The 226,602-nt window shown below is 41.1% G+C and overlaps 6 protein-coding genes and 1 pseudogene across 6 annotated transcripts; 4 read left to right on the top strand and 3 right to left on the bottom strand.

The window, feature by feature from the left end:
- Positions 1–51,008: 51,008 nt before the first annotated feature.
- txndc16 (thioredoxin domain containing 16) lies at positions 51,009–65,618 on the bottom strand. Its single transcript, XM_069675426.1, has 20 exons — positions 65,486–65,618; positions 64,964–65,144; positions 64,802–64,884; positions 64,611–64,684; positions 64,423–64,497; positions 62,686–62,807; positions 62,442–62,532; positions 62,199–62,358; positions 61,789–61,958; positions 61,616–61,676; positions 61,413–61,536; positions 61,178–61,324; positions 61,033–61,092; positions 60,746–60,944; positions 58,877–59,013; positions 57,057–57,141; positions 56,730–56,871; positions 54,925–55,112; positions 54,595–54,785; positions 51,009–51,288 (listed from the first exon to the last, which is right to left on the bottom strand). The coding sequence occupies exons 2-20, from the start codon at positions 65,118–65,120 to the stop codon at positions 51,080–51,082; spliced, it is 2,475 nt and encodes an 824-aa protein (XP_069531527.1). The 5' UTR covers positions 65,121–65,144; positions 65,486–65,618; the 3' UTR covers positions 51,009–51,079.
- A 1,086-nt stretch (positions 65,619–66,704) lies between these two features.
- On the top strand, positions 66,705–79,958 carry gpr137c (G protein-coupled receptor 137c). Its single transcript, XM_069675425.1, has 8 exons — positions 66,705–67,326; positions 73,121–73,170; positions 73,349–73,456; positions 73,551–73,689; positions 75,149–75,298; positions 77,007–77,132; positions 77,219–77,343; positions 77,438–79,958. The coding sequence occupies exons 1-8, from the start codon at positions 66,952–66,954 to the stop codon at positions 77,721–77,723; spliced, it is 1,359 nt and encodes a 452-aa protein (XP_069531526.1). The 5' UTR covers positions 66,705–66,951; the 3' UTR covers positions 77,724–79,958.
- A 1,475-nt stretch (positions 79,959–81,433) lies between these two features.
- acp2 (acid phosphatase 2, lysosomal) lies at positions 81,434–92,517 on the bottom strand. The gene is made up of 13 exons (XM_069675164.1): positions 92,371–92,517; positions 88,379–88,474; positions 87,125–87,211; positions 86,786–86,846; positions 86,600–86,691; positions 86,418–86,516; positions 86,232–86,321; positions 84,876–84,959; positions 84,729–84,777; positions 84,294–84,382; positions 83,932–84,038; positions 83,564–83,739; positions 81,434–83,474 (listed from the first exon to the last, which is right to left on the bottom strand). The coding sequence occupies exons 1-13, from the start codon at positions 92,458–92,460 to the stop codon at positions 83,329–83,331; spliced, it is 1,266 nt and encodes a 421-aa protein (XP_069531265.1). The 5' UTR covers positions 92,461–92,517; the 3' UTR covers positions 81,434–83,328.
- A 5,017-nt stretch (positions 92,518–97,534) lies between these two features.
- LOC138603406 (insulin receptor substrate 2-like) lies at positions 97,535–111,062 on the top strand. Its single transcript, XM_069675163.1, has 3 exons — positions 97,535–100,250; positions 100,469–100,968; positions 108,256–111,062. Exons 1-3 carry the CDS (start codon positions 97,573–97,575, stop codon positions 108,258–108,260), a joined length of 3,183 nt encoding a protein of 1,060 aa, XP_069531264.1. The 5' UTR covers positions 97,535–97,572; the 3' UTR covers positions 108,261–111,062.
- A 3,667-nt stretch (positions 111,063–114,729) lies between these two features.
- LOC138603811 (U1 spliceosomal RNA) lies at positions 114,730–114,875 on the bottom strand (annotated as a pseudogene).
- A 19,659-nt stretch (positions 114,876–134,534) lies between these two features.
- On the top strand, positions 134,535–140,425 carry lig4 (ligase IV, DNA, ATP-dependent). Its single transcript, XM_069675466.1, has 3 exons — positions 134,535–134,611; positions 136,398–138,468; positions 139,321–140,425. Exons 2-3 carry the CDS (start codon positions 136,406–136,408, stop codon positions 139,988–139,990), a joined length of 2,733 nt encoding a protein of 910 aa, XP_069531567.1. The 5' UTR covers positions 134,535–134,611; positions 136,398–136,405; the 3' UTR covers positions 139,991–140,425.
- A 2,935-nt stretch (positions 140,426–143,360) lies between these two features.
- Positions 143,361–177,446, top strand: LOC138603616 (NALCN channel auxiliary factor 1-like). The gene is made up of 3 exons (XM_069675486.1): positions 143,361–144,283; positions 173,107–173,278; positions 177,129–177,446. The coding sequence occupies exons 1-3, from the start codon at positions 143,603–143,605 to the stop codon at positions 177,425–177,427; spliced, it is 1,152 nt and encodes a 383-aa protein (XP_069531587.1). The 5' UTR covers positions 143,361–143,602; the 3' UTR covers positions 177,428–177,446.
- Positions 177,447–226,602: the final 49,156 nt, after the last annotated feature.

The following is a 226,602-nucleotide window of genomic DNA, read 5'->3' as shown; positions in this document are numbered from 1 at the left end:
TAGCCCTGAAAACGACTCTTTTAGAGCGGTGTGAGCTAGCTAAAACAGCTGAATTGTGGGCCTGTAAACCAAAACAATGAGCCAAATGACACCACAAACCAATAGTTTGACAAAATACACTTGTGCTCTTTCTTTAGTTAGATGAAAAGATTTACACCATGAGCATGCTAGTATGCTAAATCTGAAGCTACAGCTAAGAGACCATTAGCTTAGCTTAGTTTGTGGTCTTTTAACTTTTCATATGGTTTATTGTGTGAGCCAATAAACTCTAGCAGATTATATACTACTTCCTGTTAGGTCCCCGCCCATTTTGTTATAAATCCAATACATATATTTTTGCGCTATTGAGAGAGACGGATACAGATAGTACCTTTAACGTTAGCTTTAATGTCACCATCCCTAGCTTTGTGTGGATGGGCTGATCAAACTATTCGAGAATATTTTGAGTGATTTTTTTCCCGCCATTTGCAGATTTACCCGTCCAATGATCCAAAGTGTTTTCTCCTCATCCCTTTCTCCACCCTTCTTATGATATTTCCTCCCCTCATCCCTTTCCTCCCATTAGCCAGCCAATGTGCGATAATCAAATTGATCAAGAGTTATGAGTCAGGATAGGAGACATAAAACGCCACAACTCATTTAAACGGCGCTCCCTCTCTTTCAATCTATTCTGTAAATCAATCTGTCGCGCCATCCTTCTTTCTTTTCCATCCGTCTCTCCAAAAACAGTAAACTAAGGCACTGGTGAGAACAGTCCATCAGTGAGTATGTGTGTTAGCGACTATAGTGTGAATATTTACCAGTATTTGATTGTTAGTTCCTGCTGCCTGCTCATTGCACTATAGCATGAGCTAGAAAGTGTAAAATCACGCAATTAAACTCTCTAGAGAAGCATCTGTCTTCTATTCCGACTGTTATGTCCAAGTTATGTAATAGACTTCCTGTGTCTTCGGATGCTTTTTAGATGAGTCACAGGTCTTTCCTCTGGTAAAAACATAAACAATTACAGCTGCAATGCAGATTAGTATTTATTTCAGCCCCCACAAACTTTCCCCGTGGAAGGCGTGTGGGTTTCCTCTTGCTGATTGATAAGGGCAAGCTGTGATGGTTGCTGGTATTTCTCAGGCGAAAATATCGTTACCCTGAGACAGACTATTTTTTAAAAATCTTTCATCGATAATATGGTGATTTTTACTTCTTTAAGTCCAGTTAAGTTTAAGATATCAGTTTCATTCTCTTCTGTTTTTTGACCTCATTCTAACCCTACATTCACAGAGTCGTCATAATAGAAAACAATTGTTTCCGACTTGGAAAGATCGACCTGAGGGCCCCCTCAGGAAGAAACAGCTTACTTAGAAAGTCCAACTTGGCGTGTATGATGCAGAAACATGGTGGACCAAAGTGAATGTTGGCGTGGTGGTTTCTGAGAAATAAAATATAACTTTCAAGCTTTCAAATTGTTTCCACATTACGACTTAAAGCTTATGAGGACACCAAAGTCGGAAGAACAACTTCCCAACTTGGGAACTGGGACCATCCAAGGGGAACTGGGTCCATCCACCCTCACTGTTGGTATTGACCGTTTGTCTCCATCTGAACGTTGAAATGATTTCTTCTTCTTCTTTGGGTTGCCTTTGGGATTGTTTTCATTGTCTGTACTCATCGGTCTTTGTTTGTTCAGCCATGGTAGCTGTTTATTCATAACTCAACAGAAACCCAAGAAAACAATACAGACTTTCTGGCGGACCAACCCGCTGAGTGATGGGCGCCACTAAGGATCTTTCTCAGGAACATCAGCTCAACACCAATTTTGCAATACTAAAGAATACTGCAAATGAAGGGCTTTTGTGAGTGGGCCATAAGCCCAATTACCATTGTGTTGACAAATTTGGCAAAAGACAGCGATTTATTGCGTGAAAATCTTTGATATTCTAGCTTTGCGTGTGGCCATGCCAGAGAAGTTGTATCAAACAACAAAAGAACAGTAAATGTTATGGTCTTCTGGGGTGAAATACAAGTGGTACGTTTGGTTTTCCAATGGATAATTTTTCATTTAAATTTTATGGCAGACAATGTTTATTAGCACAAGGGTATTTAGACTTAAAACTGAAGGTCATTTGGAAAGTTTGGGGAGGTTCGCACTACTTGCCCTAATACATGTTTTTCTACCAGCTTCCCGGATCTCTGTGACAGTTATTATGATCTACTGACATTTACGAGAATAAGACCCAGGTTGAATTTCACTTTTAAACTGCTACAATAAATATTTGCAGAGACAAATGACCGCTACCAGACCAGACATTTTGAATTGTTACATAAGGAAAATTACAGCTAAAACAAAGTCTCTGGACATGTCTCTCCAGTAAGCAAGTATGGACGGTAGCCAGGATCCTGGAACTTGCTTAACAAAATGGAATGCAGTTGTTTTTAATGTTATCAACTATGGTCTACAATATACACTGATCAGCCATAACATTATGACCATTGACAGGCGAAGTGTGCAACATTGATCATCTCCTTACAATGGCACCTGGCAGTGGGTGGGACGTGTTAGGCATCAAGTGAACATTTTGTGCTCAAAGTTGATAGAAGCAGGAAAATGGGCAAGCAACTGGGTCGGAGCCGCAGACCTGTCAGGGTGCCCATGCTGACCCCTGTCCACCGCTGAATGCTCCTACAACGGGCACATGAGCATCAGAACTGGACCACGCAGCAATGGAAGAAGGTGGCCTGGTCTGATGAATCACATGTTCTTTCAAACCATGTGGATGGCCGGGTGCGTGTGCATTGCCTACCTGGGGAAGACATGGCACCAGGATGCACTATGGGTGGAGGGCAAGCCGGCAGAGGCAGTGTGATGCTTTGGGCAATGTTCTGCTGGGAAACCTTGGGTTCTGCCATTCTTGTGGATGTTACTTTGACACATACCAACTACCTAAACATTATTGCAGACCAAGTCCACCCCTTCATGGAAACAGTATACCCTAATGGCAGCGGCCTCTTTCAGCAGGATAGTGCGCCCGGCCACACTGCAAACATGGTTCAGGAATAGTTTGAGGAACACAAACTAAGTTCAAGGTGTTGACTTGGCCTCCAAATTCCCCAGATCTCAATCAAATTGAGCATCTGTGAGATGTGCTGGACAAACAAGTCCGATCCATGGAGGCTCCACCTTGCAACTTACAGGACTTTAAGGATCTGTTACTAACGTCTTGGTGCCTGATACCCCAGCACATCTTTAGAGGTCTAGAGGAGTCCATGCCTTGATGGGTCAGGGCAGTCTTGGTGGAGAAAGGAGGACCTCCACAATATTAGGCAGGTGGTCATAATGTTATAGCTGATTGGTGTAACTTGCACAGGTTAAGAGCAACCAACATTATATTAAAGGCACAATTACTTCAAAGACATAATTTGAGTGTTAGGCTCACACTAAGCAGCTGCTCTTGAACTGTGGCCATAATGTGACAACAAAAGTATTGAACATGCACCATTGAAAGTACACGTCATGATTACATTTTGACAAGAATGTAATTATCCCTAACAATTACCCATGAGCCACTACATATCCTGCTTGCGTTCTGTCAATTAATGCCCCACCAATAAACAATTACATACAGCTGACCAACCAGACATCAGGAACACATCAGCGCTAACTGAATTCATTCCACATTATTGAATAGTTGATTCATTAACCCTGTCGGTTTAATTGGATAATCTTGTGTCTTCTTGTGTTTTCATTAGGACAGAGGAAGGAAGCTGCTGCTGTGTGTGTTGAGTTTGGATTTGAGAGCAAGCAGATACTTTGCTGATTCCAGATAGTGGCACCATCATATTGGAGGCTTATCCTGGAAGCTGTATTTTTATACCCTTGCCCTTGTATTTGTTGGTCAAAACTGTCACTCCATGGGTTGGGGAAGTTAAAACACTAAGGACAACTGACGTTTGGAAGGTGCTTAAAAAATTTATAAAATCTCAATTTTGTAGCTTCCTGTTCACTTGGAACCATCGAGGGAAAGAACGCTAGTTAAACACGACTTGATGTCTAACTTTTGTCCACTCTGAGAATATAAGGAATAGCTTAGCTTTGGCTGTAGCATTTAGCAAAAGAGAACTGGCTTTTCTCAAATATGCTCAAGCCAGTTTAGCCAAATTATTTCAGCCTTTTTTCCTTCAATTCTGCAAAAACGAACCGTTTTAAAAGAAGCAATGCCATCGTGTTCAAAGGAGATAGAGTTGGGTGTCATCAGCATACCAAGGAATGCAAATGCATATTGTATAATAATTATCTTGCTTAAGTTGTTTTTTTGTAAATATTTTCAACAGTCACATTTTAGTTGCCCTTTTTCAGATGTACCAATTTTGACCAAAGACATTGGCTCATTGTGGCTATTTTGATGTTTAGACAACTGAAGCAGTCTAGGTAGCTAAGGTGGTAGTTGAAATATTAATACTGAATTAAGTGGAGAAGGCAGTTTACATTTCAGTCCTTCAATTCCTTGAAGTACAATAAAAAGAAAGCAGTTGAAAAGTCAGATGTGAAGTAACAGTGTGGTAAACTGAAAGTAGTTGATTAGAAACCGTAATTAGTCATGTGCACTTCCCACAGACAAAGATGCTGTTGATAGCATTAGCATTTAGCAAAAGAGATTTGGCTTTTGTCAAATCTATTCAAGACAGCTCTTTTAGTCTAATTATGTCGGTCCTTTTGATTTCAATTCTTTAAAAACAAGTTTTAAAAGAAGCAATGTCTCTGTGTTGGGTGTCATCAGCATAGCAAGAAATGCATATATTGCATAATATAAAAGTCAATTGTGCTTCTTAGGTTGGACTTTTTTTGTGAATATTTATCATGTGTCCAATTTTAGTTGCCCTTTTTCAGATGGATCAACTATGACCATTGACATGTGCTCACTGCTGCCATTTAGACAATTAGACATTTGAAGCAATCGAGGCAGCTTGAAATACTAATACTGAAAGAAGTTGAAATGGCAGTTGACATTTCAGTCTGCCTACCTCAAGAAAAAAGGTGCCAGTTCAAGTGTATAAAACTGAACTACAATGGAAAGAAAGTTGACAAGTTGGAAGTTGATGTGTAATAACTAGTCAAACTGAAAGCAACCCATTCGTAATTGTATGGACAGCAGTTCCATAAAGAGACAAAGAAGTTGTTGATGAATATGTTCCAATTGATGAACTGGAGGTAACGGTGTGGTCAAAGGTAAGAAAAGCAACCGCTGAGCTAAAGTTCATCAGGCCAACATGACATGCACACAGGAAAGGGTAGCTTTGGGGGAAGTGAGTCAGTCAGAAGAAGATAAAAATCAGCACAGTTGATGACTTTAAGGGGGGGGTGGGGGGTGGGGGGGGGAGTAATACTCTTTGTTGGTGTGTTATTCTAGTTTGTCTTTAGATTTCCATTTGAAAATTAGCACTCATCTTTTTCATCCCGACTGCAGTGAAGGAACATTCTTCAAGTAATAGCCTTAAAACTGCTTCAGTTTACCTCAAGGCATTTCTCGTGGAAATCCCATTTAGTTATATTGTTAAGATATTTGAAACCACACTGGAGAGCCGAAGATTGCTCTGTCCCATTTGCTGAGGATGCAGGGGGGTTTCTGAATTGAGAGTCTCTTAATAGCAGATAAATACCATAAATGGCTTGTTTGGCAAAAGGCAGGTTTACAAGGGTGGGTTTTATATAAGCAATTTATGCTGGCTTATTTATCCTCCATCAAGAAGAGATCTTTAACAGGCTCTCTTAGCATCATATTGTCGCAGCTAAGCTTAGCCACAATGCTCTGGAAAAGATTAGCTAGTTTAAAAGAGCAAGATACCCTTTGATACAAGCTACTAACGTTATATATACGACTGTTTAATTCATGATTGGATAGTATTTAAAACACACATAGCTTATTGAACCTTCATAGAGGCAAGGAAAGCTAACTAGCTTACCTAACAACGACTGTGTGGAAGCTAAGATGCTACTATCTTAGAGTGTATGCTACATTTACAGCTCTCTTCTGGTCTCTTGATTGGGTGAAGTTTAGACTCCACCAAACATCCAACGCTACCTGAGGTAACGCTACTTTTCCTCAACACATTTGCTAGCCCTCAACAACAGTTAGCAAGTAACATGAAAATGCCTTTAAATCTAACCTCTGTGCTTTGTCCAACAATGTTTATGTAAAGTACTTGAATACTACGGTAAATTCCACACCCCAATACAAGAGCAATTATCCCATTTAAGAAGATAACTTACTTAGCTAGCTTGTTATAGCTGATCAAATCTGCTAGCAACAGTGGTAATTTTTGGCTAACAGGAGAATTGGTCGTTAGCTATAAATGATTAGCTTGTCTTTATGTACTTCTGTGTCCCAATGTTTTAAATATTACTAAGAAATTTAAGTAGTGAATCTATCACCATTATTTTTGTCAACCATGTGTCATCAGGCACTTGCACAGATAGGTCCCAAGGGGGGCTTGAGCCTCAAACATCAAGCTAAAACGTGATGTTTAAAAGTGTATTATTGTTTGGGCATGTCACAGTTGCACGGCAGTGTGTTTTCCTGTTAAAATAGAAATTTTAATCAGCCAATAAATACATTTTTGGTTGGGAAATAAGAAGCAGCATAAACACTGCTTATCCAATGAAAGGCAAAATACACCTTTCTCACCTCCCTGACCTTTCATGATTACGTTCATGAAAACATGTCAAATCTCTGGTTTCTTTGTGGACTAATGTAGTTCAGTAGAATACAAACAGTTGCCATGTTATCAACATAATATGTGATTATGGATGGCAGCGGTGTGACAAAATCAGGGTGGGAATTAGTGCATGTTGGGGGGAGGGATGCACGATATTGGATTTTTTGCCGATATCTGATATGCCGATATTTTACAACTCATTTAGCCGATTACCGATATTTTTTTCCCGCACACCTAATTGCAGAGATCATCAACTCTCTTCTGTATTGGAATCAGCGTACAGTATAATGGTGATACTCTTATCACATTTGTTACAACGGTCGGGGTGACGGGTCTTGAGATGGTTAATCAGGTTTGTAGTGTTGAAAGACTTTGCCTTGGCTCCTCCTCGCATCACCGAAGCTGAGCAGTCATTGCAAACAGCAGTTTTGCTTTCTATTTCGGACACTTTGAAAAAATTCCACACCACGGACATTTTGGCTTCTAACTCTCTCATGCAGCAGGTAGACACACGTGACGTCATCACGCTGCGCCGCGCAGGTCTTCTTCGCGCCGGGGACATTGCGCCGAGGTCGGGCATTTAATCAAGTATGCAGCAGCCCGTTATTTTATCGGTTAATTATATCGGCGGATATCGGCGTGTTGGCCGATGTCCGATAGTTCATTTTTAAGCCAATATCGGCCGATACCGATAACGTGCCGATAATATCGAGCATCCCTAGTTGGGGGGCAAGAGCCCTTTTTTTTGCTTGAGCCCCTGCCCCCAAAAATGTCTGTGCACAGCCCTGTGTGTCATGTTAGAATGGCAAGGCAAAGCAACAGTCGCTAATGAGATGGGAAACGGCCAAAGCATTAAAGTTCATCCAACTGTGAAGATTAATAAACAGGCTTGAGGACACGATGTATCTCAAGTGTACAAATTATCTGGACGAAATATTTTGTGTCAACATCTGTTTTATGTCTCCCTTACTAAGCTTTTTAACGGCTCTGGGATACAGTACTAAGGGAGTATGAAAAGCTCCATATTTCCATTGTTTCATTGACCAGCATCCTCAGTGTGAACGCTCAATGTCAAGCTAAAGAGAGAAGCTATGGCGAAATCTACGCTTCAAACACAGAGCCTGGGGAGGCGATATCGGAGATGTGACCGATGCTCCGGGGCAAACTGTGCTCCCTCTGCTTCAATGTGAGATACAGAAGTAAAAGCCTGGCAGCAATCAGCGACCTGCTCAAGGACACTTGAGTCATTACCATTGGGCCTCTGTGCAGCTCTGATATCAGCATCACATGGGAGGAGATTGGGGCAGATGGTGGGATGAGAGGATGTTTGGAACAACCATGATCTGACTTGTAGAGCCGTCCTCCCTTCAGGGAATCTCTCAGCTCAGTTTTCGGCCTCTGGTGGCCTATCAGAGGAAACAGAGATTATCTGCTTTGCTTAAAGTTACATCAGTCAGGGCAGAGGGGAAACTGAAGGATGCTTTTTGTAGCGTTAAATGTTATCCTTACATATTTACGTCGTCTTTGAGAGAAGCAACACATTAAATAAGGCGGTTGCAGTTGCGGTAGAATCAACCAATTTAAAATACACTGCAGCTGCAGTTGCCAGCACAATTTATATTTCTGTACAGGAGCCAGAGAAAGCCTGAAAGTACCATCAAACAAGGCAGATTAGACAAGGCGGTTTAGTGTAATGCTATATCAGTATGTATATTATATAAATAGTATAAATACTGACATACTACTATCAGCATCGCTGCATGGGTGGCAATGTCTGTTAGTCCATCACTAATGGAATGGACCAATCTTAGCTTTACTGTCAGTGTGCAGAATCTTAAACTCCTCACTGGGTAACTCTGCAACTCTGCAATAATTGATATATTGCAATTATACATCACAATATCTGATCAACTGAAGAATGTAGGATTAATGTATTTATTCACCGCAGCGGGCGCATCTCTTAAAGGCGCGATTCGCCCCTGGAAAAAGCCACTCTCAGTCAAAGCTGGTGTTCTCTGTAATCGATAGAAGCAATGATATTATAAATTGGCGCCACAGCTGTGTAGAAAGTTGTACAAACAGCTCGTGGTTTCGCCCATTCTACATTCCTACAACACCCAGCGTACATTGCGCCCTTCCCTCTGAAAGGAACGGCCCAGCGAGTGGAGTGAAATACTAAATACGCTGCAGGCAATGGCTCAGAGCGGTACCGAAATACGACAAGAATATACCGGTGGATCGTCCAAAAAAATCTTCTGCAGTCTGCTGTCAGACGATATTGAACAAGACATGACTGGAGTTATAAATGTGGAATGTCTGGGAAGGAAAACAGGAGAGCAGGCAGCGTTTAAAGGCACCTTGGTGGGCGGGCGTCCTAGATTGAGGAAGTGTAGTTTAGCGAGCTCCCTGGCCTCCGCCAGATCACGCGTTTTATGTAGTCTGGAGGAGGTTTTCCAGGGCCCGTTGGAGAAGCGGATAGCGTCCTCCAAAGGCACAGAGTGAAACTGCTATTATTCCTACCATAATGGCGTTAGCTCCCCATAATAGCATGATAGGACTGAGGCTGATGACGATATATTGCCGCATCGATACTTTGTCCCACCCCTAGTTTTAAAAGTATGAACAACTTTATATCTTTGGTTTACACACTAAAGCCACAGCTGCAATTCAGGGTAGAAAATGAGTTGCACACACTATTTCACCCATGAACTATTTGGTGCAGCCTTTTTAAAAATAGGTTGTCCGCTGGTAAAGTTTTCCAAAGCAATAATGTCCCGTCCCCGTGGAGGGATTTAAATCATTCTTCTCTACTTATCATGTTCTGGCCTTCCCTTGCTCGGATGCTTCAGGGATTCCTATCCTCAAAATCTAAAATCACATGGTTTACATGTGTTATATGAATAACACTCAAAATTGCATAATGCAGTTGCATAATCTGACGTGCCAATTACATTTGAATTTCATGACATCCTCTGTGTCCACCTACTGGAGGACAGTTAAGCTTAATTCCTGTCTGACTGTCTGTTGAGAAACCCATGAATCAGACAGCAGAGGTGTGTCGATCTGCCTGTGGACAGAAGCCTCACTCCTCCTCCTTTTTCTCATCTCCCCTTCAAAACCCACTTCCTTTGCCAACCAAAACTGCTCTCCTCCACTTTCACTTTAACGTCAACACGACTCTCGCCTCATTGACAGGAACAAACACTGACAGAGACGGAAAGACCGAGCTGGAAAGTGAAGAGACGTTGAGTAAGGGGGCTACAGAGAGATTTCCCTTTAACTCATGTGGTAATGAGAAAAACAGAGGACGGATTGCCCAACTCTTAAATGTCCACTATTACACACTGCAATGACACACACTCTCTGGACACTCAAAACGTGTGAAAACATACTTATTTCCATTTTCTGCTACTTAATGTTTCATATCCTTCCTGTTCAGAGAAAGCCATGTTTCACCAAATTCGGTTATTGGGGTAAGATTTTTTTCTCTTGAAGGATTTAGTGTTCCTTTAACAGTTGAGAAAACTCTGTTGCTTCTTAAGCTTAATAAACCATTTAAATCCGCTTCGGATTTGCTGTCACGAAGATGAAAACAGGGCTGCGTTACCGAGCTTTAAAAAAGTTGGTTTGAGAAGTAGGTGGTTCTCAGAGGATGGTAACGCTACAAACAAAGCTATATGGTGATCTTATAGATGCATTATAGCTGTATAATACGTCTTACATCAGTGTTAATGGAATTTGGAAGCATTTTTTTTCTACGATACACAAGAGAAGAAGGTAGATCACGGGATATGTGATCTCCTAAGCCTAATTCAAATTCCATCTACGGGCATGCTCAGACAGAAGAATTAAAGTGGAGCAATAATTAGGAGTCAATGTGAGAAAAAAAGTAAAGAAACTTAAGTAAGTAAGTGAAAGACCTGGAGAGGTTTAGGTGATTCCGCAACAGCGCCATAACGAGGCTCCACCGTTAACGCCGCCTTTGCCTTTTGAACATGGAACCAAGCGGCGCCAGCGCAAAGCCGACCCAGTCCGTGTTTTTACATCGCGGTCTAACGTAGCGGAACGACTTCGCCCAACCATTCCGCCTTTGTAACTTTAACATGAAAGTCAAGGCGCAACAGTCCCGCCTCGAACTGGCATTGTAAACGAGGCTATTGTCGGTTCATCCATTGCTAGCTAGCAAACTGCTAACGTGTGTACGGTTGGTACTAGAGATAGACCGATGTTTTTTTCAGGGCCGATACCGATTATTAGTAGTCAAGGAGGCAGATAACCGATATTTGGAGCCGATATTCATTTGCAGTAAAAGTGAAAATATTGGCGTCAAAATTTTGAATAATACAAACTCCAACACTTAACTTTGTTTAAATGCCTTTAAGCATATGTTTATTAAAGAAACAAACAAAAAGCGCAGGGAGTTCCCAGGGTCAGCAGCATCTCTTATAAAGTTCACTGAAAATCTAAATAAAAAAGTAAATAACTTCCTGAAGTTTTATAAAGTAAATAAAACAAAGTTCAATAAAATTTGCAAAGAAATGAACTCTTATCGGCCGTCAAATTTAAAAAAATAAATAAATTAAAAAACAAACAAACAAACAAAAAAGGCCGATGCCGATATGCGTCAAAATGCCAAATATCGGCGTCGATGTAGCCCGGCCGATAATCGGTCTATCCCTAGTTGGTACATTGGCTTTGTATCTGCCAAAAAACGTTCTCAAAAACATCTTTGATCATTTCAATACAAGTGTGTGAGAATGATTGCTGGCGTACGCACACAATCACTTCTACTGCTGTTGCTTCTGGGAAATTTTTCCCACTGTAACAATTTAGGCGGAAACTAAGAAAACTGAGTTTGGGGCACGAAAAAGCCCCACTGTAAACGTACAAACGATTGGCTGATACTATCTAATAACAAATACACATATCAATACTGTCAAACTCAACAGACTGAAACCAGGGACATGGCTGTATCACGTGTTTATATTCATACTAGAATAACACTGATAAGTTTGACATGTTCTTGGGAGGTATTTATGCTAGTAATGCGGAACCATAAACATGTCACATTTCCTGTACACCATGTCGACTACATGACTAATCCAGGCTTGTGTGGATAAGAGTTTGACTGACAGCAGTGCGGTTTGCTGCTGCGGTCGCTATCTGTTCTTTGAGGACGCACAGAGACGGGTCTGTGTGTCCCTACAGGATACATCTGCTCTGGGAGGAAAGAGCAGTTTTTGTGAGCCTGAATGTGGCAAAGACTCAAGTTTTTAAAGTTGACTTGGTGAAACGTTGATGGGTAAGAAGTCTAGAGGACTCAACATGAAATAAATGAGTCAGAGAGCATTTTCCTGTAACTACTACTCGGCTTAATCCCCTCCTTGTTATAAACCGGTTTGACTAGAAGAGAAGCGAAAGCATCTTAAAATCAAATAAAAACTATGAGACATCTGACGAGCTTTGTACAAAGTTATAACCCCATGCTACACAGATCTGTATAGTGTCTTGTGATGTGCTTGTTTAGTGTCTAGTGGTTTTTCCTGTGTCTCAGAGAGATATGGTTAGTGACCTTGCCTGGAGCGGAGAGTCCCGTGGCAGGGAGCAAACTCAGGAGATAGTCAGGCGCCTCAGCCCAGGAGATAGAGAGGCACCTTAGCTGTAGTCGTAACACTAACTCTTATGTTAATCTCTGTGCAAAGGCGGTATAACATACACTCTGATCCTTTGTCAGCCTTGATCAAACGTTGTGTGAGATACATTGCAGACCCCTTTGCAAAGGCTTTGTAATAAGACATCTTTATTTCAGATTTCCACCACAAACCCTTTAGAATTTCAGTCAGTCCCTGTTTTCAATACTATTTATTATTATAACAATTTAGTGTACTAACATTTGGCAATTAGTGCCACATAAAGTAGTTTTGATTGTAAGTGTTGCTGTCCATCATTCCCATTCTGCATTCAAAATAACCCTCACATGCACATGGATTCACAGAGGCAAGACATCAGTGTAATCTCGGGTTCTGACATTTATATCTGACGGTAGTTAAAGCTCCTGTCGCCGGTTATGAAACAGACTGAAATTAATTTTCATTACTCTATATGAGCTACAAAAGCGAACCAGACAATCAGAGACGAGATTGATTATTTCTATATAGTTACTTTTAATGCCTGAAACTGCTGGTGGGGGGTAGGTGTCAGACGAAGCTATTAACTGCACGCTGCCTTTGTTTACATTGTCCAGAACAAACATTTAAAGTGAGTGATACATAAAGCAGGATAAGATTTTTTGTTAAAAACCACCACTTAGGGTCGCTGTTTAGCTCAGTTGGTAGAGCAGGCGCCCCATGTACAGAGGCTACAGTCCTCGTCGCACTGATCGCAGGTTCAACTCCCGGTCTGCTGATCATTTGGTGCATGTCATCCCCCGCTCTCTACTCCCAACATTTCCTGTCTGTCTTCAGCTGTCCTATAAGTAAAGCCAAAGGCCAAAAAAATAATCTTTAAAAAAAAACAAAAAAAAAAACCACCACTTAAGCATGTTCAGGACAAAATCAGCAAAAAGATAAGAGGTACGTCTTCGTCCACAGGGGGCGCCAAAATCAACACAAACCAAAGGTTCGTCACAGGAGCTTTAAGGTTGTGACATTAAATTTAAATGTTCAATATTTTCTCATTCCAACACCAGGGGTCTATCATAAGTAATGATACACGATACGGAAACACTGGATTAACTAGATATTAAGCATTTAGTTGATTGATCTTGAACGTTAATACACCTAAAACTCAAATGTAACTACAGTTTGTTTTCTAGCTGCGATACTACACTTCCCATAAACCAGCTGTCAATGAGCAAAATGCACAAGATGTAAAATAAAAACTGAGGAACTAAACTATTGCCACATAATTCCTGAAAGTCATAACGCCATGATCATCGAGGTTTTAGAGTTGTGTGGATGCTCCTCCTCTGCCACTTCCTGTTCTGTTTCAGGTCTGAACACGTCCAGTTTCACCCGTACGCTGTCGTAATTGTTCCCCCTCCCCCGCTCTGACGGTTTGTCTGAGAGCTGCACTTGTTCTCTCAGCAGGTCTGAGAGTTTATTAACGCCAACTGAAAATGTCAACTGCTCCTTATATTTCGTTCAACCAATGTGGAACAAATGCTCAAAGAACTTTCAGCAATCACTTCAGCTTATTACACACATATATGGCTGCTGTAATGGTTGCATAAACACCATGCAAAAGGGTTTACCTTGAACGTCTAATTAGCATGTTCTTTTGTGTTGCTGTTATATACGGTATAATGAATTGCCCCCTTGCAGAAGAAACTGATAACCATTTCTATTCTGTTTAAATGTCAGTTTTAACTTGACATTTTAGCTTCTAAGGTTTTTATTATCTTCCACCAGCAACCAGTTCAACCTTTGTCACTTCACTCTGACCATGTTGAGCTCTCACATCAGTACATACTATTTCTATGGCGTATCAAAACTGACAAAGTGTTCACATTTCAAATTCTACCCTCCTCAAATCTGGTGTGCACGCATGTACTATTATATATAATCAAGAGGCCTGAATGGCTAGCTAGCTTAGCTAAAAACAGCAGAAGCTTAACGTACTTGGCATTAGCCTTTATAGCTAGCTACCAAGTTTCAGAAACTTTTGTCATAAAACACCAACAGCCAATGCGGGTAATGTAAATAATCCTTATACTACACTGCATTCTGTTATAGCATTACTGTATAAACTCTTAAGTATTTAAGACAGCAAGCTAATGCTAACAAGGTTTGGTAGCTAATACTAGCTAAAGGTTTTTAGCTTAGTTTGTTTGACATTATGAGAAGGTCGGAAATGCTCCGAGTTGAAATATAAAATGAGCTAGAGATAGATGAATAAAGAGATACATAAATAAAGATTTGTTTGATTTTATCAACCAATAATACGTAAGGTTTGCCGAATATTGCTAAGTGCTACTCATGGTGATTCATGTTGGGACTCTCTTTAAATAACATAACAAAGAGTCGGTCTAGACCTGCTCTTTCTGTGAAGTGTCTTGAGATAACTCTGGTTATGATTTGGCGCTATACAAATAAAATCTGATTTGATTTGAAGTGAAAAATATTTTTCAGCGCTTTTAGTTTTACATACATTTTAATTATTTAAAGTACTGATTCTAAGGATCATAATTGATCCATGATCCATTCAGATAACCCACCACAGCTCTGCAATCGTGATCCGCTGACCGACGCAAAGTTAAACATTGTGACGTCAAATAAAAATTTACTGATACTAAATCCCAAATGCGATGCTAATGCTAACCGCTATATATGAATTTTTTTTTAAATGAGGTGTGTGCGACCTTTAACTAAGTAATAGGTCATACTGTGTTGATATTTTCTAGTGTAATGTGTAGGTATAAACTCACCCAAACTGAAGGTATAAACTCAAAGCGGAAGCCGACAGTTTGTTGTTTTGCCTGGCACTCAAACAACAAGTGAATTGCAGGTGTAGCCAGTAAAAAAAAAGATTTTTCTTTTGCAGATCTGAAAAATGATCCAATCCCTGACTCCCTTGATACTGTCGGAACCGTGAGTTTAGAAGGCAGTTGCACCCTTATTTTAAAACTATGAGCAACTTTGAGTTTGTGTCGATTTTGGCGGCCCCTGTGGACGAAATTATTCGTGTCATCTCTTTATTGAGCCCGTTCAGTACATGCTTGTGTAGTACACTCTAACGGAAAGTCTCGTCCTGCTTCCTTTGAACTAGCTACCGTACTACTCAATGGAAAATGCCTGTATGCTGTAAATCCCCTTTAATGTTCTAGCTGATAGTTGGCCTGCTTCCACATTCAATCAATCAGAGTCAATTAGAGGCATCAGTATTAAACTGAGTCTGTTTGATTTACTAGTTTTAAACTCCTCACAATAAGTTTAACTAACAATACAACTAAGCTCTCAAAACATTTCACAATACACATATTGCTTTAATACATCTGTTAAATCTGCTGCTGGATTATTAGTTTTCTTGTTTGTGTCACTAACACTTTATTTGAACACAGACACCTTGTGAATTTCCGTCGACATTCTCACTAGCTCTTAGAAGTGCATGTTTTCCTGTGAGAACAAGGTTAGTTTAACATGAAATAATGGCCCAATTTCTCAGGGTGTGTTATAACCTGAATTATTACAACATCATAGCATCTGCTGTAGGTGAGTCTGAGTCAAGGATTATTGCAAAATAGCCACATAGCTCAGGTAGTTGTCTCCCTACCTACTCTTAGTGACTAATGCGTTTATTCTTGTAGCAATGCGAGTTTTTTCCTTTCAGGAATCCAACTCTTCCTTTGGCTTCCTCGTCTTTTATTTCTCTCTCACCTGTTCATCCGCAAAGCAATAAGAAGGTAACTAAAACAATCAACACAACATTGCAAGGTGTGTTCCTCACTGGGTGCACGGTTTTGTGTACATGGGTGTGTGTTTGTGGAAGTGTGTTAGCTCTGTATGTGAGCCAACAGGTAGCCGTGTCAGGACCTGCAAAAGAAACCGGTGTCTGAACAATCCTGGCAAACAGGCAGAGCTAGGAACATAGTTGTATCCTCTCATGAGCGTCCTCCAGGATCTACAGTCTGCTGACGGAAAGTGTTTGTATACTTCAGAGGCTGACGGCAGACGGATGCTGCTGTGGTCTTCCGGTTGATGATTTTGTAACCACACTAGAGCTGAATGGATGGTATTGATTTCAAGTTGTGTCTCCTTTGCAAACCAAACCACCAAAACAATAATTATGAGTGAAGCCACAGAGCTCTGGACAAGATGTCGTTGTCACATGCTTTAGCTCCCTTATCCATGATCTTTTGGTTTTGTAGTATGCAGTTCAGTTTTCTGTCCTTTCACTTTTTGAGTACATCCAAAACCTGTACCAAGCAGATTGGTGTATAATAGAACCAGGAGTAGTGTAACAATGCAGACTGAACCTCGGTTATTCGCTGGGTTGATGAATTTGATACCGCATTGACCTAGAAATAAAATGCTTTGGATATTTCATAGTTTGTTTTTCATTTATCTATGGACTGACTTACGAATGAGTCTTAAATCTTTTTGCTAATCAAGAACAATTTGTTGATCTACATTAAAAGGCATTTGATTTGGCCTGAGTGGCTTTTGGTGTTCCACAGGGATCCATTCTTAGACCCCTTTTGTTCCTCATCTACATAAAAGATGTTCCTGCAACTTTGTCTGTTTTTCTGTTCATTTTTGCAAATGCTACTTGCATTTTTTGACAGCTAAATCCTCTTAATATAGATTTTTATAATCTTTCCATATTTATTATTTAGTTAATTTATTTAACCTTTATTTAACCAGGTAGTCCCATTGAGATTAAGAATCTCATTTTCAAGGGAGACCTGGCCAAGACAGCAGCAAAAAACACAAAGTTGCAGACAGACGCACAAACAGGGACAAATTAAAAAAAGAAAAGAAAGTTGTACAAGCAGGCAATTTAAAGACATCGACATCTTATGGAATCTTCAGTTCCTTCAGTTTCAAGTCATTCTGCAACAAATCCCACGCTGAGGGTGCAGAATATCCAAAAGCCCTTTTCCCAATTCCTGTCCGGGCATTTGGGACAGAGAGTAAGATGAAGTCCCGAGAACGCAGTAAATATTGTCCAGCACTTTTCTGCGTGATAAAAACACATAAGTAGTGTGGAAGCAATTTATGCCTCCTCATCCATCAACCTTACTATTCTCTTTACATAATTGATTCGGCAGACTTAATACATTTAGTAGTCAGATCATCCACTGTATAACAAATTAAAAGAAATATAAAATCTCTCAGTTCAAAGATGGTTTAATACATCCTTAAAAGACTTCTTTTAAAGATGGTTGATTTGGGGGTGCTGGTTTAGCTCAGTTGGTAAAGCAGGCGTCATCCCCCACTCTCTACTCCCAACATTTCCTGTCTTTCTTCAGCTATTCTATCAATAAAAGCAAAAGCCAAAAAAATAAATAAATAAAAGATGGCACTGTTTTAATAAATACGTCAACAATATGTGTTAAATAAAAGATCGGAATGTTCTGTTCTGGAGGGTTTTCAGTTGAAATGCACGCACTGACGGATGTTTCTTTTCTCAAGAAAATTTTGTCATTTCAAAAATTTGAAAAGAACCACAGAGGGCTGGGAAATCTTTCATAGATAATCTTCCTGATAGCAGAGCATCATCACATGGCTGAATTGTGACCAGCTCAGTATTCCCACGCTCCGTTCATCCTCCCAGGAAACACGACCACGTCGTTTGACCTAACAGTCAACCCTGAACAGCAGTCTGTTTTCAAGGTGATGGCTTACAACGCACTAAAATGTTCAGAATGAGAGACCACAGCCTTTTAGCAATCAGTTTTCTGAGCTTTATTACTTTTTGCAGGGCAGCGTGTGTGTGTGTGTGTTTGTGGGTATGGCTGTTTGACATCTGGCATTATCTGTTACCCAATGACGGAGTGGCGGAATAACAGTGTCTGGTTTCAATATCACACACATTAACTTTGGCTTTATTTTGACTGCCTTTTTAATATTGTTTTGGTGTTTTGTACTGCATTTCCCAGAAACAACCAGTGAAACCACACTCTCAGTAAAGTCATACATTTTATGGAATGTCATTTGAGGTAAAGAAAACATGAATACATGAAAAAAGTACAAAACTAAACACTCATCGTAGCCAATATTTTGAACTACAAAGTCGAAACTTTTGACTCATTACAGATTTTCTTGAGCATCTGGTAGTTTGAACTTTAAAGTCGAGCTGAAACGGCATTTCTAAGAGTATCTAGCTTCCGTATCGCGACGTATTTCCGAGGGAAAGAGGACGTGCAGGCGGGACATATCATTAGAGGGATTTGATTTGATCGTTGAGAAGTGGGCGTAGACAGACGTTCTCCACAGCGCAGTAGCTAGCTAACTGACCGACCTTTCTGGGCGTCTGCGGCTAAATGTTGCAGATTGATTGACAGGTGGATATCATGATATTATTGGTTGAAATTGGTTTGTACTAGCTTACGTAGAATAAATACTATACAACAGTACTATCTCAGTACTTTCATTTACATTATGTATCTATTTTGCCCTTTGTATTCTGGCAGGAAGAACTTTCCATAGAATTTCTTCTTGCTTCATTTTTATCATCTCATTGAGTTTGATTCTTTGTTATTGTAACCATCAGTGGTGAAGTGGTTACTTCAATTATATATTCCCCAGTGAGCTGCATTTTTCTTTCTAAGCAAAAATTCACTTTATAGGAGCAGGAATATTTTGATATCCTTTTATGGTGGGAACATCGTTAAACATTCAGTTTGTTTATATTGTGGTTGGTCACTTGAGTAAGTGCAATCTGTCATATTGTTGCTACAATGCTAGCATATATAACAGAAAGCATTCTGGCTGTAGCTACGTAGATTCAATAAACTCTGTGGGTCCTGTGAAGCTGAGGTCTGAAGGGAAACTCTCCCATACAACTCGTGACCTCAGCAAGTTCTATTAGAACATCGTTAAATTTCTCTGTAAAAGCTGAGACACGGGACTGTTCTGAAAAATAACACTTAAGAGGTTAAACAATGGGCAAACAAATTAGATGTTGTTACTGAATTATGCTGAGGTCCTTCTCCTTAAAAAGGTACTGATATATCAGTCAAAAGATTATGTGTCAGTAACTAGAACAGCTAATTAGCTTTAGCAACTGAGGCAGTTCATTTAGGTCTTGTTTGTCAGTACAATGCGTCACATTTCAACCTCACGTAATCTTTGAATTTCAGTTTCAGTCAGAGTTTTTAGACTATAGGTAGAAGTCAATTGATTGTCAATGTGATTTTGTATCGCTGATGTAATTGTGGCTCAGGGGGTAGAGTGGGTCGCCCTCCAATCTGAGTCGGCGGTTCGATTCCCAGCTCCATCAGTTTCCTTGGGCAGGATATACTGAACTCAAATTCCTCCCGGAGGCTTAGCCTGTGTGTGCACGCGTGTGACTGGATAGTTAAACAGTCGCCTTGTATGATGCGTCATTGTACAGTGTATAAATGTGTGTGTGAAAGAGTAACAGAGGACTAAAAAGGTGCTATTTAAGTGCAGTTCTTGCAATAGTACAGAAAAGTTAAGCAGCTGGATGGTGTAAGAAGTTTATTTTTATATTTACATGTGAGTAAAAGGGCGACAGGAGAGAGGCTGTTATCATTTTATCTGATTCAAGTCTTCTTCTTATTTGTCTGTGGCTGTGAGCGAAAGCAAAGAGTGTTTTGTGCGTGTGTGTGTGAAGGGGATTGTTTAAATAAAACTCCAGTCGGTGGTCCTGCAGTGACATTTACATAAAACTGCTGTTAGAGATCGAAGATTGAAGCCGGAAGAGCTCAAACTGAAACGGCACGTACCCCGGGATAAAAACATTGTTTATAACCCCCTAAACTATTTTGACATATCACCATTTTCTCTGTTTATCCACTCCCTTCCCTCTATTTCCTCGGCTCTCCCCCTCATACATAATTCACCTTCCTCTTATCACCGATTCCATGTCCTACTTCCCGTCTCTCTGACCCTTCGTCATCCATAAATATTGACCTCTTCTTATCGCCACGCTTCTACTCCCTCGTGACTCTCTGCAAGTCTAGCCTGCAGCTTAACAGCTCACTGGTTTTCCTCCAGAAATTAGTCAAAGCATGCAGCCACACCTAAACTGTGAAGAAATTAACAAAGAAATTCCCAGGAAGGTTTGGCTTTTATTCTTAGAAATCTCGCTTCAGTGGTATAAATAGTTTCAGTCGTAAATTATTCTTGGAATTCAGAAACCGTGTTTTGAGAGTAATGAGTCATTTTCAAAGTTTCTTTGAGTTCAGTCACATTTTCATCACAGAGCTTTAGTCATATTTTAACAGCTTTTACACAACTACCTTAACTGTTCATCCCTCCTTTAAGCTGACTGTTCTAACCATTTACACCTTCATGCTTTTAATGTTATTCATCCATCTGGCCTGCTTAGAGAATTCATGTCATAATTCTTGTTTAGTCATCAGTTTACACTTCCTGTTTTATCTCATCATTCACCCTTCCCTCCTGTATATGTTGCTGTACTTCCTGCCTTGTGTGTTTATTAGCCCCGCCCCTTATTGTTTCCACCTGTTCCTTGATTGTCTCACCTGCGCCTGATTACCTTCATCTTCCCCGTGTATTTAGTCCTTTCCTGCAGTCCTTTTTGGTTAGGAATGGGGTGGGAATCGCAGGGTAAGTCACGATACGTGGCCCACGATAACGATACTACATGTCACATTCACCTATTCACACACCCATTCACACACCCATTCACACACTGATGGCAGAGGCTGCTACGTAAAGTGCTCAACTGTCAATCAGTTACCACATTCATACCCGTTGGCTATGCCACCGGGAGCAATTTGGGGTTCAGTGTCTTGCCCAAGGACACTTCAAACACTTTGGTCATGAGCTTGGGGTAGTGACTGAAAGAATGAGGTCGCGGATACAAGCGGCCAAAATGAGTTTCCTCCAAAGGATGGCTGGGCTCAGTTTTAAAGATAGGGTAAGAGCTCAGACATCCGGAGGGACCTTGGAGTAAAGCCCCGACTCTTTTGCATTGAAAGAAGCCAGTTGAGGTGGTTCGGGAATCTCCCTGTGGAGGTTTTCCGGGCACGTCCAGCTGGGAGGAGACCCAAGGGCAGACCCAGGCCATGTCTACACGTACACCGGTATTATTGAAAACTGAGTTTTTGCCTCCTTCGTTTCCAAAAAACCCCGTCCACACAAGCACGGTTATAAAATATCCCTGTCCAAACGAAAAACACAAAAACACAACAGAAACGCCATCGTGAGAATGCCACACCAACAGGCGCCGATATAACCTTGTCATGCAAAGAAGAAGAAGAAGAAACGTGGCCAGTCAAAAGTCTGAAAAAAATCTATCCCTACGCTTCAATATAGTAGACGAGTAACTGTACACATATGTGTAAACATGTAAAAAGTCCTGTTAAACACGTCCGTCATTTTGCAAGGAATGTTGCCTGATGTCACAAGCCAAAAACGCTGTTACCCCCGTCTACCTGTCTCCGCGGAAACATGGTTTCTAAAAGTCTTCACCCTGGCCTTTACAAAAGATCTGTTTTCAGTGACCTAAAACGGCGTTTGTGCATGGACGAAAGGCCAAAACAAAGAAAAAAAGCTACACATTTAAAAATACCCGTGTACATGTGGACATCGCTCCAGAGCTCGCTGGAGGGATTAAATAACCCACCTGGCCTGGGAACGCCACGGGATACCCCAGGAGGAGTTGGAAAGCGTTGCTGGGGGGACGTTTGGGTCGTCTTGATTAGCTCGCCGCCTTCGGGACCCGGCCCGGCCAAACCCAATATAAAGAGAGAGTTCTGTTTAAGCACTGCAGCTGATACAATATGGTGATACTCAAATATATAGATACTTTCTTATACCCCTAAACATGTAGGAAACCATTTGCCTTTTATCTGTAAAGTTTAATAGACTGTGGCAGTTTGAGTGATGGCACACATACAGCATCACTCCTACTTTTAAGTGGCTGAAAAACCAGACTCACTTCACTGAGTCGGATACAAATGATGCTGTTAGAGTTCTTTCTGTTAGGATCTTGTTCATTCCACGCCTGCGGCAGCATTCCCATTTAGTGCAATATAAACCATAAGTGCCCGTGTATTGTAAAGGTGATACACACCATACATACATCAAACAAGGTAAGAGAAAGAGTAATTATTCATGTAGTGCTTCAAACCAAACTCTGAGAGTGTGTGTGTGTGTGTGTGTTAGCAGCTGCCACATTCAATTGATTTATGTGCAACAGTCTACTACAACCACTCCATCAACTATACTGTGTGTATGTATGTGTGTGTGTGTGTGTGCAACCTTTCCCAAGGACGGTGAAGCAAATGGGATGCAGGATCTGCTTGCATCCTCGATCACACACACACCCACAAACATAATCCATCGAGCCTGCAGAACCTTATTCCAGCATCCTTCTTGAAACAACCTGATCTCTTCGCTTCTCCCCTCACACCTCCATTCATCACGCCATTCATAAATACACCACATGTTTAATGCATGCAGGTGATCGGAGCAGTCGCCACAGCAGGAGCTATTTATAGCCCTGCTGTCATATGGGCGTGGACATTAAATAGAAGAACCTAACCCTTAGCTTGAATTCTCTTTTAAATTCTTCTTCGTTGGTGTTAAAACATGTTGTGTCATAAAGCCTGGATGCACAGCGTCGACATCACACAGCTCATACTGGTGACACCATGCACAGCTATGAGGTGATGTATTGATTGTATTGATCCACAACCTTCAGCATGCGTCTCAATGACTCTCATGCATGACACAAACAACCTACATAGTGCTTCGTAGGTGCAGCACACAGCTTGACCTCTCACCCTAACTAATGACCCTTTCTGACGCATTTATATACATGTCAATGAAAAGTCCTCTCCAGTGGATGGGTCAGTAATTGGTCACTCTGGAACATTAAATGTAATTTGTTTCTATCAGATGTCCTCACAGAAGTTTTGTGCTCTAAAGACGAAACTTAGAGTCAGAGCGGGTCGTCCACTTATCGGAAGGTCAGTGGTACAATTCCAGCTACTGCAGTCCAGTCAAGATACTGAACCCACAATTGCTCCCAAATGCGCAGTGAATGTATTTAGATGAGATCTTGATGGCTCAGAGTGAATCAGCAGAGGACCTTAGGGAGGGAAAATAAATCCTGTGTTCCACAAAGGAGCTGATTACTGACCTCATGCTGACATTAGACGTAATAGTAAAACGCCTTTTACGAGCCCCAGATGATAATTCTAGTTTTAATAGTGTCCTTTAAAATTACGGTAACCTGAGGATGTATCCTCTTTATTAAGTTCATTAAGCTGAGCTGCTGCTAAGGCTGGGTACACAACACAAGATACTTAAGCAGATTTTAGGCTCGTTTGCCCCGTTCATACAAAGGTCAGCAAAGTCACGATATTATCTTACAGCACAACATGTTCAATATTTACGATCTAATATCCTGTTGTGTCGGGGGGGAACCCCGAGGACAGCCGAGCACGCACTCTGCGGATTGTCACGTGGAACGAAACGACAGTTTGGGAAGCACAACTGCCGCAGCCTCGGCGGCAAAAGCAAACGCAAGCCCATGTTCACGCCGTCTCCACGACTTCATCCATAGTAGGGATAGACGGCGCCGATATTTGGCATTTTGACGCATATCGGCATAATCCGACGGCCGATAAGAGATCAATTTATATTTATATGGGTTATTTTGGCTCTGATGCATATGCTTAAAGGCATTTAAACAAAGTTAAGTGTTGGAGTTTGTTTTATTCAAAATTTTGACGCCAATATTTTCACTTTTACTGCAAATGAATATCGGCTTCAAATATCGGTTATCGGCCTCCTGACTACTAATAATCGGTATCGGTATCGGCCCTGAAAAAAACATATCGGTCTATCTCTAATCCATAGTTTTTTCTTCGTACATTTTCAATAAAATCATCGGCAAGTCTTCCTGCCCATCCTCCGCCATGTTTGTTTCCTCTAAATTTGCCTTGGGCTGCGAGGGATTTTGCGAGATTTCCAGCTGTGAGAGTCGGGTTGTTGGTGAATGACTCGGTTAGTGTGTGGTGTGCTGTTTTGGTCGTATTGTTGCGGTCCGCACACGATAGGAACAAAACTGTTCAATCTGTCAGTATTTCTCGTCATGTGTGGGGTCTCATCTGTTAAGAGTTTAAAAATCCCTCAGTGTTGGCCGGACTTTAGACACAGACGATGTCTAAATCCTACAACCCTAAATTCGGTTGAAATACACGGTTAGCTGGAAATGCAGCGTTTCCCATTAATGACGTAGACTGAGGTGGCTCATCATAATCACATAAAATCCTGTGGGAAACACTGAAGTGTGTTGATGTCGCAACATCTCGCAAACAGCCGGTCATACGGGAAACTCTGAAAGAACATATTGAATTGCTGTGACTGAACGCTTTGAAGGGATTGGAGAAGATTTGTTGTGTTTAGGGATGCACGATATTATCGGCACGTTATCGGTATTGGCCGATATTGGCTTAAAAATGAACTATCGGATATCGGCCAACACGCCGATATCCGCCGATATAATTAACCGATAAAATAACGGGCTGTTGCATACTTGATTAAATGCCCGACCTCGGCGCAATGTCCCCGGCGCAAAGAAGACCTGTGCGGCGCAGCGTGATGACGTCACGTGTGTCTACCTGCTGCATGAGAGAGTTAGAAGCCAAAATGTCCGTGGTGTGGAAGTTTTTCAAAGTGTCCGAAATAGAAAGCAAAACTGCTATTTGCAATGACTGCTCAGCTTCGGTGATGCGAGGAGGAGCCAAGGCAAAGTCTGTCAACACTACGAACTTGATTAACCATCAAGACCCGTCACCCCGACCGTTGTAACAAATGTGATAAGAGTATCACCATTATACTGTACGCTAATTCCAATACAGAAGAGACTTGATGATCTCTGCAATTAGGTGTGCGGGAAAAAAGTATCGGTAATCGGCTACATGAGTCGTTAAATATCGGCATATCGGATATCGGCAAAAAATCCAATATCGTGCATCCCTAGTTGTGTTTCCGATTTTGTTGAGACCGACCAACGGCGTATTTTGCAGACAGTCCAGAAAATAAGAGCTTCCAAGTCCACAGATTTGACTGCATCATTACTAAAACACCGACAACACGATCATCACTTTGGCTTGTTGGACATCACCACCTTAATTTGCCACTCCAGTAAGCACAACCCAGCCTACTCAAGATAAAATGCTGATTCATATTGACTGTTTGACTGATGGGGGGCATTAATTCTGAAGAGTAATCCAAATAAAGGATTCTATCACCCACACTGTATATCACTGTTCACACATGACATGCTGAAACACAACACTATCAATAGACCGCTGGAGTGTGTGGTTGCGCGAGGTACAACAGGAATGTAGACTCAAAGGAGAGATGAGAGCTCTGACGTCATTAAGCACATCGGTTAGAAACACACACAGGAGAGAGCTGTTCGGGCTTATCATGGGTGGCACACACACCAACACACACACACACATTCTCGCTCTCATCTAGAAGATAAACGCTAGTAGGACATTCTGGAGGAACAGAGGCAGAGGAGGATGTTTACCAGGTCGCACATGAGGAGACGGAGAATGAGGCACAAAGAGGAGGATGTTTTCTCTGCTTCACACACAAAAGAGGCCTCTCAGCAGAAGATGAAAATGCTGTTTTGGACAGAATGTACAGACCTTTACTCTGTATTGATCCGGCAAAACCTTTTAATGGCAGTGAAAGTTATTAAATGCTGACTATAGAGGTGTATGTGCATTAGATACATTAGAAACAAGCCCTCATTAATAAATGAAGTTCAACCACTTAGACGATTCCCATGCAGGGTTTCACGTTGCTGTCCGGGTTTGAGGGGAACACGATAACTTCTAAACCCTAAAGTGAAGAGCAGCCTTTTTTTGTGTTGGCCCCTGACATGCTAGCATTACATCACAACCAAACAAAAGCATCTAAGCTGGAAAACCAACAGAGGTCAGTTTTCGTTTGGCATTGTAAGAAAGAGAAATAGTGTTGATGTTGGAGGTTTTCTTGTGTTTACTCCACACGAGGATTTTATGTTACGTAAAAAGAGGAATTTACTTTTCGTTAACAAAACAATAAACAGCAGATGAGTGAAACCTACTGTGTAGCTCTCGATGCTAGATGTTGCCAAAGACGCTGCTTTTGACCCTTTTTCAAAATAAAAGGAATCTGAAATTCACGTATGCCTGAAAGAACACAAACGACATGGAATAAAAGAATGGAGAGCACTGATTGGGGGGGGGAAATCAACAATTAATACAAATAAATAAATCAAAAATAAGTAGAAAACAATATAATTTTTTTGTATTCTGAAATGTTGACCTTACCAAGAAGTAATTTGTTTTTGATTTCAAGGGTTTCTCAGTTCTTGATAAGTGGTTTTGTCTAAAATTGTCTAAAACAAAAACATTAGATCTGTTTTTAAATTTTTTACATGCATCTCCACATACTTCTACTTCAACCACAAAAAATATGGGATTAAAAGAAAGCTTAATCATTCATATACAGAATAAACAATAACGGGCCTAACACAGAGCCTTGAGGAACCCCAAAGTAACCTTGAATCCTTATAATTGACTTTTTTTGGTTTTGGAATTTATTTTTTTGCTTTTTGCCGTCATTATATAGGATAGCTGACAAGAGACAGGAGGTGTGGGGAGGTTAGAGTGGGGGGATGACATACACTAAGAATTCTGCAGACCGGGAGCAATCCTGCAATTAGTGTGTCAAGGATTGTGGCCTCTATGCATGGGGCGCCTGCTCTAGCAACTGAGCTAAACCAGCGCCCCATTATAATTTACCTTAAATTATTGATACCCTATGGAGCAGCAGAACAATACATTGCCAAATTGACTGGATATATTGTGTACAGTTCAGATAATTAAAGAAATTATGGTTTTAAACATAATTTTTGGTAAGACTTAGACTTAGACTCAACTTTATTGATCCCTTTGGGATGACTCCCTCTGGGAAATTCAGTCTCCAGCAGCTTATACAGTACAATACAATAGGAAAGAGTCAGCACACAGAGGGTAAAAAATAAAGATCAAAATATATATATATATATATATATATATATATATAAAAAAGTACAAAATTAGATAACAAAATATATAAAATATACACTCTTAGAAAATGTACAAGTAAACAGTGGGTAATAGTTCAATTAAACTAAATTAGGTTATTGCACTGTGGTGAGAGATTATTGCACTGTGGTGAGAGATTATTGCACTGTGGTGAGAGATTATTGCACATTGACAGATTTTCATTGCACATATGACCCTTTGAGAAATAAATAAATATTACTATTGAATAAAAGAAGTTAACTACTATTAACTTTGTGAGGTGAGTTAGTGGCTACCGCTTGTGAGAGAGTCTGTCCCTGTTACCTCCTCCCCCTAAGTGAGGAGTTGTACAGCCTGATGGCATGAGGGACAAAGGAGTTCTTCAGTCGGTTAGTCCTGCACTTTGGAAGGAGCAGTCTCTCACTGAACAGGCTCCTCTGGTTGCTGATGACGGTGTGCAGAGGGTGGCTGGCATTGTCCATAATGTCCAACAGTTTGTTTAGTGTCCTTGTCTCTGCCACCGTCACCAGAGGGTCCAGCTTCATGCCGATCACAGAGCCGGCTCGCCTGATCAGTTTATCCAGTCTGGATGTGTCCTTCTTGGATGTGCTGCCTCCCCAGCACACTACAGTGTAAAAGAGGACACTGGCAACCACAGACTGGTAAAACATCCGCAGCAGTTTGCTGCAGATGTTAAAAGACCGCAGTCTCCTTAGGAAGTACATCCTGCCTTGTGTCTTCCCGTACAGGTGGCTGGTGTGTGTTGACCAGTCCAGTTTGTTGTCCAGACACAGCCCGAGGTATTTGTAGGAGTCCACACTCTCCACCTCAGCTCCCTCTAGTAGGACTGGTCTCGGCTTCGGTCTGGACCTCCCAAAGTCTATGACCAGCTCCTTTGTCTGGTAACTATTCTTCTATGGAAATACTCTGTTTGCTTGAGGTGAGGGATTCAGGACGCAGGGCATGATAAAAAAAACAGTCCTTAGCAGTTGTAACTCAGCGCTTTAAACTTTCCATCAGAAATAAAACGACTTATTTTATGAGAAATCACAGGAAGTCCCCTCTCCCATTAGCGCTGGCTTAATGTTCAGCTTCAGTGAAAACAATGCAGCATCAGCCGCATGTGTAAAATATAGCAGCTGTGGCTGAGAGGTGAGTTGATGGCTGGAAGTCAAAGACGTGTTATTTTAGTTTACGTTCCACCTGTTCAACAGTTTGATAAATTACACAAACACATTCAGAGATGATTTGATGTTTTGGTTTTGGCGCTGGTGATTTTCCTTTGGCGCTGAGTTAGACTTCTTTGGTGGGTGCCAAACATTTCTCGATGCAGGAAAAACCCTGCATACTAGCACAAAGTTAACCGTGATGCTGTCAGTGTTAGCTCGGCGGGGTGGGCAAGTTCTCACACGAGAGAGAGAGTGAGCTTCTGGTAATAAAAAGCCCAGGGGGATGGGTCCTACTTATTATACCTTTAAAAGGAAGTACAGTAAAAGGCCTAACAAAGAGGATCTTGGGATTTGATTCAAGTAAAACTGCAACCCTGTGACATCACCTCTGACATTGTCAAACTCAGTTTCCTTAGAAGAGGACACAGTATTTCTTAAACTCTCATATCTGCCAACACGCAAATGATCTGACTCTACAAACAGCATTGTGACACAATTGGAGTAAATTTCCACCAAGCAGCGCTCTGCTTTAATAGTTCCAACTGTTTCTATTCAAACAACTACATCTGTCAGTGTCAAGCCCTGACCATGAAAACATACCCTATTTTTATAATCCTCTTGGAACAAAAGGGACATAACAAGAAACCTCCTATGTGAATAAAATTAAAGATAACATTTATCAAATGTTTTGAGTTTGTAAATGTGCAGTTAATGGACATTTCAGAGGAAATAAATCCTTTTCAGTAAACAACCTACAGTTAAAAAGTTTTCATATCAAATTTAGACAGCAATTTAATTTTTTCCGTTCCACTTGCACTAGACAACACATCAAGAGCTTCTTCTATATACCACTTTATGTATGGGAAATGGCCTATGCGTGTTATGCATACTAATAACAAAAATACTAATACTAACAAAAACAGCTCCTGCCTACCTGAACGCCCTCATCCAGGTCTACACTCCGTCCCGCCCACTGCGCTCTGCCAATGTAAGGCGCCTGGTACTCCCATCACAACAGGGCCCTAAGTCTCTAACTAGACTCTTCTCCTCAGTCGTCCCCAGGTGGTGGAACGAGCTATCGAACTCCATTTGGTCCGCAGAGTCCCTTTAAGCAGAAGCTAAAGACTCAGCTCTTTATGAACACCTCTGACCTTAGTGATATTGACGCTATTGATGATGACATCCAGGGTGTAGTTTATGCTGACTAGGATTTTCATGATGATGATGACTATACTGATCTTGTTGATGTTGCTGATGATTTTTTTTTTTTTTTTTTTTAAACAGTGTCCGATCGCACTTGAAGCTGTTTGTTGGCTCTTACTGACTTCGTTCCCTCCTGTCTTGATCGTTGCTTGTGTTGTATTAACTCTCAGATGCACGTTGCTTTGGAAAAAAGTGTCTGCTAAATGTAATTGTAACATTGTAACAGTTTGCATACAAATCTGGCATCAGGTCAATTTGGAAGTCTGTTTCTTCATAGCTACAGACTTACAGGGGCTGCAGGTAGAAATGAACAGGCGCCATTGCTGTTGAGGCATCTTATTTGGAGACTTCAAATAATGTGCAGCATGTACAGCATGTTACATGAAAATATACATTTGAAGTAAGGTCATAATCTTAAAAACTGGTTGAACAGTCAGGTGTCTTTTTGCCTTCTCTTTGCTAGAGAGTTGGGTTGGGACAAAATGTCGATACTGCATACCGTCGTCCTGAGCAGTATCATATCGTGAGTTACTCTGCGATTCCAACTAGGGATGCACGATATTGGATTTTTTGCCGATATCCGATATGCCGATATTTTACAACTCATTTAGCCGATTACCGATACCGATACCGATATTTGTAGAGATCATCAACTCTCTTCTGTATTTTAATTAGCGTACAGTATAATGGTGATACTCTTATCACATTTGTTACAACGGTCGGGGTGACGGGTCTTGAGATGGTTAATCAAGTTCGTAGTGTTGAAAGACTTTGCCTTGGCTCCTCCTCGCATCACCGAAGCTGAGCAGTCATTGCAAATAGCAGTTTTGCTATCTATTTCGGACACTTTGAAAAACTTCCACACCACGGACATTTTGGCTTCTAACTCTCTCATGCTGCAGGTAGACACACGTGACGTCATCACGCTGCGCCGCGCAGGTCTTCTTCGCGCCGGAGACATTGCGCCGAGGTCGGGCATTTAATCAAGTATGCAGCAGCCCATTATTTTATCGGTTAATTATATCGCCGGATATCGGCGTGTTGGCCGATGTCCGATAGTTCATTTTTAAGCAGAAATCGGCCGATACCGATAACGTGCCGATAATATCGTGCATCCCTAATTCCAACCGCTACCACAGAGCACAAAATCAGTTGTGTTGTCACTAAAAAACTTCTACAAGTGCTCTGTAGAACTGATCTGTTTGTGGATTCTGAGCACTAAACTGACCTCTGGCAGACTTAACGGCTGCTTGTTGGAGCAGGACACCCTGTGCTTTCTCCTGCGCCATGATGCCTGAGTTCTGTCTTCAGTGTGTTTCAGAGTCTCAGAGGACCAGCAGGAATGCTGACCTCTGCTCTTCTTCTTTTTGAGTTTCTCTCTCCCAACTTTGTCATCAGCTTCCAATGAAAGCATGCGCCTTATAACCCTTACAAGAGAACTTCATCGTTTACCGCTCGTTTACTGTAATGAGAGCCGAGGGAGCAGCATCAATCATGTAGACATAAACTTCAAAACCACCGGGAGTACAAATATACCAAAATTCACATCACATCAGGATGACCCTGAACTGTTGATCATCAGTTCTACTTTAACGTTATTTTTCTTTCTTACCGAAGGTCAAGCACACCTCAACAGGATGGACATTTGGACTCATCAAAGAGGATCAAAGCCAGAAGAGAGGCCGCAGGTTGGACGCTGTACACACTGGACAACCAGCTCAGCAGCGTCTGGCAGCCATGTGAAATCAGACGACTCTGTTCCTTCAGAGCCATGTTTGGAGAAAAGGTTTACTTCCCTACTTTTGAGACTTTATCACAGAGATTTACAGCAGCTGAGCTCAGCTTACCTTACCTATTTTGTCAAACTTGATGTACAGGCAGCAAGGAAAACATTCCAAAACCAAACCACTTCAATAAAGGAGTCATTTACAAAAGAACAATAAAAAAGGAGGCAGGAGATTGCAGGAGATTAAAGGAGGAACCCAAAGGAACTCCAATAAAAGTCAATCATCCATCATGAAGGTATTGGCCTGAGAGCGTCTTATACTGTAGTTTCAACAAAGACTAGAGAGACTGTAAAGGATGCGAGTTAATACAATTCTGCGCCTGTTTTACTACTATAGTCCAACTGCAAATACCGTACAATAACAATATCCACTCTAGCAATAAAATCTTGACCTGTAGCAAATAAAGCAAGAGAGTACTCAAACATTTGGTTGTTTATACGCCGGGATGGTGGTCTTACTTAAACTGAAAAAGGCAACAAAGACCTGATGCACCATTTCATTCATTTATTTTATTTATAAAGCACATTTAAAAAACGCTGCAGCTGACCAAGGTGCTGTACAAAGTAGAGATAGACCGATGTTTTTTTCAGGGCCGATACCGATTATTAGTAGTCAAGGAGGCCGATAACCGATATTTGAAGCCGATATTCATTTGCAGTAAAAATGAAAATATTGGCGTAAAAATTTTGAATAATACAAACTCCAAAACTTAACTTTGTTTAAATGCTTTTAAGCATATGCATCAGAGCCAAAATAACCCAGTTTTAAATTTATCTCTTATCGGCCGTTGGATAAAAAAAAAAAAAAAAAGGCCGATATGCGTCAAAATGCCGAATATCGGCCTGGCCGATAATCGGTCTATCCCTAGTACAAAGCCAAAAAACCTTATACGATCAATCTCAGAAGAGTCAAAACATCAACACAAGGAATAAACAAAGAAGCGTACTTGAAGCTAGTCAAGAGAGGTCAGAATAGGACTAATATGGACCCTCTTCCCGGAACCAGTCAGAAGCCTGGCGGCAGCATTTTGTATCAGCTGCAGGCGGGACAAGGACGAGTGGATATGAAAGCATGGCTAACTTTTCCTAGATCACAGAATGAGAGGAAAGGTTTTATTTTGGAAATGGTCCAAAGCTGACAGAAACTGGATTTTACTACTGCTTTTACCCGATTTTTAAATGTAAAGGCAGAGTCAAAGATCGCGCTTTCAGCTTTTTATCTCTTCAAGACGTTCTCTGAGGTAATTTAGATTCATGTTATTGTTTTGTGTCAGGGGGAGATAGAGCTGGGTGTCTTCAGCGTAACAGTGGTAGGAGATGTTGTGCCTCTGAATGATTTTACCTAACGGCAGTGTATAAATGGAAAAGAGAATGGGGCCTAGGATGGAGCCTTGTGGGACTCCGCAGGATAAATTGGCTGTAGAGGATAAAGAGCTGCCTGAATTTACAGAGAAAGTTCTATTACTGAGGAAGGAGGTGAACCAGCTCAAGGCACCAGATACAGTATATATTCCCATGGCCTTATTCAAAGTGAAACTATCCGCCACCTTTTCAACTTCCTCAAATTAAGTCATGAGAATTTAACACTTCCCTAACTGGGAAACCGGAACGATGAACTGAAAGACACATAATCATTTGATCCGTTGTTGATATAGAGATACAAACTGAAGTAGATTAAAACTAAAATACAGAAGTGAGAGCTACTGTCTGATGTTCAGTATGTAGCTCAAAAAAATATGTACTAGTATGTGTACAATATGAAGCCACTTGCATAGTTGAAGGGGAACATTAGCTTATGTGTATGTGGTGAAAAGAACTTAAAGTGAGGGTAATTTGATTAATTCAAATGTATGGTTTAGAACGATGTTTGACAACAAAAATTGATTTTCACTTTAATAGGAGAAATTACAGTTCAACATGGATACATGTGCTTATAAAAACACAACTTTGTCCCATAAAAGCACTTTCACCTCAGTTGACTGGGGTTTGTTTTGCAGCGTCAGACTTGAGTCTGTGGCATCTAAAAGCGGCAGCACGACTAATTTATTCCAGAAAACAGAGGCATGTAGCCGAGTGGGAGAAGTGTCTGGCAATGGGAGTTGCGCAAGATACCAGCAGCAGCTAAAAAGCAGGTACAACACCATTTTCCCATAACATCCCACATGGGAAGAGGAGGCCCGGCTAGTGGAAAGCATTACAGATGTTTGGCTTTTCCCATCGCCAAATATATGTAGCCTGTATAAACAGTAGAAAAGCCTTGGTTCATCCACATACTGACTCAATCTACTGCAGGAAACTAGCTAAAATTAGAACCAAATATTTTGCTTAAGGTTGCTCTGCCCCTTTTACACAATTGTGCCAAAAATATCACTGCAAATCTATTAATCGTTGAATAGGAACTTTTCACCTTTGTTATTGAACATGATTTTTTTTGGGGCTTATATATAACAAAAAACATTTTTTTGAGGGGGAAAAAATCGATAAAATCTTAAATGAGGTTTGGTGAGGAAAAATCTGAGACACAGTTTAACACACATCGTTAAAGCCTGTACTTACTAGTGACTCAGTGGAACACACACACAACACTAGACACACACACATACACCAATAAACATGTGTGTGTCTGTGTGTCCCGCGCTGACCTCTCTCCTTTATAGAGTTGTCATGGCCACATGATGACAACTTCCTGTCTCTCCTTGTTTTTACTTCAGTGTATCATGCTGGAAATCTGTGGTTTAATGGGGAATGAAGTACACAAAAATAGCCGAAGACAGACAGTCCCAGGTGAAATGCAACACTCACACACACACACACACACACACAGCATCTGTTAGCCAGTCCAACTGGGTTTAAAGGGATTGTGGATTAGGAGCCAAAAAATAAATGTGGGAAAGAGATCACATCTTATTCCTCTGTGCAAAGAGATAAATGTGGATGTTTAAAACTCATTAAAAATATTTAACAAATACCTACTTTGACAGGCCTGTTTGTGCAGCCATATATGAGTCTATTAAATCTACATCAGGCAACAGCTTCATCTGTTTTACATTCTGATATCATAATCTCATAATCATCTAAAAACCAGATCAGCCGGGATCACCTAATCAAATTAAACAGCTCCCACATTCCTTTGACGTTATATTTCTTGGCCTCTTCTATATTTAAACGCAGGTTTAAATATAACAACATCTCAAACAACCAGAAGAAGAAAAACTGTCCGGCTGCAGAAAACCTCTGTGATTTCATAAAGAAAAGCTGTCGGCCAGACTTTATCTTCCTCTGTGTCACCCACACACACTGCCTTTGTTCGCCCGTCCAAAGTCAGCACCAACACACACATACAGAGCTTTTGTGTGCCGTTCCAATAGGTGTTAAAAGGTATTGTGTCGTAAGGCTCCTGGGATCTTGGAGGTAGGAGAGAATTTCTTTGTATTGAGGCCAACAAGAGGAAACATGAGGGCGCTTTTACTCTTTTCACCAGTTCATGTAAACCTGCAATTGTAGGCACAGTCAGTATTCAGCACATACTTTCACTGTACATAGATCTGTCACTAACTGTCTACGGCTGGTTGTAGACTGACTTGATCTGAGCGTCGGATTTGTTTCTTTTCTTTTTTCACTTATTCTTGAAGTTGTATCTGTAGTCATCGATCTTTTCTTTGTTTGTTCAGCCATAGTAGATTAGTGTTTCCTCTAGGGATGCACGATATTAGATTTTTTGCCGATATCAGATATGCCGATATTTTACAACTCATTTAGCCGATTACCGATACCGATATTTTTTTCCCGCACACCTAATTGCAGAGATCATCAACTCTCTTCTGTATTGGAATTAGCGTACAGTATAATGGTGATACTCTTATCACATTTGTTACAACGGTCGGGGTGACGGGTCTTGAGATGGTTAATCAAGTTTGTAGTGTTGAAAGACTTTGCCTTGGCTCCTCCTCGCATCACCAAAGCTGAGCAGTCATTGCAAATAGCAGTTTTGCACTTTGAAAAACTTCCACACCACGGACATTTTGGCTTCTAACTCTCTCATGCTTCAGGTAGACACACGTGACGTCATCACGCTGCGCCGCGCAAGTCTTCTTCACGGGGGACATTGCGCCGAGGTCGGGCATTTAATCAAGTATGCAGCAGCCCATTATTTTATCGGTTAATTATATCGGCAGATATCAGCGTGTCGGCCGATGTCCGATAGTTCATTTTTAAGCCAATATTGGCCGATACCGATAACGTGCCGATAATATTGTGCATCCCTTATTTAAATGAGAAAGTTCGAGATTGTTACGTTTAACAGCACTGATGATTTAATTTAGCAGTGGGATCTGTGTCGCTATTAAAACATATGCTCACTGTCTGCAAATGACATTTACTTACACTACTGAAAAGTGGCCATCACATTCTCCAAGAGTCGTTGGTGGCAACATCAAACAAAGCGATCGAGATGACTCAACTAGGGATGCCCAGGCTAAATGTTAATCAATAATAGTAACCAGTATGACATCATTAGTTTAACCTAATATCACTCACACAACACAACATGTATAAAGTATGCTAGATGCTTATCACACATTTTAAGGCAGATATAATAACAGCTGCTGAAATCACTTAATAAAGCAGTTTAACGTAGAAAATCTGCATTATTCTTAGCGTTACCCTAGCTCAACTTGTATTTGATAGTTAAGACATTTGGATCTTAAGTTAAATCGTTTATCTGGTTATGATGAAGATAAAGTTTGGTTTGTGTTGCTTTTCGCGCCCCCTGTGGACAAAGCTGTACCTCTTATCTCTCTGCTGATTTTGTCCTGTACATGCTTAAGTTTTGGTTTTTAACAAAAAATCTCATCCTGCTTTCTTTAACAGTTATATGTTTCACTCACTTAAAATTTTTGTTCTGGAAAATGTAAACAAAGGCAGAGTGCAGTTATTTGCTTCGCCTGACGCCAGCAGTTTCAGGCATTAAAAATTACTACATATAATCTTGTTGCTGATGGTCTGGTTTGCTTTTGTAGCTCATATAGAGTAGGGATAGACCGATTATCGGCCTTTTTTTTTTTTTTTAAATCCGACGGCCGATAAGAGATCAATTTAAAACTGGGTTATTTTGGCTCTGATGCAGCCGCGCCTCTCTGTCTGCAGTCACTACTCTGTCTCCAGCATTGTCCCACCCACAGCACTGATTGGTTACACGCAGAGCCATGGCACGTGTAACAGCCAATCAGCAGTGAAAGCTGTGCATGCAGAGTGCTCACACACACGGCGGAGAGGAGAAAAAGTTCATTTCTTTGGAAATGTTATTTAACTTTGTTTTATTTACTTTATAAAACTTCAGGAAGTTCTTTATTTATTTAAATTTTCTGTTCTGTTCTGAACTCCCTGCGCCAGATTGATGCCAGACAGATTGGTTTAGGTAAATGAGAAACTTCTGTATACAGAGAATGATCTCAAAAACATCCAGGCGTCCAAAATGTCATGCTGATGGCAGAGATCAGAGGAGAATTGTTACAACAACAAGCGATTACTTAAGTATGCAAAAGAACAGAACTTATTGCCATCAGTGCCAGGAAGACTCAAGGCACACGCTCCTAAACTGGCAGCACTGCAGTATCAGCAGCCATGTATTATTATGTAATATAACAAGAAGAAGAATGTATGAAATCCTGTTAAAGTGATTGAGCTGTGTTCGCATCTACTCTCTGTCTGTCTCACCGCACACTCACAAACACCAAATTTCCTGACATCTACTCCTCCATGGCGGGCTATTGTGTTTCTCTTCCCAGAATTGTGTAACAAAGCCAATAAAAAGCCTCTTAGATGTCACTCCCCCCCCCCCCCCCCCTCGCTCTCTCTCGCGCGCACAAACAGAATATCAATCTTTGCAAACACGCTGCAGAGATGAGCATAAAGGCATGACATCATAAGATCATCTGCATCCTCTGCAGTTTTCGTATTTCACAATGAGTAAGTGCAGGAGAAGCATAAATAAAACTGTGCATACTGTTAGCTTCTATCATGGTTTATATTGTGTGCTGTTTTTTCACACAGATACAGAAGTACCCACATTTGAAGCTGTGCTCATAACCGTGTACACTACTGTGCACAGAGGGAGGAATTAATAATGTTGCTGGCTCCCCCTATTGGCCGACTGTATATATACTTAAAACAGGTTAATGCAGATTCACACAGGTGCTTTCACTTTATCTTCATTAATTAGACTTCAATTGGTAATTACATGAGGTCATCAAACTTCACCATAAACAGAAAGAGGAATGGCAACAGAATAAAGAAAGTGATTTGCTTCTATTTAATATTAATCTCACATTTTGGATCGTTTAAAGCGACATCTTCATTCTTTCTTGACTTCTTTCATGTTTCAGGGTTTCCTGATTATGTACTTAACCTCAGCCTGGTGTCATTAGAGGGATTTGATGTGATCGTTGAGAAGTGGGCGTAGACAGACGTTCTCCACAGCGCAGTAGCTAGCTAACAGACCGAGCGTTCTTGGTGCTCTGCGGCTAAATGTTGCAGATTGATTGGTTGAAATTGTTTGGTGCTAACTTACGTAAGCACGCCTGAAATTTTATGTGATGTGATCTAAAAGGATTAAAATGACATTTTTCATTTCAGCTCGACTTTAAGACCAAAAAAGTTTTGGAGTTTTGCAACGCACTGCTTGATTAATCACTGCAAAAAAATCAACAATACTGTTGAGAAATCAGTCCCATGTTGAGCTGAATCTGGCTCAGCTGACTCTGAAGTATCTCATCTTTTTATCAACAGAATATTAAAGCTCCTGTGAGCATTTTTTCACTGGTTATGAAACAGACTGAAATTAATTCTAATGACTCTATATGAGCTAAAAAGGCAAACCAGGCCATCAGCGACAAGATTGATTCTTTCTATATGGTTATTTTTAATACCTGAAACTGCTGGCGGGGGGTAGGTGTCAGGCGATTAACTGCACGCTGCCTTTGTTTACATTCTTGTTAGTGACACATATGAGAGGTATGGTTTTGTCCACAGGGGGCGACACAAACCGAAAGTTCCTCCCAGCAGCTTTAATTACTTAAAAAGAAAATCATTAAGTCTGATGTGTTTAAAAGAAGTGAAAAAGCTTGGTGCACAGTATTATCATCAGAGTTTAGAGATAGACAGTAACAGGAGAGACATTTAATGAAGTCTTTACCACAATGTTGTATTTCAATGTTACACAATAACCAGCTGAGGTGTTCTTTATCTTATAGTGGAGCGGCTAAGAGCTGATTGGTGCATTTAGTGATACAAGCATGAAAATTGGCATGAGCAGTCTCCATGAGTCACTTGACAAGAAAATTGTCCCAGCCACTTGGAATTTCAAGTTGGCGGCCATTTTTCAAGATGGCCGCCACCTTGGTCGAACAATTAAGTGATGTTATTGTTTGGTTGGTGATATAGGCATGAAAATTGGCATGGGCAGTCTCCATGAGTCACTTGACAAGAAAATTGTCCCAGCTACTTGAAATTTCAAGATGGCGGCCATTTTTCAAGATGGCTGCCACCTTAGTAGAGCAGTTAAGTGATGTAATCATTCAGTTAGTGATACACACATGAAAATTGGCATGAGCAGTGTACTTGGGTCGCTTGACCAGAAACTGCTCACAGCCAATTGAGATTTCAAGACATTTTTCAAGATGGCTGCCACCTTATTGGAGGATTTAGGCTAATACAAGCATGGTACCACCACAAGGTAACAGTCACAAGGGAGGTTTGTTTTTTGTTTTTTTTAAGGCCTGAACAAACAGACAGTTACGTTGTCGAATAAATACTAAGGGATGGGAAAACAAAAAGGAAGATTAGTAAAATAGCACAGCTGTGGTGCTGAATGGACAGCGCTCAAAAAAATGAATGGCAATATAGGCAACAGCAGCTCTGACTGACACAGCCGTGGAACAATGACAACCTGAAAATATCTCTCACAAATAAAAGGTAGAGGTGCTGACATTACAAAGTAACTCCTCAACTAAAAATATCTCTCACTGGTAATTAGCCTGTGGAAAACAATACTAAAGAACTAAACTAAAAATGTGATTCACTGTTAGAACTGAAGACACACTGATGTGGCGATGGGAAGCCGAGCCATAGGTCTGCACCAGAAAACACAGGTGGCCAAGGGGGAGTAACCCTGGCAAAAAGAATACACACATAGGGTCTAGCAGGGGCAACTTCACAGACAAGTGAGTCCATATCTGAAGCACTTACACCTTCCAGTACATGCCTTGTTGCACCCACATTTGGTCAACTCCCAACAACTCTCTGCAATAGTTGGAAGGGGAGTCCAAAAGATTTTCCACTCCTCATCTTGCTTCATCCATCCCCAGTCGGATGGGCTTGGCATTTCCGGTTGTTGCTTTAATGCCTGTCCCCACACGTATCCAGCCTCATAAGATGCACGTTTGGCATGCTCCTTGAGTGCTGCTTGAGTTGGGATGAGGTGGGATCAGGTCATATGGTCTTTGTTTTCTGACAAAGAGATCAAGCCTCGCCTCGTTCACAGTTGTGACATCGCTGGATCTGTCATACATTAGCACAACAAATCTCTCCAAAGCTTGCAGGTCGCTGTCATCCACTGCAGAGGGGCATTCACTGAGTTTTGCAAATGTGTTTGAGACCTCATCACACACGTCCCATGTTTTCTGAACGAGTTTTTCCTTTGTGTCCTGCTGACAAATACGACATCTGTCCCAGTTGGTTTTCTGAACTGTTATGATAACCTCTGCCATGTCTGCAGCAAATGTATAGGCAAAGGCCGAGGGTTCATCCTTTTACCACCTTTTACCAAGCACATTCTTGTATGGGATACAACTAGGTTCATGCTTTCGCCCTACACCTAGTCCGATCGTTCATCCAATGCCATTCAAATCCTGTGCGATCTGTATACCATCCGGTTACCTAAAACCCCGTTAACCTTCGCTCGGCTCTCCCGCGCTGGCACAACCTGTCAATTCAGGTGCGGCTATCTAACTGATTTGGGGTAAATTAGATAACATTTGGGATACTAACTTTCAATTAGCTGAACCCCACTCTGAGTTTAACAGCAGTGATATATCACCAGTGTACCCTGGTAGTGCAGATATTCACTCTAGTCTAAATTACCTGTAATCACCAAATCAACACAAGTGTATTTTTAAGCATCAGTGTTAGAGGTCATAAAATGACTCTAAATCCTCTTTACTGAAAAAAACAATATTTATATGAGAAAATGGACCTTTTGAAGCTCCATTAGGCGGCTCACGCCAGTTTCCATGCTTGTATTAGCCTAAATGCTCCAATAAGGTGGCAGCCATCTTGAAAAATGTCTTGAAATCTCAATTGGCTGTGAGCAGTTTCTGGTCAAGTGACCCATGTACACTGCGCATGCAAATTTGCATGTGTGTATCACCAACTGAATGATTACATCACTTAACTGCTCTACTAAGGTGGCAGCCGTCTTGAAAATGGCCGCCATCTTGAAATTTCAAGTAGCTGGGACAATTTTCTTGACAAGTGACTCATGGAGACTGCCCATGCCAATTGGCATGCCTATATCACCAACCAAACAATTACATCACTTAATTGTTCGACCAAGGTGGCGGCCATCTTGAAAAATGGCCGCCAACTTGAAATTCCAAGTGGCTGGGACAATTTTCTTGTCAAGTGACCCATGGAGATTGCTCATGCCAATTTTTATGCTTGTATCACCAAATGCACGATTATGTGACTTATCTGCTCCACTATTAGGTGAGACACCTGCACTATAAAACACAAACGTTATCTTTGCCAATTAATTAATAAGTTTGCACACCAGAAAAGTGCTAAAATTAGTCGAGTACGGAACAATATGCAGATTAAAACCACTACTAGACTAGTAGTTTAAATCTGTATCAAAAACTACTACTACTCCCATAATGCCATGCTCAAAGGAAATTAAGGACATATATTATCTTTAAAGGAAATTAGATTAAAGCATCTGTCTTAAGCACTTCTTATGTATTATATAGTGCACTAGTGACAGCAATGATTGTGAAAGTAGTGTCTTTAATGATTAATAAGTGTATGAACTCATTAGAAAGTAAACTTCTGATTGTCTGTTGCACATGCAGCAAGGGGGGGATGCTTTTTTAGTGGGCTGTGCACGCAAAGCCCACTATGGACACCTCTATAGCAAAGCTATAGGTATCCATTGTGTTTGTCCAGGTGTCGTCCGTTTTCTTGCCCCGCAGCTTTGAGCGCACACAAACAAAAAATATATCAAAACGTGCGGCTCGGTCGGACTCGGTGTGCTATTATTTTTATCTCCAGAATATTAATTTTTCGCGTCATAAGACCCATCTGGAATGAATGGGACGAGGTACAAAAAACTCGCAAATCTTCTACGTTTTTCAAACATCTCCTGCTCTGGCCTACGTTCACCTAGAAACACCATTCAAACTTTAAAATGTAGGCACGGGTCTTGTCTATTTAAGTTGTATTTGAACTTTTTTCCTACGATGTTTCGTTTTTGAACGGTGACCCTTTAAAGATGGAGAGTTATTTTGGAAAAATTCAGGATTTATAATGGGTGTGTATTGCGGAATGTTCGTGCAGAGCTAACTGACAGAGTGGAGAGACTCAAAAAAACCTCTCAGAAAGTCTCTCTTTCTCTGACGACCCCAGCCACAAATTACACAGTAGAACTGTGATTTTTTCACAGAGTTGTAGCCACACTTGTCTTCTTTCTCCCAATCTGTCTACTTTATCAGTAAGACTTTTGGTTTTTGATTTATCTGCCTGTAACCGACAAGAGTAGCACTCAACTGCTCCATTCACTCCAATGTAAATCACACAGACAGACAGACAGACAGACAGACGACAGACACACACAGACACACACATGCACAGACACACACACAAGACAGACAGACGACAGACACACACAGACACACACAGACAGAGAGAATATTTCTAAACATTTAAACTATATTTAATGATTATCTTTTCATTCATTCAAGCCAGGAACTCCATTGAAATATTTAAATGTTTCCAATCATCAATATATCGAGATTAATTGAATTTCTCAGTCTGATTCAGAGTATTTGACTCATTCTCACTGTAATATCTCTTCATACTCCATCAGCTGATATAATATAAATAATATATTAATATAAGAAAAAATAAATAAAACATATATTGTTTTATGTTATGTATTTAATAATATATAATATAATAATTCAATATTAATCCATTAATATTACTATTAATTAAGTGTTCTAATTAACATTGATTTTTTTTTAATGTATTTGTATATGTATATATATATATATATATATATGTATATGTATTTTTTAATGTATTGTACATTCATAAAAATAAATATAAATGATGAAATGCAGCAGAGTATGATCGTCCGGCGTCTGTGTCAAGTACCGGTCATGTTCGACATTAGCATACTGAAATCGTTAATAAAAGTGGATTTTACACGTGGGGTTCACACACGCGCACACAGACATGCAGCGCAGCACAGCCCACTCTCGCGATTTCCCAACGGGGAATTGTCTAGTTTTACTTCCTGTTCATATTACTCAAAATGATGCAGACTTTACTCAGAGTTACAGTAAAGTACAGATGTTCTATTCTTGAATCTTCAGCAGTCATAACTACGCCGCAGGATCATAACTGACTCAATCCTCCAAAGACAAAATAACCCAGACAGTGAAGACAACTCATATTTGACTCATTAGTGTCCCTAAGAGATGTATGGCTTTTTCCGATTTCCCTTTTTCCCTTATGGCGGAAACAGGACGTTGCAGAGAGGCGTTCCCATGGCAACACAGCTGATGAATTGAACATATTCATAGAAAGTTGCAGCCTAACTGTTCTCAGACTCACTCATACGTTCACCACTATTACTCACTGACTTCCTGATGACCACAATGACAATACGGATTTTCCCACAAGGCAGCTGCAAACTGCAATACTATTATTATAGTTCACTGTACCAGTGTAATGGTGAGTGTGCAGCAGAATTGATAGATAAAAGAGAGCGACTGATAGAGACTGTTAATTTCAGACGATCGAGACCAAGATCAAGACTTTAATTCCTTCATAAATAAGTCCTGATTGGCTGGAAAGTGGTCTAGATTCACAACAAAGGACCAACCCAAAAAAAAACTCAATTACAGAAAATGTAAGAAATAAATAGAGTCATGCAAGGAAACCAGCTCTTCATATCATCTGTGAAGCTAATTTACTGGCGTGCTCCATTGCCCAGAGGGCCCTGAATCTAGCATCCAGGTATTCATTGGGTCTTTAAAAGGTTGGTATTATGTTCATTTCAAGCTTCATAATTCACTCTGTGATACCTGTGGAGTAGCTTAGCATAATTTACAGTTTAAAAAACTCATCATTTTCTCACACTGGTGCTCTGTGAAGGCCCTCATACAGCCTCTGCCTGAAACGACTCAGTCAGCTCTGTCCCTTTAAGAAACCCCGCCCCTACAAGCCCGCTTTCTTCTTCTATTACTCCGACATACTTTTACCTACAGATATGAAACTTCCCCCATGTTTAATATGGACATCCAACATTGTAACAATATACATATGTCTTAAAATTTGAAACAGCATAATACCCCCTCTTTAAAAATTCACACTAACATCATAACACTACTTTCTTTTCAGTGTTACCATAGCAATACTCACGAGTGCTACCCCTACTCGATACCTACACAACCTGTTGGCCCACCCTGCATTCCTGTGGCATTAGAGGTACACAATGCATAGCATTCGAAAATCTCGAAACTTGAACCTATATATTAAAAAGGTCTAAACTAGAGATAGACTGATATGGTTTTTACAGGGCCGATACCGATTATTAGTAGTCAAGGAGGCTGATAACCGATATTTGGAGCCGATATTCATTTGCAGTAAAAGTGAAAATATTGGCATCAAAATTTTGAATAATACAAACTCCAACACTTAACTTTGTTTAAATGCCTTTAAGCATATGTTTATTAAACAAACAAACAAAAAGCGCAGGGAGTTCCCAGGGTCAGCAGCATCTCTTATAAAGTTAACTGAAAATTTAAATAAATAAATAAATAACTTCCTGAAGTTTTATTAAGTAATTAAAACAAAGTTAAATAACATTTGCAAAGAAATTTACTTTTTCTCCTCTCCGCCGTGTGTGTGAGCACTCTGCAGTCTTATCGGCCATCGGATTAAAAAAAAAGAAGAAAAAAAAAGGCCGATGCCGATATGCGTCAAAATGCCGAATATAGGCCCTGCCGATAATCGGTCGATCCCTAGTCTAAACCCACCCGGGTATAAATATGCAACATAACGCTCAAATGACGTCACCTCTTTAAACCCTCATGGCCGAGGCTTCTCCTAGCTGTTCAGAAGAGTTTCCTGCCTTAAAATATGAATGAATATATTCCTGATGTTTGCTAGCAAGTAGCAATGTTAAAAGAGGATTAATCAACTCTAATCTAAGTGAAAATGACGAGCTAACTGGCCTCTGTAGAGTGTGGTGCTTTCAATAACTGCATGGTTCATCATTCTTTATCGCTAATGTAGATTTACGAGGGAACATTTTGCAAGATGAAACCTCTCCTCGCTCTAAGTATTTTACTTCGTGCCATGTGTAGAAAAGCATCTTGGCTTTAGCAGCGAGATCCCCGCGTGTGTGTCTATGCGTGCGACTGTGAGAGCAGAGATTTCGAGATGTCCCGCAGGAGTTTCAGTGCAATTATGGTTGATTTGAATTTGATTATCACAATCTTAGAGTATATATATTCCCACACACAACTCTTTTCTCTCTAACCCTGCTCCCGGACGCTTGGGATCATTACACAGACAAACTCATTATAACATAATCAGTAACGGAGACTTCATTTTTAGACCCAATAAAGCCACACAAAAATATCCAAACATATCTGATCCTCTCCCGGCTCCCATCGTCACATCTTTGCATTCTTACGCTCGCAGCATCTGTGTGTTATTATGCCATCAGTTCTCTGAGTGGGAACACTTGCCTTGTAATCTAGCTAGATTCCTTCTACACATGCCTGCATGTGTGCTGACGTGCTGTTGCCTTGGATTCTTGTGTAGATGCTGCACAGATATTAGAAACCAGTCGCTGTGGTCGGGGTTATGCAACAGCGTAATTATCTTAAAGGAATATTAGGAAATTCTTCTTAACTCCCATCGTCTGCTTTCACTCGTGTATATGGTAATGTAAGTAGAGCCAAGCTGACTAACAACAGAGAGCTAAAAGAGATGAAGCTTTCCAGTTACTCTTATCAGTGAAGCTTCACTGACGTCTCTCAGTTCCTCAGAAAAAACAACTAATTATGCCTTGAAAACGTCCGCAACGGTTATCAGGAAAACACCACACTTGAGTCAACAGGCCTGCTGTGTGTGTGTGTGCGTGTGTATTCGTTCCCCTAGAAATTAAATAATATGGACTGCTTACACTAATGTTATAACTCATATATAACTCAGGGGCGGATGGCTGGTCTGCAATCTTGTTAGATACGTGATGTACGCAGGATCATTTCCCTACTGATTGATAACGCTGAGTCAGGCTTTTCCGGCCAGCAGCAAATGCAATTACTTAGTATGTTGATCTGCATGTACGTGAGTGTGTGTGTGTGTATGAGACCCATGCGTCAACGGATATACACAGATTCAAATACATTCTGTAGATTAATCTCCCACAGCATGTTATGAGAGAGAGGTTTCGGCATTACATATCTGCTTAGAAATTGTACAGCAGGCTGAAGGTCTTATGACACAGAATTCATCTTAAAGGTAAAAATCATAACCTGCAGGCGCACAGAGTTAAATCGCTCCTTTGCATATTTACAGAGAATCCACACACTGATTAAACTGCAGGGGTACAAGTCAACTCTCCAAGTCCCGCTGGAGCCGAAAGGGGGAAGCAATTCATGGCTCTTGATTGACCCTACACATGAGTCTGTATGCGACTGAGTGACTGACTGACGGTACTTTCAGAGCCTTAGAGAGAGAGAGTTGCGACATCGCAATGGCGGATCATGGAGCATATTGGACCTCCACTGACGCGACTCTCTGTCTATACGGCTCTGGATACTTTGTTCAGGGAGTAGGCGGGGCTGCTCATCCGCTGTCCTCAGCTACATCCGTAGCGCGCACCTGCTTTCAAACACGTTGTCATCAGCCTCATAAGGACAGTCCTTGTAACACATTGCCCACAAAAGAACAGCGGCTCATGGAGCATATTGGACCTCCACTGACGCGACTCTCTGTCTATACGGCTCTGGATACTTTGTTCAGAACATATTTTGGTTAACAGAGTATGAAGCACTACACTCCATCTCTACTGCTGACAACTGGGTACGTGTCATCACGTGATGCAGAAAGTCAGCATTAACTCCCCACTTTGAACACTTTCAAAGCCCTTACTGAAATTGTTTAGTCCTAAAGTTGACAGCCAATTCAAGGGTTATTTTCCACGGAATAGTGCATCAAAAGGATCAGGAGGCGGGGTTTAAGAAAACGCTTGTGCGCCAGATCAGGCCCAACATGTGCAATGTGCGTAATACATTAACGCGACATTAGGTGAGAAATAAGTTCCAATACTAATACTGCCTAAAATGCCAGGTATCAGCAAGTAAGCCAGTAAATACACCAATCTGATACCATTATGTATTCGCTCTATTCATAGGTAGGTTTGCCCTACCTACGCCCTTGGTCATCATCCATACAACTTGTAACGATAGTGAAAAAGGAGAGTATTTATCAGTAAAATAAAAGAAAGATATTGCGTCTAATATCTTTAAAGAAATATAACTTCTTCACAGAAAGAACACTGAACTCCCCAACAAAGTTAGAAAGCTCGTGCTGCCATTTGGTGCCACGAGCAGATCGTAGAGTTGGCCTGTGCAGGTTTCATTTGTCATCATTAATCAATCCGTCTGAAGCTACACGGATTACTGCCGCAGCTCTCTGCCAACCGGGCAGCCATTATCTCATGTTTTTAATTCTCTCCTCAGCTCAGATGGCAGAAGTCAGCGCAGTGGGAACATCTGACAACAGCAGGAGAGCTGACAGTTAAAAGTCAGTTATTCACTGGCATTGCCATATAGCTGACACACCTAAGCCGTTTAAGCTTAGACCTCTTACATAAAAGGTAATTTTATGTTAAAATGTCTTTTCCAGACAGGCTAACTGAGACAGAACCACTGTATTTAAATCACTGTTCTAATCACTGGCTCCAGAGACACCCAAACAGATCCTGCAAGACGAAATCCAGCTGTCAGCTTTGTGTAAACACACCGATTTTGCTTTGCATTGCCTGTTAAACGTGTTTTTCTGCTCTGCTCACAACAGCTCTGACGCTGATTGACTTAGAAGTGTGCCGTACACGTAAGACTGACTTCATGACGGGAAAATCCACACCAAGACGGAGATCATTTTCTATTTGAGGACTGCTTTCTGGCTGTTATTTTGATCTTTTGCAATGCATTTGTGATCAAATGATTTAAAGGGGCCATGTCTTTTAAATGGATTCACATTTTGGAGTGTTTATTGTTCACAGTGAAAAAGTTCCGGAATTACATGTTTAAAAGGGTCACCTCTGAAATGGGCCGTTCAGAACAGCTGCAGGTTTCGACGTAGAACCTTGCTTATGCTGAAATCAACCAACCAACCAACCAGGCTGCCTTCTTTAACTAGCTTGCACTTACTTGTTGTCAAGTCGTTGTCAAGATTTCAACTTACTATTCTGATACATCCTGGCGATTCTGCCTCGTACATATAAGGCTGAATAACAGATCCTAGAGCAGCCATGTTTTCTACAACTTTGGAGTGACAGTGCAGTGCGGTCGCTCCCCCCACGTGGGATCGGACACGTGGGGGAGCGGTCACTCCAAATACTGCCAGCCAATCGTGGCTAAGCTCTAACCTTTGAATGGCAAAATGGCTTGTTCGTTTCAGGAGGAAGGAGAGGCTCCGAAAAATAGTTCATCAACACATTAGAATAATAGAAAATTGATTGCATAGCTAAAATATGTCCTCTTTAAGACATTCCTTAAAATAACCAATAAGTAAAAAGAGGATATTGCAGTTGCACTGATAATGAAGGCAGCGAGGGCCATTATAAGTCATTATAAGTAATACGTTACCAAATGGGGCCAGCAATCATTAATACATGGTTAACACATATATAAAACATGAACTACAAAGCTTTTATTTGATCTATACTCTATAAATTATAGAAGCAAGTAAAAATGTATGTATGAAATTCATGACTAGCACACTCCCATGTGTATGCTTACCTTAGAAGAATTAGCAAAGCTAATTTTGCTGTACTTTATGCTAACATTACTTAGCATACAGCACAACAACAAAACAAGTATGAAGAAACCGTTTCAAGCCACTCACAGACCATATTCACAGGTTACTTACAAATAAGCACAAAGACAACATTAAGTGCAAACCCTGCCTGAAGGCCATGTCTATGATGTCCGCCATACGACATGTAAAGTTAGGGCCCGCAGCAGAAAGTTGTATAATGTTGCCAACTGTTTTCCAATTAAAGTAGCTAGCGCTCGACAGATCACGCCATACGCTACTTTGCATATTGGTGGTGTCATCACGTACACATTTGCATAACGCCAAAAAAAAAAGTCTCCAATAGGGTCTGAAAAGTCTAAATCTAGAGAAAGTCGCTAAATTGGCAAAACTATACACACAGCTACTCGGAAAAACCTAGCTAGCATAAAACAGCTAATGGACAGACAAAGTGTGTTTCTGACTCACCATTATTGAAGTCCAGGTCGATTCCCTTGCTTCCAGGTGTCCATGTCGTCAGTCATTATTTTTTCTGGCTGCTCCTGACTGGACTCCTCATTCGGCTACTGACTGCTAGCATTAGCTAACTAGCTTAATGGGACACTAAAAACGCGGCAACAACGGCATATATCACAAGCAACGCTTAAACTGGCTACCTCTAACACTTGTTGTATTTGAATAATACTAACATATTTTTGTATGTTGTGAGGTAAGACCAAAACAGGGTTCAAATTCCACTTGAGAGTTTCTTGAGAGGTTTCCGTGCAGTGGACGTTAATGACTCTGTTTTATAACAACTTGACCCGGCGTATGCTTGGTAACGTCACACGTCGGTTAGGGTGCAATACCGTGTTTGACCACACAAACTGGCTAACATTTACCAGCCGTTTTAACCAAGGGGGGCGCTGTTTCAACTTCAGAGAACATGATAGCTATTATGGCTGTCTTGGGCTTCTGAGAAGACGCTCTTTATTTCGAGGGGGCAACACTCTGGCAGTTATTTAAAGTAATAAAAAACAAATATTAAATTGCCTCACACAATGTTAATTACACATATTTTTTATCCTTAAAATTTGACGTTTGATTTAAAAGGGATGATGCCTAAGTGTGACCCCTTGCCCTAACATACCTCAAATATGGGCTGTTAAGGTAATTTTTTTAATTAATTGTAGGTACTTGAACGTTTTATGTTCTTTGTATTATGGCCAGTATCTTAAATATAATCTAATTCCCTTCCTAATTCATATTAGGACAATAATAAAGGCTAAAGATCCACATATGGGTTTAAAGAAATTCCTGTTTAAAACCAGAATCCAAGATCCCTTCACACTTGTCAGTACATGGTTTCAAGTGTTGTTCCCCTTTCACTGAGACATATATTGATTGGAACAACTCAAGGTCCCAGGAACCACATCGGAAACCACCATACTGATTTAATCAGACCAATCCAACTAACCTCTTTCTCCTGCTTTGTTCTGCATCCAGCCTGCTGGGAAAAATTACACAGCCATCCCATAATGCCGCTGTTATTATGGGACAGGAGGTGGAATGATTGGAAGCGTCACGTCAGAATAATTCCCAGGACGTAGATATCCTTCACCTAATGTCAATGCGATTTTCATGCATTGGGATGATTGTAGAAGCAGGAAGGCAGAACAGTAAAAACACTACTTTTCTATTAAGTTCTTACTGTGGCAAATATGTAGGGAAAGTGCTGAATGTTTGTGAGTACCTTTTTCAGCCACATTATTTTGAAAAACCACAACCAGCTTGCTCAGGTTAAGAAACTTCTATGATAGCTGTACAAACAAGAACAAGAACTGTTACTAATACTTGACGCTGCAAGTTATGCTTGTTAAAATGAGTTGTCAGCAAATCAGGTAAAACCACAGGGTTCACCAGAAATCTGGCACAACACCGCGGCAGTAAGGAACCAGGAAATGAAAGCAAAACTCCTGAGAAACACTGAGAGAACATGTTTAAGTGTGTAAATATACACAATAATGTTTGTATTCTTATGTATAGATTTATGTTAAACTTACGTGTTAATGACCTTTTTATTCTGATAGATAAATGGGAATCCTATGATACAGTATAAAAAAAAAAGTACAAAAAAACATCAACATATATACAAACATATGTGTTCAGCTATAGTTCAGAGTGAATGTTGGGTTTAGTGTCAGGAGCAGGAGAGTTTGCGAAGTAATCGGTTTCTTCTTCTTCCACATCCGCCTCGTCCACATCCTCTTCACCTGCAGGCGTTTGCTGCTGGGCGGAGTCGGGTTCCTGCATGTCCATGATTTTCAGATAGTCAAGAAAGTAGTAAGCAGGAGGCCAGCTGTCGTCACCCAACATCCCTACAGGGACAGATCAAGACAGAGATAAATTATTGCAATGTGCAATTTAATTAAGATTATACTAGCCTTTGATCTAATGAAAAATATGTTTTTGGATGCATCACCAGTGTAGGGATAAATCTTTTTTCATGCTGACATTATGATGATACGTTGATGCATTGATTTTTTTTTTGTGGATCAAGATTGGTTAATTTAAAAGAAAGTTTATCAAAGACTCTATGTGAAATATAAGGAAGTTTTCTGACCCTGAATGGTTCATAAGGCTAAATATGAAATACAATATTTGATTAAATTGTGAAAAAACATTAAACATTAAAACATTTAACTACATTTTTAAAATGTTACTTCACTTTCTTATTTTCAAAGGGCTTCATGTCTCAGTAGGCTTCTCATTCTACCCACCTAGCCAGCTGATTAGCTAGGGAGAGCATGACTCAGCATCAAAGAGCCAGTGTTAGCAGCTAGCTTGATAAGTCAAAGTTAGCTCTGCAGCATTGTGATACAAAACAATTCTGTGAGGAACAAAATTTCTAGGTGGCTCTAGCTAAGTGTAGCTAGCTAACACTGCTATATTTAATTTTAATGCTGATTGGTTATCCTTCTCACAACCTTGCTTAGTTAGTTAGCTAGCTAGTAACATAGCGTTGTTACTGTTACAGGTAAGTTTGTGTGCCTGTGTTTGCTGGTAAGAACCTGCTAGTTGGTTGATTCAGAATGACTTTTTGACATAGTTGTTACCCAAGCTAACATGAGCTAACTTGCTAGCACCGCTACATTTCCTAATAAAGAGGTTTAGTTCTTACGATTTCTGAAAATGTTCCACAACTTATTGTTTACTTAAAATATTTTTTTTTATATGTATATTAATTATTACTTATTAAGTATTAAACTCTTAAGCCTACAAGGTTTTCCATTAAAAAAATACTAAATTATGAATATTAACATTTAAAAAAGTTATGAAGATAATAATTTTAGCCATAATTGTGCAGCAGTAAGTTTTGCAAGTTTGATCAACTTCCAAGATACGGCATAAAACCCCATGTTAGGCCACTAAAAGTAAGTAACTTCAAACCATAGATACAACAGTCCATTGTTTACTTGAAACTTTAAGAGCATAATAATAAAAGAGGAATTTTAGACACCTCCGAACAAGGAAACAGGAAGTAAAACTTTAGGCTTAAAGCCGGTGTGTATCTTCAGGTCTCCTGTTTCTCCACAGAGAATGGAAAGAATGTGCTGGATGACAATCCCTCAGATAGACAGGGACGAGTCACAGCAAGACCATTGTCTTATCTTAGCTCACACCTATACAAACTACAGGGTTCAAAGGTCAAGGGTTAATGGCTCCAGACAGTCATGGTTTAGAGCTTTGAGGTACCCCAACAATCATCACCTTCATTTAAAGACTTTTATGTTCATGTAGCTGCTTAACTTAAAGTGACTTACTTTACATTCCTCAGACAGGGGCGCCACAAGGCCGATACATCACTGTACCTCTTCTCCATTACTTCACATGTTTGACTGTCATACATTTTTTTTACTTTCCACGGGAAGTTTTCTTTCTATGCTTGGACATTTTTAACACACACACATTGGACTAAGCAGACATCGTGTTGACAATTTACCCTCTGGAAGTCATCACGTAAGAAAGCAATCCCTGTAGGTGGTCACCTAATCACCGCATGTAAGCAGGCAATCAGAGAGGACATTTCTGCAGTAAAAAGCATCATTGTTGCGACTCCTGCTGCTTGAGAGAAATCCAGGCTGCTTTAACCGCCTGCTGTTTCTGTTTTTGTCAGTGTGTGCTCTTTAGTTTGCTGGCTTTGGAAATTGTGCGGGGGAAAAAGGTGAGATGTGATGAGCTGAAAAACGCAGATTGCAGTTTAAGCAGCAGGTGTTCAGAGGACATTACTGTAGAGAAAAAATGCTAATTTTAAAGGGCTTTTTGAGTGGAAATGACACAAATAGGATTTTTGTTCAGAATGTTTTTATAATAGTACCAAAAAGGCATCTTTTAAGGCCTTACTGGGATCTCTAGAACCACTTATTTTCGCTTTAATTATCCTTATTAAGGACTAAGCAAGCTCATTGTCTGGCAGGCTTTTGGTTTCAGGTTTTGGCACTTCCTGTGGTCTTTCCTCTCTGATCCTGTCCTGTCCAAGCATGCATAACACCTCCTCCAGCTTTCTTTTAACTGGCTAATGTACTACCCTTTTTGTTTACATTTATTCCCAGTCATGTAGACTGTTCAAAGAGTCTACATGACGTAAAACGCTTTGTTGGAATCCAGCCCGGTGACAGCTTTGACACTTTGAAATAATTTACATAGAAGGAGTCAGTATTCCTGCTGGTGGTCTGGTTTTGCTCTAGTAGGTCACAAGGAGGCAGCAGTGTTAAAATGACTGTTTCATAACCAGTTAAAAAGAACAGTAGGTATAAAAAACAAAGTACATATTTATTTGCACAAATTATTGGAGATATTTATAACCTATTGTTTCACACAAAAAGGGAGCTATACCAATCAGAGTAAAGAATGAATGACTACTTATTTAAGTTAGAAATGTTTTTAAAAGGTGCTTGGCTAGCTGTTTGGTTGTCCTTAAAGTTGACCCCTATACTGCAGTAAACAAAGCTCACCTAGAGTCTAAGTTCCTACATTAAGTTTTGTGAGGCTAAGAGACAAGTGTCTGTAAAACTGAAGTTTATTTGGAAGGCCTGAGGGCCTGTGTCCACTAACAGCGTTTTTTGCACTGGCAGCGGCCACAAGCTCAATTTCAGAGCGCTTCTCACCAGTGCTTACTGTTGCTAGGATACGAAAGTTGTATTGCTGCACTTCTGCTTCCCTTGGTCGTGACCGTTAAGTCTGTTTTACATTGCCCTGTATGCTTAATATTTGCTTGTATTCACGGAAATTTTACAAAGAAAACATCAACAACTGACATTAGCAGCAGCTCTAGACCAGGAAATTGTACCCTCGAAAAAGTATATATCGGAAGAGTGAGAAGCGACATTGACGAGCGCGGCGCTGCTCCAAAAGTTGAATTATTTTCACCTGAGAGTGCTGTGAGCATAGCGACTAAAAACAGCTGACACCAAGGGGGTTTTTGCGCTGAAAACACTGAACTGCGCTGTTTTAGTACAGAAAATAGGCGCTGCCAGCTTCAAAAAACACTGTTAGTGGACACAGGCCTTTAAGAGGTTCACACTGCTAGTTCCGATATATGTTGGTTTGGTTGACTTGCAGTATCTGCTATGGGTCTAGAAAATATAACTAACTCTTTGCATCTAGCACTTCCTCCTCCTTACCTGCTGCTGATTCGTCCCCGTCCTCGACCCTCTGCAGCCACTGCAGGACAGAGAGGGCAGCTATGGGGGTGTTGGGGGGATACTGATAGATTTCATCTCCAGAGGGCAAATGGGTGAGGACCAGAGCAGGAAGGGGGGGCATGCTGCCCAGGTAGGACCCCAGGACGGACATGCCAGCAGGAGTACGGCCACTGGAACACAGTACAAATGAATATAACATACAAATAAAAGAAGATAATGGAGATTGATGGAGCAACAAAATCCAGTAAGGCGAGTCTGTTTTGATGAATGGCTGACGGAGTGATCAATAGTAGTGATTGATGTACGTACAGGTGGATCCAGCAGGGCAGGTATCGCTCCATCCTCCCCCCTCCCAGCTTCACCACTCCTCTCATCTCCTCCACAAGCGCCTGGTTCTGCCTCCGCCCGATCTCGTCCTCCTCCTCTCCCACGAAGAGGAGCAGCAGGGCTTTACCGAGGGAGAGGAAGGACGGCAGGTTTTCCACCGTCAGCTCAGGCTGGAGATAAAAGTAGCATTGACATAAAAGCTTAATACTGAAGGTTCAACAACTTTCAAAATAAAAGCAAGCACGGTTTGTGCTACATATCCCAGATTTACACATGAGGGATTTGTGCTGATTACTGCAGATGCTACACCTGCTTATAAGTGTCAGCACTAACCACGTTAGAGGCAGCAATTCATTTACTAAAGGCTTAATAATGAGAGCAGAATGTTCAAACTGGAGTTGGAATCATTTAAGGGACTGTGTGCAAATTATTGGCACTGGTAGTGTGACCCCAAAGCTGTGTCCCAATCCACGGGCTGCAGCCTTTGTAGGAGGCGGTCCACGGAGGATGCTCCATTCATAGCCTGCGTAGACCGTTCAAACTGAAATGAGACGGTCTGGTCTACCCTTGCGTCACCAAACGCCGCTCCTGTCGCCTAGCAACAGGTAGCTAGCTGGCTCACTAGCTAGCATAACTAAGGTCACGTAACTTAACCTCTTATTTTAAAGATCATTTGTTTCAAGGGCCCTTTTGTTTTCTTAAACACTCGCTATTCGATCGAGTTGAAACCAAAAACTTTTACATTTTAAAGTGTCTTCCTCCGTTTAAAAGTCCGCCATTTTATTTGAATTAGTGCGCAATGCATCCCGGGATCTGATGGGCCGCGAAGGATGCACCTGATGCGCTTCTGTGACGCAATCGGCCTTCAAAGGCTGCAGCTCCTGGATTGGAACACAGCTATTTCTTGGCTGCTTGACAGTTGTTTAAAGACTCTGCTGCATTGATAACGATGATTTTAAAATTGACATAACTCCGTCGTCATCTTCATGTCACTCCTTCCTTCATCCTCCTGGCACTGTAGTTGTGAGTGGCAGCTGGTGTCAGCCATGAGGTGGTACCCTCGCTCTACAAGTGGCGCCATCTACTGTTGGCGTTTAAAAGTGCACAGCCCGAATATAAGACGATACCACTTTTTCAGATGTATTTCAAGGTGGAAAACACGTCTTATATTCAGACTAATACGGTATTTTTGATGTTACTATTGACATTTTATTCCAATATAAATATTACAAAGGAAGGATAGATCCCCCCCCAAAAAATGCATAACAGTCCGTAAGTCAACGCCTCTTTAAATTCTGCTTTAAACTGTGCTGAACAGACTCCTTGCTGCTACCTTCTTTATAAAAATAACAACAACAACAGCGCCCCCTAGAGGCAGACTATGTTACTGAACTATAAAATAACCTTCCCCTGATCCCTGACATCTGCGTTTACACTATCTGGAGCCAAATTCATCAGTGCGAAACAGCATAGAGAGCTGTCTCGTTGAGCAACATCAGCATTAAAGATGGCCGTTTCAACAGCAGTTCATTGTATCTGTTTAAAGTGGGGAATGTAAACTCAGACGTGGCGCAGCGCTCTGACCTTGGATATTGTGGAAACCGCGTCCAAACTCTGTGAAAGTCCACATATGGTGCTTGTCATCTGCGACATACTGTGAACGATTCCATCTTGGCTTTTACAAACTTCCAGGAACTTCATCACATCACTTATTTGTATTTCTTCAAGGCCATTTAAATGAGGTATTTCTCAATGCATGCATGACTCAACGACAGCAGAACCCTTACCAGAGGATGCAGCAGAGCAGAGTTGATGTGCGACAGCAGCTCTTCTGCAGACGTGGACACAGACAGCGTGGAGGGACGAGCGTGCGTCCTCCAGGAGGGAAACACAAACACTGCAGGAAGGTCCACGGCGTGCTCCGCCGCCCTGCAGCGCAAACATGACACTTAAATAAATATTTAAGAGGTCATAAAAGTGGCTGCTTTTAAGGACTATTTAATGACTCTTCTTTGAATGTAGGCACACACAGGCTTTGTTTATATTGTCTTTAATCAAGTTCAGACAGGAGAACTTGAAGGAGCGAATGAACGACATAATGACCGAGGCGTTACCATCGCTCTGCCAGCTCATGTGTCAGCAGTCCGGTCAGCACCTCTCCTCTCAGGGACTTTGCTGCTTCTGTAAACAGCGACACACCTGACAAGACAAAAAAACATTGTTACATCATCATGTGATGTTAGTGGCTGTGGACAGGTGAGTGGTTGCTACGGAGAGAGTTCTTGAAGAGACCTGGCTCTTTATATTAACTGGGATAAAGTTGGTAATCCATATTATTTATTAGCATTCTGTTAGCAGACGTTGTGCACCTAAATTATTCCTCCTTTTATATATAAAACCCTCAGACACTTTAACACTGTGTGAAAGCAGCTCCACAAGTCATGAACTGTCTACTGACACAGTGGGTGGTGCCAACAAACCTGAACGCAGCTAATCGTTTCCTAGACCGCACGCACGTCCTCATCCAGCGTGGCACCACAGGCGCCAATCAAGTACATGCAAGCGCATTCTTTGTAGATGACTTCCTGACATGAACGCCAAATTTCCAGAGTTTACCTCGTGTTAGTAAACAGCCACAGTGGGAAGTGTTACAAACAGTCTGGGGTATTTTTTAGCCTGAGCTTGGCCTGTGTATGAATTGGCAGCAAATGCAGGGTTAACTCTGTTTGCGTTACGTTTAGGTACTCCAGTTACATTAAGTAACGTTTCTTAACAGCTAAATTACCCAGATGTTTAGCGATATTATGGTAAACAATAAAGGGATATTCAAATTTCAAAACGAAACCCAATACCAATTTGAGATGAGAAAAATGTGATGATAAGTGAAAATGTTTGAGCTGGTCGACTTTGTTTCTTTTTCTTTTGATTTTCACTTATTGTTGAAGTTGTATCTGTAGTCATCCATTTTTCTTTGTTTGTTCAGCCATAGTAGATTACTGTTTACTCGCAACAGTTGCAGAGAGCGGAAAAGCAGCCGCTTAGCTCCGCCTACCTTCTCTGGCAGACCAACCACTGCTGGGTGATGGAAAACGCGTCACTAACTGGGCGCCACTTGTGATTTTGTCTGCGAAAGTCGCCACAGACACCCAGTCTGTAATACTGTGTTACCTCATTCAGCGATAGATAGTGACTTAACAGACATTTATTTACATGAAAATCTTCAAGATTATTACTTTAAAGTAGGACCTAACACAGGAAGCAAACCAAGGGTGCGGGTGCTGACACTTGCAGAGACAGCCACGCAGCCAGGCAGCAAGACGAGTAGAGGACGGACGTGGGGGAGCGACGAGGAATAGAAATATGGGCTGACCAAACGATTTCAGAAATGCTTGCGTAAACGCACGAGAACACGGAGGTGATTTTTTTTTAAAGACTTTTTACTTTGTAAATTGTCAACTGTTTCTAGTGTGGACCGCTGTCTCAGCTGTGATGCTACATTTAAATGTAAATGGACTGTACTTGTATAGCACTCTCACATGTCTCATTCACCCATTCACACACAGCTGGTTATGTCACCAGGAGAAATTTGGGGTTCAGTGTCTCGCCCAAGGACACTTTGACACTGAGGAAGCTGGGGATCGAACCACCAACCTCCCGATTGAAAGATGACTGGCACTACCACTGCGCCACAGCAGACAGTGCCGAAACAATGGATCAAGATTGCTCTTTGCTGGACAAAATACATGATGACAACATTTCTGAGTTAGGGCGACTTTGCCGAGGGTTCATTTAGACTGCTGGCACAGTATTGTAAACTATGGAGTAAAAGCGCCCTCTGCTGGATAAATTATGTGATTCAAAAACTTTGATTTCAGCTTCTCAGGCATCACCATTACTTACATCAATAAAGAAAAGGTGCACTACAGCCTCCTACCTGCGTCTGTCTGTGTCTGAAACAGTCCCAGCACTCTGTCAGGCTTATAGCCTGCTAGCTCAGGGTGAGGCACTTCCTGAAGGAATGATGTCACTTCCTTTTGCGTTGACAGTAGCACAGGAGAAGCTTGGTGGCTTCTGTGTAAAGAACAAAGACATGGTCGTTGTTAGGGGTTCAAACATTTCGCTCTGATTGGTCTCATTCTGGTCCGAGGAGACCCTCCTCAGTTTAGCTCTAATGAATAAACACACACACCGAAGTCACCAGGCGACTACAGGACAACAAATGTCTGCCTGTGGACAAGCTTAACAAACATGACTGTGCATGAATATAAGCAATGACTCAAAGGCTCCTACGTGGATTTATATGGTTCTGCTGTTATTGTTTACATGTGGCCGAGCTCGTCTCTGAGCTCGTTTCCTGCGTGTGTTTATTTGTAGTCGTGAATATAAAGTGGCTTACTTCAGGCCAATGGAAGTGAAAAGACTGCCTGCACTGGTAATGCAAACACTGTCATCTGTTCTATTATGTTGTTATGTTGTTGTTATGTCTGCAGCTGCTTTCTGTTCTTAGGAACTATTTAACGCCCTTAGTGTAGCTGTAATGTCTGTGTCTTCACTTGAATTTGTTTGTATTACATCTTATACTGCATGCAGTTCTGTTCATACATGCTGCCGCCTTTGTAACTGACATAATGAGCCGTTACTGAGAGCTTAATCCCTACACTGTGATATATAGCGTTTAAGAGGGACTGAATTTTGTGCAGCATTTACATAAAGTTATCGGACTTAAGAGACTAGTTCAAGAAAAGGAACAGCTGCCTATGCTGATTTTAACTCTGGATACTACATTCCCCATGATGCAGTTTGAAAGCTTCAGTCCCTCCAGGATTTCGCAGATTTTTATGGCCTAAAACGCCTAATTTTCCTGCAGAATTTTGAAATAGTTGCAAAGCATGACTTTTTTTTGTGTGTAACACAACTGTGAGCTACAAATGCTCCAATAAAGCCATCACTTCACAAGTTAAGATGCCAAATAAAATGTGTAAAAATGGAATAAAACCAAAGAAAATGTCCATGGAAGACTAATTTCGCTATTTAAATGCTATCCATACGCCCAAAGAAGAATTAATACACATTATTGATGCAGTTTTACTCAATATTTCAGGTGCTACGCTTGTATCAAGCCACTAATAAGAGACGGTGATTCATATCTCACTGTACAAACCGTCTTTGACTCACATTTGTAACACAGCCTCTGGTTGGTGGACAGTTAAAGGCACCAGGAAGTGGCTAAGTGAACGGCTAACAGTTTTTAACATGGATAAATAATCACAAGAAGACATTGAATACTGGATTTGTTATTATGGATTCACTGTATAGAGCCTCAGTAAAGATCAGGTAATTCGTGAAAGAGACACGATCGCACCGGAGGGTCGTTAAGCAGATCAGCTGTCTAAAAAATAAGTTTCTAGAATGCAGTGTGCTGGAGATATTAAAGCCACAGAAAACAATACTCTACGATGTTTATACAACATTGCAGACCTTTGAAGATCAATATTTGATGATGTACACGTGGGCGAAATAGGTTGATTGGTCAAATTTGCTGAAAAGATGTGCTGATTGGTTGAATTCTGTCTTCCTGGAGGGACTATTTTACTGGACCCTCCCTCTGTGGTGGATGTAGACATCTTTCAAACTCCACACCCTGGTTTGTGTCTTATTTTTTGAGGGGGTTTAGTTGTCAAGCGGAATTAAACCTAATGACATCATCAGGGTTTTTTTTCTGTCACTCTAAAATCACAGAAAACATGATGTAATCAACCTCCTGATTCCTAATTAATTCTGTGGATTGTAGAAAATGGCTCACAGCACGATGAAGCGATGCAGCGCCTCAGCGCCCAGCATGCCTCTGTAGCGCTGCGCCGACTCCTGGGGGCGGAGCATCAGGACGCTCGGGAAGGCTGTGATTGGCTGGAACGGGATGGGGCGGGAGCTGCCCGCCTGAGCGGCGCAGAGGTCCGTCCACTCGCCGCAGTCGACTGCGCTCATCTGAACTGCTGCTGACTCTGAAGCACGGACATGATGCACATACTTAGACGTATAATAAAAAGGTAACGAGTTAAAATTGCTTTGACACCCTGCCTTCATGTTTACCTGCCAGCCGTTCTGCAACTTCAAGGAAGGAGCTGAGGAAGGACATGGAAACAGCATCCCCTGGTGGTGGAAAAAAGAAACTACAATGAATTCCAGCTACATCTATTTCCACTTTCGAGCTTGAGAAACATAAAATGTTTCTTACATTTGAGGTAGAAGAGCGCCACTGTGAGGCTGCTTTGAGCTACTGCAGCGTGGAAGTTGTCAGAGGTCAGTTGGGTGATTGAGTCCATGTCCAGGAGGTCGCCTCGGTTTTCAAAGACAGACGCGGCGACTTCATCGTCTAGCTTTTCTGGAGGCAGACACACAAACACATTCAAATAGCTCCCTCCTTCTTCTCCCTCCTTCGCTGCTGTTGGCTTCTTCCATCAGACACTGACCGTAATTTGAATCGTCCTCATCGTCCTCCTCCTCTACCTCCTCCTCCTCCTCTTTCTCTTGGTTTGTAAAGAGCTCCAGCACCTCGTCAAGGTCGTGTAAGGTCAAATACTTCACATCTGAGCTCTGAAAACACACACACAGGTGAAACACACATGGGTAAAATAACAGTCATCATTTGTTAGTATGAATGTGACCTTTATACCTTCCCAGGCAGCCTGTAAGCAGCGTTGTATTCATCTGGGGTTTTCACCGCAGGACTCTGCCTAACAACACGCACACACGCGCGCACACACATCCATAAGTCATGTTATTTATACATTATATTAATAAATTAGAAATACAAATAATGCCTAACACCCTACTACCAATGTGTACCTGTGAACGAGCAGCAGCAGAGCGAGGCCACGGAGCCTCCAGGCCAGCGTGGTGGCCGTCTCCCGGTCCAGATGCTCCGTCGCAGGTCGAGCGAACAGGAAGACCTGGGGGATCTGCTGGTAGGGAAACAGGGGGGGCTGGATCGAGGAGGGGTCGTCGTAAACTTCAGACTGAAAGTGGAGAGAAGCAGTTATGTCTGAATTAATACCTTTCTGTGTCTTTTAGATGTAATCTAATCCAAACCTTTACTATAAAACGTAAAAATAACAGCTTGTATCGTATTAGAATCTCTTTATCTATTTATCTATGGCACAGCACAAAAGGCAGATATTAATGTACTTCTCATACACTCATCTTTTAAGCTCCAAAAATGACTTAAAATTATTGTGACTATTTCTTCTCCTACTGACCACTAGTGGAGCCTCCATGAGCTGCAGGAAGGAGTGGAGGCTGAGGGTGGAGAGCGGCTTCCTCATGCGGGTCAAAGGGCAGCGCTCGGAGGTCGTGAACCCTCTGTGAAGTCTGCAGTGGAGGAACCAGACCTGAGACGAGTGAGACGGCTCATCAGCGCTGAAAGACAGACGGAAAGGAAGAGACACAGTTATCACAACTCAACTATAACAAATTGGGGAATATGATAGAAGAGAGCCTACCCTAAGTGCTTCAGAACTGGGCCTCCAGTGATGAGGATGAACTGGTATTTGGATCCGTACACATACGCCGTCTCCATCATGGATCTGTGTTCTGCAGTAACACAATCAGCAGAAACAATAAATTTAATATGATCAGTCACAATCAACCAGACTATCTGTTTCTTTCAGCACAGTATCAGTCAACTAATCAGCCCTTAAATACGTCACCCACATCCAACCACTACATCAACCCTCCTCTTCTTACCTTGTGTTCCCAGACTGCGAACGTAACCCAGCACCAGATCCTTCTTCCCTCTTGCTGCCTTCTCCATGGCCAGCAGGTCTGCGTCTGTGTGGACGTACTTGACCTCGTCACGCAGAATGGCGCTGGAAGAGACACAGAGACAGATTAACAGTTTTCAGTATCAGGTCTTGAAGGGTAAAACTGCCTATAGTAACTGTTATAGTAAATAGCATATAGTATGTAGTATATAGTATCCAATTTCGCATACTATAGACTACATACTGAATACTATAGACTATATATTACATACTGCATACTATAGACTATATTCTACATACTGCATACGATATTCTACATACTGCATGCTATATACTACATACTGCATACGATATACTACATACTGCATGCTATAGACTACATACTGCATACTATAGACTATATATTACATACTGCATACTATATACTACATACTGCATGCTATAGACTACATACTGCATACTATACACTACATACTGCATACTATAGACTATATATTACATACTGCATACGATATTCTACATACTGCATACTATAGACTACATACTGCATGCTATACACTACATACTGCATACTATACACTACATACTGCATACGATATTCTACATACTGCATACTATATACTACATACTGCATGCTATAGACTACATACTGCATACTATAGACTATATATTACATACTGCATACGATATTCTACATACTGCATACTATAGACTACATACTGCATGCTATACACTACATACTGCATACTATACACTACATACTGCATACGATATTCTACATACTGCATACTATAGACTACATACTGCATACTATAGACTATATATTACATACTGCATACGATATACTACATACTGCATGCTATAGACTACATACTGCATACTATACACTACATACTGCATACGATATTCTACATACTGCATACTATAGACTACATACTGCATACTATAGACTATATATTACATACTGCATACTATAGACTATATACTACATACTGCATACGGTATTCTACATACTATATACTACATATGATATTCTATATACTGCATACTATAGACTACATACTGCATACTATAGACTATATACTACATACTGCATACGGTATTCTACATACTGCATACTATAAACTACATACTGCATACGATATTCTACATACTGCATACTATAGACTATATACTGCATACTATACACTACATACTGCATAAGATAGACTACATACTGCATACTATAGACTACATACTGCATACTATATACTACATAGGCAGCAGTATTGAGCTGTTCAAATTTATATTCCAGTATGGTACGCCAGGCGCCAGTTTCCGGTTTTCAAAAGTTGAAGTAAACAATAGCCAAATGCAAACGGCATTTCAACGGCCATTGTGACGATCCAGCGCTTTGCATTGTGGGATACAGTAGGTGAGGTAGACTGGCCAATGCATATTGACGATTTTTTCCAAATTAGTATGACATATTTTTGGCATACTGTAAATTTTGCTTTTGTTTGCATACTACATTTTGGACAACTCAGTACGTACTGCTAGTATAGTATGCGATTTCAAACTCATCCATTGTGAGAGTAAGGAAGTTAGGAGGTTCAACTAACAGTGTGTTAAAGACATCATTTGGAAACGTTTGTGTAATGTTTGTTTTAGATACAAGCAAGAGCAGAAATGTGAAGCCTCACAGCTGTTGCTTCATAACTGAGAGCGAGTGCTTACTTACAACAAGACTTCAGAGACTATGGAGTTGACGTCAAACACGGTGTCCAGATCAAAACCCAGGAACTCCTTCCCAGCCCTGATGGAGAGAGACACAGGTGGCGTTACTACAAAAGGGTTGTACGTTTAAACAGTCCTTAATGCCCTTCTTAGAATAATGTTCTCTGAGCTTTTAATGTATACACAACCTACCTGAAGAGAAACGCGGTGTGCAGCCCCCTCTCTTCTGTGCAGTAGGTGTGAACCAGCTCTTTATTGCATTTGACCTAAACAGAGCAAACAAACACAGTGCTGAGCTGCCACCTCTCACTTCCTAGTATCCTCATCTGAAAGATGGAAATCAGATCAGATGGCACATATAGCACTGTAGGGAGTATAGTTACCTTCCCAACAAGTACCCCATAATCCTGCAGGGCCTCAGCAGACTTCTCCAACTTCTCCAGGAAGAGAGAGATGGTCGGAGAGACTGGAGACAGCGAGAAACACTGTTATATACTAGATTTGTGGTTATAAGGCTGTAAATACTGCTTGAATTTAGCTGCTACCTTGATGCTCAAAATAGATAAACATCGTCTTCCCAGAATGCAATTTCTCATAGAAGTCTGCTGCTGTGTATTCGATCAGATCTGAGGTGTTGGCCTTCTCCGTGCATCCTCCTGACCTCATCCACAGCAGGAAAACAGCAATGCACATCCACATCATGGACAACAGGCTCTGCTGGGCTCTCTGTGGAGGACAAATCATTAGTTGTGCAACTAAGAGATGCAGAATAAAGTCAGTGCACTAATATCATCCAGGATAATGGACGAATTTTAATACTTGGATCCCAAAAAAGCCAAGAATGTGTAGGAGCATGTGCACGCACAGATGTCACATATATTGGTGCGTTTAATGGAACTAAATAGGACACTAGCTTTGAAGACAGGAGCACACGGTTTAAAAGACCGCTGTTACAAACGTGGTAAACGTAACGTCATAATTATGGCGTTAACTACGAGCAGCTGTTTGTCCTTTCAGTATAAAATCCCGAAGAAAGTCCCAAAAATGGCGCTTTCTGCCTTTCTTACCGCCTGTAAATTAGATGATTTTTCTGCATATGTCTGTAGGAAGGTAACGTTAGGCCACAGACAAAGTACGTGTTGCTTTTCTCCAAGCTGCAGGAAATATTAAAGATGTGTTAAGAAAAAATGATGTTCCATCTCTCGCAACACAGTGTCAAGTTGCTACAGTTAGGACAGTACTTCCTGTTATTGGTACCAGTGTATATAATTGATATTTTTATTTCCAAGTTTTTAAAGAAGCACATGTTACTTGTATGACAAACACGACGTTTATATTTTAAAAAATGTAACTGAAGACAATAAATATGATCTACTTCATATTTCGCACTAATATTTCACGCTTTTATTTTGAAGGCAACATCATTTCCCGTTAATATTAGCTTTCGCTCAATAACTTGACGTAAATGTCTGCAACTTGTTTTGATGCCTCTTTTTCTGGGAGTGACGCCCACGTGCTGCTTCGAGCCAATCAAATAAGGGAGCAGCTTTGACTTGAAAATTTGGCCAATAACGAGGGCGCAGAGGGCGGGCTCTATCGCAGCTGACATCATCATGAACCAATGGAGTGAGAAGACTGTGGAGGTTGGGCGGCAGGGTGAGCCAATGATGCGGTGCATTTAAAAAGTGGGCGTGCGGAAGTCTTTCACTTGGGATATATAGCACGAAAATCAATATAACTTAATTTAATCGCCTGTCCGCTCCATATTTTATCTCTTATTATTTTAATTGGTCAATTCCCTCTCTTGTATACCAAGTGATTTTTACATGCAGTTTATGATGCCGTATAATTTTCTCTTTTGGACAGGTTTTCTTTGCTAACACTGTGACACTTGCCAAACTGTAGAGAGAATTATTTCACGACCTAACTGGTTCTTTTATTTTGTTGTTTGTTTGTATTTATTGTTTGTTTACTAAATAATTGCTTAATGTCGTGTTGCATATATTGTGATACAAATAAAGTTGTCAAAAAAAAAGATTTAGCTCGGAAACTGTCTAGAATCTGTGGCTCTAGAGTCAGCTGATACACAAGAAGATGAACCGTGTGTTGAGCCAAGATGGCGGCCTATGAAGCGCTAGTTTCCGCTTTCATTGAGAACAAGGGGGCGGGTCTTAAACTGCATCACAGCTGATCTGGAGGTTTTCCCCCCCTTAAGTTGTTTTTTTGCAGAGAGCAGCTTTGCAGAGATTCACAGGGGGACCTCTCTCTTGTATTCTTTCTCTGTCTTGTTGTTTTTAACCTGGCGCTTTTTTAAAACAAGATCCCAGCTTTTCGTCAACCCAATATCGGATTTTAGCCCCAGCGCAGTTTCATTATGCCACTTCTTTTCAGAATAAACTGCTTTTATGGCACATTTTCACCCGAATACCCTCGTCTTTTTGTCAGCAACGGTGAATTTACCCCAGGTCTGACCCAGTTTTAGTGTTTTTGCCCTTTACAGCCTCCAATGTGCTAGTGCGAGCCGTCAGTGGAGATGTTTTCGGCAGGGGAGGAGGTTAATTCCCATTTGTTTACCTCACTGAAGGAGTCCCATGGAGCTGCAATCTCCCCAACACTGGAGCTCAGTCTAACTACCATCTACACCGTCCTCTACTCTTTCCTGTTTGTTTTCGTCTACCTGCAGCTCTGGCTCATTTTGCACTACGGACATAAACGATTCAGCTACCAGAGTGTGTTTCTGTTTCTGTGTTTGCTGTGGGCAGCGCTGAGGACGACTCTCTTCTCTTTCTACTTTAAAAATGTGATGCAGGCCAACCAGCTGCAGCCTCTGGCCTACTGGCTGCTCTACTGCTGCCCTGTTTGCCTGCAGTTCTTCACATTATGCCTGCTAAACCTCTACTTCACCCAGGTAAGACTGCACTGTCTTTGTGTATGAGAGAGAGAGATGGAGTGCAGGGTTTGTGTGTGACCTGATTTCACAAAACTGCTGACACTGCAATTTTGCTTTTTATTGGCTTCACTTGGTTTCACATTAAAGACACAGTTGAACTCCCATACAAGCCAAATTAGCCTTTATTCTATTCTACTGTACTCCATTGACTCCCATGGGTGCTTGCTGTCCATTCAATGTCTGTCATCCAACGCCCTGTGGCCAAAAGCTCTGCCAGGATGATGACCCAACTCTGGTTAAAAGTGCACTCATTTGAGCAAAAAGAATGAAGCATGATCACAACAATTATTTATGTATTGAAATTGCAGTAAAAAAAACATTAAACAGAAGACCTGCTACTCAAAAACTACAGCTCCCATGAGCCTTTGACAGGGCTTCTTTAGCATAGATTGATCAGATGTGTCTGATAAAATCAAAGCTAAAGCAATTTATTGGTTAATATGTATTTTAAAAAATCGTTGTTGGTTAAACTAGCTTATATTAGCATATCAGAGCATAGCAGCATCATCAGCATAGCAGCATAATCTTAAGTATTAATCAACAGGATGAGGCAGCTGTGTCAAGCAGTGTTTTTTTAAGAAATAACACCTAACTGTAAAGGTATACTCTGACATGGTGCAAACTCATAGTCACGGTGAGGTTGCCCGCTAACCATGATGATACCAGGAAGTTACACCTAGCTAAGAAATAACCTCAACTTCCCCTCCTGTAACACCTCAAATTTGTGTTTTTACAGTCCAGTGTTTGTACAAAATGTTAGCTAGTGAGCTTTAGAGGGGTTAGTAAGTAAGTGGATTTTATTCAACTAAGATTAAGCTAGGCTAGCTGTTTCCCCCTGTTTTTAGTCTGTATGCTTTGCTAAGCTAAGCTTACATTCTCCTGGCTCCAGCTTAATATTTTAGAGACAGAGAAGTAAGTTTAACTAGTTGTAACAGTGTTGTGCAGCAAAGTAACTTTAAACACTAATTTTAGCTTGTTGGGCTTCTGTAATAGCCAATGTTTTTGCTTTGCAACAGGGTCAATGTGCTCACTGTGATAACCATCAGCCTATATGTTATATAGCAGAGCGAGAGGACTGACTTGAAGCAGTTTTTTTGAGTTGCTGTTTGTTTGAAAGCTCTGCAAATTGACTCATGTCCCGGGGATTGGAGTTGTTAGGATCTCCTGGTAAAAGCCTGTCCTGCATTAAGTCCAAGCATACATCGTCGTGTTTTATTCACATGTGGACTAAATTCGAGCAAATGCCCCCGTCAGCGGCCTGTTCTCATCAACTGTGTGTCCATGGCGCGTATGGCACAGAGAGAGAGAGAGGGACACAGTTGGTCAGTCACAGTTGTTTAACACCTGCCCACTCCAAATGTCAGTCTCAGAAAACACCTACACACTTTAGACAACACCACAGTTCAGTCCCTGCTTCAAAGCAAAACACAGTGTGCATCTCGATCACATGTCGGGGTGTGAGGAGAAAGGAAGCTCGTTCAACAGGCCGAGTGGAGATGAGGTAATGAAACCAGCAGTGTCATATGACTGCTGAATAAACATTTACCCCCATTAGCTGATCTGTGACCAGTTTAAGTGTTCAAACTTCACTCCCTTTAAATAAATGTTATTAAGTTGTGATAGTTTGCATTAGGTAGCAGAAATGACGTCAGATGTATAATGGCAACAGTGTTTTTCCATTTCCAATATTCCTATTGGTAGTAAAGGGTTAAAGATATATCTTATTCTATGTGGGGAAACCATGTGACCGGTCAGCTCAGTGAACACATTTTTTCCTGCTTGTGGTTTAACGTCTAGCCAGGTCAGACCTGAGTAATACATCCTACACATGATTTTGTACCACACTTTGACCAGCCTGTTGCAATTTATCATAGGAAGTGAAACACATATTAAAGTTACCTGCTGAAAGTCAGATTGACATTAAAGCTGCTATAATGATTCATTGTTGTGGTTCACTCTCACAGCACTCAGTCAGTTTAATTTCCTTCAGATAATTCAAAGGCTTCTATAAACCCACTTTACACTATGTTTCAACACAAAACACAAGACATGCAAAATTAGCAAAAATGCCACATATTTACTTGAGGCGTTGGAGGAGACCCAAAACTATGTTTAAAGTTCCAAATTTGACAACAAAAAAAACGTATTTCTTACAGCAGTATTTGGCCAAACAATGACAAAAACATTTTGTAGGTGTTTATAATGGTATAAAATTGATGACTCATCCTGCACTTGGAGGCGTATGCTAATTTTGCGGAGCTACGAACTAGCTAGCAGCTATGTGTCCAAAAAACGTATTTCTTCTGGCACTATTTGGCCAAACAATGACAAAAAGTCATTTTGTTGGTGTTTTTAATGGTATATTAGAGTTAGCCATTTCCTAAATAGCATAACGAAGAACTGATGACTCATCCTGCACTTGGAGGCGTATGCTAATTTTGCCGACCTACGAGCTAGCTAGCAGTTATGCATTGTTTTTTTCTGGTAAAGTCTCATATTAAACGCAATTTGCTACTGAAAACACAAACCAATATCACCATTAGGTCAATTCCTGCTTTTAAACGAGACGCATCACTGTTCAGAACGAAATAGCGCTATGCTAGCTGTTTAACAGAACCACTGCATTTAACTACATTTTAATCAATTGGGGGTTAGCTGAATGTACCCTTGCTGTGCTGACTCATCAAAGTTGACATTGGGACTAATGATTATTTTTATCATTGTTTCAACATGACTCATTAATAATGACTTATTTTAGCCAACCAGCAGCCAAACCACAAAGATATTCTGTTTCCAACCATATTTGACAAAGTAAGGCATCAAATTTTTAAATTCTAAGGCTGAAAGCAGAGAACATGTGGCATTACTGAAGTTATCTTTCCAGATATAAATAGCAGCTTAATATTCATGCGCTCAAAGTGCATAATGTATCATAGCTCACATTCAGTCTCAAGAAACTACCGAAGAGCTTGCTAGCTGCTTGAACCCAGGTGATTTGTCTTCTAACATATTCATATCTCAGTATGATTAATAATTTGTTCAGCCCATGTAGTAACACCGTTCCTGCATTAGCGCCTCACCGCCGAACACCCTGTTTAAAAGTCAGTGAGCAGAGAAGTGATATAACATCATGCCACCGTGACACGGTCAGCTGCCTGACATGCATGTGTGGAAATTCTTGTGTGTAGTGTTTTTTTCTGATGAGTCAGGCATGTGTCATGACCCGTGATTTACTTCCTCTTTATGACATTTTAACTCCTTCTTCTTAGAGACAATGACAATGCAAATAACCCAAATATTTTAATGCTCTTTTCCTCACTTGTAAAGCTCAATCTGTTGTGGAAGACAAAATATTGATTTTGCGACATTTGACATATAATGATGATAAAGTATGTAATCTGTCAGCGTTTTTGTTGGCTAGTTGGTTACAAATTACCTCCTCATGGCCTACATTCCTACACAAAAGGCTGTATACGTGCGTGTGTGTGTGTAGCTGTGTGTATTTAAACTCAATGTTGACAATGTTGAGCAATTCTCAAGACCTTTGTCGCCATGAAAGCTCTGAATATTTACAAAGAATACTTATCATTATTATGAATCAGACTTTGACAGATCACAGACTTTGATAGTGTTGTTTGTGTCCTCATGTTTGTTCGTCTACATTTTTCAAAAACAAAAAGTCATTCCAGGAAGCGAGTGAACCACATCGATTGAGGCCAACGTCCCAGCTTTTGCACACTCAAATATGACTTGTGTGCAGTCTGATCGTGTTCAAGGACGCTGCTCGCTGCTGAGAACGTTTTGGCACCAAGCTGTCAGCGGTTTTCTGTTTGGCTTTTTACACATAGTCAAACATTTCAATTTAAACTGTATAATTACATAAAGGCTCATTGGCATAATGCAACATTAGCTTCCTGCTAGTGTCCCTCTCTTATCTACATTGGGTAAAAAATATGAAACGATAAACATTTGATTAGCAGTTAATATTTTGCTATACTTATCCATCAATGCTGTTCCTTCAAATGCTCTTATTGTACTGGAGTCAAGCTACGGACACACACACACTTTTTACTAAAGCCATAATTGTTATTGTCACATGCACAGCTAACTTTTTATTTTAAGAGCTTATGGAGTAAAACACCTTGTGAACTTGAGAGGTCAAACCAGGAAGTCCACTAAGGTGATACTGCCGTGTAGCAACTCAATTAGCAGGATTGCTTTATCACAAAGGCTTCTTTGTAACACTTTGATGGAGTGCATACACCTGTCAGATATTTGGTTTCTTTTCTATCAATTTAAGCAATTGAATTGCCCCAAAATGTCATGCTTGGTGTGATTACTAATGACAACAGTTTATTACAGGTCTAACCTAATTGCACCATTGGGGTAACTTAGCAGTGCTCCAGTACAATCAGAGCCATTGAAGGTATGGCTACAATAAAGAATCAATATAAGAATGTAAAAAAAGTTATGAAGTTATAAAAAGGTATGTTGTTACGATTATTACACCCAATCCAAATTGTAGACATGACACTAGAATGAAACTAATGTTGTATTACACATAACGTGGCAGTGACAGTTACTCCTTCAAGCAAACAAATGCAGTTTCAATTAAATTGTAAAAACAACAAGGTTACCAAAAGTGCTGCACAACAGATAAAAACAGTAAATAAGTAAATTTCAAATGTTAAAATAAATATATTAGAAAGTTAAAAAAAACAAACACACAAATAAAAGCATATAAAAGCACTAAGAAATACATAAAACACAAAACAACAACCAATGATTTAGAAACAATAAAAAACAAACACAACCACAAACAAACAAACAAAAACAAATAGCCTGCTGACAGCTTTGTGCCAAAATGTTCTCAGTAGCGACAAGTGACCTTTAATAACATCAAACTGTCCACAAGTCCAATGTAAGTGTACAAACGTTGGGACACTGGCCTCGACTGATGTGCTTCACTCTCTTCATGTAATGACTTTTTGAAAAGAAATTAAAGAGAAACATACAATACTATAAGTGTTTTGTATACTAGCCTCAGTCTATTATAACCTTATTTTATTGCACTTTTCTGCTTACCTGTAATAACATATAAACATATAATGAATAATATTATGTATAATGTTAAATATAATTTATACTTTGAGTTTTACAAACGTTTGTATTTTAAGCTCAGCCAAAAAAAATTATTGCTCACTAATTAACTGTGATAAACTCATAAGCTCATTATCGCATGTGCAGTTAATAATTATAAGCATGAAAGCTTTGCCCTTTTGTTTGTCTTGTATTGTATTAGTGGAGGCAGATGGCAACATGAGTCTGGTTCTGCACTTCTAAGTGCTACTCATGGTGATTCATGTTGGGCCTCTCTTTAAATAACAAAGATTCGGTCTAGACCTGCTCTTTTTGTGTCTCGAGATAACTCTGGTTATGATTTGGCACTATACAAAGATTGATTGATATTGTTTGAATGGATGCAGCATAAATGTAAATAACACTAGAATCTCCGCACGCTGTGTGAAGTTCACACTCCTCTCCTAAAAGATACCACCTTGCCTCACCTTTGCCCTCCTTTCCTTCTATCTTATCTATCATATTTGTTCTTTTTTTGGTGGACCTAATTTTCTCCCGCCTTGTTAGAATATCATTAAAAGACAAAATGTTAAATATATTTTAATAGGATTATAAGTAAAGCATTATAATATGTTTTATATTAATTGCTGTACCTGTAACCTGTTTTTTTCAGGTGATGTTTAAGGCTAAAGCCAAGTATTCCCCAGAGCTCACCAAATATAAGTAAGTTTGTGTCTCTTTGTATGTTTATTTTCAGAATGTGGTTGTAAGATTTCTTTCTTTTACTTCCTTCTCCCTCACACAGTTGGTTTGCAGCATCAACACCATTAATTTTAATTAGTTGTTTACTGAATAAAATCACACTTTTTCACCCGTATATCCCTCTCTTTCCGCTCTCCAGGGTTCCTCTGCGTTTGTTCTTCCTGTGCGTCAGCATATTTTTCCTGGTGGTAAATTTAACATGCGCATTGTTAGTGCAAGGAGCTCTGGAGCGCTCTGAATCCCCAAGGTAAACACGATGAATAGAACATTTTCTTTTTTACATGTTAATGTCACATTTAGCCTGTGTACTTGTCTTGAGTTCATCACCTTTACGTCTGCAGTGATGGGGGTATCAGACATGCAGTCCTGGCCCGGGTCTTGATCAACGACAGTCTGTTTGTCCTGTGTGCCATCTCTCTGGCTGTCTGCATCTTTAAGATCGCCAAGATGTCCTCTGCCAATGTTTATCTTGAATCTAAGGTAGGAATAACATCATGCATGTCATGCTAATTTGTATTGTACTCAGGCAAATGCACTGCTGCTTTGTTGTAAATTGAAGCAAAGCAAAATAAATTTTTGTAGAAAAATGTCTCAGTATTTCAAAAGTCAAGGTCTCCAAAAAATCGCTACCAACACCTTGGTATTCACGAAACTTAGCTAGCCTATTGTATAAAGGGGGGTTCTATAGCACGAAGAAAACACAATGCTACAGCATCACAATAGCTAATAAAAGGACATATAAATATATAGAAGTATTTCGAAGTGTATAAAAACTTACTGCAACCATGTAAAATTACTGTTGGGAGTTAAAATTGTGAAAAGCTCTCCTTTATTTTCTAAAACTTCTTTACTACAGTTCTTACAAGCTAGCTAATGGAACACAGAGATTCCAGTGAGAAATGGAAGCTAGCATCATCTCTGCTGCTAGCTTCAACTACACAAAGTTAGCCCTCGCAGGAAAATTGTGAGAAGCTCTCCTTTATTTTCTAAAACTTCTTTACTACACTTCTTACAAGCTAGCTAACACAACACAGAGATTCCAGTGAGCAATGGCAGCTAGTAGCAGTGATGAAGCTAGCTTAAACGACACTAAGTTAGCTCTTGAAGGTAGTTAGAAATAAACTGTGAATGGCTACCAGACCATTACCACAAAACACAAGTATAAAGTACAGAAAAGCCTCTTACACAAGTATCATTAGCATAAAAAAAGACTGTTAGCGTGTATAAAATTCCTGCTGCCAAAGACCACAACACAGTCATTCTGGATATTATTAGCCTTAGCATGAAATGACACTAAAACATTAAAATGCACTGTATCAATACAGGATTTGTAGCACATTTTGTAGCACGCTGAAACTCAAACAGTATATCAATCTGACTAACAAAGCATTAATCTAGCCATAATTTACAACATTTTTTGTGCCAAACTATCCACCACTTAAATAAAATTCAGAGCTTTAACCAGATAGCTAGATGCTACAAGCTAACGTTGCATTCTGAGGCGAAATGGAGCTTTCTGTCTTGGGATGTCCCGCACTTTTCACATGTTACCTTTGTGAGTCATGCAGGTAGTAGCGCAAAAACTCATCTTAATTATCCCATAATCTCTCAGTCATTGTGGTTCATATATGTGCACATATACAATCACAATAACAGGGCTTGGTAGCCCTCTGATTAGCCCTTGTGTCGATAATTTTCAAACCACATCCAGCACTACCGGCAGTTTTGCTGACTCATGATTGTTACCACCGTGCAGACATGAGCAGATGCTAAAATTTACTTGATTGCTGACTTTAAGTCTGTCATTTCGGTCAAGGAGAGGGCCTCAGTCGTATTAGTGGATCAAATCTGTGGCCCACATCCGACAGTCAATTACAGGCCAGTAGCCGACTGATACATGAGCGTGAGCTTGTAATAAGCACAGTAACTCTTCCCCCAGGGTACATCAGTGTGCCAAGCGACAGCTATTGGAGCCGTGGTGATTCTGCTGTACACATCCAGAGCCTGTTACAACCTGGTGGTGGTGGCCATGTCACCGCAGGACAGACCCAGTCCCTTCAACTACGGCTGGTACAGCGTTTCAGATCAGGTACTGCGCCGAGTGTCTTCAATTATTGACGGAAATAAAGCTTTGATTTAGTGTGCGTGTGTGCGTGTGTGTGTGTGTGTGCGGACAATCCATCTTAGGAGATTTGGGGAAGCAATGCTTAGTGGGGTAAAGGGCTTTGTTTGGCTATAAATAACCCTGTGTGTGTGTGGGTGAGTGTCTGTGTGTCCTGACCTACATCAGGGCTCAGGCCTTGGGATGAACAGCCTGATTTAAAGGGTTCCATCCTGTGTGTTTGTGTGCATGTGTTGGACATGATACACACCCACAAACATCTACATAATCTGACATTACAAATTATTCCTTTAATCTGTCTGAATACCAGCTGTCAGTCGGAAATCCCAGCATTATTCTGTCCCCTCCCTGACCCAGTGTGTTCCAAGATTTGTACCCACATTAATGCAGTATACAACATTGCATGCACTTTTCACCTTGTGCATCATTAGACAGTTGTTTTGAAATGATAATGATGTTTTGCACTTGAATTTACCATAATCTTATGTAACGCTACATCACAGGCCAAAGTCTTCAATAAAACAACAGCCTCAGCTTGTGCACTGCCAAACCACAATTAGTTTAATCAACAATGTCTGATACTGACTAAAAGGGAAAAAAGGTTGACATTTGCAAAATACACTTATTCACTTTCTTACCAAGAGTTAGTTGAGAAGATTGAATCGACTCTTCGACAATGAGAGTGGTATGACATTCTGATTACAAAGGTACGCTGGGTTATGTACGCTCACAAGTTGAAAAGGCACAACAGCAAGAATATGATGTAAAATAGTTCCCTTTACACTCGGTACAACACATAAGTATGGGCACTGCGTCCTCGTGAGACCAACTTGAAGAAGCTTCATCAAAACACCTGTAACGAATACAAATTTTGAGGGCTAAAAAATATCAATGAAAATTGAGTAATACCACTTTAAATGTAGTCAAAAGTAAGGCAGCTCATCCTGACAGTAAGGGAAGTCTAGCTTTCCCCTGGGACTACAAAAGACCCTGCTTGGTCTCTGCTCCTCAATCTTTTTGCACTTTACCTCGCAACACCTGATTTCTGTAGGACCCTTGATAGTGATTTACCTGCCTGTCTGTAGGTGAGCTAGCTTCCTGTCTAAGGCGCAGCTACCAAGGTTCTTGCTTGTTTAGCTCGCTAACTAGCTGCTTGCCACGTTTAGCCCAGCTAACATACACCTGTTAAGCAAGCTAATGAGTTGTTTAGCAAGCTAACGTGTGGTTTAGCAAGCTAACTGGTAAAGCTGAATGGCACCTGAAAGAAAAGCTGTTTCGGCAAAGCTAGCAAAGGTGTGAAGGCGAAATATGGTCTGTGCCCCATCGCCTGCGGGTTTTCCCTTTCCGAGACAGATACCGACAACCCTTAATTTTAAATGTTAATGTAAAAAAATATCAGCTGTCGACTTGCGGCTGTAGCAACAAACGCAACCATGCTCTGGTTTATCCTTGTTTGCTATATAAGCGATTAAAACATGGCAGCAATACAGCTGAAAAGTTAGTGATGTAAAAGTGCAACAAAATACCACCAGAATCAGGAAAATGTGTTCTAATGCTTATTTTAAATGTTCCTCTGTCTTTTTGCTGAATTGAACTTCTTTCCATTTGTAGCACAAATCACACTACCACTGTTTGGAAATGAATATATGATACAGGGTGTTTGTGTGCGCTACAGGCTGACGTGCAGGAGATCAGCGGTGAAGCCTACATCGTGTTCGGGATCATTCTGTTCTTCTGGGAGCTGCTGCCAACCAGCCTAGTGGTGGTTTTCTTCAGGGTACAGAAACCCAACCAAAACCTGGTAAGTTTACCCGTTAAAACTACAAATGCCAGCTATTATCTGTAAACTTTCAGAGCTGTAAATATGAACATCTCTGTATCTATCAGGCTCCAGGAGGGATGATCAACAGCCACAGTTTCAGCTCTAGAGCTTATTTCTTTGACAATCCTCGGCGGTACGATAGTGATGACGACCTGTCCAGAGGGATTAATAGTCGGGCTGACCGGGCCAGGTGAGCACACACGAGTGAATTTCTTTATATTGGAAAATCAATACCCTGACTGATAAAATGACCTGTGATTGATCCCATCCGTCTGTTCTTTTAGTCTCCTCTCCACTACTCCCCAGTTGGGTACGTCTAGTTGGTACGGTTCCATCCAACGCAACGGGACTCTGACCGCGGGCGTTGCGTCCGCCCATCAGCCGGCATCCTCCACAGCCCCGCTCCTCTTCGCCTACGGAAACATCCAGACTCACCCTCACCACCATCACAACTACTACTCCACCCCGCAGAACAACAACTACCACCACCATCACCACAGTAACTTCTATTCCACGCCACAGAATTATTACTGCGGGTCACAAACGTATTTCTGCACCCCACAAAATTAAAATGGGGCCTTTGTAGAGAAAGACTGACTAATAGCTAACAATTTCCCGTCACCATTTTGCTTCCCCAGATACATCAAAGCTGGTATTTTTGAGTGATATTCTGAAGCGTTGCTCGGGACCAAGTTGGGCTAAGAAATTTGTCCAGCAACTTTTTCTTAATAAAAGTGGCAACAACAACTAGGTAGTTGTTGATATAGGACTAACTGCTTTTGTTGGACAATCTTGTCTTTAAATTGCGTGTATGGACCAGAATGAAAGCTAGCGCAGGCTATGGACAATAGTGTTAGCACTCATGGCTAATACAGCTAAAAGTTCAGAGACCAAACATTTTCTGGTAAAGATGTGGTCAGGTGAACAGGTATCATTTCTAAGACTGAAATAACGACTAGGTAATCATTGCTTTTAACACCCTCGCCCCCATTCCTTGTAAATTTCATCCAGTCGTGCTTCTACGGAACATATAATAGCCTACCGCTCAGACAGAAGCCATGTAGCGGGCCTGTTAAGCTAACCTGGCTAATGCCGTACCTGTAAGGTTCTGAAGAATCACTCAGTGAACTATTATTTGGGTTATGGAATCGGTTGGCTGTTTTTAAAGGGCACACATAGAATACAATCAATTTAATTAGCATAAAGAAAGGTAATTCAGGCTGGAGAAGAACAGTGAAGGATGCTAGGCTACTAGCTTGATTCTCAACTTTCAAAAATGCTTTTCTGATGTTGAAAACCAAATGCATCTACAAGGGATTATTCATGGTGTGTCTGGTGTTTTAGGTCTGCTTATGTGTGACAGGAATTAGCTGTTGCTAATTTGCCATTGGCTGTGTTGTAGCAATGAGAGCTAGCTTAGAGTCAATGCTTAACAGCTAGCTTAACTCAAGTCAGTAACTTAGAACATTCATGAAGAAAAAAAACGAACTTCCATCCGTTAAAGACTTGATATTATCTAGTTTGTGGCATTTCTTTCAAACAGTGATTGTTCATTTTAGTTCCACAGAAATAGAACGTTGTAGAAACACTGTTAGCAAGCTAGCTTCAGACATTAGCCCTGCCAGCTCAGTCCCACTTTACTGGAGTCTTGTTTACGCGTTAGATAAGCTTTTTACAGCATTCATAACTAACTGTAATGAAACTGAACTGGTCAATTAATGTCTCAAATATCATCCATATAAACTGCTTACAACCGCAAAATATATGTGAAGTTAATATGTAGCTGCCATATGGGTGTTATTGTTAATCTCAGTAGTAATTTACAATCACCGTTGAAGTAGAAATCAGCTTAGGATTGTGTGTTAATAAGGGGAAACTGTCTCTATTTTTGACCAAAAAACTTTGATGTAATCGGATCCTTCGTGACCTGTGAGGCAACAATTTGCACTTAAAGACCTTCAGAGAAAAAAAAGGCGTCAGGCCTGAATGTAGGATTTAATCTCCTACTTGTTTTATGTATTTTCTTCAATCATCGTCTGTATTCTATTTATCCTTTGAGAAAGGAAATATCAATGTGCCATCACATGTTGTCATATCTAATTGTTTCATTCCTTAAGGAGAATATTTTTGCACAAGAAATGTTGAAATGATGCGTGTTTTTAATTGTCTCAGTCAATTCCTAATCCATGTGTGTGAAGTGAGTCTGTGTGTGTGTGACTTTAGATTTTTGTTTGGAAGTTTAATATGCTTTTATACATGTTTTTACATTGATTTTTATTGTTTAACAGATTTTATATTTTATTTTTATCTATTTTCATCTCTCACATGGTTACTCATAAGCTTAGCTGAATCTCATGACAGACCGCAGACTGCACCTATGTGTTCTTGTATAACATGGTACTTTAACACATTTCCACTGTCATGAAATCCAGTCTGTAAATGATGATGTAAAGAAAAAAAAATGCAGTGCTTGTATCAACAAGTTTCACAGGATACGTTGAAAACAATGTTGGGAATTACGATGTCATTGTTGGGTTCATATATTCACCTATTCCAGAAACATTTGCAGTGCATGCTGCTGCATCACAGTGCAAGACCTGCGTGTCATATCTTCTTTCCAAGGTGATATTATTTGTGTAAAAATGTTCAATCTGCGATCAAACAGCAGATATATTTGTTTCATGTTATGGATTGTTTTATCCGTGGCCATACTGAATGTAACCTATCGTGCGACAGATCACTAACGATGTATGCAAGAAAAGCACTACCATGTTTAAATAAAGGCCTACTGCACTGTTTTTAAAACCAAGGTGAAGCAGAGTTTGTCAGTCGAAACAGATCATATGTTGAACCCAAAATGTTTAACTTTAAAGTCTTGCATTAAACATTAAAGCTCCTCTGAGGAACTTTCGGTTTGTGTTGATTTTGGCGCCCCCTGTGGACAAAGCCGTACCTCTTATCTCTTTGCTGATTTTGTCCTGAACATGCTTAAGTGGTGGTTTTTAACAAAAAAAATCATCCTGCTTTCTTTAACAGTCATGTATCACTCACTTTAAATTCTTGCCCTGGAAAATGTAAACAAAGGCAGCGTGCAGTTAGTCACAAAAAACTCCTCACAGCAGCTTTAAACAGAGGATAGTTTCAACCCACTTCAACTTTGGCAATTTTGCTCCATAGGCAGGTACATTAATTTTAGGTATGGCAAGTCTTTCCGTTTGCAGTACGCTTGTAGTCTGAGTAACATTGGCCAATCATGTATCAGCAGGCTGCCGCGTTTCCTGGGAAAAGCTGTGCAAAAAGCAGGCGGAACGTAATCCACCGTAATGACATCAACTATTTACCATATTCGAAATTCGCTTCAGTTTTGATCTGAACACACGGTCGCTTCTCAAGTTGCTAACTGGACTGCTGAGCAGGGAACAGGAAGTCTTGACAGTCTGGCTGAACCGGACACACCCGGCATGTTCACCGTTGTCCCCAGAGGCGACTCAGACAATTGATTGCAGTATGTAATAAGTACCATCACCATTATTGAGTTATTGGTAGCTGTTATGCAACCATACTATGTACCAAGAGAATTCAGCCATATCATAACAACACTGGTGTACATCCGACCCAAGGCAGCAGCTAAAGTTCCATGCGAAGTTCTCCATGAAGTAGTTGCCAGGATACAGACTGAACATCCTGAGGCACTTTTAATAATATCAGGAGACTTCAATCATGTGAAGAAGGTTGAGGCCATTCTAAACAACGCGGATCATCCGCTTCATAACACCTAGATGGACCAAAGAAACAACGGCGGTGACAGCTCCTCTCTCTTCGCTGCAGGACGGAGAGATATAGAAGACTTTTTAATTCTTCAGTAATGGTAGACAAGTGCATTTCAGTTATTGTTATTGTTATTACATAAGCAAATTAAATCACTTTGTCCGTCATGTGGCTGAATTTACCAGTTAACAAGTTTAGGAGGAACATGCAAATTAAGTGGAGACAGCAGCTGGCCGGCTCACTGCAAAACATGGCCTCATTTTGTAGCTTCTCTCCCAGACAGAAACATTTAGGAAGCAGATTTATGAGACAACTGTCGCTGCTTTTTTAATATTTAATGGGTTCTATTCTGCAAAGGGTAACGATGCCATTAAGCTGGGCCTTCAAGGGGGTATAAATGGGGTCAGAATTCCCAACTCGGTATTCCTGACTCCAGTTTTCCACACCAGGATGACAAATTAAAACAAAAGGAAAGCAAAGAGATGCTTTGTTCATGATGATTGATCATTTATTTTAAAAACACTTAACAAGCAACACATTCTTAAAGTCTGATCAATCATTTCACACAGCATTAAAGGAATTTTAAATGACAATATAGAAGAGTTTGGAAGTTTCCGGCTTATATCGTGTTATCCACGATAATCTTATTTTTCTTTTACATTTTTCACATAAATTAAAAGTCCAGAATCTGGACACCTGTCAGGCCTGCATTGGGATTTAAACTGCATGAGCTGTAATATTAAGTATTAAAAGATGATTAGTTCAAAGACACACACACGTAAAGGTTTCTGCTTTTCCAACATCTTCACCATAAACTGATTTGATTCTTGTTGACACCAAAAAGAAAGTCATATTGTGCCTGTTTGCCTGCTGTTATAGTGTCTTGTTAGAGGATACTTGGGGGGTGGATGCTTGCTGTTCAACACCACCCTGCTGCTCATCGGAGTAAATGAAAGACTATATAAAAAGATGGACGACATGACAGCTCCCGAAAAGTGAAGCCAGAACATTTCGAGCGCCCCCTGCTGATTGGCTGCAGTATAGGTCATAAAGCCCGCCTCCTCCATGTTAACAGACGGCAGTATTTTGGCTTTAATTGTGTACAACGGGAGTACATGGAGACGCGTCGTCCATCTTTACAAAGAGTCATTGGTGCAAATTAAAATGCGTCTTTTGTTCAAATCTTGAAAGTAAAAATGTTACTTTAGAACAAAAAACATGGTTACAAATATTTAAGGCATCTCGGTCGTTAGGCTGTAGAGTCAACACAAACACACTGTACAAAGATCATTACTCACGCTTCATGAATACAAATGTGCAAGTGAACTGACACACGGACGTATGCACGGATGTGCAATTACAAAATGAATGTATTCTTGCCTGTTAAAAAGCTACATTAGGAACTTCCTGACTGAGATTCAGTAGTGAGACAGATTAGTCAGCATCTTAGGCTTTCTGTTAAAGTAGGTAACGTCTTTTTTATGCTACACATTTATTAATAAAATGCTAAAAACATTAGAATTTGTTTGTTTAAAAGATCTTTACGATGTTGCAAATCAACTTTCTTAAAGGGGGGGTATTATGCTAATTTCAAGCTCTGTGATACCTGTTGTGTAGCTTAGCATCATTCTCACACTGGTGCTCTGTGCAGGCCCTCATACAGCCTCTGCGTGAAACGACTAAATCAGCTCTCTCTCCCTTCAAGAAACCCCGCCCCTACAAGCCCACTTTCTTCTGATTGGCCAGCTCTGTGACGTCACAAAGTGCAGCGTGTAGAAAAAAACAGTCTGAAACCTGCTGTCACAGCAGCCTGCAGACTGAGCTGAGAAGCCTTGGGGATTACTCCGACATACTTTTACTTACAGATTTGAAACTTCGCCCACGTTTAGTCCGGACATCCAACATTGTAACATTATATATACAACTTAAAATGTGAAACCGCATAATACCCCCTCTTTAACTTTTCTGCAGCCATTTAAGTCCAAAATTGCACAGTTTAAAAACCCAGACTTAGCGACAAACACACATTTGTTAAAACTGACGTTGTTAAACTGATTGGAGATCAAACCACGCGGGAACACAGCAGATACTTAAGCTTTCGCTGCTGTATCCTTAAAGTAGGAATCAGTCCTGGTCCCTTCAACAATGTCCCACTTCTCAAATATTATCAATAAGAGTGACGTTGACAGAGGTGTCAAAAGCTTCAAAAATCTCATATCTCTTAAATCCTTCCCTCTGACCCAGCAGAAACAGGGTCACTTTGGATGGAAACTCACTCTTTAAAAAGAAAAAAAGTGTCGATAAAAACCATCAAAAAGGTTTCTCGGGTGTTTTAGAGTTCTCCGTCATCGCTGCTGTCCCAAGACACGAGGCTCGTCGATCTCCGAGGGAGGAGCTTGTACTCCTGTCAGGATTCCTCGCCCACTTCCTGGTTGATCACATGGTGGTATCCACGACTGCCGCTTGGCTCTTTCTGCCAACAAATAACGCCGAGGAGGAGGGCGATGAGGAGGACGAGCAGGCAGCCGGACAGCGCCAGGCTGATGATCACTTCTAAATGAAGGACAGACAAACGAGCTGATTTTGGCGATGGAGAGGAAATGTTTTATTTTGAAAGTCCTGATTGTGTGTGAAAAGTTCACCTGTATCTCTCCCGTCTGAAGGCAACTCGCACTCCTTGTCCCTGTCGTCTGAAATATAAGGCTTTGTAAGTCTCACAAAGTCCTCTAGGGGGCAGTCAAGGGTGCAGCCTGGTAAGTGCAGAGGGTACGGCTCCACTGTGCTGTCGTTCCGGTATAACAATGACACCGAGGCAGAGCTGGAGGAGAGGAAGAGGATTTTAGTTTGACAGTCTTTGATGTCACATTAAAAGATCTTTAATGTCAACTATTAGCAGTTTGGAGCAAGAAATAGGACAGGATCAAGGATGACAGGACTGATACGTATGCATGTCAGTGTTTACAGATTACTGTGCTTGTAAAGAGGGGGTGTGTGTGTGCGTGTGTTTTACCCGTTGTCATCCCTGTACAGCTCAAATATTTGGCAGGAGGCATATGGTGGCTGTCTTCCATTGAACAAATTCAGGCTGGCCTGGAGGGCAGCTACAGTGGTGTCATGCTGTGAAACACACACACACATTTAAAGAAGTAGTTTGACATTTATTGAAATTCTTGCCAAGAGTTCGATGAAAACACAAATACCACTTTCGTGTCTGTATGCTGAATATGACACTAAAGTCAGGAGATAGTTAGCTTAGCTTAGCACATATAGTGGAAACAGCTAGCCAGGTCTGTAAAAAGGTACTAAAATCTACCTAAAGGTGATTCAGGTGTAGTGTTTGTATTTATTTAAAATGTTTTTTTATTAGCTCACCGCTGACAGCATCATAAATTTCAGTTTCTGTTTGGGGTCTGGGGCGGCCATCTTGGAAAGATTCTTCACAATTTCACCCAATAGGACACCTTAAAGACAAACGTTAGTTTTAATTTCCCCATTTGATCCTTCAAACAAACTTTGTCAATAAATCCCCTGAAAAGACTTCAACCAATCAGAAACAACCAATGTATTCTTAAGTTGACATAATTCTCTGCTGAAAATAGTCCCCAACAAAAGCTGTATTTCTTGCTGTTTGAGTGACCTTTGCTAAAAACTACAATGTCCAGCTGTTGCAGGAAGTTATCCAGTAATCAAACTGACCTGTTTTTTTAACATTCTCTGGAACCAATGGGCATTGATGGTTGTTTGTAAGATTTGTTGACAATAAGAAACATATATTTTCTTTAGTTAAAATATAATATAATGTCTCACCTCCCTGCAGCCGGCTCTTCTCTTGTTGTTTGTAGACCCCGAACATGACCTGGGGAAACAGTACCATTACATCACAATACCTTAAACTCCAGAATAACATCTGGACCATTATGAGACAAAAACAACAGATATTGCTCCTAATTGTACCTGAAATCCAAAGTCTTTGAGCACCTGTAGCTTCTCCATAACCTCAGGAGTCACCCAGTCTGGAGCCGACATGTTGTGACGGGACTGAATTCACACACATAAAAGGAACAATTAAAAACGTAGTTGCCGTAGCTAAGTTGTATCTTGTCCTTGATTGCACTTTTGAGTTCCTCCTCTCTGCAGCCATCTCACACATTGCTGGGGCTGTCCTCTGTGACCCAGCTTTCTATGCATCATACTGACAGTTATACGGTATTGATCATTGGTGTGTGTGCTCGTACTGTCCACTAACTGCCATTCTAATTGCAGGCAAACGCAGATGTGAAACTGACCCAGCTGAGTCACAAGACTAAAACCAACAAGCGTGCAGCGTGGTCAGATGACATCTAAATAACCAGAAGTTTACACGTAACTTCCTTGTTTTCAATCGCGTGAAATGGTCTGGAACACAGACGACAGACCCATTTGTTTTTGCACTACCTTCGAGTTTGCCATTTCAGATGTGTTGGTTTTTGCAGAGTCAGACTTGAGAAGTTTAACATGTATTGCTAGCCCTCTGTGCTGTCCTATTTGACTCTGTAATTTACAAGATGAGCATCATTGCTGCATTAAAGGAAACTTGTTGGCAAAATGTTTACCGAGGTGTTAAATCAAGTGAGAAGTGGGGTTATCTTCTTTTATACAACAGCTAGTTCCAACCAAGCATTCTGATTGGATAAGAGGCATTCCATGAGTGCTGATATAGAGTATAACATCACTCCGCCTCAGCCAGGTGTTCTGAATACGGTTATGAACATTACAGCAGACTGTGTATGTCTTAATTAATCAAGGTGGTACCTCTGAATCACTCAGCAGACTCTAAAACAAACAGCTGATCTGTGGTAACCTGGATACACAGAGCAGGAGAATTTTTGGGTTGCTTAGCAACAAAAGTCTAAAACTAGTTGAGTTGGTGAAGCAAAAAATAATAATATGTTGTTTATTACTGTTTACTACTATTTGCTTCTTGTGGAACAGCTGTATTAAAGCAATATCACACTCCAGGTCGTGCCGTTGTGCTGAATATCAGCACGGCTGTGATTATCTGCGGCACGGTGCCGTGATGATATTCAGTACAACAGCACGACCACACGTGATATTGCTTAAATCCGTTGTCATACAATCCGACCTTTATTTGTAGGGAGTTGAGCCCCCTGCTGGCCATTAGAGAGAATGCAGTTTAAAAAACACTTGAAACTAGGAGGCTCTTATTTTGAAGTAAATGCAACATGGAGCCTCATTTAACACTTCCTGCTATCTCACAAAACAATACAAGGTTCTTTTTTTTGCCAGTTGCAGCTGTGTGCGTGTCCTCACCTCGCAGAAGAGCGTGTCGTACACGCTCCAGACTGTCTCCACGTTGGTCTTATTCAGCCCTGTTTTATTCCTCACCAGCTCTATTATGTCCTGAGGAGAGACACACATAAGCTCCACTACATTTGTATCATTAAAAAAAGTTGATATAATTTCAAGCTATTGAGACTTACAGTCATGAAATATTACCTCGTATGTAGTGGTGACATTAAGAAACTCCTCTGTGTGCTCTGTTTCATTCATCAGCTGTAGGTAGCGAGGACAGTCCGACCTCGGAAAAGAGAGAAGCTACAAGAAGACACAGGAAGTTCAGACAAAGTTTGTCGAGTCACCTGCAGCGAAGCATTTATACACTTTCATTATATAAGTACCCTCTCTTCACTTTGTGGCACGGTGTGCACAGGTATCGGCTGCCAAATCAACGTAGGCGTAAAGACCTGCTGACCGCTGGGAGGGTAGAGACCTACATGACAGAGGGAGAACAAAACAAACTGTAAGTGTGAGGAGGAACGGGGATGAGAGAAATAACTACTTGAAAGGGGAAGAGGAGTTCAGACCTGCAAGGTTGGCCTCAGCGCTCATGAGGGTGCGGTCGTAGTCAGTACTGCGAACTGATATCTGAGGACAGAGGAGATGCCAGTGAGGGATCTGTAAGGTCAGTCTGTTCATTTACACGTTTGAGAATAAACAGCGAAAGGCTCAGTGAGGCCGTCCTCCTGGAAAACACCTCTCAATCTTCCATCATGTTCCAGGAATTCCAGCAACGGTGGGAGCCCTGTATAACACGCACATGGCAAGGGGCCCCTTCCTCCTAAACATTAATAGGAATCATCACCTGCCTGTGAGGGTTCAGGTAGGGGCTATGTGCCGTAAGAGAGACAGGGGAGTGGGTATACCTCGTGTCGGTCATAGGACTCTTTGAGGAATCCTTTGTAGCGATTCCTCAGAAACGTGCCCAGGTTCAAGTGCTGCCTCATCCCCTCCTGAAAACACACATGCACACGGTTTGTGTTAAAGTGGGACAAGTAGAAACTTCCAGAAGAAGAATGTCATACATTTTAATGACTTTATAATCATATGTAGATGAAGTAGCTGTACACTTTATACTGTATACATATGCCATGCAATGGGACTGAATGCGCCTTCTTCTGTGATAATACAACAGTCAGTTCCGACCAAGTAATCTGATTGGACAACAGGCATTCCATGAGTGCTGATATACAGAATAACAGCACTGAGACTTTTCACTCCGTATCACTACTCCTCATCCAGGTGTTCTGAGTGCTGTTAATTAACATTACAGCAGACGGAGTTTGTCTTGAATCACTCAGCAGACTCTTATTTCACTGTTTGCTTTATAATTCAAAACAAACCGATAAATGCACATCATGCAAAGTAGCTACTTTTAGACACAAACAAAGTAGGAGGAGTGTTGCTTGGCAACAGAAGTCCAGTATTTGAGTTGAGTTGGTGAAGCAAAAATTATTATCTGTTGTTGGTTGTTCCTTTTACCACTATTAAGCGCTTAATTTATAGTATTTTAGTATAGTATAGTATAGTATTTTATAGTATAAGTATATAAAAACAATATCACACTCAGGGTCGTGATGTTATACTGAATATCAGCACTGCTGTGATGCGATATTTGGCGCCAGCCTATCAATAATTGTATTGCAAGTCAAGACGACGATATATTGCTGTATTGATATTTCTTCCCATTCCTGTTGGCCACAATTACATTGGTATATATTTTCGTTCATGTAAAACGTGTTTACAAAACATATACCGCTTAAATAAAGTTATTGATTTGCTTTTTAAACAGCTGGACAATATGCATAGAGATGTTGTATTTTCATTCAGGTTCAGAAAAAATCTACGGCCATATAAGGAATCAGTAAATATAAGCCTCAAAAGTCGGTATTGCATCGGTTTAAAAACTCCCATATCGGTCTGGCTCTATTATACAATGGCAAAGATATAACTACAATTGATGTCTAAAGCTACCATATACAAAAATAAACATGTATAGCTTATCAAATATGGAAATGCATCCAAATCTTATTTTAAAAATGCTGAATACTTCATAAAATAACTACAGTGCAAATCATATGCGTCACGCACTGCTGTAACAAACAATAATTATACCCAACCTGTGACAGCTGTCCAAAGCCTTGTGGCCAGTCAGCCTCTTGGTGCGGGTCGGTAGGATAGGCTTTGACTGGTGACCTGTCGCCATGTCGAAACAGCTGGAGAAAAAAAGAGAAGACATTTTACCCGGCAACAACACATGATTTCCCTTTCAAATGTCTCCCAGCGACAACAAACACACTTCCTCTATGTGTGGTGTTGGTTATCAGCGGGACATTTGTGATTAACATGAGGGTTTAGTCGTAGCAGCCACTTGATCTGGCTGATGTATCTTATGATCTGATGATCTTCACAAGCGCACAAACAGGCCCTATTTCGAAGAATAAAACAGTCATTGATGTCACTTTTAAAAAGGCTGTGCTGATTATTCTGTGTTTATTACAGTGTAAACACTATAAATCTCCTCTAACTGAATCCAGCCGGAACCTTTGTCCTACTTTTATCTGTCACTGGCTGTTTCAAAACCCAGTCAGCTGATAGTCATGATCTCGTCTCAGTGTTTGTCAGGCAGTGTATACATTCAAAGGCAGCTATGTCAACTGTACATGCCAAATAAGTTTTACAAATAGGCTTAAGAAAAACAGATCAGAGGAGGAACTTTTATTTTCTCTTTCAGTATAAAATCCAAACGTAGAGAATGAGGTTGAACTTTCAGTTTTAGTGGCAAAATGAGAAAAAGAAAAAGACTTTGCATGCATTTTTTATTAATAAAGTCCAAATGTTATGAGTAAAGTTAAAATGTGAAAAGTGTTTCTACATGCATTTAATAACTTTTGTATTATTTTCCTTTTATCTTGTACCTCTTATGAAACATGACTTTACTCGTAACACTCGACACTTTACTCGAAAACTTAGACTTGACTCGCGACTTCACTCGAGTCTCGACGCTTTCACTTTACTCTCGACACTCAGACTTTACTCTCGACACTCAGACTTCACTCGAGTCTCAGTGCTTTGACTTCACTCTCCATACTCCGACATCACTCTCGACACGTCAACACTCCAATTTCACTTTCAACTTCACTCTCGACACTCAGACTTCGCTCTCGACACTCAGACTTCGCTCTCTACACTCAGACTTCAGACTTCACTCAGACTTCGCTCTCGACACTCAGACTTCGCTCTCGACACTCAGATTTCAGACTTCACTCAGACTTCGCTCTCTACACTCAGACTTCAGACTTCACTCAGACTTCACTCTCGACACTCAGACTTCAGACTTCACTCAGACTTCACTCTCGACACTCAGACTTCAGACTTCACTCAGACTTCACTCTCGACACTCAGACTTCAGACTTCACTCAGACTTCACTCTCGACACTCAGACTTCAGACTTCACTCAGACTTCACTCTCGACACTCAGACTTCAGACTTCACTCAGACTTCACTCTCGACACTCAGACTTCAGACTTCACTCAGACTTCACTCTCGACACTCAGACTTCAGACTTCACTCAGACTTCGCTCTCGACACTCAGACTTCAGACTTCACTCAGACTTCGCTCTCGACACTCAGACTTCGCTCTCAACACGTCAACACTCCAATTTCACTTTCAACTTCACTCTCGACACGACATCTTCACTTACGACACTTCAACTTCACTCTCAAACGCTTCCACTTTACTCTCGACACTCCGACTTCACTCTCGACATGCCATCTTCTCTTCCATGTTACTGTAAACATTTAGACTTTACGCCTCGGACTTGTTGGAAGTAATTCACGACAATTCAGCTTTATTCTTGAAATGCTAAATAGATGTTTTTTAATTCTTACTATGGCACACAAATTTCATATGTGCACAGGTAATGTTAAATTAGCTTTTTAGAGCCTACTGTACTCCACTCTTTTCAGCCCGCTTAAAGAGTGGTGGAATAACAGTATAGCTAAAATGAAAATGCTTCATGTGGCATACAATGATGCATTTGAATCCTACTCAAGTTACCAAGGTGGATGAATGCAAGCAACATGTTTGTCTCTAATAATGTTCCAACCTTACATGCTATACTTTTATCCCCGTCCCATCCTTATGCTGTTGTTTTTGTGTTGTTATGCTGATCTGGACTTTGTTTCTGATATAAAGAAATGAAGCACAGTAAGTAAAGTTATGCCTGGAACTTTTACTCTTGCGCAACAGAAGCAAAAAAAGGAAGTCGATTAGGTCCTTTTTATATAGAGACAGAACTAATGTTGTGAACCCTAAAAGTAGCACCTGTAGCCAGTCAATAAAGCCTTGTAACTACATGCCATCTATTCAAGCAGAACCGGTTGAGGTTTCACTTCCCCGAGCAGCTAAAGAGAAGTGTTCATTTGTGTTTGCCTGGTGTGAAAGCATGCACGACTGATCCGCCGGAAACAGCAGAAAAAAGTGTGCAAACTCTATTTGCAGGGTGGATTATCCCTTTGAAACTCCTAATCTTGTCAGCTTCATGATCCATTAACGGCTGTCAAGCGGGCAACTAGATAACCCTTTCTAAGAATGGGTGCAAGAATAAGATTAAGCTCCCTTTAACAGCAACAGCTGCAACAGAATTCAGCTAAAATTCATATGCTGAGTTTATGACTTGACCTCTCAGTGTCGTACTTGAACGCAGCGACATGCCAGATACGCAATTTCATGGCTTTAACGAGGCAAAACATGAGTGCAACCAAGGCAATTTCAATTCTCATATCCATGACAGATTCCATGTCTGTGACGCCGGGAAAAAGGGACCAAAGGGTGGGAAACAGAACCTACTGATCCTAAAGCCAAGGTAGATTTGTTCGTGTTCCCAGCTTGCTACACTGTGTTCTTTAAGACTTTGTTTTATTACTTTATCACCATCTTACATGCATCTCTACTATTTGCATAGGGAAATTTTAGACTAATAAAGTTCCCTGACTCACAAAACAGCGCCTTGTGTAAGTAAGACAGTATGCAAAACATGCTAATGTGTGCTCTAAAGGTGAAAGAGACACTTCAGTTTTAACAGTATATGGCTATAACTCTGTAATGTTTCAAATTACACCAAACAATCATGTTAAAACATGTAGTGACATAAAGAAAGCCTGATAGGAACATGCATTAAACACTATGATGATAGATCCATCCCTATGTACTCAGTGTAAACAAAGCCTCAGGAAAGCTGTGACACAAGTTCATATAGACTGAGTTCGCATTCTTATTTACTTGCTTGTGTCCGTTCACAACTGTGCCATCTTGCAATGGTGTGTATGTATGACTAAATGTTTCCTTGTAAAGACAAGGAAGCTGCAAGCTGGTGTTCCTGGTGAGCTGTGAACAGGTTCAGGGCAGGGCAGCTGCATCTGTAACTACTTTGGCTAAGTGCCTCTGTGCTTGTAATCAGAGAAAAATGCAGACAGAGAAAATAGGTTTCTATCATCCAAATAAATATGACCAGAAGTGCCTGCTACAACCCCGAAAAATATCAGCATTCACGTTGCAAACGTGCTATTCCCAAAGTGTTGTTGGTACAGCTGACTATAGTTACCTGACAGGATGAGTTTAACAGAGTCACAATTACTCATTTACAACATTTTTTCATCTGTTCAAGAGAGTTCGGACTTTTAGACAGGTTTTACAGGTTAAGGCTTGTTAAATCATGAATGTTTCCTCGTTTGCCAGGAGAAACCTTAACAGTACACAGGACCTCATGTGATTTATTTAAAGTGTCAGCTAACAGAGTTCCTATTTTCTAACACGGTGCATTTTTAGCAAGAGCTGAGGAGCAAAAAAAAATGTGCTTCTTTAAAAAATAAGAGCTGCGAGCTGGGTTATTTTAACGCCGAATTCATTGAAATACCCAACGGAGTACTGAAAGACTAATTAATGTGAAGACAAATATAAATGTAAACGGATAACAAAGGGAAACGCAAAACGACCTAAATTTTGAATATAGTTCAGCGAGCGTCTATACACTCCAAATAGATACGAAGTCGCTGCACGGTTGTTCGACACAGCTTCCGTGGCGTTATACCGAATATTTATATTACTCACCACAGTCACGTAGACTAGTGTTTTTTCTGCTGCAGCTTCTCCACAGACAGAGCCAACCGTTAAAAGAAACAGCAGCGAAGCGGCCACCATGTTTCCAACTGTCTCACCGGAGGGCTAACCTATAATTGCTAACCACAAACAGTTGAAAGTGGCTTTCTTAGCTTGGTCTTTCTCCTGAGCTTCGTCAAGTCAGCCATTGTTAACTCCCTCTCACACAGACCGGAAATTGAAGCATAAAAGCGGCATATTTTTTTTTTTTACAAAGAAAATTAGAGACTGAAGGTTTATAAACCTTTCACAATGATCCACGTGTTTCTATTATTTTAAATCAAGAGTATGCTTATTTTTTTTATCCACGTTTTCCCCGTTGTATTCATTTTATTCAAATGTTGTTTAGAAAGTATTTTATTCTGAAATACGTAGTCTGCTATCGTTTGGTGACTTGATTAGAGAAAGGGAAAACGGAAGTGACGGATATCCGAGCCGTGTGCGTGCTTGTCAACAGTCCTGAAAATGTCTCTGCTGTTGCAGTGTTGCAGTGAAGAATATTTCAGTCACATAACCACTTGGCGACATTCTTAGTTGATTTATTAATTATTTGGGTGGAAAACTGTAAAATGCTAACTTTAATCTTTAATATGGTTGGCATTACGCTACTATGTGAGGTCTTTCCTTCGACTTTAAAACAACTAAAGAAAGAGATAAAACAGATATGAAAGAAAAACTCAAAATACTCACAGTAATTTAAAATTAGATACATAGTGTTGTAGTTGTGACGATAGATCTGTTTACCTATTAGCTTAAGTCTACCCTCTGAAATGGTAAGTAAAAACAAATGACCTATTTAATTCGGACAAGTAAAAGTAAAAAAAATGAATAGCTTTTCCTTTGTTTTGTTTTTTAATTCAATTTCTTTGAAGAAATGGGGTGTCGAACATTTCCCAGAACACAGATCAGAAGTGTCAGGTCATTCACTTGTAGTTTTTCTCCTCGACCACTAGATGTCAGTGTTGTGCTGGCTGCAATCAAGTATGCAATGAGATTGCTGTTCAAGCATTCAGTATCTACTGAATTATAACAATTAGCCTTTACATGTGAGTCAAAGATGTTGGTGGAACTTTTTTAAAGTCTTGGGTTGAGACCATGTGTGTTTATTTTCATGCATGTAGGTATTTACTACTGATCCCAGATACCCATAAAGCACTCGTTATAATCCCACTTGTTTTAAGTGAGCAACAATCATAGAGTGTTAAAAGTTAAAGCAGCATGTGTGAAACGTTTGATGTAAGAAAAGGCTCTCTGTGCTTCAGAGCAGTTAACATTGTTAGTTCCGAGCTGACCCTTCTCACATGACCCTCTGGTACGCTGATCTGTATGTGTTTACACGGTGAAAAGCAGCTTTGTTGTGTGAGAGTATGGCAACAGGAAGCACTAAGCTTGGATCTAACTTGGAATCTGATCTTGATCTACCTTTTGTCATTATCATTTGCCTGTTTGTTTGGTTTGGTTAAAACAAAAAGGCAGAAAGTAAACAGAGGGATACAGAATATTTGTTCATGCTTATGGCTACAGTCTGCAAATCACAGAGTACTTATGTATTGTTTATGGGGTGTCAATGAAATTCCTAATAATAAAATTATTTTCATGGCATTCATTATAGCTGCTGTGGACCAAAACTAGAGGCTAAGCCTTGGGGGGGAAAGGGTGTTCCCTGTCCATAGCTATAGCTATAAAAGAGTAATGTGTATGTATTTACTATCCTTCATTTGGCTAGCCTTTGTACTCTCAAAATAAATTCCACTTTCACTTTGACTGTCTCACTGCTGAAACTAACAGTTGCAAGCTAAAATTAACTCCACTTACAGCTCTAAAATACTGAACATTGCAGGGCTAATAACTTACTACAGCTACATCTAGTACTACTTACTAGCTGTGCTACTACAGCTACAAGTTTTAAATGATTATTACCAGGGATTCTTCTATCATCCACTAATGCTAATACCTTCTTCGAGTAGGCTACCATTTTGTTTATAGGTGACAAATGTGCCAAAATGCACTTACTCCTCATATTTGACTGAAATTTAGTTTGACAAGAATCTTGTTTTAATCCTATAAAACGTATTAAATGATTTTGTGAAAACTGCTTGTTAAGTTTCAGGTTAAACAAAGTTAAAACCACCGCTTTAGCCTGCCAGCTAGCCAAAGAGTTAGGCCTATGTCATGAAAACAAGCTAGGTGGTGAGATAGCCACAGCTAGCCTTACCTACCTACCTGGTTTAAGTATCCTTAAAAGAAATGTAACAAAATATATTTCAGACAGTTTAGATTATTCCACTTATGACTTTTCACAAAAAAGAAGAAGTGCCGACTAAACTAGTCGTGCTAAACGGTAACTAGCATGCTCACCTAGCACACCAAATCAATAGCAACCATGATTTAGCCTTTGACTCTTGATGAATTCACATGATTTGATTTGGTTAAAGTATTGCTTATTAAACTTTTGGATGTATGAAATGATGTACTAGTTTATGGGTTTGATTGAACAAAATGCAGAAGGTACACATTTTGTAGAACTGCGCAAAAGCTGGGACTAGCTAATTGCTACAACAGCTAAGTACTATTTTGGTATTGCTCACTTCTATGACTACACAACTACTTACTATAACCCCTATTACTACAACTTCAAATTTCACTACTAACAAACAGGCTACTACAATTAGCTACTTGCGCTAACAGCTATTTCAACAGTCTTTTACTCGTTTTGAGCTCTAAATACATCCTGTTCTTCCTTATAAAGGTAATGTTGTTTAAAAAGAAAGTTCCCTCTTGACCTAAGAAACACTAACAAAAAATAGCAAACATTATCCACTGAGGAGGACAGTTAAAACAGCTAGGAACAGCTAGTTTGGGCCTTCACTTGAACCAGGCCAGTCAGTGGTATTTTCTCCAGATGGGGAACTGATACTCAAACTGGAGCTGCTCCAGATGATCGTCTTGAAAGATTGCAGAGTGAGGGATTTTCTGGGAAACACAGTACAAGTGTCTGTCCCCCGGCCTTTTTTCGCACTGGGGTTGTATAACATGTCGGCCTCAAGGAGTTGAAAATTAACCAGTGGTGGAAAGATTCCCAAAATATCCCGCTTGAGGTAGAAGAGCTCGGAATCTGCTTGGAGGAAAGCTTATTTTTACACGGAGCAAAAGTTAGAGAATATGTTTAAGGCATATAAATCAACCCTAGCTACAAAATAAAATCATAACAGAGCCATGTTATTTGGTACAGGTAGTCGCACACGTGGACGTGATCACAAACCATGATCTCGGACTAAAAACATTCAGATTAGCGTTGAAATAAACCCTGTGGGAACCTGTCAGTGTATCACATCCCACGAACTGCCTTCAAAACAACAATATTCATCACTCAGCAATATTCCCTCAACAAGTTATTGTGCGTCTTTGCCGGTTAAATGTCAACAATAATCTCCTTGTTCCTTTGTTTTTTGCCTCGGGGCTGTTTGTATTCGCCGTCGTCAAATGATATGTGTTACTAAATCCTGGTGGAGGTGTTTATGTTTTTGCTGGTATCTCAGATTATAGGTGGCGGCTAATGCTGAAAACACATGCTGCGCCTGAGCTTAACCCCCGGTGAATTAACACTTGTGCAAAAACAAGAACATAGGCAACGGCCAAATGTCACAGGGATCACACCGGCGTCCACAATAACAGTGAGAACAATAGTGATTAGAGGAGTCCGGGATTACCCTTAATCTGCAGTATCTATGTGTTTGTTTAAGGGGGGAGATATGCTCATTAAGCAGGATACCCTCACTGCACAATGACACCTCACACACAGAGGTGTAATCTGCTTGTTGGGAGATTATAAAAGGCAATCCAAGTGTGTGTTTGAAGAAGGGGGGGGTCTTCCCTTGCACGGACATGACTAATGATTACAAAGATCACAGAATTAGTAACGTAATTACCGAGATGATCTGATGAACACATGTTTGTGAGCTTCCTCGTCATTCGAGAGGCCCCTCACAGCCTAATATAGTCACTCAGAGTGCTTGTTTTTCCAGACCAGGCCTTTGATTGTCATTTACACTGAAAAATATGGTTATTTTTTTGCTGAATTTCAGTGTGGGAACACTGTGTGCCGCAGGCCGCAGGGGTGCGGAGTGAGACAGAGCAGCCAGATGATGGCAGCATTTGTGCAGCTTGTTTTTGCACTGAGGCCTCTGACGCATTTGCTTTAGTCATTCTCCCTCTGTGAGATGGCTGTTTTTCATTCAACAGGAACATTTTGTAAATGTGCGTGCACAAGTTTACAGGACTATCAAACACAAATAAGCGTAGCTGCCTCTTATAGGCTGTTTTTTGACACAGAAAAAGCTACATTTCCAAGAAATATGACTATAATTATAACCGAACGTAGACAATGCTTAAGTGTTGGGTGTAAGATTAAAAGGTGAGGTGTTGTAATAAGAAACACAAGGTCTAAAAATGGAGAGGGATACCCACAGGTTTAAAAATAGGCCACAACACTCCTTATATAACAATTGGTACGTTGGGGTTGTTTACAGTGTAACTGCGTGCCTGAGAATTGAGTGCAGAGTTATGCTGCACATTTCAAATCCTCATTAATCCAAATGACTGAATTGAACTGTCAATCAAAAGGTAAAATACGATATAAACATATAATTAGAATTTATTTTAATTGAAAGATACAGATTGAAAATAAGGCTTGGCTTGTTTTTGCGCTACACTTTCGGTTTACAGCACACTATAAAAGGTTTTGTTGTTTTTCAATGGGCTCCGGATGATTTCAGTTTCTACATGAGAGAGCTGTTTGGAAAGAAGGGGGCGGGGTCTGCCTGCCTTGAATAATGCAACCAGCCAATAAGCAGCGTCAAAGGCGGGTGATGGACAGGCACGGCCCCTCCAGTACGCGCCGCCCCTCTATGACTCTGTGTTTTATTCTGTGTTAGAGCAGCAGCGTCACATGTTGTTTTTCTCCAGGATCAGATCAGTGCCTGGTCTGGTCCCTCTGCACTGTTGCATCCACCGCGGCTGACAGCGGACGCAGCTATCCCTGTCTGCTATGGACTCGATTTAAAAACGGGTTTGCTTTAAGTTATTTTTGCTGCGAGTGTTTTTTTTTCTCGAACGGACTTTTAATCTGGAACTTAAAAACAGAAGTGGAGAGAAATGGCAAGTCCTCCGACGACGGGAGGACACCTGTTATCTAACGGGACGAACGGAGTGAAGAAGTGCGGATACCTGAGGAAACAGAAACACGGGCACCGGCGCTTCTTCGTGCTCCGCGAGCCCACCGAGCGTTACCCCGCCAGGCTGGAGTATTATGAAAGCGAGAAGAAATGGAGAAACAAGTCCGCTGCGAAACGGGTCATAACTTTGGACTCCTGTCTTTGCGTAAACAAACGGGCTGACGCCAAGCACAAGCACCTCATCGCCCTTTACACCAAGGACGAGTACTTCGCCGTGGCTGCTGACAACGAGCAGGAGCAGGAGAGCTGGTACTGTGTGTTGACTGATCTAATAGCCGAGGGGAAAGTGTACGACAGCCCTGCTTCCACCTCCTCTTTAGTGGGCTTTGAGGAATCCAGCTATGGACTTATTACTCCTGCAACAGCTGCCTACAAGGAGGTATGGCAGGTCAACTTGAAATCCAAAGGCTTGGGTCAGATCAAGAACCTCACTGGAGTGTACAGGCTGTGTTTGTCGAGCCGGACTATCAGCTTCGTCAAACTGAACTCAGAAACAGCTGCTGTCAGTTTACAGCTCATGAACATTCGGAGATGCGGCCACTCAGACAGCTTCTTCTTCATAGAGGTGGGTCGGTCAGCTGTCACCGGGCCTGGGGAGTTCTGGATGCAGGCGGAGGACTCGGTGGTGGCACAGAACATCCATGAGACCATCCTCGAAGCCATGAAGGCCATGAAGGAGCTGTCTGAGTTCAGGCCGCGCAGCAAAAGCCAGTCGGCCAGCACTAACCCCATCTCTGTGCCCACGAGACGCAACCTCAACAACCTCCCCCCTAGTCAGACGGGCCTGGTGAGGAGATCCAGAACAGATAGCATGGCAGCAACATCCCCGGGGAGAAAGTTCACTTCCTGTCGGATAAGAACGGCCAGTGAGGGAGACGGAAGCGTAACCCGGCCTGTGTCCATGTCCATATCTGTGAACGGGAGTCCAACCAGTCCGAACTCTGGGAATCTCAGCAGGTTCCACACCCTCAGCAGTGGGCGCACCTGCAGGATGCTAGAGTCCTCCTCCAACCTCCATCATAGCAGGTCCATGCCGGTGTCAAACTCCCCTCCTGCCGCCTCCAGCCCCATCAGCATGTCTCCCAGAGGGGGGGCTAGCATCTGCACTCCAGACAAAGCAAGGCGACCCTTCAGCTGCAGCGCCTCTATCTCCGGCTCCCTCAGCGACACCGGCTTCATGCTGTGTGACGACTTCAGCTCCAGCCCAGGTGATCCCAGATTCCTCCCCCTGACCCGAAGTGATACCCCCGACTCTCTGTCCAGCACCCCTCCATCCCGTGACATCAGCGACCCTTGTGGCTACATGATAATGGAGGGGGCGAACAGCTGCAGGTCTGGGCTTGGCGGTGAGGGTCTTGCATTTGACAAAGCTTACAGGAAGCGGACCCACTCCCTCACCACACCACGTCAACAGAGGGTGGTGGCGCCGCTGTCCTCTGCCTCCCTGGACGAGTACACCCTCATGAGGATGGCCCATGGGCAGAGCTCTCATTCTGCGTCACCCAAAGTGTGCTATCCGGAGGATTACGGTGACATCGAAATTGGCTCATCAAGAAGCTCCAGTAGTAACCTTGGAGATGAAGGCTACATGCCAATGACCCCAGGTGTCGCTGCCCAGTCAGTTAAGGTCGACAACTATGTCCCCATGAGCCCTATGTGTGTCTCAGCACCCAAGCAGATTGTGAACCCAAGGGTGCATCCGCAGGCAGCTGCGAGCGGCGGATACAAGACAAACTCCCCCTGCAGCAGCTCTCTGGAGGACAACGGCTACATGAGAATGTGGTGCGGCTCCAAATCCTCCATGGAGAGCCCGGACAGGCATGGTGAATACATGAACATGTCACCTGGAAACCCACCTCCACTCCAGACCCCCCCTGATTACTACATGGGCCTCCTGGCTGGTGAACATGCGTCGGTTCGGCCGTCTTACCAGGCCGGCTCTCTCACGCTACCTGCTAAACTTCAGGCCTCCAAGAATGACGAAAGCAACCAGTACGTATTGATGAGTCCTCAAAGTTTAAGGCAGAGGGCGGGGGAGTCCGACTATTATTCAGTGATGCAGCCCAGTCAGACCTCACCACTGAGCCCCTCAGTCCCCTCCCCGGTCAGGCATGGCCGGGCAGACAGCCTTCCCTACAGAGGAAGGCTCGGCAGGCCTAATAGACTTTCTCTGGACACCTTGAGGACCCTGCCCAGCATGAATGAGCACCCCCTTCCAGGGGAACCTCGCAGCCCCGGGGAATACATCAACATTGACTTCAGTAGCACCAGATACTCCCCACCCTCTACTGCATCCATAGAGAGCCGGTCTTCATCGCTTGGATCCAGCAGCGGGGGACCAGGGAGGTCGTCTCTGACGGACTACATGAACCTGGAGCTGGGCTCACACTCGCCTAAAGAGGCTAACACTCCCGCTGAGCGCTTGGACACACTTCATGAGTTATCCATGTGCCCCTGCTCGGAGGAGGATGGAGTGTACCATCTGGATCACCAGAAAGGGTCTCAAGGCCTCGATGGTGATGTGAAGAATGACTACACCGAGATGACATTTGGGATGACCAGCTCACCTCCACAGCTTGTTCCTCAGAACGCAGCAAGGTATGTGCAACAGAGCAATTTATTTTACTCTTTCTTTCTCTATTTCTTTAACCATTATCCATGGTTGACGTCCTTTTAAAGGTTTATACTGATACACAGAATGCTTAAGAGGATATGACCCAACATCTAGTAAATGTCCTGAATATTTTAGCAAATCTTTGGTGTCTTTTTTTCCACCAGTAGGAAAATTAAAGCATATTTTGAACATTTTTCTTCAGCAGCCAAATCAGCAGGGAGAGGAGGCTCTCTCTGGAGGACCAGGGTGTCCCAGAAAGCATTGGGGTTTTCCTCCTTGGTGCCCCATCTTCCTCCACACTGGACCCCGACTGCTCCGCCAAGGTGATCCGGGCCAACCCGCAGGGACGTCGGCGCCACAGCTCCGAGACCTTCTCCGCCACCGCCACAGTGACGCCGGTCTTCCCCTCCTTCGCCCGCGGGGACGCAGTGAAGAGGCACAGCTCCGTGGAGAACATCTCGTCCAGGAGCAGCGAGGGCTCTGACGAGGAGTACGGCAGCCCCGTGAACCAGCGGAGCTCGGCCGGCTACCCCAGCGGCCTGAACTACATCGCCTTGAACCTGCTTGACAACAGGGACATGGAGAAATGCGAAGACCTGGCTGGCTTCAAATCCACCAGCAGCTGCAAAGGTGGCATCAATGGATTACACAGCTCACCATATGTCTGTTTGGGATTCAAGGAGGCTGCAACTACTGCCAAAGGTGAGTGAGATTGAAGTCAGATGTTTTACTGCTGAAATATTTATTCAGCTCCTGCAGGTGTTGTTTTTTAAAGAGATTCAAATTCTAACTGGCTCTGTGGAGTTCAAACAACATGAGTCGGTGGTGCCGATTTGGCCTTCGGGTGTTCCTCTCAAGCAGCTATTTCTCACAAACTAGTTCCTGCAACATATGCAGCAATTTTGTTGCATCTTTTGTTTGTAAACAAAAAGTGTTCCAATGTTAAAAAGCAAAGATATGGCGTCTTATTTTTGCTTGAATCAAATCTGCTTCTGTTTTTTAAAAGAAATCATTCATATTTGGTGAAAGCAACGTTTCCCGCAGCATGTGAACGCAGCACGAGGCTGCTATGAAACGTGACCAGGCTGAGAGCTCTGAAGTAAACAAGCAGCATGACAGAGCAGGACGCTGCCTCGCTGCTGCTGCTGTCGTGGGCTGCGGACGATAAAAATACACTAGCAGATTTTAGGATTCCACCAACGCTTGTTATGAATGAAAGCTGTTAGAGACTGGATAGATAAAACACCATCAGGCACATGTATCCCCTTAATATGAAGGCAACATTTAATTAAACCCCTTTTACTACAGCTTGTTATCTGCTGTTTTGCTGATAATGCTAAAGGAATGCCTTACAGCTAAGAGGTAAGCCTTCCTGTCAGTTGTAATGTCACACAGAGCCGCGGGCATTTCCGGCTGTTGTTTTTCAGTTGGGTAGGCTTTAGGATGTGTTGCACATCGATGTGACCTCTATAGACCCCTTATTCCCACCATCCCATGGTCAATACCGTGTCCCAAAATAACCAAACGAACAAAACAAAGCCGCGACGTGGGATCGCAGACGGTATCAACAAATAGAGCACGGGGACAGCAGAATCTTGACATTAAAGTTTGACTATCTGTCCCCTCGCCGTGAGCTCACATGTGTTTGCGAGCACAGAGATGGGTGGGAGAGGAGGGGAAGGGGGGGTTTGTACGCTGACATGTGAGGCCCCAGCACAAGTGGATCTGTGTTTGTGTGTGTGTCCTTGTAGGCAGCGAGAGGGGAAAACAACAAAGTGGGCGAGTTGCTATGCGGCCATCAGGTAACTGGATGTCACGGTCCGCATTCCTGGCAGAGAGGGGTTTGAAAAGTTGCTGCGAGAGGGGGGCCTGTTTTTGTCCCCGGCTGTGGGCCGTTTGAATAGAAAGTGGCTTTTATTTCACCACAAGGCCCCCGTGTGCGGAAAGAGAAATATATTACGTTTCATTTTTTAACACACGGAGCAGAGAAACGCTCAGAAAGCTAACAGGAATGTTCCAATGTGGGCGTGTGGAAATTCAACATTTGCATTCTTTGAATTAATAAGTTCAGAGAATCAGTTAAACAGGAAGTAAAGCGAGTTAATTATGGTCTGCTGCATCCTTTCAGGCATTTCATTAACATCAAAATGGCCAATAACAGCATGTGCGCACATTGTGTTTGTTTTTATCCAGGCAGTGTGGGCTGGCACGTGTCCTGCACTCATGTTTTGTTGGAGTACAAACATTTTATTGGCGCTAATAAAGCTTGTTGAATTTAAATGAGAAGGGAGGAAAAGACACAAGCACATACATGTGGACTCTAGCACGTACGCATGCAGAGCGGTGAGAGGTGTTTTTCTCTCTCAGGGATCTTTTTTTTTTTTTTTTTTCCAGTGGCGTTGCCTGCATCCGTGAACACTTGGCAGAGATGTGCAGAGCGAGAGATGCTTGTTTTGTTTTCCAGTGCTGCTTGCCTGAGTGTTTGTGGGAGAGAGCGAATGAATGCGTGCATAATGGGGCAGCATGGCACGTGCACTCCGCTGCCCTTCTGCCTCATTAGGCTGTTCACTTAGCAGAAGTAAGACAAGCAGAGAGGGGGAGATGGAGCACAGCCTTGCATGCTCGGTAGAAAAAGGAGGAGGTGAGGGCTCGGGCTTTTTAAAGCAACAAACAAACTCATTGGTGAGGCCCCCTTTTGAGCAAGGTGCATTCTGGGAGCCCAGAAGCCCAGGATGGCAGACCTGGTGCCTTGTTTACTGAACACTCAGTCCCTCTGCTGTGTGGCGAAGCGGGGTGAAGGAGGTCGAAGTGCTCGTTGAGGGTTTTTGGCGCCGGGCCACGCAAGCGGACAGCTTTGATTTCGTGTTTGTCAGGGCGTCACGCAGGGATCTTGGACCGCGGGGCATCCTGACCCCAAATCAGGTTTTATCCCAGCCAAACCCCTCCACATTTGGGTTGTGTTTGTCAGGACCAAAGCACTGTACCGCTCAACCCCAACTGCCCCTTGGAATTTGGCATTAGCCCCCCAGACCCTTTCGACAGCCCCCTTCGTGAGAAACGTGACTGCACTGCTTCTAGTCAACAAAACCCTCAAGTCATACACTTTTGACAGCTGGATCAGTTTTATTTTTTTTGGGTGCTCCACCTACAGTCAGCTTAGACGTCTTAATGCCGGCATCAGGTGTTTGTTTACCTTGTTCTGTCAGCAGAACAGGATCCCATGTGACTTGGAGTTGGTGTTTACCTCCTCCCTGACCCGAGCCGCTCGCCTCCTCTCGTTGCCCTGGCTAGCCACAGCTCAGCCAGGTGGATGTTCTGTACCAGACTCAGATTAGCCAAGTCAGCCGTCTCTGTTTGTTTTCCCCAGCTGGATTAATACCTTTATCTGAAGGCGTCAAACAGCTCCGACTGAAGAAGCTTGATTAGCAGTGAGATTATTCTCAGTACAGCTGCGTTTATACGCTATATCCATAATCATTTTATCATCAGGCATCACTGCAGACACCATTATTGTCACTCATTCATTGTCAGTCATTCACCTATCTATTTAAAAACCTGCCAAAAATAGACATGTTTTACTCCTCCAAAATAGTAGCTAATGGCTGCCACTAGCAACTGCAAATAAGAGTTGCTAGCAAAGATGAACACTGCACTGCTAGCTTAGAGTGTAGCGTTTGTTAAAGCTAGCAAATGTCAGCGAACCATGATGTTAGCACACATATGGCTGTATTTTATATAATTTAAAAAATACATAATTTCAAAATAAAATTTAGCTGTTTCATGTTAAAAAGTAGCGTCTGTCCAGCACTCATTGTGGCTAACGCTAGCTACGCTTGCCGAGTGGGATGTTCGTCACAGCTAGCAAAGTTTTAGCAATTAATGTCACATATTTTTCTATATTTCTTCAAATGTAAAGCTAAGATGATTAAAACAACTAAAAACACAGAATAAGGCAGTTAAAAATGAGGGTTTCTCTGAGACTCTTTTGGTCGCCGGAGCTGCTGTCGCTGTTAGCTTAACTTGCGGAGCCGAGGTGCCACTAAAGCTAGCTCAGCCTGCCGAGTGGAATGTAACATTCATCAAAGCTAGCAAAGTGTCAGCAATTAGTGTTTTCTAATCACATATTTCTCTGTATTTCTTTAAAGCTAAGAGGGTTAAAACAACTAAAAACACAAAATAAGGCAGTTAAAAATGAGGGTTTTACTGACACTCTTTCGGTTGCAGGAGCTGCCGTCGCTGTTAGCTAAACTTGCGGAGCCGAGGTGCAGCTAACGTTAGCTCACCTTGCCGAGTGGAGATGCCGCTAGTGTAACGTTCGTCAAAGCTAGCAAAGAGTCGGCAATTAGTGTTGTCCAATGACATATTTTTCTGTATTTCTTAAAATGTAAAGCTAAATTTAATAAAACAACTTCAAACAAAATAAGCTAGTTACATGAGGGTTTCTCCGACACTCTTTAGCTCGCTGGAGCTGCCGTCGCTGTTAGCTAAACTTGCGCAGCCGAGCTGCGGCTAACGTTTGCTGAACTTGTTTTAAAGTTAGGATTCTTGTACTTTTAGTCTTCTATCCTTGTGTACTTAACCAGGCCATACAACAATTACAGCAATCTTCATAGGGTTAGTAGATTTTCTAGTAATAAAGAAAAGGGGGCTTCAAGGTCTGAGGAGCCCTGCTGTGAGTCCCTCCTGAGTGCTAGTGGCAGATGGCCACTCTCTGGAGGGCAAGTGTGTGACAGCGTGTGTGTGTGTGTGTGTGTGTGTGTGTAGTTGAGGGGGAAAGGGAGTGGAACAGGGGGGTTAAACACCTGCCACGCTGCAGTATCCTGACACACATGCAAACCCTCTCATTACACTGATTTCCCTGCCCATGCTCACTCTAGCACGTAAACGTATACATACAGCTATATGGCTCTCTCAAGCAAACACACACATCCCCACCTACTCACTATCCCTCTGCTAATGACGGCCCACCATCTGCCGCACCCACAGGCCGCAGAGAGCATGACCATCAGCATTGTGTGTGTACGTGTAAATTATCGGCCAGATTAGAAGCATTCGTGTCCATCCGCTCAAATCCCGCTTCCTCTTAACGTCATTCTGTCAGTAGTATTGTGAATGATGTCATCGCAAAGGGAAAGCAGTGGGTAGATCTAAAATGTACCCATGAGCGTGTTACGTATAACTGTGTTATTTACATTTCCTGTGCAGCGAGCGAAAGAGGTCTAGCTGCACAGCCATGCATCTCTAACTCGCTCTGAGCATGCTCAGTAGACACACGGAGGGGAGAGGGAATTGGAGAAGAGATTCGTTTCCAGCCACACACTTTTCCTTTTAAATTAGAGCTGATTCGATTGGGAAAAAAACATTTTTCCACTGTTGGAATTTTTTTTATCATTCATCTGTGGAGCCAATGTGTCGCTATTTCCCCCCCTCCCCCCGACGTGCCACGTTTTGTTCTGGCATTTGTGGAATTACCCGTAAAGTTGACACCTGATTTTACCCATCAGCCTGATTGTCCAATCCGTTGTTGCTGCATCCCTGCACACCGGGGTCAGACACACACAAACACACAAGCCGTTAAATAGTTTATTTACATCCTCCCAGACGTGCATTGAAGCCGAGATCTGGCAAACATAACAAAGCAGTGGCAGGAAATCCAGAAATGCCATGTTACTTGATATATAGAGAACAAACATGCACACGTAACACCGCGGGCTCTTGTGTCAGAGTTTCCAGGCTGTGTGTGTGTGTGTGTATATGTGTGTGTGTCATGGCACCAGGAGGAGGGGGGCTAAAGTAGGGCGGGATGTTCCAGACAGAAGCGCTAGCTGCTAGATAACTGCGTGGCCAGCGTTCCCCACATTTAGCCAGCCACGGCTCCAGATGAGATTACAGCCTCTACAGGCGAGATTAGACGGCCAGGGGTAGATCAGTGATGGCCCGTGGCTACTCCGCGGACAGCAGCTGGGTGATACGTAATGCAAGGTGTGAGCATTTGTTCCCTTTGACCTGTCTAAATTGAGCATGGCTGTGCTCAAATGAAGCTAAAATCAACAGGAATCAATAAGGAAATTGGCTTTAGGAATAAATCTGGGTAACATCCGCTCATTTATTGATCCACTTTGTCCCCAAAATAGAGTCACTACAGAAGGGGATTCTAAATATTTGGATATTACATAATATAGGATACTTAATCCTTAGACTTATCTAAGGGTTTAGTGACTCAACATACCTAGTTTATTAAACCCTCTGTCCTTCTGTTTATTGTGTTAAAATAGTGTTTTTTAAATGATCAAAAACTGCCAATCTTTTTGCTGGACTCTTTCCGGAAGCTTCCAGTTGACCCACTGTCCCTCCCTTCCCCTCACCACCACTCCTACCTTAATTAAATGCTTCCTTTTGTCTGTTTTCTCTACATACAAATCCTACATAATTACACAAATGTATCACAGTAAGTACGCGACCACAGCTCTCCGTATGTATATCAAGGATGCGTCAGCTACCGTACTGCTAGCTGGTCCTCCTCCGCTCAGCGTGTGTCTATAGCAACCGACAGGAGACCCCCAACCCTCCATCCCCCTGCATCCCAGATTATGTAATTACGACCGTTGCCAACCAGGCCTCCCCCCCCCCACGCCGTCCTTCAAACCCGTCCCTGGCAAAACAGCTGGTTTGTTAAGAAATTACACATCTAACTAAACAGGATAGGAAAGGGTCAGGGTGGAGGGGTGACCAGTCCAGGTGCAGCGGTTAGCCAGGAGTTAGCCGTACAACCACACAATATTTACATTCATAAATCCTCCCCAAATTCACATAAAAACATCACAGCAATAATGAACCAAAAATCGTACGTTCATAACTGTTATGTTCCCCTTCTATTGAATGTGTGTGCAGCACTCACTGTTCTTGTTATTAAAGCTGTTTTGCCCAGTGTCTCCTTGTTATTCTGGGACAAGAACACGGCCTAATCTGACTCTGTAAATGAGTTCACGCTGTACAGTACACCGCGCTGTTCTCTAAAACTTCTCATGTCTGCCGTCTGAAAGCTCTGCATTGTTGGCGTTGGTGTTATTTAAGGGAATGTAATCAGACTTTAAAGTCTCCCATTTTTTTCATTCAAACAGAAGAAAATAACCATGTGCTTTGAAAAGAGCTCGAAGTTATCCCAACTCAACCATGTGTCTCAAGTTCAAGATTTATTTCTAGATTTTTTAGGAAATTTTATAGTAGGAGTATGTGTGCATTACAATTTTTTTAATAGCCAAACGGTTGATTGGCAATATATGGTCTAAAAAAATTAAAGGGTACCCCTTACTTAAACTTAAAGGGTAGCCTTTTAAGTTTTGATTATGTACGCATTACAATTTTTAAATTACAATTTTTGATGACAATTTTTTTTATTAGTTGAATGGTTGATTGGCAATATATGGTCTAAAAAATTAAAGGGTACACCTTTAAGTTTTGACCTTTAGTAACGCTATTGAGCAATTATTGTTCTTCCCTGTTTTGTTGTGTGCCGTTTTGCTGACCGTTGTAGCAAACATAACAGCTAGCCAAAAAGGCATGGAAGAAGATTTCAAGTTAACTTATAAACAAGTAAACAATTAAAAATGGGAAATATGTACAATAATATGGCTTTGCAAATGTTTTATAAAGGAAGAAAAATCATTGGACACATTTGTTTGACCTTAAAAATAAAAAATGTGTTTTATTGCAAAATGTAAACAAAAACTTTGTTTGCAAAAACATGACAGTGCAGCTTTAAGTCTCCATGTATATTTCATTATATTTGACCTTGAGATGGGTCGTTCATTCCTACTGAGCTGATGTGTACCTCAAATTTAATTTTTTACATGTCAACATTTGTAAAACTATAGCTATAATAGCTTATATGCTAAATGCTTAACAGTATATAATTGTTAGACAATGTAAAATGAAGGGTTCGTGTACATTTTCACTAACATCCTGTCTCTCTCTTGTCATCTCTTTCAGACTGAAGGACCCCTCCATCCTCTGACTTGGCGTCTTCACTGAACTGCTGCTCTAAAAGAAAAACAAAACAAACTCTGCCCTGCCATTGGGCTCTGTCGCCCTAAAAGACTGTCCGGACCCTCGGCGGCACTCAATCACACAAATGCGTATACAACAAGCAGGTCACGATCTATGCATGTCATGATTCGCTGAAGGCAGGACAGGTGTGTTTGTGTATGACTGTGTTGGTGGATGTGTGTGTATTGGTGCGTCTCATGTTCCCTGCGCTTTCGGAGGCCATTTTCTCCTCTGACCCAAATTATGGCGCAAGCACAGAAGCAAAGATAGTCAAGACAATAACGAAACTCTCATGGCACCCAGATACTATTTATTTACTTGAGGGTAGTTTTATGACTGCCTGTATGAGTGTGAGTGTGTGTTACAGAGACAAAGTACGACCAACCGGTATGTGAGTGAACAATGAAACCTACTTTAGAAGCGACCCAGGGAGTGATGATACCAAGGTACACTGAGTAAATAACTATATTAAGATTAGATATTTTATTTATTTTTAGAAGATGAATGTCTGAGAAGACTTACCCGATGCCTTAATGTCTATACTGTCCTTATGTTTTCTATGAAATAAGAGATAAATATTCTATTTCGGTATGTCTGTTTGGACCTGCATCTCTATATTGTTATTCTGTTGTTGAAAGTAAGAAGCCTAGCTTAAAAACTATTATTTCAGAATTGTACAGTACAGTGGGGCTGCTTGAGATCTGATTTATCGTATTAATATTAAAGTATTTTCTTAATAATTTCTTATTTATTCTAACCTAGTTTATTTTTGTCCAATCAAAGCGCAGGACTTAAAGAAATATATTTCTAAATGTCTTTAAGAGTGATGCATGTCTTTATAACCCAGCTCAGACCCCACAACACCAGGCATCTGAATGCACTGTACCTCCCACAGTTCCTCAGTCACTTGAGCCTGAAAACCTCACACACTCCTACCTTCAAACCTACGCCCTGCTGTAAAACGTAACGCAGGCCGCCCTGCTGTGATATCATGTGATGGTACAACTGTCTAGGTTAGGTGATGATGGTGGGGTGGAGCCGATTCAAAACGTCGAGGTTGGGGCACAGTCGAGATGGTTTCTGATCAAGCAGTGAGGACTGATGTGAAGGGAAAAGAGCTGCCAGGAAAGCCCGGCGAGAAAAAGTAGAGGAATAGAGGCCAACAGCCACATCTGGCACCATCATGGAGGTTCACTGGAGAAGCAGCTGCCTTTAAATAAAACTAAACTGCAGACAGCATAAAAATTTGATCCGGCTGAGTTCAAGTTAAAGCAAGAAAATTTAACTATATAACTGTGACAACTATATAGCTAATATGCTAAAACATAGTAGGGCTAAATCAGTAATGTTAGCTAACATTAGCCATCATTGGATACGGGCTGATATTAGCTTACTTAAGCTAACATTAGCCACCATTTGCTAGTGGTCATACCAGACCAAATATGGTAGCATCCTAAGAGGATGAATGTGGTTACTATTCTTTTAAGAGGTACATAGTTGTTCTGTAAAAAGGAGCCTATGTGCCTAGCGCGAACAGCATGTTAGCATTGTATTAAATGCTAACATGTATTGATACACTAGGATAAGATGAGATTTTTGCCAACCAACTCCGTAACGTCAGTTAAACAACATCCGTCAAAAGTTTGCTAACGTTAGCTAACATTAGCTAGCGTAAGTTACCGGCCATACCGAAGCTGCAGCATCATTGAATTTATTTTGAATGAACTCCACTTTTAGTTTATCACAAGATGAAAAGTTTCATGTTTCATCAGACGAAAGTAAACACTTTCAGTTAGAAGAGAATTATCTCAACTCAAACATAACGAGAGGTTTGAACCTCCAAAATGGCCGCCAGATGTTTTGCTAGCATTATCTGACTTCCTGACTGCATTATCCACTGTGCCGACTCCAACTGGCTCGCACCCCCTTTAGTGTACAGTAGATTGTAAAACTTTTAACCATGTCTGAATGTATCGCTGAGCTGCTGGGAACCAACAAAAACATGACGTGGGAAACGGTTTTCACCGAGGCGTATAATATTTGAGCTGTACCGCGCAAGGTTGTGGTATCTATTTATCTTCAGAGGCTTGAATGTGTATATTGTGTATATACAGAGAGTTTAACTAAAAGAAATCTATTGAAAATACATAGAGTACTTAGATTTTACTTCTGTTGCAATGATATTCCTGTGTAAAGACTTTGGCTACCGATTTTTAAAAAGGGGACGGGTTTTTGCTTTGGGCTTGTACAGTGTATTGTAAGCTTTTCTCCCTCACAGTCTCTGACAATATGAAAAAATACTCTGTCTATTTTATTATAGAGATCTCTTTGCCTTGTTGACACACTTTACCTAATGGCATATGCAATAGTGACAAGAATACAATCTAGTTTACAACCGTGGAACCAAATGTAACATTGCATTGATGATTTTTATTTTCTTTTTGTGTCGAGCGGAAGCTTTCTTTTTGCTCCTTGTACATTTCTATTTCTGCCAAGTGTTTTGGTTTTGTCACTGGGAACTTTGTTCTTAACACGTCTAAAAGCGCTTTCCCCCATTTCTCTGTCCATGAGCAGACTCTTCTTTTTCAGATTGACTCAGTCTGAATGTGTCGTTGTCTTCCATTGTACATACTTCAATATACTGTTTATTGTGATGCTCACAAGAGATGATTATAATGATTTATAAATTCTGGTAGTCGAGTATTGCTTTTGTCTGTATTGATTATGGATAGCAACCTACAGAAATAAAAGAATTTATTTAAAGAGATACAACTTTGTCTTCATTTTTTAATTCCACAAGCAAACCCGAGTGAAACTATGCAACATTAATAATACATTGTAAAATACAATATTTTCCTAATTATAAACATAACACTCCAATCTCCCATATCCTGCCTTTATTCTTCTCCCTAAACCTCTGGAAGATCGTGTTCAGCACAATGTCTAATAGCTTCCCGACTGTGTCACAAAGACGAGGATATCCGACCTCCGTCCTGTGGAGATTGAGGAGCTGAACTTTCCGGCCAACACTTTCTCCCTCTGCAAGTGTTTTTATTTCAGTCGGAGGCCAAGTCAGGAAACTCATACTGAGCCAATGACTTCCTGCCAAGCCACGCGTCTCCAGAAAGGAGACTTAACAAGAGGGCAGAGAGGACAGCATTTACTTCATGAAAATATTCTCATAATTTTGAATTTTGGGGAGAAAGGGACAAGAACAACATCACGGTGAAATGTACGTTGTTCCTGGAGGATAAGTGCTCGTCAGCTGCGAAAAGCTCTACTTCAAAGTTGAAGAAGCAAGCTAAGCTTGCTAAAGTCAGCTCCACAACACTGGTGGGGACTAAGAGCCTGTGTTGTATTGTACTGTATTGTTTTCACTGAAACGGCTGCCTTATACTGTACGGCTCCACCCTGTTAGCTGTCACATTGTTAGCATAATAAAGAGCTGTAAAGGTTGTGTCTGTCATTTTTGGTATTAGGCTGCAGAGTTACAGATTATGGGCCGTAAATGAGGCTATGCAATGATGTGCAGTAGGTCACAGGCCGTCCTAACAAGTCGCAAAGGGGGTTTCAATTTTTGGTAATGCAAAAGTACTCTAACATGTTACTCTTCCCAGCAAATAATGCAGTAATGTTACATAAATACTTTTTGATGGCAGTCATCTCGTAACGTAGCAAATAACGTTAACAAGTAACATGAACGCAACTGATCCCTGGTACTTCTAACTTTCTCTGGTTCACTGAAGCTAGTGCGCTAACATCATGTCCTAAAATCAAGTGAGCGTCCAAATATCACGTTGCATTGCGACAGCAGCCCTTGTGTGTGCAGTGGCTTGTAGCCTCAGAGTCCATGTTAGCGGTTTGCTGCTTTCTTTTTGGTGCTGGAAAAACCCCTTTATTGGTTGCTGCCAAAATTCATGTCACTGAACTTTAATATTTCCCAAGACTGGGTCAGCAAGATCGTGTGATGGGGTATGATGGGAACACGAGGGTTACTTTAGGGCTGAAACTACAAGGAATTACGACACGGCAAGGAATAAAACAGAGACAAGGAATAAACATATTGACTGTCTTGTTTGCAGATGAAGCAAAAAGCGACCAGCATTCATCCTACTACCAGTTTAATTACTCACCCCAGACACCTGTATTATAATACAGCTGTGACCCTTTAATATTCTTTATGGGCATCACTTCCACTCTCCAGTACTGACACAAAATGAACACACACACGCGGGCAGTCACTGAGGGCACACCTCTAGCTGGCGTGTATTAATTAGCAGTGTGACAGTGTCAGTGGGGCTTTGCTGCGCTGCCAGGCAGAAATCGGCCTTACATAAGAACCCACCACCAAGCCACCAGGAGGGACACAATGTTCCTCACCCCTCTCTGCACTGACTGTCTGTCTGCGAGAGAGAGAGAAAAAAAACATTTCTTCCCTTTTTACAAAATCTGTGCAGGCACATTTCTGCTCTGAAGGCAGACGCACGAAAACAGAAGCCTTTGTCGCACGATGCTTTTGTTGTCTTCCTCGACGTGAAGGACAGCTCACTAAACAAAGTGTGTCAGGGAAGTGAATCTCTCAAGCTTGTGCAACAGCAGTTAAGTCTTCCTAAAATACAGTTTACAGGATGCTCCTTTGAATGTGTGTTTGTCTATTTAGTCTATTCCTGGATGTCCTCAATTATTCCCAAATTTAGATTCACACTGAAAAATCACATGCTTGGAAACACACGCAGGCAAGCAGGAAAGAATTCATCGCGGCTGAGACACTGTGGCCAAGAAATCTGCGTCATCAGCACACAATTCGGGGGCTTGATTTCCTTGAAGCGAGATCCCTCGTACGTAGCGTTCTTTGAAAATGAGGAAATGTCCATTTATGGGCGACATCAAGCGGCATGCATTACTTTCCAAAGGGGATCATGTGAAGACAGTTAGAAACGCTTACAAGCAGCCTTAAGTGGATTTGTTAATTTGATTACACACAGACACACGCAAGGAATTCCCACTATTTGTAACATCCATTATTATATTACATATTTCATTGGAAGTGATTTGTTCCACTTAACAGAAAATCTGTTTTTCTTCAGAACAACCAAATTGATATTAAAGGATAACAATAATTTCCGCTAAATTGGTTGGATAAACAGGTCATTTGCACTCATGGAGCTGGCAGAGTCGCTACACTGGGAATTAAACCCGTGACCCAGTGCTGATTTGTTCTTGCCTTGACTTGCGAAGCGCGAAACTGTAATAATCATGTGAAATTGAACTTTAAACGGCCCTCATGTACAGTATGGACCCGATGCACCGGCTCTGCTGTACATATGAGTAGAATGTGCGGTATGCACCGTAGATTAGGGTCTTAAAGAGCGATTCGCTGCTCCTTCTGCGACCTCGTCCACCCTGAGCTCCAGTGGGCCTCCCTGCCAGCTTGCTGCCGTGCTGCGCTGCGGCTCTTGAGGGGATTGGGAGTCGCTGGCCCCATTATTTCTCCCTGAATCAGCCTAAGGAGGGTTTCAGGCGGGCTCATTGAACTTCCCTGCACAGCGGCGGGGCGGAGCTGTGACCCACTTACAGAAGCCAGCTCTGGCTCTCCACAGAGAGACACACACAGCACTCGTGATCCCACATGGAAACATAACATACTGACATATTTTTTAGATTTAACGCACTATATCAAAAAGTAATGAGGATATGTTGCTTTTATCAAGCAAACAAAGACGTTTTAACCTACATCAAAGGACCATTCTAGTAGCATGCTTTGAGTTAAATGCAAATGTAAGAATAGTGAATAGTGATTTTATGCTAATGTTTAATGACTACCTAAAAACATGAGATTTGGCCCACTTATGTCCTGCGTCACGAATAGTTTTTGCCAGTACTCGTTAGGCATATATTTGCCTGTAGCATCACTTTTTGATTAAGCTAGCAAAACCGTGGCCTTAAAACTTGTTGATTTATCCAATATTTTTCTTAACCCAAAAATTTTATCTGCAGGAGACGTTTTAAGGAATTTTAACTCCAAACAAAGATGATTTAGCATTTCTTTGTGATCACTGATTTATGAAAATATAGTTTTGCACAGTTGTAACCGCAACATAAAATAAAAAACGACAACAAATAAAAAGAAGAAGACATACTTTATTAATCCCAGAGGGGGAATTCAATTTTTGGGAGATTTTGGGGGATTTGGTGTCTTGCTCAAGGACACCTCGTCACTGCCCAGGAAAGGTACTGGCCACTCCAGCTACCAGGCCCAATTCCATGCTTGGTCCTTATTTAAACCAACCACCCCCTGGTTCCCAAGCCAAGTCCCTACTGACTGAGCTACTGTCTCCCCAACCCAAAAAAAATAAAATAAAAAACAAATAAATAAAAATAATAATACAAAAATAAAATAAAATCTGGGGAGAGCGTGACCACAGAAACAGTCGAGATTCCCACATTTGGGGAATTCGCAGGGGTCAGCTCATCCCCTTGCAAATTCCCCAGGTGCAATGGCTGAGCCTGGCCCTGGGTGAACCACCTTCTTCCTCATGGTATCTCCCCTACCGGGTAAGTATAAGGGTCAGGTAAATGCCAGGTAAATATATCGGCATGTAGACGGACTTAATTTTAACCAACAACTAAAATCTACTTAGAGGGTGGGGTCTGTATTGATACCAATGAAGCATGCCAATAGGTTATTATTTTTAAACTAAACCTTCTTAAACCGAAAGCAAGTTGTTATGGTGCCTAAATTAACCAAACCATGTGCGTTTCACAAAAAAAACAACTTATGTTTTGGAAAATTTCATGGTTTGGGCTACAAATTGGGTTTGGGCAACTGAAGCTGTTATTAAAAGTATTTTGACATAAAATCAATATTGGACGATGTAGCATTACGATAAGTAACCCTACATAAAAAGGGATTTAGGTGTGGCTTTTCGGCACTGGCGGTAAGCAAAAATTATGTTGGCTTGAAGAACCAGGAGGCAGAAATCTTTGCCAAAAGAACTTGAGGTTTTATTCATCAAAAATTGGCAACAAAGGAGCCAAAAAAAGTCCCAGGTAAACTCATATAAATCAAAGAAACTTGAAACAAGTGCAACTAGCCTTACAGCATGCTGCTACAAACATTTCCCCCCCAGTCTATATCTCACTCTCTTTTTATACCTCCTCTGGCCCCGCCCTAATTGGACTGAACCATTGTTTGGGTAAGGAAAACCAGAGGGTATTATTCCCACTAAAACGACAGCAAAACTAACCACTACAACATGGAAAGCCTGGATATTAGAGTGGGACACCGAAAACACGTGAAACAAATCAGTATATAAAACGATTTTGAAACGTATTGTATTCACTCAGTTTTGTTGAAACACTCCACTAATTGAGGGCTCCACATTGTGTGTAACTCGGCACAGGTGGCCTCACTAAGCCTAATGACTCTGCTGGCTGAGAGAAAATGAAGGGAATGTGGGGGTTGGTTCAAAGGCATGGTGGAGACCTTTTCACAGGCCAATCCATATTTTGGCTTGATTACGCCACTATAGGAAAGTTAAAGGGACCACAAAAGTTGTTACAATTCATCCTGTATCACCAAATTTGGTGGGATTAATCCTCTGGTGCCCATGAATATCTGTACCAAATTTCATAACAATCAGTTAAATAGTTGTTGAGATATTTCAATGTTGATCCATGTGGTGGACCAAGAGGCCGACACTGCCGTCCCTAGAGTAAATATGACATCGCCGTTAGAGCTGTAACTTTAGTATGGCAAATACAATGGCAATAGAAAGACCTACAAAGTCTTAAGAAGTCCTTTAAAGTTAAGTTTTTGCTTGTGTTTTTTGGAAGGTCATGTGATAAGTGGCCATCTTTATCCTGCACTCTTTTTGCTCTTTTTCCTGGAGCAACCGCAGCACTCTAAATTAGACGAGTTCAACTGGTCAATCAGCCACGATGCATTTTCTCTCCGAACCTTCTTGGCTTTTATCAGCCGTCACTTCCACATGCTTTGCAAAGACAAAAAGCTGCCTCGGGGCAAAAATCTGGACGCTTGGCTAAGTATCTGAGGAGCGGCCATTTTTCATTTTGATTTGTCATTCTTGCTGCTCTGCCAGTGAAAGTTTCTGTGTTGATTTTTCTGGTATTTCAAAATGTCTTGAGAGGCTTAAGAACCATGTGTGGTAACATTGGTATTGAGTTGGGCTTATGCCTGCTCAGCTTGACTTAAGCCAAGGTACTGTAAGTTGGTACAGATGCATTTTAAGATTACTGATGACCTTTTAGTGCTAAGGTGCTTATTATTCTGCTACTTTTGAAGAATAAGTTTCACAGAGTATTCTAAAGAGCCAAAACACTGCACGTTTTTTTCAGGGAGCCTGTACGTGCATGTGTGTTTGTGTCAATGGAAAGCTCAAGTCTCTGCAGCTCTGTATCTCCTGCTCCATGACATTCACACTCCACGTGTTTGAACAGCATGTGGAGGCCAGGTCCCGCCCACTGCTCACAGACACTCCTGCTGCTGTTTACCACGCTGGCAGTGGATCGGAAGACTCCGGCCTGCCGGTCCGCATGCCGTCTTATCAGCCGTCACTCTTTCACAGCTCGTAAACATGTTTTGCAAAGGAAATTCTCTGGGAAAACAGTTGTAAAAGAGGCAAACATAAGTCGGCTCATATTTTTGTTTCTCTGATGACCTGGTGTATTATCTAACAATCTGAAAGCAGTTGATGAAGTTAGTACTTCAGCTAGTATGGTTTTATCCCACGCTCCGCTGCTTCTGCCACCTGCAAAACATGATCTATACCTCAATAACTCATGCCAGAAACCTTTTCAACATTTTTCCTCAGAAGGAGAGCCAAAGGTTTTAGTAGTAAAAGAGAAGGAAGAAATAAAGGAAGAGTCAAAATATCTATAGGAAGCCTAAAGCTAGCATGGCTACCATGATGTAGCCTCGGTTGGCTAGGCTAACATGCTAGCTTGTAACTGGCCATACAATTTCTTTCATTGATTTCAGATTTGTATTACATGAAGAAAAATGTAAAATCCATTATCTGTATGTGATAGGAGAAGTTCGGCATTTTAAGAAAATCGGAATCTTTGTTTTGAGTATGAAGCTTCAGCAAAAAGACTGTACATTGTTCCACCCCATTAAAACCATTGTTTTTACATTTCTCAAATGTAACAAAATGCTACATAAAATTTAAAGAAAAATGAGCCACGCTAACTGTTTCCTCCAGCTTCCAGTCTTAATGCTAAGCTAAGCTAACCGCCTTTTTACTTCTACATTATTACAAAATTCAGATTTATAAGAATTATAGTTATAGTGAAATTGACCACAACGTTAAATTTAAAGGTTTCGGTAGGCTCATTTTTTAACTTTGGAAAGAGCCAGGCTAACTGTTTCCTTCAGCTTCCAGTCTTTATGCTAAGCTAAGCTAACCATCTCCTGGCGCTAGATAATAATTCAACATTCACATATGAGAATTTGTCTTTGCTTGTGTTTCTTTTTTATTTCTAAATCATTACAAAATTCAGATTAATAAGAATCATAGGTATAGTAGCACCAACCACAACGTAAAAATTAAAGGTTTAAACATTTTTAACTTTGGACAATGCCAGGCTATTTCCTCCAGCTACCAGTCTTAATGCTAAGCTAAGCTAACCGCCTCCTTAGTGCAGATGATAATTTAACATGCACATATGAGGATGTGTTTTGGGCTCTGTTTTATAATTTCGAAATGATTATACCATTAAGATCGATACAAATTACTGTTATAGTAACATTGACCACAGCGTCAAATTTAAAGGTTTCGGTCGGCTAATTTCTAACTTTGGACAGAGCCAGGCTAACTGTTTCAACCAGTTTCCATTCTTTATGCTACGCTAAGCTAATAGCCTTCGGGCTTTAGATGAGAGTTCAACATTCACATATGAGAACTGTTCTTTGTCTGTGTTTTTTAAAAAGTTATTTTAACATTCAGATTAATAAGAATTAAAGTTATAGTGACATTGGCCACACTGTAAAAAAATGTTTTTTTTAAAGGTTTTTCCTCTGCAAATGTTTTCTTTGAAAAGAAAATGTTTCCAACAGCTTCCAGTCTTTATGCTAAGCTACACTAATTGCCCCCCAGCACTAGATGAGAATTCAACACTCACGCATGGGAATGGGTGTTTAAATTTAAAGGTTTCGGTAGGCTAACTTTTAACTATGGACAGAGCCAGGCTAACTGTTTCCTCTTTTCTTCATGCTAAGCTAACTACTCAATGGCACTAGATGATCATTCAAAATTCATGAAAAATGTGTCTTTTTACTGCTACTTTATTATATTCAGATTTATAATTATAGTTATACATTGAACACACTGCTAAAAACATTCCTTAATAATGCTACAAAACAACCAAATGATATTTGCTAAAGCAATTCATGCACTTTGTTTCTGTTGTACTGCTACCCAAACTTATATGATCTTATTCATAGGTAAACAATTACTGAGTTTAGAACATTTCTAAAGTGTCAGCCAGAGGTATCAGTTCATTTGAAATTTGATCTCAGTCTATTTTATGCTGTTGTGTGTGTAAGTTCTCTAGATGAGAAAAACAGGCCTGAACCTCTGGCTGAAGCATGCTGGCCTATGTGACTCACCACAGGCCTCAGGCCGAACATCGCAGACCAATGAAATCCACGCTTATAGCTAATATGCAAATCCACCGTATGACAACAGTGGTGTCACCTTTACCCTGCTTTGCATGCATAGAGTTTGCACAACCTTTAGATGTTGATGACGTGTTCCAAGCAATTTACTTAACACCCTCAGGTTGTTGAAAAGGAATCCTGATGGCTATTTGACAGCTTGCACAGGCTTCTGAAAGATAAATACTTTAATATAATCATTTGAATCTGAGATCATTAGAACATTTTGATGTTGATGTTTTAAAGCATGCAGGCATTTGCTAGTGGTCTTATTTTTCATTATGTGATGATGTTTTTGTTTGTTGAGTTTGTTCCTGCACTTGTTATATAAAATATGTCTTGTGTGTCCTATTATTTATAGGGTCAGGTTGTTTTAGCAATATTAACAAAGATAAAAACTGCTATATATAAAATATTTTTAAAATATATTTCTGTGTTTGTCCAAACATGAGTTAACCACCATGTAAGTGTCACTGTAATATATTGCTAGCGCTCACAATATTATGCTAACATGCTCACAATGTCTGTGTCTCAATTCGTGTTCTTTAGTACTTCCACTTGCTTTTTTAAGAGAGAATAATAGCATCCCTGTTCAAAGTTAGGTCCTAATTCAGCACACTATAAGTGGACTATGGTTGGTGTACTTCTAACTAATGACTAACTTAAAAAATGTAGTTAGGAATGCTAAAAACTTCTCTGCATCAACGGTTAGCCAACTCAGCTACGTAGCGGAAAAAAGGCTAACATGTCATCTCCGTGAATGGCGGCGTAATTTTGTGTGAAACGAACGAACACACAAGTGAGTACAAGTTACAGCGAGTTCATTTTCATTTAACTTAATAAAAACCTAATTGAGCAAACCAGCTGACAGATATATCAACAGATGACAACTTCTGTCAAATGCTAGCTAAAAATTGGAGAAAAGACGCAGTCGTCAATTCGGGTAAGTGCACTGTGGTTGTGTTAAATTTGACAGTCAAAGTCACACACTACACAAGAAAGACCTTAGTGTACACAGTACACAACATAAAAACACAGTATCTGAATTGAGCTAGAGCAGATGCTAGCCTGTTAGACGTTAGCAGATAACGTTAAACAAGTTCAACTTGTTAGTTTAGAATGTTAGCATGCCTTTGCTAATTAGCTCCGACATGTAAATAACGTTTGTGTTCGAATGAATAATTAGTCATTAGACGAACTAAAAAAATAATAATTTTGACCTGATGATGACTCATTATAACGACCAGTAATTTTATCTTCTGGAGACCATGAATGCCGGACCAAAATGTCACATCAATGCATTCGTTTTTGAGAAATTTCAGTTTGGACTGTAAAACCATCTGAGGATGCCTAAAGGAAGATCCATGTGCTTATGAGTAATTTAAGCCATTATTCTTCATAAAGAGCAGACTTCCTGCTTCATTTCCTGTAATTATGCAAATCTCTTTCAATTCGTGGAAAAGCAGCATAAAAATTCAAAAATCCATTAAACACTCTGACACTTAATCCACACGTGTCAGGAAACACAGCCCCCTGCATGACATCAGAGTTTTAAGCACGGCATTCTCAGTCACAATCAAAAGGCAATACACGCAAGGCGAGATTAAGAGTCATGGTGACTTTGATGCGCAAATGCAGTCATGCACATAAACCCTGTAAGCTTATCCATGTTTCCATCTGTGTGTCTGACCTTTACTGCCTGATAGTAAACAAAATTAAAGGCACACAGCGCTGTAAACAGATACTTTAGGAGCATTTTTTCAGCATCGTGCCTTGTACGCGTGATCATAGTTTGTGTGAAATACCACAACGGACAGGTGTGAAGCAATTTTGTGCCACCTGTGTTGAGGCACTTTTCTCACACGGAGAAAGCACTCAGGAATTTAAACAGACCACACCAATCATGCTTGATGTGCACACACCCTTAAGCGGCACTAGGAATCTAAAAAGTGCAAGAAGCGGAAATAGTCGAGATATTTGTTAACGCCACATCTTAAGTGCTGTAATGCTACAGCACTTAATGTTACTGCAGTGTTAACTTAGAATACAGATGTGTTTTTTCCTGTTTAGCCTACATGTTATACCATTGATACATGGAGCATTTCTGAATCTGGTTGACGTGACATGCCTTTTCCTTGTGCATAAAGTGCTTCAGTTCCCTCTGGCTCAGCGCGGTTGGCAGTGATGCTAACAGGTCCTCTGTGGTGGAGGAGGAGGAGGCTGTTTTAGAGCGGAGTCAGTGAGACACTGATGCTAATGAGGCATTAGCTTAAGCCTATAATGCGGAGCATGGCAGTTTAACATTGAGGGCGGGCGGCCCTCAGCACACAACCAATCTGACTCACTGGATTTGATGATACTGTTGCTGACCTAAAAGCCATAAAACACACATTCAAACACAGAGGCACACTGTTACATTAATTACATGCATCATTTTGATGACTGATTCATGCATAAATCTAATCCCATTTGCATTATGATATTTTCTTGTTAGCTGTAATAGCACTACTACTTCCTCTCTGGATTGCTTTTACTGTATAATGAATTGAGACATGACAATTGTAAACAAAAAAACTGCAGCCTGAAGCTTTAACCCAGATATTTTGCAATATATAAGGCCTTATGTATCACACATTTCAAAAGAATTGTTTTGTCATGCTATAAGAAGTGATTGCAGTGTATCTTTTGTGTTCTGCGCAAGCTAGCGAGCTAACAACAACACTGCTTCTTTGGTGCCCAACCTTTTTTTTTACTTACAAGGGCTGTCACAAATATACATAGCTAGTGAAAAAGTAGAAGAAAATTGCACTTTTTCGTACCTGGTTTCAGCAGCTGCTAGTGGCTATGGCTAACCCCAGCTGTTTAATGCAGTTGTATGATGTAAAGCTTGTCGATTCAAAGTGTTGCACAGTTGACCAAAAATTGCTTTATTAGGTGGTCCTTGGGTAGTTAATGCCAAAAATCTGTATTTAAGAGCAGCCTCAAACACAGTTTAGATTGCTACACACCAGCTAGCTAATGTGATTAGAATTGCTACACGTACTGGACCGGGCTCTTCAGATGGTTTAAGTTGGTAATTAAGTGATATAAGGAACCATTTGTACCGCAAGCTGACACAGATATTACTTAATTGAATTTGAATATGTCAAACACATCAACACAATTTTTGGTGAGATTTCTATACGCTAGCTAGCTAACGTGACAATAACTGCGACACGGAGTGGTTGGGCTCTTCTGATTAGTTTCAGTTGGAACTGAAATGTCATCGGGAGCTTTTTGTCCTGCCTGCTGACAAGGCTAAAGACAATTGCATAAAAATATATCAAACACAATCGCTTAGCACCAGCTAGCTAAACTTGATCGTAATTGCTACCGAAACTGGACTGGGCTCTTTAGGCCAAATAGATGTGTGTATGCACATGTTGTTTCTATCCCGATATTACATATGAACATCCATATCTTATCATGAATTATTTTCCTTATGACTGTGTCATTTGTCATTGCAATGATTCCTTAGTCCTGGGAATATTGCATTTTGCTTTAACAAATGAAATAGATTGTAAGGAATGATTAGCCTGAGAGACATCCTGTACCACGTACCCTCCAGTGTCCACTGCCAAATCTTGTTTCCTCATCTCTAATCTCATCTCTGTAAATCTATTAGTGAAGGTCCTGCATCTGTAACAACCAGCTTTGACGCCCCATAGCTGTCTCTGAGCCTATTCTCAGCTCTTAGGTTCAATAGAGTAAAGTGATTTGTGTCAGTAAGTGTTAAAGCCTTGACACTCAGGTTAATGCCTAAATGTGGATGTCTGCTTTAATACCATCTGTGTATTTACCATGCATGTAATTAGCATGTAGTCCTGTAATGTAACCTGTCTGCCTTGGTCTGTTTAAGCCTTGTTGCCTTTCACAGCTGCAGCTCTGAGGTCTGAGTCGGAGCCAACTTTTTATCGCCTCAGGCTACAATAAAGTCATCTTACCTTATCTTTCCATTAGCGTGACTGTGTTGTCTGTGAATGAATGAAGAGAAGAATTATTTCGTGCTCGCTCCTGTTAGACTGCAGGCTTTATGTGCATCTTTCAAATTCCTTTTTTAAACCCTGACTTTTATGAACTTTGCTCTAAACATTCGGTATGCGCCGCATTACCAAATGAGGAAAACTATCTAAAGCCACTTCCTTAACACTTTTAGTCTCCACGGTTCAAGGCCCAGAACACAAGAAGAGTTTTCACAGACAGCTAGTACTGTGAATAAATTCATAAATATCCTTTAAAATTAATATATTAACAAATAAAAAGTCAGAATAATGAGATAATGCAAAACAGAACGTATTTGCTTTCTTACTGAGCCTTAGATGACAAGATTGACACCACTCATATCTGTGCAGTGGGAAGGCAGGCGGCGGTTATCTTAGCTTAGCTTAGCTTAGCATAAAGACTTGAAACAGATAGCCTAGTTCCGTCCAAGTTCAAAGACACTCATGTTGTTTGTCAGTGTTAAACTAGTTTTAACACCTTAACTGTTAGCTAGCTTAATTTGTAGTGTATCTTTTAGCAGATCTTATGTTTTGTAGCTACATAAAATCTGAATTAGCAACCTGACCAATAACTTAATACTTGAAAGAACATGCAAATTGCACTTAAAAGTACAAACAGTCAAACAATGTAGGCTATTAAGAAAGGTTGTTCGAAAAGGGCAGACCAAGCCCAAAATGGTTTAACATGCTAAAGATGCTAATGACCAGTTAATAAGCTAGCAAAATAATGACAGAAACACATTTTCACTCTTGAACTTTCTTTGTATGCCATTAACTGTCACAGGTATGTACGTATGAACTAATATTTTCAACGTACAGATTTTTCGTTCAGTGTGTCATATTAAAAAAAAAAAAGATGCTAACCCTAGTACTTGTTAGAAATACATATACTGACATATTAAACTTTATCTTTTAGTCACAGTGGCCATTGCAAAAAAATCCTATTGTTAAAAAAAAATAATATCATGTCTCTGCAGCGTGAAGGAGGAAAGTGGTTAGCTTAACCAAGCATAAAGACCAAAAGCAGGGGGAAATTGCTAGCCTAGTTCAATGAATACAGTAAACATGTTAATGTTGCTGGTCAATGTTAAGCTAGTTTTAACAACTTAACTGTTAGCTGGCTTAATTTATAGCTTAAATCCTTAAGCAGATATTTTGTAGCTACATAAAATCTAAATCCGCAAAGTAACCTAATAATTGAAAGAACACACAAAAAGCGCTGAAAACTACTGACAGTCAAACAATGTAGGGGGAAACAGCTAGCCTAGCTCCGTCGAAGTGCAACGATACACAAATACAGTAAACATTTTAATGTTGTTGGTCAATGTTAAGCTAGTTTTAACACCTTAACTGTTAGCTAGCTTAATTCATAGCTTAAATCTTTACTACATAGCTTAAATATAGCTTAAACACATCTTACTCTTGAACATTGTTTTCATGCTATTAACCGTCACATGTACGAACTAACATACAGAATTTTCTTTCACTGTATCATATCAAAGAAATAAGATGCTAACGCTACGACAACTTTACGTTCAACATGAGATTTCTCTAACACACATCTTAATTTGCAAGTCATGGTGTCTGCGCAACACAAGAGTTGATACATGATTAGAAACACTTCTATTTCTCTAACAAATGTTTCAGTAAGTGCAGAAATTCTCCGATACTTATGACTAAACATATTTGAACTACAGCGAAACCTTTTAAGGCTTTTTGGCGCGTTAGCCGCATATTTCAGTCTTCCAAACATTCTTCCAGCATTCCTCGACCTGAAATGGACACTGCCACTGTCCTCCACCGGCAATTACCCGACTTTGCAAATGGATGCTTACAGTTCTGAATCATTACTTAGCTTTCTGAGCCATGCAGATTTTGATGACAGCTTGACTCTTGTATGCATGTGGGTGTCTGGTTCCCTACTCGAGCCGGTGCCTCCTTGTTTTTGACCTTAGTCCTTGTGCTTGTTTACCTGCTGAGTGGAATGTGGAGTTATGTAAGGCTTAATCTATCAGAAAGTACATGTTCCTCTGTTACCTGGGCCACAGGGCGACACACACACACACACACACACGGATGTCCACGCTGAGTCACACACAGACAAACAGCTTAATGGCCGTTTTGGTGTTGCACCCAACTGTACGGAAACATAACCCTGTGCACACACTGCTAACCTTTACGACAGAGAAACACACACAGCGTACATGAGCGTTAAGGTGACTTTTATGACCAATAACTGGGCTTTTACGATCCCATGAAAAGATAAAGGCCCAGTCCGCTTACACATGCGAAAAACATACACACACAACCCGAGTAAGTCAGCTCCATCCATCTAAATGTCCCCCTCATGTTGGATGAATGCAACCCGCCGTGTTTCCGTCATATGTTTGTGTGTTATTGACGTGCAAACGGGGTCGATATTTCTTTCCGAAGGTTTCTATTCGTGGAACCCATCGAATTGAGGATACGGATGTGGGACTGGGTCAGACTGCTCATAAACACCCTCAGAAAGTCGGTTAGTCACCACGTCGGGTACCAATGAGCCGTGGCCTGTAAGTTTTCCACATAAACATATCAGCTTATTGAAGGTAAAAATAGACGCCTGTCTGCACACGGGGAGCACATGTGTGCTTAACCGCTGTTGCAATCTTTTTGCTTTGTATGCAGTGTTCCAGTTCAACATACAGCTGAAAAGTACATTACACAACCTTATATTTAAGTAAGATAACTTCCTGAAATTCAGAGTCCCCTACTTCCTGGTATCATTCTAACATCTCTGTCCACACAGGAGAGCTTTTCCACGGTGCTTCCTATACGTACCATATGAACTTTTCACCGGCAGCTGTCTGCAGGAGTTTGAAAGCTTGCCCAATCCTATTAGTGGGACTGGGTTAGTGCCTATAGGAATCTTAGTCAGCAGCACAACACCCACCAACAAACCGAGGTCACACCGGGAGCATATTTGCGTGCGCAGCAGCCAAGTAAATCATCCGTCAAACATGCCAGCCACGAGGCTAAAGCTTACAGAACAGGACAGAGTTGGAGACACACATTCAGAGGGGCTTAATGTAGAGCAGTTGCACGCAAAGATGTTGCACCCAAAACCTTATGACCAAATCCAGCAAAATAGCTCCATGGAAGAGGTTTGCTTTTGTGCTGTTTGCAAACACGCAACATAGAGCCTGAAATCAACAGCAGGTGCAGCATTATTAACAGCTCCTTTAAAAGGTGTCCAACACACAAAAATAGCCAGGAGATTATCTTTGTATTAATGGCAAGTGTGTTGTAAACACAGCATGACCTTTCATTTCACGCCTCATGCTTACACAACTGAGTAAGACACGCCTGCATGTGTTACGAGAACTTTCAGCGTCCGCTTGTTTTTGTCCTACAAAGGAGAAAGTGAGAGCTGGGAGGTGAACGGGGTTCAGACGGCTTATTGTTACAGAAACGTCTAACTAAGGACTTGTTCCTAGAAAAAAATGATCCCTGAAGAAAAAATGTAAAGCTAAAGTACTTCTTAAACATCAAAGCAACACTGAAGGAATGTTTTTCCTTTCAGGTTTGTATTGCAGTGTTTGTGAAGCACGTCAATGTCCTTGAAAAGGTTCCCCAAGTAAATCTGCAGTCACCTTAAAAGTCATCTAATTTTAAGTTTAATGATCATTTTTGTTGTTTTGGCTTCTGGAAAAGTGCAGCAAAGATTCCGGGCCAAAAGCATTTTTTTCCCCCAATGATTCAACCTTTTCAATGACACATAAACATACACAAAAAAGATAGAATAAAATGATGGAACAAGAACACAAACAAGCAAAAAACAGCAGTTTGTAATCATGTTTTTCTACGTGCAGTAAAATTATTTTTCTTTTCTAAAGCTGCTCTGAGGAACTTTTGGTTTGTGTTGATTTTGGCGCCCCCTGTGGACAAAGCCGTAACTCTCATCTCTTTGCTGATTTTGTCCTGTGCATGCTTAAGTGATGCTTTTAAACAAAAAATCTCATCCTGCTTTCTTTAACAGTCATATGCATCACTCGCTTTAAATTTTTGCCCTGGAAAATGTAAACAAAGGCAGCGTGCAGTTAATCGCTTCGTCTGACACCTACCCCCCTGCCAGCAGTTTCAGGTATTTAAAATAACTATATAGAAATAATCAATCTTGTCGCTGATGGTCTGGTTTGCTTTTGTAGCTCATATAGAGTAATCAGAATTAATTTCCGTCTGTTTCATGACCAGCAAAAAACTCCTCACAGGAGCTTTAAAGTTGCGCAGCACAAAACTCAAAGAAGTTTCTCCAGATTTAGTGTTTGCATGCAGGACTTCGAGCAATTACTTGCTCCAATTACTTAAATAAAATGATTATTAATAACATGATGGGTTGTTGTGATGATATATAATTAATGACGTGCTGGCCTGATTAAAAGTGAGACTCAAATAACCCTTTATTTACATTTTCATTGACATTTGTAACTGCAGAATTAACAATTTTCTAAGCCCCGCCTCCTTTAATTTCTGTTGATTTGCCAGTCAAGCTTTTAATTATGCACTCTACCTCAGCTTTTCTGACTGGCAGAGAACTGTCCCTGGCTGATTTTATAAGCTAGTAAGCTAGCTAATTAGGTAGCGTTTTAAACTGGGAACCATGTAAACGGTTCTTAAACGTGTACTTGACGGCTACATACGTGAGATTGTGGCAAAAGACTGACGCCAAAGGTGCATATCTCTGATCACGATCCATGCTGTGGTCTTGTACTCCCGCAAATAAGATAAGTGCAAACTTTCAGACAGAGCTGCTCCAGGCCACACAGACAGATTGACCAGAAAGAAGCTGTAAATGTTTGTTTACAAATGACCAGATTGTAGTGGATCCGGTTGCTTATTGGATTATGGAGCATGCCAAGTGTCTCATGTTGGCACTGTGCACCGAGGCCGAAGTCCCGGCTTGAGGAAAAACGAAAAACATGGCACAAACACTGAGAAGTAAACAACATAAATGGGGTCGTATGTGTGATTTATTAACGGTCCCTGTCAAGAAATCAATCCTTCCCTGTCGATAGAATTTAAGTGGCGCTTTAAGATCTAAATTGATGCCTTTGTGGTGAATTAGCAAAAAGGCCCGGTAAGATTCCTCTGTGAAAAATAAAGACAATAAATATATTAATAAGATATGGGCTGTACCTACGCGAGATAAAATAGCTGAAAGCTCATATCCCATTTAATGTCATTAAAGATCAAACTCCTCGACTTACTGTCTTGGCACCATTCCCTGGTTTGAATCAAAGGTTGACCCCTGTGTCCGACAAGATGTCACACTACCTCCGAACATTGCCTTGTCATTAATTTGAATGTTACGTAATGAGTTGTTTTTGAGCAGAGCTCCGTATCTTAAAGCAGGGCCGGTGATAGCACAACGTTGCATAAGATGCTTCAGAGGGTGCGGTCTTGCTGTGTTCTCCGTGCTTGCTGATACTGTATGCGTTTAGCTTCTGATGCGACATGTTAACAGTTGGCAGCCCATCAAGATAGAAGCAGTTATCAGTCATTGAGTTTGAGAAAATACTTGGATAATTATACTGCCTTGGATTACAGCATGCGTGATTGATAATTACCTTACTGGAAGAGAAGCAATATAAATGCCAACACTGCAAATATTTCATAGAGCCTTTACATTCATGTAGTTTCAAATGCAAACTGGTTGTCTTTCAAGACAGTTAAAGAAAATCAAACAAAAATATTTGCAAAGAGGTTATAATTACTTTTATGTCTTTCAACTCGCCACCCTAAAAGTACCTGCATGTTTCTTCTGCAGAAATGCCGCACGGCTCAACTCAAGAGCAAGCTTAAAGGGTCAGAACCAGGGCTGGATTAACCAGCTCAGGGATGCGAGGGCAAATATAAGCAGTATGCCCCTCTCAAGACCCCCACACTCACGTTACCTAAACTTATTTCGACGAGAGTCCCAGAAACCAACCTCTATGGAATACCACCCTGCCCCAGATTTACTGTATAAAAGTAAGTTTGTACTAATTAAATGAACCACACACTTCTTGAAGTACAGGCACCATGTAAGCTGCGTATAAACTAAAATATTAGACAAAATTTTGACACTATGAGATGAAGCCTGAAAAACATTATCCAAAACAGTTCACCTAAACGTTTGCCCTTGCCTGTAGATTGTTCAAAATCCTCAAAACTGGGTGATGTCTTAACCAATGACTAAAGGCGTTCCACAAGGATCAATCTTTGGTCCTCTGTTTTTCACTATTTATATAACTGACATAGTCTTGTCGTTTTAAACCCATAATTTTAACCTCTATGTAGAGAACACTATTTTACATTTTGGGGGTGACTCCATAAAATATTATATAGGTTTATGCCTGGAGACATCTAAGTAATAATTACTGTACTCTTCATCAAAAATTGTGTTGGCCTTCTCTTTCCGCTCGGAGAGACGCACCTTATTTAAAAACTATTCATAAAGAACCTCTCCAAATATTGCCCCCATTATGACAATTATTGGCTGAAAAGTTGGAACACATAACACCGGCTCACAGGACTGATTAGTGCTGGACGTTCCTACAGTTCAATTTGTTTTGTACTTGAAAGCTTGATCTTCTGGTTCCGATGGGTTATTTTAGAAATGTAGTTGTTATAATAATAATATTCCTGCATGATATCAGATTTATGTTTCTCAAGAATGAACCCATTAATCTTGTTAGTATGGTAACCCTGATTTGCTGAATATATTTTGATTCTTCCTGACTTCACCGGGTTAATTGAAGCTTTATGTAATTTACACTATAACAGGATGAGGTTACACATTATTATCCATGACATCCTATCTGCTTTAACCAGTCAAACAAATGCTTAAGCTGTTAAACGCCCATTTAGATAACAACGTATACAGAAGCACTTCATATTTACTTAGAAGACAGGTACGTCTACTTTGTAATTGACAATGAGCTGACTGATTCAACAATGACTCATTCATGTTTCAGCTGTCAAACATAGGTGCTGAATGGTAACTTTAAACAGAGTTATAAATAGAATATAGAATTAAATTGAATAAGATATATGTGAATAATAGCAATGTGTTTAAATAACACTAAGCACGTGGGTTCTTTGTGAAAGGCCTTTGCTTCTGGTTTGTTGATGCTTGATTTTAGAGCTACAACAAATGATTATTTCTATTAACCTACTAATTATTTTCTTGTTTGGTCGATGAAATATCAATTAATTAAATAAAAGACCTATCAATTACAACAAATACAGCCAAGGATATAAAAAAGGTGCAGAACAGAAGCATTTGAAAGAAAGCATAAGAGGCCCGAGAACAGAACCCTGGGGCACACCACATCCCAAATTGTAGCTCCCATTGGAAACTACAATTGAATAAGCCATGATGGCGTGACCAGTGGAGCCCAAAGCAGCACTTTACACCAGTAAAATGGACATTTGCCAATCTAGAAAGGCTTAGGTGTCAATGGAAAGAAGATTTGGTAAGTGTGTGGTGTTAAGCCGACACCTCCCTTCGCACCCAAATCCACCATGCTGAAAATGCACCCACCAACAGTGTTTTGGAATTTCCCTGCCTAAATTAGCCTGACCGACATTTGAGCCTTTCTAAATCGGAGCTAATTCAACTGGATGTGGTGACACAGAACTTAAGTAATATATCAGCAAACCAATTTGTGCAGTGTACTGCTGTGTTTATTAGATCTAACTCTGAGACCATCTGTTTCATTCAACCGATGCAAGGGCTGTTATCTCAAAACCCAAACCAAGGCTGAGTTGTAGTCAATAATGGGCTGCTATGGCTACCTCTCCACCCCTCTGCCATTATGCCACATGATGTAACCAAGCACTACCTCTGGACAGGTCAGCTGGCGGTCCAGTCAGTCTGATGAAAGCAGAGGTCAGGGATTTGTAGGAAATTCAATTTCATAACAAGAGAGAGGGAGAGCAGGGGCTGTTATGACACAGCGTGTTATGACAGAGTAAAAGGGGGAGAGAAACAGACAGCTATTAGACAGGTAAAAAAAGAGGGCAATTCGCAGTGTGGGATGGCAGTGATGTGTGAAGCTGATCTAATTTTAGTTGAAGGTCACTGGGTACTGTCTGGCTCACCCTGCTCGCCGAAAAAAAAAGCCTAGCACAATATTTTGTGCTCGTCAATTTAGGTGAACAGGATCTCCCTGTCCTCATCTCCCCTGACATTTGTGTAAGATTATGTGGTGAGGAGTTCAATCGTGCCTTGAGGCCGCGCATCAAAAGCGGCTTTGGCAAGTGCACCAAGTTTTTTTGGGACACTGTTTATAAAACAACTGCTGGGAACACATTAAGTACCGTACGAGCAGGTACAAACTGTACTGAAAACACATTCTTACACGCACATTGTATGTTTTTTTTTGTTTGTAATGTATGTCAGGTTTAGCCTTCAGGCGACAATCGGCAGCTGGTGCGTTATACTGCCTCATACCAGAAATATATGCCATACTTCATCAAGAAAACAGAAGATAAAGGAAGCCTTTATTGATCGCCAGAGGGGGAACTTAAGGCGTTGCAGCATCACAATATCAGAATATGTCGTAATAAACAAATAATTAAGAAGTAAAAAGAATAAAAATGAACTAAAAGTTCCCCATATTTGGTTAGTTATCATATTTAAATTATATTTGATATACAATGTTATAAAATATTGTATATATTGTACATGTTAGCATAACAGTTAGCCTACATGACACAAACTTCTATAACATCGTAAAACTGAAGTTAAAAAAAAACCCACACGAAACAAAACCCCATCCTACATTTCCCATAATTCCACACAATCATGTCCCTAATCACCCCCTCCCTGCCTCGTTAGGAAAAATTCAAATCCCAAGTTTGTTACACAATTACTGCTAAAAATGTGAAATCTCAAGCTCATAATGCTGATGACATCACTATGACATCATTGGGGTTATTTTCTCAGACTCCCTCCAGAGCCACTGAATGCATTATACAACCCTTTACAGAGAAAAAGAGGAACATCTCATTTATTGGTGTAGTGCCCCTTTAAAAGTCCTTCTTGACGCATCTATTTCTTTTTATTTCAGTAATAAGAAAAGTCTATTTTGGCTTTTACTGGGATTTACCACATCATTGTTCCTTCATGAAATGTTATACAACCAGTGTAAGTAATCAATGGGAAGCCTTTTGGCAAACACATTTGTCACTGTGTCAGCAACCAGCAGGGGACAGGAAGTGTTTACGACTGTCTCTGCAGCCACACATCACCAACAACAAGTCAGTCTGAATGAGGAGGCTGACGCACCGCTTAATCATCGGCCATGTCAACTCATGGGGGGATATTAGCTCTATTACTCTACCCAATTCTCTCTCCATCCCTCTGTTCCTCCATGCCAGGATCTCAAACACTACAAACACTCTCCTTCCTCCTCCTCCTCTTCTCTCCCAGTCCCCCGTGCGAGCTGATGCATGCCACGGAAGCAGTGACGTCAGTTGTTTACTGTCTTGTAGGTTGCTACTCGTTGTAGTGCAGCGGCACATCCAGCAGGGCTTATGTAACCCCGCTGCCTGCTGCATGACAGGCCGTTTACTGCAGAGTGTGTGGGGGTGGAGGAGGTGGTGTGCGGGGGTCCTATGCTGCAGCCTGCACGGCATCACCCACTCCCACACAAGCACAGGTGCATGCACGCTGCACGCGGACATACAGTGTAAACAGCCAGTCAGCCAGCTTTCCTCTCCAGTGCACCGCATTGTGTGTGGAGTGAAAACACAGCGGGTTCACTGCTGGAGCACATAGTAGCTCCAAAAGGACCTCCTCCCTCCCCACACATATCCCATAATCCCCCACTGCAGCAGCGGCAGCAGCAGACAGGTAAACAACTCTGGCTGGCGTGTGACTCAGGGATCAGAGTCTTTTAGCATCTCCTGTACGGACACGGGTCGCCCCCTGCTGGCAGCAGGAAGCAACATACAACACCAAATATGGGTTGCTGATGAAGCGAGGACCCAGATTTTTTTATTTACAGATCAACATAAAGTCTATTTTTATAAAGGCATCACTTTATTTAGTGGATGTTATATCTATTTTAAATTAAATCAAAATAAATAATCACTATTGGCTCTACCTCCACGCCTGTAGCTGTTTTCTAATATCAAAAACTATTTCCCATGTTCCATTGCCCTTCTCAGATCCCTTTTGGTTTTGTAACTGAAAATGTATGGTCACCAGTGAGATGCTTCATTGATCCCTGTAGGGAAATCTCTTCTCCCACAAAGGTCAAAGGTTAGGGTCATTGACTGAATAAATAAATAACACAAAAATCTTTAACCTAGTCACATCATTTTAACCTGAGTCTCTCCACACATGTATTAAAAACAAGTATAACTATGTGTGGAATCTACATCTCTAAAAGCCTCAGATACTTTGATCCTGATCAAGATGACACTGGAATGATGAATTGCATCACTTTACAAGTAATGGCATGCACTTGGAACAACACCAGCTACCAGTAATGGCGCGAGTGTCAAAACAAGTTTGTAATGGAAACAAAGTACAAGGTTAAAAGTTGTCTGACGCTGCTATCCAAACATGAGCAGGCAATAAAATAGTGTTTTTGTGACCTCAAATAACTGATGCATTACATGTCAATACACTAGAATGACTTTAATATATCTATTTCATTACATGCACATAGCTTCTGTCCCATAACAGATATTTCTTTCTTCTTAATTTAAGCTGATTTGTCATTGTTTTGCTGGGTTTTTTTTTACAGTTTGCACCAGAAGAAAAGTTATACTAAGAGTTTTATTCCCTAAAAGCTTTATCATACAGTATTTGTCTGTTTCAAATACATAAAAACATATGAAACATGCTCACAATAGCCCATATGGCTTATGCTGATTCATCACTGTTGTCAGTTCATTCATGATAAAATGATAATATCACCTGCTACCAGTGGACTCTGCTCCAATTACGTCTTTTATAATCATCGTCATAAAGAGCCTTGTTGTTGTCAACAAGTATGCATTCCTGTCTTTTGTCCTACTACCAGTTCACTACTGACTTAGTGGCTTTCGGCGCGTGATGGTAAACAACCTTTCTGTCACTGCAGCGTTCACTGTCGCCCTCTGCTGGTGAGTGGAAGAGCAATATTATTATGTATACAGAGAAAAAAAGATTATAACATTACATTATAATTAACATTATATTTAAATCTGACATTAAATATATTTTTTTGCATTAAATTAAAAACTAATTTTAAAAATGTAAAAAAAAAAAAATGAGTAGCGTATCAAACTACAGCAGTGTGTTCATGTAAATTGCACAAGTATAAATCAAAAACAAAAGTGACAATATAATGTGAAACTTGAGCTACACAACTACAATAAATCTATTTCATTCTAAATTTAAAAAACAAATCAACATTGTAGCGGAACAAAAGCTCCGCCCTTGTTTCCAGGGGAACGTTTTTCTAGGCGGTCCTTACACCGAGTATGAGGAAGTGTTCAACATGTAGCTCACTGAGAAGTCTCTCACTGAGAATTCTTGTCTTCTGAGGATAAAAGGAGGAAGGTAAAACTTAAATACGATCTATTTAATCGAGTCAATAACACGTATTGGGTTTTTTTCCTAAAACAGAGCTGGATAATTACACTTCCGGCTTTATGTTGTCAAAATGAAGGCGCAACGACAATTTAACGCTTCAACTTAAAGTTTTTAACTGATTGTTTGTTTTGTGTTGACATAATTTTATTTGGAGCTTTTTTTTAAACACTAAATTATGCTTAAATATTTTGTTGTTTTCGGCAAAGTCTGCCGAACTTGTTTGGACAGACCAAAGAGTGTATAGAGTCTTTGGGACAGACATGTCTGGGCAACACCATACGTCATTTGACAGCAGACGCTTTTATTTTGAAAACGAACTGTCTGCAATTGGCATCAGTTTTCTGTTTTTCAGCAATACATTTTCGCATTACGACATACGATAGTCAGTACAAGGTGATTCAATTCATATGAATGTTTAATGTAGTTAGGAATTAGATATTTACTCGTTTGTTTGAAAGTTTCAGCTAGTTGTTGTCAGACAAGTCGGTACACGTTGGAGCTGAATCAATAATCCTAATCTAGGAAGTACGTAGAATAGAATAGTTAAGCATAGAAAATAATAATTATTAATGAGGTAATGTGCTCTAATAATGTACTGTAATTGGCAGATTTCCTTCGTTTCTTTTATTTTTGTATTTGTAGAGTTATGCATATAAGTCTGTCTCCATTCTTTAGAACAGCAGCTCACCTGGTACAAAAAAGCTGAAGTCAACATATTTAGAGCTTATGTCATACATGGGACTCACTTTGGCTGTCTGTTTTTGAATGGTTTTATTAAAAAATTTTGTTTGTACAACAATTTATCAACAACATTTAAGATGGGCCATTTTTGTGGGGGATAATATATCTTAATGGCTAATTTCATGTGTCAGAGAAAGTTATTTGGCTTGTCCAAATCATTACTTGATGATTGATTACAAAATACATATGATTGTTTTCAAAAGAAACTGCAGTTTTTTATAATTAAAATGCTAAACTACCTTATGTAATAAATTGAAATGGCTAATATTTAATTCCAATTATGATTGTTGCGTCCCAACCTAAGGCGGCCCTATGGGGCTAACAGCTATCCACAATCTGACCCAGAAATAACCATGTGAAACATCTTAAATTTCTCAAATACATGCGATTTATCTAAGGACATACAAACAACCAAAATGTAACCAAAACTGAAGACCAAAAAAACCACAACAACACAAAATCCCTGTCTGAGAGGCAGAACCACAGCAGTCCCCACTCAAGAAGCCTCCTCTCTGATATCATTACTAGGGGTTTTTAAGCATCTATGGCCAGGTGAACCTCGTTGTGCAATCACCCAGGAAGAGCTGGAAAGGCACAACAGAAGGGGAAAAGGGACAAACAGTGCAGGGAAACATACAGACGTAACAATGATACTTTCAACGTATCAGGAGCTGCTGATTGTTGATATTTATTTCTTACCAATGACTAGACCTGCAGCTGTGATTATTTGTACGATCATATGCAATTCTTAATTCTTACAGACTCAGGTGACATCTTCAAATATCCTTTTGACCCAAAGAAATTCCGTTCCACCACAATACAATACAAAGGAAAGCATCATATGGTTTAAATTAAGAAGCTCGACAGTAGGCCTATATGGCATGTTTGAAAAATGACGTAACGTTTCATTGATTATTGAAATCTGTATTGGATAGAACAAAGTCTAAACTGCAAAATTAAATGTTGATCACCACTACTAGGCTGATTTATATCTTTGACATACTTATTACAGATTTCACCATGGAAGGCGCTTCTTCAACTGATGCTGCCGCTCAGTCCTCTATTGCAGCTCAGGTTCCTTTCATTCACCTGTGTAACACTCTAGAGAAAATCCAGAAGTCCAAACTCCGTCCAGAAAAATCCAAGATCCTTGGGGATTTCATTGAGTCATGGAGGAAGTTTCATTCTGCCCTCCACAAAGACAACCCCAAAACAACAGACTCTTTCTACCCAGCTATGCGCCTCATAGTTCCTCCCTTTGAACGAGAGCGTATGGCGTATGGAATCAAAGAGAGCATGTTGGCTAAACTCTACATCGACGTTTTAGGCCTTCCAAAGAATGGCCCAGAAGCCAATAAACTTTTAAACTACCGTGCTCCCACTACATCCCAAGGAGAAGCTGGAGACTTTGCCGGCATGGCGTACTTTGTGCTTAAGAAACGTTGCACCAGCCAAGGAAACCTCACTATCAAGGAAGTCAATGACTTTCTGGACTCAGTGGCCATCAACAACGCTAGCAAGAAGAAGGATCTAGTGAAAAAGAGTCTGCTGCACTTAATCACCCAGAGCTCAGCTCTTGAGCAAAAGTGGCTCATCAGAATGATTCTGAAGGACATGAAGCTCGGGATCAGCAAGGAGACTGTTCTCCAACTCTTCCACCCGGATGCTAACGACCTTTACAATGTCAACACTGACTTAAACAAGGTGTGCCAGCAGCTCCACAACCCCTCCGTGTCTTTAAGCGAAGTCTCTATCGGACTCTTCTCCGCTTTCAAGCCGATGTTGGCAGCTATTGCAAACATACGCAACGTTGAGAAACAGATGGGAAACAGCCCTTTTTACATTGAGACAAAGTTGGACGGGGAGCGCATACAACTGCACAAAGACGGGGATGTTTACAAGTACTTCAGCCGAAATGCCTTTGAGTACACCCAGCAGTTCGGAGGATCCCCTCTGCAGGGCTCACTTACACCTTACATCCACAACGTTTTTAAAAGCAATATTGTAAACTGTATCCTCGACGGGGAGATGATGGCATACAACCCAACCGCGGACACCTTCATGCAGAAAGGGAGCAAGTTCGACATCAAGAAACTCATGGACGACTCCGAGTTGCAGACGTGCTTCTGCGTTTTCGATGTTTTGTTGGTGAATGACAAGAAGCTTGGCAAGGAGACACTGAAGAAGCGCTACGAGACAATGCAGACAGTCTTCACTCCAGTCAAAGGAAGGATACACCTGGTTCCAAAGGCTGATGCGAGAAGCGTGCAGGACGTTGTGAACGCGCTAAATGACGCCATTGACAACAGGGAAGAAGGAATCATGGTGAAGGATCCTTTATCGATCTACAAACCAGACAAGCGTGGGGAGGGATGGCTGAAAATAAAGCCGGAATACGTGGATGGCTTGATGGATGAGCTAGACCTACTGATTGTTGGTGGCTACTGGGGAAAAGGTAGACGAGGTGGCATGATGTCCCATTTCTTATGTGCCGTTGCTGAAGCTCCAAAGCCTGGCGAGAAACCCTCAGTCTTCCACACTTTTTGCCGAATCGGCTCTGGCTACACCATGAAAGAGCTGTATGACCTCGGTTTAAAGCTCGCCAAGAACTGGAAGGTCTATCGTAAAAATGACCCACCGGCATCTATCTTGTGTGGGACAGAGAAACCAGAAGTTTACATCGAACCCTGCAACTCGGTCATCATCCAGGTCAGGGCTGCTGAAATAGTTGGAAGCGATATGTATAAAACCAACTGTACCTTACGTTTCCCAAGAATCGAGAAGATCCGCGAAGACAAGGAGTGGCACCAGTGCATGACTCTGGCAGAGCTGGATCAGTTCCGCAGTAAGGCGTCTGGGAAACTTGCCTCAAGGCATCTTCGCATTGATGACGATGAACCGCAGAAGAAGAAGCGCAAAATGCCAGCCAAACCCAAGAAGGTGGTCGGAATTATTGACCACTTTAAGCCACAGGATCTGTCTGGGGTTACCAAAGAGACGGACATGTTCGAGGATGTGGAGTTCTGTATCCTGAACGGCACTGACGATCACCCCAAGGCTGAGCTGGAAAAGGGCGTAGCCAGGTACCAAGTTATTCTTGAATAAAGTTTTTTGTGTTGTATATGAGGATGGTTGACCACTTGGAGCAGTGGAAACAGGTTTGCCTTTAATTGATAGGACAGTGGATAGAGTCAGAAACACGGGAAAAGACTGGAGATGGGCGCAAGCCCTAACCGCTGAGCTAAACCGGCATCCCCACTGCCATATTTTTGAAGTTCATATGGCCACCATGTTAATTATTTACACTTCCTAAAGACTTAGAACAGGGTAGCATAGCGTTCAATAAGATTCTTGTACATGTTTGCCTGTTGAACGTAAGTGCAATATGCATTGTCTTTTAGCTCCAATTTGGTCTCCACCAGCTCCTGAGGCAAATATGTGGCTCTTTAGCTGCCAAGTGATCCTCTGTCTTTCTGCTGTTTGGTTCTGTGCAGGTCACAAATGGTTTATGAAAGCTTTATTTGCTGAAAACTCCTGCCTTTTGCATCTGAAATTGTCATATGACACATAAAAGCAATATCCAAAGTGTGAGGCAAAACGGTAAAGTTGCTGGCGAGTAAACCAAAATGGTGAGCCGAAAGATTGGGGCTGATCACTGAGTGGAATTGCAGAGTAGACCTTTTAATTGTTGTCTATACAAATATGAAAGTGGGACTACATTATTTATGGTTCTTTTGGTATGAATGTTTGTTAACATAATTTGCTGCTGGTCATACCGGACCAAGTAGAAAGGCTTTAGCAGCAAAATACCTCTGTAAACGGATTTGACCAAAGGTGCATTTTGTTGTTGCTTAGTTAAACTTCTGTATAAGAGTAGGATTCTGTTTGTACTTACTGATTTGGTTGGTAACTTACCGATGTCTTTTTCTCATTAGGTGTGGAGGTATAGTGGTTCAAAACGCAGGACGGGACACCTACTGTGTGATTGCCGGGGTGGAGAACATGCGCGTGAAGAACCTGGTCTCGTCCGACCAGCATGACGTGGTGTGGGCCGCCTGGCTGCTGGAGTGCCTGGACCAGAAGGAAGTGGTCCCATGGCAGCCGCGTCACATGATCCACATGTCGCCCTCCACCAGGGAGCACTTCGCCAAAGAGTACGACAGCTACGGCGACAGCTACTTTGTGGCGACGGACGAGCAGCAGTTGCGGGAGGTGTTCGGCCGGATGAGGAACGGGGAAGCGTCCACGGCTGTCAACGTCGGCCAGGTGGAGCAGCGCTACGGCTGGGAGGACCTTCCCACCAGCTTGTTCAGACCCTTCGAGGTTTACATGGACCGCTACGCCGACATAGGAGACCCTAAAACCGCCTTACCTGCCACCTGTTTGGACATCAGGGCGCTGGAGTTCCGCTACCATGGAGGTAAGGTGGTGCAGAAGTTAGAGGAAGGAGTCTCTCATGTCGTTATCACAGAAGAAACAAGACTTCTGGATTTGAGGACTCTGAGGCGCTGCTTCAGGAAGAAGTTTAAGATTGTTAGAGACTCATGGGTGACTGATTCCATCAAAGCAGGGTATCTGATGAACGACACTGACTACTCCGTTTGAGAATCTTGACACTAGTTGACACTGGAGACAAATCCTTTTATAAGTAATATTTTAATTAGGTAACACTGGATTGCACATGGATGCTACGTCTCATTAAATTTAGTTTTATTCTTTGTGTTCTTAATGATTGATTAAATTTGCTGGTTAGTAGTTTTAAATTAATAGTACACTGTGAAAGTCTGGAAGGCAACGATTGAATTTTAAAAGTTATCATTGCATTAAAAGTATTCAAAAACATTCTTAATTAACATGTAGCCTGTTGCCAAACACATATTGATGCATTTAGGAGTTAATATTTTTTAAAAACTGTGGATAATTTCTGGGATTTTAAGGCTTTGCTGTACTTTTTTTATGATAAACGAATCAAACTTCAAATGTAAAACGGGTTAAGTCATGATGTGCCTTTTGTGCTTTTATGTCTGTTTAATTAGATTTTAAGTGCAACTCTAATAAATAACTTGAATTACTTTAAAATAAATGAACGCCTCTTCTTTCTGGAGTGAGAATTTCGTTTCCACAATGTGGAATGAACTGAAACTGGAGCGTCTGGCCTTTGCCTTAGCTCTTCGGCGTGTACTCAGCTGGCAGAGAGAGAGAGAGGGAGAGCGCTGAACACCACGGGGGTACGTTAAAACCGGTTCAGCTCAAGGCCCTCTAACAAAGATGTCTCCATGTTTTCCTGTCTTCAAAAATGTCACTAATGCGCCTTGGGACTCATTGATATGTTATAACCTTCATTACCATCGCCTCTAGGGTGCAGGTAGCTGCCTGTGGCGTCCTGGGCATTGTTGTGCGTAAATGCCGCATGAATACATTTTCAAAGTAAAAGTGATGAGGTACCTGTTCCTAATCATATACTGTGAATAACTGCTCTCTGTAACAGGTTGTAGTGTTCCCTGATGGGTTTGGGGGTTCATTTTTTACCCCTGTTAGCCCTCTGTAAGCCGCCGCCCACTCTGCTCTATTTCCAGGTGTTTGGGGGTGAGTGTTTGACTGACAGGCTTTAATTAGAGGTCCTCAACTAGTGCTTATTCCTGTGTGGCTTTGTGTGTGTGATGCAAAAGTGAGAGTCAAACCGCTGGCCCTCTGAAAAGACTATCGGTCTTAAGGATCTGGTGATGAAAACAGCAGCCGTGCAAACAGCCGCTGAAAGCTAGCATTGCAGAAATACCATGTCCTAATGGGATAAATGCTCTAATTAGCTCGGCCGTAGCTACTGGAGAAATGGAAAGCACACAGGACACAAGCGGAAACAAATGGTTTGGAAGCATTGGCTGGACAACCAGCGTCTGCATGCACTCAGCTGAAATAAATGAGCTCATGTAGGGACCAAACGGAGGCTCATGGCTGCAGGGAAGGTTTGTCTGCAGCAATTAGCCCGGCCCACCTTCAATGAAGCAGTACAATGAGAAACAACAAAGAATCAAGCTTGTCGTCATGATGTTAGATATTTACATGTATTTGACGACATGTTCAAATATCTACAAGATGTACAAAACATTATATTAGCATTTTATAAAGTAAAATTGCTGTTTCCAGAACTAGACCATGATGGATGCCAGGATAAATAGCAAAAAAAAATTATGTAATGATTGAGATTTCCATGTGCTAGTAGGTTAGTTTCAGACAAAGCCATGCTAGCAGTTTTGCCCTGCTTCCAGTCTTAATGCTAAGCTAAGCTAACGGTCTCCTTGCTAGCTCAAAATTTAGCATCCAGACCTAATGGGGCTTTTAAATCCTTCATCTAATTCTGAGATAAAAATAGAAACGTATTTATCCTTCCACAGGTTTATCTTGTGGGCCCTTGTGGGGTCTCCACCCACAGGTTGGAACCTCTTGTTTAACTTAGACCTGTTTGGTTTTGAAACTTAAATCGAAAGCTGAACGTGTATCCATTAAAATAAACTCTTTACCTTCTCTTTGAGGTAGCAGATTAACTTTTTTCGACTTAGAGAGTTTCGACTGGCTGTATTATATAGTGCTCTTCATTTTAAATGGGCTCAAACAGGCAGAAGCATTGACAATGTTCTTTAAAGAGGAAACGAGTGCTTCTTTTGATGAGAGCATCTTGTCTAAGGATGAAACCAGGTGAGTACCAACCTGTCTGACTGTTCCCGTGTCAAGTCAACCATATAATAAACAATCATACGCATGCAAGTGGAAACTTTCAAAATAAAAGAACTATCGTAAACTTGTAATCCAGTTAGCACGTTTTATTGATCAGCAACTTCCGTACAGCTGCATGTTCTCATATTTAGTGGCTCGTATATTCTTTGTTTTTAACAACACACCAAAATAATTGAGATATGTTCAATTTTGAGAATGGAATTACGGGCTTTAGTTTTGAAGATAAAACGAACACATTTCTGGTAACATTTTTGCGGACTCTGCCTGACTTGACGTACCTTAGAACTGAGGGATGCGGTAACTGCGGTGCGCGCGCATAACGTCAGAGACGGAGATGTTTAGTCGAGCTAGCAAGAATAAGTAGCGCGATAAATGATTTTTGTCGATTTGGCCTTCAAAATAAAATTAAATATACCGTTAGCCATCCACATAGCATGGTTTTTTTTTTAACTTGAATAAATTATATGTGTATTTCAAGGTTGGGTCAAAACGCAGCAAACTTTTTTAAATCCTGCTTTTTAGACCAAACACAAAGAAGTGTCAATGCATTGACTGCTTTGTGGTCTAATATGATTTGGTCTTGAATTGATTTTAATGCTTCTAATGCTTTAAGAAATAATAATAATTAGGGAGATTGACCCTGCTATGGGTATATCTGTGGTTGTGGTGGTAAATCAAGGTAATCTTATAAGAGATTTAAAGGGATAAAGAGGGAAAGAATAATTTATTTTACATCAAATTATATTTATTTTCTCTGAAATGTCTTTTACTTTTCTCCTTTTATATTGCTTTATAGTTTCAACTCTCTAAACGGCCTTCGAAAAACAATTCAAGTATAAAAACAACTCTGGTTGAACTGCTGATAAATTAGGTTCAGAAATAGACACGTCAGTATCTAAAGTATGACCTTTATTTTGAAGTTTACTTCCGGAAATGCTCCTGTCAGTTGCTGCTAGCTTAACGTAGCTTCCTGCAAACACACACCGTCTCTCGGCGAACATGGCGGCAACTTGACAACGGCAGCGAGATGAAGACGGTGAGGGCTTGAAAAAGAAAAGAGGTCTGTTACAGGCTGTAGGCCCATCCGCCGACACAAAGGCAGACAGCTTCGCCATGTTGGAAGAGGATAGCGCCCTTGTCCCTGCACGACCGAGGCCGGGGAAAACGTAAACGCGTCGGTGAGTGTTTCTAAAAACGGAGTCGAGGCTGCGCAGAGGAGCGGAGCGGCGCGGCGGCGGAGCTCAGGGCGGACGGGAGGACAGCGGCTTCACCGGTCAGCCATGGAGGATGCGGCCCGTGGTCGCCAGCGTCTAATTTGCCATCCGGCCCACGCTCATTTTCATGGGAATTACCGCTGAACGCAAAGGCAAGCCGGGATAACCCACCACCTGACACTTGAGGGGAGGAAAACGCGAAGCGGACCCCCACGTCAATGACTGTTGCGGCAGAGGAGCCCCCACGGTGGAGTCGGCCGGTTCCCAAAATATGACCAGGGGTGCTGGGACGTGTTGGCAGCAAGAAGATGACGACGGCTTCCAAATCTGGCTAGAGCCCCCACGCGACAACCAAAAGCCATTCACCGACTCAGAGAGGGCGCAGAGATGGCGACTGTCCTTGGCATCCCTCTTGTTCTTAACCATCCTCCTCTCTGATCACCTGTGGTTCTGCGCCGAGGCCAAACTGGCCCGGACCCGGGTCAAGTTCGCACCCTCCCAACTCCTGTCACCCCAGACCCACTCAGCACACAGCAGCCTCAGAGGAAACCCAGCTATTTTTATAGGAAACTCTACCAAACATTTGTGGCGGCTTGAAACTTGCCACCAGGATAGTTTATCTAAAGACTGCTTTACTCTCGCGAATGCCGACGATTTGTGCGAGGGCCTTTCCGACAAAGAGGGGACGCGGGCTGTAAATATGAGCGATTTGTACCTTTCCTTTTGTAACTCCTACTCTCTGCTGGATTTGTTTTACGGGTCGACAAGTCCGGACAATTTGAACTGCAGCCTCGACTTGCTCACCGATGACACCAACAGATGCAGCGAGTGCGTCCAGGCGTACCAGCGCTACGACCAGCACGCGCAGGAGAAATACGAGGACTTTGAGCTCCTCACTCAGAAATATGAGCCGGGGGCTTATTCAGTGAGGACGTGCATGGAGCAGTGCAAGGTAGGATGCGAAAAAAAAAGGGAAGGGGGCGGGGGTTGGTGGTGTTTGGAGGTGGGGGTGATGTGGTGGCCATCTGTTGATTTGGGCCCGGATAGATGCCAGTTTTTGGTCCTCCTCCTCCTCCTCCTCCTGTCGCCATGGAGACGGATGACAGATTCAAGGAGACTCCCGGCTCCGGGCCTCATGTTCATTCATCTCCTCATTGTGTTTAGGCCCCATGCTAATGTGCAGATGGAGGCCCTGCTAGTGTCTTCTTCTTTACCTCACGCGCTCTTCTTTGACATTGAAGACCGCCTCGCGCTCGTAAAGCTCATATCGATAACCTCACTAGGGCTGTTTGAATTACCCGAGCGTTTACAGCCTTCATTTTTACAACGTTTTAATGAGCAGGAAGGAGGCTGCTGCCATATGCAAACAACTGTGGGAGCCAGTGTGTCCTGTGTGTGCTGTCGCAGTCCGCCAGGTGTTCATCATGGCCGCCCACTTAATATCGAGAGCGTTTCATTAAAGTCAAGAGGTGGTTTCCCTGCCTAATGTGGCGGAAGGCTCTTTTCGCTTCGACATGTGTTTGCTCATTGGCAGGCCCTCACGTATAGGCCTCGTTGCTCGCTAGGCCCTGCCTCACTGTTTACCAGCTTCTCACACGCGAAGGCGGGTCAAAGTGGGCTGTACTGTGTGTCCAGGAGACTCTGCTGCTGCCGCTGAGCGCTAAAAAGCTGCATTCAGCACCGCGGACAGCTCCACAGCAGCGCACGGAGCTGTCCGCGGTGCTGAATGGCGCTCCCCTGCTCCATTCACAGAAGCCCTGGCCAATCCCAGATGGCCTCCATTCACCCAACCAGTGGCTGAGACACACGCATAGGCGTCAAGAACGCGAATCTAATAAGGCCATCTGCCTGCTTATACAAACCCTATGCATTTACATGGACCCACATTCATTCAAACAGGCCTAGCTTGCAAAACTAGCTTAAATTTAAACAAGCAAAAACATCACTGTGTGTGTCAGTGTGTGTGTACTCATCAAAGAGTGATTCACTCTCTTTCATACTCTCTTCGCTGTTGGATTTTTTAATCCGAGCAAAGACACAGGCACGCTAACTCCAGCATTCATACGGCCGTGGACCTCAAATTCTTACTCATATAAACACTCACACTCTTTGTGTACACACAGGAGCTGCACTTTGATTCATGTTACGCTCAGACATAAAGGCTTCACAGTTTAGAAGCTGGTGTTTTTGATGTCACAGTTTAAAGCCATGCTACGCAGTCGACCTGAAGGACATGTGGGACGTTATACGTTCACGTAGCGTGCTATTTTCTTTCATGTATCATTTTAAATTGAACGTCGTTGGACTGTCGGTTGAACACAATAAAACACTAGAGGGCATTTTTTGGGGCTTTTGCAACTTTTTTTGTTTCATATTTTATTGACTGATGGAGAAAATGATTGATTCATTGATCTTTTGCTCGACATCCTATCCTCAAACGCTTCCTGTTTATCCCAAAGCCTTACTTATGTTGACTTCTTAAAGCTACTTCTTTATCGTCCTTCAAGGTGAGTTAGTTCGCAGCTTTGAAAACGCCGCTGAATGCGCCGTTGTAAAAATAGCCAGGCCATAATTCGGCCTTGCCGTCCTGTTTGAGCCACTGAGCAAGTCTCGTCAACTAAAGAAGCCTCGGCTTTACCTTCTTTCTTCTCCTCCGCTGAACCGAAACCCCCACGCATGATTCATGTTTTATCCGCTGCCAGTCTCAGGCCGACATTTACCCGCTCTGCGAGCTCACCTCTTGGCACTTAGAGAGAAAACAGTCATTTAGTCAAGCTGCTAATTTCTTTAACAATGACCCTTCTCTATCACTTCCTTGATTATAGGTTTGCTCGAGTCTTGTATGTGTGGTTCGGCGGGGGTACCGAAAGAGCAGCGTGACTCAAACGATAATGTCACACTCTTGTTGAGTTAATGGCTACCTGCCTTGGAGAAGCCTAGCAGCGGCTGTTGTGCGCGCACTCAGACAGATGTATATGTGTAAATACGACACGATTATAGAACACACAGTGCTGGCAGGTGTGGAAACATGAACTAAATAGATCCTAATTGTCTTGTTTTTCACACAGGTATAGTCAGAGGAAGATGTGTGGCATTTCAAGTGGGGGTATTTGACATGGAGAGTAGCGTTTGTTGTGCAGGAGCTGCTCCGGTGGTCCGCAGGTGGTGCTTTGATTCCTGTAGCCTGAGGTGAAACATCACACGGCGGACACGGCCGCTGTGCTGTTCCTCGCGACGGGATTCTCCATCATCTGACGCGGTGAAAGCCCACCATTCATGTTGACAGCGGGGCCGGGCTCGGAACATTTAAACCTGGGTTTTTACGCGCCGATGCCGACTTGAAAGCAGTAGTTCTGAGTGTGAAGCAAAATGTCAGACACTCTAGTGTATTCACAGGAAACAATGAAGCCATAGCAAACCTCACTTCTCAAGTCTTAGACTTTTAAAAGCAGCTATACATCAGATTGGATTTAGATTAGAACAATGAAAGTTCTTAGGATTGATTTCTCTACACGTAAGAGTGTGCAAGTACCTGAGAAGGGAACTGACTGGATGTTGTAGCAGCTTTCAGTCATCAAGTTTTATTATGGTTTAAAGTAAATGTCTTATAAAAGTTTACTGTAGCTGCAAACAACCCTGAAAGTCTGCTTTAAAGCCTGAAAACATAGTGTTAGTTGTTATTAAGGCCTAAGCCAATACATATTTTCCTCCTTGGTAAATTAGTTTCTCTAAGTAGTTGCTCTATCTGTGACTTGTTTGGTCTAAATTGTCTGTCACTGCAGATCTGTTTTTTTGTCCGAACAGAAGCGGAACAAACAAAGATATTCAAAGTATCATAAAAGATCAAGAAAACCAGTAAATATTTACATCTAAGAAGCTTGACCTTAAGTCCCATTGGAAAGACAGTTGATAGCTGGTTGAGCAGGCGCCCAATGTACAGAGGCCTCGACCCATCGGCTGTGGGTTTGACTCCGAATCCCCCTCTTAATCTTCACTGTACTATCTCATAAAGGCAAAAGGCAAAAAAAATAACAGTTGCAGGTAATTATTTAGCTTATGAACGATTTTTTCCCCTGCTTAATCCTGTAGACAAAAAAAACGGGTTTGTAGGGGCGGGGTTTCTTAAAGAGACAGAGCAAAATGAGTCGTTTCAGGCGGAGACTGCATGAGGGCCTGCACAGAGCACCAGTGTGAGAAACATGATGAGTTTTTTTAACTGTAAATTATGCTAAGCTACTCCACAGGTACTCCAGAGTGAAATATGAAGCTTGAAATTAGCATGATACCCCACCTTTAAATACTCATCTTAATGGATTGCATTGGGTGTGGCTAAATTGGAAAGTTGTACCACATGCACAAGTTAGGATGAAGCAACATCTGAACCACACCACACCCACAGAGTCCTCATGTAGCAGGTTAACTGAACGTTTAAGTGTTAAACTTCTAATAAATAACACTTAAAGATGGTTTTGTTGGTTATTCAGTGACACACTTTGAATGCTGAAGAGGAATACTTTAGACTTAAAGCCTTAAAGTAGCTGGGACCTGCTAAATTGAGGCATTTTTCCTAGTCAACTATTTCAATATTTAACTTATAGTTTCATAAGGCTGCTACCTTTCCTTTTGAGGCACAGTGAGCAGCAGCCCCAGGACTCAGGACACCATTGGAGGGTTAATCTGGCTGTGGTCGGAACAAAATGCGGAGCATGTAGTTTGTCAGGGTTTCCCTCCAGAAATGATGACTTCGAGGGCTATTCATTTTGGATCTTTCACAGTAGAAAACATCCGATTTCCCACCTGACATTATCACAGCGTGAGACAAAAACATCGACAATTTTTCAAAACAAAACGCTGGAAATCATTCAGCAGGAATAATGACTCACAAGCACAGGTGTCTGCACCGTTGCCCCTTTTAATTTTTGAATCTTAAAGACAGAACCTCAAATTAAACACGGCTGCTCTGATACTTAACAACTCTTTCTGTCTCTGCTTCGACTTCCATTATTACTTCTACTTCTTTGACCCTGTACGACCTCTACTGCCAATCCTGTGCCTTCTTTTTCTGCTTCTCCTACCGCTACTGTGATGCAAAATCATTTCAAAACACAATCACTGATAAGTCTGTGCACAAATCTGTCTCCTCCCCCACCCTCCAGGTCCAATTGAATGTCTAATCTTAGCCGGCGTTGTGTGCGAGTGGAAAGGAGGACAGCGTCCACAGCGTGCTCCCTCTTTAGATCCTTGTCAACCGCACACATCTGCATTGATCTGAGCTCTTTTGGAGCCGGAGGGACGGGTGGCAGCAATACCAAGAGGTTGATCCCTATTGATTTGCACCGAGCCCTCCGCGTTCACTCGTCCTTCATTTGATAGTGGGCAGCTCCTCCGAACCGAAATAGGGCAGCGCCTGAGCTCAGTGAAGACATCATGTTACAATCTGAACCTGTTTGATTGTAGCATAAAACCTGGGAGTGTGTTTTTAGATGCAATTTAGGAAGACAAGTGTTAAAGTTACTCTCTCTTCATCTGTTAGCTTCGTTTCCTACAGTAATGACAGTTATGCAATCCTGCAGTAAATGATGTGTAACCACAAGGATATCAGCTGTCAGATGGGGGGCCCGAAACAGAATCTAAACACAGATGGAGCCGTGTGAGAAATGCATTTTAGGGTTTGGAAGAGGCTTGAGCTCCTCATTTGGAATCAAATCTGTCTTGTCAATCCCGTCATAATGTTCACAATATGTAACAAGTTCAACGGCTTTCAAACCCAGTATGTAGTCATCATTTTAAGCTAACAGCTTGGTATAAATGAAAAAGCTATAAGAAGAACTGCTATTCCCATCAGCCCTTAGCTGCACTTTCTGTTTAGTAGGGTTGTCACAAAACCAGAATGTAATCTTAGCTAAATGTAGCAAATCACCTTTCTTAGCCATTGTTTATATATGGCTAGCTTGCTAGCATTAGCTTGTCTGCCACAAGCTAACTCTACTCGTGCTAAGGTGATGATGATAATTTCAACTGTACTGTTAAGTGGTGATAAGTTAATGCTAGCGTGATGTAAAACTGAAGAGGACAAGGACAAATGTGAGGTCAGTGTGAGCATGTTAGCATGCCGCAGTTAGCATTTAGCTCAAAGCACTTTCAACAGTATGCCTTGTTAAGTTTTCACTTAATGGGCATCCTTACATTGTTAGAAAAAATATGTCACAGTACCGGAATTTTATTATTAGCTAAATGCAGCGAATCACCTTTCAGCCATTGTTTATATATGGCTAGCTTGCTAGCATTAGCTTGTAGTAGACTCTACTTGTGCTAGAGTCTTGATATTTTTAAGAGCTGTACTGTTAAGTGCTGTCAAGTAAATGTTAGCATGATAAGTAAAACTCAAAAATGGTGACCAGGAAAAATGTGTGGTCACTGTATGCACGTTAGCATTCAGCTCAAAGCACTGTTAGCAATGTAAGCATTTAGCTCACTTTAGAGTCAACAGTATGGCTCGTTACGATTTAACTAAATTGTCATTCTTACGTGTTAGAAAAAAACAACTGATTTTATATACAGATGGGTAAGAATTCCAGTCCAACAGCCAGTCTAATAAGCAGTCAAACAAAGAGCTTGCTAGCAGTCCTACCGCTCTCCTTATATGTGTTACTATTGACAAAAGTTATTAATTGTCACCTTTAAAAAAACTGTTGAAAGTAGAGGCAACTTAAAGCAACTTTGAGTGAGCTTATGGTGACCAACCCACAGCTAACTATCTCATTGTACAGTTAGCTTAATGTAGCTAATTTTGCAGCCTTAACTTTTTGCACTCACATCAATGACATTTTTGGACACAGCAGTATCTGTTTTCAATTTTTAAAAAAGCTCTTTTAAAGACCTTTAACTCTACTTGCCAAGCACAGAACTCGAGCAGGCAAAGCTAACAAGTTTATAGGGCGAATAGCCTAGCTAGCAGAGCAAGATGCTTCCCTCCCTTTTGGTAGAGACCATAACAGGAACCTGATATCCTTTCGTCGGTGAGGGATCCATCAGTCATGTATCAGGGTAGTTGTTTTAGGTTGATTTGTAGAAGGTGTATTTATTGTTGTGTGCAGTGATCGTTGTACACAGACTCTCTCTTCCCAAATCAGTTTGGTTTCAGTTTTAATTTGGTTTAACTCATCTGCATGAACATCCTCTGATCATGCTTTTTAAAATTGCTGCCTTTGTTAGCCTTTTATCCATTATTCATACTACCCAAACACTGTGTGTGCCGGTGTGCACTAATGAACGACAGATTGTTGCACCGCATTGCATTGTTCACTCATCTAGGTTGCATGATAGCCACAAACGGAAGTGCTCGCGTGGGATTTCCGCCATTGTGTCTTCCCGCAGCGGTTGTGAATGCTGACCTTGGAGAGGGTTTTGTCCCTTCAAGAAGCCTGGCCCACTCCACGACAGCCCTTTTATGAATGGGCAGATCCCTGAGCTGCATGCTAATGAGGCAGAGAGGAGAGAGGGGAGGCTAGCTGCTGCAGTGCACAGCAGCGCTTCCATATTGTTTTTAAGGGTGAACTGCTGGTGAGAGCGGATCAGATCACATGAGATAACAGCACAGCTGGGGGAAGGAGGGGAGCCGCACGAGGGGGAAAGGGGGTGAAAGTGGGTTACCCAGTTGATAGGCCTCATTTAACCTCTGTGGCATTTCCATTACACTGTAGGTGACGTGAAGTAATTTCTCTGTCATACTGTAATGCTCTTAATAAAGGCTAATTGTAATTAAAGCTACATTGTCTCTGTGTACAGGAAGTCAAAATCTATTTGTCTTGTACTTTGGATGACCGAATCACAGCAGCACTAATAACACTGCAGCCGTACTTTGTCTTATACTGGTATGCTAATTAGCAAATGTTAGCATGCTAGCATGGTAAGTCGATAGGGCCTTAGGCGAACTAACCTGATTAAAATCAGCATGTTAGCAGTGTTTGCATTGGTATTTTGAGCATGTTAGCATTTAGCTAAAAGCACTGCTCTGTGCCTAAATACAGTGTCACAGAGCTGCTAGCATATAGTCTGGTTATAACAAAGTGAGCATGCTAACAGACCTTTTTTTGGGCCTTTGAAACTATTTGTATATTTACATATTTAAGCTTATATTATAGTTTGTATTTACGTACATATATTTACATGAGTGTCTATTTCACAAAAGAAAAGAATATAAAATCAAGAAAGCACTGACACTGATTAGCTCTCTGAGCTAGCTAGCTTACTTGCTGTCAGCTACACTCACAAGTGGTGTATATATTGTACATTTACAGGCCTTCATGTCCATTTAATATCAAGATTATAATAAATCACACTGTCCTCACATATTTCATTCTGTATAACATCCCATAATATGTTATTATTATCACATGACCAGAAGACTTGGGAATAATAAGCCTCCATAAGCCTCATCAAATTTAATTTAAAATGGATGAAATGCATGTATGTCTTCTGTAGAGCAACAATACCCGTCACATGTCACATTTAAATACACTGTGTGGCTAATGACAGTACATTTTATACAGCCACTCCAGCACTTTAGCATTGCACCTTTAGCAATGCACCAAATCCAAAAGTGTAAATTGCCCCAAAGAAGACAAGCACACAGGTGTGTTACAATGACGTTCTTACAAAAACATATCCTCCCTGGAGATGAATTGCATTTAGTTGCCAAGCTGTTCTCCTGTTAGTGCAATAACAGAACAACCACAATTTAATTATAGTAAAAACATCCATTACCTTGGCTTTATAATTGTGAGAAAATGAAGATGTTGCAAGCAGGATGTTTTTTTCCCCCCTGTGAAACACCTAAGGGTCAGACTAATACCTCCATTCATTTATGGGCTTGACATCAATTAGTCTAACAGTCCTATTGTCTGCATAGGTATTTGAATGGATTATCTTTACCGGGGGAGCCTGAATGCATATCCCAGCTGCTGTGTGCTTTATTGAATTTTAGTATTTAACTAATGCAGAAAATGCAGAAGCAGGTTTTGTGGCCTTGTTTATGGAGCAACTCAGCAGCATTGTCCAAACAAAACTGATGACCCAGTAACTTAAATATGCTTTGTGCTGCCTCCAGATGATCACATCTAAATTCCCCCGCCACTTGGCACTAATGGGATTATCTAACTCCCCCTTTAGGCCCCAGGAAGGCACCTCTCTCCATGTGCCCCTTTTTAAAAGCCTTCAAACCAGGTCCGCATGTATACAGTGGAGTAGGTAAAAGGTTACGTTTGAGTCTCTGTTAAGCTCCGTGTGGCCCATTAGGATGATTGAGGATGATGTTTGTCCGGTTAAATGAATTGTCAGTCATTGGACATGAGTTTTGTTTATGAAAGCGCAGAATTGCAGAGCAGCACTGTCTCCTTAAAAATAGCTGCACTATACTTACAGTTCTTTCCATTTAGTTGCTTGTTGCGTGATATATGCTGCTGTCTTATGCAATAAGTGGAGGTACTCTGTCAGAATTTTCACGTTAACATGCTGCTGATTTGCATCATCGTCCCTCTCTGGGATGTATGTTTGAAACAAGCTAGCAGAGCGGAGGGAGAGGAGACAGGAAATTCAAAAAACTATTGTCTTAGAGGAAAGGTCAGAAAGTGGGGAAATTCTTTTTTAGCAGCTTTTGGCATAAGGACTATGCCGAGCTAGTTCCCTACTATAGCTAACGAGGGAGCCTTTCAGCTAGCAAGCCAGGAACATGCTAGTGCTATTCAGTCACAGTAGTTCTCCAGCTTCCTACTTTTCTGTCTGTACTGGGTTCTTCAGTCCCTCTGGAAATTTGTACTCAGGCTTATTTCTTTCACTAAAGAAGCACTCTGAGCTAGCTAGCTTAGTTGTTAACTGTCAGTTTGTAAGCTTGCTAGCTTAATGGCTAATGGGAAAATATGCGTACACAGCTCTCCTTTCTTAAAACCCTGCGTCGTAACTTGACTTCTCTTTTCTGTCAGAATTTTCAAGAGAACATGCTGCTGATTTGCATCATCGTCCCTCTCTGGGTGTTTGTTTGATACAAGCTAGCAGAGCAGAGGAAGAGGAAAACAAAAAATAGGAAAGAGGAAATAAAAAATAAACTACTGTCTTAGAGGAAAGGTCACATCAGAAAGTGGAGAAATTCTTCTACATGTCTTTGTTAAGTAGGCAGTGTTAGCAGCTTTTGGCATAAGGACTATGCAGGGCTAGTTAGTAAACTACTGAAGCTCACAAGGTAGCCTTCTAGTTAGCAAGCCAGGAACATGCTCGTGCTAGTCAGTCACAATAGCTCTTCAGCTTCCTATTATTTTGTCTGTACTGGGTTCTTTAGTCCCTCTTTTTGTAGGCTACTCAAGCTGATTTCATTCACAAAAAAAGCCCTCTAAGCTAGCTAGCTTACTTACTGTCAGCTAACAGTCAATTAGTAAGCTTGCTAGCTTAATGGCTAATGGGACTTTAGGTTGAGTGTACACAACTCTCCTTTGTTTTAACCATGCGTCTTGGCTTGACTTTTTTGTCAGAATTTTCACGTTAACATGCTGCTGATTTGCATCATCGTCCCTCTCTGGGATGTATGTTTGACACAAGCTAGCAGAGCAGAGGGAGACAAGAGGAAATAGGAGAGGAAATTCAAAAAACTATTATCTTAGAGGAAAGGTCACATCAGAAAGTGGGGAAATTCTTCAACATGTCTTTGTAAAGTATGCAGTGATAGCAGCTTTTGGCAAAGGGACTTTATGGGCTAGTTAGTAAACTACTGTATCTAACAAAGGAGCCTTTTAGCTAGCAAGCGTTAGTGCTAGTTAGTAAAAATAGCTCTCAAAGATTCTTTCTTTTATGTTCGTACTGTGTTGAATCCTCCCTGGAATCTTATACTTGACTTTTGGGTGTTTTTCATTCACTGGAAAGCTCTCTAAGCTAGCTAGCTTACTTACTGTTAGTTAGTAAGCTTGTTAGCTTAATCGCTAACGGAACAATAGGTTAGGTGTACAAAGCTCTCATTTCTTAAAACCCTGCGTCTTTTCTTAGAACATTGTAGGCTACACTCTAGAAAAGGTTACAGTGCGACAAAGAATCCTCAAAATTATCTGTTTCAAATATTTAAACACAAAAGTTTTTGGCTATTGTCACCAGCTAGTTTTCTCTCCCTCCGTTTGTCAACTTTGTTTCTAACCACTGTCTTGGCTGCAACTTAATAGTTTTTTGAAGATGTTTTTGGAGGCAAAATTTGTTAAGTTTATAATTTATTTGTTAAGTGATTTCCTGTGACAGTTTTTGGCAGCCCTTACTCAAAAAGGAGTTAATTGCATATTAGTTGGAGACTGGTGGCAGTTGTGGATTAAACAACATTTGGTACTCTAGTGAGTATTGCTTGCTGAAGGACGGTGTGTGTAGGATTGAGTCTAAAGTGCGGCTCATTGATCTGTTTCTAACAACAACAGACCTCTTACGCGCATAGGTGTATGATATATCAGACTATCAGCAATAAACATCTTGTCATTCTACCTGTAACATCACTCTATAGTCAATCAGTGTAAATCTGAAAGTGGCAATACACGGCAGTGAGCTGTTGAACTCCAATCTGATCAGATATGTGTGATCGACAGGATGATAGCGCCCCTGTCTCCTGTGTTTTATTCAAAGATCACACATACAGAGATTTTCTTTTATGCTGGTGCTGTCTTGTTGACAAGGTAGTTTTACACTTAAGGTAAGGCTGTTTGTCATTGAAAACACGGACAACAGAGGGGACAATTTGTTGCACAGAAGACTGCAGAGAAAAGGCCTCGTCATATTTCAGATAGAGAGGCCATATTGTTGGAATTTAACTTAAACCTTTTATGCGTTTTTAAATATGATTCCATATAACATCGTAAAACCTCACTTTCTGCGAATAAGCCGTGTTATATTGCGCTTTCTATAAGAATGATACTTTATAGTGAGACTTTATGTAGTCATAAACCTCTAACAGTTTGTGGAGAGAATAAAAACGAATTCTGGTGAAGATAAGATTTAACTTTATTATCCTGTCCTTGAGTATTGTTGCTGCCAGTTATTAACAATTCCCCTCTGCTGGAAATGCTTTTATTTTACTTCTGAGGAAAGAAGTCATGATACCCAATATTTAATATTGCTCAATGCATTTAACCAAACAGACAAAATCAGATGCTGTAAAATGGTTGCAGATTTTATGAGGTTTTACTAGGTGTGGGAATCGCAGGGTAAGTCCCGATACGCGATACATGGCCCACGATAACGATAATATCACGATACAGCTATTCTGTGATGTATTGCAAGACAATTATATCAGGATATCTGATTAACTTATTCTTCGGGCAATTAATTCCGTTCAAGTTACCCTTATTCATGTCAAAAGTGCCATTGCAAGGAGTCATGAAGTAGTGACGTGGTATTGATATTTGGTGCCAGCCTGTCGATAAGTGTATTGCACGAGTCAGGGCGACGATATATTGCTATATCGATATTTTGTCCCACCCCTAACTAGCACTATACACAAAGTACAGGAGTACAGTTTCTCAGCATAGGCCTTTTTTTAAAGAGACATCTGCACATTTATCAAAGCTAGAGCCTCACCAATGTGGGATTTATGAGACTGATATTTATTTTATATAGTGGCTGATGAAGTGAATTTTTGAGCTGGTATGAAAGTAGACCTTTTCCATGTGGGCTGTGCACCTATTTAGCACCAATACCACTATGGAAGGTAATCAGAAGTGTAACGATCTGCCTGGACAGTTGAACCCAAAAGCACGACAACAGACAAGGATACAAATTAATTAAGTACGATTTATTTAAGAAATAAATCCAACAATTCAATAAACAAAAAAGGGCAAGAGGAAAATCCCTGAACTTATCCTGAACACTCTCCTAACGTATACTAACCCGAAAAGCCTATCTAGACTGAGAATAATAAGAAAAGAAAAATCACTCTAAAAGAGGAACCTGAAAGCTAGAAACAAAAAGGTCAAAACCTGAACTAGAAAAGAAAATCACTCTAAACGAGGAAACTTGATCCAAACAAAGAAAACAAGAAAAACTCAATCAAAAGAGCGCAAAAACAAAATCTTTTCCAAACTAAACTCTCACAGTTCTTATGTGGAACTTGAAACAGGAACGAGAACATGGAACATGGAAAACGCTGGAACGACTGACATGGAGACAAGTACGAACTGGCACAGGACAAAGGGAGACGCCACTATTTAAACATGAGGAAGGGGATCACAGGTGAAAATTATTAGGGAGGGGCCAGACAATCACCAGACGTGGGAAACACAGGGGGCAGGAAGTAAAGCAGTCTGAAATGAGAGGGAACAGGGGTACTTTCAAAATAAAACAGGAAATGACAAAACATGAAAAAACTAGACAAAAATGGTAGCTTAACTGAATAAAAAAGACGAGACATGACACAGACTGCTAGATAACTTTATTAAAGAATATTCAACATTATTAAACATTGTCCACCAGTTGCAGTGCAGACGACATTGGTTCAGGTGTGATGTTTGCTACATGCCCTTCAGTCAGTGCTGAAAGTATCAGAGAGTCAAAGCACTCGAGCAATGATTCTGTATTATATGTTCCGCAAAAAGTTTTTTTAATGATATTATTGGCAAACATATACAGTGGTCGGTAGATTTGTGATAGGCCTTTATCGGCCCACTAATATCAGTGGGCGGATATATCGACCTCTCCCAAGACCATGGCATCCTTTTTGATTCTGTGTACAAATTAGTGGGCCTTTAGTTTGAGTAATTTCTACATAATGTTTTTAGTTATAGTTATCTGAACCTATATTTGTTTATGTTCCATCCTATATCTTTCAATTAACCTGCAATGCCAACATTCATTGCAGTCGTAGTAACCGTTTTGTGTTAGTAGAGCTTGTCAGACTGTAATTAATGCTTGCCTTTTTCCTAACTGGAACTAACCCCCTGTTTTATATCAGTCACCTTACCCTTACCATACATTAACTACAGTTTATTTGGCTGACCCAATATCATGCAAATGCCGTTTTTGTGGGGCTCTACTTTTCCAAGCACAGCAGCGATCTGTCTGAGAATGCTGCTCCATTTAGCAGAAGAGACAGAGGCTGTTGAACAATTGCCGGAGCCACCTGCTACACCCACAGTCCTGATGTTGCTCCTGCGTGACCTCTCCTCCAAATCCTCACATCTGATCTGCCAAGTGGCCACCTGAGTTGAGAGCTGCTTTGCCGCGCTCTGAGGAGCTGCACCGCTGCCACCCGAGGGCCCGTTTCTTCAACAGCGTTCGGCTCTGTTAGAACAGTGGATGTTAAATCCTGGGCTGTATCTAATTTCTCATGCTTGCTCTTTGACACTCACAAACAGCCCTAATATGCCCCAGAGATATCAGAAAAGTTGTCTTACAGTGACTCGTGGAGTTTGGTTTTCAAGGCCGTGTTGTTGACTGCAGAGATGGGGGGATTGAAGAGGAGGGGGGATGTATCATCGCAGGGGCTTGTGGGCGGAATGGGAGGCCTCTTGGCTGTTTAACTTCAATTTTGTCCTTGTATATTAATCACACATTCCTGGATAGCATTAGTTATTAGACATCTCTTAATATACCAGAGCTCTACATCGCAGAACCTTTTGCTTTCCGTGTATGTTCGACACACTGTTCTTCAAGCTACAAATTTAGCTTAGCTTGACTGTTGGGCAGTTGCTAACCGCGGGGCGTATGCTTGAACTCTGTTACATTTTAGCTGAAGCTAGCTTAACTTAGTTTGTACTTTGATCTCTCTGTAGGAAAAGGTTTTGTAACATAATCTGGGTTAATGTGTGACATTATTTATCACCCAATAAGCTCTTAGAAAAAGGCAGACCATGTTAGCATACCGCTAACTCTTGCAGCTACAAGTTTAAAAAGATCATGGGGCTAGGAATAGCATGTATACTTTGGCTAAAGAATAAATACTAGTCAATCTAATGACTTCCCCTCAGCCCCCTTTGTATTTAGTGCTTGTAGGAAAATGTTAGCATGCTAGCATGCCAAACTAGGATAATATTTAGTCCACTCTTAAGAGGCCTCTTCTTTATTTTTATGTTTTTGAAGATATTTTACAAAAGAAAAGAACAAAACATCTACCAACTATCAGAACCAAGTGGGGTATACATATCTTAACTCTCTGTCCTCATGTTGTTTGATTTATTTAGATATAGCTATGCTAGCATTCTCTTTTTTATAGTTACTGTGCTAGCTTTTATGCTTTTGAGTTTCAGGTACCTTCTTAATAATTGAATAACATTTGACATTTGCTAAAGTGTGTCCTCTTTTTATTGCACAATACATTTGTATTTCTATCTCCATCTTTGTTCTTCTCACTGGTTTAAATTGGCTGACTAATTACCAAATGTTAGCATGCTAACTCGCTAAGCTAAAATGGTGAGAATGGTGGAAATTTTACCTTCCAAACATCAACAAGCTGCCATGCTAGTGTTAGCATTTAGCTTAATTTACTTTGTGCTAACATACAGCTTCACAGAGTTTCTAGCATAGCTGTAGCTTCCTAGCTTTTTTTTAATGGACTACAAACAACGATAAAGAGTACTCCAAAATGTACACAGATATTTTTAACACACATTTTTTATGTTACTGTAGTCCTGTTTCCTGTATGAATGTTAATGAGAGTTTCACTCCTAAGTCAAAGACTGTGATGAATGTTCCCACTGACAGTGTTACATAAGGATAGCAGTCTTGAGCACAGTTATCTGTCCTCCATCACTCACACTGCGACCTCTCACATTTCCCCTCCCTGTCAGAGTAATAAATCTATATGCTGATTGCTCTCCCCCCTCAGGCCGGTCATTCCCCGTCATTCCCTCAGTGCCCGTACTGCCAACACTTGGCTGGTAATGATTGTTATTTACAGTATTTACCTTGAAAAGTGATCATGAGTGACCTCATTCCCCTCCTATGTTACTTTTTATACAACAGTTATCTTAATGAGCTTGATCTGGTAGCACCTCTAAGTGTGAATGTTTCACTATTTTTGTTCAGCCATGCTAGCTACCCTACATTCCTTGCTCACAGGCTAGCTGTTAGCGTAGCCCCCCCTGCCTTGCTTAGCATCACAGGTGTTTTGAGTTATGCGACGGATTTGACCTGCTCTGGTTGGAGTTCTGCAAAGCTATGAATGCCGGGATTTACGTGAGGTCACCATGTACTAAAATAAAAAAAATCTTACTTTTTGTTGGTGATTCTTCTGTGACTTTTACTTAAACTACTTTTACTTGCTTAATAATGAGGATGAAAGATGTAAACACAAACAAATTAATCAGAAAGGCATTCATCATTTAGGCCTCTGCATCATCCAATTGCATCAGTTTGGTGTAATCACACTATGATACTTGAACCAGCCTGTTCTACAAGCTTGTTGAGTACAATACAGCAGCTGGGTCAGTGGCCAAATATTATTATGATGCTGTAGGTAGGTACCTCTCTAGCCCCAATTCTGGACACTGTCCAGTAGCCAGTATCGTTTTAATGTGGTGCTGATGTCTGATGATATCTTCTGAAGAGGGCAAAAGTCTGCTTGGGATGGAATGGCCTGCACTTATATAGTGTCTTTCTGGGCCTCTGACCTCTCAAAGCGCTTTACACTACAGCAGTCACCCTTTTACACAAACATTTTACACAAACATACTCTAATACAGGCAAATAATCCTTCACAGGGAGCAATCTGGGCTTCAGTATCTTGCCCGTGGATACTATAATGTAGATCATAGAGGGGCCCGGGATTGAACAACCAACCTTCCAGTTTGAGGACGACCCTCTCCACCTCTGAGCCACAGCTGCCTACTTTTAATGATGGTTGCAATCTGGGGTTCAGTATCTTGCCCAAGGATACTTCGGGAAGTAGATCATAGAGGAGCCCAACCACCAACCTTCCAATTGGAGGACGACCCTCTCTACCTCTGAGCCACAGCCTCTTTATGATGATTGCTGATGATCTGGGGTTCAGTATCTTGCCCATGGATACTGGAATGTAGATCATAGAGGGGCCCGGGATCCAACCACCAACCTTCTAATTGGAGGATGACCCTCTCTACCTCTGAGCCACAGCCTCTTTATGATGATTGCTGATGACCTGGGGTTCAGTATCTTGCCCATGGATACTGGAATGTAGATCATAGAGGGGCCCGTGATCGAACCGCCAACCTTCCAATTGGAGGACGACCCTCTTTACCTCTGAGCCACAGCTGCCTACTTTTAATGATGGTTGCAATCTGGGGTTCAGTATCTTGCCCAAGGATACTTCTGGAAGTAGATCATAGAGGAGCCCGGTATCTAACCAACAACCTTCCAGTTGGAGGACGACCCTCTTTACCTCTGAGCCACAGCCTCTTTATGATGATTGCTGATGATCTGGAGCTCAGTATCTTGCCCATGGGTACTGGAATGTAGATCATAGAGGGGCCCGTGATCGAACCACCAACCTTCCAATTGAAGGACGACCCTCTCTACCTCTGAGCCACAGCCTCTTTATGATGTTTGCTGATGATCTGGGGTTCAGTATCTTGCCCAAAGATACTTTGAAATGTAGATCATAGAGGGGCCCGTGATCCAACCACCAACCTTCCAATTGGAGGATGACCCTCTCCACCTCTGAGCCACAGCTGCCTACTTTTAATGATGTTGCAATCTGGGGTTCAGGATCTTGCCCATGGATACTTTGGAATGTAGACTGTAGAGGATCTGGGATTAAACTGGTGACACACCGATTGGAGGGAAACCCACTCTACCTCTGAGCCACAGCTGCCCCCTTTTAATGATAGTTGCATGTCAACAATCATCATCAAAAGCCAAGCTTTATTTTGAAAATCTAACCAGATGTTTCTTATAATTGCTAATTGCAAGTTGATCAACCATCCCTGCTCATGCAAAATGACACAAGAGTGGTACCTAGATAGTCATTTATTGAAGCTTAGGGCCACAGACCAAGCTGCCATATAAGTCCAAATGAGAACGTGTTTATGTCGGTGTAATCTGGTGATAAACTCAAACATACCTGGATGAATTCGGGATGACGGTAGTCTTAAAAATGTCTGAACTGTGTGAAAAAAATGAATGAATGAGTTCAGTCTAGTTTCTGTGTGAAAGACCGCACTCAGCATTTATCCGGCTTAGTTTATCATGGGGCGACATCTCAGAGGGAGGTGTTCAGTCAATATGTCCCGGGCTTAGGTCGAGCCTCCTGCAGTCAGCAGCCTCTGCATCAATAGAGAAAGCAGAGCCACCCTGACCTATACAGCAACCTCCCAGAGCTTTGAGCCGAAAATGAATTCTTTAAACCTTTGGTGGAGAGAGCCGCAGAGCTGGAACTGAGCCAGCAGCGATCCTGCGACCAGAGCACGGCTTAATCGACTAAACATGAAACCAAACCTTAAGAACAACCGTATCTAAAATTCATATCAAAATTGGGTTTTTTTCCCCCCACAGCAGATTGAAAGCCAATTCCTAGATCTACCTGTTTTGTAACCGATTCATTTCTGCGCCTGCATGCTAAACCCGGCTGAAAACAAATCCGGCCATACACATTCATGACCATGTTTTCTCAGAACTGATCTACAAAACATGGTTCAGGGAAATGGATGCCATCTTTGTCTTTGTGTCCTGATAGGTGGATTCACTTGGTCAGTCAGCGCCCTATAATGCTGTGTGCTCTACAGGGCATTTCCAGTTAAAAGGCTCAGGGTTTCTGGAAGCCTCTGGAGGCCTGTCAATACTATTGATGGATCCCTAATCAACGTCTCAGGATAAGAATGTGCAACTTCCTGCTGTGTGTGGATCAAAACAAAGCTTTATGACTACAGCAATATGACACATAATATTTTACAGACACACATATGACACATTTGAAAGTTGTTGTTCCAAGTTGTACTGTATGGTGATTAACAAAATAAAAGCTTTAAAGCCTGTTTAATTTTAGCTTCTCCATGTGTAAATTTAGCTAAATTGCAGCCACTGTTCTTACAAAAGACAGTTAAAAGGCTGTAACTAAATGTAACAGCAGGAGCATGAGCACTGCACGCCTGTCAATATGATAGATTGATCACTAATCAAGGCCTCTGTTTACTGTTTCCACCTTCAAACAGTGTTCTTTTGGACTTGTTTGCTTCCGAGGCTCTTAGCATTTTTGCCTGTGTTATTGTGTCTCAGTCTGCATCACAAAAGAGTTCTGAATTGTGTCATCAAAGTGAGATACGAAACAAAATGTCGACTTGTTAAAAATATTTCTGGGTTGCACAAACACTGGGCTTAAGTGTTCTCGAGCCAGGGGAGGATGTGTGTCATAACGGCTTCACAAATAATAAAAGTCGAATTATTTGGGATCTTGTGAAAAGGAACTTTTCACATTTTGTTAGACACGCAAGAACTGTTCCATTCAAAAAACTGTGTGTTTATGTAAAAATTTGTATTTTTAAAGAGATAACATGATTGGTATAACAATAATGCTAATACAAGACCTTAGAAACCTCAAAAATAATCTCAAGGCAGCGTGGTTAACAAAGTTCATTAAAAAGAAAATGCCAATTCACTTGAAAATATCTGTAAATTTATGTAAAAAATAAGATAAGAAATATACTTTGCTCTTATGCTGAAAATAAGACAAGATACATGTTTGTATCTCCAATATAAACCTACAACCAGCAGCTAGTTAGCTTAGCTTAGCACAAATGGTGGAAACAAGGGGAGAAAAACTACCCTGATTCTCTTTACACTCACTATTTCTAATTAGTTAAAATGTTCTATCTTGTTTGTTTAATTTATACCGAAATAGACACTTAGTAGCGTTGAACAGAGGAAGGTTAGCCGTTTCCTGGTGATTCATGCTAAGCTAAGCTACATCTTTTTTTATTTACAGTACCATTGTGTGTGGTATCAATCTTCTTGTCTTACTCTCTGCAAAAAGAATTTCCTGAAATTTCAAACAATTTCTGTAAACGTATGTGCAGGAAGGTATTTTTTTCCACTGGCGACTTTGAGGTCACGCATTTAGTTCTGTTTTAAGAAACCAGCGATTTGTTTTTGGTGCACATCCAGAAAAATCCTAATGATGGGAGAACGGATATTCTAACATAATTCTGACTGTCAAAGACTTTCTTCTCTCAATGTAGATTGTACACTTTTTGTAATTAAAATACTAATCTACTGCATTGTGCAACTTTGGCGGAGGCATGAGCCCCCTGAGTGTTTTCTAGTTAAACATGTGCAACACACAAACTGACTCACTAGCATGGGTTAAGCAATTCAAGTTTATTTACATAGCCCAAACTCATAGGTGTATCCCAAAGGAAATTATGCTGATTATATGCGATATTGTTTCCTGTGAATCCCTTGTGTGTATGACTTCGGAGAACCCCAATGCTGACAATAAAAACGACTACAGAGAAAGTTAATTACAGAATGTAAATACATGAATGGTTATGTATAAAAAATGCAGAGCATTAACTATTTCAAAACAGGGGTTTGAAGCATTTCATTTTAAAAAACACAACTAGGCTTAAATAACTTGTGTAGGATTGAGAAAGGTGTCGTTTATCCTAGTACGAACTTTAGCTCGGACTGAGTTCCCTTTCCAGTTCCGAACCCCAAGGCCATTGCCGGCAAGGATGTCAAACAGCAGATTAACTAACACCAGGAATCAGTTTTAAGCTCAGTCACATTTGTAGTCCTTCACCACAGCACCCTGTTTCCTTAAGAGAGTACTCCTCAGTAAAAGATGACACCGGGAACGTACAAACAAGGGTTGCACTCAAATTGCAAACCATCTAATTTGATGAGAACGCTCTGCCTCGGAGTGTCATTTTCCAGACGCACACACGCAGGCCTGGATCCGTTACATCACCAGGGAATGGGATGTAATAAGTGTGGACATCAATGCAGGAAGACAGACACCAGTATGCATCCCTGTCCTGCTGGATTATGCGAGGGTTGCGTCAGTGACCCGAGGCGTCCACTGAGATATGAGTTGTGAGTGCATCAAAGTCCCGTCAACAACATTTTCTTTAATATTGCATTTGTAGTTTATAAAAATACTCTTTATTTTTTGGACCACCTATCTAATGAAACCAAGTGACCCCATTGAGAGTTCACAGTAATCCAGGGTTTTAATATTTTGCACACTCAGTATATTTAAGTGCTAAAAAAAATACCTTTAATCAAACAAAGAAACACATCTGGAAATATCCCAGGTAGTGTAAAAGTGGCTTCCTATTTTACCCCAGCCATGATTTGTGTTAGTGGTAATGATCTGTGTCATTCAGCTTCGAACTGGGATCTCACTCTGCAGCTGACTCATATGCTTTTTATAGCCGTCTCTGTCATTCCACTTCATAGCTGCTGTGTGTGTGTGAGTGCTCGCACATCAACACCTTCCTGCTGAGATGAAAAAGTGTTGATACTTAGTTTCATGTTGACTTTAAGCTTTTTTTTACATACCTGGGAGCTTAAACCAATGAGTACAGTTATATTTGTGCTTCATATAGGAAGAAAAGTTCAGGTAATTATTGCTAAATGCTAAATTTGTGGTCCGATGGCATTGTAATTAAAACATTTGGAACTTCTTAAACAGTTAGAGACCAGAAAGAGTCACAAATTTAATTTTTGTATTCTGATCTTCAGAAGAAGTAGACGAGAAGATCCATACCACACATGTCTGTACACTAAATATGAAGCTAGCAAGCAAGCGGTTAGCCTAGCTTAGCATCAAGACAGGGAGAAGTGGGAAACTGCTAACCTGGTTACAGAATCCATCTACCATCTTGTAAGTTATTCAAACAATACCTCTCATTTCTGTAGGATATATATAAAACTAAAGCCTGCAGCTTATTAGCCTAGCTTAGCATTAAGACTGGAAACAGGAGGAACCAGCTAGCCTGGTTATTTTCTTTGTTTTTGTATGGATACCTTAATGAGATATCATGTGTTAATGTGTAAGCTCTGGAGGCTTTTATGTTTAAGTTTTCACAGAGACAAAAAAAGATAAAAGGAGAGTGAGCATTAGACTTACTTTCATCATGTGGACAGAAACAAGACTCCAAATGAATGCTAATGTTGCTCTATGTCTGATGGATGTGTAAATGAGTAAATGATTGCTTACACACTTGCTGTAAAAAGCTTTACAACATGATAATGTGTAACTATTGCGTTTACTGCTTCTTGTGCTCCGGCCAAGTGGCCAATAAAAGTCAATAAATGCAGGTTTAAAGGCACAGTACTGGAATTTTTGGATTTAAGTTTTAGCTTTAATTAGCATCTATATTAATGTTCATGGCAAGTAATGCAAAAATACATGGTTTCTAGTCTATACTCTGCACTTTGTGAAACATGTGTGCACGTTAGCCAAATACATCCTCAGAGTAATCTGCATCAGTTTAAGCACTTTCTAATTTTTTTATTTAAGTATTTGTTTCGCTATATTTTGTTACTGAAAAAAGAGACTTTCATCTGCTTTCATCTGTTATTTTGTAACAGATGAAAGCATATTTAAAAGTAGATTAGGCAAAGTTCCGGTTATTCTTGCAGCTGCTGCTTAGGAATAATTGCCTTTTGGCATTTCCTTATGTTGCCGTGTTTTTATGCTCCTGAATGAATAACAAGTAAAGGCGAAGATTTCTCCGCAGCTCAGTGGTTTCCTCTTGTCTGCAGGCAAGCTCTCCCACAGTCCTCTCTGTGTCAGATGACAGGCATGTGAATGGGAACAGTGAGGGGAAGCCCTGCGCCAGGGCGAAGCAGAATGGAGGAAGAGCCTGCTTAGCATGTCACATTTACAGGAGCTGTCAGCCTGAGATGGCCTGAGCTGCTGGATGCTGCTGGAATGACCAAAAATGACCCGCTTTTACAACAGAAAAGACAAGGGGGGAGGGTTATCCATTATTTGAGCTTAGCTGCGTATCCCCCTGAAGCAAAGCAAAGCAGATTCTGTGTAGTATTAAACAAGGGTCATCTGATTACATCATAAACATGAGATTTCTCTCTCTGCGGTTGCTAATTTATATTACTTTGAGCACCGAAATAGCTCAGTAATGCTTCTCATCCTTTTAGTTGTATTGCAGCTCGCTACCTGCTGCTTGCAACATCAGTACATTATGAAATAGTGTGACCACCCCACACACACATACACACACTCCCCGTCGAGACATGCTCGGTCCACTATTTGATTTGAGAATGTTTTTCGCTCTCAGATTGATTGATGACAGCATGACAGCGCACAGGCAGAAACACCCCCCCGAAGGCATCAGATGCGCTTTTTTCCAACCTGTCGATGAATTTATGTGCCAGGCAGAAACACAAGATAAAGAGTTTAAATTTATATGAAAATAAAATATTTTGGTGATACAAAAAACATCCATATTATTGGTCTACAATTTGTGGTTCTGGCTCATGAGACAGGTACTGGTAATTTGATTTGAGCAATTTTTGTTAGTAGCTTTGCTAGCCCTATGTGTGATTCAAACGCCTCCTATATTTTCTGTGTTTCTATACCAAACATCATGATTTGGTTTGAATTATCGAGTCACATAAGAGATGTTACAGGGGTCTATTTTGCTGTGGGTTTTGAGCGCTTGGTTGTTTCTATATGAACACATCTGATTGGCAACATGAAAGAAAGGCAGCTAACGCTAGCTATAGCATTTTGCCTTCCATGCTGTCTGACAAAAACATCACCGAGTGTGTGGAAGCTGTAGAGAAAATCAGATAACTTGAAAAAGAAATTGTCCCAATGTCCCTTGTGAGTCAGTGCTAACATTATAAAGCAAGGCTATCTAGCTTAAATTTGCTAAGTGGAAGAACTAGCAGCTTCTACTCAAGCTAGGTTAACTAGCTTGCTACTAGCATAACAGGGACAGATGTTGTAAAATGGTCTCCAATTTTTGGTTCTGGCTCATGATACAGGTACTGGTAATTTGATTAGTGCAATTTGTTGTTGCACGTTAGCTAAGGTAGCAATTACTTAGCCCCATTGACTTATGGAGTCATGTACAAAGAGCTCATGTTACCATTATTTATTGCTGTGCGTGTTGTGCGTTTGGTAATTTCTTTACCAACATTTGACTGGAACCATGAAAGAAAGGTAGCTAACGCTAGCTATAGCATTTTGGCTTCCATGCTGTCTGATAAAAACATCACTGAGTGAGTGGAAGCTGTGGAGAAAGTCAGATAACTTAAATAAAACGTGAGTCAGGGCTAACATTACAAAGCTAACTAGCTTAAACTTGCTGAGTCAAAGAACTAGCAGCTTCTACACAAGCTTGGTAAACTAGCTTGCTACTAACATAACAGGTGCTCCTAAATGTTGCATCTTTTAAAGGGACAGATGTTGTGGCTTCCATGCTGTCTGATAAAAATATGTAAAATATCACTGAGTGTGTGGGAGCTGTAGAGAAAGTTAGATTACTTGAATAAAAAGTAATGTCCCTTCTTGTGAGTCAGTGCTAACATTAAAAAGCAAGGCTAACTAGCTTAAACTTGCTGAGTGGAAGAACTGGCAGCTTCTACTCAAGCTAGGTTAACTAGCTTGCTACTAGCGTAACAGGTGCTCCTAAATGTTGCATCTTATAAAGGGACAGATGAGTTACAGTACCTAACAACATCATGTGGGCTTTTTTAAATTAAATAGCTGCAATATCCGAATAGTTCCAAATAAAGAGAGGAGAATCAAAGTTTCAGTTTGACTTTATTAGCATTAACAACCACCTGGTGCATCTGCTCAAGTTCAGGTTGGACTCTGGAGCAAGGTGTGCTGCGTATCTGGGCAAATAAGATGTCAAGGTTTGAGGTTAATTAAATGTTAAAAGAAAAGTAATATATACTTCAAACCAGGAGTCATTTTCCATTTTAAGTTCTGAACAGTATGTTCTGGCTGCTGTGGCCCAGGAGTACGAGGACTGCATGCTACAGAAAAAATAAGAAGCAGTCCATCACTTTCTTTTTCTACAGTCTGCGTCTTATATAATAGTAATCACTGTGGTGAAATTCAGATGCCAGCGCTGCTGACACTTATCTGCCAAAGCGTCAGCGTTTGAATCTTAATTTTCAAATGTTATTTTTAGGCTTCAAAAGATCTGCATGTAAGCACTAGCAGAAATGTCTCACTGGCGTATTTTACATCTCTGTGTTAATGTAAATGTCCGAAGCCTTATCTCTGATTTCATCTTTGAGTTTTTAATTTGAAGTGTCACCCAGTGTAACACGTAAAGGAGGGTGAGCAGTGTGTAAAACAGACAAGCTGGGGCTGAAATCAGTGGTGTATTCGGTTGCCAGTTTGGTGTCTTTCCTGTCTGTGTTTAGGCTTCAGTTCATTGTTTGAAGCAGACTAAGCTGCATGGCGACGGAGGCTTTTTGAGTGCCAGGTTCCCATTCACACTGATCACACATTAGACTGATCAAATCAGACTCCAGACCTGCTTCCTGACTAACTCAATTTGCTCTCATACGCTTCCCTTTTCACGCTGAGCACACGCACACACACAGGGACCTGGATGCACGCTTAAACGTGTGCACACAAACAGAAAGCCTAACAGAGAGCGGGGCAGCACCCATTGAGCTCTAATGAAAAGCAGAAAAAGCCGTTACCTTGGCAACTGCCTGCATACAGTACATCTTCAGGAGGACCCAGATTTCCTGTCTGACTGCGATCGTATTGTTTTGGTTCTCTTTTGATAGCCGCAGCATCCCTAGACAGATTATCTCACCGCTGGCAAGAATTTATGCTAAATCATTGCAGCCATTTGCGCAGACAGGAAGTCACCGCGCCGAAAACCCCCAATCAGGAGGACAGAATACCCCTAACTCTTAAAACACACATGTAATGAATGATCTGAGGGGTTTTATCGCAGCCTTGAGCCAGTTTGCCGTAGAGCCCTGCAGAACACTCCTGTCACCAGCAGAGGATCATGGGAATTAAACTGTTGTTGTGGAGTTTGAATGAGCATTTTTATTACAACAGAGAAGCATTTTTTACCTTGTGGCATAACTCGGATTAAAATAGAGACAGATAGCACTAAAACAACAGAGTGTTGACCTTTTATTTTGAAGGATGAGTGTATTTCCTTGAAGCCAGGTATGAGGATTTAACCCTTACATCACTCCACACACAAACTACACCAACATGAAGTCATACGTGTCTGGAATATATTTGATTCCACAAAGCATTCTGGTCCATGCTGTTCTCATCATTATCCTTCTCATCACCATAATCAGATTATTGTAATTATTATAATTGCCTGTGCACTGTTTGTTATCTTCGTATGTTGGTTTAAACAGGAAACAAATCGGACCCCTCATGTGATTTCTCAGCAGTTGAAAGTGCAGGGGAGTTCGGAGGAGGGGCAGAACATTACTTTTTTTTATCCTTGTGGAGGTCCTTTAAAACCACAATGATAGTTAGCTCTCCCACGTCTGAGCTGTAGACGTTCCACTGTGGTTAAATAACACAGGGGAGAATTAAGTGTGTGTGCAGTGAGTCCTCCACTGTGACATCTTTCTCCTATGGATCTGTGTCTGCGAGTTTCTGTAGGTGGCTATAATTGCACATGCTAAATGCTAAGCTAAAGCAACAACAAGGAAATGACTCTAGGAAAGTTAATTGTGCAAAACGAATGTTAAAACAATTTTAAATGAAAGTTTGAACACAGTTGGTAGTTTAAATCACGTATTTTTGTGTTTTTATTGTCACTTTTTTAATTTAAAGTGGGCGGGGCTAAGCTGGAAAGACATGATGTCATGTAGTCCAATGCACCAATCAGACTTCAGTTTTCTTTGAATACAAATACGTTGACAGTTAGTGGACTGTTTGTTCCCCTTAAAGAAGGATAACGTTTCAGAGAGTTTTTTCTACAGGCTGCACTTTGTGACGTCGTAAGCTGGCCAATCAGGAGAAAGTGGGCTTTGTAGGGACGGGGTTTCTTAAAGGGGCATAGCTGACTGAGTCTTTTCAGGCAGAGGTTATAAGGGGGCCTGCACAGAGCACCAGTGTGAGAAAAATGATGAGTTATTTTAACTGTAAATTATGCTAAGCTAGTGAAATACAGTATGAAGCTTGAAAATAGCATAATACCCCCACCCCCCTTTAAATTAAAACCTTGATGAAGACATTAGCTGAGTGTGAGTGTTGCTAATAACATTTGATTGTTAATTACTTGAGAATATTTAACTTATTAAGAATAGCTACTTTTCTTTGAGGCTGTTAAACAAGGTCATGTTTCTTTTACTGGTGAATATTTTAATATCCTACAACTCTGCAATAACGCTTCTAAACAGCAGTTGTGCCAGGTTGTCCAATGACTCTCTTTACACCTTTTTTTGCTTAATAGAGTCACATTTCTTCTAGTATTTACCCTACAGACCTTCTCTTGGATGTTTTACTGACTTCTGCAAGATGATAGGTGACGCACTGTGTTGCCATCCGGTTACAGGAGACACACGATCAGCTGCTGTGACGAAAGCAGTCCAAGTTGCTGATGTTGACAATAGATAACCTTGCGTGGGTTGCACATGCTGAGGCAGTGCTTTGCCCAGTAGGTGACAAAGAGTAACATGTGTTTGTTCCTTCATGTGGGTGAAAAAGCTGAAAACCTCCTACCTTAGCCTAGCTAACAAGAGACAGAACATGTGACATCTAACAGACTTAGAGAGAATTTAACATTACTAGCTTTTAGCTTATCACAGATACATTTTTTGCATGTCAACAAATACTGTATAACTTCAGTACAAAAATTCAGACATTGAACTGCTAGCTTGCATAGCAGCAGAAACCTAAATAGTGGTAGTGCAAGTAATTGTTGACTTTTTAGCCACGCTAGCAGTGCAGCACTATCAAATGTGCCCAAAAAGCAAACCAGTGCTAATTAGCCACATTTAAAAAGCAGTAGCCTTCTTTATACAGAACTGCTTGCTAATTCGCCAATTTTAGCATGTTAGCTTTGTTGTTCTTAGAATGTTAGCGTGCTAACCACTTAGGCTCCACTCTAGTGTGTGCCTAACTGCAGATTTGCGGAGCTGCTAGCATGGCTGTAGAGTCTTGTTGCTGCTGTTTTGCACTTAAGACATCCCCCACATTCCATATTTGTTATAGATTCTTGCCAACCAGGTTATCTTTATTTCAACTCTCAAATGTAAATATCGGCCTTTAAACTCCCCTACAAATAGGTAGGCTAACTTCATTACAAATATTCAAAGTTGTTTGTTAAGACTTTGAACTGCTAGCTTGCATAGCAGCAGAAACCTAAATAGTGGCAGTGCTAGTTATTGTTGACTTTTTAGCCATGCTAGCAGTGCAGCACTAACAAATGTGCCCAAAAAGCAAGTACTATTTAGCTACATTCGAAAAGTAGTAGCCTTCTCTGTACTGAACATGTTAGCATGCTAACCACTTAGGCTCAGACGTGCAGAGCTGCTAGCATGGCTGTAGAGTCTCGTTGCTGCTGTTTTGTACTAGACAGCCCCCACGTTCCACTATATATTTGTCATAGATTCTTGCTAACCAAATGGAGGGAATCCTCATTGACATTTTCATATCACGAGTATGTAATTTAAAATAAGAATTATTTCAACTTTCAAAAGTAAATATTTTAAGCTAATCAGCCAATTTTAGCATGTTAACATGCCAAAATAAGAACATGTTAAAGTATACCTGCTAAACATGAGCATGTTAGCTTTGTTGTTGTCAGTCAGGTTGTAATTCTATATATAGACACCCAGTGAAATAAAGTAAAAGGGGTTTTATATTGTACTGTATTCTCCTAACATGTAAAGCTTTATTTTCTGATCCAGAGTTTAGAGTGTTCTCTATTTAATTTATTTGCTTGTCCTTTTTTGTGAACTTAATTTAGGGTCGCACTGTTTATTTACAAGTAAACAAGTGCTTGTAGCAAAAGTCACACAGATTAACTTGAAGGCTGCTTTTTCCGACAGAGTTCAGATGACCTTTCATCCCTCCAGGTTGATGAGGTTTTGACAGCATGAGAGGTTCTAAACAAATCTGCTTACAGCCTCAGCGGACTGTCTGCACTCTTTCCTGTAATATGCAGTAAAACACAGACGAGGAAAGAGCTAAAAATGAGAATGAATCCAGACTGCGGTTTGCTCAAGGTTCATTTTGTTTTGTTAAGCTTTGCAAGCCTGAAGCTTTGGCTATTCCATGTCACCATCTGTCTCCTTACGTCTGTGCGTTCTGTATTGCATTCTGCCTCAAATTTAAGTTGGTGGAGGACAGAAACTTGAGTTAGACAAAGGTGTCTCTTGTTTGTTTTTTGTTTTACCTGGACAAACATACCAAACACAATCAAAAAAAGGCATATTTGACATTTCCAGACATCAGCTTGGCTTCTGGAAAATGTGGTTGGGCATTTTCCACTATTTTCAAACATTGATTGATTGCGAAAGTAATCAGCACATTGATTAATAATCAAAAGAATCATACGCTGCAGCCCTAGCCTGGTGTAGATATGAGCTTTATCAATGTAAAAGTTCCATATTGCTGCAGAAACCTCTCATAATCCATATCCCATAAATAAGCCAATCACACTGTATTTTGCATTATTTACTTCCTGTTTGCTCTACAGTAACATTGCTCTGCTCGCAGGCTAGCCTTGGCTAATATTTTATGAGCTTTTATTAATGTAAAAAAGTGCTGTGTGTCTCTTCTGTTTGGAATAACAAATGGACTCTTGAACAAACCTACTATTCAATTTATTAACGTCGTCTTCTCGCCTTCTCCCTCCTCCTCAGACGGCCTACAAGCCCTGGCTGTGCGCTCAGTATTTCCCCACCACCCCGCATTCCTGTCAGAAGAGCATACCGTGCCACCAGTACTGCCTGGAGGTGCAGCAGAGCTGTCCGTTCATCCTGCCCGATAACGACGACCTGATCCACGGCGGCAGCCCCAGCTTCATCTGCACAGGTTAAAACAGACTCACTGTCCAATTCTACTTCCTGTTTACAACACGAGCAGATAACACTGACTGTTAGCATGCGTGGGTGTTTGTGCGTCCTTGTATATTCTCTTCTGCCTCAGAGAAAAGATCCTAATATATTTCATGTGTCCGAAAAGCTTTTCATAAAAGGACGCACAGTATTAATTCATGCACAATGTGATTCTCCATATTTGCTGGATTGTCTTCCTCCAGGAAAACAGCAATGTGTTTCTGAAGGCTTTCTGATGCCACCTAGTGGTGCGTTTGAGCACAACTGAGCTCAGACAAGGACATTTTAACAATGCATTGATAAATTGAATTTGGCCTGTCTCTCAATATTTACTGCAGTTTATACAGTAGTACTCACCAAGGACTCTGGCTCAGAGGAGCAGACGCTGGCTGGATGCCAACAAACAAGTTACCTGTTAGAGCTAAGGAGCAAAACAGCATCATCTTAAAGGCCCGGCGCAGCAGCGCAGCTGTTTTTTAAGTCTGGCTGGTGAGACCTGTGCTGAGATTAATTTGAGGTCACAAACATTTAATGAGATAGAAAAATTATTATTAGGGGAAGGGCTGTCAAAAAAGGGGAGGGGAGGGGAATGTTTCTTTTTGCTAAATGGAGGGTAGCGTGACTTTAGGAGAAAAGGAGAGAGTCTTTTTATGTTGCGACAGCCTGAATTTATATTTCAGCCTCTTTTATAAGAGCAATTTTAAAAAAGGGTCAAATAATTGCAATTGGCACAGGCAGTAGGTCATAAAGGTGCACTTTATTCTTACTATACACAGATGACAAATGTTCTATCACTATTCCAAGTGATATTTTTTTACATTACAAGTCTATAAGAAAAATAACCAAAACATAGTTATCTCATATAAAACATATACATGTTGCTTCTGTTTTCGAGCTTATCACAGATACATCAGAAACCTAAATAGTGGCCTTGTGTGGGTTGCACATGCTGAGGCAGTGCTTTGCCCTGTAGGTAACAAAGAGTAACATGTGTTTGCTTCTTCATGTGGGTGAAAAAGCTGAAAACCACCTACCTTAGCCTAGCTAACAAGAGACAGATCATGTGACATAACGGATGTATCCAACCCAAAAGTCTTAAAGATGATTTAACATTACTAGCCTTTAGCTTAGCACAGATAAATTGTTTGTATGTCAAGAAATAGGTAACTGCTATCTTCAGTACAAAAAGTTGTTTGTCAAGACTTTGAACTGCTAGCTTGCATAGCAGCAGAAACCTAAATAGTGGTAGCGCAAGTAATTGTTGACTTTTTAGCCACGCTAGCAGTGTAGCACTAACAAATGTGCCCAAAAAGTACTGAACTGGTAGCATGCTAACATGCCAAAATAAGATTGTGAACATGCTAAATCATACCTGCTAAACACGAGCATGTTAGCTTTGTTGTTCTCAGCATGTTAGCATGATAACCTCTTAGGCACCACTGTCCATCTTAGTGCAAACTTACAGCCCCCACGTTCCACTGTGTATTTGTCATAGATTCTTGCTAACCAAATGGAGGGAATCCTTATTGACCTTTTTGTGTCATGAGTATATAATATAAAATAAATAGTAGTATAAAATAAGAATATATAACAATTAATTCAATTGTAAATATTCCCTAAAAAAGCCAACTTCAGTCAGAACCAATTCATAACATATAAAAAAACATTTTATTTTACAGTATTGTTTACATGTATACATCTTAGCTGCTTCTATTTTTACAGTTTACACTTAAAAACGTGTCAGACTTTTAAATTAAATCGGAAACAAGAAAATGTAAGTGCAAAAACATCAACGTATGACACACAAGTTGGATACTGCATTCAGGTTTTATACAGGTATATTAAACACGTGCATCTGCATCACCCTGACATGCACCATTTTAACATTGGTTAATTTATTGTAGCAAAATCTTTCTAAGAAGATAAATATATCAGATGATCTGAAATCGTTATCATTACTGTAAAACAATGATATAATCCCAAATAAGAAAGATTAAGGTGTAAGAAGCAGAACACACAGTGCTCACACAGTCCTAACAGGCGGCTAATCAAGCTGAAGTGAAAACACCTGTGCAGGTGAACGGTTGGTGTGGGGGAAGAGTCAGTAACAGCCGTTAAAGACACATTTATGTTACCTTTTAATCCCATAAATAAAAAATTCTCAAAATCTACAATTTTATTTGACTTTACGGCACACTTTTATACAGAATTTTACAATATTAGAAATGAAATAAGTCTCAATTAGTTATTTTATTTCTCAGGGACAGAGCATATTATAAACAACACGGTAAATATGTCCCCAACGTTAGACCTGAATTACAGATGTTAAATCCAGAAACAAATGTAGAACAATAACCGTGATGTAAAGCATGCAAATTAAAGTAAGTTGAAGGCAGACATGGGCAATAAAGAGGTATAAAAAAGGTAACAAAGCATGTTACCAGCATATAGTGTTTGGATATCCCGACTTAAGCCGGATAAAATTGAGCATTTTCGGATGTTATTTCTCTAAAAGTGCAGCTGTAGGCTAACGGTTAGCCAGGCTGTGTCGTTGTCTGAAATGTGACACCCTCAAATTTGAGTCATTTCCTGATTAGTTTATAGGCTTGAGGTAAATTTGGCAATGTCAGATCAGCTTGCTCTTCATCTTGTCTCAATATCCTTAAACTACTTTCTCTCACTTTCATGTGGTGAGAGCTAAGTGAGGTTCCCCTCAGCAGGCTAGTTTCTCTGTGCAGACGAGTGCAGTGGCAGCTCCTTTTTACACCCTGACAAGTTCAGACTTCCAGAGTCATCATCTGATGCAGCGGTGCGTCACCCTCTGTGTGGTCCTGGACTTTAATTTGAGTTCAGCTCGGGGTCACCGTGTCTGGTCCTCCTCGCCGTGATTAGAGCTGCAAACTGAGGTCAAGTGTACTTAATCCGTCTACAGCTGAAGCTGAAGGATGTTCAAAAGGATGGTCAGTGTTGATGAGATAACCGTCACCGGGCTGTGATTAAACGTTTTTATGCAAATCAGATTGTTGTTCTTAACGGATGCTGTTTTTAACTGAACTGGAATAGTTTTCAGGCGTCATTCAGATGTCCTACTTTCATTTAATCCCAACATTTCTCCTGAAGACTGAAGGCTGTTTCATTCTGCCTTTACTGTATCAGTTATTGGTTGCTTACTTATCATGCTAATATTGGCCTTTTACTTGATAAGTCATATATGATATACTTGCATCACGAGGTGAAAAAATGATGCTATTATAAAGCACATTGTACCAGTTTTAACATTCATTCAACATATTGGATAATCCGTTAGCTACCGTTAGACAACAGCTAACATTAGCATTCAGCCAGCTATCTAACATTACCGTTAGCTAGACATTTAAATCTGCCTTTGCATCAAACTTTAATGTTAAGAAGTGAACTGTACTTGGCTAGTGCTAGCAAACTTTAGACACAGTCTACTCTCTGAATGTACCATTATCCCTTAGCTGTCACTTGTGACCACTGGTTGAAAATATTACATAATGTTGCTTTATTGGCCCTTGATATTTTATACCTCAAATTGATTGATAGAAATGCTTTCATCAGCCGTAGACGGTGCTGAGAGTGTGTGCTGTACAAACTACATGACGACACTGTTTTTAAATTTCACCAGGCATTGCTTCTGCATTAAACGTCATCTAAAAAGTTTTTATATTGGGGAAAAAACAGATAAATCTGTAAATGCTCATATCGGCCTGGTAATATTGGCCGACTTATCAGTCTGGCTAAATAATTGATACGACTCTACAGCAGGGAAAAGTCTGAATTCTTTCCTCTGTCATCTTTTTCAGGGCTCTTGGGAGATCATCTATCAGACAGTGAGGCGGAGTGCTGCGACGTCCGATGGGACTCCAAAATGGACAACCCTTCAGGCGAGACACTAAAAAGGACTGCATCTTCCTGCCAGCCTGAGGGGGCCTCAGTCACCTCAGCTGCCACCCCGAGACTGTGCAGCGGGCGACTGAAGATCTGCCTGCTGGCCCTTGTCCTCCTACACACTGTCATCATCATTTCAGCCTCCCATAATTCTACGTTGGTGGGCGTGGCTGCCATTTTCTCGCCTGAGGAGAGTGCTTCTAATGAGGAGTGAACCTTGGGGTTGAATCTGGTGCTTGTAAAGAGTGATGTCGCTCCGGAGGATTATGGCTTTTTACAATGTCATGGCTGCCAGGGACACATCTGGCGAGACATGCTGGAAATGCCTCTACAATCTGACGCCGATGAACCATCAACCACAGGAAGTGGAGGGTTTTAAATGGAGCTAAGGGTGCTGGGATTGGACATCAACCAAACCGGGATGTTTAAGAACCACCCCCCTAAAGAACTGACCTCTTGCCACTTGAAACCTGCTCATTGTTTCTATTCCATCCAAATGTTTTTCGAGCATATTGTCCCTCCTCTCTCTCTCTTCCTCCCTCCTTTCCTTCCCTCCTCCCTCACCCTCCCTTCCTGACGTTTTCGGTGTGTGTATGGATGGCAGAGGAAAAAAAACGGACATTGATGAAGTGCGCACTCTCACTCATCATTACCTTTAGATTTTTGCTGCATTTATTTCAGGTGCCAGAATGTTTTGACATATCAACTGTGTTCCACTTCCTGCTCTTCATCACCTTTGAAGCATCTTCTTACTACCTTGTATATGTTGCTCGAGGGCCTGCCAGGACCAGCTCATCCATCAGAATTCATGTGGGTCTTGTTTCTCTGAAAACAAAATGTATGTGATTCTTCAAATATTCTAATGTTCTGCTTGTATTTTGTCCCACTAGAACTTATTTTCAAACCCCTTATGACGGTACATGCCTACACATTTTAGGACCTTAAGTGCTCTGAGAATGGCCTCGCTTTCTCTTCTAACTTGTTGAGCCATTGAGCAAGTTAGGATGGATGAAGTGGTAGTGAAGGTTCAGCGAAACAAGGTGTTATAGGAGTTCATGCTGAGCTTAGTCGCCATGAAGAGCTCCCGGACAGGAAGTGGTGTTCTCTGGTTTCTCAAGTGTTCAGTTTACCTCATACGGTAGTGTCGGTGTTGCGGATAGGCAGCCCGGTGGCTCGTCTTAACGCCACAGTATTTAGAGAAGTCGCACATGAGACTGCAGGGACAACCCAAGGACACTAGAGAACAGTTGCATGATGCCAAAACACCAGGGGCCTCATTTATCAACCATGTGTACACAATTCTATACACAGAATCATACATTTCCCAATCCTATGTACAAAAACCCTAGTGGTACAGAGGAGTAACTGCAGAAAACGGTACTAAATTGAATTTAGTAAAATTGAAAACTAAAGATCCCAAAGGCCGTCTTTACCTTCAGCTGCCTCTTTGTTAAGAAAGATAAAAGACGTGATTGGAACACTCAAAAGTGGCTTAGCGGTGCAGCGCTATTTAAAGCTAGCACCTCCTGGCCTCCAATATACCCCTCCATAATTCTCGTTCTTAGACTTTGAGGAGGGAAAAATATTTAAATGAGACATCAATTACATTCTTTTAAAATGTAAACAAAGTTTTTCCAACGCAAACCTATGTTTGGATTTTAGCTACTGTTAGCAAGTGGGAAGGTCTGCTAGCATCCACTAGCTAACGGTAAACTGTTGTTTTACACGAGTGTGTTTACTAGCCCCTGAGGTCAACATAAGTGATTAGATATTTTTATTTTTTAGAGGAAAAAAGAGGAGGATTATGATTTTAAAAAATTTGTCTCGTAAATAGTTAGCCGTGTACATGATCCCCAATTGACACAAGTCTTGGAGCAATATTTGTTAGCTTGTTAGCATTTGGACAGTTTTGATGAATTTGCTTTTATTTCACAACAAATTAATTGAAAATAATTTCCAAATTGCAAATAGTGGACATGTAGTATACAATTTGAGGTAAAATAAGACCAGCAACAATTGACCATATTCATATTACAGCCATTTTCCTCGTCATGCTAGCTGCTGTATGCTAGGTTTTAAGTCATATACATTTAGGGTTTCTGACAATCGTTTATTTCACTGCTTCTTGATAGAGTATCTTGTTTGCGATAACACAGAGCAATATGGAGTCATACTTGAAGGTAAAACTTCACAGTTGATAACCTATTAGCTACGGTTAGCTAACAGCTAATGTTATCATTCAACCTCTTCCTAGCTAACGGTACATTAGCTAGGAAGTAAATTCGTAAAAGCTTTTACACTCTACTCATCGTATTGTATAACACTTCCAAACGGTAATATTAGCTTTCAGCCACTTCCTAGCTAACAGTAATATTATCTAGTAAGTGGCTAAATGCTAACGAAAAACGATTGCCTTGTTTTAGGATGAAATATGTCCAGGTTTCGCTCCATATTTTTAACTGTTCATTGTCTCTTTTGTTGCTTAGCATTTGTAAAGCACTGACTGATAATTGTCAGCTACCTTAAATTTACAAAAATGACAACCTGGAACACAACAGTATGACATAGCAGCATTTTAGCTTAGCCCCTTGAGCATGACATCAGATTTGGTTGACCATATATGGCACTCTGGGGGCGTGCACTTCTATATATTAAGAGTTCCTTTGAACACATTTACAATGTGAACGCTTGGTTGATAAATGAGGTCCCGGATCTTTGAGTGCCTCTCTGCTGCGTACGCCCAGTGAGGCAGATACTGGCAATGGAGCAATACAGAAAAACAGCTAGTGTTAGTGTCCTACTTTGTGGCATCTTCACTACTTCTCTGTCGGCTTTTCTGCACCACAGAGTTGCTGCAAGTCGCCAGCCGGCAAAACCAATCAATCAAACTGTCGACTCTTAAATACCCTTAGACGAGCTGATCAACTGCTATCTTTCACAGACTAGCAAAGGGCTGTGTTAGTGTCAGCATGCGAGGAGTGTGAGGAGTTTTCAAGGGCTGATCCATTCGATTTTGTTGTTGTTTTTTTGCGTGGCTGCTGCCAGTGAAGTGCACATTGACAAGAGGACTGGTCACACAGGGATTAGGAAGACTTTTAACTCCCCTTTTTAGCCAAAATCTGACACCATGACCAACAAGCTAAAGATGCTAAACCATTTAAATGGTGCATTTTTGGTTAAATAATCAGTTAAAGACAGATTGGAGTTTAAATCTGGTCTCCGAATTGTTCTTGGCTGTGAAAACGTGGCATCAGTGCACCGCCACCCCCCCTTCCCCATCAACAGCTTGACCTTACCTCGCCTTACATCACGCAACGACCATCAGTTCGCTCTTCACACTCATCATCTGAGCGGGATGTCACATGGAAGTCAAGTCTACACTTGCCTCATAGACTTTAGCCCCCAATCTGTCCACACAGTTTACTCTCTGATTCCCCTTTTTGCTTGATATTCTCGTGTGACGTGTCGTTCCGTTACTTTGTTTTCCTTGACGAACTGTGATGACGAGAACTACATTCCCTTGAAGACAGCAGCGGATGTAATAGGCTCACACTTTGTGCTCCGTCCCTTTGATCTCTAGCTGTTCCATGATCTGAGTCCTGTGGATCTATGCAGATGAACCCCACCACACACTAACTTCCACCTTCCCTCCCGACCACCGTCACCACCACCACCACCAACAACCCCCTTGTCCTTTCTGTTGTAAATATGTCCTGAGGATGTGGAATCACAAAATGGCCGCCCTCCCCGCCCCGCCTTCCCTCTCCCAAACCTCCCCTGCCCACCCCCCACTGTTGGAATCTCACTGTGTTTTCTGTTCGCCTCCTTGGTTTTTGTCTGTTTTTTGAGATTTTTGCCGCATTTTCTGTTGTCTAAAGCAGTGGTGTGAGTTGATGAGTAGGACTAAGTTGGATGTTAAAAAGATGAGATAAAGAGGTCTTGAGAAAAATATACAAAAAAATGAAGCTTGAATTGAGAAAAGGGTTCAAATATAGAGAAAAAATTATGATAAAGTTGTCATATTGTCATACTAGAGATGCTTTAGTTTGCTAATTTACTTTCTTTTTTTTCTACAAAAGACTTGGATGAAATTATTTATAAAATGCGTCCCACGAGTCATGATCTTTTTTGGACGTAAAACAAATACATTTATTAACATTTTGTTCAAAAGAAAATAAATATAAATTATGTTAAACATTACTGGTGTTTGTGTTTTTTTTCCACTGAACCACAAATCAAACTGGCCAATCTGGCACTAGCTTGCGCCACATTGCTTTCAAGGTACTTCAAAACGTGGATTGCTTTTCTCCCTTGTTACGTCTCCAGGTAGAAGATAAACTTTATTCATCCCCAAAGGGAAATTCAATGTTTTCACTCTGTTATTACAAACATGCTACACACACAAAGGCCTGAAATACACACATGCACAAACAGGGCCCTGTGGACATGCATTAACGGAGAGTGTGACAGGGCTGCACGTGGACATGCACATCAACCAGTGGAGGATTTCGGTGCCTTGCTCAAGGAAATGGCTCGACACCTCTCCAGCTACCAGTCCCAATTTTCCATGTTTGGTCTGTCCCGGGACTTCCCAAGCCAAGTCCCTACAGGCTGAGCTACCGTCTACCCCACGTAAGCAAACTATTTACTTTTTAGTCCTGCTCTTCAAATGGTAAGCTAGCTAGTAATCACTCTGCTATAACTGACCTAGCTACATAACTAATGCGTTAGCCTTCACATTAATCTAGCCTAAGCTCCAATCAGCAGGCTAACCATTAGTAGCCTAACAATTGCAGCTACGACATATTCAGTTGCTATTGCTTCATTTGCTGTGGATGACAAATTGCAGTGCTACTTATGTTAGGCTAAAGCTAGGAATACCTAATTTATGAAAGAATTTAGCCTCTTTTTGTCTTCTCACAGATAAAAGGTATGCTAAGCTAACAGGGTCAAGTAAAACGTCTTTGGATAACATTTTTATAGCAATGTTTATTAATTATTTACTACCTTGCCAAAACCTGTGCATGTTGATAAATTATGGTGATCTGGTCAGAGTTCATGCCCCGACTTTTCCTGTCCCAGTGAATGACTGACCCAACACAACGGCCAGATAATGCTAACCCTGGACTTATATTTAATATCAGGTGGCTAGATTACAATTCTGTGATGTCACTGCTCTTTTACCTTTCAGTCACACAGCCCCCGCATCTCTTAAACTAGCAAGCCCAACAGTTGCTACCAAAATTAGCCAGTTTTCCCAACTTAGTAAAGTGACAAAAACGTCATTCTGAATCAATTATCTGACCACTGCTGTAAACAAACACAGTAACTGCTAACAAATGTAGCTTTTAAAATTAACATACATGCCAGCTTGTAAACTTAGGTTCTTTCACAGCAACAATGCTAGACGCCAATGTTAGCATTGATAGCTAACTCCTATAAAGGAAAGTTGCCACAATGTATTGTTGTTATATGACTTTCTTGAAAAAAACATCTTCAGATTCAAAACGGGTAACTGAATTAACAAGCTAACACTTCTCACTGTGTTATACACCCTTGTCTAGCTAGCTTGCTGATAGGTAGCATGTGTAGCCATGTTAAGCTAAATAATTCAAAAGAGAAGGAAGTTTCTGTATAGTTCACTGTGTTTGTTTACAGCAGCAGTTGGTTGGTTCAGAATTGCTTTAACATTGTTGTTGCTCTAGCTAAGAAGCGCTAACTAGCTAAAATAGTAGCATTTATTCAGCTTACATGCTTGTTTTCGAGGCAGTGGGTATGTAGCTGGCTAATAGGTGTAACAACAATAAAAGAGGCTTCTGAAATGGCATTTGAATGAAATTAAAATAGTCTTATAAAACTTTTATCAGAAAAAATATGAGCCATTAAATTACATTCATTACATTTCAGAATAATATTTGAAACTATTAGTCTTTTTATTGTGTTATTTATATATTTTTTAAAATACATTTATTACACAATTAACACTACTTGGGCTCTACAGACAGTAAAGCATCTGCTGGCAGAGGCAGTTCATTTTAGTTTCCTAAGTTCACCAGTAGAGGGCAGTATAGGACCACATTCCAAAATTCAGACCACAATGAATGTTTTTTTTGGGAAGAGATTTTCTGAACAGTGACAACACACAACAGTAAATTTGTAAACTTTTAAAAATAGGAGCTGAATATTAACTTTATTTTACTTAACATTTTTTGAATTGAATGCGACCCCAAATGAGAAACAATAATACACGACAAGCCACTGGTCATACAGAACCAAGTTAGGCTGTAACAGCACAACCATTGACTGTACTGATTGGAAGCTGTGGCTGGTCATGCTTCCAAGTCCTGATCAGAGAGTATGAGGCCGATGATTCATGTGTGAATTGTTTTACACGCTAGTACGACTCTGTAAAGCCAAACAAATGTCCTAACTAACAGAGTCATGGCGGCGACGGGCCTACATAGTGCATGCAAAATGCTCCTCACAGAATGAGTCTCGTTACACAAGGACCATAGCCAATTATGATTCTTGAATCTTTGGAGTTAAAGATCACAAATAAAAAAGCAGTAAAGAAATCTGGGTGAATCTTCGAGGTCATTTTAGGTGTCTTGAGTAACTTTAGTGTCCTTTTAATATATTTATGCCTCTTTTTTTAGCTCTCAGTGACACAGCCAAATGCCCAGTACGTGCTGAGACAGCACTGTGTTGATATTTAATGTCTATGGACATTGCAGAAGACAGGGGGGAGTGGAGCATTTCCTGGAATAGCCTATCATTGGGAATCAGGCCGACAGCATTAGTGTCCTCTTTGAAAAGTGGAATATAAATAACAGGTATTACTATTAACATCATTATTATTATTACTCATGGACCTATGATGAGAGCACTGCCTTCTTTCAGATGGAGACAAGAAACAAACAGTACCTAAATAAGCCACAAGGTGGCACCATATGACCAGTTTACTTCCTGGAGTGTGTGCCATGCAAGTCATATCCAACCAAATACACAGGATCAATTATGAAAGTATCAATAACAGGAGTTGAATAATAATAGCAATAATTTATTATTATAAATTAATTCGAAAATTAAACAAAAAAATATTAAAAAATATAAAAAAATATTTAAATTAAATTAACTATTACTACTACTACTACTACGACTACTACTACTACTACTACTACTACTACTACTAAAAAATAAAAAAAACAAAAAACAAAAAAATAAATAATAATAATAATAATAATAATAATAATAATACAACATATAAATGTATAAATATATATTTAGAGGAAAATATGGCTAGCAGCATTTAGTTGATAGAAAAAAGGGTTAGAAAGTAGAAAAATTTGATAAATATTAAGTGTAAAAAAATTAATAAGTGTACATCTATACTATAGTATCCCAATGAAATCCCATCTGGGAATGTGGACATGTAAAATCAAAGGACACCTGAAAAAAAAACTCAATGATGCACCTAACTGCTCTTGTATTCACATTAAAATGTCGACAGAGGGCAGAATGTTTCTACACGATGTATCTGCTGAAACAACAAGTGCTCCATAAAAGATAAAAAAAGGCAAATAAATTCACTTAAATATCGATGTGAGCACTTTTATGTCCCCGTTCTGTTTCCGGATGCCAAACAGTCAAATGACTCCAGGTGCGGGTCTGACTGTTAGAATGATTCGACTGTAATTTCCTCTTGCCGTTTCATTCAGTCTCTCCCACTCATCGCCCCTCTTTTTATCCTCTGAACCACGTGTCAACTGACCTGACATTTCAGCATCTCATGGGCTCTTTTTTTTTACAGTACGGGCTGTCAGACTTTCATACAGGAGCTGGGAAAAGAGGAGAGCTTCTTGAACTCTAACTGTCTTCATTTTCCCCTTGAGGTTTGCTGGGTACTGATGTCTACTGATGCCACTACTCTTCCCTGAAACACCGTTAAAACGTATGATTGGTGATGACTTCTTTTGTAATTAGGTGTATTTTTCTCTGAAGAGCCGCTAATGACGCGTAATTGCAAAGGTCAAAATCCCACACAAAGTAACATGCTGCTACCCCTTTAAATATTGCATCTGGATAAACTGTCTGAATATATCAGACGCGATGAATCGCATAACAGTTTATATTGTGAATTATTAATAAGACTAATGGCTTAATTCCACGTGCTAAAAAAAGAACTAAGGTTTGTCTACAACCATTCTTTCTCTCAGCTTTGAGATCTCAGTGGACACCTACACAGCAGAATGAGGAGATTTATATTCCCGGTGTTGATTAGAATTTAATCACGGCTAAATCTTAATCATAGCCGCCCAGACTGGCTTCATTTCGCTGTTGGATCGCTCATCTACAGCAATCTAAATGCATGACTTCTTTCAATTTTCTAATTTTACACACGAGTAATGTGAAATATTTTCAGCTCTAGATTTTAACATGTAAGTTGGCATTCAAAACGAGGTTCTTCTTCCTCTCTTTTGACCATAAAGAATTTAATAGTACCCCTTTACTCTGTTGCAACTCTTCTAGGTTCAGGTTACTTTTACCCCATCAGACCAGGCCGTCTTCTTCCACTGCTCTGTGTTCCAGTTCTGATGCTTTCCATTGTAGGCGCTCACGGCGGTGCTCGCTGTGTATTTGACAGTGCTCAAGACTACAAGGGTAACCCTTACAAGATAAAATACTATCAGTAGATTTTAAAAAAAGAATTGACCATTCGTATAAACGAGAAAAAAATATGATAAAATATGCAGATATATAGTTGAGCAATAACGCAGCATTTTGCTGTATTGCTATGACTGAGAGCTGCTGGGATAAAGCTATTTCTGTACTGCTTGGTTTTACAGACTGGCACCATGTACACCGATCAGTTATGACCACTGACAGGTAAAGTGAATAACATTGATCGTCTTGCTCCAGTGGCACCTGGCAGTGGGTGGGAGAGGTTGCGCAGCAAGTGAGCCCTTTGTCCTCAAAGTTGGTGTGTTGGAAGGAGGAAAATTGGGCAAGCATAACGATTTGAGCGAGTTTGAGAAGGGCCAAAGCATCAGTACCCACCAAAAGTGGTCCAAGGATGGAAAGCTGGTGAACCGGCGACCAAGGTTCATTGATGCGCGTGGGGAAAGAAGGCTGGTCTGTGTGGTCTGAGACAGAAGAGCTACTGAAGCTCAAACTGCTGAAAAGTTAATGCTGGCTCTGATAGAAACGTGTCAGAACACACAGAGCATCACAGTTCATTGCGTATGGGGCTGTGTAGCCGCAGATCAATCAGGGTGCCCATGCTGACCCCTGCCCACCGCCGAAAGCACCTACAATGGGAACGTGAGCATCAGAACTGGACCACGGAGCAAGCTTGGTCTGATGAATCACATGTTCTTTTACATCATGTGGATGGCCGGATGCGTGTGCGTCACTACCCTGGGGAAGACATGGCACCAGGATGCATTATGGGAAGAAGGCGAGCTGGCAGAGGCAATGATCTGCTGGGAAACCTTGGGTCCTTCCATTCATGTGGATGTTACTTTGACACGTACCACCTATCTAAACATTGCTGCACCCCTTCATGGAAACGGTGTTCCCTAATAGCAGTGGCCTCTCTCAGCAGGATAATGCGCCCGGCCACACTGCAGACATGGTTCAGGAATGGTTTGAGAAACACGACGAGTTCAAGGTGTTGACTCGGCCTCCAAATTCTCCAGATCTCAACCCAATCGAGCGTCTGTGGGATCTGTGGGACAAACAAGTCCGATCCATGGAGGCCCCACCTCGCAACTTACAGGACTTAAAGGATCTGCTGCTAACGTCTTGGTGCTAGATACCTCAGCACACCTTCTAGTGGAGTCCATGCCTCGATGGGTCAGGGCTGTTTTGGCGTCAAAAGTGGGGACTACACAATATGAGGCAGGTGGTCATAATGTTACGGCTTATCAGTGTACTTTCGTCCAGATGGAAGAAGACAAAATTCTTCATTTAATGGGTGGGAGTAGTCATTTTAAATGGGGCCCCTTCTTTCACACAGCTTCACACTTTGTTTCAAAGTTCATTTAACAGTCGATTATTGTTCCAAGATATTTGTCTGGAACGTCTAGTCACACTCCACTGTTCCCTCTGTAGTCGTGACTTGCATGTGGGCAAGTCTTTGCAAGTCGTATTAGAATAGAGATATTCATGTGGAGAAATTATTCTTTACACTATTTAAGAAAGTCACTGATGACCTTGCCGTGGCTTGTGACATTGTCTCGCACCAGACTGACAATAACTGAGCGTACTTTAAAATGGTTCTATCCTCTGCTGCTGCTGCGACACATATTAGGAAAGCGGATGAACAAGAGAGGCGAGAGCACACATCCTTGTGCGGAACTGGTGGAGGAACAACTATTACTACATGCAGTGCATACAACACTTGGGCATATCCGGTCCGAATGAAATGATTAGATGTTTCTATTGAAGTACCTTATCACATGAACTCTCTCTGCCTGTGTTCCTATTGAGCATTACCAGTCTACCACAGGGTAAAGCTAGCGAGCTTTAGCACGGTACTAGCAAAGAAGGTAATTGGATACAGTTAGCGCTGATAACGGTGTGCTGCCCTCCTTTCCCCCCCAATGCTCTCTCAGGGACTCTACCTGCGCCGGCAGTGAAGCACTGCGTGTTCGTCTGTATCAGAATGAGCATCAAGGCGTTTGCCGGGTACCATGCCCGACAACGGTAAGCCCAGGTCCCTAATGTGAAAGCCCCCTTAGATTATATTTTCCTGTTGGATACTTTACAACTCGAGCTTTCTGTCGCTGATTTCTCCAAAGCTTGGATTAAAAAAAAGTCTTTGCGGATCTTTTCATCCACGGTCACAAAACATATTTCACATTATACTGCAGTGAGGAAGAAAAAACCTTAGTCAGAAAATGGAAGTAGAAAAGCACCTGTTACTTAAAGAAGTCTGAGATGGATGACACTTGTGGCTTTCATCTTCACATCTTAATGCACCAAAGCCGATGGACTCTTACTTCAAGTACACACACCCACACACAAAGAGATTGTTATGTAGAAGGCTGAAATACAGAAACACCAACCAAGCAAGACACTGTATGATCCTTTTCCTTCTTTCAATCACTTAAAACAAAAAACAGACGTGAACGTACAGCGTTGTGTCTTTAAATGACACAGTCCGCCACCTCCAACATCAAAAAGCCCAGTCTGCGCTCTAGCTGTCACTTGTTCTAAATTAATTGGCGACGCCAGCATCCCACCCACATCTTGTCGTCTTGCTGCCCACTTTTCTCTCTAGTCGCAGTTTATTTATTGAACAAACTGGCATCCAACTCGCCTGAAACGCCTCAGTGAGCTGACACCTCAGCTTCCATCGCACCATCCAGCCGACGCCGGGGCTCGTCTGCATCAAAGGGCCCCGCTGCAGCCACAGCAAGTTGGAAGGATGACAAAAAAAACTCCTGACAGGGTACATTTGTTGCTGCTGCGGCCCGAGGGAGAACAGCTGGGGTTACTACTGTACATGCAGCGCCGAGGAGTTAGGCAGTTTGACATGAGGGTGAAGGAGAATAATGTGTTTACATGATTCTTTTGGTCTAAAGGGAAGTGCAGGAGCAAGGTGCTACACAAACTACACACTCGGGACGCAGTATTGAAGCACAGTGACTCTGCAGTCTTACATTAAGCCCCCTGGACACGCGTCAGTTCCCATTTGTCTTATGCACTCTGTCAAACAAGCTCCTGGAGCGGTGGTGTTTTCAATATAGAACCAGAGAACCACATTAAAATTTTATAGTACTACATGCATTTCATTACGTGTGTCACTGCGTGTGAAAAGCCCACAGTTAAGTGAATTTTTATGCTAGGATAAATAAAAGGACGAGAGCCGGAGTAATCAGCTTTCAGCGCCTCATTAGCTTACTGTACCATAAAGGTGCTGAGTCATTAGCTAACTGTGCTATGAGGAGCTATGTCATTAGCCAACAGTAAAAGTTAAATCAGTAATGAATACTTAATGTACCAATTTATACACACAGCCCAGACGACATTAACATGGTTTATCTGTCTGCCCGTGTACCTTCCTACCTGCACTCACTCCTTGCTAATGATTGGAGTCTGCCCTAAGCTAAAGCTAGCAAGCTTGTAGCACAGAAATGAAAGCTGTCTCAAGGACTTATCTGCCACCAGTAAATTTTATTGCTACAATATGAGTTTCTTCACTTTTTTTTTCTGCCACTGACTTCGTAAAACAGTTTTTAGGGTATTTTTGTACGACAACAAATGAAGAAGAAGAGCCAGAGCAGTAAGCTATCAACACCTCATTAGCTTACTTTTAAACTTAACCTGAATACTTCATGTCCCAATTAATATACATCCTTATATATTGCTTTCTAGCTCTGTACCAGCCTACCTGCACTCACTCTGTCAATGCACTCATTGCGCATGACTGGAGTCTTCCCCAAGCTCAAGCTAGCAAGCTAGTAGCACACTAATAGAGTAGGGCAATCAGATACAGTTAGCATTGACAGCTTTAAGCTGTGCTCCTTTGACCACAGCCTCTCTCATACACCTGTCCTGCACCAGTAAATTTTAATGCTACAATATGCGTTTCTTGTCTGCCTACGCATTTTGTGGTGTAGGTTGTCTTATAGAATAAGAACAAAGAGCCAGAGTAATTAGCTATCAGCATCTTATTAGCTAACTGAAATTTAACCAGTAGGCTAATGAATATTTATGAGTGAGTTTTAACATTGTGGGACTTTTCTTTTCTTCTTCAGGTTTCATTCATGAGAAGAAAAAAAAATTCATATGGAATAAAAAAGCAGCCATACCAGTCGCTCAGTGAAGTTGACATTGGCGCAGCTAAAGCAAACATCAACATGCTAACATGCCCACAATGCGGATGTTCAGCGGTTTTAATGTTTGCCATGTTCACCATCCTAGTTAAGAGTGTCGGCTATGCTAACATTTGCTAATTAGCACTGTACACAAAGAGCAGTGTGTTTGAGCTTCACTTGAGGCATTGGCAGGTGATTTTAAGATATTAAACTTTTACATTTAAAAGTACCTTTTTTTTAAAAAAGCGTTTCTGTATTAATTTGTTATCATTCATATTTTTGTATAAAATCCAGATTTCAGTTGGTCCAGGTAAAGAAATACAAAATGTCCCCATGTGTTGACACACTGTTCACACGCACAAGATACAGCCTTGGGCTGCTGTTGTTCCTGTTTGTTGTAATGAAGTTATGGATGGTCTTGCGGTACATAGGTCACGTTGTTGAGAAAAACACTGAAGGTTATCTTTCACATTCAGTTCTCAGGTGTTTCAGCTTTGTCGCTGTAGGTTTTCCCCAATGCCACACATTGCATTATTATCACATTATATAGTTAGAGTAGTGTGTAGTCTGTATTTAATTTGAACTATTGTGAGCATCACATTACTAAAGGGATGTCAAGGCAGGATTATGGGAAATGTAGGATATTGCACAATATAAATGTCCAGATGTTTTTCATTCTGTAGCAGTTAAAGAAGAAGACAGGGATATAAACACACCACAAGCGCCGACTTTAACGCAATCTGGCCTATCTGAATCTCCCCGCAGTGAATTGACTCATGTGAGTAATACAGAGAGGACATAAAGTCATTTCTTTTTTTTGTTCCGTCTCCAAGAATCTGTAAAAAAGTCACAATTGCCAGATGGCTTGCGAGACGTTCTCGGCTGCACCAGACATTTAGCAGATATCAGTCTCTGCAAATCTCCGCCTCTCGCTCCGCGACACTTTTTGCCTCTGTATTTTTAAAAGCATTTCACCGCATGAATCATTCATAACAGTATATCTTTAAAGCTGAGCTATAAGTGACTGAGTGCAGAGAAATGTCACAGGACTGCCACACTTGTTGAATCAGTCTTTTCTTCCAATTCCTGCTAATTTCTTAACAGGATAATGTCTGTAAGGTCAGCATCGACAGCCTGGACAACTGTGGAAGATACCAACACACATCTGTGGCATTTAATCAGCCTGATCCATAGTAACAGGCAACATTACTGCTGTGGATAAATAATTAAGCTCTTGCCATTGTTATTTAATTACAACGGATATCATCATTTTACTTCTACTCGAGCTTTAAGAAGAGCACGAGTAGAATCATAATCAAGACACTCAGCAAGAAATGCACCATAAAGGTCAGTGAGATCAACAGCATGTGTTTCATTTGTTCTGGTGATTTTGAAGGGTGACATTTAGATTAATTTTCAGCACGCAGGGTGCAGCGTATAGACAAAGGTTTGTTCTAAACTTACAGAAGTAACATTTAACTTTCCAGAAGTAACAGAGTTTTACTTTGTTCGGTTATGTGTTGTCAGTACTAAGGCCAAACTGAGTTTTTGCCTCCTTCGTTTCCAAAAATAATCCCGTCCACACAAGCACGGTCATAAAAAAATCACCGTCCAAATGAAAACGTTTTGTCACATCCGTCATTTGTCGCCTCATTAGTGACGCGTCACCACGGAGATAACGGCGCACAGCCCGACGTCACGAGCCAAAAAACGCCGTTTACGGAGTTTCTAAAAGTCTTCACCCTGGCCTGAGTTTTACAAATGATCTGTTTTCAGTGACCTAAAACGGCGTTCGTCTGTGTGGAGGAAAGAGAAACACATGTGCGTGTGGACATGGCCTAAGTAGATATGTGACCACTCTACTATTACTCTAGAATGTGAAATGGACATGTTCAACACATTGACATTTAAAACAACAAATGTCAGGGTGGGATGAAATTGCAGGACTAGGGGTGTCTTAAACTTATGTCAAAGGGATAACTACAAAAATTGCAAGCGATAAGATGAGAGCGGGGGGGAAAAAACAAGCTCCCTTCACTAACTTACGCTTACATAAGGGGAGACTAAACCACTGCTAACGAGCAGCTGGCTGGAAAACAAGACTAGGTCAAAACCTAGTGTGCGGCTGACAGCATCAGGTCAATGTGCACTTTTGTGTGCAACACTGCGTTCCATACTTCAGTACCAAAGCACAAGAGCGTCTGGCAAGTCTTCGAAACAGGAACATTAAAAGGCTGGGTTTAAAAAAGACGGGTTCGTGTGGTGCTTCTGCAGACTCGCACACCCCTAACACAACAAGAGAAAACACAGAGAACCTCTCACTACCTCTGATGGTGAGGTAATGAGTCAGCACAGAGCACAGGAACCCAAGGATACATATATAGACTTCCCACACCTGGTCTTAATCAGAGGCAATCAGACTCACACACCTGACCCTGCACTGAGCTGATTCCCCTCACCAGACTCAACGAGTGGCAAGTGTGAGTGTCCCTCACACATGTGTATGGACATATTTTTGCCGTGTTGATTCAAAAACACACTTTTTGTTTTTTTACTGATAAAAGCAAACGTTAATCATCTTGCTCAGACTGTCCAAAAAAGTAGTGCCATGACGTTGGTCGTTACAGGAACTGGAAGCGTGGCGTGTGCGTGACGGCTGCGGGACGGGTTCAGCACAATGCTGGGGTGACACGCGCGTATCTCTAATAGGAGGCTCTGCTATTTTTACCGTGAGCTGTTCTTGGTCAAAATACACGGTGAAAATGTATTGTGTCCTATTGATCTCTGACAGCAATATTAACCCATCTTCCTGTAGTAAAAGTCACAGGCATGGAGAGTAAAGTAGGTCAAAGTAGGTTATTTGTGGCAGATCTTTACCTCATTTGGCTCTGAAAGTACCGTCACTCACTCAGTCACAGACCCATGTGTGAGGCTGACCCCGGCAGTCAGCCAATAAACTCTCAGGTAGACCAAAGAGACACTACAAAAACCATCTTCTGAACTGTGACGTCATGAACGCACTACGGAGCAGATTCATCTACCCCGACTTCATCATCAGAAGTCGGAAATTTCTACTTGGAAGTTCTTGAGTTCCCAGTTGTCTGGAACGCAGCATTATATGTGAGAATAAAAGAAAAAATAGCAACAGGAGTATTTGTTATAACCCTGTATTGATTTCGGGATAAATTGTTGTGAATCAACTTCCCTCTGAGGCTCACAGCAACCCAACGATTTGGCCAGAACTAAAGGGCATTTCAGCTACAATATTCCTGCAGGGGAAGCTGGGAAACGAAGTTTGAAAAAGAGGAATATACCGCTCACAAAAATAGGGAGTAGTTGTGGATCTCGGGAACCCAAACACACACACACACTGGCCATTTCAAATCAATACGTTCCTTCCACGCTGCCACTGTTGAGGCATGCTGGACACCGTGAAATGTGGCCCAGGGCGAGTCGATGCTGTCAGCTACCTGATTACCTGGTGGGGACGGAGAAATTAGGGGGCGCGGACACTTAAATTCCCACATCACCCACACACATTGATTCTAATCAGGGAAGGACTGAAGAGCCGTTTGTTGTTGAGAGAGACGGCGAACAAAGCGGCGGACTGCATGTACAAACAAAGCTCGCTGTTGTGTCCAAGTCAAGTAGCTCTTGAATCATCACAGCCGCGCTGCTGCTTCTGTGGATGAACATGTAGGTAAAGCACTTTCACTTAAACTCTTAACCTCCTTTCTACAGCCGTGACATCAATTTAAGATAACTGCAGGTGATAAATCACCCAGTAATCTTAGAATAATTTGAATTTATGTTTAAGGCACTGAGCTCTTTGGCCTTGAGGCGGACACATGGTTTGAAAGAGAGTCAAATGGCTAATAGTTGTCTCTTTAATAACAGTAATGCAACAGAGAACACATTAAGGACGTTATAGAGTCATCCTCAAAGTAATTCGTTCATAACTTTGACTCAAAATGGAATTTATTCAAGGTTATGGGACGTTTGTACTTTTATAAGATGATGGAAATATGTCATTCCTTGCACTCAAATTTGATGGGCAATCTAATCAGGTACGATTTGTCCTAGGATGTCTCCCAAGAAAAAGAACAGTTTGTTCACAACTCTGGCTAATTGCGGACAATGACGAGCTAAAAACGAACACTAAATAAGGCTCATAAGGAGAAGCTATCACTGCTGAGCAGCTGACTAGAAAATAAACTCTCAGGGAGAGCAGGGAAATTCTACAAAACCAAAGCACAAGAGCGTCTGGCAAGGGTTTATAAAAGACGGGTTCTTGTGGCGCTTCTGCAGACTCGCACACCCCTAACACAACAAGAGAAAACACAGAGAACCTCTCACTAACTCTGATGGTGAGGTAATGAGTCAACACAGAGCAAAGGAACACAAGGATACATATATAGACTTCCCACACCTGGTCTTAATCAGAGGCAATCAGACTCACACACCTGACCCTGCACTGAGCTGATTCCCCTCACCAGACTCAACGAGTGGCAAGTGTGAGTGTCCCTCACACGTGTATGGCCATATATTTGCGATACCGTGTTGATTTAAAAACACACTTTTACTGATTAAAGCAAACGTTAATCATCTTGCTCAGACTGGAACATGCTTTAAAGCAACTTTCAAGCAAAAGCCGTCCTTTGCTAATGGGTCGTTTCAAACATCTCTGTAGAAACTTCTAGAGTTTTCCAGGAGGTTCTCTTCACAGTCTGGTTGGAGTACAGCTTAAAAGGGAGCGAGAACAGCAGGTAGCTGTGTGTAAAAAAAGACACCCGCTCAGAATCAGTACATATACCACACTTGCTTTACCTAGACTTATTAAATTCACACGTACCATAAAAAGATTTTACCTCCGGCAAAATGATCAGTGGGAAGATACTGGCAGTACAGCAGCATCAGAAAGCTGCAGTCTGTCATCTGAAGTATGATTCCCTCCAAAAGAAGCTCTCATGAATAAATCTGTCTGAAGACACAGGAAGGATTTAGATTAAATCATCACTCAGCAGTCCCACATTGGGAGTTTATGTGTGTCTGAGGAGTCTCCGTGAATAACTGAATGAAAATCCTTGGAGTATAAGGCACCTTCTTTTTCTGGGCTACAGGGAAACGCTGGCAAAAAAGCAGGAGCAGAAAGTATGAAGACATTTTGCAGGGTGGATAAAGTCAGTAAAACACCTAAAGTCTGTGTTCCTTATACAAAAGATGAATAATGTAACCAGGCAAACAAAGTTGTTAAAGTCACAAGGCTTCACAACTCTTAGCGATTAATGTATTTTCTCAGAGACGAGAATAATTCATTCAGTCTCGACATCCAGACCTGCATATTTCACGGTTAGGTGGAGTGTCGGAGGAAAAAAACTCATTTCCATAAACGGGCTATTCTTTAGAGCCACGCTGTGTGAATACATTTAGGAAAAAGCCCCTTCCCTCTCCAATGATTGAACTTCTGTTGTGTCAGGGTTGCCCAGGCTATAATTTCCAAAAACCCTGTTAAATGCCAAATATAATTCACTGCAACAATGTGCATAAAAATAAACAGACATTACTGGGGTCAAAGCCAAGAAGGCAAGAGATCTGACAGCGAGAACATCAGCTCTGACTCATCCTTTTGGAAAAGTCCTGCTTCTGAGGACAGACTATTCCACTAATAGAGACAAAATTGCAGGTGAAATGGTGCCTGACATGGCGGCTATTACGATGACGGTGATGCAGTTTGAAAAGAATTAGCATGATGATGTTCCAGTATCTCTTTGTGAACAAGTTTCTGAAGTTTATAGACGTGAGCCTTGAAAAAATATGCCTTCATTACATCGGAGTATTAGGGCCACATTACAGAAAAAACATCTGAGATTACGAGAAGAAAGTCAGAATATTACAAGAATAAAAGCATAAAAGAAGAAAGTCGTAAGAGAAGAAAGTCGTAATTTTACGAGAAGAAACTCGTACAAGAATAAAGTCATAACAGGAGAAAGTCGTAATATTATAAGAAGAAAGTCGTTAGAGAAGAAAGTCGTAATATTACGAGATTAAAGTCGTAAGAGAAGAAAGTCGTGATATTACGTGAAGAAAGTCGTAAGAGAAGAAAGTCGTAATATTACGAGAAGGAAGATGTAAGAGAAGAAAGTCGTAATATTACGAGAAGAAAGATGTAAGAGAAGAAAGTCATAATATTACGTGAAGAAAGTCGTAAGAGAAGAAAGTCGTAATATTACGAGAAGAAAGATGTAAGAGAAGAAAGTCGTAATATTACGAGAAGAAAGATGTAAGAGAATAAAATCGTAAGAGAAGAAAGTCATAAGAGAAGAAAGTCGTAATATTACGAGAAGAAAGATGTAAGAGAAGAAAATCGTAAGAGAAGAAAGTCGTAATATTACGAGAAGAAAGTCGTAATATTACGAGAAGGAAGATGTAAGACAAGAAAGTCATAATATTACGAGAAGAAAGTCGTAAGAGAAGAAAGTCGTAATATTACGAGAAGGAAGATGTAAGAGAAGGAAGTTGTGATATTATGGGAAGAAATTCTTAAGAGAAGAAAGTCATAATATTACGAGAAGAAAGTCGTAAGAAGAAAGTCGTAATATTACGAGAAGGAAGATGTAAGAGAAGAAAGTCGTAATATTACAAGAAAAAAGTTGTTACATCACTAGAATAAAGTCATTATATGAAGAGAAGAAGTTATTATATTACTAGAATAGGCTAAGCATAGCCTAAAATTACGACTTTATTCTCATAATACTACAACTTTATATTTGTAATCTCTGTTTTTTCTTTAATGTGGCTCTAATATGCCGTCGTACTCCATCACTTCCTGTTTTGCTGTATTTAAGTTGCTATTACAAGATTAGCTTGACACTAGCTTTAGATAATGGAGTCTATGACAAACCTTGAATAACTACCTTAAAATCAAAAAAACCCTGGTCAAGGTCATAGGAAATATACAAGTAAAATACAACAGAGACAATCCAATGCTCTGAAAGCCCACGCTAGCTGTAAGCTAACTGCTCAGAGCTAAACATCAGACAAACAAAGTGGAGAACTTAGCAGCCACATGTATTTCCCTAAGGAGTTGGTGGAGAACAAAACAGAGCTAAAAAACAAGGGTAAACTTGCGCACATTCATCATTTGACCAGAGACACAATTTATTTTTAATAAATGTACCTCCTGGTGTGTGAGGCAACTGTTTGTTAGTAGAAGTATGTAGTAGTAGAATGCTAGCTGTGTTGGAGGAATTTCTGTTATCGTAAAATTTTCCACATGAACTGATAATATGTTTCAGCTGTTTGAGTCACTCTCTTCTGCCCCCGTGTGGACAAAAAAACAGTTACACAGGTTTAACTTCAGGCTTAAAAGGAAGTTCACTTGTGTATGCCTCAAATGTGACAAACGAGAAAAGGAAAGCTAGAACACACCCACACACACACTCACACATCCTTTGCACACCAAGTGTTAGAGCCTGAGGGAAGAACTAAAATATAACAATATACTAAAAACACGACACATGAAACATACGGAGCGGCTACAAATGAGGCAATAATGAAAGTCACCGGAGCCACAAGTGGAACAGATGGTGACACCATTTAGTGTAATTAAACCTGACATCTTTGTATGTCTTTGTCACTAGAATCCCCCGTGTTTCACAGCCAGATGGTTGAAAGGGTAAGTGTAATGTGTTAAAATAGTGTGTAATAAACATATAAAAGGAAGTCCTCATGTGGATTGTGCAAGTTTCACAGGCTTAAAACGAGAGGATACGGCTACTAATACTTGGTCAAAGGGTGTTTTGTGTAGTTGGCAGTATAATTCAGAAGGGTTTGTCGTGTTTCAAGGCACAAAGAGGAGCAACATTACGTTGTGTTTGTGTATGCAGAGATGAGATAATGAGATTTTATGTGGTTATTTTAGTGTTTGCTGAGCATCGATGTAAATACTGTGCGATTGCCTCCGGGCCAGGATATGAAACAGATTTTAAGACGACTCAATTTCTGAACAGCTGTTCCTGGGAAATGACTTTTTAAATATACAAAAGAAATTTGGACTAGTGCTGGCAAAGATTCCTCTCTTTCATAAAAGTAGGACTCAAATTCTCCAGCAGAAGTTGAATCCCACATGTTTGCGTAGCCTGTCTATCAGCCACATTCTCCCTCTCTTCTATCAGACTCTTTGAAGTGCTCAGATGGATTTTTCTCTGGCTGTCTTTTAACTTCTCACAATTTTGACTAGTTTGGGTTCAACTGAAACGTACCCTGTTGGTGAGTTAGACATTACGTAACAGCTTAGCTCTTATGGAGCATCTACCAAGGACCCATTTTTCACGTGCCAGATGGAACTGGCTTTTCTTTTAATCAATCCAGCTCTCCCCACAAGCCCCTCAATCTATACTTCCATTCACACAGCTCCGCTTTAATGCACATCTGAGTCAGCGGGATGATCAGACGCTCCGTTACGTGAGGTGGCTTCTAAGCGAGAGCATTCCTCTTATCAGCGGCACCTCGTCCTGGTGCTCGTTAACGCTGTGGCGACGGAAACGGACCGTTCACGGAGGGGAGTGTTTTTGCGTTTACACCTGCAGCGCACACACGGCGTGATGTTGTGTACCGGCAGGAAGTAGGAGACGGCGAGCTTTCGTTAGTTACTGTCATATGGCTAATCACAGTAGTCTGCCCACAAGTCTGTTTGTATTTATTTCATTGAGAAACATGACGCCCCTCCTGCTTGCTCTACTTTTTCATGCAGGTGTCAGTCTGAGTCGTTAATTGTTTATATGGACATGAAAACACTTGCACCTGCATTTGTGTCGTATAATTTCCTTTTTATGAAAAAAAAAGATTGCAATTAATATCGCAGAACAAAAAATTATCGTCAGTTTTTTTGCAACATCGTGCAGCCCTAATTTGACCTACACTCAGTTGTGTGCCTGAACTCATCCAGCGTAGGCAAAGATGCTACAGCTCCTGCTATGCTAACTTGCTGCTCATCCTACACCAATTTTATCGCAATTGTGTAACCCCGCATTCATCTGGTGTCAAGATCAGACGAATAAAATCTCGACTGGTAAAGCGGCGCCCAGTTAGTGACGCGTTTTCCATCAGCCAGCAGTGGTTGGTCTGCCAGAGAGGGTAGGCGGAGCTCAGCGGCTGCACTTCCGGTTTCTGTAAGCATTGCGATAAAACGGTAATCTACTATGGCTGAACAAACAAAGAAAAGATCGATGACGACAGATACAACTTCAACAATAAGTGAAAATCCAAAGAAATTGCCAGTGGGTTGCGCTCAAGAGCACCAAACTGAAATATTCGAGATTGGAGTTTAAAATATTTTACGATGTGCGAAATAAAAGTCGCCTCGAGGAAGGAAAAAGTATCAGAAAAGACGACATTAAAAGACGAAAGGGAGAGAGTGTGTCTTTGCTTGGTGATTAAATTACAATATAACATGACTTTGACCCTTTGCTTCCTTATTTCATCCCACATGGTTACAACGCATTTCATCAAAGACCCCAGACAACGAGTCAAGCCAACAATGTCATGCTGTACAGCAGGAAAAAAAGACAGTAGGAGATGTAATTCATGTTCCGGCTACTTAACATTACTTACTTAGAAACTGTGGATGCTCATTTATTAGGCTGTCAAAAAGGCCCATGCAGCCTGTTTACCTGCCTGTCTTGTCTTTTCCGAGAAAACTGTGTAAACATTTCAAACAGAGCCATTATCTGCTCTTTGAAATGTCAGGAAATTATCATATTTCTTTGAACTTCCAAAGGAATGAGTCATTTTAACACATTTTACCTCCACAGCAGTAAAATTGGGGTTGTAGACGTCACATACAAAGTAGTTCCTGTACATATGGTGCGTCCATCTGGAGGGTAGATCTTGCGAACAGCTCTGCACAGGCAGTATGCAAATGTGGACATGATGTACATGACAGCATGTAAAACGGACAGGCCCTACATGCTTATATAGAGTGGACGCCTGTTTGGCATGCTGAAAATGTTTCTGCTTTTATTTTGCACAGCCTTCACACACATGCTGTAATTACCAATTATACACTTTCCTGACATCTTTCTTTGCTGTATTCAATCACTGAAAAACAAATTTCCCCACAGGGAACGCTGAGTCTCATGCATGAATCATGCTTTCGCAGATATTTAATCTAAAAACAACATTATGTAACAATTTTACCTCAAAAATGACAGCTTGAAGCTACTGACCTGTGAAAGGGGGAGATTGGTGCCTCTTTCGTTCCCACTCTGCACCCCAAATGCCTGTTCTGTACTATGTAACTTCGGTTGATGGGGTACATCTCCCTGGAGAAATCTGCCACAGCTTCTTGGCAAAAAGCCTTAAAGGGATATTTCTAAAGTAAGTGGTCTTAGATTGTATTCTAAGGATGGGAGTGGTGGCAGAGATGGAGAAACTTCAGAAGAAGCTGCAAGAGAATTGAGAGTTTCTGAAAACATTTTACTTGTTGGGGAGGTTGTAATTCCCCTCCAAACCTGTAGGGGTGCCAAATCCCCCCCAAAAGTAAATTCTTTTGCATAAAAAATTGCCTAACGACGATATAGCCTCTGGAAGTGATGGCAAACTTTACGGGGCTTCCAGTGTAGCCAGGAGTTAGCATGAAAAGACTTCCGGTCATGACTTCCTTTCCCTTGTGCTGCATTGTTTACAGTCCGACTAGCAACTTGAGAATGCAGTTGCAGTTGGGATACGACGTTGCTGCACTTGCATGCAGATATCTCTTTATAGAGATGAATTAAAAGCTAAATCCTTGTTAGATGACCGCCCGTGGGAGCCGGGATGTCACAACGGCGGATTGAGTTCCGCCCCTTTTGCTCTCCACATTGACGTTTTTTCCTGAATACAACTACAGCCTGCTGATACGTGATTGGTCAATATTACTTGGACTACTGATACCAAAATCCTGTGCACTTACCATTTGTTCTTTGGTAAAATCCAAATTAGAAACATGTTCTACAGTTATTTATTCACTAAAGGGAGGGTATTATGTTAATTTCAAGCTTCATATTTCGCTCCGTGATACCTGTGGAGTAGCTTAGCATAATTTAAAGTTTAAAAAATCTCCTAGTTTTTCTCACACTGGTGCTCTGTGCAGGCCCACATACAGCCTCTGCCTGAAACGACTCAGTCAGCTCTGTCCCTTTAAGAAACCCCGCCCCTACAAGCCCACTTTCTTCTGATTGGCCAGCTCTCCGAAGCCCACTTTGTGACGTCACAAAGTGCGGCGTGTTGAAAAAACTGCCTGAAACCTACCATTCACAGCAGCTGAGAAGCCTGGGGATTACTCCAACATACTTTTACCTACAGATTTGAAACTTGGACATCCAACATTGTGACATTATATATGTGTCTTATAATGTGAAACAGCATAATACCCCCTCTTTAAAGAATTTTGAACTATTTCATTTATCAAATATGATCAACTTCTGGAGCCTCAGATTAGCAGATTAGATAACATCTATTGGCAACTATAGCGTTTGAGGCCTTGCAGGCAGAGTTTGGTGATGTACTCTGTACACTGAAAGGCTGGAGTGTCTGAGTGCAACATTACCTGTCAAATGTCAGTGGCTTGCTGGTTTGCGGTGTGCACACGGCACTTAGGCTGCTGCCCTGCTGCTGTCTACTTCTGCTCGTCTTTCAGCGCACGTTGCATTAATCCCGTAGGGTTCTCTTATTTTCCTCTTACTGCTTTGTGCAGGACAAATATAACAAAAAAAATGTTGATGCAAGAGGCCTATTGAGATGTTTTTAAATGTACAGTTTATAGACATACAGTTGTAAGTGCAGAGAAAGAAAGTTCCAAAAAAGAAGCATTGGGACCCTTATTTCATGCTTTGTTAATACCTGACTGAGCTCCCAGCCGGAATCTGTAAAGCTGTTAGACATTAACTCATCCAAATCCATTAAAAAGCCAATTATGAAGCCTGCGCTCATTTTAACTGTGACCTTATATTCTCTGGAGACCTTTGGCGCAGCCCGAATGTTTGAACGAAATGAGAGTAAATTATATTTTGCTCATCAAAGACAGCAGCTTGTTTGGTGTTGAAATTGGGCAGAAAAATAAAAGTGGGGGTCAAGGGTCAGAATTTGCATACTGAAGCGGCTTCATCTCAAGTAGATACGAATTTAAAAGAAGCTGTAACAAGAACTCAACTTACATGACTCATATGTTATGTGGTGGCTGTGGTTTAAAGTGACGGAGAAACAGACACATTGTAACCTGCCGCGCTTGTTCTAGAAAAAACACACTATCATCGAGCAGACAGACTACAAAGATAACCTGTCAACCAAATCCTTTAAGCAAACCAGGCTTATTTATTCAAGACATTTAAAAACTGTGTGACATGTTGAATAATAAGTCAAATGTTTGTAGGTTCACACCGTCGCATGACACGCCTTGGAGTTAAAAGGCACAAAAATATTTGCACAGGGGAATAAGAGTGTGACATGTGACTCGTCAGGTGTCATAAGGCTAATACTGCCGAGTTCTGAGAAACACACTAATCCAGTCAACTGACAGCAGCGAAAGGTTCATTTCTTCAAGAAAATAATTTAATATTTTGAGAAATACGCTTCGGGTTAGATGAAAAGATCAATATAGGAATATTGGAGTTACAGCAAGCAGGTGACTAGATTAGCTTAGCATAAAAACTAGGAATAGGGGCAAACAGCTGTAGCCCGACTGTGTCCAAAGGTAACAAAACCCAACAGTTCCTCTTAAGCTCACTAAGTAACAGAATAAATCTCGTACTCATGACTACAAAAGTGGACCACTACAAATAGTCCCTATAGCTAAAGTAATAATCTCGAAGAATCACAAGAGGCGCCCAGTTAGTGACGCGTTTTCCATCAGCCAGCAGTGGTTGGTCTGCCAGAGAGGGTAGGCGGAGCTAAGCGGCTGCTTTTCCGCTCTCTGCAAGTGTTGCGAGTAAACAGTAATCTACTATGGCTGAACAAACACAGAAAAGATCGACGACTACAGATACAACTTCAAAAATAAGTGAAAATCCAAAGAAAAAGAAACAAATAGGACGCTCAGATGAAGGCAAACAGTCTGAAAAGGAAAGCGACCGCCAGTGAGGAAAATCAAGAGTTACAACCGGAGCCAACCGTGGACGTCACACATGCAAAACTGTCTGGATATCTGGGAAATGTGCTCCCGCAATTACCTTTTATCGCCATAGGTGCCGCCAAAGAGAACAAAACTGGTTACCACTTTAAAACATGCTAATCAAGAAACTTCAGACGGACTGGTTGGTGGATTTTCTTACGATTGAATAAAGCCAGACCAGCTATCTCCTAATATCCAGTTAAAATGCTACGCTAAACTAACCACCTACTGGTTATAGCCTTTTATGGCACAATTTGACCCAACTCTAATTGGTCAGTTACAGCACTAAGCATTGGTTTGTTATTTCTATATAGCATACCGCCGCTATTTATAGCAGACTGTTGCTAGTTTTTGTTGATCAAAAACTCCAATTAAATCCAATTATATCGTTCCGCGGAAGAAGTCTGGAACATTTAACATCGGCCCATTTAGAGAAGAAGAAATCTGAGACAACAAGGTAGCAAAAGCAAGAGAGGTTAATCGAAGAGAAAGTGTCAACAGCTAATTAGCTTAATTTTCCGAAGGCTATAAAGTTTACCGTTGCAATGGCCGCAGTTCCAACTGTAGAATGTAACAGATGTTTTTTTTAGTAGAAGAAATACAATAATATTTGAATGCCAAAAAAATTATTTCTGTTTAAATTATTTATTTCCTTTGTAATAAGCCGTGTAATAAAGCAGGACTGTTGTGGTCTATTTCTGCTATAACGACCTGCTCGCTGTACATTATTCCTACATATTGCACAGGCAGAGATGAGATTTGTATTGATCGCTTCATCTTACTCTCACAGAGGCAGCAAATAGAAGTTTTAGATTTGCTTTTCAACAGAACGCCTAAACTGCAGAACAGAATGTCAGAGCTTGTGTTTCTGTAATAGTTGTGCTTGTTCTCAGGACCAGCTAAATCACTGCCCTTTGTTTGATGATGGGGTTTCAGCCTCCAGCTGCTGTTCTTTGTTGAATCTCCGAGGATGTTTTCCAGACTGTTGCCAAATCTGAGTTTTAGCTGACCTATGCTGATTGACTCCCACCTACAGAAAATAAACTCCTGTTGTCACTTTCCACCTACTCTCTGCGTGGGTGGGCACTGACCGATTATTTCACTGGCAAGAACAAAAAAAAAGGACCAGAGGGATATTGTGCATTATGTTTGGGCATTGTTCAACTGTGTGTTATTTTACTATAAATAGGAGGTGGATGAACATCAGAAGCTGGTCGGACGGAATGCAACCTCTTCTTTATACATGTTTTCAGGTGCAGTGAACCCAGCAAACACTCGTGTGACTCCTCCTCTCTGTCAGTCCCTCGGGCCTAGTGCCTGTCAAGATGATTGACAGCATCCCGCAAGGCAACTCAAGTCAAACCTTTCCACTGGCACAATATTATGTTTCTCTCAGGGGAATTAAATTACGTTTCATATTTCATGTGTCACTCTAAGATCTCATACTCAGTCAGACATACTGCCCTTTGTGACACATTTGTGACATGAAGATGGTAAAAAAAATCTAATCTGTTCCGAGATGTAACAAGTTCTGTATCTTTAAATGTTTATTTGAATAATAATAATGTTTTCCTGCACATGGCGAAGACAGGACTTTGGGTTCCTAATTTTTTCCTGTTTACTGTAAAATATTGGCATAAATATTAAATTATGGGGCGGCTGTGGCACAGAGGTAGAGTGGGTCGTCTACCAATCAGATGGTTGGCAGTTCAATTCCGGCTGGAAAACAAAAAAAACGATATAAGTGCAGTCCATGTACAATTTACAATTAATGTTTGATAGGTCACGTTGACCTCTGCAGCTGTGGCTCAGAGGTAGAGCGGGTCGTCTACCAATCAGAAGGTTGGCGGTTTAATTCCGGCTGGAAAACTAAAAACACGACATAAGTGCAGTCCATGTACAATTTACAATTAATGTTTGTTAGGTCATGTTGACCTCTGGGGCAGTTGTGGCACAGAGGTAGAGCGGGTTGTCTACCAATCAGAAGGTTGGCGGTTTAATTCCGGCTGGAAAAACGCTATATAAGTGCAGTCCATGTACAATTTACAATTAATGTTTGTTAGGTCATGATGACCTCTGGGGCAGCTGTGGCACAGAGGTAGAGCGGGTCGTCTACCAATCAGAAGGTTGGCGGTTCAATTCCGGCTGAAAAAACAAGAAAAAGTCTATATAAGTGCAGTCCATGTACAATTTACAATTAATGTTTGTTAGGTCACGTTGACCTCTGCGGCGGCTGTGGTTCAGTGGTAGAGTCAGTCGTTTTTCAACCGGAAGGTTGGTGGCTCAATCCCCAGCTCCCTCTAGTCTACATATTAAAGTGCCCTTGGGCCAGACACTGAACCCAAATCGCTCCCGGTGGCATAGCCAATGGTGTGTAAATGTGATGACTGGTTGACAGTTGGGCACGTTACGTAATCATCAGTGTGTGAATGGGTGAATGTGACAAAAGCACTTTGAGTGGTGGCACTAGAAAAGTGCTATAAAAGTACAGTCCATTTACCTTTTACCAGTCCATTTACCTCCGACCACCAAATTGTCATCCTTGTGTTCAAATCGACATTGGTGCCCACTTTGCAGAGATTCTGCAAGTATTGCTGAGATATCACTTTGATTAGAGACTCCCGGCAGGAAGCTGAAAACACCACGTCTAACGCCAGCATGGAGGCAGAAAAAGCCATCAGCAAGTTCAAGTGTTTCCACCCAACAAACTTTAGAGTCCTATTTACGAGAGGCTTTAGGTCAACAAAACACACAACAACATCCTATTACACCTTTAAACTTACTAGGTGTTGATGAGGTGTTGTCGACTTGTAAATGAGACACCTGTTTAAGCAGCTGGTAATCATAACAGCTGACTGGTAAATGCAATAAATGTCATGAGCTGTACTTCTTCCAATCGCCACCATCTGCCAGACAACGTCAATAAATCCTATGCATTTTCTCCACACAGGAATGTATAGATTTAATTACTTCCTCTAAGTGTTTAATGGGAGGTTTTCATGTAAGTGTCATTTCTAACCTTAAGCCAAGGATATTGTCCAACAAAACTGCTTTCCCAAGCAGAATATCGAAGCCATTAGCGGTGCTTAAGTATAGCAATGGATGTCTCCAGCTGGTGAGATGAAGGTTTTGACATTTTCAAAGAGCCCTTTTCTGGATTCTTCGGCTGTACGCTTTTACTGGAGGCTGTAATTTCTTGGTTAATGTTCCATCTAAACTTGGTTGACCTCAAAAGTGAAACTTTTAAGAGCGGAAATATCTCAATCTTCCACTTGCAAGGTAAATTCTGAGGCATGAGAAAACTTTGAAGATATGTTGCTTTATCAGATCAGGGTTGGTAAATGGTAAATGGACTGTTAGCACCACGTTTAATGTGATTAAGTGTATAAAAGGGTAGGTTGAATAAGCTCAGCAATAGTGTCAATAATGTTACAGGATTTGTTTGCTGCTTGCAGCTGCTTGTAGGACTCTCGCTTCTGAGTTTATTAAATATTTGTAGCCATCGTACAGAAACAGGATCCAAACGAGTCTCTCCTGACCGAGAGAGCTGCCGTCTGCACTCGCACACGAGGCACAACAGCAGAGGAGCTCTGGGAACTAGTGTAAGTAAAATAGTGATCTGTTTACCTTGGAAAGTCATATATATGTTTTCTACAGCAGTGGAAATTTCATGCACATGTCAAACTACACCTAGCATGAGCGCTGTTCATGCAAGACTATTAATGGCTGCAGGTGAGTGTTTATGGCAGCATTGTTGTTGCGCATCAACCACAGCAGTCGTTTTCAGCTGGGGTAGTTTAGTGTGGGTCTTCATGCTTAATTCTGTACTAAAATAGCACTAGCTAACGCAACAGAGCAACAGTTAGCATTGCGTTTATAGCTAGAATCTCAGCTATTGTTACATTAGCATGTATGTAGATGTGCCAATGACTGTATATATACATGGACCACGCATTTCTCATTGTACAAAATTGAAGCCAAAATACACCGCGACGGGCGCTGCCATCTTGTGCTGGTGACGTCATTTGGAGCCAGAGCTGCGCAGTAGCGGCCACCGTAGCCACTTCCGCTAACCAAAACACATGTTTAACTTACCTGGGGAAAAAAGGTCGGCGTATTTAACAGCAGAACAGCTTCTTGTGTTGGTCTGAAGCAGACGTTCACAGATATGGAAACTTCAATGACTGTGATTGTTTGAGTTACTCTCGCCGTTCCTCCTCTACTCTGCTAATCAGGAACAGATCGGCTGCAGGAGCCGGATTTGTCAACAGAGCTGTCAATCATCCTTTTTACAGCATCAAATAAATAATTAAAAATAAACTTGTCAGAACACTTGGACGTTAATCAGCATGATAAGAACTAACTATAATGACAGAAACCATGTTTGAGAAACATTTATTTAGCGTGTATCTCGATTTTATAGTTCGACTCATGTCCCATCTGTTAACATGGAGGAGGCGGGCTTTATGACCTATACTGCAGCCAGTCAGCAGGGGGCGATAGAGAGGGTTTGGCTTCACTTTTAGGGAGCTGTCGTGTCGTCCATCTTTTTATACAGTCTACATAAATACAATATAAATAGTACATAAACAAACTTGCCTAACATTGAGATGGATTGCAAAGTGTTTTGTAACTCACCATTCAGTGACCAACTGAAATGAATAAATCTCCACTGGCAGGGCTTCAGCTTCCTCCTTCAATTCTGACTCAGACAACTAAACATTTTTTTTTTAATGGCTTCACCACCATGATTGTGACATCCTTGTTTCCCCGCATAGCGGAAGAGATCAAAACTAGACCAACAAGCCTAGACAGTCTGAAGAAATGGTCTATACAGCAAAATGTTTTTAAGGTTTTTAATCAGATTTTTGAGTCTTTGTTTCATACAGAGCCTTTAATGTAGTAAAATAATCCAGTTACACCTGCACAGCCTATTTAGGCTGATCTACATTCAATCATTGGGGTATTTTTTTGTTGTTGAACTTCCTTCTTAATTGAGATGTTTTTTATTCCCTAAAAGTTATATAAGCCTGGCATATACATCCAGAGCAAGACCCCTGAAAATGTTCTCATGCCTTCGCCTATATCACTGACGTGTGTGGCATCAGAAAACTCCAATGTGCTCAGAGTGAAGCCTCTTTCTCTGTTTATGTTGACTTTAATCAACACCTAATCCGTCTGTTTTGATGTCACACCAAAGGGCATCTTCATTTCCGGGAAAGACAGAGCTATCGGGACCTGAGGGGCTGCAATAGTCTTGATCTGAGAAATCCTCTGGAAGCTGAGAGGGATGTGTGATATATTCTGCCTCTGTGCTGTCTCTCTGTGTTTGTGGGTAACAACAAATTCCCATAATTCCAGTCGGATTTACAGTTCAAAAAGTACGTTCACCTTTAGTGTTCAACTATCTGTTTTTAAACACATATTCTCACATGTTACTGAGGCAGAAGCATCCTCTAACCGCCCCTGCTGGCTTACACACACTGTCAGTGAACTGAGCCAGCAGCAGGCGGCCCCGTGCCACCGTGCCATGTGGTGAGGCTTTGGAGTTCACCATTTCCATAATGAAGTGTCAACGAGGATGACGGATGATGTCTCTCCTCCCCTCCTCAGTTAGGGACTCAAAGGTGCCGAGACTCGGCGAACCGGGCCAGAAGGAAGTCGGAGAGCAGAGGAAATGTGGGAGATGTGGGCAGCGTGACTGAGTCGCACGTTTTCGGCTGTGACGCAAGCGCCGAGAAGTGCCGCAGGCCCTAATATTCCCCTGAGTCATTGGAATTAATCAATTCCTTTCTGCTGTAAAATGATTTTTATTTGCTTGTTATCTTTAGATTAGACGAGGTTGTGTTTCTTTACATGGAGCTATGGAGTAGGTCAATTCAATCAATTGTGAGATAGCAGTTTCATTGACGGTTTGAAAACATTTTTATATAGACTTAAAGCAATTTTTCTTCCACTATATGTGAATATTAGCCCCAAAAGCCAGTATACCCACTTAAGCTAGCTAACTAAGTATGTAACAACTGTGGCTGTGTCTCAATTCAGGGGCTGCATCCTTCGAAGAACGCGCACTACAAAGGAGTTTTTCGTAGCCTGCGTAGACCGCTGAGGCCGAACTGAAATAAGTTGGGTCTGCGGAGGATTTCCTGTTTGTGTTAAACAGCTGTTCCCGCCCTTACCCTTGCGACACCAAACAGCGCTCCAGTCGCTTAGCAACAGGTAGCTCATAACTAACGTCACGTAACTTAACCAATTATTTGTTTCAAGGCCCCTATTTTTCTTTAAACATATGTAACACTAGCTTTTTGATTGAGCTGAGAAACCAAAAACGTTTACATGTAAAAGTGTATTCCTCGCTTGAATTGGCGTGCAATGAATCTCGGGATACATTTGGCCACGAAGGATACACCCGATGGATCCTTCGGGGCCTTGAAATACGTCCTTCAAAAGGATGCAGCTCCTGAATTGGTACACAGCTACTGTCTGTGTCTGTAGAAATGGGTCTCATTGTTGATTCCGATTGTAGCTTGCTAACATGCTCACAATGGCAACGCTAACATGCTAATCATATGACAAATATTAGGAACCCATTAGTGACTCTTTTAAACAAGCCTATAGTTACAAAGCAGCTTTGTATACTAACTGTACAGACATTGTAAGCTAGCTAACGGAGGATGCATTGGCCATGTCTGTAGTAGAGTCTGTGTGTTTCTGTGTTCAGCTCTTGCCTCTCACTAAAAATATAGAACCTCCAGTTCTTTCTGTTATATCCCTCCAGTCTTAATCCCTTTTCCTCTTGTTTCTATGTGTTAAGGAGGCTAATTCATAAAATCTGAACATGATTCTAGCTAGCTAACATGCGTACAATGACTATGCTAACATGCTCATCATTTAGATATGACTCATTTTAAGACCCCATTAGTGACTCTTTTAAACAAACCTAGCGACAAAGCAACTTTGTATACCAACTGCACAGACGTCATAAGCTAGCAAACGAAGGACGCACTGGCCGTGTCTGTAGTGGATTTTGTGTTCAGCTCTCGCCTCACTGAAAATACAGAAACTCCAATCGTAATCCCTTTTCCTCTTGTTTCTATGTCTTCATGAAGTTAATTCATAAAGTCTGAACACTCAGATTCTAGCTAACATACTGACTGTGCTAACATGCTCATGATATGGCAGACATTGTAAGCTAGTTTACGAAGGACGCACCGTTTGTAGTAATGTTTCATGTGTTCAGCTCCGGCTCTTAATCATTATGAAGATTTTGTTGTTATTTCCCTACTATCTTTATCTCTTTTCCATGTGCATCTATATGTTTATGATGCAAATAACTAAATTAATAAAGTCTAAGCAGTGCACTAGCTAGCTAACATAGTCACAATGACAATGCTAACATGCTCATAATTTCAATTTGGCAACTTTCAAAGACCCCTTAGTGACTTTTTAAATGTGCGTGATATAAAAGGAACTTTTTTGTCAGACCTTAACTTGAAGACCATGGCCAATAGCAGTGACTGCATTTTCATGTGGCTGTGTCTCTCCAGGTTCTATGTGTTGTGGTGTGTAGAGGAGAGCAGTAGCATGTTCATTGGAGCAGCCAACAAACATCAAAACGACTGGATCATTTCTCCTTTGTTGTGTTGTAAGTAATTTAACTTGGTTATCCACGTTTAATGTTTTAATACAACTGTGAGTTTATTCCAATGTCAAGGATAAATTAAATTGCCATTAGAAATGTCATTTTCATAGCAATTCATCAAACAGTTGTTGATATAGATAGATATAGATATACCGTGATTATAGTGTTTTAGATTCAGACATTGCCCATGTGATTTTTTCTAGCTGTGCCGCGTTTATGTTTGGGTCAACACCTAACATCATTAAAATAAACACAGCTAAGATGTTAACATGGCTGAATAAATTAGTTTGCATCCAGCTCTGCTCCCGAGACATTTGACCTTACTTTTATTGCTAAAATCAAAATGAGGGAAGACTTAATCAAATTAGCAACCAATTATCGGTGTGTATGTAAATCGGAGGTGTTCCTGGTGTGAACTGTGCCTGAATGGTGCTTGATGTGCAGCCTCGCAGGCAGACTTGTAATAGAGTTGGGCGTGCAGCTGCGCTCGGTAATTATTTTATCCAGTTGGGTATTCCTAATTAGAAAATCATCCTGATGTCAGGATATGGATGAAATTAGATTTTGTCTGACTAATAACACTGAAAAGCCTTCATTTTGTTAGTAACGAACATGTCACGTTTGTACCTGACGCACGGAGCATTCATACAAACCAATTAGTCAGAAGATCATTTCACACAGGAGGCCCCTGAGTGCTCCTTGTTGTCACTGGAATGATTACTTGAGCTGTAATGATCATGTTAATGAAGGCCCTGATGACGGCTCTCATTGCTCTATCAGTTATTGGGAAAATAATCTAGTAATGTGGTGCAGTTCCTTTCAGATACTATGAGTTTTTATTGATTTATTTGTCAGCGCCTTGGAATTTTTCCTTGAGCGTTGTACATGTTGTACTGGGAGCTTTCTTACTCCTCGGCTCATCTGTGCTGATTTTACTCGCCGTGTCCCCAGTGACTGTGGTCGCATTAAAAATATATTGCATCAGGCCAACATACACATTTCACATGACCCCATATTAGCAGGGTTGGAGATATAGTAGCCTACATACAGACCATTTACTGAGAACACAATACAGATGTATGGTTAGAAATATTAAATACTAATATATCAAACAGTGTTGAAGAAGCTTCTTCGAAAAGTATATGGATATTTCACTCTGTTAGAAGAGTAACAACAGTAAAAACTACCAGTAAGGAGAAGTCTAGTTTGGTTTCCTAAGCTACATAGAGAAAGTAGTTCAAACGACTTTGTTAAAATTATATAATTCATTTTAAAATTACAAATTTATGACAACATATTATTCATAAGGGTTACATGACCTGATCTTAAAAACATGGTCATACCCGATCCCAGAGATGGCAAAGCAAAATTCATTAGCACATCTTTGTTGGTCTAGCGTAGCTGGCGAGCTAATGGCTAAAATGCTAGCAAGCTCAAAATACGCTAGTTTAGTCCGTCACAAAAGCTCTCTGAATTGTTTGGGTTTTTGCATTTCTTTGAGCTGTTTATTCTCCCCAAGCATTTTATTATCAGCTCTGTTCATCAGTGCGTTATAAAAAAGAACTCAAGTGTTGGCACTTCCTACAAGTTACCCGTGGACATAGCTCGCAAGCTAATGACCAATTCGCTAGCAAACTGGAAATACGTTAGATCTAGCTAGCTAGCTCTCTGAACTTCTTTCTATTTCCTCAGTGCTGGGCTTTTAACTCCCACTTTCAAGATTGTTCATCATTTCATTACAAGAACTGAAGTGTTGAAAAGCTTACCCTGCAAAGACAGCTTGCTACAGGGTAATAGTGGACATAGCTGGCAAGCTAATGGCCAACATGTTAGCAAGCTGGAAATAGTTGTAGTTAGTCACAGATATTCTCCAATCTTCAATCTATTTTCTCTGTACTTGGCCTCTTACCGATATTCACTTTCAACATATGTACTTTGAACATTGCGTTAAAAAAAACATCTGAGGTGTCCAAAGTTTAATATTGTTAAGACAGCATGCTCATATTAGCGCAGGCAGCTGGCTGCTCTTCTGATATTTCCCTTCTTAATAACATTTAGGCTAACATTAGCCTAAAATTCCGACTTTATTCTCATAAAATTACAACTTTATTATTGTGAAATTATACGACTTTATACTCGTAATATTACGACTGTTTTCTCGTATTATTACAACTTTTTTCTTGTTTTATTACGACTTTGTTCGACTATTTCTCGTATAATTACGACTATATTTTTGTAATATTACAACTTTATTCTCGTAATCTCAAATTTACTCTGTCGTAGCTCTAGTTACATTTCAGTGGTATAATATTGAATATTCCAATATTGCTTGTTTACCGTTCTTTCAAATGCTGGCGATTGATTTTATATTAAAGCATATTTAAAAAACTAAACAACAGCATTTTGAGGCGTTAAAAATCAACCAAACAGCCTCCACTTTGGATCCATTGTTGCCATATTGCACTGATAACAGCAGTGTTGCCATATTGCTCATAGATCATTAACATGCCAAGAGACCGTCAGCTTGCGTATAAAGAGCAGTTTTAATTAGACAGCAGAATGATATTTCTCATGGCAAAGTCAGGGTGACAGTGGGGGGGATATTACACACCCTTAGCGCTCCTCACATTAAGTACTTTTTATCTTCTGCCCCACAGTGCTGCACTTGAATCCATTTTCCTTCTGAGTGAAACTTCAAAGTCCTTTTGAGGCTGCATATGTTAAATGCGTTAGTGCTTCTTACGTGAAAAAAACTAAATGTTCATGTGAGGGGGAAAAAAAACTGTGGTTTAAAAATGTATAAGTGAAGACAGTTATTTTCACTAAAGCTGATTTTATTGGTTCCCATGCCTTTAACTGGTTCCAAGACCCGAGCTGGAAGCATCAATCACTAAAATAGATTCTCTCAGGAGGACTTCCCCCCATCTGTTAGGCAGAGTCTCAGACTGATTGTGATTAGAGTGTGATTCTCAAAGAAGCAGTGAAAGGTTGAAGCGTCTTTTGCTGGTCGGCTCGAATCGGCTTAAACAAACAACATCATGAAGCAACTAAAAACGGAGAAGAAATGTGCCAAAGATGCGAGTACACAAACCTGTTAAACTTCACACTCCTTCACACGCAGGAAATGAATGCGCAACGTTTGCCAAGCACAGCTAATGATGCTGGATTGGAGATTGGCGAGGACTGACAACACAAACGCCAAATGAGGTCCAAACTCATTTTCTGTTCGCTCCCGTAGCAGAGGCCGAGCGATTACGACTCCTTTCCAATCCCATCAGCGAGCGGAAAATTGCAGGGAGAGGACATTCCCACAAGTTGTCATATTCGGAATTCGTGGATTGTCCGGAGGCGGTGACACGGAAAATTAGAGTGATATATTTATATGTATGCGAACCCATGCTTGCAAAGCAGGGTCTCACTCCCATGCAGTCCAAACCATATGCTCAGAATTGCAACTTAAGCAGCCCCTCTCTGCTCTCGCACTCGTCAAACCGGCCTGCATGTCTTTCATAAGAAATATGTCTGAACCGGGGAGGCTGTTCTTTTTCACTTCAGTTACTTAGCAACTAAATGACACATGTTGCAAATAAAACTTCATCCCTGTGAATACAGAAGGACATCAAGATTGTTGCGATAAATCTGTCTCCTTTCCGTTGATGCGTTAAAGGTTTTCCTCCCATAATAGCAGCCGTGAATGCCTCTTAATTTGGTAATGGGCGTCATTAAAGCAATCAAAGCTCCGAATTGCGGGACGAGAAGGACAACTGGGTTATAATAGCTTCATTTTAATGTCTGAATGCTATTAATCAGGCTGCATGTTCTGCATGACTCGCTGAAGGTTAATTCAGTCAACTTGAGTGAAGGTTCGACAGTCGTGAAGTTGTTCGACAAGAATTTCTTCCCATGTTACAAACCCCTGCAGGCTATGTGTCAGATCTGTCACGCTGGAAGGCTAACAGCAGTATTAGAAAAAGTCTCATGTCGCTAAACGGGAGGGGAATGCTTTTAAAGCCACTGGCAACCCAAATCCTCCAAAGCATTCTAAATATGTGATATAGGGCAGAGGGTAGTAAGGTAACTGGTAACTATTCATGACCTACAAAATCAAACCAGGCCGGCCATTAACTTAATACTGAAGGTTTTTTAAATGCCAGTCACTTATGTAAGCAGGTTGGATTCTAATAAGGCCACCAGGACAACCACCAAAGCCAGGACAACCACCAAGACAACAAGACCAGGACGACCACCAAAGACCACCAAGACCAGGACAACCAACAAGACCACCAAGGCCAGGACAACCACCAAAGACCACCAAGGCCAGGACAACCACCAAACAGACTCAATTTTGTACTGCTAACTATTCATGACCTACAAAATCAAACCAGGCCGGCCATTAACTTAATACTGAAGGTTTTTTAAATGCCAGTCACTTATATAAGCAGGTCGGATTCCAATAAAGCCATTAACAGCACACAGACTTCAAAAGCCATTCTTTCATTTTCCCCAGAAACGAGCTTGAACCGTTAGCTACCTGTTGCTAGGGCGACAGGAGCGGCCTTTGGTGACGCAAGCATAGACCAGGCCGTCTCATTTTAGTTCACGGTCTAGCCAGGACCGCCTCCTTCGAAGGTTGCAGCCCCTGGATTGGGACACAGCTTTTTAAGTGTGTTTCCATCAACTGGTTTGTAGGGAATGAGCTCACTCAACATATTCACACAGTGGATATTTTCCTCTGTTGAAGGCCATGCTGACAATGGATGAGAAGGAGAGGATCACTCCCCTCGGAGTCCTCAGTCATCCATTCATCACCCAGGATGACCATCAACACCACAAAGACCACCAAGACCACCAAAGCCAGGACAGGCTAGCATGCTAACCGCTGGTTAGCTTGTCCTGCCCGGTTTGAGGCACCTTCCTGTCCAGAACAGAAAGAAGGCCAACTCTGCATCACTCTTTCGCTATGTTCGCCGGTCTAAATGGGGCTCGGTTGCTAATTTGAACCACTCTCATAATCCCCTATACACTGTGATTGGCTCAGGGAACTATGATGGAAACATTCAGGAGGGGCGGCTCGACTCCTACTCTCGGCCCCTGCCATTGTCATCCCTACTCTCTGTTCCCCTATTTCCAACTCTATCCTTTCTCCCTAAATAAAGGCATGAAAGGCCAAAAAATAAATAAAATAAAAAATAAATAAAAAAGGGGGCAACGGTTAGCTCAGTGGCTAAAACCACATCCCATGTAGAGAGGCCATAGCCCTCAATGTAGCGGTCCCAGGCCACGTGCCATCCTCCCCTGTTTCCGACACTATCCACTGTCCTCTCTCTCTTAAATAAAGGCATGAAAGGCCAAAAAATTTTGTTTGGAAATGTAAATGTAAATTTGGAACAGATTCTGCGAACCATTCATAGGAAAGTCACACAGTAGCTTTTTGGAGTACACATCCACAGTGAGCATAATCTGTGGACCAAGTTTTCACAGACGTGACTGATAATTGAGGGATGCAGGTGTTGAGTGTCGACCACTATTTTTGTCTGTGGGGCCATTTATGATCTATTTCAGCAGTTGCTGTTGATCTTCAGCAGGGAAGAGAGGAAAAAAAAAAAGAGTGTGTTTTTTCTACTTGCTGCACTGTGTGATGTCACAAGAGCTGGCCAATGAGAAGAAAGTGGCTTTGTAGGGGCGGGGTTTCAGGCAGAGGCTGTATGAGGGCCTGCACAGAGCACCAGCGTGAGAAAAGAGAGTTTTTTTTACTGTAAATTATGCTAAGCTACTCCACAGGTATCACAGAGTAAAATGTGAAGCTTGAAATTAGCATAATACCCCCCCTTTAAGTTTGTGTTATTGTCACACAATTATAATTTAAAACAAATAGGGGCATTTCGGCTTACGTTACACGTGTATGCTAACGGCTAACAATAATATGGATAGCATAGCATTCTGCAACTCACCATTGTGAAACCAATTGACATGAATATTTTCAGATGGCAGAGCTTCTGCTTCCTCTGATTCTGACTCAGATGAATCAAACATATAAAGCTGCCCTACAGTAATCGTCACATGATCTGCTGTTTTGTGCGCAGCCAGGGAGACGTCAGTCAAAGCGTGATCCACCATGCCCACACAGTCTTGAGGAATGGCAGCAAAATGAGCAGCTTTCTGAAAAAGGTTCTCTCTTAGTTATGAAGGTTTTTTCAACTTTAATACCATCTATGCATTTTTAATATTTGAAGCAACATTTTCCAGACGCTTTGAGGATTAATATTCGACTCCTGTACGCTGTGATAGAGGTCAGAACTCATTAAGAGGCGGCACAAACAGGATTAATTCTGTTATCTTGTTTGCACACATTTGGGAACAAGCGTAACATCAAATTGGACTTTTCCATCCGAGTATGAAAAGGCCCAGTGAACTTCAATAAAAGGTATTTTTATCAGCGCGTGTTTCCGCACATAAAAGCAAAAAAAAAAAAACCCCGCTCCATTCAAGCTTTCGCTCCGGCTTTGAAGAGTGACCTTTCAAAACGCACCCTTCACCCGTTGGATCCATACAACTCTTAAGGTACATTGACTAGCTCTTATTATATCTGAATGAGCCTCTCAGGACACAGTGAGCTTGATACCACCTTTCATACGGGGACGCGTGTGAATTGCACTGAATAAAAAAGTAGAATAAGTCATTGGCTGAAGGCTTTATGGCTCACGCTGGCTTCCTTTATAATAGCTCTGTATGTGTCGTGCTGAAAATGCTTATAGTATGCGCCCCGGCCCGTGGAATTGCAAAGATTACTTATGTGCGGCACAGAGTCAGGTACGCAGCAACATCTACAGCTACAAAGGGAATGATTGTACAACACAAAATACATTATAAAAGGGAGAAACACCTCGAAAGTTTCTTATATTCCTCCAGGCTGTTTAGATAGAGGGAACCTGCTGCTTCAAACGCTATATTTTCTTTCGGTTCCCATTTGAAACAACCTCTGCCTACGTAGATAAAAGCAACAGAGCATACATCAGCTTAAACCAGCAGGTCAGGCCTGTTTCCCAACACAAGCCCTCTGTTTTGTGTTGCAAGTCAACACAGGAAGAAGGAAGAGCAACATCAAGGGTGGAAGAGAAAGTGCCGGAGGTGGGGTTCGACTACAGGAATAACAGGTAGAGGGTTGCAAGGAAGATAAATGTGCTGTCCGTGTTGCCGTGTTGGGGGGGGATGGGGGTCGGAGCGTGGCGCAACAAGAGAAGACGTGTCCATTTACCAGACGCTCCACTGCTGACTTCCATTACTGAACCCTGTGGCGGGAATGCCATGACGAATAGTGTGGGAATCAGCGGGCTAATGGCACACAGCGTGTGCACCTGCAGCACCGAGGGACAGGGGAGACACGTTGTTGGCTGGGATAACAAATAATTTAACAACAGCACGGAGCGTACAGTCGGGTAGCATTGATCCTGAATGCAACATCAAGTGGACTGTCGCCTGCTCGCCATCAATGAGACTGTGGGTCCTGTTTTGTAGTCACAAAGCTGGACTACAAATCGGTGAATTTGCACTTCTCTGTGATCTCTGCGACACTGTTATAATTAGAGGCCAACAGACACGTTCAATCTGTAGCAGGTGTCGCATCGACTCGCAGCCACTATTTACATGCAGATCACAGCGGACTTTAATTTGCCAGGCCAGGAACAGGGCTCCAAATGAACACGAATTTGTTAACTGTTTGCTGACACAGTCATTATATTAACTTTTACAGGTGATAATATCGGTGTTGTGTTTATAGCTTGAAAAGTTGGGAAAAGTGAAGTCGGACTAACTCTTTTACCATTAATCAATGTAGCTAACGCTGTTATAAACAAGAACAAAAGGACGCGTTTCATTACATTTGCAGCACACAATCAGTGCTTCTCAACTGGTGGGTCAGGACCCAAAAGTGGGTCGTGGAGCTGTTTTCAAGTTGTGGGAAAAAGTCAAAGCTATGCTTTTATTTTGAAGGACATGGGTTTCCTATGACGTGCGTGCAGTAGTAGTGTAATTTAGTCACACTCCATGTATCCACTGATGGGGAATCCCAGCTACAGTTACATTCTTGGAACTCGATGAGCCCGACAGTGGTTGCATTTAGGTTGCAGCTGACATAATGTGATGTTACGTTCTGTCTCAGGTCCAAACTGCACCATTTTTCTTTAAGTAAATTTATGGGGTTGAAAAAAATCTGAAATTTGTGTCACGATCTGTCACTGAGGAGGTGGTGGTGGGTCCTGAGGCGAGACCAGTTGAGAAACACTGCTTTAACATGTTTCAATAATAAAAACGAGTCATAGGACATGATAATGTATCAAAAAGGATGTTTCTGGCCTGACAATAAGTCCAATATGTTTGATTATCTGTTTTAGCTCTGCTTTGGTCTCCACCAAATCCACCATCTACTTGTGAAAAAAAGGATATAAGAATTTTTTTTTTGCCCTTTTATTGCCTCCGTTGACAGCTGAAGAGAGACAGGAAATACAGGGTGAAGACAGTGGGGGACAAAGCTCAGAGTTTCTAACTTTGCCTTCTCTTTGGTAGTGGCCATGTAGTTGGATTGCATTTTTGCTGAGAACAGCTGCCTGCTTCTGGAAACGAGCGCTATAAGAGCAAAGTTCCGTTAGCTAAAACACTGGGCTAAAAGATGCTAAAATGCTACATACAGCTAAGGGAAACTCTAGGTTTGGATGATGATTCTCCGTTGCTTCATTAAAGGGGGGGGTATTATGCTAATTTATATTCATATTTCACTCTGTAGCTTAGCATAATTTAGTAGCTTAGCATAATTTAGTTTAAAAAATGGTGCTCTGCAGGCCCTCATACAGCCTCTGCCTGAAACGACTCAGTCAGCTCTGTCCCTTTAAGAAACCCCACCCCGACAAGCTCACTTGGCCAGCTCTCCGAAGCGCGTTGAGGCTGCACTTTGTGACGTCACAAAGTGCAACGTGTTGAAAAGCGATGTGAAACCTGGCGTTCACAGCAGCCTGCAGACTGACTCCAACATACTTTTACCTACAGATGTGAAACTTCACCCATGTTTAGTATGAACATCCAACATTGTAACATTATATGTCTTTAAATGTGAAACAGCATAACACCTCCTCTTTAAATAAGCAACCTCTTTGAAATCCCATATAGCAAATATATCCATTGTTAATTTGAAAATATTGATTAAAGCAGCTTTAACCAGGTATAGATATCAGGAAACAACAGCTACAGTGTGCTAGCTGATTGACCGGCTGCCTTTCTTAGGCTGACAGCAGGACACTGATCCTGAGTCAGGCTTTTAAGAATAAAAGTAAAGGTGTAATCACATGCCTTAATGATAACATGAATGACGGCTGCCTCCCATTCAGCTGCGTCAGTTTCAAGGTCCTGTATTGTCCCTGCTGCTTTGCTGTCGCCCTGCCATGGCTCACTGTGACACTTATATAGAACAGAGCCGTCGTTAATGTAATTAGAAACACCTGTGTTTTTCCTGCAAGGACAATTAATGAATGCAACTTAAAAAAAAAACAGCTGGCACAGCTGCTAATGATTAGCCCTAATTAACACCTCAGCATGCTGCGGCTGATGATTTCAGAGTCAAAGTGTTTTTGTTACATTTTTCGTGATAAAATTTTATGGTTTCCCGTCATTCGTAAAAAAATCCAGTACTTTAATTCCAGTTACAGTTTGTTTTTTAAATATTATAAGTCCTCCCACCCATGAAAGCCTCTCAGAGCAGAGAGCAGCTTTTAACTGATATCCATTACAACATGAAACAGCACACTATCATTAATATGCAGGGCTTATTTCACCGTGTGCTCTGAGACCGGGGAGAAAAAACAAACGTGCTTCTGTTTTTTCCACACAGGGCCAGATCCTCGTCTCTGAAGGGTAACGTGAAAAGAAAAAGTATTTTCTCAGTTTTCTGGTCTGAGACGACAGATTAAAGATGTGGTCGGGCGCGTTGCTCTTCCTTATCCCGGTGCGTGAAATGTGAGTTTGAACTTCCTCTGGGCTCCTCGTCCCCCGAGGACTTTGATTCATGCCAGGCCAGTATTCGCCGGGGGAAGCCGCCTCGCCATTGTTTGCTGCTACTTTATTATTCATCTTCCTTTTTCATGTTTCAGTGCTGAAAACTCATTTACAGTCTCTCTGCTTGAGATGAGAAACGACTTAGAAGCAGATACTATTAAGTCTGTGTTTTATACCAGAAACCAGTTTTATTATTGAAGTAATCATACATATAACATAAAGACATAAACATGTTTCCCCCAATATTTATTCTTTGTTAAATAATGGACTTTTGTCATGAGACATACCCTATTTGTAGCCAGTTACTTTGAACCAAACCATGTAAAACAAGACCGCATCATTATATCATACTGGAGATACAGCGAAAGCAAAACATCACAGACATCAATAACCTCACATTTAAATCCCTCTCACAGACGCGAGAGTAACAGACAGTTACACATTAGTACAATGTAGCACGAGCAGGCACCAGATGTGGCAGAAAGAACTCGGCAGACCTCCAGTCTGCTTCGGTAAACGCATGTAGACGCACAAACACGGACTGCTTCACCACCGGGGAATGTTTTCCAATGCTAATTAGAGCTAAATATAAGATTTCATCACCTCATCTTGGCCGCTAGCTCTTCACCTCAGCATTTCTCAGTCTGTTTACTTGTGGTAAATACTTTTTTTTCCTCCCCTGCCTTGAAGCGGAGACTTTAACTTGACGTACATGTTGACACTCACTTCAGAAGGCGCTAAGAAGCCTCTTGAAAAGAACAAGTTTCGTCTGCTCTCCCCTTAACTCAACCCTTTGAGAAGGAAGGGAGAAGACACATTTTTTCCTTTTTACAAGGACATATTCTGTAAGGCTGAGTACAAAAAATGAACATGAAAAGGAACACAGATTCTTTGACACATTGAATACGCTTCATGGTAACGCTCAGGTGCGGAACCTGTAGGCCTCGACACAATCTTTCATTCTGCGCCTGAGGCGGCGCTACAAAATCCTCTCTTCGCAATTATTAATTATTCTGCAGAAAAACAAAATAAAAAATCCAACAGAGGCACATTTTACTCACAGCTACTCCTCCAGGAGGCCATTATGAATAATTGAGAAACAACTTCTCTCGTGTACTTATGAGTATTTTGTCTGGGTTCGCCGTTGGCTGAAAACCCAGCACACATTTTCAGCTTTGTTTTTTTGAGTAAGAATTTTGTAAGTCAAAGGTTAATTAAAGCGGAAATCCTCAGAATGAGAGGAGCAAAATCATGAGCATATTATTGAGCTATTCAATGAGCAGGACTGGTTTGATGTGACACTAATGTCTGCGTGCTCTGTTATTTTAGAGCACACATGAATCATCACAAATAAAAGGAGGTAACTGTTTCGATGCCAGAAAAGTGACATGCATGAAATATGACACTGCACTCTCCGTTTAGTGCCGTCACTCGCTCCGTGTTGATCAAAATTTGCTCCACGCGTTGTGTGCCGAGCTAAAGAGGCAAATGAGGTTTGTTGTTTTTTCCTCCTTGTGTGCCGCTTGAAGCACTTAATGGGATTCTTGTCGAGGGAAGTAGAGATAAGGGAGAAACCGACTGCGCGCACGGTCCCATGCCTCGGCCTCATTTCACTTTCAATTTGCATCAGGCATTATTTCTGGGAAAAGGGTAAGAATTAGATTTCTCGCCCCTGGAGGGGGATTTTTTACGTTGTCTTTTTTAAGGAGTCTGAAACTTACTGTGTTATTGTAAAAATCAATTTTTTCTGCTCTTTGTTCCAGGAGACATTCACAGTTTGTGACAAGGACTTTCGGTTTTGGAAGTGCTCTTTTTAGCCTGCAACATTTTAGGAAATACTCTTATTCCTTTTCTTGCTGAGTGCTCAACGAGAAGATTGATACCACATACTTGCTTGTAGGCGAAATATGAAGCTAGTAGCATCTGATTAGCTTAGCTTGACTGGAAGCAAGTGGAAACTGCTAATCTGGTTGCTCAAGGATAGGCTATTAAAAATTCCACATCGCTAAATGCGCCCTATAAAACCATAAGTCGTTGTGTTACATGGGTAAAACCTATATAATAATTATTTAGCTTAAAAGTACTGAAAAGCTAATTTATTAAAATCATGCACAGAGATAAGACAGAAGCTAGCTAGCTGTTTTCTGAAGTCTTTCTGTTAGCTTAGATTAAACCTATATCATATTTTAATTAATTAGCTTAGCAGTACTGAAAAGCTAACTTCTTCAAACCATACGCAAAGCTAAGACAGAGCTAAGCTAGCTGTTTTCTGAAGTCTTTCTGATAGCTAAGCTAAAACCTATATCAAGTGTAAAGAAATTAGCCTAAAAGTATCATATCATATTTTAATTAATTAGCTTAGAAGTACTGAAAAGCTAACTTCTTAAAATCATACACAGAGATAAGACAGAAGCTAGCTAGCTCTTTCCTAAAGTCTTTCTGTTAGCTAAGCTAAAACCTATATTTCATGTTAGTTAATTAGCCTAGAAGTGAAAAGCTAACTTCTTAAAATCATACACAGAGATAAGACAGAAGCTAGCTAGCTCTTTCCTAAAGTCTTTCTGTTAGCTAAGCTAAAACCTATATAGAATTTTAATCTATTAGCTTATTAGTACTGAAAAGCTAACTTCTACAAAACCATATGCAAAGCTAAGACAGAGCTAAGCTAGCTGTTTTCTGAAGTCTTTCTGTCAGCTAAGCTAAAACCTATCAGGTGTAAATTTATTAGCTTAGTCTTTCTGTTAGCTAAGTTAAGCTAACTGCCTGCTAGCTGTAGCTTTAGTTCTATCGTTGTTAACTGTCAAATGCAACACCAACATTTTTTAAAATTTGATATGATTGTACTCAAAGGTGTGTTGAGTACAGCTACATTATCTGGAGTACACACCAACACTTTTACTTTAAAGGGACATTCTTTAGTGAGGAAATAACTTATATAATAAGTAGGCTACGTACTTCTACTGTGCTTCGTATAAGTAGTCTCTAAAAGTAAGAGAATAAGACAGTTGCCGCTCGAAGACTTGTTTTTTTTCTCATATTAATAATGCACATCCCCACCTGCTGGCCTGCTAAGTTAAATAGCAAAGCAGATATAAAATTCAACAACAGCAGAACACTGTCAAAAGCAAATCTGGGTCCCCCTGGCAGGCTTTAACTTTCAGTAAGCAAGCTTAGCCAGAAGTTTTTGCCCTGTTTTTCTGGGGTTGAAAATTCTAGAGGCCATGAAATACAAAACAAAATGCTCTCTGGTTTAAGAGGCTTATCGTTATTATTCCTACTTAAAAGGTAGCATTTGATTAAATTACTGGCTAAATTTTTTTATAAAAACATTTGGATAAATAAAAAATATAAAGGAAGTATAAATGGTGCACAGAGAGAGAAATAAATCCTGACAGAATCTCAAGCTTTTCCACTGCAGAGATATGGAAATCACTCACTGTCTCCTGCCTGAATAAGCACACAGAGCAGAGGCCACCAGACGTTACAAGTAAGGCTCTGTTGGGGATTTTTTGTGTGTGCCAATTGGCTGTCTGCAAGCCAAACTCACCGCCACCTCTGCCACCGCCTGGAAACCGCTCTCGGACAGTGCTTGTCCCTGCAAATCTCAGCTGTCACCCACACACTATTGTCATTCATGTATTCATGCGCCTGCACTGAAAAAAGGATACAAAGGAGGGTGGTGGGTGTGTGGGGGGAGCTGAAGGGACGGGGAGTGCTAGGCGATGGGAGAACATGAAAAAGAGTAGCGAACTTGAAAGCGATAGGAAATGACAGAACTAAGCTGTCAACGTACGCCGCATGTAGGACAAAAGTATTACATCACAACAGTTAACCAGATATTTTGTGCTAAAGGAGGGCAGCTGGTAAATTCCACAGTCTACTTTATATCTTTATGGGGTGTTAAATTGTGGTAAAAAATATGGATAGGACAATATATCATCGTCCTGATGATACAGTTTAGGTAAACAGATACCTAAACAGATTTCCCTGCATATCTATTATCCTTTATTAGAAAGTTTAGTTTAACTATTGCTACCAAATGTAAATGTAAACTTCAGTGGGGATTTAAAGAAAAATTAGCGTATTTTAAAAATCTCACTGTCATTAGCGAAAGTTTCTGAGTGACATTACTGCGGCTAATATAAAAGTATAACAGGACAACTATCTAAAAGTAAAAAAAATAAATAATTTAAAATATTCCTCATTTTTATTTAAACTTTAGTAAATACATAAAGGAGCCCCCTGAATTGTTTACTGTAGCTAACTGCGCAGGGATGTACTTGCTAGCTAATGAATTAGCTACCAGTACCTGAATCAGCTTTAGATTCATGTTTTCTGAAGTCTTTCTGTTAGCTAAGTTTAAACCTATATCAAATTTTAATTAATTAGCTTAGAAGTACTGAAAAGCTAACTTCTTCAGACCATACGCAAAGCTAAGACAGAGCTAAGCTAGCTGTTTTCTGAAGTCTTTCTGTCAGCTAAGCTAAAACCTATATCAGGTGTAAATAAATTAGCTTAAAAGTACTGAAAAGCTAACTTCTTAAAATTATACACAGAGATAAGACAGAAGCTAGCTAGCTCTTTCCTAAGTCTTTCTGTTAGCTAAGCTAAAACCTATATTTCATGTTAATCAATGAACTAATTACCGTCATGAAAGTATTATTGGAAAGTTTAGTTTAACTATTGCTACCAAATGTAAATGTAAAATTGAGTGGGGATTTAAAGAAAAATTAGCGTATTTTAATAATCATTAGCGAAAGTTTCTGAGTGACATTACTGCAGCTATATAAAAGTATAACAGGACAACTCTCTTAAAGTTAAGAAAATAAATAATTTAAAATATTCCTCATTTTCATTAAAACTATAGTAAATACATAAAGAAGCCTCCTGAATTGTTTACTGTAGCTAACTGCACAGGGATGTACTTGCTAGCTAACGAATTAGCTACCAGTACCTGTATCAGCTATAGATTAATTTAGTCGTAGACTTTAATGCTACATATTTAGGTACACAGATTGGGAGTTAAACAAATGAAAAATAGGAAAGTTGAAAAATAGAACCGGGGCAACACGACGCAACATGAGAAGCTGGTGAGCAACCACATGGCTATCTTGTTAGCCTGTTACTAAGAATGTCGATCCCTTTGCAGTTAGCTCCCATAGCTAAACCAGTCGCTTATTTCTTTGTCTTAACTTTTAGATAGAAGAGTGTTTTAGGGTAATATGTCAAAGTTAAATTGATGTTTCGGGCTACATTCCTTAATATATGATGTGTTGTTGGAGCTATGTTTCCTGAATTTTTATAGCATAGATGGCTAGCGCATAGGTAGCGTTACCCATAACAGAGTGGCTATAGTTAAGGAAAAAAACAAAGGAAACTTTCCTTTAAAGTATCAACATTCTGATAAATACACTTAATTAAATAAACAAGATACAGCTTCCTATGCTTAGCTAAGCTAACCTGCTGCTGACTAGCTTAAGTTTTAACAGATAGATATGACAGTAATCTTATCTAACTCCTTCCAGTAAGAAACAGTTTACAAAAACGCACGAGACAGAGCCAAGCTAGCTGTTTCCACCATGCTCCCTGTCTTTATGCTAGCTAAGCTAACCGTCTCCTCTCTTAAGGTTTATATTTAGTGTGGAATTGATTTTCTCATGTAACTCAGCAGGAAATTGAACAGGATTATATCCATGTCTTTCTATTCTTCCAAAGCTTTGTCTTTTATTGCGATT

This window comes from Semicossyphus pulcher, unplaced genomic scaffold (genome assembly GCF_022749685.1).
Source record: "Semicossyphus pulcher isolate SPU_LCO1_2020_fin unplaced genomic scaffold, fSemPul1.0.p SCAF_24, whole genome shotgun sequence".
In the NCBI taxonomy this organism is placed as follows: domain Eukaryota; kingdom Metazoa; phylum Chordata; class Actinopteri; order Labriformes; family Labridae; genus Semicossyphus; species Semicossyphus pulcher.
The sequence above is the reverse complement of the archived record's forward strand: the minus strand, read 5'-3'. Positions and strand labels throughout refer to the sequence as shown.

What these genes read in the sequence shown, in the direction of transcription:
- txndc16 (XM_069675426.1), bottom strand. Translation starts at nt 65,120, where the DNA reads ATGATGTGGATGTGCATTGCTGTTTTCCTGCTGTGGATGAGGTCAGGA. An exon ending in CTGCTGCTGCTCGTTCACAG is followed by an intron (nt 61,677 to 61,788) that starts GTACACATTGGT and finishes GCGTGTTGTTAG; the next exon opens with GCAGAGTCCTGCGGTGAAAA. An exon ending in CTGCATCGCTTCATCGTGCT is followed by an intron (nt 59,014 to 60,745) that starts GTGAGCCATTTT and finishes TTCTTTACACAG; the next exon opens with AAGCCACCAAGCTTCTCCTG.
- lig4 (XM_069675466.1), top strand. Translation starts at nt 136,406, where the DNA reads ATGGAAGGCGCTTCTTCAACTGATGCTGCCGCTCAGTCCTCTATTGCA. An exon ending in CTGGAAAAGGGCGTAGCCAG is followed by an intron (nt 138,469 to 139,320) that starts GTACCAAGTTAT and finishes TTTTCTCATTAG; the next exon opens with GTGTGGAGGTATAGTGGTTC.
- acp2 (XM_069675164.1), bottom strand. Translation starts at nt 92,460, where the DNA reads ATGGTGGCCGCTTCGCTGCTGTTTCTTTTAACGGTTGGCTCTGTCTGT. An exon ending in ACGACACGCTCTTCTGCGAG is followed by an intron (nt 84,960 to 86,231) that starts GTGAGGACACGC and finishes GTGTGAATTCAG; the next exon opens with TCCCGTCACAACATGTCGGC. An exon ending in AATTTATGATGCTGTCAGCG is followed by an intron (nt 84,039 to 84,293) that starts GTGAGCTAATAA and finishes TGTGTTTCACAG; the next exon opens with CATGACACCACTGTAGCTGC.
- gpr137c (XM_069675425.1), top strand. Translation starts at nt 66,952, where the DNA reads ATGTTTTCGGCAGGGGAGGAGGTTAATTCCCATTTGTTTACCTCACTG. An exon ending in GAGCGCTCTGAATCCCCAAG is followed by an intron (nt 73,457 to 73,550) that starts GTAAACACGATG and finishes TTACGTCTGCAG; the next exon opens with TGATGGGGGTATCAGACATG. An exon ending in ATGTTTATCTTGAATCTAAG is followed by an intron (nt 73,690 to 75,148) that starts GTAGGAATAACA and finishes CTCTTCCCCCAG; the next exon opens with GGTACATCAGTGTGCCAAGC.
- LOC138603406 (XM_069675163.1), top strand. Translation starts at nt 97,573, where the DNA reads ATGGCAAGTCCTCCGACGACGGGAGGACACCTGTTATCTAACGGGACG. An exon ending in GTTCCTCAGAACGCAGCAAG is followed by an intron (nt 100,251 to 100,468) that starts GTATGTGCAACA and finishes ATTTTTCTTCAG; the next exon opens with CAGCCAAATCAGCAGGGAGA.
- LOC138603616 (XM_069675486.1), top strand. Translation starts at nt 143,603, where the DNA reads ATGACCAGGGGTGCTGGGACGTGTTGGCAGCAAGAAGATGACGACGGC. An exon ending in CGTGCATGGAGCAGTGCAAG is followed by an intron (nt 144,284 to 173,106) that starts GTAGGATGCGAA and finishes CCTCCTCCTCAG; the next exon opens with ACGGCCTACAAGCCCTGGCT. An exon ending in CCCCAGCTTCATCTGCACAG is followed by an intron (nt 173,279 to 177,128) that starts GTTAAAACAGAC and finishes CATCTTTTTCAG; the next exon opens with GGCTCTTGGGAGATCATCTA.